General features: G+C 50.8%; 2 protein-coding genes and 1 long non-coding RNA gene across 11 annotated transcripts; 1 reads left to right on the top strand and 2 right to left on the bottom strand.

Moving 5' to 3' along the window:
- Positions 1-35,242: 35,242 nt before the first annotated feature.
- Positions 35,243-73,713, bottom strand: MDFI (MyoD family inhibitor). Its single transcript, XM_006275825.4, has 5 exons — positions 73,307-73,713; positions 72,846-72,950; positions 49,502-49,720; positions 38,367-38,636; positions 35,243-37,132 (listed from the first exon to the last, which is right to left on the bottom strand). Exons 2-5 carry the CDS (start codon positions 72,937-72,939, stop codon positions 36,876-36,878), a joined length of 840 nt encoding a protein of 279 aa, XP_006275887.1. The 5' UTR covers positions 72,940-72,950; positions 73,307-73,713; the 3' UTR covers positions 35,243-36,875.
- LOC109282053 (uncharacterized) lies at positions 55,758-63,928 on the top strand. Of its 2 annotated transcripts, none has more exons than XR_002088932.2 (4): positions 55,758-55,991; positions 61,973-62,072; positions 62,394-62,599; positions 63,800-63,928. It is a non-coding gene; the product is annotated as an uncharacterized LOC109282053 (long non-coding RNA). The 2 variants fall into 2 exon arrangements; XR_009456717.1 differs by lacking the exon at positions 55,758-55,991 and adding an exon at positions 61,296-61,602.
- Positions 73,714-89,778: 16,065 nt separating the features above from the next.
- Positions 89,779-226,100, bottom strand: FOXP4 (forkhead box P4). 8 transcript variants are annotated; one of them, XM_059717243.1, is made up of 17 exons: positions 226,029-226,100; positions 175,865-176,081; positions 155,625-155,714; positions 140,027-140,149; positions 137,326-137,412; positions 128,215-128,365; positions 126,794-126,998; positions 126,306-126,410; positions 122,124-122,211; positions 118,473-118,556; positions 116,834-117,035; positions 116,641-116,717; positions 115,392-115,493; positions 102,478-102,599; positions 101,431-101,497; positions 100,643-100,833; positions 89,779-100,012 (listed from the first exon to the last, which is right to left on the bottom strand). In XM_059717243.1, exons 2-17 carry the CDS (start codon positions 176,063-176,065, stop codon positions 99,868-99,870), a joined length of 2,040 nt encoding a protein of 679 aa, XP_059573226.1. In that variant the 5' UTR covers positions 176,066-176,081; positions 226,029-226,100; the 3' UTR covers positions 89,779-99,867. The 8 variants fall into 8 exon arrangements, with proteins under 8 accessions (XP_059573226.1, XP_019338321.1, XP_019338320.1 ...); XM_019482776.2 differs by lacking the exon at positions 226,029-226,100 and adding an exon at positions 214,200-214,583; XM_019482775.2 differs by lacking the exon at positions 226,029-226,100 and adding an exon at positions 214,204-214,583.
- Positions 226,101-227,865: the final 1,765 nt, after the last annotated feature.

Below are 227,865 nucleotides of genomic sequence, written 5' to 3'. Positions count from 1 at the left end.
CCCCCAGCAGAGGGAGGCTCCAGCTGCACCACCACCAGACCCAGGCGCACTGGAACAGGAGATTTCGCGCCTGCCGTTCGCCTTATGCAGCCCCCGCGCCTCCCTAAGGCGCATGCGCCGCCTCGGCCCCGCCCCCGGGCTCCCCGCACGCGCAGTGCTGCCCGCAGGGGGCGTGGCTGCATGCTGGCATTGGCCAGCGGCGGAGCCAATGGGGAGGAGGCAGCTGCCATTGGCCGGCGGTGAATCCGGGGGTTGTAATTGGCCGGCGGTGAGCCAATGCGAAGTCGGGGGCCGGGGATAAAAGCGGGAGGGAGGACATAGCTCTGTAGTTGGCGAGAGGTGGAGAGTGGTGGCCGGTGCGGGGCTGCTCTCGCCCGACCCTGGTCCTAATAAAGCTCCGCCGTGTCCGTGTCACTTGTTGCAATGCCCGTCTCCTGCACCGGGGGGTCGTTGTGGGGGCGATGATGTGCCAGCCCCGGCGCTTCCCCTCCGTCTTCCCGCCTCGTCCATCCGCTCTGTCCCGGGCCCCTTCTCCTCCCCGCTGCGCTCACGTCCCGCCTTTCTTCTTCTCCCTCTCGGGTCCCCTTTCCTCGCGGGCCTTGCGGGCTCTCCCGCGCCCTCCGGGGCTCTTCCCCCCTTCTTGCACTTTTCCTCTCTATTCAGTCCCTGCCCCTCTGTTTGGGGGGGTCCTTGCTCCTCCTGCAGGTCCCGGGTGTTGCCCTCCCTCCTCTGGGCTTGCTTTCCTCCCTTAGTCTTGGCTCTTTATGGCTGCTCCCAGCCCCATTCTTCAGGCTCCCTTTTCCCGGGTTTCTTCCCCCTTTGCTCTTCTGGCTTTTCCTCCTTGTTCTTCACTCTCTTCCCCACTTCCTTCCTGGGTTGCACCCTTCGTCCCCCCACACACCCTTCATTTTGGGGACTTTTTCTCTGTTGCTTCTTAGGGCCGTTCCCCACCCTTCATTCTTGGGGCTTCGGCCTGATCTTCCTCCCTTCATTTTTAGGTGTTTCCCCCATTATTCCTGTCTTGTCCCCACCCCCCACAACTTTCTCCTTCGGGCTTTTCCCACCTTCTTGCTGCTTCTTCCCCACCCCACTTTGGTGTTTTCCTCCTTGTTCATGGGTCTCCTCCCCCACACTATGTCATTGTGTCTTCTGCCTCCTCCTTGGGTCTCTGACCCCCCAACTTGGGCTCAGGTCCCTTTTGGCCCACCACAGGCCCCTGTGTTTCCCCCACCACCCATATCCCTTTGCCCCCTTCTCCCGAGACAGCAATGTTGGGTCACGACAGGTCAAATCACCTCCTATATCGGTGAAAGGGTTAGCCCTTATTTTTTGGGCACACCAGGGGTCACAGGGAGTTCAACTTGGGGTCACTACAGGTCAAATCCCCCCAGTAATTAGGTGAAAGGTCACCAACTTATTTTGGGGGGAAGGCAGGGGTCACAGAGAGTTCAACTTGGGGTCACTACAGGTCAAATCCCCCCAGTAATTAGGTGAAAGGTCACCAACTTATTTTGGGGGGAAGGCAGGGGTCACAGAGAGTTCAACTTGGGGTCACTACAGGTCAAATCCCCCCAGGAATTAGGTGAAAGGTCACCAAGTTATTTTTGGGGGAAACCAGAGGTCACAGGGAGTTCAACTTGGGGTCACTACAGGTCAAATCCCCCCAGGAATTAAGTGAAAGGTCACCAACTGATTTTTTGGGGAAGACAGGGGGTCACAGAGAGTTCAACTTGGGGTCACTACAGGTCAAATTCCCCCAGGAATTAGGTGAAAGGTCACCAATTGATTTTTTGGGGAAGACAGGGGTCACACAGAGTTCAACTTGGGGTCACTACAGGTGAAATCCCCCTAGTAATTAGGTGAAAGGTCTCCAAGATATTTTTGAGGAAAACCAGGGGTCACAGAGAGTTCAATTGGGGTCACTACAGGTCAAATCCCCCCAGTAATTAGGTGAAAGGTCACCAACAGATTTTGGGGGGAAGCCAGGGGTCACAGAGTTCAAGTTGGGGTCACCACAGGTGAAATCCCCCGAGTAATTAGGTGAAAGGTCAACAAATGATTTTGGGGGGAAGCCAGGGGTCACAGAGAGTGCAAGTTAGGGTCACTACAGGTCAAATCCCCCGAGTAATTAGGTGAAAGGTCACCAAGTTAGTTTTTGGAGAAGCCAGGGGTCACAGAGAGTTCAATGTGGGGTCACTACAGGTCAAATCCCCCCAGGAATTAGGTGAAAGGTCACCAACTGATTTTGGGGGGAAGCCAGAGGTCACAGAGAGTTCAGCTTGGGGTCACTACAGGTCAAATCCCCCCAGTAATTAGGTGAAAGGTCACCAACTGATTTTGGGGGGAAGCCAGGGGTCACAGAGAGTTCAAGGTGGGGTCACTACAGGTGAAATCCCCCCAGTAATTAGGTGAAAGGTCACCAAGTTATTTTTGGGGGAAGCCAGGGGTCACAGAGAGTTCAAGCTGGGGTCACTACAGGTCAAATCCCCCCAGTAATTAGGTGAAAGGTCACCAACTGATTTTGGGGGGAAGCCAGGGGTCACAGAGAGTTCAACTTGGGGTCACTACAGGTCAAATCGCCCCAGTAATTAGGTGAAAGGTCACCAACTGATTTTGGGGGAAGCCAGGGGTCACAGAGAGTTCAGCTTGGGGTCACTACAGGTCAAATCCCCCCAGTAATTAGGTGAAAGGTCACCAAGTTATTTTTTGGGGAAGCCAGGGGTCACAGAGAGTTCAATGTGGGGTCACTACAGGTGAAATCCCCCCAGGAATTAGCTGAAAGGTCACCAAGTTATTTTTGGGGGAAGTCAGGGGTCAAAGAGAGTTCAACGTGGGGTCACTACAGGTCAAATCCCCCCAGTAATTAGGTGAAAGGTCACCAAGTTATTTTTTGGGGAAACCAGGGGTCACAGAGAGTTCAAGTTGGGGTCACTACAGGTCAAATCCCCCAAGAAATTAGGTGAAAGGTCACCAAGTTAGTTTTTGGGGAAGCCAGGGGTCACAGAGAGTTCAAGTTGGGGTCACTACAGGTCAAATCCCCCCAGTAATTAGGTGAAAGGTCACCAACTGATTTTGGGGGGAAGCCAGGGGTCACAGAGAGTTCAACTTGGGGTCACTACAGGTCAAATCCCCCCAGTAATTAGGTGAAAGGTCACCAAGTTATTTTTGGGGGAAGCCAGGGGTCACAGAGAGTTCAACTTGGGGTCACTACAGGTCAAATCCCCCCGGTAATTAGGTGAAAGATCACCAACTGATTTTGGGGGGAAGCCAGGGGACACAGAGAGTTCAACTTGGGGTCACTACAGGTCAAATCTCCCCAGTAATTAGGTGAAAGGTCACCAACTGATTGTGGGGGGAAGCCAGGGGTCACAGAGAGTTCAAGTTGGGGTCACTACAGGTCAAATCCCCCCAGTAATTAGGTGAAAGGTCACCAAGTTATTTTTGGGGGAAGCCAGGGGTCACAGAGAGTTCAACTTGGGGTCACTACAGGTCAAATCGCCCCAGTAATTAGGTGAAAGGTCACCAACTGATTGTGGGGGGAAGCCAGGGGTCACAGAGAGTTCAAGTTGGGGTCACTACAGGTCAAATCCCCCCAGTAATTAGGTGAAAGGTCACCAACTGATTTTGGGGGAAAGCCAGGGGTCACACAGAGTTCAACTTGGGGTCACTACAGGTCAAATCCCCCCAGTATTTAGGTGAAAGGTCACCAACTGATTTTGGGGGATGCCAGGGGTCAGAGAGAGTTCAACTTGGGGTCACTACAGGTCAATTCGCCCAGTAATTAGGTGAAAGGTCACCAAGTTATTTTTTCGGGAAGTCAGGGGTCAAAGAGAGTTCAACTTAGGGTCACTACAGGTCAAATCCCCCGAGTAATTAGGTGAAGGGTCACCAAGTTATTTTTTGGGGAAGCCAGGGGTCACAGAGAGTTCAACATGGGGTCACTATAGGTCAACCCCCCCAGTAATTAGGTGAAAGGTCACCAACTGATTTTGGGGGGAAGCCAGGGGTCACAGAGAGTTCAGCTTGGGGTCACTACAGGTCAAATCCCCCCAGTAATTAGGTGAAAGGTCACCAAGTTATTTTTTGGGGAAGCCAGGGGTCACAGAGAGTTCAGCTTGGGGTCACTACAGGTCAAATCCCCCCAGTAATTAGGTGAAAGGTCACCAAGTTATTTTTGGGGGAAGCCAGGGGTCACAGAGAGTTCAACTTGGGGTCACTACAGGTCAAATCCCCCCAGTAATTAGGTGAAAGGTCACCAAGTTATTTTTGGGGGAAGCCAGGGGTCACAGAGAGTTCAACTTGGGGTCACTACAGGTCAAATCCCCCCAGTAATTAGGTGAAAGGTCACCAACTTATTTTTGGGGGAAGCCAGGGGTCACAGAGAGTTCAACTTGGGGTCACTACAGGTCAAATCCCCCCGGTAATTAGGTGAAAGATCACCAACTGATTTTGGGGGGAAGCCAGGGGACACAGAGAGTTCAACTTGGGGTCACTACAAGTCAAATCGCCCCAGTAATTAGGTGAAAGGTCACCAACTGATTGTGGGGGGAAGCCAGGGGTCACAGAGAGTTCAAGTTGGGGTCACTACAGGTCAAATCCCCCCAGTAATTAGGTGAAAGGTCACCAAGTTATTTTTGGGGGAAGCCAGGGGTCACAGAGAGTTCAACTTGGGGTCACTACAGGTCAAATCGCCCCAGTAATTAGGTGAAAGGTCACCAACTGATTGTGGGGGGAAGCCAGGGGTCACAGAGAGTTCAAGTTGGGGTCACTACAGGTCAAATCCCCCCAGTAATTAGGTGAAAGGTCACCAACTGATTTTGGGGGAAAGCCAGGGGTCACACAGAGTTCAACTTGGGGTCACTACAGGTCAAATCCCCCCAGTATTTAGGTGAAAGGTCACCAACTGATTTTGGGGGATGCCAGGGGTCAGAGAGAGTTCAACTTGGGGTCACTACAGGTCAATTCGCCCAGTAATTAGGTGAAAGGTCACCAAGTTATTTTTTCGGGAAGTCAGGGGTCAAAGAGAGTTCAACTTGGGGTCACTACAGGTCAAATCCCCCGAGTAATTAGGTGAAGGGTCACCAAGTTATTTTTTGGGGAAGCCAGGGGTCACAGAGAGTTCAACATGGGGTCACTATAGGTCAACCCCCCCAGTAATTAGGTGAAAGGTCACCAACTGATTTTGGGGGGAAGCCAGGGGTCACAGAGAGTTCAGCTTGGGGTCACTACAGGTCAAATCCCCCCAGTAATTAGGTGAAAGGTCACCAAGTTATTTTTTGGGGAAGCCAGGGGTCACAGAGAGTTCAGCTTGGGGTCACTACAGGTCAAATCCCCCCAGTAATTAGGTGAAAGGTCACCAAGTTATTTTTGGGGGAAGCCAGGGGTCACAGAGAGTTCAACTTGGGGTCACTACAGGTCAAATCCCCCCAGTAATTAGGTGAAAGGTCACCAAGTTATTTTTGGGGGAAGCCAGGGGTCACAGAGAGTTCAACTTGGGGTCACTACAGGTCAAATTCCCCCAGTAATTAGGTGAAAGGTCACCAACTGATTTTGGGGGGAAGCCAGGGGTCACAGAGAGTTCAAGTTGGGGTCACTACAGGTCAAATCCCCCCAGTAATTAGGTGAAAGGTCACCAACTGATTTTTTGGGGAAGACAGGGGTCACACAGAGTTCAACTTGGGGTCACTACAGGTCAAATCCCCCCAGGAATTAGGTGAAAGGTCACAAATTTATTTTTGGGGAAGACAGGGGTCACAGAGAGTTCAATGTGGGGTCACTACAGGTCAAATCCCCCCAGTAATTAGGTGAAAGGTCACCAACTGATTTTGGGGGAAAGCCAGGGGTCACAGAGAGTTCAACTTGGGGTCACTACAGGTCAAATCCCCCCAGTAATTAGGTGAAAGGTCACAAATGTATTTTTGGGGAAAACCAGGGGTCACAGAGAGTTCAAGTTGGGGTCACTACAGGTCAAATCCCCCCAGTAATTAGGTGAAAGGTCACCAAGTTATTTTTGGGGGAAGCCAGGGGTCACAGAGAGTTCAACTTGGGGTCACTACAGGTCAAATCCCCCCAGTAATTAGGTGAAAGGACACCAACTGATTTTTGGGGGAAGCCAGGGGTCACAGAGAGTTCAAGGTGGGGTCACTACAGGTCAAATGCCCCCAGTGATAAGGTGGAAGGTCACCAACTGATTTTGGGGGAAAGCCAGGGGTCACAGAGAGTTCAACTTGGGGTCACTACAGGTGAAATCCCCCTAGTAATTAGGTGAAAGGTCACCAAGATATTTTTGAGGAAAACCAGGGGTCACAGAGAGTTCAGCTTGGGGTCACTACAGGTCAAATCCCCCCAGTATTTAGGTGAAAGGTCACCAACTGATCTTGGGGGAAGACAGGGGTCACAGAGAGTTCAAGTTGGGGTCACTACAGGTCAATTCGCCCAGTAATTAGGTGAAAGGTCACCAAGTTATTTTTGGGGGAAGTCAGGGGTCAAAGAGAGTTCAACTTGGGGTCACTACAGGTCAAATCCCCCCAGTAATTAGGTGAAAGGTCACCAAGTTATTTTTGGGGGAAGCCAGGGGTCACAGAGAGTTGAACTTGGGGTCACTACAGTTCAAATCCCCCCAGGAATTAGGTGAAAGTTCACCAACTGATTTTGGGGGGAAGCCAGGGGTCACAGAGTTCAAGTTGGGGTCACCACAGGTGAAATCCCCCGAGTAATTAGGTGAAAGGTCACCAACTGATTTTGGGGGGAAGCCAGGGGTCACAGAGAGTGCAAGTTAGGGTCACTACAGGTCAAATCCCCCGAGTAATTAGGTGAAAGGTCACCAAGTTAGTTTTTGGGGAAGCCAGGGGTCACAGAGAGTTCAATGTGGGGTCACTACAGGTCAAATCCCCCCAGGAATTAGGTGAAAGGTCACCAACTGATTTTGGGGGGAAGCCAGAGGTCACAGAGAGTTCAGCTTGGGGTCACTACAGGTCAAATCCCCCCAGTAATTAGGTGAAAGGTCACCAACTGATTTTTGAGGGAAGCCAGGGGTCACAGAGAGTTCAAGGTGGGGTCACTACAGGTCAAATAGCCCCAGTAATTAGGTGAAAGTCACCAAGATATTTTTTGGGGAAGCCAGGGGTCACAGAGAGTTCAATGTGGGGTCACTACAGGTCAAATCCCCCCAGGAATTAGGAGAAAGGTCACCAACTGATTTTGGGGGGAAGCCAGGGGTCACAGAGAGTTCAACTTGGGGTCATAACAGGGCAAATCCCCCCAGTAATTAGGGGAAAGGTCACCAACTGATTTTGGGGGGAAGCCAGAGGTCACAGAGAGTTCAGCTTGGGGTCACTACAGGTCAAATCCCCCCAGTAATTAGGTGAAAGGTCACCAACTGATTTTTGTGGGAAGCCAGGGGTCACAGAGAGTTCAAGGTGGGGTCACTATAGGTCAAATCCCCCCAGGAATTAGGTGAAAGGTCACCAAGTTATTTTTGGGGGAAGCCAGGGGTCACAGAGAGTTCAAGCTGGGGTCACTACAGGTCAAATCCCCCCAGTAATTAGGTGAAAGGTCACCAACTGATTTTGGGGGGAAGCCAGGGGTCACAGAGAGTTCAATGTGGGGTCACTACAGGTGAAATCCCCCCAGGAATTAGGTGAAAGGTCACCAAGTTATTTTTGGGGGAAGTCAGGGGTCAAAGAGAGTTCAACGTGGGGTCACTACAGGTCAAATCCCCCCAGTAATTAGGTGAAAGGTCACCAAGTTAGTTTTCCGGGAAGCCAGAGGTCACAGAGAGTTCAATGTGGGGTCACTACAGGTCAAAACCCCCCAGTAATTAGGGGAAAGGTCACCAACTGATTTTGGGGGGAAGCCAGGGGTCACAGAGAGTTCAGCTTGGGGTCACTACAGGTCAAATCCCCCCAGTAATTAGGTGAAAGGTCACCAACTGATTTTTGAGGGAAGCCAGGGGTCACAGAGAGTTCAAGGTGGGGTCACTACAGGTCAAATCGCCCCAGTAATTAGGTGAAAGGTCACCAAGTTATTTTTTGGGGAAGCCAGGGGTCACAGAGAGTTCAATGTGGGGTCACTACAGGTGAAATCCCCCCAGGAATTAGGTGAAAGGTCACCAACTGATTTTGGGGGGAAGCCAGGGGTCACAGAGAGTTCAATGTGGGGTCACTACAGGTGAAATAGCCCCAGTAATTAGGTGAAAGTCACCAAGATATTTTTTGGGGAAGCCAGGGGTCACAGAGAGTTCAATGTGGGGTCACTACAGGTCAAATCCCCCCAGGAATTAGGAGAAAGGTCACCAACTGATTTTGGGGGGAAGCCAGGGGTCACAGAGAGTTCAACTTGGGGTCATAACAGGGCAAATCCCCCCAGTAATTAGGGGAAAGGTCACCAACTGATTTTGGGGGGAAGCCAGAGGTCACAGAGAGTTCAGCTTGGGGTCACTACAGGTCAAATCCCCCCAGTAATTAGGTGAAAGGTCACCAACTGATTTTTGTGGGAAGCCAGGGGTCACAGAGAGTTCAAGGTGGGGTCACTATAGGTCAAATCCCCCCAGGAATTAGGTGAAAGGTCACCAAGTTATTTTTGGGGGAAGCCAGGGGTCACAGAGAGTTCAAGCTGGGGTCACTACAGGTCAAATCCCCCCAGTAATTAGGTGAAAGGTCACCAACTGATTTTGGGGGGAAGCCAGGGGTCACAGAGAGTTCAATGTGGGGTCACTACAGGTGAAATCCCCCCAGGAATTAGGTGAAAGGTCACCAAGTTATTTTTGGGGGAAGTCAGGGGTCAAAGAGAGTTCAACGTGGGGTCACTACAGGTCAAATCCCCCCAGTAATTAGGTGAAAGGTCACCAAGTTAGTTTTCCGGGAAGCCAGAGGTCACAGAGAGTTCAATGTGGGGTCACTACAGGTCAAAACCCCCCAGTAATTAGGGGAAAGGTCACCAACTGATTTTGGGGGGAAGCCAGGGGTCACAGAGAGTTCAGCTTGGGGTCACTACAGGTCAAATCCCCCCAGTAATTAGGTGAAAGGTCACCAACTGATTTTTGAGGGAAGCCAGGGGTCACAGAGAGTTCAAGGTGGGGTCACTACAGGTCAAATCGCCCCAGTAATTAGGTGAAAGGTCACCAAGTTATTTTTTGGGGAAGCCAGGGGTCACAGAGAGTTCAATGTGGGGTCACTACAGGTGAAATCCCCCCAGGAATTAGGTGAAAGGTCACCAAGTTATTTTTGGGGGAAGTCAGGGGTCAAAGAGAGTTCAATGTGGGGTCACTACAGGTCAAATCCCCCCAGTAATTAGGTGAAAGGTCACCAAGTTAGTTTTGGGGGAAACCAGGGGTCACAGAGAGTTCAAGTTGGGGTCACTACAGGTCAAATCCCCCAAGAAATTAGGTGAAAGGTCACCAAGTTAGTTTTTGGGGAAGCCAGGGGTCACAGAGAGTTCAACTTGGGGTCACTACAGGTCAAATCCCCCCGGTAATTAGGTGAAAGGTGACCAAGTTATTTTTGGGGGAAGCCAGGGGTCACAGAGAGTTCAACTTGGGGTCACTACAGGTCAAATCCCCCCGGTAATTAGGTGAAAGGTCACCAACTGATTTTGGGGGGAAGCCAGGGGACAAAGAGAGTTCAACTTGGGGTCACTACAGGTCAAATCCCCCCAGTAATTAGGTGAAAGGTCACCAACTGATTTTGGGGGAAGCCAGGAGTCACAGAGAGTTCATCTTGGGGTCACTACAGGTCAAATCGCCCCAGTAATTAGGTGAAAGTTCACCAACTGATTGTGGGGGGAAGCCAGGGGTCACAGAGAGTTCAACTTGGGGTCACTACAGGTCAAATCCCCCCAGTAATTAGGTGAAAGGTCACCAAGTTATTTTTGGGGGAAGCCAGGGGTCACAGAGAGTTCAACATGGGGTCACTACAGGTCAAATCCCCCCAGTAATTAGGTGAAAGGTCACCAACTGATTTTGGGGGAAAGCCAGGGGTCACACAGAGTTCAACTTGGGGTCACTACAGGTCAAATACCCCCAGTATATAGGTGAAAGGTCACCAACTGATTTTGGGGGATGCCAGGGGTCAGAGAGAGTTCAACTTGGGGTCACTACAGGTCAATTCGCCCAGTAATTAGGTGAAAGGTCACCAAGTTATTTTTTCGGGAAGTCAGGGGTCAAAGAGAGTTCAACTTGGGGTCACTACAGGTCAAATCCCCCGAGTAATTAGGTGAAAGGTCACCAAGTTATTTTTTGGGGAAGCCAAGGGTCACAGAGAGTTCAACATGGGGTCAGTATAGGTCAACCCCCCCCCATTAATTAGGTGAAAGGTCACCAACTGATTTTGGGGGGAAGCCAGGGGTCACAGAGAGTTCAGCTTGGGGTCACTACAGGTCAAATCCCCCCAGTAATTAGGTGAAAGGTCACCAAGTTATTTTTGGGGGAAGCCAGGGGTCACAGAGAGTTCAACTTGGGGTCACTACAGGTCAAATCCCCCCAGTAATTAGGTGAAAGGTCACCAAGTTATTTTTGGGGGAAGCCAGGGGTCACAGAGAGTTCAACTTGGGGTCAGTACAGGTCAAATTCCCCCCAGTAATTAGGTGAAAGGTCACCAACTGATTTTGGGGGGAAGCCAGGGGTCACAGAGAGTTCAGCTTGGGGTCACTACAGGTCAAATCCCCCCAGTAATTAGGTGAAAGGTCACCAAGTTATTTTTGGGGGAAGCCAGGGGTCACGGAGAGTTCAACTTGGGGTCACTACAGGTCAAATTCCCCCCAGTAATTAGGTGAAAGGTCACCAACTGATTTTGGGGGGAAGCCAGGGGTCAAAGAGAGTTCAGCTTGGGGTCACTACAGGTCAAATCCCCCCAGTAATTAGGTGAAAGGTCACCAGGTTATTTTTGGGGGAAGCCAGGGGTCACAGAGAGTTCAAGTTGGGGTCACTACAGGTCAAATCCCCCCAGTAATTAGGTGAAAGGTCACCAAGTTATTTTTTGGGGAAGCCAGGGGTCACAGAGAGTTCATCTTGGGGTCACTACAGGTCAAATCGCCCCAGTAATTAGGTGAAAGGTCACCAACTGATTGTGGGGGGAAGCCAGGGGTCACAGAGAGTTCAAGTTGGGGTCACTACAGGTCAAATCCCCCCAGTAATTAGGTGAAAGGTCACCAAGTTATTTTTGGGGGAAGCCAGGGGTCACAGAGAGTTCAAGTTGGGGTCACTACAGGTCAAATCCCCCCAGTAATTAGGTGAAAGGTCACCAAGTTATTTTTGGGTGAAGTCAGGGGTCACAGAGAGTTCAACTTGGGGTCATTACAGGTCAAATCCCCCCAGTAATTAGGTGAAAGGTCACCAACTGATTTTGGGGGAAAGCCAGGGGTCACACAGAGTTCAACTTGGGGTCACTACAGGTCAAATACCCCCAGTATTTAGGTGAAAGGTCACCAACTGATTTTGGGGGATGCCAGGGGTCAGAGAGAGTTCAACTTGGGGGTCACTACAGGTCAATTCGCCCAGTAATTAGGTGAAAGGTCACCAAGTTATTTTTTGGGGAAGTCAGGGGTCAAAGAGAGTTCAACTTGGGGTCACTACAGGTCAAATCCCCCCAGTAATTAGGTGAAAGGTCACCAAGTTATTTTTTGGGGAAGCCAGGGGTCACAGAGAGTTCAACTTGGGGTCACTACAGGTCAAATCCCCCCAGTAATTAGGTGAAAGGTCACCAAGTTATTTTTGGGGGAAGCCAGGGGTCACAGAGAGTTCCACTTGGGGTCACTACAGGTCAAATCCCCCCAGTAATTAGGTGAAAGGTCACCAAGTTATTTTTGGGTGAAGTCAGGGGTCACAGAGAGTTCAACTTGGGGTCATTACAGGTCAAATCCCCCCAGTAATTAGGTGAAAGGTCACCAACTGATTTTGGGGGAAAGCCAGGGGTCACACAGAGTTCAACTTGGGGTCACTACAGGTCAAATACCCCCAGTATTTAGGTGAAAGGTCACCAACTGATTTTGGGGGATGCCAGGGGTCAGAGAGAGTTCAACTTGGGGGTCACTACAGGTCAATTCGCCCAGTAATTAGGTGAAAGGTCACCAAGTTATTTTTTGGGGAAGTCAGGGGTCAAAGAGAGTTCAACTTGGGGTCACTACAGGTCAAATCCCCCCAGTAATTAGGTGAAAGGTCACCAAGTTATTTTTTGGGGAAGCCAGGGGTCACAGAGAGTTCAACTTGGGGTCACTATAGGTCAAACCCCCCCCCAGTAATTAGGTGAAAGGTCACCAACTGATTTTGGGGGGAAGCCAGGGGTCACAGAGAGTTCAGCTTGGGGTCACTACAGGTCAAATCCCCCCAGTAATTAGGTGAAAGGTCACCAAGTTATTTTTGGGGGAAGCCAGGGGTCACAGAGAGTTCAACTTGGGGTCACTATAGGTCAAATCCCCCCAGTAATTAGGTGAAAGGTCACCAAGTTATTTTTGGGGGAAGCCAGGGGTCACAGAGAGTTCAACTTGGGGTCAGTACAGGTCAAATTCCCCCCAGTAATTAGGTGAAAGGTCACCAACTGATTTTGGGGGGAAGCCAGGGGTCACAGAGAGTTCAGCTTGGGGTTACTACAGGTCAAATCCCCCCAGTATTTAGGTGAAAGGTCACCAAGTTATTTTTGGGGGAAGCCAGGGGTCACAGAGAGTTCAACTTGGGGTCACTACAGGTCAAATCCCCCCAGTAATTAGGTGAAAGGTCACCAAGTTATTTTTGGGGGAAGACGGTGTCACAGAGAGTTCCACTTGGGGTCACTACAGGTCAAATCCCCCAAGTAATTAGGTGAAAGGTCACCAAGTTATTTTTTGGGGAAGCCAGGGGTCACAGAGAGTTCCACTTGGGGTTCCTATAGGCCAAGCCCTCCAATGTGAGCAGGTCGGTGCAGTGCTCCTAGGGCGTCCGTTGCTTCCTGGCTGGTCGAAGGGCCGTGGTGGGGCTGTGGGCTGGGAGCGAGGGGCATGGCGGGGGGCAATGGCGGGGAGTGGGTTGGCGGGGTAGTGATGTCAGAGAGGGAATCCTGACAGTGGGTAGTGTCTGATGTCACTATGGCTCTGCCAGAAGGGGTCTAAAGCCAATGGGGAGCACGGAGGTGTGTAGGAGTCAAGGCCCAGCAGCCTGACACATCATGCCACATCATGTGGTACAGGAGGGGAACCTGGCCCACTTCAGGCCTTAAATTTTAGCACTAATGGGTGACATCATGAGTGGGGGTATCCCAGTGGGCAGCAAGGATGACATAATGGGCTGGGGAAGATGTAGAGCCACGTCCTGATGACATCATTAGCATGGCGGGTGGGGAAAGGTCAGGTCCCAGTGACATCCAAAGCATGGCAGGTAAGGCTAGGGCCAGGCCCCAATGATGTCACTGCCCAGGTAGGCCTAGGCCCAGAAGACATCGCTGGCAGCTGAGTGTGACTAGGTCCAAACTTGCTGATGTCACCCGTAGGGTGTGCGGGGCCAGGTCCAGCCTCCAATGACATCATGGCAGGGTGGATGAGGCTAGTTCCAGGCCTCGATGACGTCGCCAGGCTACAGCCACAGCCGCTCGGGGGTGTCGGAGGGCGGCAGGAAGATGAAGCGCAGAGGTGCCACGTCCAGCCTGGCTGCTGCGCGGTACTGCCCCATCAGCCAAGGCAGGGGCGCCGTGTGTGGGGGGAGGCTCCCCCACCCCACAGAGCCCAGGCTCTCGGCCCCCCTGCTCCCACCTGAGGACCCCCCTCTCACCTTGGGGACGCTGAGTGTGAGCTGGGAGCCCAGGTCGCGACCCCACACTGCCAGGCTGAGCTTGTCGGGACAGGGTGGGGGGACTCACGGGACAGCAGTGAGTTCAGGCCCTACAGCTGCTGCTCCACCACCCCATAGGGCCGCGGGCACAGTCAAGGGCAGGGTGGGGTGCCCCCACACTGCACTATCCCTCCTGCCAGCCCTCATTCCCCCCCAGCACCCTGCACAATGTTTTGAGGCGCATGAGGGTATCAGCCGAAAGTGCTGATCGGACCCAGCCTGCTCAGACTTACTCTGTTAGCCTGAGTGTGTCTAACTGCATTTATTATTGTTGTGCTGGAATAAGGGATGAGCTGAGTTCAAGGCACGTGAGGTGTCAGCCTGTCAATGCTGAATAACCCGGCCTGGCTCGGATGTGCTCTGGTAACCCTTGTGCTTATGTCTGATTGCATTTTATTGTTGCCCTGATGAACTGAGCTCAAGGCATAGGAGGGTGTTAGCCTGTCAATGCTGAATAACCCGGCCAGTTCAGGTGTGCCCTGTTAGTCAAACATATCCACACATCCACACACAGACGGATTCGGTGGCTGGAGGAACCCGGCTCCATTGACCTCGAGTCCTGCAAGATAGCTCCACTGGGGGTGAGGACTTGCAGAAGGGAGAGAGACAGAAACACAAGTGACACAAGCAGCACATTGACAGAATGACAGAGACCCCACAAATGTGAAAAATGAGCGCACCCCAAAGTGACAGGAAATCTGGTAACACTAGGCTTTGTTGGAGCTGAGTCTTAAACACCTCCAAGGACGGAGGCTCCACCACCCCTCTGGGTAACCTGTTTAAGTGGTTTACTACCCTCCCAGTGAGAGGGATTTTCCCAATATCCAACCTCAACTTTCCTTGCTGCAACTTGAGCCCATTGCTCCCTGTTCTGTCGTCTGCCGCCACTGAGATCAGTCCAGCTCCATCCTCTGCAGCTGCCCTGCAGGGAGTTGGAGGCTGCTATTCAATTCCCCCTTACAATTCTCCTGTCCAGACTCAATAAACCCACTTCCCTCAGCCTCTCCTCACAAGTCACGTCCTCCAGCCCCCAAACCTCTGGCGACGCATAGGGGGTGCACGTGCACCCCTACAAAATGTGGTCGCTGCTGCGATCACCACTGGCCTCCATCGATGCTGCTGTGGCGTCTGCGGGTGTTACCGACCCCTGCTTGGCACTCCACCCCCCACGCCAGCAGCGTCTGTGAGAGCTTCCTGCTTACAGCTGCCGCACTCCTGCTGCCACCGTGCCCCCCAGCTGCCGGGGGCAGGCGTCATTCATGCCCCAAACCATTTTTTTTGCCCTCCGCTGGACTATCTCCAATTTGTCCACATCCTTTCTGTAGTGGGAGGCCCACAGTTGGATACCTTACTCCAGATGTGGCCTCAGCAGTGCAGAATAGAGAGGAATAATCACTTTCCTGGACATACTGGCACCACTCCTACCAATGCAGCCCAGGATGCCATTAGACTTCTTGGCAACAAGGGCGCACTGCTGGCTCCTATTCAGCTTCTTGTCCACTGTCACCCCCAGGTCCTTTTCTGCATCCTGGTGAGGTGCATCCTCACATACAATAACAACCCATGTTTTCTGCAGTTAACAAGAAACTAGCAGCTTTCACTAACACAGCTTTCACTAACACAGCTTGGGAGGCCCCAGGCTGAATTATTCAGTGCCAGAGTGAAGCAAGAACAAACAGCCCTTCATTGGAATGAGTTAAAAACAGTCCACAGGGCTGTGAAATAGGAGCTAGGGAACAGCAAAGCAAAGCGTAGCTATATAGGTGGCACCTCAAGGCCATTAAAAAGAGGGTTGACTCATTAACGTCTGTGGAGTGAAGAGCTCAGACAGGATCAGCCAAGAAGTCAAGGGACTCTCAGAACTGTCTGGTGGATGAGCTGCAGGTGTCTGCACTTGGCACAGATGAGCAGAAAGGGGCATCTAGACAGAGAGGAGCTGGCACAGGAGTGGAGGCATCTAGACTATAAATACAGGGGTTGAGACTTGCCCTTTCATAGCAGCCCGGGGGGGTTGGGGGGGTGCCCATCCTGTGTTGCTGACCACTGCCCGGGCAGCATCACGGAGCTGAGCTGGGGTCTGCACAGCCCCTTCAAGACCATAAACCTCTTGGAGCTTTCAGCACCCAACACATGCGCCAGTGGCTCTCTCTGCATCACACGCAGGCTCCGGGGGCTGCTGCAGGCATCGGCCTCTGAGAGCACCTGAACCTAGGCAGCCTGAATCCTACAAGCAACAGCACTCAGGGAGCTGGCTGGGCACCCTCCCTCGCCACCCCCCGGCCTCAGTGCAACATCAGGGACCCTGACTTCGGATTCGGTAAATGGCTGACTGCCCTCTGGTAGGACTGCAGCCTGGAGCAGGGGACTCCAAGTTGGGCCATCCCCTCCAAATACATGCCCACACAAGCTAAGGCAGGATGAACGCGCCAAATATATATGGTTGCCAACTCTGACTGGAGCTATTCCAGGAGATTTTTTTCCCCAACATGACATAATGTCATTAATTGTACTGTTCAACCCATTCACAATATCAACCTTTCAGTAGTCACTGGGAGATCAATGCCGATTCCAGAAGACTCCTGGCCAATCCAGGAGGGTTGGCAACTCTACAAACGTAAGATCCTAAGCCCTGCCATGGACTGGATCAGACCCCAGCTCCGTCTGGCCCAGGCTGCAGTGTCCACCTGGTGACAAAGAGCAGGGGCTGGAAGGAAGTGTGACCGGCTCTGACCTCTCCCATGTGCATTGGGGGTCCAGGCTGTTGTGATTCAGAGGCCATGCCCTACAGCTCCAGATGCCCCTCTCCTCCAACGATGTGCCCACTCCCTTGGTGAATCTGGCTGAACTCTCCGCTTCCCTGGGGCAACAAGTCCCACCCTTTAATCCCTGGCATTAGTTAAAAACCGACAGCCTCCTAGTTCTGTCGTGGGACCCCTCATCCTTGTCTAGTCAGGGACAGTAGATAACAAAACCCCATGGAGTCTCTCTTCCCCATCATGTTGTAAACCCATGTCCCGTGCCCCCTCCAGCATCTCTTTTCTAAACAGGCCTGGCCTCATTAGTCTCTCCTCATCAGGAACCTCTTTAGGGTGCACACGAGTTAAACATGAGTGAAAGATGGGGAAGGCTGAGGTGGGAGAAAGTATAATCAAAGGACCTGCCCTGGAGCTCTTCAAAAGGGGAGTGGACGCACACCCCAGGAAGGGACAGGCCCCCCAGCAACCCCCAAGAGGCAGTGAATGACCTCCAGGGACCCCCCAAAAGACAGGGTAAGGGAGACCTCTCCCCCAAGAGACAGAAGGACCCCCCAAGGACCCCCAAGACCCAGGAGGAGACCCTCCTAAGCAGGCAGGCATGGTCGGGGGCTGGGGGCAGGACCTCCCTGGGGGTCAGGGAGGAGCTCACCAGCCCTGCAGCACGGGCAAATCCTCCTTAGGCCTGCCCAGCACTAATTGGAGCCCTGGTGCAGCCTGCACCTTGCTGCAGCTCTGGGAGGAGCTCGCTGTCCTTCAGTCAAGACTGCTCAAGTGGGGCCTCATTATTTTAGGCACTAATTGGAGCCCTGGGGTCAAACTCTGGAAGCAGCTCAGCTCAATGGGGCTTGCTCCTGCCCCTGCCTGCTCAGGCACTAAGTGCCTCCACACCAACCTGTTGCAGACCTGGTTGTGGCTCTGGGAAGCCCTGCTGCAGCCTTGGTTGAAGGCTCAAGTTTGTGCAATGGCCTCATCTGAGCCCTAGTTGATGGTCACATCTCCTTGTGGCCACGGGCCCAGCTCGGTTGTTGTGGCCTGAGCCTGGCCCAGCCTGGGCTCCCTGTCCCAGCGCAGCACCAAGCACTGCTGCTGACAGAGCCGGGCAGGGGGTCAGGGTGAGCCCCAAGCACTTGGGCCTGCCCTGGCTGCACTGAGGCTGTGCTGGGGTGCCCATAGGGTCAGCCCGGCTTGGGACGCTGGAAAGCAGAGGCTCAGCGCCGTGCAGTAGCAGGCAGTGCCCAGCCACCCCGGGAGCACCTTGGGCCCCGCACGCCCCGCACTCTGCGAGCTGACGGGGCACACGGTCCCACCACTCCGTGCACGCAGCCCCACGGCCAGCATGGGGTATGCAGCTGGCTCAGCGTGGTGCAGATGCAGCTTGGGCTCAGCTCTGGGCCCCGCGCCCTCACCTGGGTGGTGCAGCAGCCCTGGGAGTGCCCACCATGTGCCTGCCTTGGGGATGCTCCAGCTCCAGCCTGGACCCACGGGAGGGAGGTCATGCTGGGGCTGCCCTGTGCGGCCCATGAGAAGCAGCAGCGTGGGGTGCAGAGCTGCACCCAGGCTGGGGGGACGCAGCCTTGGGGGAGGGCAGGGAACCCTGGGCGGTGGCAGCACAGCCCTAAAGCCTGGGCAGGGAAGGCAGCGCGCGGCCCCGGGGCGTGCTGGGCATGTCCGGGGCAGATGCTAGGCCCGTTGGAAAATCAGACTTCTTGTGTCTTGCTTTCAAGCTACGAACCAGAGAAGAAGAGAGTGATTGCCTTGATGGTTGGGCAATCAACCCAGTGTGCAATGATCCTATAATCATCCATCCCAGAAAGGCCCGTGCACATTTTCCAGTGTCATCCAGCCCAGCTGTTGATTGAACATACCCCAAGCAATGAGGCTATGAGGGAAGGAAGGAAATTCAACCCATGAATAGATCTGGTATCAACATACCCTGCATTGTAACAGGCTATAATCACATTTAGACCAGCTGTGTTTGTGGCTATGGTCTGAAACGCCAAGCAGAGTTGCATCAGTGCTGCATACAGAGGGGCACAGCACCTCCCTGCTCCGTGATGGGACAGCTTCAGGGTGACAGGCTGAATGCATTATTGGCAACTGAAGGTCACTTTCTAAGCGCCAGAGGTCAACAGTTCACATTATAAAGCTGGGAAAGATGGAGTTAATCAGCACCAACAAAACTGGCCCATCTTTTAACCACTGGAAGGGCAGCATCCTCCAGCCAAAGATGACTGGGGACAGCCGCTGACCCAGGCGGGTTTTCATGAAAGAATAACATACAGACAGCAGGAGGGAGCTGATGACTTGATAACATCTGGAAGCCATTTCTGAACGGTATCCACAGTCACACTGACGTACAGAATTAGCAAAGCAGCCGGACTGGTTTTGTCAGAGAGGTCTTTGCATTTGTTTAGGCAGAACATAACATCAAGGGAGCTTTACAATAGCTGGGACTGTCTTTAGTATTCATAGATATGAGATTATAAAAGACAACGTACAGGGGACATGGGCTTCTCTTCAATATTAATTGCACCATAACACCAGTGGCCTCCATCAGGATTAGTGCCCCTTTGCCTTGCCTTCTGCCAGACAGCTTCCTGTCCCAAGAGCTTATGATCCAAATAACCAAGACAGACCACAGTAAGGTGACAGCTCGCTTTTTGCAAAGGGATCCTAGGCACAAAGAGACTAAGACCCAGATCCTGAATGTATTTCAGTGGGAATGATCACAGCATTGATCTCAATGGCTTGGTGATCTCGGTGGCTCAGTGAAGTCCGCTCAGAACATCAGTTCCTTAACCTCCAGATCATCCTTCCTCCTCGTTTCACCTTCATTTCTCCTGCTCTAATTTACTAACTGCATCTGCGCCCTTTGAGAAATCAATTGTTTTGCTTTTTTAAGTGGCTACTCTTTTTTCATGCCTTTGATTTGGGGTCCTTGACTTGAGGTGACTTGGGTATGATTTTCAGAGGTGCTGGGCACCCGCGACTCCCAATATGAGAGCAGAAAATGAGGCAGAGTTCTTAACACGTACTCAGTTCATGGTAAAATCCAGATGGCTGGATCCTGCTTTGGAGGAAACTGAGGCACAGACATGAAATTAGCGGTGGGTCACAAAATAATCGAGGCACAGAGAACCCCAAGGACCTGACTCAGTTCTTTGTAACAATTTGGCTTCAGTTTAACCAATCAAGTGAAAAACTGTAGAAGCGCTTAAGTGGCTTGAGAACATTAGCTCCAGTTCGAAGCGACTTAAACCCAGAAACTTTAAACCAGGGGTATCAAACTTGACTGCGCCCCCCACCACCTCTTTGCCCAGGCTGGATCTGTATCACAAGGCTCCATCGAGGCTGGATCCAGACCTGGCAGCAGGCTGAATAGTGGCAATGCAGGGGTTAAGGCAGCTGTCTCCCCTACCCAGTGCCCCAGTGGGGCTCTACACTTGGGAATTTGGGAAGTGATGCTGGATCTGGCCTGTGGGCTGTACCATTGACATCCTTATTTAGGCACCTTGGTACCTTTGAGGACCTGGGCCTTAGAAGTATAAATCACACTGAGCTATAATGAGGCTTTTGCTCTCAAGGCTTCAATTTTTAAAGTGGTTTTGGTGCTTAGCACCTACTGAAGTGGCTGGGGAAGTAAGTACCTAAATGCCTGTGAAGGTTCAGGGCCAAGTTTCTTTGGAGAACGGGAACTTGGCACTTTTGAACATATTGTGGGTCTCTCTCATCATGGCAGGCACCACCGTCAAGTAACTACCAGCAAATGCAAGGCAAACGGATGAGTCCCAACCTGTTGTAGATTTGTTGTACTGCTGAAATCTCTCCCAAGATCTTCCTCTTTGTGGGAAATCTAACCCCCAGGACAAAGGAGGAACAAAGGGAATGTTTTTCAGCCCTACTCAGAGAAGAGAACAAACAAACAGCAACATCTCAAAGACAGGAAGGAATCCAAATGCTTTAGCAAATTAAATCCAGATTCATTCAGAGTCCAACAGCAGCAGCATCAAGGCAGTGTTAAGCACCAGCTGGGGAAAAAAAAAGAGGTAAATGATGCAAAATGCATTTGACAAGCACAGAGGGAAGAAAAGATGTTGAAGAAGATCTGTGACTAGTCACAGCCACGTGGAACTGAATGGAGGGAAAGACAGCACTCCGGTCGTCCCACTGCAAAAGCAAACCCCCAGTTTCTGCCACCCCAGCTAATGGAGAATTGCCACAAGGAGAACGGGACTTGCGGTGGAGCAGTTCTGACTCCATCCAGCAGAGAGCAATGGTGCCTGGGTGGACCTGCGCGTGTACACAAGTGCGAGTGTGTGAACGACAGCTACACATATACACACACAAAAGCCAGTTCACTGCAGCATCAAAGAGCAGACTCATGAGTCAAATGAAACCATTTCAAAAAGAGCCATCCCACCAACCTAGGACCGGGTATAAATATCACTCACGAGGCCAAATTCTGGCCTCGCTTATAACCATGCTGGCCCATTTAAGTCGGTGTGGTTACACCATGTAATTGAGGACAGGATTTGGCTGCCTGCCCTGAACAAACAAGTACAGTGCTAGCTAATTACCGAACCCATCCAAACCTCAAAGGCAGCTGAACACACGCTCTCTGTCCCCTTCCGCTCCCAACAACACGCACTGCCTCCAGTCCCAGCCTTGCCTCGGGTGGACCTTTCTGCGCCAGGATGGAGTTTCAGTGCATTTCAAAGTCTCCCTTGCTCAAATGATCCCAGCATTTCAGAGGCACTGAAATCAGTCTCTAGCAATGCAAAATGATCAGCTGCCTAAATACAAAGGGAGGCGGGAGGGGGGAGGAAAAGCTGTCTCTGTAACACCCAAAGGCTCAGAAAAGGTTACCAGCAGTTTTGAAACCTACCCCCTAGCTGTTAACCTGGGGAGGGAGGGGGAGCACAGGGTGCCCCAACTATCTGTCAGGACACTGCTTGTGAAAAGGCCAGCACAAGGCATTTCCGCACAGCTCTCCACCCGTGTCATGAAAGGGGTGGGTGCAGAAGCCGTCCATACGCTAGCTCAGACAGTGGATCAGTGGGAGAGGTCGTTGGTTTTCCGGGGTGCAGGTCGAAAGAGTCCTGCCCAGCCAAGCTGCTGCTGATGTTAACTTCTGTGATGCTTTGTGTTTCGCTGTCTGCTCTGACTGCACTTTTTTGGGTGAACATACCCCACTGGCTTAGCCTTTCCAGCTTCCTTCTGGTTCAGCTCAATCTCTTGTAATAAAATCCTTTTTTTTTTTTCCTAAGTCCCCTCCAGACTCAAGGGGTATGGACCAGACTCTCTAGGCACTATCTGACCAGCTGGTACAGAGAAGTGCTCCGATGCCTGCCTCTTCCCTCAGACCTCCCCCTTTCCGAGTCGTGTCGAGGGATGATGCTGGGGTAGGGTCTGTGGCCTTTGCACTGCCAAGCATGAGCTCCTGTGAGTTGGGCTGTTTGTGGCAGTGCTTAGAGCAAGTCCCCGGCTGCTCTAAACTCCACCAGGCCAGAGAATAAGTGTGAAGCAGTTGTCTTTCTGACAGCCCTCACTTCCTGAAAAGTTGAGAGTCTATTATTTCAGAAACAGCTTAAGCTGTCCTGCTGTGTACAGAGGCCACACTGTCTGGAAAAGAAGGGGGGTTAGAGAGGGAGGAAGCATGGATTCTCTCCTGTTGATGCTCTCTGTTACATCGGGCCAGCTACCAGGGTCATCTGAGCACTAGGGGTGCCTCTACACATGCAGCAAGGCTGCTCCAATGCACTGTAATTAGCTATTGGATTTAGCTTTAAGAGGAAGCAGAGGGACTTGCCATACTGGGCTTCAATTCACTCAACATAGACTGCCTGGGTGACCTGCAAAATGAGGTTACAATTTACTAGCACTGTCCTGCCTCACAAGGGTGTCAGGGGTAAACACCTGAAGACCGGGGAGCCCTCCAATACAGCGGTGATGGAGGCCATGGAAGTACCACGGAGAGTGACTCACTCTCAAAGGGCTGCGATAGGAAATGAGCAGGCACAAATGTGACAAGGCATGTGATGTGACACACGAGTTGCAGACGATGCCAAGGAAATTGGCCTGTGTGTGTGGGTGAATGCTTCTACCTGTGTATGACTGTGCACAGCGCCTGAGAGCACACCCCCCGAGTGTTGGACGGGGTGTGCATGTGTCTGGGTGCAGCTGTGTGTGAAAAGAAGACAGTGTAGCCATGAGTGTGGAGGAAGCATGGTGCGATGGAAAGAGCGCTGGAGTGGGACTCTGGGAGCCTGAGCTCTATCGAATGCCCTTGTGCATCTTACTTGCTCATGGTCCGATCTACAGTTTTGACAAGCGGGGTGCAGCTGGTGACGTGCATCATCCAACATACACCAACATTTAGTTTTACATAAACTTGAAGCTTACACTCAGGGCCTCGGGCTGTAGGATTCAGGTTAGCAAACGGAGCTTCGTTGGAATACATTAAAAACAAACTACAGGGCTGTGAACTAGGAGCTGGATTCCCAGGAGTAATGAACAGACAGCAGAATTGCAGAACAAATAGCTGGATGGGTGGAACATCAAGACCATTAAAAAGAAGAGAGGGCTGGAAGGAAGAGTTTAGGAGGGGTCAGGTAGATAATAATGAGCCAGGACATCAACTGACCTTCCCAGCACGGCCTGACTAGAAATGCTGCTATCACTGCCAGGCAGCTGGTTGTAAAATTTGGGTGCAGCAGGAATCAAAGGGAGGTGTAAGTGCATGAGTGCACCCCCTCTCCCCCCGGATCCACCCTTGTACTTTTTGCAGACTTCTGTTCTCTACTTCGTCTATTGAGACTGCAAGGGTTCAAGGGCACAGACCATCTCCTACGTCGTGTGTACAGCACCTGGCACAAGGAAGACCCACTGCCCACAATAGTGCGACAGTCCCTTCCATGTGCAGCTGTGTGTGTGTGTGTGTGTGTGTGTGTGTGTGTATAGAGTGTGTGAGACTTTCCCTAGAGGTGAGTGTGTGTGTTTGCACTATTACACACATGCATGAAACAACTGCCAACTTTCCCAATTTCAGACAGACAGCGCATTTTGTTTGAACACAGCGATTCTCCAATTCTCAACGGCTTCAGTCTAGTCGGTGCAGCTCAATGTAGGCTAAAGGTATATATCACTCATTTTCCTCCAAAAATATTGTTGGTAATGGCTTTCAAATGTTGCGGGGTGTGTGTGGCAGCTGCTGGCACAGTCTCAATTACACAGCAAGCTCCCCGGTACTGAGATATTTAAACTAACACCGTCTCCTCTCCAATTTCAGCTGCGTTTGTAAAGAAAACAACTCCCACCGACTGCAGCAGGAAATCACTATTTGGGTTTATGAGGCACCTCTTCCTGCCAATCCTCTCTGAAAAGCCTCTGCTAGGTTTTGCAAAGCAGGTATCTGACAGCCGACACAGCTGCGCTGTTCTTTGAGTGATTCAGACCTGGACTGTCTGCAGAGAAACAGTCAGGAATGGTTTGCCAGTCTGACTATACCAGCAAACCCTCCTAGAGCAGATGCAGCTTTGAGCACCAAAGCCATCCTTGCCATACTGGCAATGTTGGTGCAGCTTACGGGAGATCTGCAAATGAAATGAGCTTTGCACGTGGATTTATGCTGGAGATTTTGCTGCTTAAAAAAAAATTCTGTTAAAAAGAATCACACCAATAACCAGCCATTTGTAGTGTAGGCCGAGCTTTAGTGTCTCTGCTTAATCTGTGTTTCTACACAGCGCTACAGAGCCTTGGGCCATGCCTGGAGCTCTTAAGAATGAGTGCAGTGTAAATAGATAAAACAAAACCATCCTAGTACATCACTTCCGACAGCCATTCATATGATGGGAGCTTTGAGTTCCCTGCTGGTCCAGGCCAGGCCTGGGATAGGTTGCATGCTCTGATCTTCCTCCACAACAGTCTACCCATATCATTTCCTGCTGCTAGAAAGTAATGGGACAAAACTAGGCAGGCAAGACTTAGACCAACACGACTACAACCAAAAACCCTGGGACAAGATGAGAGCATCTGTCCACTCCAAATACACTTAGGCCTAATGTCAGCTCCTTCTGAAGCAGTGGTTTCTCCCAGGTATTTTTGTGATTTCTACAATGGCAGAAAGTCCAGCTGAACTCCTGTTCCAAACACAACCGGAAGGGAAGATCTCACTCCTACCCTTCATTAAGAAAGAACATACAAGATACTATTGCAGGACCCAGATAGCATGGCACCCCAGTGTTATTTGAGTCTATTTATACTGGTGTGATGGGGATCAGAATATGGCACTTGTTCTTTTGTAATGGGAGGAGAAGCATTAACGCCAGAGAAGAAGCTTGGGGGAAACACCATTGGGCCACGGGCTGGTACGTTATCCCAGCAGGCCTGGAATTGGAAATGGTTGCCTCAGCATAAATTAAGGGCCCTGTATGTTTGCCCAGATGCCTGCAGCTGGGTTTTAAATGAGCTGGTAGGAAAAGCAATGGCATTTAATGAAGTTGAGGCCAGGGATATGATTACAGCTCTCTTCGAGGCATGAATAGATCTCGCCTAATTTTTCAGGAGTGGCTCGAGGAGCCACAGCAATTCGTGTTGCCACTGCTCCCCTGCTGCCAAATTTCTGGCCCTTTGGGGAGACTCATGGGGAGATGTCATGGCTCCACAGGTGAGATCTGTTCTGCAGGATGTATCTTGGTCAATCCTGGTCTTAAAACTGCATGAGCTACCCTCTAACCACCAGGCACAATTTCTGGAAACATCAAGAACACCATAGAGAAACACCCACAGAGAAAACAGTTGGACAAGAGCATTGTCAGTGTCCTGCCACTTCTAGACCCAGAAGTTTGCCAGGAGATCCAGGGAGAGGACCATGCCCCTGCTCCAGAAGGACAGCCCCCCACCCCCTTGCCCTGCAATCTGTGCCATCTCTCAGCTACTGTAAGGCATGGTCTTTGCTCTGCTTGGCACTTCTCCTTTGCAGGTAAAAGACTGATCAAATCCACAACTGGAGCTGGTGACCTCAGATAGCTGGCAGAGGTGAAGCTGCCGAGACTACTGCCGTCAAACCTTCTTTTCTGGGGTGCGGGGAGGGGTGGAGACCATCTTGCAAGGCTGATGGACCTGAAATGTTAATTTCTTCCAGCTGTTGTCAGTCTGGCAGGCTCTCAAAGGAAGTTTAATAGACTACAGTCTTCTCTGCTTGCACCCATCCCTCCGTGGCTTTTCAGAGCAGGGGCAGCCATGCAGAACCTGATGATTATACAGACAGATCCATCTTCCAGAGACTCATTTTCTCTTTGGCTCGCCAGATTTGGGGGGGGAGCAGGGATGCATTTTATTCGTGTCTCTCTCCCTGCCCCTTTAAAAGGCCATTAATTCAACTGGAAGAGACCCATCCTGCAGGGTGAGGACGGAGAAGAAGCGGAAGCAAGTGCGACCCAATTTCGGATGGTGCCTGAAAGCAAGCGAGAAGCCAGATGATGAGTTTGTGAGGTCTCTCTCTGGAGCACACACAAGGCTGGTGTGTGGCCAAGCAGGAAACAGGATGGAGAAGGTCTTTGTAGTGAAAAAAAAAATCCTTTCACTTTCTTTATATTGATTTTGATTGCAGACAGAAATAGCACAGGCTGTTGAAAGCTATCATTGCCAAAGTGACAGAAGACCTTCCAGCTCAATCAGAGCAGGGCCATGTCTTGCATTGTAACCTGTCTCCAGCAGTTGTCAGCAGCATGTCTGCCAAAGTTGTGAAACATCAGCTTAACCTATAAGCGTAACTTCTTTCTAATCCCTGTTAGACGCTGGCTCGTACCCTGACAGAGGGTTTGTGGTCTATCTCTTTCCAAAATTCCTGGCTATTTTTGAATCCTGGCTATTCAGACAAGGTGTGAAAAAGCCCCTAAGCAACATGGAGGCTTAAGACCAAAAGCAAATCAGATTTCCAAGCCCCTGAAGTCATTCTAGGTATTATTCCATTGAAAGTCAAAGGGATTTAGGCTCTTAAGTTGCTTATTTTAATGGGGCCCAGCTCCTAAATCACTCAGACACTTTGCTTGGCATCCATATGAATGTCTAAGGCACAACATTCACATGCCTTACAGCTAACCATGCATTTGAAGCCAAGGGCAATTTCACGTGGTTTTGAACTCAGTGGCATCAAGACAGCAAGATGAATGCAAAGTTAGCACTGCGCTTTAATACTTGCCTGGACCAAGGAGTCTAAGCTCCATATGAAACAGCTCTGCCATGGCTGGACACGGGTGAACAGGATTGCTTGCCTGTCCTGTTTCAGTTCTTTGCATGTCTGTCCATACCCAAGCTGTGAATTAGGGCAGCTTTGAACAAGAGGCTGCTCTAACCCCAACTCTCAACCTCAGGCTTCAAACAGCAAGGGACCACCAAAGGGCAGTGCACTCCAGTCACATTTCTGGCCTGCCTCATGCTGGAGTACACATGGAGGGTGGCTGGAAAATCTGCATCTCCCCCCACCACACAGTACAGAAACCACCCGACGAAGCTGAACTCTGGAAACTCCAGCAGATCTGGAGTAAGACTTCACAGTTGGCCGTTTTATCTCTATATGGGAAAGTTCAGGTGCAAATCAATACTTGGGGTTCAACCCTAGCCAACACATGTACTTTGTATTGCAAGGGGCTGGGAAGAAGCGATGGGGAAGGAGACAGAAGGCTGTCCCATATGGCAGGAACTGCAGAGGAGAAGGCTCTCTCTCAGTGGTGGCATTGAATAATCCACCCATGTATTATCCATTTGAGGCACTTGGCTTCAGCCTCCTTTTGGCTTGACAACCTCTTGACTTGGGTCTTAGCATTAATAAAAAGCAGCCTGTTTCTGAAAAGCAATTTCCACGCAAAGGTGGAAGGTCAAATGAACCGTGCCTCAATACTTTCCTCAGCAGCAAAAAGGCAGAGCCCAGGGAACGCAGTTCCCTCACAGTCAATTAGCAATTAGACAATAAACTTTCATTATTAATATGCCCTGTATCTCGGCCGTAATAAATTACTTGTGGTGAACCTGATGCAAATTAAAGTCCTAAATATCATCAGGCAGAGGGGGCCTCTCTGGGAGACTGGCTAGGGAAGGGCTTTGCATGATGCATTTTCCCTTGTGCTTTCCCTACGTGTAATAGGTCTGACTGGGTTGCAGAAGGTAAATTCATACCCCGCCCAGCCCACTGCACATACCCACAATGCATACAAACCACCCCAGCATCCAGCCGAAGCCAGGGACCCCCTGGTTGTAGACAAGCCAGGAGTTGGCTTCCCCTATGACCTTGAGGTAGCTCACGCTATTTGCACAGAGCTTCAGAAAGGCAACGTCCCTCCACCCTCTACATCTGCGGCCTAATCCAACCTCGGATGACACCCACAAAAGTTTTTCCATTGGTTGCACTGGGTGTAGGGCTGGGTCTTAAGTATGGGGATTGTCTCCATGCTTATTTTCATTGTGAGCCAAAAGCTTTAAAAAAGTCTAACTACTAACTATTATATTTTGATCACCATCGAAGTGCAGATGTTAACAGATTCATCCTTGTGATAGCTCTGGGGGAAGGGAAGAATTAACCACCTCTATTGAACATCTTAGGCACTCAGATAACAAGACGATGAGGGATGGACAGGCCCATCAATGTGGGATGCAGACGTATTCATAAGGGATCTGATCAACACTAAGAGCGCCCTTCCACTTTCCTTTGACCATGGGCTTGCCAGTCTCTCTTCCAATAGCTGCTACAACATACCTGGAAGGACCTGGCTTCCATCACAGAATAACCAAGACTAAGCTCAATGCTTTGCACTGCCTGGGGATAACATCCAAATTCCTGCCTAGGATCTTCTACACTGAGTCTAGCATAGGCTGGGTCAGAACTCCGAGAACATGGTGCTTTGTGCTACACGATGCTCTCGGTTGCTAGAAGTGGGGGTCAGATCCTGGGATGTCTAGGTCTCAGAGCATAAATGAAGAGAACCCCTTCCATTAGGTAAGGCTGCCTCAAAAGACTATTTTGCAGGACAGTTGCCACTAGAGGGGAACAAAGCCCTGCATCACCTGGGTATAAATCAAGCACATCAGAACCGACATATCAGTACCCACAATGTGCAGATGTGGTCATTACTACTTGCAGGAGTGCCAGGTGCATCTAAAGTACTTGCCACCAAAAAACCCTGACAAATTCAGGTTGACTGAACGTTTCCACCAACAAAAAAAACCCTCCAAGAAATCATGGGTCAAAATATTTTGTTTTTTTCTTTCATTTGAAACAAGATTTGGCTGCAGAATGTACTTTAATGCTACTAAAAAGTTTAAGCCAAACCCCGAAACATTCATTCAACCCAAAACACATCTTTGAAGCTGAAAATTTTGCCAAAAATTGCAAAAAAATTTCCCAGAGGTCGACCCACAACAACTTTTTCTTTTCTTTAGGTTTTTTTTTTTTTTTTTTGGAATTACAGGCAAAATGAGCCAAAACAATCAGCTCTTTGCTCAGCCCTAGCTTGGAGTCATGCTCTGGACTCTCAGATTTGAAGGAAGTGGCTGCCAGGGACATAACAAAGCTGTCCCATCTCACTGGGTGGTGTCTCATTGCTTATATTCTGCATCAAGGTAGCACATAAGAGCCTGGCTCAAGGACATTGCACCTTGGTGCAAGGTGCTGTACAGACAAGCAACAAAAGCTGTCTCTGTCCTGTAGGATGGGGTAAACACAGCCATGCCTCTTCTGAAACCAATGCCAACAAACACTCTTTTTAACTCCGTTGCAAAGCAAAAAGATTCTCATTATTAAGGGTATTTAGCTTCCATGCGTGCACATCCCCAGCTGGAGGTAATTTTCAGCCGATGACCCCTAAGTCCTTGAGAAGCCATCCAAGAAGCGGCACATATCAGCACTGCCGGTGTCACAGGATGCGCGTGTACCTTGGCCGGCTATAGCCATGGTGAACAGGAGAATTAGGAGCCCCTGGACTCTGCACCCCTGCCATCACATGGCCCACAGTACCTTAGGCATGGCGTTTGCCTTGGCACCCGGTCAGCTACTTGACTTGGAGTCGCTTCCGAGAGAACTGTAAAAACCAAGCATGGCAGGAGATTAATTAATTGAAACTGAACACAGCTGTTGTTAATTAATTCCCAGGCAGGAGGCTTAACTCTTTCCTTTTGCAGCTCGGCAGCTAGCCTCAAAGCTTTCAGCCTTGCGGTGCTTTACAAGGGCGGAGAAGAGATCTAGGCCAGTTTGGCTCCTTGCTACCTTGTATTACGGGAAAGCAAAGCAAGGGGAAAGGGAGGAACTGGGCAGAGACGAGGAAGCTGATTGAGGAGCTGTGGGATGCTCTTCCCCTCTCAGAGCCAGGTCTGGAGGTGGAGACAGTTGGCTATGGAAAGGCTGTAACTGCGGGTGGAGACCAGAGCGGAGCCCGCTCGACACACGGCGAGTGGTCCAGGACACCAGGCGAGGCCACGGTGGAGCCTCAACCCGGTGCAACCTCAAGAGGGGTCTGGTCCAAGCAGCAAGCCTTCAGGCTGAAGCTAAGCTGCATAAGGCATGTAGTCACGTTGTGGGGACTTCTACTGTGTCATCTCATCCCCAATTCACTCACCGCCATGTATTACCTTTCCGCTGGTCTGCAGAGCGCCCCTGGCACAGCCCGGCTCCCACTTCCTTCCTCTTCCAACCCTGCTCGTTTGCTGGAAGAGAGCTCCCAGTGCTGGCAGCCTGCTGTTTCCTTGCAGCTGCTCCAACTACCTGGCTACAATTTGCTTCCAAAAAATCCTTGATCTCCTTTTTCCTTCCCAGCCCCAGAATACTCTACAAGAAAGGACATCTCACACATGCTCTCTCCCACAAGCATTTTTGTGGTGCCCTCTGCAAACAGCTCCACTCACCTTCCTGGGGGCCCCCGGCCTGGTCCCTGTGAGTGCTTCACTCCCATATGGACATCTAAATAAGTGGTCAGGTTTCCAGAAAAGCCCAGTGACGTTGGTGGGGAGCAGTTCACCCCCCGCCCCCCATTCAACCTTAGGTGCCAAATGCTGTAGCTTCTCGTCCTTGGTTACAACAAACTGGTAGCAGAGGGTGGCCATGCAGCAGAGATATGATTTTTGGTGCTGAGTTGGGCACCCCAATGCTCTTCTTCCCTCACTGGCAAGCCACCTCCATAAGGACTCTCCGTGTCCGTCCACACTGTGTTCCCAGCATGTCTCAACAGAGACAGTTTTGAGCACTCCCTCCCCACTCACTCACACAGACCAAATGTGGAAAGAGCAGTGATGCTCCCTTTACTCCTCCTTTCTTAGTGCTTTTGTCTTCTGGCAAATCTCAGGAGGCTTTAGGAAAGTGTTAGATGTGGGGAAACCAAGGTAGGGAGCACAGTGATGCCCACACAGTGAGGCAGCAGGAGACTTGGCAATAGGACTAGAGGTCCCAAGGTCCAGGTCCCTCTCTTCTCACCACATCCCTCATTTCCCATCTTTTCAAGGCCCAGTTTTACTTGCAGCTTTGCTCCTTCTGCTGTTCCAGCAGTTGCAGCTGCTCTCAAGATCTCTGCCCCTGGTGAGCTTGAGAGCAGCCAGGGGGGATGCCTCTGGCTCACTTCTGGGTTTGGCATATGCAAGCAGGAGTGGGTGAATGTGTGGCATGGTCTAAAGCACCTCTGCCAGGCCCCATAGCCGTGGGGGTAAGACAACATGGTGTACACGATGCCCTCTGATGCACTCTCCCTTTGAGGAGAGCTTGTTCCCTCTCTGCTTACTTCCAGCCCCAGGTTGATAACATGCCACAACACGGCTGCTTAAGGAGAGCCCCTGAAACCATACATTTGCAAAGGAGAAACAGTGAAGAAACAGTGGTCTCTGTTCAGAGCCAGCACTAGGCAGCTGACACGTCACCACTGCTAGGCAGGAATGGTCTCTCTGATATTTCTGCCATTGCAGCCGGTCCTATATATAAGAAGAACCTGGCAAACCAAGTATACCCCTGCCCCAGGTTTCTGGGACAGCCCACCAGGCTGAGGGGGTGAGGGAGAAGGAGAATCGCTCCCAAACCCAGCCGGTGACCCGCTGCCAGCATCAAGCATGCAGCCTCTGTAGCTCTCTGTTTAATATTCATTCCACTGCAAGTCCAGCCTCAGCCCATCCCAAGCAGGAATCCACTGTCAGCAGCTGCTCTAAAGGAAATGAGCAAGGACAGGTTTGCTGAAAGAGCAGGGAGGATGTCGAGCTGGATTAGCAGGAGGGGTAAAGCTGCAAGTGAGACGGGGCCTTGAAAAGATGGGAATTGAGGGATGTGGTGGGAAGAGAGGAAACTGGGCTGTGGGGCTCTAGTCCTATTTCCAGGTCTCCCACTGCCTTAGTTGCAGCAAGTCCTGACCTCTGTGCCTTGGTTTCCCCACATCTAATAGTCTGCTTTCCTGAAGCCACCCGCGATTTGGAAGAAGAGAAATGCAAGTAAGAGTGGTGGAGCCAAGGAAGCAGATGAAAGGGAAAAGGCAGATAGGGAAGAGAGCTGCTAAAGAAGACACCTGGGATGAGAGTGGGAAACTACACTGAGTCTGAAGTGGTGCATGCCGGCACGTGGGATTCACGCCCCTTCGGTTCTCAGACTCAGAGCTGGGAATTTACCCTGCAAACAGTGGTACCAGTGCTGAAGAGTCCTCCTAAGCCTACAAGCTCTGGGCATGGTGTCATCCTTCACCCAGGTCCAAGTGGGTATAAAACACCCACCAGAGAGGCAGTGGGCACCCCCTCCTACTTTGTGCAGGTGGCCACGACGAGCTGGGTTGCCCAATAACGGCGACACACCCTCCCCTCCATTGCATATTCAGTCAGATGCCTGCCCAGCTCGGCTCCCCGCTCCATGGAGCCCTGCAGAGCCAACCCAGCTGTGAGCAAACAAGCTGGCGCCTCACACTCTGGCAGCAGGCGTCCTACGCCAAGTCCTGATGGCTGGAAAGAAACCACCACGCGCCTCTCCAGCTCCAGCACGAGCTTGCAGGTAGAGAATAAACACCAGTTTCCCGGCAAACCGAGTCATTCCGAGCTGCAGGCACAGAGACACAATAAATGTGGAGGCTTCCAACGCTGTTTTTACAGCGTCCTTTTCCAGAGCTGAACCGCACTTTAGATTAGGCCCCGCGCCAGTGGAGAGCGATGTTTTATTTGCATTTTCTAATGCCGCCGTCACTGTATGCGATTTTAACGCCTCCATATGCAACATTCAGGAATACATCACTCCTCGCCGAGGAAAGGAGCCAGGCGCTTTCCCCGTCCTCACCCGTGGATTTTAAACCACTCATTTAAGGTGTGGATAAACCATGATGCGTGTGCATGTGTGTAAATGAAGAGCTATGGGGTTTTTTTTTCAAGGGCTCCGTGCCTGCAGAGGGGCTGGGTTTCCCAAACAGCTCGGCACCCAAGATCTCCAGCTCTTCAGAAAAATCTGGCCTCTAAGACGTACGGGAGGAGTTCAGAGCAAGCGGCTACTTGGGAACCGACAGCGCCAGCCAGGCCTGGGCGGGCTAGGCTAGCGTGTGAGTGCCTCCCTCCGCACACAGCAGCAGCAGATGTGCAGACACAGGGAGCAACATGGGCCGGGGGGAGGGGGGAGTGCGTGTGCGTGGGGGGGGCAGCGGAGGGGGGAAGGACTGCGGTATGTGCTTGTTCCCACTCCTCTCTCCTCCGTCGGACAAAAGCGTGCACTGTGTTTTTGGACGGCGGGGCTGCATTTCAGCTGGAAGAATCTGTTCCCCATTAGCGTCTCCGGCAGAGTTCATTACCACAGCTGGCAAGCTGGCCAAGGAAGGGGGGAGGGCGTGGGGCAGGAGCTGCCAGCTGCAGCAGTCGCTAATTAGCACCACAAGTGAGGCCTGGGGTTGGGGGCTGGGGAGGCCTTTGACTCGGTCCCCCTTGCCAAGGATGCAGAATTTCTGGGCTGAGGATCTGACCCAGAGCCAACTGGGCAGGTTCCCACTTACTGCCGTGGGCTTCGACGCAGCCCTCCCCATCCGGAGCGAGAGCTTCGTGACGGCTCCATTCCCACCCTCTCTTTTTTGGGGTTCCTCTCTGACCCGGTCGGTCACTTGGGTACAGGGGCTCCCCAGCCCAGGCGCACGCTTCACCCAGCTCCTCTACGCTGCATCGCAGATAGGATCGCATTCCCGGCAAGCTGCTCAAGGCAGGAGGCCTGGATTTCTCTCCTTCTTGGATGCAGAGGCTGGGACCTGGTCGTCAGCCCACTTCAATCATGGGGAACCTTCCCCGGACCTCAGGCTCTCACGTGCACACGGAGCCGTGGCCTTGGAGAGACCTGGGCTCCAAGCTGCTTTAGAACAACACTAAAAATAAGTGTATTACTGAAGCCTCCTCCTCTGGGGCGCCAGGCCAAGATCACAAAGGCAGCATCTGGCCTTTTGACCAACTGACCCATTTGGCCTGGAAGATTTTTTTCCCCTCAATGAGCTGGAAATGAGGCTTTCACTTTGCCGGGTCTGCCTTTGCCTCCTGACAGAGCGGGAGGGCTGCTGTAGGGAGTGACGTGGGTAACTCTGGAGGGAGCACCCTGACCCCCACAGCCATGCAAATTGCCTCATCCTGCTACGGGGTGCTGTGCCACTGCGGGTGTTTTGGGGGAATCAGTAAGGGGTGCTTTCCTCCTCGAGTCAAAGCCAATATAACAGCCGGGTGGTAGAAGCATTGACTTGGACCATGTGCAAGTTTTATCCCAGCAATCTGAGCGGTCACCCCAGCATCTGGGCCTAATCTCACCCCAGGCATCTCCATGTTGCCAACTCCTGCCATTGCATTGTGAACCCTGCAGTATTTGCTGGTTTCTTAAAGCTCCAGCTCCTGGAGTCATGGGACTTTCTTTTTAAATAAGCATCTCCACATGCACCTTTTCTTTTTCAAGTCATTTTCCAGGCCTCGTGCCTCAGAGAAAAGCTGGAAACCAGGAGCCTTAATGAGTCAAAAGCCAGAAAGCACAGAAATAAAACCTCACATGCATTCGTAAAGTCTCACTGATTTTAAGAAAGACGATCCCGTGACTGAGATGGGGGAGACTCGCTGCTGCCTTTTGAGTGCTGAGGGGTGGTGGTCCCCGAGTCTCATGGTTCTTGGAGGTCCCCTTGCCACTGTAAAGACAAACAAAAAACCCCTCTCCCCTACTGATGTGCAGCTCCACCGCACACAGCAGCTGCTGCGCTCCTCCCCTGAGGCGGAGGACACGATCCCGCTCCGGGGGCAGAGCTGGTGAAGCCCCAAGCAGTGAGAGGCGCTGTAGAATGGCCAGTTATTTCACAGCATCATTAAAACCACTGACCACCCTCCCTTCCTATGTGGCTGCTTCCTCTTTCTAACCCCAGCACAGATAAAGCCCAGTGGAACAAGCCTACAGAAGTATCCAGCTGTAGCCAAGGGGATGCACCCCAGGAGGTATCTAACCATCTACACCCGCCTCGCTAGCCTTGGGGCCGAGGAGTCCTCTCTCAACACTCCAAGCAAGGGGATAAATCCTAGGGAACGTCTCTCCCCAGACTCCCTCCATGCTCCTAAGGAGGAAGTGAGGAGGATGCACTCTTGAATTTCTCCTCTGGGGACAACTGCCCACATGCAGGCCTCCCTGCGGAGGGCCAGGGTCTTCCAGGACCGCCCATGGCCAAACACGTGACACAGCAGCCACAAGGGTCAGAAATGAAGAAAAAGACATTTATTTACAGTAACAAGTAAAACAGATGAAACGCACATCCACTTTCCACGCCCTGGCCCTGTGAGGGGCTCCTTCTCCCCGTCCCCTCGGTCCTGCCCTCCAGCTAATGGCCAGGCAGGGCGATGGGGGGAAGCCCATGGTGGGTGCTGTCCCAGGGGCAGAGGAAACCAGGTGTCCATTCCTGTACAGCTGTCACTCCAGAGGCTGTGTCAACAAAGCCTTCACCCGGTGTCCCGATGGCTGCTGCTCCATGGCTTGTGCCTTTGATTCAGGACAAAGTTTTTCTGTAACTGGGGGGCAAGGAGAAATGGCACCTTGCAGTAGGAAGATCCTGGGCATGGATGTGCAGGCCTGGCTATGGGAAAGCCCTGTAGGGCACCCTTTGTCAGCCACCATGAGGGCAGCTAAGGAAAGGCTTGGCATGAGGAGATGTGGTTGTATCTGTGCAGGCATTGGAGCTGCAAGGAGATGGCGATATTTATTGCACTTGGCTGCCGATCTCAGCACTGAGAGAGGGGCAAAGGGTAGAAAGCTGTTTGCAACAGCAAAGGGGAGAGGAAAAGTTTGGTCCCTAATGCTCCCTCCTCCAGCTGGTCCTCCGCAACTCGGAGATCCCCAACGTCTGGAACTGGTCTCTGATGCCACAGCTCCCTTCCCGGAGGAGACAGGAGCAGAGCGGGGAAGGGGCCTGTGCTCATGTTTCACATGGCAGTGCACGGTGCCTTGTAGACTCTTGTGTCCCACCATGAGAAGGGAAGCTTGCCAGAGCCCTGTGCAAGCACCTCTTCTGGGTGCCCTGGACATGGGCTGCTGGATACCTAACTGCCAGGCAGGTGATATCCGTGCACGCTGTACCACTGGAAGCCAGCGAGAGCACTTCACAAACCCATGAATGGGCACTGAGACCTTGCCCAAGCTGTCAACTAGCCACATGAGGGCCCCTGGCACCAGCACACCTGGGCATTATCCTTTGCTGGCTGCAGCAGCAGGCATCAGCTCACAGAGCCCTGGAGCAGCCAGTCAGGCTGCCGGTGGCATTCACAGATGTCCTCAGACAGCAGCTTGGGTGAGCTTGGGGCTCACCAGGCAGCTCAGGTTCCCAGGGGACAGCTGCATGGCGTGGGAAGATGGTTCTCCTGCACTTGGCTCAGGCGGCAGGGAGCACCTGGGCTGCTGGTGCAACCCCTCAGCCGATGGCTTGGCGGCCCCCGGCCCCGTTGGTCAGACAGCACCAGGGGAGGTAGAGAACGAGCATCACCCAGTGTCCTGCAGGCATCCAACAAGTCTCTTGATGCCCTGAGGCTTGAAGTGCGGGACAGAGAGATTCACCCATCCCTGGGTAGTGTCCAGGCTCAGCTTACTGGCTCCAGAGCAGCCTCTGGTCTCTTGGGCTCTGGATTCCTTCCATTTCCACGTGGGTTTCTCCAGCATTGGATCAGGAAACCTGCAGGATCCTCCCAGCCCATGACAAGTGGCATCTTCAAGAGGAATGAGACACAGAGACAGGAAAAGGGAGATCCCCATTCTCAGCCCCCTTGTACCTTCCCTCTTTCCTCCATCCAGTCCCTGTGGTGGTCGTGCTGGGGATGGGGCTTTGGCTCTGGTTTCCTGCCACGCCTCAGGAGGAGAAGCACAAGCCACAGCACTCCATGCAGATCTCCAGGCAGTCCGCGGACTCGCAGCAGGCGTCGATGATGCCGCAGTCCATGTCGCAGGGCAGGTCGCAGTCGGCGCACTCCCCGGAGTTGCAGCAGCAGCAGCAGATGCAGGAGTCCTCGGAGGTGCAGGAGCCGCAGGTGGCACAGTCCAGCACGATGTTGCAGAGGGTCAGGAACTCGCAGAAGAGGCAGGAGAGGATGCAGTGGACGCAGCAATCTAAGGGGGGACAGAGGGAAGGAGGGCAGAGAGATCAGGGACACACCAGACATGGTGATGAATGGGAAGGAGAGGATGGGGTGGGGGGGAAAGACAGGAGTGAAGGACACTGTTAGGCATGGACACCAGGCCCATGAACCCTCTGAAGGACTCCACGGCTTTGGCAGTACCACTCCTAAGAGGTACAAGGCTTAAGTCTCCAGCTCCCAGCTCCACAGAGAACAGCACAAACAGCAGGGGAGGTCTTCCCAGTCTGAGGACAGACATTTCAGACCTCTTAGTTCTGTACCAGCCCAGGCCAGTACCTAGGGCTGTGGGGATATGGGGCCTCTGAATGGCATTAGTGCCAACCTATGCTGCCCTTGAGACTCCACGTAGGATCTAGCTTTTTACTATTGATTTTGGCTGGAAGGTGCACAGATCCTACCATGGTGGATGGCAGCACAAACTCTGATAGAGAGAAAAAAACCCCCCAGAGGGCAAGTGAAGAGAAGCCTTCAGACCTTCAGTAGCTATTAAGCACGGGAGTTAGGAATACAGCCTCTGAATCCAAATTTCCTAGACCTTCAGTGCTGGAGGTTGCAAGTGAGAGAGGAAAACCCTTGGTCACACCCCGTTCCCTCTCCCATGCAGCATCCACTCTCTCCTCTAAGCGACACAGGAGATGGGGCAAGATGGACCTATGGCCTGACCCAGTAAACAGCAGTTCTTACGTTCCTGTGCACCTCAGCACTGGGGAAACGAGGACTTTGGCACAGTGGGCTGCTTCCACTTTGCAGGGGTACGCCTGAATGAGGGAAGCAGGGCTGAGAAGAAGACGGCTCCTGGGACTCTCTGGAGCATCTCTGGAGGTAAGAATGGGCCAGGTGAAGGGGGTGCCTAGGTTATCACTGCACCAGGAGGGAGGCTGTGGACTAAAAGGAAAGGCACCTAAAGGTGTGTGACAACCGTGGCATGAGGCAGAAGGACTTAGGTTTCTTCAGACAAGCAGAAAGCTCAGGGGAGCAGAGGACCTGAGGGGTGAGATCAGCTTAGAGGAAAAAGGAAGGAGAGGGAAGAACGGTATTAGCCTCTTGTGAGCCACATGGCTGGCTGGCTGGCTTGGGCAGCCCTTTGTGCTTTCAGAGGCCACAGTCCCTTTCTCCCCGTCCCCTGATCCGTGGTGCTTTCATTCCCATTAGCGTTAGCAGTGTCTGAGGGACAAGGGAGGGAGGGACACAAGGACAGCAAGTACCTTCCTGGGCCTCAATGGGGATCTGAGAAGAGGCTGATTTGGAGCTGCCTTTGCTCTTCTTGCTGCTCTGGCTGTTGATGGAGTGGTGCGACTGCAGCTTCCGGTGAGGCTTCTGGGAGCTGGGTAGCGAGCGAAGGACGCCGTTCCCCGCCTCTCCATTAGCACCGCCTGGGTCCGGGACATGCCCAGCACCGTTCTGCAGCAGCGGGGTGCAGTCCTTGGGGGTGGATGGCTGGAGACCCTGCTGAGCTGTTCGGACCTGGGGCTGGCCTGGTGTCGAGAGAGAGTGGTAGGTTAGCGTTAGACAGCATGACCTCCACAATACCATCTGTCATGGCAGAGAGGACTAGTCCTGACTGTCCTGGATGTAAAGGCACTTCTTTTACTGAGCTTGCGGGATCTGGACAGGCCTGTGGTTCTCCTCATCTCTTAAGCTCTCAGCCTGTCCTACCTCAAGCCACCCCAACAAGTCTCCCCAAGGCCTGACAAGGACCACACAGCTTTGGAGGGGATTAGGGATGACAGGAAAGTGAGATCTTGCCAATGCTCTAGAAGAGGTACGCCTGCTCCTGCCTGGTCAGCCCATCTCCTGGGCTCTCCCAAGGCAGCAGTGCCATTACATCCAGTCACTGAGCAAGCACAGACAGAGATTTAGCAAGGCAGCAGTTCATTAAGCACTTAGATCATTAGCTCTTTTGGGCAAGGGACCATCTTTTCATTATCCATTTTCACATCTTCTATCACAACGGGTCCCTGATCCTTGCTTGGGGCCTCTGCATATAATAAATCATAATTAATAATACACCACACACAGAATGAGGCGAGTCTAACTGATCTCTGAGAGCCATCCTTTTTAATTCCCAGAGAGAAATGCCTCCACCATTCCTTCATGCTGGGGTGCTTGAGAGTAAGGGAGCTGATTAAAGTACCCAAATAAGCAGCTGATTTTCAAAGGGGCTGGGAACCCACAATACCTGCTGAGGTCAAACCAAGCCAAGGGTTTTCCTGGGTTGCAGCAGTTTAGGAACCCAAATAAAAACGTTTTAGCCTCAATGCATTGGGTTCATAGGCTCACCATCTAAAGCATCTTCTACTTGTCACTGCTGGAGACAGGACATGGGGCTATAGATGAATCATTGGCCTGGCTCAGTGTGGCACTGCTTATATGCCAATGTCCTACAGCCAACACGATTTAAACCCAGGGGCCTCAGCAACACACCACAGACCTTCACTGCTTGAACTAAAGGAGTAGCTCCTTGGACTGGCAGCAGTAGTTGGCTGCTATCCTCCAGTGGACCAAGAGAGGAGACGAATGAAGAAGAAAGTCCTCATGGGTCATACATGGAGTAAACCCATCTACAAGCATGTGACTGTGCATGTGTATGAAGCCAAAGGAAAATGCCATTTAAAAGAGGGCTGCAGCAGGCCTTTGTATGGATCTGCTCCAGAACCAGGCTTATTTGTGTTTCATTTAAATCAGATTTAAACCACCCTGAAATAAGTTGCTCAGGCTGAAACAGGAGCCACTTGTCACAGGGGTTCACAACAGATTTAATACAACGGCTTGAAGACGATGCCTTTATTTAAAATGATACAACTGGGCGTGTGGGTTGCAGGGTCAGAGGACGGTGTCTGGGCAGGAAGGAGGCAGCAGAAGCTTTTTGCTCTGCATCCCGAGCAAGGCTTGCACACATCCTGGTGCTCGCAGGCAGCAGACGCCATCCTTTGGGGGACCTCAGGACAAAGCCCTGATGTTGCTGGAGCTGGTGGAAACATTTCAAAACAAAGCATAGGCAAGTGTGGGCATGGGAAGAGGCAAGGGGTGGTTTGGGGATATTCACCTTCCTCCGGTTGCCCGTGTGAAGCTGAGACACGTTTCTAGCAAAGATGTGTTTGAGCAGCAGTCACGTTTGCTCTCTCAGGCTTCCTTGAGACTGAACATCTCTGATGGGGAGAAAATTAAACTGCCTGGCCCGATAGGACCATTTGGGAGCAGTCTGCACGAGCCATATGGACTCTGGAGCTTCCTGAAGGCATGTCATTGCTCCTGAGATGTACTAAAGGTCCTTCCTCTTGTGGACCCTCCCTAGCAAAGACCTTCTGCATTTCTAGCTCATGGGGCTTTAGGCCCTCTGGTTATGCTCTGCTGAGAAACTGGTCTGTTCTGACCAACCCTCCTCCCGCAGCTTCACACACATGAGCTAGGGAGGAATAAGGAGGCCAAGGAAACTAGGATTCTCAGCTGGTGGTTCAGGACATAAGGAGTGATGCTGATTTCCACCAGCTGAAGATCTGGCCTGATGCATGGGCACAAGGAAAGGGAGGCACAACACCACTGAAGAAGGCGGAAATGCCCAGGAAGAGGAGAGACACATGGAGCAAAAGCTACAGGGTGCAGGAGGGGAGGAAGGCAAAAGAGAACAGTGAAAGGAGATGGAAAAGAAAGAAGAGATCTAGGGAAGGAGAGCTCAATGATTAGGACATCCATCTACAATTAGGAGAACTGGGGTCAATTCCTTGCCCATCACAGATCTCCTGCGTGACTGCAGACAAACCTCCAAGCTGCGGTGCTGAAAGAAACACTGCCCTTTCCTTCAGGACTTTTGGGCATCTGTCCCAAAAATCCTGGTTACGTGCTTGGTTATTATGGCAAAGTGGGTCATACAAGATATTCATCCCAAAAGAGAGAGCAGGAAGTCAGCATGCCAAACACTTCAGGAAACTTGGTTCATTGAGGAGATGAGGGCTGACCACTGCCACCAACTTTAACTGAGTTAGGGACATTTTTCAAAGCTGTCCCACTGCTGCTGCCCCAGGTTGCTCTCTAGTGGTGGCAGGGAGGTGGACAGACTGCTACCGCTGTGCTGGGCCAGCCTGGGAGACACTTTAGGTAAGAAACATCTATGCTCCAAGCTACAACATCACTACTGCCTGCACCGGGTGAGATCCCGAGCACCAGTTGCACAGATCCAGGCCACCCCGGTCAGGTGTCTGAAAGCCCGTGCTCGATTCCCACTTGAAGCTGAAAGCCCATGCTTGATTCTAGCCTGTGGTCCAACCGGGCACGGACGGTGAGAAAGACACTTGACAACTCCACACCGTGCAGTTCATCGCTTGAAACACATCCCGGCAGCAAAAGCAAACCAGGCCTTTAATTAAAGGGATTCACAACCTCTGGCTGAACTTTTCTTTGGATGTTAATGGGAGGAATATTAATATCGGCTTTATCTGCGACTCCCCCTCGTCCTCCCGTTCGGCTGAACTGAGACCGGCCAGCTTCCCAGCGCCCAGCCAATCTTCGCGGTACGAGCCAAAGTCTTGCTTGGCTCTACGGCTCACCTTGATGATGCAAGACACCTGGTGGAAGGGGGCTGGAGTGGATTTTAAACCTCTTTTCTCCACGCATTGTAAAATTTGCCTCCTGATTGACCGGAGATGGGGCTTGGGCTGCAGATCAGAAGGGGCTAAGCACTGCGCTCCCCAGCCGCAGCGATAAATAAATAAGCCGCCTGGTGTCATCTCTGCCAAACTCCGATTCTCCCTCTCCCCCTCTCCTCGGCAAACACGCGATGATTCAGCAGAAAGGCTTGAGGGCAAAGGGCCGGGAGCCAAGCAGGGGAACAGTAGCCGTATTCTGCTCAGGGCGTCAGTGGGACAGGGAGCCTGAACTCCGGGGCCGAGAAGGGGCAGGACTGAGTCACGCTGCAAACATCAAGCGAGACCTCCAAATACAAGGTGCTTCTGTCTTGCGCCAGGAGCAAGCAGGCCGCTCGTGGGCAAAAGCTGAAAGCCGCAGAGGTAGAAAAGCAGCGTCTTGTTTTTCTAGCCTGGGTAAGCTGGGGAGGGCTGGGAGCCTCGCACAGCACCGGCCTTATGATGTGCAGCAGCACCGCGAGGCGGGGAATGCAGGGCAGGAAGCCGAGAGAGGGAGTTGTCGTTTCCTGCAGTGGGGGGGATGGCGGGGAGAGGGAGTCCAGGGGCTCCTCGCTTCCTTGGTCCTGCTAAGGGACATGGCAAAAGAGTTGGCTTGGAAGCCATGTGGCCAGTAAAGGATACTTACCTGGCAGGGGAAACACCATGCATCTGGGTCCAAGAAGGCAATTCTCCTTAAGTGCTCCCGGGGATACCTGTTCTTCTGGCGTGGTTTAGTACCTGCCGAGGTGTTGGGGCTTAATGCCCATTTTATGGAAACGGGAGGTTCCTCCCTAGCTTGCTCCTGCGTCATATGGCTGAGGGCAGGCGAAACTTGGGGGCATCCGAATCCCAAGCCTCCGGGCTTTCGCCTGCCCATAGGATGCCCGCCAAAAGACTTTGGAAATATCTGAAGCCCCTGGTGGGGGTGGAGGATGTTTGCCGGTTGTAGGGCCACTTATGGTTTTGGACTGACTCGTGGATTCAGACTTGATTTGGCTGGCAACATGAAAAATTTCTTTTAAAAGGGCCAGCAAAGGATACTTGACCCCTCTCATATACACCTACACAAGCCAGGGGTGTCCCAAGCTGCCACAGGGGCTGAAGGCTGGTTTTAGTGCGTTCCTCCTCTGTGGGGCAGTGAAGACAGCTGAAGTAACTGGATCACGAAGGGGGCTGTGTTGGGTGCAAAGCCCCGTCTCAGGGCATGATCGAAGGCAGGTGGAAACAGCCAGGAGCAAGGCAGTGGGAGGGGAGGAGGAAGGAAAGAGTGACGAGAGAAATGGAAGAAAGAGCAAGCAAAATTTGGGTAAAAGCAGACTCCCCTCTTCCATGCTTTTGGCCACTGGAGCCATGTGACCATTGGTATCACGTGGTGCCCTTACAAGTTCATCGACTGTCACCATGAAGGTCCCATCCTGCTCCTAATAAAGTCTATGGAAAAGATGTCCTCACGGATGTCAGTGGAAGTGGGGGTGGGCCTAAAACGTCATGCAGTGGAATAACTTGGAAACGAGTGTTGGCAGAGAAGCAAAGGAGCCACAGCTCAAGATGGCCAGGGTCTGGTTTCCAGCAGGGCCGGCTTTATGCAGTTCCCACTGAAATCAGCGGGAGCTAAAGGGACTTGGCGCCTCTGGAAATCAGCCTCCCAACAAGTTTTCTATCATTATTTATCATAAGCCATTTATAGAAGTTATGTTTTTCTAGGTTTAATCTGGACTACAGCTGTAACTATATACAGGCAAACATCTGTAGTCTGAATCCAAATTGGTTCCAGTCTGAATGAACTAATCCTCATTGAATAAGCATTAAAACTAACGCACGCTAGGGCAGTCTGAATTAGGCAATTTCAGCTGTATTAATTAACATGTACAGGCAGTGTTGCTTTTAGGAAAAACAGTCCTTAGGAACTCAGATCAGCACTGCAAATATCGGTCCCAGCAAGGGAAACTCAATTGGGTTTTTGCAAAACAGTGGAAGGTATCAGGTGCAAAGTAACACCTTTACAAAAGCAAATGTGCCAACAACACTTCACCCTGCTCGGTATCAGGTCAAGTACAGCTTCTGGAACAGCACTTTAGATAACTGCACCAATGTAGCAGTGTTTACACAGGCTTATTATCACCTCCTAATTACTTCCAACCTCAGCTAAGGGGCTGTCAAGTGTATAGACTGTGTATAGCCAGTGCCCCCCTGCCATGATAGTCAATGATCATCTATTAACCCTTAATTTGAATTGAAATTTGATTCAAACTGCATGATGCAAATCAGTTAACACCATTTAGAAAATGCTGAGCACATCTACAAATGGCCACATTGTCCTAGGCATGGCCGCAATCACGGGACAGGACCCCTTGTGCCAGGCACTGTACCATCAAAGAACCAAAAGATGGGTTAGGGCATTTACAGGCATTTAGGGCATTTATAGATATGCTTCAGGAGGTGGGGGTGCTTTAATTAGCACAGTTCTGAGAGCTGGCATTTAAATCCACTCCTGAAAATACGGGGTTGCTCTGACATGGCCTGAACTGCAGTAGCATGAGCGAACCGTGATCATCATCATTACTTTGGGGGGTGAAATTACATAGTGGCAAGTCTCCTAATCAGAAAATTACAGGTGGGGACTCTGCTGATGATAAGAATTTTGCTTCCAGCTGCTCATTACCATGTCTCTTCCTTGCTGCGGCTGGGCTGGGCTCATCGCCCTTCTCCCAGACACACCGGCCACAGCTGGGATTGGTTAGCGCGGCATCTCTTCCAGATGTGAGAGGTATGACACACGTGCCTGAGCTGGGGGAGGGACAGGGCTGGAGTGAGCTTAGTATTTCCACCATTCAAGATGAAAGAAGGCCAAATGTTGAAAGCCTGTTGGGCACGCACTCATCTCTGTTCACAACCCTTCCTCAAAGCCCCACCTGCAGTACAACCCTACTGGAGGAGATGAACCGATGCCCATTGCAGTCCATGGAAGTCTTTCAAGGCCAGAGTCCAGGGACCCACTTAGCCCCACGGCTGTCCCCTGATACGGTTACAACACTGACTGCTTTCTGCAAAGCAGCTGCCAGACACCCTGAGCAGGCTGTTCTGCTCCTTGAGAGCTGACAGCAACGGACAACACAGAGGAGGGAAAGAGCGGCACAGAAATGAGAAGTGATCTTCCCTAAACCACAGCAGGCTTGGGGCAGATCCAGTAATTGAATTTGGGTCTTCCAAGTGCAAATGCTGTGCCTTACCCACCAGCCCGCCCACCTACCCACCCACCCACAATGCAGCCATCTTCGTTCACCCGCTTCTGTGGAAATGACCCCATTGCCTTTCTGTAAGCGGATGCGGTGAGCTCCAGCACAGTGGTGGGGCAGGTAAACCTAAGTACTCCATAGGCCAGTAGGATACCGGTAAGCCAGGCTTTTAAAACCCCACTCACTTAAGTCTGATAAAAGAAAGGCTCGTCGAGCATAGGAGCCTGCCCTGCACTGCAGAGAGGGAGCAGGAATTTCAGGCATGCTCCCCCAGGTGCTCAGCACAAATATTCTGCCACTTTGGCTCTTAGATGTTTTCTTAAATGACAGGAGCCACAAGAGCACCTGGGGCACGGGGCTTGGCTGTCTGTTTCTTTGCATTCCTTGGGTGAAACTGCTTGTAAATCAAAATCATTCTCCACGGCAGAGGAGAAGCAAGGAAACCAGGCCAGAGCCTCCTATCTGAGTCAGGAAAAACATCTTATGTTTTTAGGGGCAACTTTCAATTCAGAGGCTCCCAACACACTCAAAAGGAGATACAAGAATGGGTTCCTTCGCCCTCTGACAGAAGGCAGCAGCTATTTAACAGCCTGGAGCACCACACAACAGTTTAGTTCAGGAAGGAATGAAGGACCATGTATCCAATTGGAAATATAAGGGTGTCAGAATGCAGTCAACCAGTTTGAAGTGGCTTAAAAGACCACCGGGAGAAATTGCCCGGATTTTTAGGCTAGGGACAGACATTACACATAAACCGGTTTAAGTGATCAGAAACTGGTTTAAACCTGTAACAGAACCAATGTTTAGTGCACATAAATCAGTTTGAAAATGGCTGAGACTGATTTGAGATAAACTCGGTTGAATGTGGTATCGGACTTAACTGATTTGGGTCAAACTGGTTTACGCAACATCTTTCTCAGACTCCTTGCTGGTTTAAGTTAAGCCAGACTCCTCCAGCATCCCAGCATGCTCTCTGGGCTGGATGGGGCTCTCCGCTCCACAGCAGGGCTGGCCTCTCCCCTCTGCTCCCTGGCTGCAGCTCAGCAGAGACTGCAGGCATCGGCATGGCTTTTCCTTGGTCCCCCCACTCCCCTCCTTATCCCCTCTGCCTTACACAGGTGTGCCTCAGCATTAGCTAGTAGACCACATGCTGGCTACGGTCCGTGCTATGGCAGATGGGACAGAGGGAGAATCACCAGGTAGCTGGTAATGTCCCTCTGTTGTTTTCTTAATGGGGTGATAAACACTGTGTTAACAGTTTCCCTACTGGGATTGTCAGGAAGCGAAGGAACCCCTCCCTAATCAGAGTGCCTTCCTCAGCTCAGCACCGAAGAAGGGAAGGGAGGGCTGCTTTAGCGCCTCCCAGCTTCTAGTCCAAGCCACTGCAGGCATGTGCCTGCATTTCTGGGATGTCTTGATGGTTACAAACTGATTTAGCCTAGCCAAGTTAGACTAACCTGCAGAGACTGAATCATCTCAGGCTTTTTGAACGTCTGTCCCTGGCCTTAATGACTGGAAGAGGCCAGCCCCTTGATCTTTACCTGCATGCAGGAGAGAGGGTGGAGCAAGACCCCAGCACCAATATGAAAGCATTTGTCCAGTCCTGATTCAGTTCTCCCAATGTCACCAGAAACTCAGAGTGGATGGAAGATCTGACCACGGCAGTATTTCACCCTGCTAAGACCGGATTTCAGGAACAATCAGTAGCTTTGCTAAAGGTCACGCTAGTGACTCAGTAAATAGTGCTTGGGTGAAATGGAGGCCATGGAAGGATGACACAACATCAAGGCCTCCTCACCAGCTTCCCTGCTTTCTGCCTTCCCTGCAAGGGCTGACACTGCAAACATACAGCTGCCACCCCCTACCTAGATACCAGAACAGGCCGTATCACCTCCCTTTGATGCAATTCACAGCGCACCAAACACATGAACATACACAAGGAAACTGCATACCACAGGGGTCACATCTGCAAGAACTCCCAGCAGCTCTCCTGCTGACATGTCCTGCTAGTTTGCTAGGAAGTGCAGCACCTTGTCTGCTGGGCATTTTTTTAAAGCAAGTTGTGTAACTTGGGGAGTTTGACTGTGAGCCCTGCTGAAAATTCAGCCCCACATCTGGAAGATCTGAAGATCCTTGCAGCTCAGCCTCATGTGACTCTTAAGAAAAGACTGGCCTCTTCAAGGTGAGAGCGTTTTGACGACGGCTTGGCCGGCTATTACCACGCATTGTCCATGCTCACCAACCTTTGCCATCCCAATGGAGATATTGCAGGTATTATTCTAATTGCAGAAACAGCTATATACCTTCGATAGCAGAGTGGGGTGGTGGTGACACTGTAATTGCAGCATCTAGTAAAACAGGCCTTGCTGTAGTTAACCTCCATGCGATAAATGCAAATGTCTGCTCACAGGTCCACCCTGATGGGTTCTGAGACACCCCGACAGAACAGCAAAATAAGGGACACAGGTGGAGGAGGGTAAATTAGGTCAGAGAGGAAGGTCAGCTCAGCGGTGAGGCAGTCGATAAGAGACCTGGGTTACGCATGCTATCCTTTGCTTTGCTACAGATTCCCGGTGTGTCCTTGGACAAGTCACTTGAGGTGAGATTCTCCACATATGCAGGCTGAGGACAAGAGCATCTCCCTCCCTATCTCCTAGGGAGCAGGACAGATGGATCCATTAAAGACCAAGGGCTCAGATATCGCAGTTATGGGGGCTGCGGGATTATCTAAGATCATTGCTCCATCCAACCAGTGGTGCCTGGAGCGTGATGTTAAGAGGAAGGCCACGTTTCCTCCCAACACACTTAACACGCGTTGCATCATTTGGGGATTATTTCCCTTCCTCCCGCCTGCTGCGATCAGATGATGCCCTGAAGCCTGAGACCAGATTAGCCCTATCCCTAGCTGGAGATCTGCACTTGTTTTACCGTCACCCCAGATGACTGCGCTCCCTTGGGAACTCGCTCTCCAGGTAAGCCACGTGGTGGGGAGCGGAGCTGGGGCTGACGCACATGCGGCATCACAGGCCAATGGCTCCATGGAGAGGAGGGCAACGTAGCCATGAGCAGCATGGCTGCTACGAGTCTGCTCTCCACGCAGGGTGCAGCATGACTGTGGAATGACTCATAGGTGCAGAATGTCTGTGGGCAAGCTGCCCAGCTCACAGATGCCTGCAAGGCCTGCGAGCTACAGCACAGGAAATCAATGCTCTCCTACCTCCACGTACTCCCGTCCGGGCCCATCCATCAGGATCAGTCACATTTCACTCCTCTTTCCCTGGCTGCTCTTCCTTTTATTGGATCTTTTCTACCACATGAGCTTCAGGGAGCTCACTTAGAGCATCCCCCTTCTTTCCAATCCCCTTCATGCCCCCTGGAAGGAGTGAGCCTAGTGAAGTAGTCAATAAAAGGGGCTGGTTCAGAGCAAGCTCCTGGGGTTGGAGGGCCAGAGATGGGGTCCAAGAGCAGGGAAAGGATGGATTTCCTGATCAGCTACAAGCCCCTTGCTGGTGCTCTCAAGATGAGAGCTGGTGGTCTGCCCTGTCATAGTGCAATGATGGGGTTGCTTCAGCAGAAGCATGAGCATCCACAGGCAGGGAATCCTCTGACACTTTCCTTGCTGAGCCTTTTCAGACCAGGGGTCATTATGCTAACATGCCTCTGAAGACCTATCTGCAACCCTGGCTTCTTTCATTGCTACTTCCAGCTGAGCTGTACCATTGATGCGTTAAAATCCCAATTTATGCTATGCAAACAGGACCACTCAAAGGACAGGCCCCATTTCTCAGTGGACATCACTTCGAAATTGCAGATCCTCAGTCCCTCTGCATTTTTGCTGCCTTTGGGGCTGTCAGCCAAGAAGCACTTGAGTCCTATGCCCACCATTCCTGCAGGCTGCTCATTCTCCTTGGTCTCCAGGCCCGAACCCCTAGTCGAGTAACTCATCTACAGGTTGCTTTAGGACGGAGATTTTTTAACGTGAGCAAAAACCTCTTCCCTTTCTCTCTGCCATAAAGCTCTCAATGCCCCATGCATTTCAGCTAAAGGTGTGTATCTAGGTTCTCTCTCCAGACAGCCCTGTGTATGACTTCAGCACATCACGTTAACACGACAGACAACTTCAGCAGTAACTACCCCATCACTGGATGCAACACCTACTTCTGCCAGCAGGATTACTGCCAGTGGTGGAGTAATGGATAGAAATACATTTGTTTTTGCATGGGAGTGGGACTCTAATGTAAAGAGGAGGAGAGGGGAGGGCTTGCCTACTCTTGCTAGAATTATTATTTTTATTCATCTTATGTATTACTATAGCAACTGCAAGCCCCAGCCAGGGACCGGAGCCCCACTGCACTAGGCTCTTCAAGACAACGGCAACCTCTGCCCTAAATACTTCAGGGTTTCCTTCTAGCCACGGTGGAGGGGAGAAGTTCTGTAGGAGCCCGACCACCCTCACCGCTCCCACCCCAGCCAGCAGGGACTTACGTGTCACAGCTTTGGGAGTGACCTTGAATTCAGATTTGGCCTCAGGCTTGGCGGGTGCTGTTCCATTCGCCAGGCGTTTCGGGGGCTCATCGTCGTCTGATGGTTTCTGCTTCTCATCCGTGGCGAGGCTCTGAGGGTGAAGGGCTGGGGTGGGGCAGGCCGGAGGAGCTGCTACCGCTGGATTCTGCGTGGAGGAAGGGTGCGAGGGCTCATCTTGGTCTGCAAGAGATGGCAGGGAGGCAGCATCAGCTTCCGCTCCTCGGTGCCGCACTTGCCCTTCACCCCGTCCGTCTCAATCACCCTTCCACAGTACAGAGGGCAGTGGGATCAGCTGGCTCCAAGGCTGTGCTTAATACTGACAACAAACCATTTCCTTAGCCAAGAAGATCTCTCCCCTAACCCTCCACTGGTATGAATGGGCCCTGCTCCAGCAAAGCCAAGGGAGCTATGCCAATTTACCCCAACCGCAGACATGTTTCTTCAAGAGTCATTTTCAAAGCACTCAGCAAGGGTCTAACTTTGTGCCTTTTCCAGTCAACAGTAAAACTCCCTTTGGCTTTGCTGGGAGCAGATTTAAGCCCTTTTGAGCTTCCTGAAGCCATCATTTAGCTCTGTTTTTGTATAGCACCTAGCACCATGGCGGTCCTGATCCAGATGGTAGCTCAGAGGTGCTGCCACATACAAACAATTAGTGAGAATCAGGGATCCTGGTTTTCTCTGATAAAAAAATATTTCAAAATCCTCTGATAAAAAAAAACACAACCCCAAATCCACATTCTTCTGTGATTAAAACAAAATGCCACTGTGTATTATTTGGATTGATATGGCATTTTGTTTTGATCACAGAAGAATGTGGATTTGGGGGTTGTTTTTTTTTTTAATCACAGAAAAAAGAGGATGGGGGGGGTTAATTAAAAAAAAAAAATCCAAAATTCTCTGATCAGACAAAACCAGGATCCCTGGTGATAATAATTTTGAACATGCCCCCTCCCCGGCTTTCAGTTTTTGTATTTAAATAAAGGAGCCAGTTGCACTCAAGCACAGACAAAAATTCAGTTTTTGGGTTTGTTTGTTTTTTTTGCTGAAAATGGCCCATTTCTCTAAAAAACTAAAAACTTTGCAATTTTCTAATGCTAGAAAGTGAAAACCTGGGAGGGTCGGTGTGTTTCTGAAGACTTACAAATTCAAAACAGGCATAAGCTTTGAGGTCTGGTTGGCTACTTTGTGAAAAGCAACAAGCTGTTCCCGAGCTACATAGTGGCCTGGGATAAAATTGGCCATATTGTTTGCTTCCCACTAAAGTACATGGAGAGAAATACATGGCATTTTTGCACACATGGCTCTAGAGTCCCAGCTGCGCATGGACAGGGCACTGCTGTGCAGGTAGGATCACGTCCAGCCTGGATCTCAGGGCACTGTAAGGAAGAAGCTCATGTCCTTACAGGTCACTGCTGACACAGACAGGGGGTCCAGCCAGCCAGGACAGGGCACTGCAGTGTGGAAGCTTGCAGCACTGTATTAGGATTGCATCACAGTCCCTTCATGGCTGGTTTCAGCCATGGCAGGGACTGGGGGGACTTGCATAAAAGATGTGCCCAGAAATGTTAGCTGGCATTAGCAGGGCACCGCACTGAGGCAGCTCCCACTGCTGGTCTCCGGGATGGAGCTCACTGGGCACTGAGTGACAGGCAGCCCACACCGCCACGGTCCCGGCTGGCTCTGACAAGACACTCCTGGGACAGGCGTGGCATTGCTGTTACCGCAGCCTCAAGCAGCAGCACAGAGGAGCATGGAGACTGAAGTGCTCCAATCTAGTTGGTCTAATAAAAGATATCACCTCCAACACAAGTTCTGGTTCAGAAAAGGAGAAGGGGCACTTGTGCTAGGGGTGCCAGGAAGGGAGAGGGCCCCAGCCTGGCAGAGGCTATGGACAATGGTGAGGCTCTCCAGGCTCCTCTCTCGATACGGAGGAACAGCAGCAGGAAGGGGAGCTCGGGCACCCAGATGCCGTAAGGCACCAAGAAGCATGCAGTCTCTCCAAGTCTCCCCTCACTTCCTTCCTCAGGCCTCCCAGTCCACCTCTCCACCTCCTGGCCTCCCCCCACACCTCCTGCCCTCCCCTTGCCAGCCCCATTTTGGCACTCAGAATAGCACCAGTTTGCACAACAGGGGCTGGAGGTGCAGGAGCGACGGGGGTGGGACTGCACTTTATATAAAACTAAATTATACCCTAGAGAAGGGAGCGAGGCCAAACACCCATAATTACACGGACTATAACAAGAGATCCTACATGCAGGCAGGCAAGGGCAGAGGGGAGGAAGAGAGAGGCCTTGGACTCATCATTATACTCAATATAACAAGGAGTCCGACATGCAAGCAGGCAGAGAAGGAGGCAGACGGGGAGGAAGGGAGACAGACCTCACACATATAATTAGAGTGGCTATAACAAGAGGCCCCACACAAGGGCTGAGGGCCTGATCCACAGTCCTGCTGGAGTCAGCCCCAGCTCGTGTGTCAACCTCAGGGGGCAATGGAGCGGTCCCTAATGGAGAGCCGGGGAGAGGAAGAAAAGCAGGACCTCGGGTACATGAATATAGGGAACAAGCAAGCCAACAGAGAGTGAGAGTGTTGTCCATTAGCTAGTACGCTCCCCTAACATGCAAGAGATATGGGCTCAATTCCCAGCTCTGCTACAGACTCCTGTTGTCACCTTGGGCCTGTCACCTAAACTCCCCTGCTGCTTTCCCCCTCGCTCCTGCAGAAGGGAAACAGCCCTTCCCTGCCTCACCAGGGAGTTGTGAGGATCCGCCCTATTCATGACTACGGTGCTGGGGGTTATTTAAATACTGAGCAGTCAGCACGCTATTGTTACGAAAGGCAAAAATACATGAGACCCTACCCTGGCTGCAAAATGCAGCTCAGACTCCTCATGCCTTTTGGGCTAACTAAATCCTACTTTCAAACAGAGGTGGATGCAAGCTCCAGACTGTAAATACTCCTGTGTTTGGCAGAGGATGAGGGGGGTGCTAGGGAATTTGCTTCACAGCCATTTTCCTGGTACCAGCAAACTTAGACTGGTTTGTGGTTTCTACGCTGACATCAGGAAAGTCAGTAAAACAACCCTACAAAGTTTAATGGAGAACAATGATCTTTCTACAGGGCTTTTGCACCACGCAATATAATTTAGCAAAGAACTTTCTCCCTCCTGCAGACTTCTCTATTATACATTGGTTAAAAAAAACAAGTCACCCTTATGCTCTTTGAAATCATTTAGCCTGCTGGAACAATTTCTACTGGCCTCAGCTTCATTCTCTGGGGCTTTTATTGCAATCTCATCTGGTTTTGATGCAAAGCTAGAAGATGCTTGTGAGCTCCTACTGAACTTTGTACTAAGATACCGGATCCAAAACCAAAATACGGTTGGGCCAATGAGTGCGGGGGGTTGAACCCCAGTAGGAAGGGGAAAATATATTCTAATGCCCTCTTAAAAGCCCACATTCTGGTTTAAGAGAGGAAACGAGGGAAAGAAAGTCAGTGGGTGGGTGGAAATAAACAGTGGCTGTATAGCGATAAATCCTGTAGTCGTTTCCCTGGGCCCAGCTGTGCTGCCTCTGGGAGTTTGCTCTGAGTAGGACCTTCAGGATTTAGTCCATAGGTCTGAGCCAAAGCACCTTAGCAACAATGGCAAAACCCCCTTGATGTCAACCGCGGATCATAAGGTTCTCAGTTGCAGTGCCGTGATCTGGGAGTAAATGGTGATTTGATGCCACTGGATATCAGGGAGCCAGAGCTAGCCCTGGGGGGACTGTTCACAAACTTTTCTGTAAGCCCTAAACTACGCAAGGCAGCTCCAAGAAAAGACGGGTACATAAGAACTGATGCCTGCTCAAAAAAGCCTACCGCATAAAATTCATTGGGGGGCTTGTTTTCTCCTCTCATCCCGTGGTTTCAGACCGCTGCGACTGCACTGATTTTTAGTGGACTCCTTCCTGATTTTCTCCGGTGCAAGTGGCTAGAGCACAAGGCCTGACAGATGAAAAATGAAGTCTTCCAGCTGAGACGCGGGTTACCACAAGATGAGAGAAAGGATGGCTTTATGGTTAGGGCTGTGAACAAGGACTCAGAAGATTTGGATACAGTTCACAGCAGCATCCAGTCACCCATGGTCATGTCACTCAACTTTTCTGTGCCTCGGGTGCACTATTACAAAATGGGGACAAGGTGCCCTTTTGGTCTGCTTAGGCTGTACATGAGGCAGGGGCTGTTGCTTGCAATGTGTCTGGGCAGTGCTTGGCACAATGAAACCCCCTAGGCTCCAATACAGCACAAATAACACGGAGCGAGGGCTTGCCAGCTGGTATACTATTAATACACAGTTAATTATTCGTTTGTCCAGAGAGACACCTCACTTATATAATTATACGGTATGCAACAAGAAGTCTTGTAGACAAACACAGCAACGGCAGGAGGAAACTGGCAATTAGATCAACTCCCACTGGTACAAGCCGGCCAAACAACAGACAAAAATAACAGGAGAAAATTTGGAGAAGTTGGTTTGTCCCTGGGTTATGCACGCAGCCTTGCTCCTTGCTGTCCCCTTGAGCTGCCTGCCCTTGCGAGAGCCAGCTCACCCGTGTTTCTAACAGCGCGCGAGCCAGTGAAGGGGCCCAACCCCACTTCCACAGCCTCCCATAGCACCGAAAGCAAGAGAAGCAGGAGTTGCTGTCATGGTGCAGGGTCAGCGCATCTCTCAGTACGAGCAGCCTCAGGTGGGTGCTGGACACCTTCACTTTCTGGAGCTCAGGAAGATTTCCCTGCATCGCAGTCCTGTGCGTCAGAGCTTGGCACTAGGGCAGGGGGAACAACTAGACATGTTCATGCCGTGGGTTTTGCTTTGATGCTAGGCCTGCACTGTCTTCCTTGCTGGGACTGCGAGCTTTTCAAATCCAATCGGTCCCACAGGAAAACAGTATCAATGTATTAACTAATAACTGAAAGCTTATATAGTGACTTTCACAAAATGATCTCTGAGTATTTCGCAGCCAAGGCAGGGAGATCTTCTTGCCCCTACTTGACAAGAGAGCCCAGTAAATAAAGAGACCTCCTTTAATTTTTCCAGAAGTCATCAGCAGTTGGCTCCAGTCATGCCTTTGGTGAGGGGCCCTAGGAGTTCTCCATCTTCTAGGAAGAAGCAGCACATGTTTCAGCCACCTCAAGCACAGCCCTCAGACCCCTGCTGCAAGGAATGTAACTGCACCACTAAAACCCTTCAGCATGGCAGAACGAGGCAGCCATTTGAATCCCATCTGCAAAGGGTCCCCAGCAAGTCTTTCTGGAGCAGGTGTTCATTAGTATCTAGCCATGTGGGTACAGCAAGGCATAGGCCTTGCAAGCAAGCAATGCTGTCATTGCCCTAGGGACTGGTATGTACTGCATAACCCTTTGCACAACGTTCAGCAGAGAATGACGCATCATGTATTGAGCAACCCTCGACTCCCAGTGGATTCAGTTTAGACTGACCCTTGGGCTGTTCTTTGCATTGTGGCAGCACCTTCAACCCCTTTAGAGAGACTGTTCCTTCCCCAAAGACACTTCATTGTCAACAGACAAGGCGTACAAAAGCACAGAGAGAACCGCACAGCAAGTGTCAGGGCTTAGAATAGGACAGAGGCCTCCTGACTTCCAGAGTACTGCCTACCGACTGGGCACATCTACACATACATTTACTGCACAGTAAGAGGTTTTTAGGCTGTCATCTACCCATGCAGCTATTAAAGCTCAGTAATTCTGTATGTGGACTGTGGGCACGTCTACTGTGCAGTAATTTAGTCCCAAATCAGTCCACACACACAGTGTTACTGTGCAGTAAGGCGTCTACATGGGCATTACTGCACAGTAACTAATCAGGCATAAATTTCATGCCTGTAAGATGCAGGTAGCAAAATTTAGGCCCAAGTTGGCATAAGTCACCATAGTTACTGCTCAGTATGGGCAAGCATGTGTAGACGTGCCTGTACTGCACAATAATTTTCAGTTACTGTGCAATATCTTAAATTATTGCATAGTAGACGTGCCCATTGAGTGACTCTCCCTACCCCGCCTCACATGGAGAGAGTTCAGAGCACGGCAGGTGGAGACAAGATTGTTCCTGACCTGAAGTGTCCTGGGTTTGAGAGGAAGCTCATTGTCAAGCTGGCATTGGACTCCAGAGCTATCACTGACCCAAGATTAACAGGTGTTAGAAGACACTGGGCAGATCACAGGTACCATGGTTGGCTATACCATGTTAACAAAACATCAGGCATTATGGACTGGCTTCTGCCTAAACCTAACCTTTTTTTATTTCCTAGTTATACACTCAGACATATATGCCACACAGCTGAAGCATCCAGGCTCACTGTATCCCAGGAAGTATCTCTATGACTCCAGGACACTGAGTCAGAGAGGAGAATCAGGACTCCTCATGCCCACTTTTTGTTCAAATCACCAGGTAATTCTGCTGATGAAAATGCCATTTTAGAAACTTGCCTTTCTCCCTCTTCCCCTTTCTATCTAACTCTCTTTTTTTTTTTTTTTTTTTAAACTCTCCAATACTTTCTCTGCCTCATGATCAGGACCAAAATGAGAGAAATTCCACTGTCCAGCTCTGGACATTGATTTCATACAATATATTCAATAGATTTCTGCTCCACGTTACACAGCGCCCCTGAGTCCATGCACTGGATAACGGCATGGAGCTGTGTCATGTCATTAACAATACAAACTCAGCACAGTTTCCTGACTGAGAATTGTTCAATATGTTGAATGCAAATATTAATACTGACCCTGCATGAAAAAATGGACTCCACATTTTGTTATATGCACAGAGGGAATAGGATGCAAGAAACATTCAAGCCTCAATAAATTATAAGATAGACTTAAGGGTCACGAAACTATAAGAGAAGAGATAAAAACATCAGGTTCTTTTCACTTGCCTCGCAGTTTCTGAGCCTTTGAGATGTCCCGGGATCAGATTTTTTGGCTTTTCTCTGCAGCAACAAATAAGACCTGGAACATGCTTTTTTGAAAATAATAAAATAAAATAAAATGACAGCTAAGATTCTCAAGAAATCACCAGACTCCAGCTCCTAGGGCTTTAAGGAAGAAAAAGACCAAACACTGCAAAACGTGTGAAAATGTAAGAAAAATTGAGTTCTGGCAACACCGAAGATGCACATAGCCCATGAACCTTCATTTCTTTCACTGGGTACCTTGTACTGTTTCTTCAGTGCAAGCCATGAAAAAAAACCGTCTACAAGTAGAAGACGGTGTTTAGTTAATTGAGGAAATTTGTTTCGGTGAGAGTCACGTTTTGGGTTCTAAACTTCCATTGGATCTATATAATTTGCGGCCTTGTGCTTAGGCCTCGTCTTGAGTAGATTAAAATGGCGTATGATTGTAGGGCTAGTATTTTGCTCGCACGAACAAACCAACACATCCAAAAGCTCTAGAGCAAGCAACTGGGAATTGCACCACGTCAGCAAGTGGTCAGCAGTCGGCTTAGCTGAACCTGCCCAGCGCACAGTTCAGCTTGGAGTGCAAGCACGGGGCAAGCTGTACTCAGCACCAGTTCGGTGAAGTGGGTTTAACTCTTGCTTTGACTTCAGGGGGAAGTGAGAATGACCATGGACGTCAGACAAATCAAGCAGCCACGGGGGTGGCTGGCCCACTTTCCTAGCTTCCTGGTTTATCGTGGGTTTGTTTGTTCTTACGAAACAGTGAAGGGAGGACGCTCCTGAAAAAGACTCTTTGGTCCACATCCAGTGTGGAAGAGTTGGGAGAGGCTTCACTATTGTTCTTAGTGTCACCAAATAACAATCTGATAATGCATCAGGCAAGATTAGATTGGTGCCCATTTTGTCCCACCTCTACAAGTGTGTCTACACCAGAGATTTACCGCATCAGGGGCTCCTGGAATGGAAATACTGCAGCTGGGTCATCGCAGTGCAGCAGGTGGGCTAATTTGCATATGGCTGGGCTAATTGGTACTGCCACTCAGCTGGGCTAATTAGCTCACCCATAATGCCACATAGTCACAGCTGTGCTGTTTCTGGTTCAGAAGCTAGCAAAGAGCAAGCCTAGCAGTGCTGTCTTGCACGGTACCTTTGCAGTGCAGACTTGGCCTAAGAGCGGTTCCATGTGCTGTGGTATAAATCTTGCAGTGGAGAATTAAAAATAGCTTCCTAATGTGACAGATGTTAGTCACATGGCTTCACAAATGACTGGAAGTTGCGCAGACACACGGTTAAGAAAGCATGACAGCCAATGCTAGAGAATAAAATAGAGTAGAGTAGGGTAGGGTAGACTAGAACAGAGAGCGTGTACAAGCGCCCAAATAGAATAGAATAAGTTTCTCCTTGAACCTCCTAGGCACAGATTGCCTCACACCCGGAAACTGGAGCTGTGTTTGGACTATGAAACCCAGAAGCAAAGATGATCTTTTTTGAGCGACGTGGGCTGCTTGGATCTGGACCTTGCCCAAGGGAGAGGGGAAGAGGGAAGTCAATGTATTTGGACCCACGGCTAAACTGAAGCACGCCTGAGTCTAGTATTTTGGTTTGAATCCCTTTCTGATAGAAACAAGGGCAACAGGATCTTTCTTGGAATTTAATCTTCATCTCTCTGTCTCCTTTACTCTCCCAGGGATGGCCAGTCAAAGAAGAGAGAGTTGGAAAGACAGATAAACAAAGGCATACTCTAGCAAGTCACTTGCTATTAACAACATGTTACCTGGCAGCAATATTTCACTTGGGAGCTTTTTAGCCTGCTCCATACAGATAAAATGAGTGAGCAGTCTCTTGGTGTTCCTGCACACGCTGCCTGGGCCAATCAGGTGCTTTACTGGTCTCCCAGATGGATATTTTAGGACTTGATTAAGTGGTTTGGAGCATGGAAGAGACAGTGTTGGAGAAAATCCCTCCAATCCCAAGTGCAGGCTAAAGAGGAGAGGAGCAAAGAAGAGCTCTGGTTTGAAAGTTTGCTCAACTGGGAGAAATCCAAATGGCGTATTTACATTCAGTCTCAAATTAATGCACTAAAGCATTTCAGATTCAAAGATATTCAGAGACGGGGAAGGGAAGAGAAATGCCCAGAAAGTCACAGCGGAGCATAAGCTAATCAGAGAGCTCCAGACACGTCAAGCAGCTTTGCTTTCAAAGCCCTCCAAACCTCACCAGTTATGTTCACAACTTTGCTATAGCGTCTCTCTGACTATCTGGGAGATGGGTTAGAAAAAGTTCACCTGTGGGACAGTGAGCAATTGGGTCACAAGTGCTAGTTTCTATGAAAAGTTACTTCCCTAGGGGGAAAACAAAGCCAACCCAAATACGGTAGCTCACCAGCTCCACATCCGGGTTATTATTATTTGTCGTATATAGTGATCTGGTGGGAAGGAAAACAGGAAGACGGAGACTGGATCAGACCAGGAGTCCACCAGGCATCTACAATATAGTCTCCAGTGGGGGCCAGCAAGGTGTAGAAGGTGAAGGGGAAAATATTGTTCGAAGGAACAAGGAGGGGACATCAGAGTGTGGCCTTATTATTATATATATCAGCTGCCTCAGAGGAGAACACAATTCCTGGTCACAGCCAATGTGGCAAGCAGATATCAGCCTGTAAGGGGAGCAGTGATATTTCCTGTCCCTCTTTAATCAGCCTTGCCAGTCTGGGCTGGGATTTTCAAAGGAGCCAAAGGACCTTCCCTCTTATCAAACAGAAAATGGAGTCTGGGAGTCTAATTCCCTTAGGCTGCTTTGACGATCCCAGCATTTGAGTCTAAGCTCTTTAAGACACACTGGGCACGTCTACATGTGCAAATGCAGCTGGATGGGTTTACGCTGCAGTAATTTACTGCAGCGTAAACCCACCCTGGGCAGGCATCAACACATGCACGCATTTGGGGGCAGATTTGCTCCTACCCTAGTCTGCCCCCCTGCAGCAACCAGGGGGAACTCCAGGCTACCCCTGGGTGCTAGTCCAGGGGCTGGCAGGGAGCAAGGGGCCAGGAGCACAGGGCACAGGGTGGTGGAGCCCAGGTAGGGACAATGTCCCCCTGCCCTAACAGCAGGGAGCTCCTGAGGTCTCCCCGTTCCCACTCCACGATCAGAGCCAAGGCTGGGAGCTCCCAGCTGCCGGGGCAGGGGAACATTGTTCCCACCTGGGCTCCGCCACCAGAGCCCATCCTGGCAGCAGGCAGCTCCCGGAGGCAGGGAGCAATCTCCTGCCCCCAGCTGTCCCGCCGACCAGGAGCAAATCTGTTCCCAGTTGGCCGTCTACACATGCCTTACTACGCAGTAACTGCTTAGCAATTAATTTGCTACCTGCTCACAGGTAGCAAATTAACTGCGAAGCAGAGCAAATTACCATGCACTAAAGGTCTAAATGTGTAGACAGTGATACTTACTGTGCAGTCATTTGCCTTACTGTGCAGTAGAGCATCTTGTGTAAAGATGCCCGCTAGGTAATAAAGCTGTCTGTTGAGGGGTGGGGCTCTGGGCCACTAAAAGCAGCTGGTATGGATGGTGAAGAAGCAGCACGGCAGTCAGCTGAATCTCTTGCATCTATTGTTTGTTGTAGAAACTGGTTCAAAGGAACAAGGAGGGGAGATCAGCGTGTGCCCTTATGTAGATGTATTAGAGAGGTGCTTAGAGGCCTCCACTGACTAGGTACAGAGCATATGCAAGGTAGGAAACAGGCCCTGGCTCACAGAACCCATAATCTAGATAGAGCTGAGACATGATGTGGTTTGTCCTGGGCCAGGAGCAGGACAGTGGCAGAGTCAGAACAGAACCCGGCTTCCTGGAGCCTTTGCCATATGGCCTAACCACCAGCTCAGGGTGCCTCTGAGAGACAGATATAGTGCCACCAAATGCAGAAAGAGCTCAATCCAGCAAAGCACCTGTGCACACATCCAGCTGGTGAACAACTCCTAAGCCTTTCATTAGATTTGGGCATTCATCAGAGGGTGCTAGGTCCTGATAACACCAAGCAGCCCAAGGTCCAGAAAGGTCCTGAGCTTCTGCATCCACCACTGAGTATAAAGAGTGCTTTAGGCTCCTCACCTCTCAGGATCAAGCTAACTGATCCTGCAAACCTCAGACAAAAGCCCTCACCAATCTCACAGGAAGCTTTGCCTGAGTTAAGGCATCCGGATGGGGCCCTGGGGCATGCAATGAAGCCTCAAAAAAAGCAAATGTCCTTGAACCTTGGAGAGCTGACACCGTGATACCTCTCCGATCTGGGTTGATTCTGGAAATTATAGACCGAATGAACCACGCTGCAGCATTGGGATCAATTATGGAGAGTCTAATTAAGGACAAGACAGTACAGTAATTGTGCAACCTTACAGGGTCAAACCAGCAGAGGTGCTGCCAGGGAAAATTTGTGTCTTTCTAACCTGTTAAGAGTCCTTAGAAAAAGTTAATTGAAGAGCAGATAAATGTGAGCTGGTGGACATCATTATTAACAAGAATAATAATTTGTACTACTACAGCAACTTTCATCCTCAGAGCAAGCTCGCAAGCCAGATTAGGGTTTTGTGCAAAAACAATATATGTTGCATGAGCAGAGCCTTATCCCTAACCCCTGGTAATTGTTACTGTTCCCACTGTACAGATAGGGAAACTAAGGTACACAAAGAAGAGTTTCCCAAGGTAAGACAGCACAGCGGCAGAGCTGAAAATGCAGTTCTGTAGCCCTGCCTCCCAGCCATCCCCTTGCTCTGCAAACCCTCCCCTCTCTCAGAGATGGAAGCTAATCCACATGGTCTGGATTTATATTAACCTCAGATCCAGGCCTGGATCCTTCCACTTACTAAATTGGGTCAGGATGACATGAAAGCAAGCTCATTTTCAAGGGTCAGCCTAAAGCTTCATGGGTAACAGCACAGAGAGTTGACCTAATGACTACAGCATGGCCTAATGATGAAACCATTTGGGTGGAGCAAAGAATTTCTCATGGCTTTAGTAACTCATCCTCCTTGCCTTTCAACACAAACTCCCAGCCGCTCCTGAGAACGTATTGCACAAAGATGTTCATCTCAGAATGGAAAGTTGCCAAACTAGGTGAGTGCATTCCTGTTTCGTGCATCCAGCTTGCAAGACAGGCTGGATTGAAAGCCCTAGAGCTGGAGGTCATCTGTACAGGCACAGAACAGATGCACTACGGTGTGCACTGAAGTGCCCGAGTACTGACCTGGAGGGACCGTGCATAGAGATGAACAAGAAGTCCAGTCTCCAGCAAGGCTGATGCTCAATGTCATTTGAGATGGCCAGTTTATAAGGTCAGTGGTCCACTAGAGACCAATACCCACTGTACCCAGGGACACCACAGCTATTTGGTATCATCTTTCAGTCACTACCATGCATTTCTAAGCTCAGCCTTAGAAATCAGGGCTCCTGAAATCAACCCAGGCTCTCTGTGTTCCTCTTTTAGTTGTATTATGTATCCCACGACTGATCTTGCTGCGAAGCAGAATGCAACATGCTGATCCAGGAGTTCCCATCAGCAAGAACAACAGTAAATGGTGGTCAAGGTACAAAATTTTCTTATGACACTCGGTACAAAATCCTCATCATCCAAAGTCCACAACAGGGCTATTGCCTAATGCAGGATCTGTATCTACCGTGTCCACCCATCCAGCCTTGTCTTTAGTCTTGTGCCTCCCATGGGAGCAGGCAGTACAGCCAACCTAGAATTTACAAGGCAGGGTGTGTGTGTGCACAGATCTCCTCTGCAACAGGCAGTAAAAATTCCCAAGTGGTATTAGCATAAGGGCAGGACCTGTCGTGGGTGGAGAGACTGGGGAATGGAAAGAAGATCAGACAGAAACTCCTTTTCTCTTCCTTTCTTGTAGGGATGGGAGAATGCAATCCCTGCCAGACACTTCTGTTGCTGGCTGGAAACACCCCACAAAGAGCTTGTCTCCTGCCTTCCCAGGCATGCATGCGTTTCTGCCACAGGACATAGGCTCGCACCAAAACTGGGTCTGCATTTCAAGGCAGTTGTGATCTGTACCTGCCTCTAGTTCCATACAGTTGTCCAGTGTCATCTAGATCTCCGGTGGGTGTAAATGAGCACAGCTCTATTGAAGTCTGCCAAACTTCAGGGTCTTGCCCCAGGTCTAATACTCTCAGAGGTGTAGCCAACAACAGATCCGCTACCCCAGCGTGACTTCCCGCTCCCCACTCTCCTGTGGGTTCAAAGCCAGTGTTCAGTGATTTTGCTTTAGGCTTTTCTCAAGACCTAGCTAAAAACTAGAAGAAAGAATTAAAATAACACTGATGTCTGCAGCATGTGAGCACCTCAAAACATCACCAGTGGTTCAGTTTGGATGGCTGAAAGAGTTTCTAGTTTGAGCTGAATGCCACCAAGGCCAACCAAGAACAAGGCCCCATTGCATTAGGTGTTGTCCTCATGCACAGAAAAGGGCACTGTCTGCTCCATAAACCTCACACTTGAGCTGAGCCTTCAAAAGGCCGAAAAGTGATGTTGTCTACACAGACAACAAAGACAAGGAGTGAGGGAAAGGAAGCATTACCACCCCTATTTTAGATAGGAAGCTGAGGTCCCGATGCATGAAATTAGGCCAAGATTTTAAAATAAACTAGTGGGTTTTTTTGGTGTCGGACTAGAAGACCCTTCAAAAAAGCTTGATCATACAGCTGGCAGATGCTCAGCACGTCCTGGAAATCCAGTCTCCAAATAAAGGCCTTGAGAAACAGTACCACTCAAATCCACTAACCACATTTGAACAGGCTGCGACTTGCCCAGAGCCATGCAGATGCCAGCGGGCAGCACCAGGGGCTGTCCCAAGAGCTTCAGAAACTCACAGCTGTATAGCCTATCTTTTGCAACTCATTCATTGCCAGTCTTGAGTCAGGCTGCGAGTGGAGGATAGGGCAAGGCAAATTTCTTTCTGCAAGGCAAAAGAAATGAATGCCAGGGACCCAAGCTGGACGCAGGTCCTGCCTGGGAGCCTCCAAGGGATATTGTCTAGCTGGGCATGCAGACAGAGGGATGGTATGTGCATGGGGTGCCAGTTCTGGGAGACTATAACCCCCCCATTTCTGCAACTAATAAAATCTAGGCAGGCAGCTTCAAAGGAAATTCAATTAGAAGCAAAGAATGTGATGCTCTAGTGGCGAGCAGCAGATCCTGGACTGGGGATTGTTTTGCTTTGTTTCAAAATTGGAACCTTTGATGAAAAAAGCCCGAGGAGCTGCCTCTTATTTTCTCTCTCTGCTTGTTTTCTTTTTTAAGATATAAACACACACAGCAATTTCCCGGATGGCAACAAAATGGGGAAAGAAGAAAACGATCAGTGGAGAGCTATTTTGTAGCGGCTGGTACAGGGCAAAATGAAAATAAAAATGGCTATTTTTTGCTGTGCATTTTTTTCCATAGAGGCTGTTTATCTGCCAATGCATACCCGGGGCAGTTAGGCGGGTGCAAACCCTCAGCCTGGCGTGCGAGTGGTTGAGTTTTGTTTCATTGGAAGCTCTTCCTGCGCGAGATTTCGTTTGCAAGATTTCACTTGCAATCAGTGATCGTAGAGGAGCGGGGCTGGAAGGGACCTCCAGAGGTCATCTAGTCCAACCCCCTGCCTGGGGCAGGATCGTTCCTATTCAAACCAGTCTACACAAATCCATAATCGAACCTCTTAGTAAAACTACCATCACCCCTGACACAACACAAGACATAATAGCCAAACCTCCCACAGGTAAAGCAGAGGGACCTTGGCAGCCCACGTCTTGCTTCTGCAAAAGGTTGTTAAATACACACTCAAGAGATCCCAGGTAGAGCCACACTCCCCCCGCTACAAAAAGCTCCATAAAATATCTGACCATGGGGTAAATTTCCTTCCTGACCCTGAATATGGGACAGGAAACCTGCGTTGTAGGACAGAGCTCTTTGAACCTGCTGAGACACTAGTGCTATATGCAAAAAGACGTGGCCACCAGGAAACTGCAGATATCCCGTAAAAGGAGGTCTCTCTCCAAAGCTGACCCTCCTTCTCCTGTTCGGAGGGACATAACAGTGGAAGGGGGCTCCAGGGGTCGAATCCAGTCCCGTGCTGTTCACAGGCCCTTCTTAACCAAAGGGATCCTACACATCACCACTTTGAATCCTCACCCACTATGCTGCAGAATCCCCTTAAACTACCTCAAACTGCAAACACCCTTACAAATGGTAGGATCCCCTCAACTGCTGGGCTTAAAACTGCTCCTTGAGTAAAACTGGTGGGACTGTCCAGACAGACCAAGTCTTCCATACAAATTTCGTGCAGCTGAACGGATGTTGGGTCTTTCAGCCCATTTGAGCTGCAGATGTGGAGCCCACCAAAACTTGGACCCAGAGGTGAAGGAGGGGCTCTGAATCTACCCATAAGCTAGTTCCAGAGGACAGAAAACCAGTCGGACTGACAGTGCAGACACCATAGGCCTCAGCACTGGCGACAGCAATGCAAGCTTCTCCCACGTGATAGCCTGGACCTTGCTCTTCAGCACCAACTCATTGGGGGCCACTTATTCATATCAAGAGACCCTCAGCGTCATGATGCTAGGAACATTTCCAATCCAGGGGTGCTTATACATGTGCTCTGGGAGGGGAGGGGAGGAGCACTTTAATTAGAGAGGCTTCGAGAGTCACGCCAATTAAAGCATCTTGTGTATCAGCATCCCCGCTTCAAAATGGCAGCAGGGGCGCTTTAACTAAAGCTTGGTGGTTAATTTAAGTGCCCCTCCCCTCCCGTCCCGGAGCACATGTATAAATGCCCATGGATTGAAACGTTCCTACACGAGATGCTGGAGTGCGGTAATTACCACGCTCCAGCAAACTCGATTAATTAAGCCTTGCTGCACATGTATAGGCGCCCCATGATGCCGAATAACACTGAAAACGAGGCTGGCTTGCTAAAACCAGATGGATGCATCATGGGAGAGCAGGAAAGGAATCATGGGAGTTGTTAGCTTGTGTCCAAGATCCCAGGCCCCGGGTCTGGATATGTTATAACGGGCACCGCAAGAAAAATCCCAGGACGCACAGATTGCAACAGCAGAAAGTTGCACCTTGGGATATCTGCCCCCAATGGCTGGTCGTTTCAAACCAGGGCAAAGCTGTATAAAGACAATGATATAGTGGAAGTGAAGTAATTTAAGCTGCTAGAAGCAGAGAAGCGTGGTGGCATGCTCCCAGTATGAATATGCCATTACATCTATAGTAGATACAGTGAAAGAAATGGTCCCTCAGTTGCTCCAGCTCAAGTGCCTCCACGGTTGAACTTGACTTTGGCAAGGGGGCAAGAGGAGGCTTCGGGGCAGAATATTGCTCTGCTAAGTCCTGACTGGGGAGGACAAGCCTGGGACCTGGTGCCCAACAAGTCTTGGGTCAGCAGAGCTCTCTGCCCGAGACGCCGAGGCCCGAGCGAGGCATCTGTTGGGTCTTCTATGAAAGATGCATTGTTTGGGCCTGTCGCAGGGGCCGGGCCGGCTGTACAGCGCGGCGGGGCTGCAGCCGGGGTACAGAACTGCTTTCAGCCTCGTGTTACACCTCAGGGCAAACTCCCTGTGAATGGTCAAAAAACCCCACTGTGTCTAGTCAAGCGAGCTCCCTCTTCCCCCGCCCCGAATCCACCGCTCACACTGATGAAGCCGCAGATTTGCTGGCTGCCGTAGCCAAGTGGGGAAGTGGAAGACAGAGGGGAGCCAAGAAACTACGTGCTGTGGGCCAAGCTGTGTTGGGTAGGCATTGAGAGCTGGGCAGCCCTCAACAACCCACGGGGGTTGGGATATGTGGGTACCAGTGAGCAGCTAAGGGAGAGGGGGAGCATTACTGGAGGAAGAGGGGGAAGGACAAGTCTTGTGCATGCAAAAAAATAGGGGGGAGAAAGGAGAGAGAGAATTATTACTGGAAACTTTCCATCCAAAATGTTTTTTGACAGAAAATGATCCTTCCCCCCCCAAATACCCTAAAAAGCTTTGTTTCTATTCCATGTTTATACCATCTCCCCCCACCCAAGCCTTTTTCAGCCCCCCTTTTTCTCTCTTAGAAGCCGGGGAAGGAATAACAAAACCGCAAACTGAAAATCTTCTTGGTGAAAATTGTCTTTTCCCCCGTCAGAAAACTGCAACCCGTAAAAAACAAAACAAAACAGATTTCTGCCCTAAATTGCATACAAGGAAACCACTGGCCTTTTTCAACCAGGTCTGGGAGAAGTATGCAAGCTCATAAAATAAGGGCCCGTATGGTCCCACATGCTGCTATGTTATGTGGTGGCTGCTAAGTATGGGCCCACTGCTGGTCACGGAGCCAGTGCATGCTCAGCCCGTTCCAATTTCTCCTTCAAGAGGTTGCTTGATGGCACCCTACATCCAGGTCTCCTTGCTGTGGGAGGAAGGCAGTAATAACACATGACCTATCCATAGAGCAGGGATTAAGAGAGGGGAAAATAGGGCGCAGATCCCCGAGGAAATACCCTGTGGGTTTCATTTTGTCACAAGGCAGCTACAACATGGCTCTGGGGAGAGGGAACGGGATTCAGTGGGGAGATCTGGCTTCAAACCCCAACGATCACCTGAGCCAGGACGTTTCACCTCCCTTTGCCTCAGTCTCCCTATCTTATTTTATCAACTGAGGACACCCAAGTCATTTTGGCTTCTTTGTCATATTTGGATTCACATTCCCATGATCAAATCCTACACGTAGCTACCAAGAAGACAGTATCCCCCTTTCCAGAACCTCTGGAAACCGCTCGAGAGATCATTCTTCAGTACTGAAACGTCACAAGGTAAAACAAGCCACGAATCAATGGACCACGTCCATTCGTTGTTCACAAAATGCCACCTGAATGAGAACTAAAGGCCTGTTCTTTATGGCTAGGGATAGACATTACATATAAACTGATTTAAGTCATCAGAAACTGGTTTAAACCTGTAACAGAACAGAAAGTTCAGTGCACATAAACCAGTTTCAAAATGACTGAACCTGGTTTCAGATAAACCTGGTTGAATGTAGTATCAGACTTAACTGATTTGGGTTAAACCGGTTTATGCAATGTCTGTCCCAGACCCCTAGCTTCAGGGCTATAAGGAATAGCTGCCCCTATCCTGCTGGATACAAAGCAGCAAACATCCAGGCACTGAATTTTTGGACTTCGGTTCTTAGCATAGACCGACCGAGTGCTAAGGACAAACTTCCACTCAAGACTCCCCTGACAGCAGCTGGGGAGAGGAAGCTGGGCACCGTGTTAGGCGGGGACTTGAGAGGCTTGGGTTTGAATTCCTGTTCCCCTGCAGACCTCTCTAAATCCCTGGGCAAGTCATGGAGTCACTCTGTGCCTCAGTTCCCCTTCTGTAAGACGGGGATAACAAAACTTCCTTCCTCACAGGGAGATACAGGGATCAATACACTGGGGATTGGGATGTGCCCATGAACGATGGCAACGGGAGTCAGACGCCAAAGACAGACTTAGAACATGTCAGTCTCTGCTCAACTCTGCATCATGGGGTGCATCCACACATGTGAAGCAATAAACTCTGCAGCAGTTTGAGCCGGAGTAAACTACTCCCAGGAGCACTGTTTACATGAGTACCCAGGACAGCAGCAATTGGAGTGAGGGCGGAGCAGGCCCAGGCTGGCAGGGGGCATGGAGAAGTCAGCCCCGGGCTCTGGGTGGTGGTGTTGGGTGGCAGAGGGGATGGCTTGGGCATGAGAGTGCTGCAAGTGCAGAGCTGTGCGGCTAGGCAGCAGGCAGGAGTCTGGCCCCCAGCTGGGCGGGCTGACTGCTGCAATTTACACCCACAGTCAGCATTTACACATGTTTAATTGCAGTAAATTACCCCAGCGTGCGATAGTGTTGTCCCCGACAGTACTGTCTTACTGTGGCATTCATTAGTTTACTATGACCTAATACTGTTGCATGTGTAGATGGTGACGCTTTACTCTGCAGCTAATTAGCCTACTCCACAGTAAAGCACATGTGCAGATGTGGTCAGCGAGACCCAAACTAGGTCTCAAATCACAGACAGCACAGACCATTTAGCTTGTGCCTTCTGGCTCCCCAGGCTGTAACTCATGGAAGTGCTTGTTATGTCTTCTAAATGTGAGGCATGTGTTGAATACTGGCAAGGGTGGTGCCTCGCCCCACCCGCCCCCTTCCCACTGTCGTGTGCCTGCACTCACTGTGTCTCCACGTCTCTCCAGTCTGACGGTTGATGCTCTGGAGAGCAGCACTGAGCAAGCAGAGCTCACCCCTCTGGGGCCGGCCCCAAGGTGGGTTTTCAAGTCCCACCCTGCATTCCAGAGAACAACAGCTCAGCGCCTGCACACACAACCAGGAATCCTGCACGCAAGCTCCACCCCGCCCGCTGCAGCCAGGATTCATCCCTGCATTCATTTCAGGCAACTACAGAGCTGTGCCACTTATAGTCTCTCCTCCACGAGGAAGGGCTTTTACAACAAGTTCCCCTCCAAATTCCTTTGAAGACACTTTGCTGGAGTTTGTTTAGAGCCAGCCCTAGCAGGTTAATAATAGCACCTGTCTTTATGGCATGGGCCCAATATCAGCCCCAACCCTGCCGATGGGGAAAACAGAGGCAAAAAAGTTTTAAAGTGGCCTCTGATCCCTATGTGCTGCCCATGTTCTGCTTCATTTAAGAAACCTGGGCCTGGTGTTCAGAAAGGTGGAAAGATACTATCAGGTTTGTTGGATAATGAAGACCACAATCCTGCCAGGTACCACTCCTGAGCCCCTTGAAATCAGGGGAAGCTTGTGTGGACTCAGGGGGACTGCACAGGGCAACGTGCAGAAGCAGGAGTGTCAGGGATCCACCTTTAGACATCCTGGCTCTATTCTGAATTTAGCGACTTGCTTGGGGTGAGATTAGCAGCCAGATGTGAGCAATGGCATTGTTTAGTGGGTAAGGCATTTGACAGACACTCAGGACACGTGCTCCGGGAGGCGGCGGAGGGAGAAGCGGGGGACGGGACACTTTAATTGCAGCAGCTCCGAGTGCCTGGAGTGTCATGTGTATCAACGTCCCTGTGCTGAAAAATGACGGTGGAGGAGCTTTAGTCAGAGCTCATTGGATGAGCTTTAGTTAAAGCACCCTTGCTGCTATTTTTCAGTGCAGGGACACTGATACACATGATGCTAGAGTCTGCTGGAGCAATTACCATGCTCAATTAATTGAGTCTGCTCCGATGTGCTGCTCCAACGTGCTGTAATCACAGTGTGTCAGAGCAGCCTCGATGCAGGTATATAGGTACCCTTGGGTTCTACTCCTGACTCTGCCACTGACTTGCTGTATGGCCTCGAGCAAGTCACTTCATCTTTCTGTTTTGTCTATTTGCATCGTAGACAATTATCTATTTGCATCACAGCAAGCCTTGTCTCTTCCTATGGACATGTACAATGATTAGCAGGAAAAAGCCCTGTATCCAGAAAAGGTCCTAACCCTACCATAATGCAAGGTGATATTACTAAGAATTCCTCTTTATTTACTGTACTGCATCTCTTCTTTAAGAATTGCTACATAGCAGCACGAAAAAAAAATGCTTTGACTGTTTAGATTTTTTAAAATTACTTTTTCAATCATTATTGTAACACCACAAATATTTGATCTAAGATTGTTTCATGCTCAGACTTCTTCTGACGCCAGGCAGGTAGCATTTTGGTTCTGACAAATTTTCAGGAGGAAATCAACTTCACAGTAAGGGACGTGCTAATATTTAAAAATGAAAACAAATGAAAAGCAAAACCAAGGAACTTCAGAACACCGGAGCAGTAGAGGGAATAAAATGTAGCTGATACTGTTACAGAGTCACTTAGTGGTCAGCCCTTTGGGGGAAGGACTTTGCTTTTATTCTGTTTGTACAGCCACTAGTACAACCGGGTCCAGGATTGTGGCTCACAAGTGCTACCCACAAGACAAGTAAATGAATAATGATCGTACCTAATAGCAAAAGCAGGATGGCCTTAGTGAAAGGTGAGATTACTAGCAATCACATCATGGCCCACAACATGTAGTAGTTTTGCAAAGGTCCCGAAACACTTTATACATTCCCTGCACAGAAATCACTGCTGCCACCGCTGAAATGGAGCCGCCTCTGGAAGGCGGCAAAGTCAGAGACTGCCGGCCCGCCACTGCAATCAATCCACATCTGGGGTGGAAAAGAGTGGCTGCTTCGGTCCAGAATTCTGCGGCCACCTCTGCGGTGGGACATGGCACCGGTTTACCAGCAAACAGCCCACAAGAGTTTAGGTCAAGGAGTGAAGAATACAATCTCCAGCTGGAAATGCAAGGGGGATATAACAAAAGTACGTGTGCTCTGAAATCTGGGCCCAGCTACACTCCAGTCCATTAGCTCACAAAGTAAGTTTTAGTTTGCATTAAGTTAATTTTCCTTGCATTGAAACGACCTGCATTCACTCAAAGCATGAGAGTAGGTATTAACCAGCGAGATCATGCATATTCTATACTCCTGTGCAAAAGCATGCGGAGCGCATTGCACCAGGGATAAACTTGGCCCCTTTTGTGTCTTGCTTTGACAGCATATGCAATAGGGTGTGCTTCACCTTTAGCTGTCAGCTTCCTGCCCCAAATCCTCTCTCTCGATCAGCTCTCTAATGTCGCTTCCACAGCTGACTATCCATGGAAGTCTATTACCAAGGAACGACAGCCAAGTTCCTCCAGATGTACGCAGCGGCCACGGAAAAGTCCCCGAGACTCCAGCCCAGTCAATCCCTCTTGACGGCGCTGCCCTTGAATCTTTGACGGGACAGCTTTCCCAGACGCACGCACAGCAGAGAGGCAATTAGACAGCAGGTAATACGGGAGGAAAGGAATGTTTCTTACTCATCCAGTAACTTGCTCATTGTCAATTAGTGGAGCGTCATCCCTTACTAGGCTGTAATGCCCCTCCTCACGTGCACAATAGCTCCTCGCCAGGAGAAGGTTTTAGCACAGCCAGCGTGTTGCAATGGACACACCGTGATGCAGCAGAACAGTCCCAGGCTCTCACGCGGCGTGGCATTTCACCAGCTCTAGCCCCGATCCACATGGGAGGAGGAGGTGGAGGTGAATGCCCAGTCCTTACAGAGCGGCACTTACTCACTTGAGTAATCTCATTGAAATCTAGAGCACCGAGTGCTGCTTGCTATAAAGGGGGAAGAATCAGGCGCTTACCAGCCACAACACCCTCACCCCCAAATTATTTGCTACAAAAGCGCCCATCTCCTGTGACGTGAACCACAATCTGTAGCTAATGCAGGGGTACTGGCGAGATCCCTCCCCAGCCAGCAGCCCAGAGCCCCTCTGTGGACTGTGGCCTAAAACCACTGAAGGGTTTCCAAGCACAAGCTTTCTGGTGTACAGCTGGGGTGGGAGGATGTGAATACATTTCATCAGATCAGGATCCAGGGTGAGAGGGGAGGCTGCATCCTGCGTGGAGCTGGCGGGGGCCCAACACCACGCGGTGTCTGAGAGGAGACAAAAGTCCTTATGAAGAGCAGGAGCTCCAGGGCAGCTGTAGCAGGGCTCCCCCAGCGCCACAGAGAGGTGGGGGGAGAGAAACCTGAGCCCCCTCTTTCCCCCTCCAAAGCGTTTATGTCCTGCACAGCCAGCCAGCGAGCAGGGAGCGTGCACAATAGTGCCTTTGGAGAGAGTGAAAACGGGAAAGGAAATGGTGGGCTTAAGGCTGGAGGTGAGCCCCTCGCCAAGCAGTCTCTGCAATGTACAGTCTGCTTGCTCTTTAACCCTTTCAGGCCTTGCCGAGTAAATGTTGCCTCCACACTCACTCCCCCCTCTATGCGTGGAAAACATCCAAGCCTGGTCCTCAAATCCCCCAGTGCCTTTGCTCCAGCTGTTCCAGGCACTTTGCAAAGTTTGGTGAGAAATGAGAAAGTTGCAGGCGCTCGGGTTGGAGATCTATCCTACAGCTGCATACGGAAGCTCCTGTCCTCCCTGTACATTTGCACCCAGGGCCGGATCCTCCATCGGCATAAGCAAGCATAACCCCACTGGCTTTGCTGGACCCACGGGGAGCAGACTCACTGGTGCACGCTCGCCTGATCCAAACTGGTGTCTCTACACACACCTCTGACACCGAGCCGATTTACTCCACCTGAGGATGCGGCCCACGGCGTGCTCCAAGAGCGCCAGCTCTCACGCTGATCGAGAAAGGGGGACAAACATGATGTACATGAACCAGAAAAGGGACCGGGATGCTCGGGGCTCCTGTGGATGGTATCAGAAAGACAAATCCCTCCAAATCTAAGCAGAGCCAGACAAAAGCCCCGCGTGCTTACCTGTGCGAGGGGGCAGGAAGGGCGTCTGATCCGCCGCGGGGTCTCCATTGAGCGAATCAGAACGGCTTGAGAGATCGCTGCTCACCTGGGACATCTGCCTGGGACCTGAGAGAGATGGGGAGGGAGCCAGGGAGGGAGAGAGGGGGACACTCATTGAAGGTGGCTAAAGAGCCCCAGCCATGAAGAACGCGGAGAGGGAATGAATCAGCGCGAAGCCTTTAGGTGGAGAGAGACGAAGGAAACCACGCAGCACCAAGAAGGCACGGGGCAGGTCGCCGCTGCCCCGAACGTGGCGTCTGCAGGCGCAAAAGTTTGTTCGATTGTTCACCGCAAGAAACTCCAGCTCCACACACAGCTTCCCTACACACCCCTCTCAGCCTGAGCTGCAGGGAGGAATCCAGTGATCAACCATTCCCACCCCCCTTCCCAAAAGACATGCACAAATCTTAGGGGGCACTCACGGTTTTGGTCTCTAATGGAGCTCCCACAAGCTGAGTGTCATCGTACTGTCCTCTCCATGTGAAGGTCTCCCCAGGTCTCGCTAGCTGCCTCTTTCTCCAAACACTCCCCCTCTTCCAGCCTTCTTCTTCAGCTCTCCTTTCTGCCTTTCCTTCCCTTTTTTTCCTCCCGTACTCCAGCAAGTGTCCTGCCCAGCACCTCTTCCCTTCTCAGGAATGTCTTGTGGTTTTCAAATAAAGAGGACGCTTGACTTCTTTATCTTGGTAGCTCTTTCTTTATTGCAGTATTTGGTTACAACTGGACAAGTTTCTGCAGTCTATCTCCAGACTCTAAGCTCTGCCTCCCGTCTCTCACACAGGAAATTGCATTCAGGGCTGATTACCCAGTTTCCTTCAAGCTAGAGATATTTGGAGCCCTTGCAACCTATAATAAGCTGGTTAGCACGAAGGTTTAAAAAAAGCAGCGAGAACAAACAAACACCAAAATCCACAAATTCATTCTGAAAAGGAAAGGGGGGGGGCTTTGCTTCTTTTTGGGGGGGAGTAGAGTTCAGGGGTAAATAGGAGGTGGGGGCAAGGAAACACAAGACAGTCCCAGACTGAATATACCCTGCCGCCCAAATCTGCCCTCTACACACCTTTAAATCAAAATTAATCCAAATTTGTTTCCTTTTCTTGAAACCCAAGGATTGTTTTTTCCAAAAGCAGCAAAGGAGAGCAAAAAGAGCCAGGACACCTGACTTCACAGGTCTGGAAAAGAATTCAAACCTCTGCCTTTTGTTGTAGGATCAGAAACCCTGGAGTGTATCCTCAGGGACTGACAATCAGCCTGATTCCAAATACTGGGTTACATCAAAGGAGGGCACAGGGCTGGAAATCCAGAGAAATTATTTCTAATCTTGATTCTGTTACTAACTTGCTGTACGTACCCCTTGGAAAGTCATTTCCCTCTTCCCTGCCTTACTTTCCCCAGCATTGAGCTGGCTTTTGAGGTTGAACTCATCACTGTTTTTGCAGCACTTTGAGATGTCCAGATGACCAGAAAAATACTGCTATAGTGATCTAGTGCAATTATAGGAACAGTTTGCATTTGGATTCACTAGTTCACACTCGCTCTCAGTATTACAGCACATTTTACTGCAGAGGCATTGTCCCCGTAATATTTTTTATATGGACACACATGGACACACGCTCTTCAAAGCACTTTTCATCTTTTTAAGTTGGCAGATCTGCACTAGATTCTGAATATTGAATATTGCAAAGCATATGGAATCAACCAGATTCTGCTCCCTTTAAGTCAGGACAAATCTGGAGTCACTTCGTTGAGTTGTTCTGGATTTAAACCCAGCCAAACAGATCAGAATTGATCTGCTGTCAAATAGGGGAATGAGCAGAGGAGTCATTTGTATGCAATGGCTGGAAGAGACTTATTCTTTACAGAGAGACGTGAGCATGGCACAGAGGAGAGAGTGCTGGCCTGGAATCAGGACACCTGGGTTTTATTTCCAGCTCTGCCACTAACTGGATGTTTGCCCCTAAGCAAGTTACTTGGTCTTTCTGTGTCCCTCCTTCCATTCCCACCCCCTGCTCTTGTGCATTTTAGACAGCAAGTGCTGAGGCAAGGACTGCCTCTTATTCCATGCCTGTATGGCATCGAATGCAGTGGTTACCCACAGCGCAAATAGTTCACAGGCAAGAAGACCCATGTTACTATCCTATCCTGAAGAGTTTAAGTTCCCAGATGAGCTGAAGCTGCTGAACTGAAAACTGAACAACAGGCTACAGCCAGCCCCTTGGCTGGGATCATTTGGCTTTGGGGTCTGTGGTCTGGCCCCCACTCTGCACAAGATCCAATTCAAACACACACAACATACAGGAGAGGGATCTTAGTAGAAAGAAGCTCTGAGGCATCATGAAGGAGACAAGTATATAAAGGAGAAGACGGTGGAAATGGGCATAACTTTATAGAGATCAGGGTGGGCTTGAGCGAGTTGTCTGCTCTCTCTGCGAGTTGAAAATCCCAAAGAAAACCCACCTGTGATAGATCTGAAAGGGTTTCAAAATCCAGGAGGAGTTAATGACACCCGTTCTGCAGGGATGACCTACTGCAGAGAGTAGGATCCTTTTGTGCCGTTCCATAAGGAAGTTAATCAAATCTGCAAAACTGACTACTCCCTAGTGATCAGTCCAAGTTTGAAAGCAACACGCTATTAGTAATGGTTGGTATTGCAGTGGCACTTAAAACGCTGGCCAGATTGGCACTCCCCACCCTGTGCTAGGCACTGTACAAACATAACATAAGAGTCCCTGGCTTGGAGAGTTTACAGTCTAAACCAACAGGATGGATGAGGGGAAGATTACTGGCCCCATTTTACAGACGGAGAGGAGCCGTAGAAAGACAAAGGGATGTGCCTAAGGTTATGCAGGGAGTCTGTGGCAGGGGTCAGAATTCAACCCAGTTCTCCCAAGTCCTCCAATGTGAATTCCCTGGTCCATATTCTGCTATTGAAGATCCAACACTCCCTTCCAAGTGCCCTTAATGACAAGATTGTTCTGGTTCTAAAAAATCCATGGCAGACTCATCACACTAGATCCTGGCACAGCTGATGTACATGACAGTACAAAGTCTTCTGTGCTCTCAGTGAATGGCTAATGGAGCAGAGCCCAAGCAAGTGAATGCAAATCTCATTCGGGAACACAAGAGGGGCTTTAGGCAGACACTAGGGACAGCATTCCCAGCACTGCCATCACAGGCAAGACAGAGGGGAAAGGTGACAACACCGTTACAACAGATACAGCCTCATTGATCCTACAGATGGGTTGTTACCTTGCTGGCCTTGATGGCACACCTCTGCCTACACAGCATGTCACGATCATTACCTAGGATTATCATCACCGTGGTGGGAAGCAGGCCTAGTGCTTGCTCAATGAGGATGGACTCCAGCCGTGGGGTTGGCCTAATCCTTGCAGCCTGCTGGGGAGAATAAACCATTGTCATCTTGAAGCTGCTCCATTGCAATCTATCTAGGAGGTTTATTTCAATAGCAGCTTTGTCTGCCTTCTCTGTAGCGGTGCAGCTACCCTGGTAACTGGCCACCAGTGGCAGGAATCAAGGTGAACCCTTAGGCGAAGCACAGAAAGTCAAAAAGCCTGAAGCTGAATCGATTCTGTCTTCGCAGGTTAGTCTGAACTGCACAGATTAAATTGAAACAGAAGTGAACAGACATTTACCTTTGATTCAGGAAATGCAGCCACATGCATGCAGTGGCTCAGGCCAGAGGTACTAGAGCATGGCTCTCTGGCTATGTGTTCACTTCCTCTTCCTGTTGCCCCAGAGGTCTCTGGGATTTGCAGCCCAGAATCACATCAGCAGGACTTTGCAGGGTTGCTCATAACTGCCTCTTCCTGCTTCCAGGTGCCTCTGGGATTTGCAGTTCACAGTTGCAGCCAGCAATAAGTATGAATAGGGGAAAGGGTGTTTAACTCCTCTCCCTGGCCCCAGCCGGGGTTTGCCTGGGTGGGACAGCCCCCCCTTTGCAGACATTCAACCAGGTTTCTCTTAAATCAGTTTCAGCCACTTTGAAACTGGTTTATGTGCACTGAGTTTCTGTTCTGTTTCAAGTTTAAACCCATTTCTGATCACTTAAACCAGTTTACGTGTAACTTTTGACCCTAGCCTTAGTGCAGACAAATCTTAAGGCACAGAGAGAGGAAATGGTTTGTCCACTGGGAATAGATCCCTCCCGCCAACCCCACAGCTCTAGCCACTAGACCGCAATGCCTGGCTAATGGGCTAGCCCTTCTGCTGGCATGAATGGGAACATCCCAAGAGAGGTCAGTGGAACGATGTCTGTGCCAGCTGGGGACCTGCCCTGCAGCAGCGCGTGCCGTGGAGAAGGAAGCAAATTGTCCAGCACGGCATCGTGTTTGTGCCTGCATTTCCTGCCTTCAGAGGTGCAACTGCAGCTGGGTGTTTAGACAAAGGTAAAGGGAACCTTCCAGATTATTATTTCCCATTCATTACTATTAATCAGGCATCTTATTGACTCCAACCAGGGGCTGTGTTTCTCTGCCACCCCCTACCCCCCACAGAACAGCAATGGGGTGGCAGGGACCCAGTGAAGACATCCCTGATGCCCCCACCTGACACTGCCCCCCTGGCTGCCATTGCCAGGGGCCCAGCCAGTTTTTGCACAAGGGTGTGTGAAAACAGCAATGGCAGAGAAGCCGCCCATGCTTGTGACACCCGGAGAGCCGGGGAGTGAGAGTCTCACTGGGTGTGCCCTGGCTTGGCTGGTGTTGAGGCAGCGTGGCTCTGATTCACTCTGGAAATGCGTCAGCCTGAGCTCTGGCAGCTCCACGCTCCTGTTCATTTACCTGTCCACTTAGCTTAGCATCCCCCAGCTTTCTACTGGCAACCTGAGAGGGGGACAGGAGTGTACCCGCTCTCCTGGCACCTGCCATGGCTAGCTGGGACACAGGCCCTCACGCCAACCCCCCCACCACCTGGGAGCTCCAGAAGGGAGGTGGCCTTGGCCACATGAATGAAGGAAGAGGCTTTGACGATGACGTGTGAGCTCTGCCCTGTCACCAGTCACTTCCCATTGGTGCCGGCAGGCTGGCAACTGCAGTCAAATATTCTTGTCCCAAAAAGGACTCTGGCTGTGCTCAGCTTCTCCCTCACATGCAGTGACACAGCACCTGCCATTTGGGCCCCATGGCCCCCCTGAAGGGAGACAAGGCTTATCAGTCCCATTTTACAGATGAGTAAACTGAAGTGCGGAGTGGCTAAAGGATGTGGCTAAGGTCATGTAGCAGATCAGGGGCAAAGCTAGGAACACAACCCAGCTATCCGGGCTCCTAGGACATGCCCTCCCACAAATGGGAATAGGACCCAAGAGTCCTGGTCTTCCTTTTCCTCTTTTAACTCGTTAATCTCCAACCTGAGGGAGCTCAGGAAGCCTGGTCTCTGCTCAAACTAGAAGGCACCGCTGCCCTCCAAACCACCACCCCATGCTGGGGACAGACTATGCAGGTATATCTCCATGAACCAGGCACCACGCATTCGTTCCCACCCCACACATGCCAAAATGAGGCCACGTGGCCCCCTTAGGGAGGCACTGTCCCCATATCTGCTCCCCAGCCTTGTGTGTCAGGTGTGCTCATTGGCATCTGCTCTGAAGTGGAGCAGGTGGGCAGGACCCGCTTCGTGGTGACAGCACTGATGAGCCCGAAGTGCCCAGATGCCAAGTCCTCCATTCCCATCATGGCTTGTTCTTTCCTTTCCAGCTCGAAGCTCAGGCTGATGATGCAGCCTTCCTAAAAATGCCCCCCAAGTCACAGTTTCTTGCCTGTCGTAGCACTTACCCAGTGGCCTTTTGGAAGCGCCTTTCTCTGTAATCCATTCACATGGGCACTCCGCTTCCCCTCCTCACCACAGGATCTCGATGGCGGCATGAAGAAGAAGTGATCGGCAAGTAGACTCGAGCTGGCCACACACCCAGGATCCTTTGGGATGGATGGCAATGCATGAAATGCGAGACAACCTGATACAGGACAGGGGCTACGAGAGAAAACCTTTCTTCAAACACTGAACAAGGAACTTTGTGGGAACACACAAAACACTGTTATCTGAAAGCTACTCTGTAAACCCTCCTCAGGTGCCCCATGCCCACAGCTGGCTCCCTGCTTTAGAGTTAAATGAGCAGAAAACATCCACACATGAGCTGCCCTTCCCTGGGGTCAACCCCCCTTTCCTTCTTTGTAAATGGTACAGCAGTTAGAAAAAAGAATGGGAGCTAGTTTTCTTTGGGTGTCACAGGCCGGTCTTACCCCAAGGCCCTCCACTGGTTTCCCAATGCATTTTGCCCACCAATCTCTCAACGATTGTCCCCTCATTTCTTTAGCAGATCCCAAATGATGTCTCCACCAATCCCAAATGATGCTTTCCTGATCTTCCCCCACTGCCAGCAACTCACTCCCAATGATCTTCCTTTCACTCCAGATGACTGTGCCTCTTCCTTCTCCCAGTTATCCCAGGTCAGTTCAACAGCACTGCAAACGTGTAAACTGAAGCAGGATTCATCCCAATGAAAACTGTTTCAGCCAGCCCTCCCCCTCACCACCTCTTCCATCTAATCTAATCTAATCTAATCTAATCTAATCTAATCTAATCTAATCTAGACACCTGTCACCTGTACATCCAATCTATGTGCTGCTCTCAACCTTGGCAAGAAGCCTAGCATTATCCCTCTGGCCCTGCAGGCATATACAGATCATATTGGGTTTCTCTGTCATTGAAGAATGGAGAGTTTTTAAAAGTCCTGACAGCAGGACTGGGTGCCCAACAGAGCGCTTGGCTGAGCTGCTCACCTCCCACAGGCAGAGACTGGGGCATGGGCCCATGCAGGAAGCTGCAGGATGCACCAGCTTTCCAACTCAGGTGACGAAAGCCCAGCAAGTCAGAAAAAGGGGGTCTGGAACATGAATCTGTATTCCAGTGCACCTCCCCTGAACGGCAATTTGGTAAGCAGCCACACACCTCAGCCCAGCCATTTCCAGTGGGTTTCTCATAGTAAAAGTCATCCTTGCAGAGTGGCCGTAAATCACTTTTCCACATCAGAGCAGAGGCACTAACTGGGAGGAAGCTGATAAATCAGTCACCAAGGGGGAAACAGCTGCATGTGGATGGGAGAGAACTAGGGTGAGAGAAGGGGTGGAGGCTTTGCAGCCCCAGGTGCCCCAGGGTTACAAGGCAATGGTCTAGGAATCAGATCTGGTTCCTGCCACTGGCCTGAGTGAGCCAGGAAAATCACTTTACTCCTTTCCCCTCCCAAAATTTATTTCGCCATATCTAGGGTGTGAACTCTTTAGGGCAGGAGCCGTCACACTGTGCACGTACAGCACCTGGCACAGCCCAATCTAGGCTGGGACAGATAAATAATAACAGTACAGCACATCAGGGACATGGCAAGCCTTGTAAGGAATAGGACAGATTATATTTGGCCTGGCTCCCTTGGGTGATCCACCCACTCTGAAGACAAGCTGCTTCTCTGGGCCCACAGCCGATGCTAGGTGCCAGGGAGTAGAGGACAAAAGGAAAGTGAGCAGAAGGACTGGAAGATGCAGGTGCAAGGGATGATGGGAATGCCACTGGAGGACTCTGTACTTTAAACCAGTGGTCCTCAAAATTTTTTTTGTACCAGACCCATTTGTAAGCACTAATGGCCAGTCCCAACCCAGCGCCCTTCACTCCCAACCCCCAGCCCCCAAGATGTGGGGCACAGGATGCGTGTGGGGCATAGGGGGCCCCAAGCAGCCCCTTGCAAGCTGGAGCTCTGCCAGCCTGCAGGGGAAAAGCCACGGTTTTCCATGTTTTCCTCCTTTAAAGGAGAATCTATTTTTAAAGTTTGTTAGCAGCCCTTTCATATATTGCGACCCATTTTTGAGTTGCGACTCGCAGGATGAGAAATGCTGCTTTCAGCCCTGTCACTTGTGGCTATATAGCAACCATGCCGCAAAGCAGGGAAACAAATGGGAAAGGGCAAGTAGCATCTTGATCTGGTTGCGTATCTGGCAACCTCAGGCTGTTTTCACCCCAACGCATGAGGATAAGGGTTGGAAATATGGCTGGCAGGTGGGTGTGGGCATGACTGAGTTCAGGGCATGTGGATCGCTCACAGGCAAACCTACCCAAGCGGGCAAAAGGAGCTAGCATGAGGCAGCAGGGTGGGACCAAGTGATCCATGTATGGCTAATGCAGGGAGCGAAGGCCAAAGCCACGTTTGCTTCCATCGGGATCCATCTACACCAGAGCTCACTTGGCATCTGCTGCACAGAGACCTTCTAGTCCTGCCCAAATTTCCCCAGGCATCTGCCCACTGGCTGGTGGGGTGCCACGCTCTTTCCCTCAGCCTCTTCTTTGGGCTTCAAGCAACACTCGGCTAACCCAGTCGTATCAGAGCACACGACCCTGCACATTGAATGCAAGCTCCTCATTAACACACTAAAGTCATGGTATTAAAAAAAAAAAAATGATAGCCACCGCTTCTTATTGAAAACATCCCACCCAGCCCGTCGAGAACGCCAGGGCTCTCAGAGGAAAGGCCTTGCAAAAATGAAAAACATTATTACCATTGCCTGGGAGTGACTCACACCCACAACACTGCTGACTCCAGCATGTGTCAGACCCTGCTTGGCCTGGATTTCATCATTTAACCTGGTGCTTGGAGGGTTAATTATCTGCCTCTCTCACATCCCAGTTCACTGGAGTACCAGCTGTTTGGTCTGCTCCCCTAAGGGAAAAGGTTCGGGAAAGAGGCCATCCACATCGTCGCTATGCGTGCTCTAGCTTGCACCTGCGTTTCACTCCATAGCCTGGACGTAGCTAGATGAGCAATTTACTTTAGCTCCCTTCCTTGTTAGATTTTCACTTTTCCTTTCTAGGCTGAACCACTAGCAGGTGGATTTTTGGTTCGGCTTTTTTTCACATAGACCTGAGCTTGATTGAAAACCAGACATTTTCAGGATTTTTTGTTTTCAAATGACCATTTCTGCTTATTTCCCAGAGTTTTCGTCTGGGGGCTTTGCAGATCATTTCCTTTCCCCATTCCCAGCTGCACTGTGGCGGTTCAGTCAACAAGGGAATGGGGGCAAAACTTAAAATTTTGTGCCAACTCTGCAGCCGCAGAAACTGGCACGAGCGGCAAGAAGGAGTTCCTACTTTTATACAGAAAATCATAGGGGTTAGAGAGCTACAAGCCAACGGGCCAAAGGAAGGGAACAAGTAAAGAAACATCAACACTGTGGTAACACACTCAGCACCTTAATTTCCCCCCCATACCTCTGGAGGGGTCCCCAAACAAGCTCTCGGGAGTAAAGGGCAGTCCTTTTTCCCTTACTCCCCAGCGCTTGGGGGTTTCTGGGAGTTCAGTACAAATTAACCCAGCACAGCTCTGCAGACTGGAACGGGCTCCCAAGGGAGGTGTGCTCTCCCCTACCCTGGGGGTCTTCAAGAGGAGCCTGGACAAGCACCTACCTGGGGTCGTCTGACCCCAGCGCTCTTTCCTGCCTAGGCAGGGGGTCGGACTCGATGACCTACCGAGGTCCCTTCCGACCCTAACATCTATGAATCTATGAACTTTTCCAAAGCTAGATTTAAAATAAACCACCTCATTAGAAAATGAAATCAATCCTGTTAGAAAACCAGCAGGACTTAACATCGTCTTCCAGGGTGCTTTGGGGTTTTTTTTCCAACAGCATTTATTTTATTTTTGGTTTTGACAAGATCTAATAAATAATTTTTATGAGTTTTCTGAAGGACACCAACTACCTACTTCGGGCTTGTTTCCTTCTCAGCATCTGTGACCAAAGGACAGATGACACAGACGTTCTGGAAAGAAACTATGTTTAGCTTCCTGGCTTTTGTGGCTTGATATGGGCCAGGATTACTCACCCTGACAAAAGTCAGAATCTTGTGAACTCAGTTGCATTTTCCTTTATTTAAAAGGGAAAGAAAAATCAAGTTTAAAAGCACCCAGGGGTATATGCCACAACTCAGTACAGCCTGTGGAACATCACACACAGGCCTAGGGGATGCACGTCATAGCAGATTAATTGAAATGGTCTCTCACTCAAGAAATAATGAGGATAATTTGCCTGTACCAACTTCATCTCAGGGCCACTTATTAGCACAGGTCCTTCTGCAATGGCCTATTCAGAGGCTGAGCTGGTTCTGCATGGGACCCACTTTGCAGGTTGCATTTGCACCATCAGCAAATTGGGTGCATTGGCGCCAATGCCAGTGATGTTGTGCACGCCAAGAGAGGATGTAAAAAGGTCCCCAAAAGAAGCTGTTTGCACAGCAGAGCAAAAAACAAACACTCCTGAGCCTACAGAAGTAAAAAGTGTCACGTGTGCCTGAGGACCATGTACTGGCCCGTTCCCCTAGGTACCACCTAGCCGGGACTACTCAGACACAGAGCACTGCTGTAACACAAACTCCTGCACACTAATATTGGGAAGAACTTGAATTGCATAAATTTGAGGTGGGCACCAATGGAAGGCACTGGTGCCCTGTTTCTGTTTAATACACAGGACATCCGAGCTCACCATATCTCCAGTCTCTCACATAAATATCTCAAAGCACTGGCCACCTATTGATGAAATGACTCTGACAACTCCATTGTTATTATGCCATCCCTACGCTACAGATGGGGACATGGAAGGACAAGGACTGGACACGTCACCATTGCAAACTTGGTGAGAAATGGTGGCATATAGAAACAAATTTTTAGGGCATGTCTGCTCTTCACGGCTTACTCAGGTCACTGGCACCTCAGCTAACCAGCCCGGGGATGAGAAACCAAGGGCTTGCTAAAAATCTTTTAACCAAACGCTTTTTCATCAGCAAATGCCAGTGCATGGAAAGCAACACACTACCTGGACAATGTGGAGTTCAACAACCTTTCATTTGAACCTTTCCTTGAAATGGTCCATTTGCACACGTGGGGAACAGAACATTTTGATTATTGATCTTGAAGCCATTTTTCAATATTTTCAATATAAAAAGGTAGCAAATCAAAACAAAACCTTTCCAAGACACTCAGTGGAACATCCCCAGCTCTGAATTTCATTTTTGTGGGAAATTACAATATTTTGGGTGTTAGAATCGTAGAATCAATGGACCGGAAGGGACCTGGAAGATCATCGAGTCCGGTCCCCTGCCATGGGCAAGAGGTTAACGAGCTCAACCAGGCGCTTATCCATCCTCCTCTTGAACACCTCCAAGGCTGGGACCGTACCACCTCTGCCAGGAATGTGCTCCAGGTTCGGGTTGTTCTTACGGAGAAGAAGTTCTTCCTTATGTCCAGTCTAAATCTTCCCTTCAAACTCATGTTGTTCCAGTCAAACTCATGAGTTCCCCCTGCAATGGAAAATATGGTCCCCAATCAGCTCCAGTGCAAAGCTTTCCCTGAATTTCAGTGTCCTTAGGGGTGCCGTGCTCCCAGGCATACCAATTAGGACTTCTAGGAGTATATCCCATGGCTCCAGTGAGATGTGGGAAAACTTGTGAGTCCTGGACAGACAGGAAAGATGGTGGGAAGGTGCTGGCGGTCTATCAGTGGGTTAGCCAGCATCCTCACTGCAAAATTACCAGCTCGAGTGATAACTTTCCCCAGCCATCAGTCTATAGCTCTTATGGGGCCTGGCTTAAGAACCTGGGTGAAACCAAGATTCAACTTGGGGGAGATGGTTGTGTGTGTGTGGAGAGAGGATGAGTTAGGGCAGGGGTGGGCAAGATGCGACCCACAGGCCAGATGCAGCCCGCCAGGCCATTCTATCCAGCCCGCGGGGCTCATAAAAAATTTAGAAAATTAATATTTCTCTGCCCTGGCTGCCTGTTGTGGGGCCCTTGATGTCTTGCCAAAACTTAGTAAGCGGCCCTCCACCCAAAATAATTGCCTGCCCCTGAGTTAGGGACAACACCTGAGGAACAGTAGGAGTTAAAGCTGTAGTGAAGATGCCCCTCTATTCGGGCCAAACACCAGCAGCCTCCTGCTGAAGCCAACAGAAGCTGCTGGAGCTCAGCACCGTGCTTGAAAACTAAGCCACTTAGTAGGCATCCAACTTTCCTGACCCACACTAGCAAATTTTGACATAAGTGATTTGTTTAAGTTCACACAGGAAGTTTGTGGCCAAACTAAATCAAGCTCTGTTATCCCAACTCCTGCCTGTGTTTTAGTCACAAGACCATCCTCCCCTTCAGGGGCACATTTTTGCAATCTCTCATCCCTGGAACATCGGTCTTTTCTGGCTCACATGGAGGCGAGATTTATGCCAGCTGAATCTGACCCCTTCAAGCTTGAACAAAGATTGGACCAGGCTGGGTTTGTCACTGTAAAGGCTGTTTTGCCACAGTCCTGACCATCGGCAGATTCTTTGCAGCTTGAAACGAAAAAGCAAAATAAATCAATCAAAATAAATCCTTGCAATCTGCAAAACCGTGCTGCAGCAAAGCGGTTACCCTCACATGAATGGGGCCGTACATTTGAGCCCACGTCTCAGAACAGAGCCGAGCTGTAACAGACTGAGCCGTGTTTGACTAGGGCCAATGCCATAACCTCCTGATCTGTCTAGCATAATTACCGTCCTTTGCACACGCAGAAAAATCGCTAAACAAAATATTCTCAAATCATTCTGCTCGAGGAGGGGGTGAGGGGATGTGGTTTGCGAGACTTTTTGAGTGAATGACCCCAGTGTTTTATATTTTCTGCGAAAAGATTTTCATGAGTCACGAGCTATTTCTGTAAATATTTGAAAAAAAAAAAAGAAGAAAAAAGGAAACGGACATTTAAAAAAATAAAACAAACCAAAAACGTTCATCTTCTGCAAATGGAAAAATTCAAGCCTTTCCCCTGCGCTCGTGCTCATTATCCCTAGTGGCTCTGCGCATAATCTTCATTATCAGAGAGGAAAGACAAAGCCGTACGGAAAGACGGTTGATCACTGCACTTGAATCAGTAGCAATAGCTCTCAGCTACTCCCAGTAGGAGTCATCGTGGGAAAAAAACCCCCAGATGACTAGCTATGGGAGGCACTTTCAGCTATTCCATTCTCCGTAGCAATCAGGATACGGGCTTAGAGTCGTGCCTGATGGATCCACAGCGCCGGGCGCTGTACAGACACTTGGGAGAGCCCCTGCCCCAGAGAACTTACACTGGAAATATACAGGACAGAGAATGGGCACAGAAAAGATAAAATCATGTTTTTCTTTTCATAGTGTCATACAGAAATTAATGGATTTGAACCCCATCAATTAGGAAGCCCATGAGAGAGCTGGGACAGAAACCCAGGTGTCCTGAGTATCCATCAGATCCATTAATCACAAGACCAACCTTCAAGTGTTAGCGATGCACAAATATTCTGGTCCCAGTTTCCTGCAAGGAGTCATGCTGGAAACTCCAGCGCTTGCCTGTGTACAAGCGGGAGGTGCTGTGCTGTACGAACTGTAGGGGAATGGTCAGCTTCTGTACTGCCAGTGGAAATCACTGGAAAGGAGAAGTTGGTGCAAAACCACAGGCAAATTTTCAGCTGTCTGCAACCCCAAATTGGCCCATTTCTGTGCAAACCAGTGGTGCAGCTTCCAAATTTAGGCATTTCTCTTCTTTTCAAAGTAAAATCACTTAAAAATGGGCCTGTTTGTCCTGAAAAGAAGACACAAGCTATGTGAAAGGACCAATTTTGAAGTTGTGATGACACATTAAAGTGACTAATTTTTACAGAACCTGGAGATTTTCAGAGCAACTTTTTTTTTTCTTTTTACTCACTGCTCCCAGGAGCAGGAGGAGACAAACACACACAGCTAGTTTTAAATTGCAGCTTAATAAATTTAGGAAGGGATTATGAGATGCGGTTGCCTGTGATAGCAGACAAGAAGCCCTTTGTTCTCCCCATTCCAGGCTCCACGCATAGCAAGGAAACTGCAAGGGTTTAGTTATTTTTCTAGGTTTCTCACAGGGGGTTTATATCTAGGTTTTGGGGCATGATAAAATAAGGTATTTATGCACATTCATTTGACCGTGTCATCCATGTCATACATATTTTACCATGTTTTTAATGGATAATAACATCTAAAGAGGTGATTCTTCTTCCCATCATCTTTTCTTACAAAGGGTCTAAACTCTGCAGACCCTAGATGTGACTCACTGTTGCTGGTTTCATGGATCAAATTTTGCTCCTAGCTGTACCCCCTGTGAATTCACACCACAGGGTCTGTATTTTACTAGTTGGATCACTCCAGATTACAATGGTGCAGCTGAAAGCAAAAACTGGTCTGCTGGAAGTTTCTGAGAGATCTTCATTTCTCTCTGTTGCTCCCTTTGCTTTGCCCCCAGCGCCTACATCCACATGAACCCCATCATTATATACAACTAGCAAGACACAATATGCACATACCCCCATTTATGATACACACACACATATGCACACGCACACACATATATACATACACACACATACACATATGCACATACATATATACACATACACATATATGCACATGCACACATGTATGCACATGCACACATATATACACATATGTATACATGCGCACACACACATACACATACACAGATGCGTATACACATATACACACACCTATACACACACGCGCGCGCACACACACATATATATAGACACATACACACCTTGTACAATAATGCTCAAATCCAATTGCAATATCTCCAGTCTTCTACCAAACTCCAGAAATAATGGAAATAGCTTCATCACGCCGTGGAAGCATAAACGGCCTAGATCCATAGCTGGCACAGTTGGCATGACTTTTGTTAGCCTTTTTTGGGTACTAGCAAAGTTTGGAGGCTTGCAGGGCAGCTTCTGAATGGCAAAAATAAAAATTATTGACAGAGAGTCTGGATATATTTTTACTGAAAATTGCTCATTTAAACTGGATCTCTAGTCCTTGAACAGAGGTGGTCACAAACCATAAAAAAGGCAATCCCCTCTTTTTGAAATCTCAGCCCAGATACCAGTGCTCATATCCTAGCTGGTTACTCCGAGAACTGAGTGGTGTTAAAGAGAAATAGAGATAGGAAACACTCATGCTGTTTGCAACAGCTCCCTGCAAAACCCTATCATAAAACAACAATGGAAAGGTCTTCAAAAACCCCTTGCAAGTCTCCCGCCAAAGGAACGGGCAAGCTGATATGTAGCAGCGCCATCTGGTGACTCGCTTCAGAAAAGCCTCACCAATGGCTGCAAACGTAGGACAATTTGCACCGGCTAAAGCTCAGGGCCTGCGTGCGTATATCCTTTATTTCGTACCCTCGACTGGTGAGCGGGGGAGGAAAAAAAAATCTCAGCATATAACCCCTAGTGTAACAGCCTGAAGTTCACTGGGTTCCTCCCAATATGTCTAAAATGAGAGATATTTATCTTTAGAAACATCCTTGCTTCGACATGATCCACTCAGGGCCCGAAGGCACTTCCCAGAAAAGTCTCCCTACTTGAAATACGGGAACAAGGTTCTGCTCTTGCTTACAGATCCGCTCACTGCGACATGAAGCCTGCTCCTCTTTGCTCAGCGTCTCTAGAAACAGCACTGGTTAAGACCAACAACTGCACCACAGAAACAACCTTGTCCCAGTGTCCGAAAGGCAGAAAGCCGGTAAGACCTCGTGTCCATCAGCAGAGAGCTGGAAGAAATGACCCTGCGACTGGAAAGGAAGTGAGATGTGATGCTTCCTAAATAAGCAGGGAGTGAGCCTGAAGTCGGAAGAGTCCTAGGTTGCAACTGGCACTTGTTACTACAGGCTTAGTCTTATTAATTGGGTGATCACAGTAAAATACATTAGGAGTATGTGTCTGAGGGGCTGCGATGAAGTTACTGGTTCGGATGAAGCAAGAACCACCCCAGCACTGTGCTCAAACCTGAGTCTAACTTTTCTTCTGCACGTACAAACACAAACCAAAATGACGTTTTTGCAATGCCACGCTACCTTTCCTCACGGAGGTTCCCCAAAGGCTTCTGCCACCAACATGCAGCCACCTCTGGGGTGAACGCGGGCCAACAGGTAACAGCCTCTAGATGGTTGTATGAAGAGGGGAATTTTGGCCAAAGACACAAATTGGGGTTGAAGAAAGTAAAGGGCTCAGCATCGGCCCTGCTCGGCTCCCACTGGAGTCAAGGGTTAGGACTTCCATTGGCATTGCCTCGGCCCACACAAACAAGACCTCGGCATTGAAGGGCTCCTCACAGCCATCATAGGTAGATACCCTGCTCCAGAGACAGGAGTCCAGGCCTTTCTGCTGCCATTGTCAACCCTTGATGCCATTGCAGGCACCGGCGGTGAAGGAGCTGGGTGGAGGCTGCACACCGACCATCTTCCTGATCTGGATGGTGGTTCAGACAAAAAAGGGCTTGCATGCCTCCGCAAACAGCGTATAGTCGAATAGTTAAAAGCACTAGCTCCAAGTGCTAAATCAACCCAAGCATACGTTTCCCATAACAGCTTCAGGTGAGCTAAGGATCGTGACCTTAGCGACAGGCCAAGGAGGAAGCACTTTAAGGAGGTGGTGGGAACCAAGACAGCAGCGTCCTGCAGGGAACAATCTTGATTTAAGCTCAAGGAGATGCACCTTCCCCTATCTCTAGCTTGCGTGGCTCTGAGATGGACGCAGAACATCAAGCAGTACTGGAGAGGCAGACCTCAGCTCTCCGGTTGGCAGTGTTAGAGGTACATATTGTCCTGCACCTGTACCAAATGCCTGTGTTTTTAAGGCCTTACTATGACATCCAACCACAAATAACTTTAAGACCAGGCAAACACTGAAAAGGCCAGGAGGAGTCATTTTCTTCCTCCTCGATGACCAAGCTGGCATTTATACCCCATCCCTGCCCACCATCCCCATGAACAGAAAGAAAGAGGTAAAACAAATAACAGGCAGCACAACAGCAGGATAGGTAATTTATTTTATTGCATTTTATAATGCCATTGTCCATACAGATTACATGCAGCTAGTTCTACTGTACAAGGGTTTACCGTCTGCCAAAGCAGACACACGGAAGTTCAGAGTACAAATACACAGCAATGCTATTTCCTTTATACAGCATGGGGCTATGGCAGTGATGGGGACGGTGGGAGAGAAAAGGTCAAGGTTTATACACATCCTCCCCCCACCTTCCCTTCCTCCCCCTTCACACACGCTTCCCACCTTCCACCTCCTGAAGGATCTGATCGTTAGGCGGACAAATGCCAGACAAAAAAATAAAAATAAAGAAGAATTATAAAGTTCCTGGAGGTCTAAACCTTCCCACCGTGCCTCCCTCCGAACCACGAGGGAAGAGAAACAGTCTCAAGGGTCAGAATCGTTGAGGGGGGAAGTTGCCGAGCAAGGAGCTCGGACGGGAGTTTGGTTCAAACTTGGAAAGCGGGAACCGTTTCTTCAGACACAGGACTCCACCTTGTCCCAAGCCTGGGGACCGCGAGCAGGGACAGCAAAGTCCCTTTGCAACCAAGCGTGCTCAGAGCTGGGAGCCCTGCCGATGGCAGTGAGTACTGCAAACGTGAGGTCAGGCCGGCCTGGGATGCACTTAACACTCCCTCTCCTCCTTCCATATACCCACGCTAGGAAGCCACGTCAGGCATGGTGGAAGAGCCTATGGATTAGAAGTCACTAGTCGTGCATTTTGGGGTGTTCCCGCCACCTGAGATTCAGTGAGAGATTTGGAAGACTCTATTGCCTAGGTTGTGTAGTGGCCAGAGAGGCAGCGCTCTGACCGGTGCCGAAGGTGAATGGAGACGTGCACGGGGGCAGTGGATAATTTCACGGAGAGCTTCCTAGAGGCAGGGCTGATCAGCAAATCCCTGGGACCACCAGTGCGGCCCCTCTCCCCCACTTCCTACTCTTCCCAGGTAACCCCATTTCTGCCACCCCCCCAAGCCAGCTCCATCCTCCCTTTGAGCGTTCAACACCTGAATGCCCGCTGGCGAGCCACCCTTTGCTGATGGCACCTACGGTCGCAGCAAGCCAAACCTGGGGACTTGGTGGGCAGCTCGTAATCCAGCCACCCTATCCTTTGCCCCGGCTCTAAACTTCCACAAAGCTTCCAAGGAAAAAAACCCAACAACAATAACATTAATAATAATTAAAATGATGACATTGGATATTCATGTAAACAAAACAGAACCTTTGGTTTAATTCAACTTCCGCTGTTTTTGTCGTAACTCCCCGCCTTCCACCTCTTGGTCCTTCCAAAGCAGCACAGATTGGAAAGGATTAGATTGGGATGCCAGTTCCCTTTTTGTTCTGGTTTGTCTCTGCCTCCCCCCTCCTGCATCTCTACCAATACTAGCTACACACAAAAGGAAAAAAGAAAAAAGCACAAAACCCAAGGCATAGTGACAGAGCGAAGAAACTCCATGGAAAGTCAATGAGATGCATCAGAACAACTCCCCAACTCCGAGAAAGGAGCCAGAAGCCTCCTGGGATGTTTTCCTGCCCAGAATACTGCAATGAGAGCTAAAGGACCCAACAATGGAAAAGAAAAAGCACTCGTGTTAGTAGGTTTAAAACCAGTATATATATATCTCAATATATACAGACATACACCTTTCTGCCACACACCGCTTTTGGTCCTTTATCCATCCCCCTCCCTTCCACATTAGACGCATTATTGAGGTAAAGTACACAACCATTAAAAAAAATGCAATGGGTGAAAATAAGAAAACCCCACTTAAGTACTGTACGTTGTTTGGCTGAAAGCAGAGGAAGGCATGAGATGGTCTCTACAGGACTGTACCGTAAGTATATATAAACAGGAAAAGCCACGCCAGGCACCAAAGAGAATGAGCTACATTTACCCCTGAGTGACGAACTGGATTCATTTAACGTGGCACAGACGCTTCATGTTTCTTGGCTGGCCGGAGATGGACAAGGGGTAAGCTCAGAGCTGTCTGACCTTGCAAACGTGGGCACAATTAAAAACAAATCACATCTATTTAAATATCCGTTCCTACAGCGCTCTTCTGAGCCAGGGATAAGGAATTGCAAAAAAGCATCAAAGACATCACATTTCAGGAGCAGAGGAAAAAGGAGCACAAATAAACCGTCTTTTCTTTCTGTAACATCATTTGCATTCACATCCTCTAGACAGCTGTGTGCGTGCGCGCACGCGCACATGTGTGTTTGTATAGACATGTGCATTGGCATATAGGTGTATATTTTAAGAAACAGTGTGATCAATCTACTGAGGACAGTAGGGAACTATTTGGCTTACCCAGTATGGTAAGAAGTGCTGGTGTCAAGGCTTGGGCTTTGAAGTTTCAGGATCGGGCCAATGCTTTTGCTGAAACACAAGGATAACACCAGGATGGACAGGCATCAGCAGAGGAAGTGATAGCTTTATACCCAGTTGCGTTGCAGAGAAGAGGGACATGGTGCGTTCCCTATGCTTTATGCGCATCTCTGGATGGATCTCATTTACTCTAAAGAATATGGGAGCACTTCTCACGCCATTACTACGGCTGAGCGTTGGTTAGTTGAGGGGCAGTAGTTCCCACTGGTTTATGCTGGCAATGACATCTTTGGAGAGCTAACATGAAGTGGGACCCTTAGGACTCAAGACCCCTCTCTCAAGCTGATGGAGCCACATCGACCTCACTGGTGTCCCCAATGTCAGTCTGGTCTGTGCAGACAGACGTGCATCCTGACCCTCTGATCACAAGTGAGCCATGCCAAATGACACCAGCTGGCACTTCAAGACAACCATCTTGGCCTATAACAGGAGCTAAGCCATCCTAACTAGTACGTATTCTTTCACAATGCAGTCAACCCTGAAAGCAGTGGCATCACTTTGAATGTTTCATATGTTGGTTGCCGGCTGATTTTCGTTCGGTTGTGGGTCAGATTTTCAGAAGCAGGGCAGCTCCCACTGGTTCTGGGTGGGATCACTGGGGTGGGTTATTCCTCCGAGAAACCCAACATCCAAGCTATGAAGTGAACCTCGCTGTGAACCTAAGTGCTTGTCTGTGCGCATGTGGTTTTGCAAGTGGAGCATGCAAGATATTTTCTTAACACCAAACAGGCCGGTTTCACTCTCAAAAGGAAAAGTGCAAAAGAAAACAAAGAAACAATATTAACAGTGAGCAAAAGGCATTAAGAGTTGGAAACCCGTTTTACAAGTTTAGTCATTTAAAGAAGGGGGATGCAGGAAGAGACTCGTAAGCCACGCTGTTTCCTAAACACCAATTTTTTTTTGCTAAGCTGTATCCCTTCAAGATGCATGCTCACGTACGATCCCCGTGACTCTTTGCCAGGAAGTCTGTATCCCGTGAAACAGAGGTGGCTTGCTAACATCCAGTTGCAATGTGAGATTCCAGAGCAAGCTGCATTTATTGGGTGGCAGGGCAGGAAATCTCAGCCTGCAGCATAACACACGGGGCTGCTCAGAGGCTAGACCTTGCCACTAAGTCTCTGCAAGCAAACCCTTGAGGTCACATGGAAGCTGGGTTTTTTCATGGCGACCTAGGCACTGCTTGTGTGCACTCTCTTACAAAATCTTCTCCTTAGAAGTAACCAAAAACCCAAATACCAAAGAATTTACCTGGCCCTGGGGCATATCCAGTCTGTTGGGACAGCCACGCATCGGTGGCATGGTGGAATACTACAAGGAGTGACGCGAGACATGGAGACCGTGCCATGAGAAGAAGTACGATAGTCACTCATGGGGGAGATGTGGTTATTTAAAATAAAAGCAAACGAAGCGGGAAGAAAGAGAAGGTTCTGCTGGGCTGGGAAAATGCCTCACGCTCCCAGAGTACATCTGCTTTTGGGCTGGGTTTTTCCCACCCCACACGCACACCAGACTGCTCTGACCCCACGCCGAGCCGTTGTACCACACACAAGTCGGGTTAACAGTAAACTGAAAGCAGGGAGTTGTGACGGGAGAGACCCGGGGCACGAACACCCAGAGACATGCATGCAAACTCCACTTACGACTTTAAATAACTTGGTAATAAAACACTGACTTCCGTCTCTGAGGCAGCGAGCGGAGGGTTTTTTTCCTCCTCTTCATCTAGCGTGTTGTAAAGCTAGTCAGCTATAGTCAGAATGACACATCCCTGGTATTGCAAGCGAGGGGGTCTCTCAATGAACCAAGCTTTTCATCCGATTTCTCCGCAGTCCACCACAAAGGAGTTTTTACTTTCTAGGAACTTCTGCCTGCAAACACGAAGCTCGTTCAGGACAATTCCCACTGATTTCAATTGCAGTAGGATTGGGGTCCAAGAATGGACCTGATGCTCGAGAGCTGCTCTGTGTTGACTTCTGTGATGGGGATAGGTCCTTGGCATGAGTTGAAGCTGACCTGGAGTACCCACTTTATACCTCTGAATGTTAAAAGTGACTGGAGTCTGTTTCCATTTCAGTCCGATGAAGGACATGACCCAAAGCCTGTTTGAATTCACAAGATGTATCCCACTAACTTCAAGGGGCTTTGGATCAGGCCTTACGGCTCCTCACAAAATGCTAACGCAGCCTCATCGCTAAGATAAAACGTCAGCATCTCCGCTCAAGAGGCAGAACGCATCCACGACTGCTCCCACCCTGCTCGTCTGAACCTCTCCTGATGGCTTACAATGTGGGTGATGGCCCTGAAGGTTTCATCAACATGTGCTCCCATCCCCTTGACTCGTGGAGTTAACAAACCCAGACAACGAGGCAGAGGTTTTGGTTTGAACAGAGACAATTATATTTCCAAAGAGAGACGGCTTCCTCAAGTAGGGACAGTGAACAAGTCAAACCCTCATCATCCTGACTGTACAGTACCGAGAAACACCATGGTAATACTGGCGGCCCACGTCCATAGCGGCACCCCAGAACACCTGCGGGTGCCCAACAAACACACGTTGTACCAGGCAGAGTGCTTAAAACCAGGAAGGAGATAGGCAAGCCGAAGCGAACGCGACTGCACTACGACTTGGGCTCATCATGGAAGATACCCACAATTTACAAGCTCCCAGCCCCAGTGCACGCAGCTGACAGAGCACCCCAGTGGTCAGTGCATCTAACGTAGCACTCGGCATCCTATTCCTCTTTGCAAACTCAAGTACTTAGGAGGCTGGCTGTATCCTCAAGAGAATCTGCACATTTGGGTCCCAGAGCAAAGAGGAATCTCTGCTACTGAGCAAAGGCAAAGAGACCAAGTTAAATACTTCTGGGGACAAAGAACGGGGGAAGCCCTTTATGCAATCAAGGAGCAGCTCCATTCCCCTTAAACAGAACAAGGTCCCCAATGCAAGATTTAGATTTGTATAGTGAACGCAATGGAATGGGGGTCTGAGGCTGAAATAAGATGGGAGGGGGGGATAAGAGGCAGAGGGACGTGAGATGCAAAGGAAGTCTGGAGACAGACATCTCCAACCCCTACTCACCTCACCTCTAGTGCGAGCTTTGTTACTGCAGAGCACTAAAGCATTAAGTTTGGTCTACCTTCACCCATGTGTACAAAAAGCGCCTGTAAACTTTGGTTTAAAACAATAACTTAAAAATGAACCGACCTCTGGGGAAAAGTCCTGATGGGCTTCTCTTTTTGGCTGGCAGGGAGAGAACAGAATAAAGCCATCGCGCATATGCACATGCACAAGTTTGAGCAAAATGTTTTGGTTTATGCTTCTGGCCTAAGAAAATTCTTTGGTCAACAGTTAAGCCAAATGCAAAACAGTCTCTAGACGGCACCAGCGTGAACTTGGGTAGAGGCAAGGCGGGATGATGTAAAGGAGCTCTAAGAACAGGGGCGGTATCCCTGTCTGGCTGCTGCCTCTGGGATCCACCTGCGGTCCAGGTACGCTGGGAAGACCAGGAGCAAAGTTCTGGTTTTATTCCCAGCTCCTGCACCTCACACCGGTTTGGGAGGCAGAGGAGGAACCCAGACCCCATTCTTCCTCCCTTTTGCTGACGTGTGTGGCTATCTGGTCCCCCAGTTTCCAAACAGGCATGCAGAGACCAAGTTACATTTGCTATTGCCTTCTGCCACTTGCTGCAGCTGCCTTTGCTTCTCCTCCTCTCCCTTCCCTCATCTCAAAGAAGGGCTCTTTCCTTTTAAACCTCACATTTCACCTCCCAGCAAGACTGAACCTTCCAGCGGCCTCAGACACACACCAGCGAGAAGCGGTGGAAGCGGGGAGAAAGGCATGTTCAGTGGAGACATCTAGCGTGGGCTCTGGGGAACAGAAGCGGTGCGTGCTGGCAGCAGTGCTGACTGCCGACCGACTCCGTGAGACTCAGCTCTTGCAGCTGCAATACAGGGAAGAGGTTGCTCTTCCTTCCCCTCATCCCCAACTTGGTCCAGGCAGAAGAAATCCCTATTGCAAAGTCGTTAGGACTTGGATCTATGGGAGGCAGAACTGAAGGAATGGGGAGCACAAGGAAATCTGGGTGAAGGAAGAGTCATTGTCACAGGTAACACAACCACCTCCGAACTCAAAAGGTCTTTCAAGCCTTTGAAGACCTGGGAGCCTCACCCAGCAGCTGGGTTAACTATGGGGCTGATGCTGAGCAATAAAATACTGTTGAGAAAGCACAGGCTGCCAGGCCAGCAGTGTAGGGGCTGCACTACTTAGCTGTTATACAGACCCTTCCTTTTTGAGGATTGCAACAAAGCAGCAGCAAACAGCTTTTCATAGAAGGGGTCCGACCCCAACCTTGCCTTTTGCCCATGGATGGGCAGGGGATGCAGTGGGTGGAAACTCCTAGCATTGCTCTGCAGTGACACCTCTGCCCCCCTCCACACTAATCGCTCTGGGATCTGGGAAAGAGTCCGTTGCTCTGCCAGGGTCTGGGTGGGTTGGCAATGGACAGGGGGATTTAAATCCCATCTGAGAACCATCTTCCTTCTTTTGATTTGGCTGGTTGGCATGGATCAGCTATGCTAATACAAATGGTGGGATTTAACAGGAAGGACCGGGAGGCCAAATCTGATCGGGAAGCCTCTTTTGGAGCTATTTGCTCTGGGCTCTGCTGACAGCATGGGACGAGTTGCCACTCACTGACGGCAGATACGGGCCTGGGGTCTGTGAGCAGGCTCAGGGGGTAGCCAGAAAGGAAGGGGCACCTGCAAGCTCTAAGGTACCCAGCACGCATGCTGCCCTAGTGCTCCCAATACCGAGCCACCAGCGAGGGACAGACCCTTCTGGGAGCTATCCCAGCTAAGGGCCTGTCAGCAGGCAGAGGGGATGCCACGCTTCTCTCCCTGCCCCCTTAGTGCCATGTCACCCCATGGATCTGAAAGCACCAGGCAACATTATGGAGCTGCTGCCTGAGCAGAAGATGGGCCTGTGTCCCAACCCACTTCCTTCCTGAGACCCTAAATCAATTCCCCTCCCTTGGCCCCAACTCTTTCCCTTGCACAACCTGTGCCACAGACTCCGCTGTTGAACTGAGACTGCATCTGGCATACTTAAAGGGGAAACTGCAAAGAGAAATGAGGCCCGACTTCCAAGGAGCACCCGGGTATTTGCTGCTAGTCCTTAGAGCTGGGCTGGGTGGGTAAGTAGCGGGGACAGCTTCAGCCCCACAGAGATGTACTGGGGATGGGGAGAGGTTTCTGGAGGCGTTGCTGTGGGAATGCTTGGATCCGAGCAGCCTAGGGCCACCATCACCCTAGAGACACCCCTTTATGGCTGATGGCACAATGTCAGCCCACCCACAGCAAGAGGAACCGTAGTACAAGCAGGAGATGCTGAACGTCTGTCGGGTTTTCTCCAGGTTTTCTTTGCCATTTGCCTTTGGGATGGGAAAGGGAGCAAAGGCAAGGGCTGTGTGGAGAGAAGAGGCAAGAGCTGCTTTGTGCGCGCCAGTGATGAGTGCAAGCTCTTGTGCTGTGCTCAACACCGAGGCTTGCAGAAGTCGCAAAGGACTGGGCAAAGGCTAGAGAAGACCCACTGGGATGACCTAGCAAGAGACCAAACCCTTTCAAAACATGCCCATCTTTCAACATGAGAACCCAGCCCCATAACCAGAGCTTCATCTCACCCACCGCTCCTGGGAGCCCCTTGGGAGCAGGACAGGTGCCCCTTTGGGTAAGCCAAGCAAAAGAAACCTTTGGCAGCTTGCTGCAAAGAGGGAAGCCCTTGGGTGTGCTGCGTCCCGGGGCGCGACGCGAGGTAACGAACACAACGACTGACAAAAACAAGAGGGGAGGAAAAAAGGGGGTGGCGTTTGGTTGCATTTTTTTTTTTTTTGGCATTAACATCCCGTCTGTGCACCTGAAGTTCAGACCTTCTACCCCTAGACATCATTTGGTATCTTCCCATCGTGACAAAGAAAAAAAAGAGCTCAAAAGCAGATGACTGCGCCTAGCATACAATACTCTGTACCCGAGCCTCCAACATGGTAAGGGTGGCAGGACTCCAGGCTCTGCGCTGTACAAGCTGGGAGACCGGGTCTTGCTTAACACTTGTGAGCTACTGAAGCAAAGGGTCCTCTCCTCCCAAGCTGCAGCAGTGGCATTATAGTACGTATTGCTTTAGGATCTGCGCTGTCAGCTAAGGCAGCTCAAGCTCTGCTTCAGTTCAGAGATCCTGTCCAGGCCCCACTCTTCCTCCTTTTGATTTGGCTGGTTGGCATGGGTCAGCTATGCTAATACAAACCAGGACTCGCCAGGTAACCCAAGCGAGGACAGCTCACCAGACGCACCTTCCATGCTCTACCCTTTCCTGACGTGCTCTGCAGCAGGGAAGGGAAGAGGAAGGCTCAACAAGGCAGGCAGAGGCCCTGCTCTACAGTTCACCCCATGAGAACATTTCACAGACATGGAGAAGAAAGGGGGATGGAGGGTAGGCAGGGGATGGTCAGGTACAGCATCCTGCAGAGAAGGGCTTGAGTCTTTCCCTGAATTCAAACTCCCATTTGACCCCCCGTTTTGCTCTCTGGGGCCCAGGCACTGGCTTTTAGCTGGGCCCCTGGCAGCCTCCCGACATTTTCACAGGAGGGGATGGGGAAGGGAAAGGCATCCCCCCCTTCTTTGTGTCTGAGAGCAACAAAATCTTGAGCGTCTGCCCTTACTGTGAAGCATGTGTTCAACCGGGTAATGACCACCACCACCTCAATGCCGCCCAGAGCAGGCCGGGATTGGGAACAGACAGGGTGAGGGAGGGGAGACAAACACAGGTTGGCTATTCTGTTCTCCAAGTGGTTTAGTATTTGGCGGTAAGACCCATTGGAGGCTACAGCGCAACGGGGCTGCGTGAGGTTACAGCAGGCTCAAGTTCCCACGGGCCCAACTGTTTCTTTTCATCCCCAGCCAGCAAACAAACCAAGATGGGCACGGGGTGAACTTCCAGGCTGCTGCAGAGGTCTCGTGTCCAGCTGCTGCTTGGATATCTGGAGGTGGCGTGCATGAGGGAGGGGGGGAGTTCAAGGTTTCTCCTAGTGCAATGAGGAGAGGGAAGGCAATTGGCAGGCTTCTGACTTCACAGCTGATTCTTTCCAGCGGGGAGGTGTCGCCGGGAAAGCTGACGGAGGCGCGAGGCTTGGAGGGCAGAACGTGGCTTGGTGACGGAAAAGAGCAACCACACGGTGCAAAGCAGCCCACTGGAACAGCCCAGGCGTGGACCGAGACCCAGCAAAATACTGAGAAAGAACCGATGCGACAGGAGCCGTCTTCCTTTTGCCACGGAGTTGGGGGAGTGGGGAAAGGAGGGAGAAAATTTTCGGATAGAAACAACCTACCATCCTCGTTCACCAGTCTCTAGCCAAGGGAGGGAGTGGGGGGGAAGTTCAACGCTCTCTTGTTTCCTCGTTGCTCTGCGCGGCCCCCGCTCTGGGAGTCTGTCAGAGTCACCGAGATGGGGATGGGGACGGGGAAGGTGAGGGAGGAGGGGCGTGCCGTCAGCAACAGGTCGCACTGAAGAAACCCTCTTGCTTTGTGGAAGTGCCTTTAAGAAACAGGTTAACGCTGAAGGTCACCTCGAGGAGGTGGGAGCCGTTGCCATGTCTCTGACCGGGGAGGGGGGAAGTGCTTGCCCCCAGGACAGGAGGGAGGGCCCTTAAGACAAGTCCTCCACCGGCAGCTCCTCCTCCAGGTCCCTATCGTCGGGGATCGTCACATTCTGGTTGGTGCTGGCCATGAGAGAGACGGGCCTGCTGTCGTCCTCGGCCTCGGCTGGTTCTTCCTTAACGTGGACTTGATGGCTGCAGGGGGACAAGGGCAGTTGCGGTTTAAAGCCTACGCTGAAGAATCGAGATGGGTTAGGGAATGGGCTGCGGAGCCTATCCAGCCAACGTCATCAGGGACTGCAACCAAGAGCCATTTTGCTCTGACGGCTGCAGGTCATAGCGCAACAGGCACCGATGCTCCCCGAGCCCCACAAATGGCTTCCTTGTGGGTATCAGCCACATTATGGCCGGACTGCCCTTATCCATACCGGGTGCCCTTCTGAGTCAGCCCAGGGTGGTGTGGAGGGATGCATGAGCTTTGTGCAGTCCCACGAGCAGGGCCATCCATTCACCGCCATTCACCGTTCAGTCCATTAAAAAGCTTTATCAGGCTATGCCAGCTCATTCACACTAAATAAAAGCTTAAGGGAAAACCCTGGCATTGGGCACCTGCTTGGACCTCTGCCTTCCAGCTCCAAGATCAGTGACCAGAGCACTAACGGTGCACCGATCACTTCTGTGCCACCCAGACAGTGCCGTGCTTTCCACACTTGTGGTATGGGCAGTCTCAGAAGAGTCACCAGGGTCTCCCCCTTCCATCGCAGCTTTGCCTTCTAGCTCTAAACACAGCAGACGCACCCAGGAGATGCCGACGCGCCAGCTCACCTGTACTGCTGCGGGGAAAGCCGCGGGCTGTTGCTGCCATTGCTGTTGACTTGTTCCACGGTGCTGCTCACGTCATCGTGGCCGACGTGGAGCATGCCGCTGGTGGAGCTGGTGTTGATCATGGTGGGGCTGTTCAGGAGGGGGAAGTTGCTCTCTGCCAGGGCAGCCTGCACCAGGGAGACACAAGACAACTAGTGGGGTGATAATGGGAGCAGTACACAAGGCAGCCCTGGCTGATCCCATAAGACCAGGCACTTTTGTAAAGACACAAAAGTTAGGCTCAGCCACAATCTGCCTTTGCTCCCAACTCAAGATGAACCCAGGAAGGGGAAAGTGAGGCACAGAAGGGTCAATGCTTTTGTGATACAAGACATGAAGGGCTCCAATGCTCAGCTTATCAATAGGTAAAGTTGCTGAGAACCTGATCACAGCGATCAGGCAGCTCCAGACCTCCTGTTCCCTGGGGCTGGGGCTCTTCAAGTCACTGATACTGAAGAGAAAGGTAACCAGCTGGATCAATTAGCATTCTTGGGGCAAGGGACTATATGACAACTGGCATTAGTGCTCAGAGGTCCACCCCAAGGGATAGGGCCATAGTAAGAGTAATCATCCCATGGCTGTCAGGTGCATTTGCTGCTGCGCTCAAAGATTTTGTGTCACGGAGGCAGGCTGTGGTGGGCTGAGAAACAAGGTGTGGTGTGGTGTGGGCTAGTGTACTGCAGGGAGAAGGGGGGACAGACAGGAGTGCGAGAGCCTGAGCTGGCTGGCACCATCTGGAGAGGCCTTACCTGGTAACTCGCGTTAAGTGCTCCGTAACCGAGTCCTGAAATCATGTTTTTGACTAAGGTTGGACTCCTGCAGCAGAGAGAAACCAAGAAGAGGCATTGCTTAACACTCCTGGCCTGGGAAAAGCAGGAGATGGGAGTTTACCCACCGAGGGCAAAGCGGCGACAGAGCCTCATACTCCAACATCCCCACAGCCCTGTGCTTCCTGCAGAGATGCTTGGGGAGGCAGAGGAAGCACGAAGCATGGGGATCTAAAGCAGACAGATCCGCATCACCCCTCCCTAGCCTCGTGCTTTTTTCTTAGCTTTTTCTTCCACCCACCTTTTTCAGTCAGCCTCTCCCCAGTCCCTTTCTTTATCTGCATCTCTTCCCCACCCCTTGTCCCTTTGCCCTGTTTCCCTTCCTCTCTGGTTTGTCTCTCCACCTTCTCCAGAAAGAGGGCAAAAGAAATGAACTATTACAATCGGGATTCTGGGCAACAGTTTTCCCTCCGAGGTAACGGCAGTGCCTCTAGGATGCAGATCTCATCATGAAAAGCAAGCATGTGCCCATATGGGCTTGGACTACTGAATACTGCTGCATGTGTATTGGTGAAGGCTCCATTTGCACGCTGGCAAGACTGCCTGCATGAGGGCAGTTGTGGCACCTACAGGCCAGCTGTAGACCGGGCTGGGGGGCTGCATGCCAGCAGGCAATGCACAGTCTAACTGAAAGACCTGGTTGAGGCACAAACTGGGATCTGGATGTCCTTAAGGGAAGGAAGGGGGAGAGTTCCGATCTAGACTTCCTAGTTCAAGTCCACTTGAGGTTTACCAGATGGGGCTAGCTTACAGATTTCTGAAGGGAGCATTGGCTAGATCAGCAGTGTAGCTGAGATGTCCAGAGAGCTGCTGTAGGGCTGGGGCTGTCTTTCATTCCCTCTAACTCCAGCGAGTGACTGCTTTAGAGGTGAGCTGGTCCCCAAACTTTGCCTTCCCAGAGGAGCTCCTGACGAGGTGGTTTTCTTGGCCAGGTCAGCTCCGGGGCAAGCAGAAAATACCAAGACCCACCCTGTCATCTTTGGTGGCCTTCGCTTTTGGTACTCGTTCTCGTCGACCGTCCAGACGGCTCCCTTGACGTTCTCCACTCGCACGAAGCACTTGTGCAGGCTCAGGTTGTGGCGCACGGCATTCTGCAGGCAGAAGAGGGGAGAGCTAAAGCAGGGCACAGGGTCACAGCTGCAGCCCACCTCCCCTCCCACCCTGCTGTTAGCCATTTGGCTCCTCTTTCCCTGCTGCTCACTGCAACCTCACAGCCCCGAAATCCATCCCTCGTGCAGATGAGCAACACGCAGTGGTGGAGAGGATGCTTATGGCCTCCCACCTCCTATCCAGGAAGGCTGGCTTGTGAGCTGGAGCCATATCCTATGGTTGGGGGGCTGGGGCACATGATTTCTGAGGAGAGGTTGAGGGAACTGGGCTTATTTAGTCTAGAGAAGAGAAGACTGATAGGGGATTTAATAGCAGCCTTGAACTCCCTGAAGGGCGGTGACAACGAGGATGGAGCTGGACCATTCTCAGTGGGGGCAGATGACAGAACAAGAAGCAGTAGCCTCAATTTGCAGCAGGGGAAGTTTAAATTAGATATTAGGAAAAACTCTCACTAGGAGGGTAGTCAAGCACAGAAACAGGTTACTCAGAGACATTGAGGACTCTCCAGTCTTGGAGGTTTTTGAGGCCCAGATAGACAAAGCCCTGGCTGGGATGATCTAGTTGGGGGTGGTCCTGCTTTGAGCAGGGGGTTGGTAAGGTCCCTTCCCACCCTAATTTTCTAACTAGCCACGACCAAACAGATCCACATGGTAGCATATCTGAAAACATCCTGCTCACAACGAGTAGGGCATGTGGCAACCTACGGTACTCGCAGAGCTGTCCCACGTCTCTGGAAGAGTCCTCCTTAACTCTGAGAGGTTTGCCCTGCAAGCAGGGATGAGGTGGGGGTATGCAGGTAGGTTTTAAATGACTGTAGTACTGGTAAGCAGCATGGGAGCGAGCCCCAGTGCCGGTGCAGGCTTTCCTAGTGCTGCCTTTCACCTCCCATGAGGAGACTGTGTGTATGTAGGGGCAGGGCGGGGGGAATATGCCCACAGTAAAATGCTGCTTAATGCCAACTTGCATAGACACTGCCCTACCAGGGACCTAGCAGAAAGGCAAAAATGGTATTATTTGAGTTATCGGTGACTTATACTTCATATCCCATTACTGATCCTGAAGTCGCCAGGCCCCAAATGTAACTCAAGACCAGGATGATCTGCACAAGGTTTCGGTCATTGCTTCCCACAGCTCCTCCTGTAGTTGCTGGTCTCTGCCCACTGTACGGAGCATCTTTCTTCATGGCCCTTAGGTCACAGGAAACCCAAGGAAGTAGCAGGCTCCAAGAGACAAGATCCAAGATCTCTTTTCAGGGTGTGCTGACAGCCTCCTGTTTCCTAATATGTTCAGCACAGTCTTGGACCCTCATTTGAGCCACTTTTACAGGTGCTTGTATCTGAACACTTCGGACCCGGTAACATGCTTTTCCCTACAGATCTTTTGGGAGCTATGGCAGAGCTGGTATCCCAATGGGGTCTGGAAGAAAGTCGTGGAGGAAGGAATTGAACTTCTTCCCCTGGAGTCCCAAACAAATGCTCTTTAACCACTGCACCCTCCTCCTTCCCTTCACCATCGCCTCTACCCCCTCAAAGATACCTGACCGCACATTATCCCTGCCACAAGGAGAGCAAGGAGAGAAGGGAACAGGTGTGTGAAGACATCTCCACTCCTCTCCGTCAATCAGCTTGTGCCTACGTGGGTCCCTGACCACGAGGAGAATCCCTCATCTATTCCCCAAGACACTACCGACTTCCCCAGAAAGCACTGGATGGCATCACCCCCCGGTAGGGTCAAGGGGAACCCAAGGGCATCAGCTGATGGTAGGATAGGAACCGTCCACCACTACAACAGGCTTTGCTCGGCTCAGTCTCAAGGGGGTGGCTGGAAGTGCGAGGAAGGGCGAGGCAGGGTCAGGGAAGGGGCTGAGATCCACGAGGCAGCCTCTTCCATTGCAAGCGCGGAGCTGCTCAGCAAAGTGAGCCATTATTTATTTATTTTTGGTCCTTTCCCTCCCTTTATTCTTGACGTCGCCCCATCTTTACATTTCTAAATGTAAAATAAAGAGACGCACACGTAGGCCGATGGCGCAGCCCCGAGAGAGACCAGCTCCCTTTTCCCCTTCCAACTCCCTGCCATTTGCTACTGCCCCTATTTCATTACCAATTTTAATTTGCCTCTAATTAAATCCTGTGTATTTTTCCGACTCACTTGCTAATCCATGAGGGAGGCAGGAGGCTGGAGTGGAATCTCTCCGAGCTATAATTACAAAGGGCCTAATCACGCCGGGGCTCTGCCTTTGAATAAATTTCCTTGCATTAAGGTTCTCAGATTCTCTGCCTTGCAAATGAGAATGACCCCAATTTCAGGAAGTTGGCCTCGGAGGGGTTTTTTTTTTTTTATTTCGAGTCCTGATTCGTGATGAGAGACTAATTCGTTACGCTAAAACATTAACAGCAATTTAAAAGGTCGAACGGGGGCCGTATAAACAAAGAAGCTGGCCAAGACAACAAGGCAAAAGGAGAGACAGGGACGAAAGCCCCGTGCTGGAAAGTGTTACGGTTCCCGGAAACGCATCAAATTGGACTTTTTCTTCCTTTTTCTTCCCCCTTTGCCCCCTCATTTAAAGCCAAACACAAACAAAAGTGTGATTTCTTCCCCAGCTCAGAACAGGTTTATCTGCTTGTGCTAAAGTGATGCCATCAGCAGTGCTGGCACGCCCAGTCCCCCCAGTAAGGCTGCTTCTCAGGTGTACTGGGTCAGCGGCTGTTCTGCGGTATTTTCACCAAGACAGAGGAGGTCAGAGGCCCCTGCTGAGATGGGTGTTCCCATGTGCTAGGAGCTGTACATACACCCAACAAGAGACAGCCCCGTCCCAAGAAAGCCTGTATTCACAGGATATAGGAAGGGTTATTCTTTCTGGTTTACAGATGGGGAAAAGGCGGCAGGGACACACCAAGGGTAAAATTTTCCAAGGGTTCAAAGCAATATAGGAAATCCCCCACCCCCTTCAAAGTGAGATTAAGGCCAAGTCAAGAGGGTTTAAGCCCTGCAGTTCTGAAACACGGCCCAGACCGTGTCTACCCTACAGACATTTGCCAGCACAGCGAGGGAGATCAGGAGCGTGAAGAGGCGGTATCCCTGACCGACCACTCCAGCATAGTAGTCATACACCACTAATGTCTTCCAAGTGTGCACACAGCCTCCTCCATCACTCAGAAGCTCATGAATGCCTCACCCAAGTGACTTACTCAAGGTCACAGGAGAGACCGTGAGGAGGCAGGGAACCGAATCCATCTCCCCTAAGCTGCACGCCGATGCCTTCGCTACCAGGCCGACCTGCTGGCACGGAGGCCTGGCATTTGGTTTCTTGCACGTAAATCAGTCCCTGCTCCTGCCCCAGGCAGGCAAATGCATGTGAAAAATGGTCTCCATCGGTGCCATTGAGACTACAGCGCTGCTCTCGGATGCAGTGGCTTCTGGCAACAAGGGGGCTGCCACTGGCATTAGAAAGGACCCCGCATCGCTGATCTCTCGGCAGCAAACCTCGAGGAACTGATTTGAACGGGCAACAGCGGGACAAGAAATCACCCACAGACCGGACTGTGCTAAGTGTGGCTTAAGCAGGGACTACGAACTCTTAGCCCATCACCTGGAGTAGCTTTGGTGAGTCCCTTGCTCGTCTGGGTTTATCACCTGCCCATTTGCCTCTCCCAACACCACCCCCCTCTCTTCTGCTTCTGCATTCACATTTCTCTCTCTCTCACACACACAGCTTTGTGCCCAGCCTTTTACAGCATCTAATGAAGGATGTTTCAGCCCACGAAAGCTTATTATATAGATATCTATAGATATATAGATATATCTAGTTTGGTTAGTCTAGAAGATGCAAATCCACCCTGCCTTTTACTGTCCTGCCCTTCTCATACTGAAGGCCTCTGTCACTCCTATGAAGCCATGTGTAGCTCCACTGTGGAGTCCACTGGCATCACCCTCCTGCCCCGAGGGCTGTGGGATGGCCAGGTGCTCCTTTTGTACGCAGGCTCCTCTCCTACCTGGGCAACCGCTCATCAGAGTTGGGTACACCACGCATGCCAGTGACAGGCACTCAGTCCAAGTGGCTTTGAGGAGCGGGGTTTGGGTTTCCATGTAGAAAAGTCTGAATGCTTGGGGGCGGGTTGCTTCCCCTGAGGACAGTCATTTCTTAAAATGAGGGTTAAGCCAAGAGGCGCATATCCATGGCAGATTCATGAGGCTTGAGTCATTCCTCAGATTTCAGAGGTGTCCCAACCAGAAAGCTTGCTGATTTGGGCCCAAACTCTGGTCATTTTTACCCTGAGACACCAGCTGCCATCAAGGTCTAGAAGTTGTACAGACATCCAGCAAGAAACAAATTGTGCCCTAAGGAGCTTAACATCTAAAGCAGTGGTTCTCAGCCTTTTTAGATGCAAGGCACCCCTCAGAAAATGCCAGCTCTTGGTTTTCACTTGTTTTTTGACTACAGAAAAATCAGAGAGCAATTCTTCTGCTGCAAGGAACCCAGAAAGACCACAGCAGGGCCGAATGTTTTACACCCCGTGAGTTCCTGTTTGAAATCTCTGGGTTTAATCTTGTGAATCATGCTTGCACACCTACCAGTGCTAACACTGCATCGCACTCTTAAAAGGATCTTAAGGCACCCTAGGCTGCCGCGGCACCCCGCGTGAGAAGCAGTGATCTAAACAGACAATGGGCAGGAGGGGAAAACAGAGACTGATGGACGTGCCCAGGGTCACAGAACAAATCGGTATCGGAGCCTGGAATAAAACCCAGGTGTCCTGGCTCTTCATCCTGTGCCCTACCCACAACACCAGGCTATGTCTAATTTTTCCAAGCCTTAATTTGCACTTCCTTTCATTTTGCTCTATGCTCTGCCCGACTTCTGCCTATCCTTGTGATGCCTTGCTGGAGAGATGCCACTCCAGCAGCTGCAGCTCCCTCCCAAACAGGACCCAAAGGATGCAGGTCTTGCTCTACCCTAGGCCCTACTGCTGCTCTTGAACCCATGCCCTCCATCTGGCAAAGAAATGACTCCCTCTCCTCCCCCCTCCACAGGCAGCTTATGGATAAACCTGCTGGACAGACCCTGCTGGCGTGCTCCCACCTCCTCCCTTCCTGCGAGTATACGGGATTCCTCTTTCAAACAAAGACCTGATTAAAGGCGAAAGGCACAATGAGGACATAACCCTTATTAAAAAATAATACCATGGCACTGTACAGCAATAACTCAGTAACCCTGCTGTAAGCATCATCCTGCCCTCATGGTACAACACCCGACCGCGTGTGCGTGCGCACATTATTTTTACAGAGGCAAAAGCTGGGATAAAATAAATCAAAACCATTTGGCGCGGCTGGCTTGAGGGAAGGTCCTACAGAATTTAACAAAGGCCGCTGTAGGAGGTTTATTATTTTTTTAAAGCATCCCACAGAATTTAATAGAGAATGCTCTTCCAGAGGTGGGCAGAGGGTTCAAAACAGCTTCACGAAAGAGCCGTGTTCCCTGTTGGTTTTATAGGTTTCTAACGCTCTCCTGTACTTTCATTCCTGTTCAATTCCCCGGGATGTCCCGTGATGGAAAGTTGTCTCTCTGGCCGGGATGTACAGACCCAAAGTTAATGGAGCTGTCTCGGGAGGCGCTGACGGGGAGTCAATGCAGACTCGTTAGCGTTACCGTGATTTGCACTGTGGCGGCAGTGGAGATGTGAGCCCCGGTGTCCCAGGCCCATGCAAACACAGCGTGCAGGAGAGGCCTTGCCCCAAGGAGCTTCCAATCTCCACAGAAATAACTGGGAAAGGAGGGGAGGGGAATAGGACACCGAAAGGAGACGCGATTCCACAACGGGGGCGTTTCTCCCGCCTGGTCTCCCATCCCAGGCTTGCAGGCGGCCTTGCCTGCCTCATTTTAATGTGGCTTTTGTATTTTGAGGATGTATTTGTTTAGCGCCAGGCTTGGCTGTTCTGTTTGCTCCTCATCTTTGTCTTTTCTAATGATGTTTGCTTTATGGCCCTGGCCCTGCCTTTCCCCCCCACCCCTGCCCCCTCGAGCTCCGGATTTCTCTGGGGTCCTTGCTGCGTGCTCTGCCGCGCTAACATGCACACCGCCGCTCCTTCCTCTTCTCGCCCCCCTTCGCTTTCTTTGTGCTGTGCACACGAGACCCGCGCCAGCCTCTAGGAAAGCATCTCAAGATGGGACCCGAGAGCTGCATGCTTGGAGGGAAATCTGAAATACGTCCTTGATCCCCTCACCGCAGGGGCGTGTTGTGGATGGCGCGGAGGGGGGGGTTTAAAACCCCGTAAACCCCCTCTCTTCCTCCTCCCTCCTCTTTCAAAACAGATAACGAGGAGGAGAAGGGGGGGGGGGGTGAAAGAAAGGGAAAAAAAAAACAGTGAAAGGGAATGAAGGTGGTTCCCTCCGAATGAGAAAAATCTTCAGTTGAAAAATGGAAGCCAGAGGGGGGAAAAAGGAAAAGTTTCCTATGAACGTTTCCCAGAAGGCAAGAAAAGGGCATCGTGTCACCGTCAGATGTTTTCAGGGGGAAAATCTGGGACTGGCTCGGCTCAAATCCTCACTTTTAGTTTAACAGATGGGGAAACTGAGGCCCAGGAGATGTTGCTCCTGCAGAAGAACAATGACCGAAACCAGGAGCTTCGACTTCGCACCGCCTCTGGATCTCATTCCCAGACACCCAGCCTCCCGCCCCTGCTCTGGTCACCGGGGCCTCTCCTCTCCCGCAGCTAGGAATAACTCGGGACTCCCGGCCCCCAAAGCTGTGTCCTGGCTGTTATTTCGCTCGGGGTGAGGCAGGGACCTGCCGAGTGCATCTGCCAGCCGCACGGGAGCGACGGTCCCAGCGAGACCCCAAGTGTGAGGCATGCAGGGCTGAGTTTTCACACCGTGCCGGTGCGGCGTGCAGAGCCGCTCCATTGCAATACTGCACAGGAGCCATCAGGGGGACTTGATGACTGGTGCAGGAGCTCCCGGAGCCCTTGGAAATGACCACGGTCTTTCCTGGCCTTGTTTAGCTGATCTCTTCCCCCACCAGAGCTGCTTAATATCACAGTTCACTCTCAGCAATCAGAGGCGAGCGAAAGGGTCAGCTGGACAGCGGGCACAGTCTGGTGCACCACTGCCTGCCCTCCCCAGCTGAAACCACCCTCCCTCTTCCACCGCCAGCTCTGCTTGGAGGACACTTGCACACGAGCTGATGCTCCACGCACAGGAGTCTAATTGAGTTGAGACAATTAACTGTATGACACCCTGTCCCCCGTGGCAGGTGGGTATTCAATTCATGCTGTCACCACCCGGCTGTCCCCTCTTAGGTTGTCGGATGCTGAGGTTGATGAGCAGGTGGGATGGGGGTGATGAAGCTGGGTGCAAAGAGTAGAGAACTCGCATGCTAAGGAAGTAGCAAAAGGGAAGAGGGAGATGCAGCTACGGAGGGAGAGATGAACCAGGGGGAACTGGAACTTGAATCCCCGGTCTAGTTAGCAGGGCAACACCAGGCACTTAGCTCCTTCTGCCCCCAGGAATGATGCATGCATACAAGGCAGGGGGGCTAACTACTGGGCCCCTTGCACCCCCCCATAACAACATGATACAGTGAACGGAGGCTCAGAAGATTGCAAGGTCAGCCTCGGCTCCAGTCCCACAACCCCTGCACGCTGGTCTCGCCGGCCTGCAACAGCACAATCCCAAATGCTTAAGTGAGGAGAGGCAAGGAGCCAGTCCCACAGGACTCTCGCGCAGGGGGCAACCCAGCTACACATTCCCTTCCCCGACACCATTATTCACGGTCAGTCATCCGGGCACAGCCGCCGCATTCCAGCGGCATTTCTATCGACTTGGGGAAGGGGATGCCTGTCAGCTAGGTTTGGGCCCAGCCTCTGGATTTAACAAAGAGCCAGTGAGCATGTGCCCAAGGATCTGAGTGTAACTGCGTGGGTGTTGCACCTCCAAACTTCATGCCACATATGCCCACACCTGTCTGCATCGGGGAACTGTAAGACCTGTGCTATATCGGGGGTCAGGCTAGATAATCACGAGAGCTCCTTCTGGCCATGAAACCTATAGGCCAAGTTCTCAGCCGATGTAAATCAGTTTGGCTCTGCTAAAGCCAATACTGCTACTCTGACAGACACCGGCTGGGGAGCTGGCTCTTTTATGTGTAAGTTTGGAGTTATCAAGAGGGCCCCAGGGAAGCATACCTGCTATTATCTGAAATCCTCATTACTAGAAACCAGGTGAAACGGGCCTGAGATCTCACTATGACCCAGAAACATCCCTGGTATGGCTCATGAGTCATCTCATCCTGGTGAAAGACCAAGAGACCAGATGTCCCTGCCATTTGGCCAGCTGCTTTCAATTCTGTTTGGTGACACAGTATTCACTCATCTGCAAACCTCTCTGCTCTGAGAGCCTGGGATAAGCTTGAAGCAGGACTCCCGTTTACCAGCTGAAATGGCATCTGATCTACTTGTATCACTTTATGGGGGTTTTCTTCTTAATATGCCGTGCGCATTCGCAGAGAAGATCCCTTGACGGTACATTATGAATAAACACTAAATCACTGCAAAAGTGAAATGAACCCACCAATTCCTCACCCTCCCAACCTTGTGCAAGAAAAGGAAAAGGAAAATAAAAAAGCCTGAGGGATTTTTTAAACATACTTTCAGCCTAAATAATCTCAAAGGAGGAGGGCTCTTTTTTCTCCCAGGTACATTCATAGTTTCTGAAGTGTTAAAAAGCAAGTAACATGTTTGAAGCCTGAAAGACCTGGGTAATCTGTACAGAGATGGTTAAAGGCACTTCAGTAGATGGTGTTATGAGCAAGGCTGGTCAAAAAAATTTCTACTGACAATGTTTTTTTGGATTGAATTTATGATTTCGAATAACCATTTTTTCCTGACAAGTACCCAGTCCCTGGGTAGAGATCTTCAATTTTTCCTCAAAAAGTTGAATGCCAGGGAACAGAAATATTTTTACTTGGAAATAGCAACAAGGGGGTGCATGAGAGGTAGGGGCTGGATGACTCGAGCTCCATTCCTCTCCTTGGGCCATGCTCCAAAGGGGCACTTACTGGCCATAATTCAACAGCTCTGCGGTACTCCCAGGATGGGCCACTAGATCTCATCAAATGGAGAGCGTGGCATATCATGAGGAAGGCACCCCAACCAGGTGGTGCTGCCAAAGAGAAAAATCGGGACACACGGGTGTCAGAGACTACGGCTCCTACGAAGCTCTGTGGTGGCATTTTGCACTTGAAATACTGATTCTGTCGTCAAGAAGTCCAAAGGGCCTGCAGAGAAACCAGACCATTTTCCAACCGGCTTCTCAGTCTTAAGCTCCCTTTAAAAAGCAAAGTATTGAGGTGCCAGAATCCATAACAATTAATCATTTATTAACCCTATGAAAGCGAACGTGTAGAGGCACCACTCTCATCACAGCTGAAGACCTTGAAAAGAACATTACAGTCCTCCTTTGATCCATGCTGCTTTGGGTTAAAGGATGCTACATTTTATGGCGTTTGTCAGTAAAGACTTACTAGGCAAAAATACATAGTGCCCTGACAGGTGAACAGACCCTGTGTTGCTCAATAGGCATTTTTTGGCCCTTGTCATCTAAGATTTCATAAAGTCCTAAACAAAGAAGGAGGAAAATCTTTCCTGAACTTGCATTGCTCTTTGCAGACGCACCTCTGAGCACTGAGCTTCAGGTGGCGAAGAGCAAATCCTCCATGCCAAAGCTTTCCTGGGCACACTGCATCAATGAGGTATTGTGCTGGGAGCTGGCACTGGTGGCAAGTGGTCAGCCTTCACTCTCAGCTGCCCACTGGGATTTCTAAAGACCAGTAACAGACAACCTCTAAACCCGAGCTGGCTCCTTGCAGCCCTTGGCTATTGGCAGCACGAGCAGGTTTATACCGTTATTGCCCTCCCTGAAGATACACCGTGAGAAGCAGTCCCAGACCCGAAGATCTCATCATCAAAGAAGACAAGGCAGATAAAGAATGGGAGAAAGGCAGGTATTATGGCAGGGCAACTGAGGCCCAAAGTCATTCACTGACCGGACCAAGGTCACATCGGGACTCTGTGGCAGAAGACGGACCAAAATCCAACTCTCCCAAGATCCCTGTCTCCAGTTCACATACAAAACCATAGCTACCTAATGCTACAACCAACAGCAACCCACTGCTCAGGAGAGGTGTATGTCAACTGGAGGGTCTCCAAGCATTTCTGTAAGACACTCAAATAACCAGAGCACCTGCCGCTCGCAGGGGAGTCGCAGAGTCCAGGCTCCGCCTGAGCCGGTTCCCCCTGGTTCATCTACTCTCCCCTTCCCTTGCGGAGAGCCTGCTTGTCTCGGGACTCCAGTTAACAGGCAGCAGGCTCGGCTGAGCTCTTATCAGGGTTTGACGGCTACACAATGACTCTGGCTTCCCGTCTGAGGGAGTGATCGTATCAGGGTCCGCCCGTGACACTGGCAGAATTATGTCATGTCTGCAGGATGGGATCTTATCGGGGCAGGGGGAGGGAAGGCTGCTGGAGAGGCACCAGGCTCTGCAGCTGGAACACGGCTCCGGTCTTCCCAGTGGAGACAGAGATCCGGGGCGTGCTCCTGCCTCGCAGCCTCTCTGCTAGTCTCCCCCCACCCGGGTCTAATCTTGAAAGGTGTGGAAAAGGTGTTAGGAACCACCGGAGCCTATGAACCCAAAAGGAGGAACAAAGTGACCCTCAGACCCAAGAGGCCAAGGTCAGACTCGGCCTAAGTGGGTGGAAGTCTACTGAAGTCGATGGGGTCGGAAATGCCTGCAGCAGGGAAATGCCTGGAAACCCAGGCCCTTGTTGACAAAAGGGTCCCACATGGGCTTGACTTAAGGGCACCCAGCATCTCTCCGTCAAGAGCAGATCAACCCCCCATTCTGGCTGTCAGGAAGGTGCCCCTCTTGTCCTGGCACCATGAACCACAGCAAATGGGAAGCAGACAGCTTGTTCTTCTGTGAGTTTTGATAGCTTTGGAGGCCTCAACTGACCTCACGGCTCCATGGTGTCAGGTGCTGTACGTGCCCACAGCAAGAGTCCCTGCCCCAGACAGCCAGCCATCTAGGCAAGGCGGAGGGGTGGAAGAAGTGAGGATCACCCTCCCTCTGCACACCGGAGCTGAGGTGACTTGCTCCAGATGCCAGAGTGAGTCCGCGGTGGAGACACAAACTGAACCCATCTCTCACGCCCAACCCCGGTGCTTGAACCAAAACACCAGGCCCTCTCCCCCATCAGGCCTGCTCTTGTGCTCTCCTTTACCACAGTGGGACACCGGCTCATACAGTATCCCCCCCCACTTTTGGATGAACATCTGCACCGGAGCTGCTCAGGAGACCCAGCCAGAACACTTTACTGCTTGACAGAAGCCCTTCCTATTTGCTGCACACAGTGAGACACCAGCCCCCAGGTTATCATTAACCTTATTTTCTATTTCTAGTCTCACTCTTTTTTTTTTTACCTGTCTCCTGTAGCCCAGGAGCGTGGGCACAGCTGCAGACCTAGTTCCAATGCCTTGGAGGGAGCTGTGTGGTCCTGCCCTGGAGCTCCTGGGGGGCCGAGCTGCTGCTGCCTCCGTGCGGGGCAGGCAGGGAGAGGGCAGAATGTAGGTTTTGTGCTCATGGGAACTCCCTGGAGTTGGACAGCCCATTTGAGGAGGGTATTAATCACTTACAAGCATCTGACTTTGCACCAGAGTTGAGTGCTTGCAGCTCCTGTTGGCTCCAGTTAGAGCTATGAGTGCAATCCCCTCTGGGGGTCAACCCAAAGTGATGGGCCCTGTGGAGATTCCTACGGCAGGGAGACCAGGGGAAGCAGAGTGCACGTGCACACTGGCTGGTCCAGAATCCCCAATGCCCCTGCACAAGCTGGACCATTTATTGCACTGTGATCCAGCCAGCTCTCTCCGTGGGGTGAGACCCTTTTGCACCCAATGCGGGGCTCCCACGGAGACCGCAGAGCAGCAGGGCCTGCGGCTGCAAAGCAAACCCTGCCGGTCGCTGCAAAGAGCACGGAGCCCAGGAAATGAAAAGCGGCACTCTCTCTGGCGCACGCCATGGGGGCGACACGTCTGAGCCAGCAGGAGAAGTGGCAGCAGGGGGCTGTCTGCCCTTTAATAAGCAGGGAGCGGCGACATCCTACTACACCGGGAAATGGGAGCATGTCTTTTGTTAATAAAGCCGCATCAGGGGCATTTGCTCCTGTGCACCGTATGTCCTGGGCGATGAAGTGGTTCGCTGGCCTTGTCCTGGCTGCCTGAGTAGGTGCAAATTGTACTCTGCCTCTGAAATGCAGCATCCTTCTGCTCTCCCCCACTTCTGGGACAAAGTTGCTCAGGTCCCAGTGTGCTGCAGCACCCTCACCTCACTGCAGAGCAATGTGACCGTGTCAGGGGAAGCACCAGGCTTTGACACGAGTGAGCGCATCGTGAAGAAAGATCATGTCACAAGGTGACGTGACAAAGCGACTAGAGAGCAAGTGGCTGCACGCGGTGTCAGCTGGGGACTTCCTGGACGCAAGGCCAATCTAGTAACTGCAGCAGACCTAATAACCGACCTAATCCCACCCTTTTCTATCCACAGCCCCCTAAAGCACCTCCTCCACAGGCAGGAGTCTGAAGGAATGGCATTTAGCAAGCATCCCTGCGCAGCTGCCTTCTCGAGCATCTGGAGCCCCCTCAGTGAAATACACCCTGCAGCTGAGCCCAGCATTAGGTGCCTGAGCTCTGCAGCCAAGGACCAGAAGGGCAGGCCGGGCCTTACCTTCCAGGTGGCAGTGTTCCTCCGGAAGTAGGCAAACATCCGCGTGAACCAATTGTAGATTTCATTCAACGTTAGCTGCCTGTCTGGGGTCTCAAGGATGGCCTGGAGCAGAGGGGAAAAGAGAATTACTCAGAGCAGTGGTCCTGGAGGATGCTCATGAATGATGGGCGAGCTGTACCCAATCCAGATGTTCTATCAGGACCACGAAGGGGCTCTGCTGCCCACCTTGGAGCACTGTACAGATAAAGAGGAGCACTGCAAACCTTGCCATGCAGATGGAGAAACTGTTGCAGGCAGAAAAATGTTTATCTTGCCTAAAGGTCTGGGCCAGAGCAAGGTCCCCTGACTGCCAACCTGAGGGCCGTGCCCTGGCTACACTGCCAGAGGTGATGGCTGGTCAAGCCTGGAGAAACCTCAGCCAGTCCAGCTGCTCAAAGGGGACTTAAATGGAGTCCAAGTAGCAGAGACGCCCCAGAGCCCTAAGTCCATCTTATCTAGGTCAGTCTTTCTTTGGTTCTGGGAGGAGTCTGCACAAGCCTGCCTAAGAGGACTGATATGATTTAATGTGCTTCAAAGGCATATTTGTATATGCAAATAAGCTCACATTCAATCCACTGAAGGGTTCACAGAGATAGGAGCAGCTCATACAATACACCCCAACCCACCCCAAGCCTAGCCTTTCCTGTGGGAGTTGCTCGCTGGCCTGGATTGCCTGTGCCCTGGGGTATGAAGAATTAGCCAGTGCCACCGTTAAAGGTGAATGGTGCTTGCCTGATGGCTCTGGCGGCTGAGGTTCTCAGACAATCCACAGAGCAGGGAGATTAACGGGGCAAGACAAGCAGCTGCCCTCCCCAAAACCCAGGCTCATGTCCTAACCCTGACAGATCACCACGCCTGGGATGAAACGGTGGTCTTGACTGGAGCCATCACCAAGGGAAGCAATCAGTGCCTGCCCCAAAGGAGATATCAGTCACAGGGACCCCCACCCATTACGACCCCATGCAGACGCCACCTTCTTTTCAGAGTCAGATTTCAGACTCCGCTGCCCCTGCTCCCTCCACCCCAGGATCTGCCCCACAGGAATCAACCCTCTGCATACCGCTCTGCGGTCCTGATCTTATAACTGAGGATGCCAAGACACTGAGGTGCCAAAGCAAATTGGTGGCAGCACTGGGGATGTAACCCAGGAGTCCTGCAGTCTCAGGCCCAGCCAAACTGCAATTAGCACAGAGATGCGGGGATTTCTCACCTGCCGGATGAGCGAGGCGTACGTGAAGGGCGGGCGGACATCTGCATTTTTGTAAAACTCGTGGTTCTGTGCAAGCTCTGGAGAGAGGGAGAGAGAGCAGGAGCGTGAGGGAGAGGATGTGGGGACTCTGTGACCATGCCACACCCCGCAGGTTGGGGCTCCCCAGAAGGCACTGGCTTGCTGCCGACCTCACCTGACGATATCGGGGTGCAGAATTTTTCCGAGTTCCTCCGGCGGATGGGCCCCATGTTGTGCAGAGTGGACGAGCTGATGACGGACGGGCCTTGCCGCAAGGGCGTGATGGGGGCGGTGGCGGAGGTGGGGGGATGAGGTAAGCCGTCTGGGAAGGTATCTGAAGTGCTCTTGGAGAGCGTGGCACTCGAAACCAGGTTCAGCTGAGCAGGCAGGGAGGAAGAAACAGAGGATGGTTGGGAATGGGCACAGAAGTGGGTGCAGGCGAGGGAGAGCTTTTCCAGAGGGTGCCCCAGGCCCTCTCACCCAAGAAGGGGAGTGAACGCCAATGGACCTCTCCAGATCCAACCAGCTTTGGGGAAACCCTACAGGTCTGTATGGGCCCAGCGCAGCTCCTGCTGAAGTCACTGGGAAGGGTCCCATTGGATCCTGAGTGACACACACCCATCCCCAAGCTTTCATCCTGAAGCACTTCATACCAACACCCAGAGTAGAAAAGGCCTCTCTGCTTTGCCCCCCATCAGAATGCAGCCAGCTCTGGGGTGAAACACTGCAGCTCTTGAACAGGACAGGATGCAAAGAGCTCGGGGCAGGCAGTGGAGAATCCTGTGCCCAACTGAAGCAACGGGCAAGATCTGGGAAAGCAGCGATCCCCCAAACCTCAATGGGACAGCTGCTATTTCAAACCATGTGCGTGGCATACCACGAGCACTGGCTGGATGCTGACATGAGAAGAAGAGTGACATCTGATGAGTTAGCAGTTCCCTGCTGCACACAAGAGATCTTAAGTCATCAGCATTGCCAGTGCCCTTTACCTTGCAAGGGCTGTGAGGGGGCTGGGTACAGTGATAATTACCTGGGACGGTGAGGGGGGCAGGCACCGTGTATAGTCTGTGGGGACAGTAAGGCAGCATATTCCCAAACTCTGGCCTGGAGTTTTGTTCAATGACCCCTTAAGGGGCATGGGGCAGGACTAGTTTGGGGTCCTGATGAGGCTACAACTGCTGTCACCCCCCACCCAGGCTCACAGCTGTGCAGGAGCAGAAGCAGCTGCTCGGACCCAGTGAGAGCAGAAAGGCCTGCCTTACCACAAGTAAAACCCTTGTTTTAACCTCGCACGGTTTGACTCAGCCTGCTTTAGGATCTTGACTGGGAAAACCAAGTGCCACACATACATGGAGCTGGCACCTGGGCTGCACATGAGGTTGTCTTGCTGAAACCTCACAAGGATACTTAGGGAAGCAGCATGTCCAGGAACCTCTGGGTGAGACCTCCCAATCATAGAAAAATACGGCTGGAAAGGACCTCAGGAGGTCCAGACCAACTGCCTGCTCATGGTAGGATCATCCCAGGCAACACCACTGTATCTGCAGCATACATCCTTGCACATGTTTTCTATGGTAAAAGTACCTAGAAACACTGGGATCATCACCGCAAGGCCTCTCTAGCAGGCCTATGGTGACCACAAACATTGGCTGCTTTGAATGGCCTGGGCCAAGCCTCCAGTCGAAACGAGAGAGGACAAATGCCCTTTGAGACAGGAACGGAGTCTGGACAGAGATGGGATGAAGGGGCTGGTTATCCAGAGAGAGGAGCTTGTGGAGTTGGGGGGCAGAGGATGGACGTGGGCAGGTGCTTACAGGCTGACTGAAAGGCTTCGGCTCTGAAGGTCGCATGTGGAGATGGGCCATCATGGCTTGGAGACGCTCGCTTTCTTTTGCCAGCTATGGGAAGATGGAAGGGGAGGTGATTACTAGTTGCAATGAGATATTGCCAGAGACCCCTAAGCCGCAAACATTCACTGAATCAGATCTGCACCAACACAGCCTCCTTCAGCACCCCTCCGCTCCACCGCACGCAGGGCTGTGCCCATCATCTCACTCCGGGCGCTATTCTGCCTAATGTTCCCCCATATGTCGCCATGCGATAGAGCAGGGCCGTTTCCTTCAGTCCTGCGGAGTTCGCTCCCCAGAGCACTCTCGCAGATGGAGAGGTTGCCCGTGTCCTCATCAGCCCCCTCCCCTCCTTTAGGCATCTCCCCGATAACACTGAACACTTCTGAAAGCCGTGAACGTGGTGGTGGTATCACATTTCTGGCCCTCTCAGGAGCTGCCTTTCCCTATCAGGGAGTGAGAACGGATGTGTGCTGATTGCTGCCGGCCGATTCCCGCTCCCCCGGCCACGCGGGAACGCTGTGGCCCTGGCCCTCCCGCAGGTAAGGAGCTGTCGTGTGCAGCGGGATAAAAAATCTATTGTGAAATGAAGTAATTCCATGCATCTTTAGATCTAGATCCTTCACCACCTCCCCGTCACCTGGCCATCCATCATCCCTGCCCGCCTGAGCCCTTGCTGATCCGTCCTTCTCCTCCTCCGCTCCCTAGGTCCACATCTCTGTGACTCCCCTCAGCCTGCCCCTTGGCTCTGCCTCCTTTCTCCCTCTAAGGACTTTGTCTCCTTCGCTCCATCCATCTTCTTGCCCTCTTCTTCCCTCAGCTGGTATCTCCTGCAAACCCCATCCCTCACTGCCCATCCTTCTGCCCTACCAGTGTGCCCGTACTTCCCTTCACCAACTGTCCAGGCACCAGAGCCTAGTCCTGGCTTCCCACCTCATCTGTCACTCCCTCCCAGCACCCCCACCCCAACCTCCACACCCACCCACCCACCCATCCATCCATCCATCCATCCAGATGTGCAACATTGCTTTAATTGTGTATTTCTGTGTGTGTTTATTTCTCAGAGTGCGGAGAAGGGTGAAATATTCGCTGTGGCACAAGGAGAGATTTTGAGCTCTGGAGAGGCAATGGGATCTGACACCGTCTCTCTTCGTGTCACCTTCCCTTTCTGCTTCGGCCCCTCAAGCTTTGGCTCGGCCGCTTCCCAACCCGATGGGCCCCTCGCTTACACCTGCAGAGGCTGCCTGTCGCCCTGCCCCCCAACCCGGGCGATGAGGACCCTCAGTCGGGAGCAGAGTAGTGGCAGCAGGTGAGGAAGGAGTTAAAAGCAGCAGCCGGAGCGAAGTTTGCTGGAAGTTTGAGCGGCTCCGACGCGCTCGCGCTGTCGTGGCTCTCATTAGAGCTGACAGATCTACCCTCGTGATGCAGACACTCTCTCCACCGACACAGCGGGAGCTCCACGCTGAAAACTTTATAATTGGTAGCTCTGGTGGCAGCTCCTCTCCGCACACAGAGCTTTCTGCTATCCCTTCAGGTTTTTTCCCCCCCCCCACCCTTCCTCCTCCTCCTCTTTCTCTTTAAGCTCCAGTAATTGCTTTCAACCTCTTGCTTTAGTGAGTGTTTGGGAACAGGCTGGAATCGCACGGTTTGACTCAGCCTGCTTTAGGATCCTGACTTCGTTTTCCAACCAGTGATCCCGGGTTTTGGGGTCTTTTCTTCCCCAGAGTCCAGCCCTCTTTCCCTATCCTCACCCCTGACCTTCCCAGACTTCGCCCTCTGTTGCTCCAGCTCCTGTTGGAGGCTGCCAGGAGCCTGGATCAAGTCCTGCTGGCTCCCCACAGATCAGACTGATACCCCTGCTGCCAAAAGCCACATGAGGCCATGGGATAAAGGCAGCACTTTTACTCCCGCCTCTGCAACACCTATATAATCTAGCAGCCACACAGCCTCCCATGCCCTCCACAGCGAGCTACAGGAGTACCAGTGCTGGGATCTGCCAGGTAAGTGTGTGCAGACAGAGGAACAGCAGCAATGAACATGTACATCCCCCTGGGCAATCAATGCCCATTGCAGCTCCCTGGGAACTATTGCACATATCATGCAATATATACAGCCCTGGCACCAGGGAGTTGAGGACGTGAATCTCCTATGCCCCGCATATGTGCCCTTTCAATATTGTACTTGGCATAAAAAGGCCCCACAGATTTCATCCCTTTCTCTCTGGCACTAATGTCCCCCCCCTACAGCCTTACCTGCACTAGGAAAAGAGCCCTTTTCTCTCACCGGTCTCTCTGTATCTCTCTTGCCTTGACTTCCCATCCCTTCTCAGACCTCACCTGAAAACTTCTACTTCCTCTGAATTTGTCTCTTCTGTTAACCAATTATGTAAAGCACTTTGGGGAGAGAGAAGATTGTATGAACTGCACTATATGCAGGTCTGGACTGCCAAAAATAGGAGTCTAAAATTAGGTTAGAAAAATCACCTAAATAAGTGACCTGATTTTCCAAAGAGCTGAACAGCTGGCAGGTAGCATTACTTCGGCAGGACTAAGATCTAGCTCTAGAATTGTCTATGAACCATTGCATATCCCATGGGTTGTGACCACTCCACTACCACATCCACGTACACAAACACAATCTCTCTCTCTCTCATTTATATGCATGGTCACTACATGCTAGCATCTGTTCCTCCCCCTCCGCCAGGCTATAGATGCATATGCACGATGCACGGGGTGTTCTGGCTGGGACTTGTGAAGGCCCTTGGAGGAATTAGGTATCCACCTTGCACAGCATTTCAACTTGAAACTCTGACCCTCTCATCCTAATGTTGGTTACTTTGCTACCTTCTTTCTTTTGGTCTAGGCCAACATATATAAATCTAGATATATAGATGGGGAGGATTGTTTGGGGTGGGGGAAATGTTCAAGCATTCAAACTTTGGTAGCCCTTATACACAGCCAGTGTTTGAGAAGTTGATCCCCTCCCTCTCTACACAAATACACACCTGTTGCACTCCCTTGAATAGGCCCCTCTTTCTCTGCCTTATGGAGCAGCGGCATATCAGATGTTAAATTTGGAAGAGGCATATTAAACAATCATGCAGCAAAATGTGTGCCTAATTTGCAGGCATAACCGGTGTCTTTCCATATGAAGTGATCCTTACCCAGGCACATCACCATGGTTAATAGACAAGGGGCCTTTTATTTCTCAGATTCGCTTAGCCCTGGTAAAACGTGCTAGGCTAATATGCTATGGCCTGAGGGGTTTTGTTCATGCAACAGCTCATATTAGCAGGAGCGGCAGTGAGCCACCATCTGGAGTGTATCTCATCCTCTCAGCCTTGGTCAACCTGAGACTACCAAAAACGATGGCCAGCTGCAATAGTGCAATTTAATGTGGAGACCCACCCACTGCAAGGACATCGGTGACTTTCAGCCAGTAGGGTAAAGTCAAGATGGTGGTGGTCTGGTGGTTATCCCATCACTAATCCCCTGCCCTACCTAGTTCCTCACTACGGACATTAGCTCAGCCATTGGCAAATGGCAGCTCGAGTCATCCAAGGTTGAAAACAAGCTGGATTTAATACCATCCTTTTGAGTGTCTGTGGTTTGCACCTACCTGTATTTCCAGCTGCTGTACCACTTGCATCTGAACTCGACACTGAGCCGTGCTGCGGTCATCAAGTGCATGTTCCGTATTGAGGTGTCTAGAAAAGAAACACCAGGTTTTTATAGCTGAGCCACGTGCAGAGCTTTCCGAGACACAAAGCACGTCCTATTAGTCCATCCTATTATAGCCAACAGGAACCTATTCTATGCATTTCAGGTGCCCTGATCTGCTGCCTGCTTTACAGATGTGTTAGACCCTAGGTCTTCCAATCCCCAGGCCAGTGCCCTACCTGCTGGACCACACTTCTCAACCACCTGCCCAGCGGTACCTTGGATGTCTCGGCTGCAGCGTGCAACGGCATCCATCCAAACAGAAGACAATCTGGTACCTGTAGGGGGGGTGTGTTCTCCATCTGTGCTTGGCATGCCGAGCCCAGCAGGATGTGCGAGTGCTTAGCGTGTAGGCACACAACTGGCACGTTAAGCCCAATGGAGAAACCCTGCGTCTAGGATGCACCTTGCCAGACTGACTCTACCAGAGAAACAGGTTTCCAGGGCAGACAAAGGAGCATTATGGAGAGCCGCTTGCATCCTGGAAGCAACTCGCCGAAGGCAGTGGATGAATCTCATCCTCCTTGGTGTCTCACAGACATGAATGCCTTCAGCCCCATGCCTGTCTTCTCTGGGACGCAGGAAGCTCCATTTTACAGACAGAGAATCAGCTGCCCAGAGAGGGGAAGTGACAAGCCCCAGGTCACATAGCAGGTCAGCAGAAGAGCTGAGCACAGGCCCCGGGCCTCCTGACTTGAGGTCCCATGCTTCTACCACAAGACCAGCCTTCCTCTCTTCAGTCACAACAATCACCCTGTGACACCCTCCCCTGCAAAGGACCTTTATTAGCCTTCCTCTCTTTTCAATCACAACATTAAACCTGTGACACCCTCCCCCGCAAAGACCTTCTTATGATGAAGCCAGTATTCCTGGCAGGGCTCATGGATGAGTTGAAACTGGCCCTTACTTGTTTGTGTAAATAAATGTGAGTCAGGGGCAAGCCGGCATGTGATACGGCAAGATGTTCCAGGGCTGGCGAACATTACTCAACAGGAGGGAAGCAGCAGGTACTAGCCACGAAGGCAGATCAGCATGGCAAGATGGGCAGGGTTTGCTGCTGGCACAGATCTCGGGAGAAGGGAGCTCCCTCCGGGACAGCTGCTGGCTCTCGGCTTTCCCTGGAATAGGATTCCTTGCTTCTTCCTCAATCTCAGACTAGGTTCACCCACCACCCAGGAATAAATCCTGCCCCCACCATGCCCTTGTGCATTATCCCTCCCTGGCTCTCATCTCACTAAAGCACAGACCTCAAGGCAAATGCAGACGTGGCTTTCTGAGCCCTGCAGCACAGCACAGAGCCTGCCTCCCCTGGCAGCTGAGTTCAGCTAGGGTGCAGGTGAACTCTGCCCAAGCACCAGTTCCTTCACAGCCGGGTTCACCTCAGTGCAAGGAAACATCAGGGCTGCCTTGAGTTTTGCTGCTTTAAATGCACGTGGCAAACACCAGCGCCGCTCCAAGAGGCCCTTGGCCTTGCAAATCTGGGGTCTCTGGTTCAGGCTCTTTAGCAGGTGCTGAAAGGGGTTTGGTGAAGACACAGACCAGGTAGATCTCCAATATCATCGGTGAGCAAGTGAGCACAGGGAACTCTCCGGTTCCTTCCCCCCCTGGACAGCGAGTGCTCTGCCCCACCTGCAACCTACTTCTGCCTTTTCTCCACGCCCACCTTTTTCTCCTAAGCTCCAAGGCCCGCACTTTGTTCCCCTTACTCTCAAGCCACGCTGGCTCTCCATCAGTCCCCCCACCCCTGCACAGCTCTGCGGCTCTCAGCAGATCAAACCTCTTGCCCTATGTCAAGCAGAGCTACAGAACAAAGGCAGAGTGGGTTTATGCCTGCCTGAGCGCTGAGGGTAAGAGCAAATTGTGCTCCCTGAGATGTCCCATCACAGGCTGTTGCCACCAGCAGCACTATCAAAGCTGGAAGCTACGTGCCCTGCCTTCCCCTGTTTGCACCTTTGCCCCTTCTTTTCTCTTCTGCCAGCTCTACCTGCTATGCTCTGATCTCACTCCCTTCTCATTGCTTACAAACACGGGGCCCTGGCCTACTCAATGCTTTGCTGCCTCCAGCGTGCCCTGTAGCTCCCCAGATGGGTTCTCTAGAGATACAGCAATGTTCCCAGCCCTGCCACTGCCTTGCCATGTGACCCTGGGCTAGTCACTCAACCTCTCGGCACTTCAGTAAATCAGAGCGCTTGATACTGGCAGGACTTGTCAGCTGTTTAGAAGCTCTTCACATGACTGTGCTATGTAAAGGCTCTATATAAAAGGGTTTCAAAGGCCTTTACGAACGTGAATGACTTAAGCTTCACCACCCCCACCCATGCACCATTTTGCATGTAGAGGAACATGCACCAAAACCTTGCAGGTGGGGCCTGTTGCCATTTGCCGCCTCCTCACGAGGCAGGTTAAGCACTAGACGGGTTTTACAGCTTGGAAGATGGCAGAATCCTCTGCCAAGGTCATGCAGCGAGACAGGGGCAGGGAAGGGAATAATGCCTGGGAGTCCTGACTCGCCCACCTCCTGCTTTAACCTCTAGGTAGCAGGCCTTGTGGCTTTTCCCCCACTTTGTCACATACTGCAAGGCATGCCCTGCATGCCCCCTACCCTTCCAGCATGGCACCACTGGCTGCAGGTGGCATTCAGGGGAGGGAAAGGCTGGTTTCCTCTGAAGAAAGCTGCTTTTCCCTCCCTATTATCCCTCCTCCCTAGATACACAACCGTCACATCTTCTCTGCCACCTCCTAGAGCCTGCCTTGGTATCCACTGCAGCTGGCACCTGTTCTGCTATCTGCTACCCGCCTCTCCCTCCCGCCCAGCCCCCTGGCCCCTGCCTGAACGAGGGGGGTGGGGTGGGCAGGCTGCTTTGCCGGAGCAATCAGCTGATGCGCTGTTTGCAAAGCAAAATCTCTCCGACACAAATAGACACATGCACGTACCGCGCATCTCAGCCCCGACTCCCACAGCATCCCCTTCAGTGCAGGGGGCGTGGAGGGGAGATAGAAGCAACCCCCTCTACAGAAAGAAATAAAAATAAAAAATAAAAAGAAGGGAAAAGAAAAGAAAACCCGTCAGTTTCTTCTGATGTCTTTGCTAAAAATCCCAGCTACAAAGAGATCTAATTGCAAATGAACTAATTAAGTAAACCTCTGACGAAGCGTGAAAACAATTTGTTTGACCCTGACGCTAGCAGAGGGCTCTTAGACAGCGGAGTTAATCAGTCAGTGACAGAGCCCACAAACGGTGTCAGCAGGCTGCCGCGCTGCCATCTGCTTCTTTCTCTTCTCTCGTGTGCTCCTGCTCTCTCTCTCTTTTTTTTTTTTTCCAGATGAGGGTGAGCTGCAAACTTCCCTTATTTGTCTTCTCTCTCCCTGCCCCCAGCTCCTGCTCAACTACCATAATTTTTCTTGGCCCCTTTCACAGTCTTCTACATGAGAACAGAGCGTCTCCGTCACCCACCTCGCTCCCACACGTCCCGGGGAGACTCCGATTTTTTGGGTGGGGGGACCCTGATGTGGCTATCATGCACCAAAGCCTATGGTGAAGCTGGCTGGCTGGCTGAACTGTGAAAATACTAACTTCAAGACAAGGTGGGAGGGAAGGGAACATGATCATACCCATTTTCACCGGGGGAACTTGGGTAGAGAGACAGGCTAAGGTCTTCCAGAAGTGGCTGGTGATTCTGGGTGCCTGACTCTTCAGAGACAAGGGAACACTTGTCTGTCTGGAAATCAGCCTCCTTTTCAGGTGTCACACTGGATACCCCCAAATCACTAGACACTGCTGGAAAATGTTAGCCAGAGAATTAACGACACCCGTAGTCTCTGAAGAGACCATGACCTCAGCCTGAGCCAAGAATTGAGCAGGGAGGAAGATAATGGATTTTCTGACCTATCTCAGTTGGTTTTACAACAGCTGCCAACGTCTTTTCTGTCTAACACAGGACTGAAATCCAGTGTGTTAGCAACAGGTAAGGGCTCCTGAGGACAAGGGGACTTGCAAACCACTGGAGGAGCTGCTTAGACCTAGCTGAGATGCACAAATGAAGCGACAACACGGGAGACGCACAAGAGGAGGGCGACCTACTTGACAAACTGTCCCAAGTCCTCACAGAGGGTTTCGCAACCAGGCCACTTGCATTCTCCATGTCCGTAGAGAGGGTGAGAGCCGGGGATCTCTTCGTGAGAAGAGCTGCAATGAGAGAGGGTTACACTGCAGTTTCTGAACACGGCAGACCAGCTTCTAGAAATCCCAGGGGAGTATCTGGGACCAGAGCCCACCCCATGGTATTAAGTCATCTCCTAGCTCCTTTCTTGAGGCCCTCCAAGTCCACCATTCAAGGTTTTGAGGTTGGCAGGCACCACCATAGCTCATTTTTCTTGGTGGGTAAGCCACAAGCCACAGAGATCAAGCAATTTGCCCAAGACTAGCAGGACTGGAAAGGCAAGCCAGGTGCCCAGAATCCCCCCTCTGTGCTGCTCCCCATGACATAAATCATCCATCTCCTAGCTAACTAGTCCTTCTTCTCACACACCCACATGGCAAAACAGAAGAGCAGGCCTGCCGGGTCATACCTGTCCCTCCTTGGTGTGTGCATGGTGCTCTGTCCATTGGGAAGAGAGTGATGGGAAATGGGAGGTGAGACCTTGGCGGCCGAAAACGAGGTAGAATTGGAAGTGTTGGTGGTGAGGTCAAGGCCCTCTTGTTTGATGCTGTCTTCTACAGGCTGGGTAGCGGTGACCTCTTTCCACAGCTGCTGGAGGTCTGAGGGACACACAGCTACATGGGGGAGCAGGTTGGAAGGGGAGAAAGGAAAACAACAGTTGTAGGCACAGAAAAGGGGGCAGATATTCATTGGGAGAATCCAAGCCACCGGCATCGAGATCTCTCAGACCTTGTGAATGAAATGTGTTCTCAGCTGAATCAAAGTCTGGCGAAGAGGGCTGGCTAGAAAGCCAACCCAGGGCTGGAAAGGGCCCTCTGAGCCTTTGAATCCAGCCCCTGTGATCACAGGCAATTGTTATCAGAAGGAAACCTCAACTACAAGGAGTACCCAGAACACCTCATCGGTAAAAGCAGGGGAGAAAAGGGCATTGCCAATAGCCTGCCACTGCTCACTAATAGGGAGCTAGTTAGTTGAGTGCAATCTCCCCCCAGAAGAGGTAACAGAAGTGCCGGTTTCCCCAGCCCACTGCTTTGTCTTATGTCCGTGTGGGTCTGGTTTGCAAAGGATGTGAAGGAACCCTCTTTCCAGGCTCTGCTCTATGAGGCTCACCCATTCACCCCAAAAGTACTGGGGTCTGATGGGCCCAAACCCCAATGATGCTCTGTGGGCGCTGCCCAGCGTCGCCCAAGCTTCCCCTCCCAACCGTGGGGTCTGCACGTTTCCAGAAACGAGCTGGCCCAGGCCTGGCTCAAAAGGATCCCGACTCTCACAGCAATCTATGAGGCATTTCCCAGCATACGTCCAAAACCCAGGGGTCCCGGGTGAACGTGGATTTTGTGAAGGAAGCGGTGCCTCGCTCTGGCCTCTGCCCCTACCTTGAAAGGACCATCCCCCCCTTGGTACGGAGCTCGTTCAACCGCAGCCGTTGCACACGCATCCCGCACACCGGCCGGCTCCCAAGCCCCACTGGAGCTTCTGTCAGTCAGAGCAGTACCCGCAAACTCAGGACCCACCTGCAACCTCAACAGCAGCAGGAGCTAATTCCCAGAGGCCTCCTCAACAGCAGCAGATGCAAAGCCCTGAACTTATGCAGCTAAACTCAGCCGTTCCTTGGAGATTTCAGTGCTGTCTGTTTTACGAATCTTTGCCGCCCATTCCAGAGAGCCCGCACCCACAGTTGTGAGCAACACCGAGAGCACCCAGCCACGGCCAAAATTCCTAGGAGCCGACCCGCTGAGTCCCTCCACCCCCCAGCGCCGGCTGCCTCCCAGCTCAGCCATCAGCCTTGCAAACCTAGGAGGAGGGAAGAAGGTTTCCCGCGTGCGTTACCTTGCGGAAGGGTCTGCAGGGGGACGGTGCCTTGCCCTGGCTGAAGGCCGACCAGCCCTTGTCGCTGAAGGTTTAACAGGTGCTGCTGCTGCAGCTGCTGCATTTGCAGGAGCTGCTGTTGGAACGCCAGCTGTTTATTCCCTAATGGCTGCTGGGAGACAAAAGGAAAAAATCAAACCACATCCTTTTCCATCGTGCAGCACAGGCCTGGCAGGGAACAAGGTGGCCTGATGCTTGCAGCGCCAGAGCCCAGCCTCAGCCCTGCATGCCGGAGCCAGGGACCCTCACGTCCCGGTCTCTGGTCCTCTGTGCCCACTCAGCACGTGGCCCAGACAGACAGAGGCTTTGATCTATCGGAAGAGGAGGAGAAGAAAGAGGAAAAAGGAGGGAGAGGGAGAGAGCGAGCGAGAGAAAACGCTGGCTTGGAGCACTGAGAAAAGAGCCGGCTCCATCTGCTAGCTGTGTATTTCCAACAGATCCATGCATCCATGGGGGTAGAGCCGGCTGCAGCTGCTGTACACTGCTATTCTGTACCTCTCTGAGCCTTTCCAAATACTCCCCAGACATAAGGCACTGAGCTTCCTGGAAAGGAAGCAAAGCTCTGATTAACCCTGTATGATACATGGGGAAGCCAAACAGGAGCTAAAAAGGGGTGGTTTTGCAAGCTGGAAAGAAGGCTGGGCAACACAGCAGCCCCAATTAGCAGCTAATTATTTACAAGGTATATTCAGTACACCATCACGAGCCCCCTGCCAGGCTGGATAGCAGAGATGGTTGTGGGATAACCGGTTGTGCTGGGCACCATGGGGACACCCTCGGGCACTAGCATAAAACATGCTGGGTCACAATACCTTGCCCTCAAGAGAAATTTCCACTTACCCCCAGGGCACATGGGTGGTTTGTGCCCCAAGGCAAAATAGTCCTTTATCCTCTCCTGGACTTATTTCCTGCCCTCCTTGTACCTGCTGCTGTGAGGCTGGACACCTGCTGCTCACAAGAGTCTAAAGTCTCCTTGAATCCCCCCAACACAGCGGTGTCCTGTGGCAGGCAGTTCCACAGGCCAGTGGTTTGAAATTTGCCACCTTAAGGTCATAGAGTCATAGAGAAATGGGCCTGGGAAGGACCTCTAGAGGTCACAGCTAGTCCAACCCTAGTCATCCCTATCCAAACTGCCCCATACAAATCCACTGTCTAACCCCCTAGCAAAACTACAGAGTCAACCCTGGCCCAAGTCAACATAACACCCTAACCTGCCACAGGTAAAGCAGAGGAACCACGGCAGCCAACATCCTGCTTCTATTGAAGATTGTCAATATACATTCAAGAGATCCCAAGTATTGGCTGTGCCCCCACTACAGAGGAAGGCAACCCCCCACCCCCTCCAGTCCACACCAATCTGACCATTTCTTCCTGAATCCAAATACAGCGTCAGTCTGACCCTGAGTGGAGGGACAAGACCTGCCAGCCAGGAGCCTCCACCTTTGGTCCCAGCAGAAGCCCAGTTGAAACCCCCCGTCTCAGCTGCAGCCAACACCCTATGCCTCTGAGGAAGGTTTGCAAACACTGCTGAGATTAAACCTTCCTATTTTCTTGTGTTACAAGATCAGGAAACCAAAGTTCCTCCTTTTCCAGCTCTATCCCGTTCATTCTGGCTCAGGCAGCAGAGCCCAGAGAATGGCTTACAACCCACTTAAATTGCATCAGGGGTTGCAGAATGAGAGATGAACTGGTCAGCTGTTTGCCGTGGCTTTCACTTTCACGGATGCTGCTTCTCTGATCTGCTGGAGCTCTCCAGCCATCCCGCATAGCTGTTTGCTGCAGCTCTGTGTACACCTGGATACTTTGCAACCCCTCATCTTCTCACAGGGGTGAAGGGCCTTACCCTGAGAAGCACCTGGCGTCGGCTGTATTGTGGTGGTGCCTGTGAGCCCTGTAATGCCATGTCTTTGGAGCTCTTGGTCTCTAACATACCCCAAACCTGGGAATGCCATGGTGAAGCCACACCAGGGACCTCCCTTCTGAGTCTGCTCTGCCTCCAGCACACTTGAGCACAGCTGTGAAGAAAACCTCTGAGGCAGCTTCCTCACCTCATTTCCAGGATTTGGGTGTGAAACTGGAGCAGGTGGGTGGGGTGTGACAGAGTCCATCCCTGAAAAGACTGGCGATGCACTAAAGATGTACCCTATAAGCTCTAAGCATGGACCAGCACCTAGGTGCTGCACATACAGAGGTGCTAATGTCCTCCCGTCTAAGGTGAACCATCCCAAACTTTACCGTGACAGTTCAGGATGCAAAGAGAGCCACGTGCCCATTGCTCTCCATCTGCAGGGGCAAAGACTAAGACAGCAAGAGAAAGCAGCAGCACAAGACCCCACAAATGCCATGTCTCCTTCACACAAGACCCCACAAATGCTATATTTCCTTCATAAGTACTATCTAGGTAAGACGCACCTCCCTCCAGCAGCTGACTACACTCAGTGGTAAAACCAGCCCTAAACTTGTTAGGCAGGATACACCTCTGGGGAGGTGGCGAGCACCAGGTAAGAATTACCTGGAGGGGAGAGGTTTGAAGGAGGAGAGGGAAGGGCGACTGCTGGGTGAAGGGAAGAGAGGGAGCCGTCTGAACCTGCCTGTTCCCATCATGGATGTGGGGTACGGCTTCACACGTTAACCCTTTGAATCCTCCAGCCCATGAGGGCATCTGCTAGGACATTTGAACTCACTGTCACAAACAATCTGGCAGACAGGCCAATATCAGGCATTAAAGGGGCATCTGTACTGAGGGCAGAGGTAGAAATGGGTCAGAGGAGGTGCAACAGCTGCAAGAGGAGCCTTCTCTCATGAAACAGGTGTCGACCTGAGCAAGCCACGAGATTGTGCACTCTTGGAGCAGTAAAAACCCTGCCATCCTTGTCTTGCTGCCTGGATCACTCAAATTCATGTTCAAGTGCTGGACTTCACCTAAGACCCATCCATGCCCAGAACCTCTTCCTGGAGCGAGATGCTGCTTTTCAGCGCAGTTAGCTGGCCTGAGGCAATGGCTCTCTAGGGCCAGCGTGCTGACATAGGTTGTCAGCTCTCTGGGAGCAAGGAACACCTATTTGTCCTGTGTCTGTACAGCGCCTAGCACAGTGGGGCCAGGGTGTATGACTGGGGCTCCGGGCTGCTATCAGAAACAATGTGATTTGCACTGAAAAGGAATCACAATTTGGAGCCATCATGGAACAGGCTCATTTCTCTGCCTCGTGCGGCGGATGACGAGCTGGTTCAGATACAAGCCTCGGCTGTGCTCACCTGCTAGCAGAGCTTCTGGTGGAGACAACAGCCGTCACCACCAAGCTCTTTTGGTGTCTCTGCGTGGTCCCACTCAGCAACTGTGCTACCAGAGCCTGAGGTGCCCCCAGGAAGGCACCCACCACCTGCTGAAAGGACCACAGCAGCCGGCAGATGGCACATCAACATCTGCACGTGCCTTTTGCTGGTGGAAAGGAGGGCTCTAGGCTGAAGACTCAACCTCAGCCCCCTCCCACTGAGCCTCTCTGCAGGGAGATGTCCCAAGGAATCATCTCCAGGGGTTTATCCTGCTTGGCTTCACTCCAGACTTGGGACAGCCAGGACTTAATAACAAAGGCACGGGCAAAGGTCATGGCTTTTTGCCATCTTTTAATACTTTGGAGCCAGGAAGAGAAGGCACATCGTGGGGTCTGCTCACATCATGGCAAGACCAGCAGTACTGAGAATTAAGGAGGGCTCCTCACCCTGGGATCAGAGGACAGTGTTTAAAGGACACAGGTCCTCAATGCAGGTAACAGACTCAAGAAGAGGGAGCCCCTGAAGGCCAGAACAGAGGCCAAGGGTCTCCTGAGAGCAGCTACCCCTGGTTTCCAAGCCCTCTTCATGGAAAGGGCTTTATGAAGGCGTGGGGCATGTGTAAGGGCAGAGGTGGGGAGCCAGACCCTGGCCTTTGTTAAAAACCGCAGCGAGGGCTTGTTTCCTTCCCTGCCCTGCTCCGTTTCCACCCTCCCCACAGGCGAGCGCAGGTTTCTGCCTGTTCCATCAGGCCGGCCGAACACTGCCTCATTCACTCAACTTCCAGGCTGTAAAGCAGAAGGAAATTGGGAGCAGATTAAGTCATTAGGGTCCCCAGGGCAAGTTGCTTTCACCTCGTAACTCAACAGGGCTCTTTATCTTCCCCATCTACCTGCTCCAGTCGGGGGGGGACCTTGACGGTGGCAGCGGCAGCTGCTGCTGCATGTCCCAAGAGATCTACTGTGTAGGCAGGATGGAGAGCGTGAGCAACAGGGCCAAGGCCATGCACTGGCAGGGGAGACCCCCTCAATCTAAAAGCCTGCACCGATGGCACCCATCCTCAGAGGATCTCACAGTAGCGCACACCCTTTGCCCCTCCACGAGCCAGCAAAGGATCATGCCCCTGTACAGGCTGCAGCATGGAGATGCAACAGGCTCAGGGTCACACGGCCCAGCAGTGCAGCTGAGAAAAAACCCAGGAGTCCCTACTCTAACCTCTGTCTCCTGCACCCAACTGTCCCCTGGAGTTGACTGCACAGAAGCCAGGGGTCCTGACCCCCAGCCTGTTAGGGCCACTAGGCACCACCGCCTCCAGGAGCTGGTTATAGACCTGCAGCCCTCTGCTCCACCATTTATACCAGGTGGGTTAAATGATGCAAATCTGCTCCTTGGAAGACCAAGGGCTGAGTCCAATTTCCCTGCCAATCAGTGCAGCTTCACACCTGAATCCTGACCCCAAATCTCCTCCAAATCTGATTCGTACAAGAGCTGCAGTCTGGGGCCAAAAAAATCCACCAGGAACCTGACTGGCTTCAATTCAATTAAAGGGGAATAGCCTTACAGGGCTGTAGGCCAAAGCTGGGCTCAGGCTTCCCTGAAAATGTTTTGTGAGGCTCAGCTGCTCTCCAAGTTTGCAGTGCCCCCTCCAGCTCCCTGGCACCATGAACATAGGAGAACTGCAAGTCTCGTATACATAGACAGCATCCCTCCTGCAAAGACCTCGTGCATCCCCAGCTATCCCCCCATCCACCCTGCGCCCCACCAGCCACATCTCCCCAGCTCGATGTACGGGGGGAGCTGGGGAGTTCGACTCCGGCGTTGCCTTCCAGCTTCTGCCTCCCCCACGCCCTTCCCCTCCTCCCCTGCCGCTGCCACAGTCTGTGGGTTTCTCTGGACACTTTCACTTTCAGAGGTCATCCGCTGCCTGCTTTTGATAGAACCAATGAAGTATGAAGCTTATCTGCCCACAGATAAAAATCTTAAACACAAAGAAAGTAATTACTGATCCTCACTCTGCCAGTCACCAGCACCCATCGGGGCGCTCCCTTCTCTCGTCTGGGGTCAGGGGAGGGAGTGGATGGGGATGAAAGATGGGTCCCAATTAGGGAACCCTCCAGGGACCCGTCCCCCCCACTGCACACACGCGTGCCTTTGATCCGCGCTCTCCTCCCCAGCAAAGGGGTCTGAGTTCCTTAACACATTTTGTCTGCGCTCTGTTTACATTAGACGCAGCTGAGTGGGTGCAGCTACTGGGGTAACAGGCGCCGTCACTTTGATTTATGAGCACATCAAGAGGAGTTTCGGCGTGACACTCTGGACTGACAGGAGCACTTCATTAATCTGACGCCTAGGTTACTCGCCAGCCAATCCTCGCCTGCTGCCCCCCCGCCTGCTCCTGCCAGACTCTGCAATATCAGCCGGTACATGGGGGCCACGGCTGGCGTGGAGACGCCGCTTCCAAAAAAAAAGGAATCCCCTTCTCCCTCTCCGGTTCTTTGGGAGCACAAAAAGGGCGGGCGCGTAACAATGAGGCGTGCTTGATCTACTCTAACCCACGCTCTGCTCCGAGCAGCCTTGCTTAAAAGGCTATGGGGGGAACATTTTGCCTGCCCCGGTATCGCATCTGCTTGGCCCGCCCTGTCGGTGAGGCAGGAGTGCATGCCAAGGACGCCTGGGATGGAGCGTGCCCACCCAGAGGAAATAAAGTTACTCGGTTTGAGGTTTGTGCAGAGGGGCAGTGTTAGCAAAACCCATCTCGGCCGCCTTTCAGTGCGGTCGGTGGAAAATCCAGCATCACCGGACAGAAGGGTCATCCCATTGTTTACTCCAATACGCGCACACACACGCCACGTTTTTTATGCGTGCACTTGCACCTCGTGGCACAAAACAAGGAAGTTGAGACAGAGGCCTCGGCTTTGTTCAGAGAACAAACTCCCAGGGTCCCCCCACCTCTCTCTCCGTGAGCGACCTCTGGAAGAGAGAGATAAATCTGTGGCACTGCACAGCATCCTCTTGGACAGGATACGGGGCTCCGCAGCTTTCCCACACTCTTCCATCCTCCTCTTTTCTCCTGTTCCTGTTCTTCCCGCGGTCCCCGGGGGAGTTTCAGCTGTGCCCTGCTTTCACTGATCCACCTGGAGAGATCTGAAACTCTCCGACATGAGAAGTTGCTACCAGTTCTGAACCTCACCGTACAGCACGATGACACAGGCGGAAAGAAAATCCCACCTGCTGATCCCCCCACCAGCACTCGGAGAGTCTCCGACTGACAATTACATCGTGTCTGCCCTTGAAATCAGCAGAAGGGAGCTACTCCGCTTGGTTTTCAAATGGCGCAGTGGCTGGTAATTACATCCTACCATGACTGCCATTACAGGTGGGGGCTGGCCAATAGCTACCGCGCAGGGGTATTCGGGAGACTGTAGTCATTCCTTATTCCTTTTGAGAAATAATGGTATCACTGTTACCAGCAAGCACTTACTATTGGCAAACACTAACTTATTAATAGCAACCTCTGTCATTCACTCGGTGAAATCCACCCCTATTCACAGGGCCGGCTCGAGGCCTACGCGCTACTTACTTGAGCTCCATGCTAACAGGTGCCTGCAGCTTTCACTTGTAAGCTAGCCTCACGCTGACCTCTGGCTAGGTGGTGTATTCAGAGCAAAACAGGCACCAGACCTCGTTTCCAAGAAGCAATCGTTAGGGCCAAGACCACTTTGCAGCATACCCAACACAAATCTGTTTTCCCCATTAATTCAAATTACCAGCTCATTTGTTTCTACTGGTCATTCAGGGCAGTGGTTCTCACCTTTGCCATAGCTGCAGCACCTCTTCCCATACCAAGAGCACCCTCACTCTTTGCTGGGACCCTCTTCCCATTCAATAAACGCAGGGTGATCCCAACTTGCTGGACATCGCCTGTGACTCCCATGGAGGGAATCCACTCTCCCTACACAAAGCCCTATTGATCAAGTGATGTGCTCCTCCTCAGGTTGGACAGGAGCAGGTTGAAAACTGGCAGGAAGTTCATGAACAGCGTTTTTGATCCTCTTCTTCAGAAAGGTCCGTGTTAAACAAAAAAAAACCTGGAGATTTTTTTGGGGAAAAAAGTTTTTCTTGAATGACTGGCAAGGCTGTGGTACTGCAGAGAAGGACCTGGGGGTTACAGTGGACTGTAAGCTGAATGTGAGCCACTATGTGCTCTTGCTGCAAAAAACACCCCGCCATGTCTGGGAATGAAGACAGATAGCACCTTTCTCCCTACACAAAAAAGCAGCCATTGTTCCCAGTCCATGCTGGGAAGGGAGACAAGCTGCGGAGGTGTTTTGTCTAACCGTGTCCAGCAGGCTGTGCTGGAGATAGGACCCAGGTGCTTTGGCCACTGGACCACACTGCATCCCACCAGATTACATGACAGCATAGTCCATTAGAGGTCACAGAGCAAAGGTTAGGGCAAATTTCTCTCCTCTAGACAAGCTTTAACAAGGTTGGCAGCTAAAACCCTTTTAGGAAACAGTGCACAGCCTGAGAAGAGCAAGAAAGTGAGCTGAAAATGTGTATCCTGATGGAGCTGGCACCACAGGGGGAAGGACAAAATAATGCAGAGGGAAAATCCTGACCCTACTTATACCCCATCATGTACTGTGGCTCTTTCAGACTGGCCTACACCACTTGGTAGCAAAAGAAGAGAGATGGAGGCACCATCACAAGCCCTGGATGACATTTCAGGAGATTCAGAAATGTATTCCCAAAACTCTGGACTCAGCTAATGTTAACTTGCAAAGCTGGGCTGGGGATGTGAGGACAACGGATTTCCCATCCCATTTCCCTTTCTGTCTCCAGTTCAGCCAGAAATACTGCAAGAACCTAACAACACTACTACAGTCTAACTAAGCTTGTGCTTGGGCACCATCATCCCTAAAGGCCATATTCCCAAGCCAGTTTTTCACAGTACCATTCATCCAGTTTTTCCCCTAACCACACTCCTCTTCTCCTTTGAGCATGCTGCTGCAAACATGACCATTCTGCAGGGTGGACACAGGCCAAGAGTCCCCCTCCTATGTGCCCTGGGCCAATTTGATGTGGTATCTCTCCAATGAACAACATTTCAGCCTTTCCCTCCTGCTTTGTTCTTTCAATTCTCTCTCTTGGGCTAACATTAAATAGGAGAAATGGCCTCATGGGGTGCAGAGGTTTGGCTCTTTGGGGCTGGAGGAAGGGGTTTTTCTGTCCTTTTCCAGTGGACAAGGACAAAGGTGGAGACACAGCATTGGCAGTATTTGCACGCCTTCCACTAGTGCGAGTGCACACGTGCAGTCTGGGGTTAGCAGCCAAAGGCGGTGAGGACTCCTCAGGGCATGGAAACCCATTTTGCCAAGAATCCACCTGGCACGAAAGCCTCCCAACAGGGCATTAACTGTGGGATGGAGAACGCCGGGCAGTACCAAGCTCCACACAGGGAGTGATATTGCCACCCTACACAGAGCTCCTGCTCTCACACCCCATCACTTCCTGAGCCTCAGGTCTACTTCACAGCTGTACATGCAGCAACACCACACTGCGAACCGTACAACAGACTGCATCAGATCTCATGACAGGTAACCACCAGAGAAGGACTCATCAGTGGCTTGTGCCCAGCTGTCCCCACCCATCCCCATAGTAGTCCACTTGCCCACCTCACCCCCCCACAACCCCACTCCCTGCCAGTCTGCTGTCCCACATGCTAGGATTTATGCACAAACTCTCTTTTACTTGCACGAGATCCTCTCCGTGCCTATGTGCCCATCCAGAGGAGCTCACCTCTTTGGGTTGCTGCTTTCCGGCTTGCTGCTGCGTCAATAGCTGCAGGTGAAGCTGCTCCTGTTGCTTCTTATAGTACTCCTGCAACTGGAGAGAGGCAGAGCAGAAATCAGCACAGCACAGGGCAGGCTGCTGGAAGATCCTGCCCATTTCCAGCTCCCTTGAGTTTGATGCTGTGCCCAGCACAGGCAGATCTCATGATTTTATTGCAAATCTCATGGTATGTGTTGCCCCAGCTCCCAGAGGCATGTGATCACATGAGGCTCTCAGCTTTCATTTAACGGCAAAATAGGCCTCTGAGCTGTCATGGCTGCAGGTGACTTGGGTGCACTCGACAAGGCTTTGAAACCCCCAAACAAAACAACCCCTTGCTGCCTTTTTTTTTAAACACCCTGAATTTTAAGTGGGAATGAGTGACGGTGCCACCATCACCACAGCAGCACAACAGACAGGATCTTCACCTTTACTCCTTTGCTGCTTCTAGCCGTCTTGCATTGGAGGGGAAAAAAGCCAACAGGTACAGCCCTAGCACTGTGAAGGCCCCTACCAAACTGCAAGGTACAACCAAGACCCCCAAGGTGCTGATTCTTTGATCGCTCCCCCTTCACAAGCATCTCTCCCTGAAGCTTTCAAAGCTTCTTTATGCATACTAATTAAGACTTGTATAATATTAATCATCATTTGTCTTAGGGAGGAGCCTAGAAGCCTCAATCAGGCGAAGGTCGCAGTGCGCTAGGTGCTGTGCACACAGATAGTATGTTATCTTTGTTTTCAAGTTGGGAGTGAGACACGAGGAAGTAAGATCATTCAAGTGCTTGCAGTGAGTTAATGGCACGGGAGGGAAGAAAACCCCCCGTGGCCTGATTCCCAGCTCCATACTCTATGCAGCAGAGAAGGCTCCTCTGCTTTCCAGGGGCTGAGGTCTAGAGTCCAAGAAGAAATACAGTGAGACAGCTGAGAAGTGTTCCCACAACACAGCAACTTCAGCGAAGGGTCCCAGTGGCCGAGTTTCAGCAGAAGGCAACTCAGACACACTAGGGATGCTCGAAAGGGGCCGGGGGCCGACCTCTCCCCATTTCCTCCGGCTGGAATGAGCCTCAGGAACACATTGCTAGCTGACGCAAGTCACAGTTATGCTGTGCACGGCCTTCCTGCCCCAAATTCGACTGGCTGCTATGACAAAGGAACGAAGGGTGGTTGTGGCAGGACACCAAGAGTCAGGACTCCTCTCTTCTACCCCCAGCTCTGCCAATGCTTAGTGAGATAGGGGGCCAGACACTTCCTCCTGGCACCTCAGTTTCCCCATCTGTAAAATGGAGGACAATAATAATTTGTTGCACAGGGAAACTGTAATTAATGCTTGTAACTGAGCTCCTTGAATAAAAAAGGGAATGCTTTGGATTCTGAAGCAAGGGTTAATTCCAAGTTTCAGGCCTACTCCCGCCAGAAACAAATAAACACTTATGGACTGATTTATTCTCCGTAACAGCAGGCCGGAGCCACGAAGAGGTCAACAAAAGCACCCAAAAACCCAGGACAATTCTGGCTTCCATGGAATGCCCCTTTGGAGGCCGGGAAACCTTTATCAGCTCCGGGGCTGACAGCGCTGACAGCAGCAACTTGGCTTTTTTCTGCAGCAGAACAGGTTGGGAAAGGCTGAGTGTTTACCCAAAAGCCAATCAAAGCCAGGGCTCTGTAACTTGGTTGAGCGCGGTGCTGAGAACATTGGGTCAAGAGGTGAGAGGTGTGATGTTTGGTTTTCTTCTGGTGGAGAATGCGAGCTATTCCGGCCTGGCCTGTTTAATTTGCCGTCCAACATGTTTCTTTATCCGGCTCCAAAAAGGCTCTGAGAAAGACCCCGCCCAAGCTGGTGTTTACCCTTTGTTCTTTCCCCGGGGCCAACCTTGACTCCTTATCAGCATGTTTGGAGTAAACAGGTACTATGGCAGGAGGAAGGGTGCGGAGGATGCTTGGGGGATGTTGCATTCCCTCTCTCTCCTTCCCTCCCTCCCTGGAGGAGGAGGAGGAGGAGGAGGTGTTTACCCAAGCAGTTGTGTTTTGTTTGGGAGTTCGGTTTGTTTTCTTCCCTTTTCCTCCACCCTTTTTTCCACTCCTTTTGCAATGACCCAGCCTTCTGGCAAGCAGAGCAAAGCCGAGCCGTGAGAAACCGAGCCGTGCTGCTCAGTCTACACCTGCCTCAAGCTCAGGGAGGAGGTTTGAGCTTGGGGACCGTTAGACAAGGGCTAGCCACAATGCTCAGCCCCGGATCCTAATGTTCCCAGCCGCCAGGGTTTGGCCTGGGCCTCTCTCCACTGAAAACCAAGTCCTGAATTGGACTGTGTGTAGGCAGCGTTTTATGGGCATGGACCCTGACTCACTGCAGCAGAATCCAGCCTCGCTGGGATTATTTATAAACACCATTCTTTCCATTCCACGCTACCGACGTGGTGGGAATCCCCAGCATTGAGGGAACAAGCAATGCTGGGGCTGGAGACAGCCATCACAGAGGAAAAGGCCTAGACTGCTTGCCTGATTGACCCAGAGAGGCCCCAGATCCTACATGGGGACAGAGAACGACATGGAGGGTGGGTCAGATCAGCCTTGGCAATGCCCAGAGGGCAAGGACCGCTCCAGCTGTTCCCAAAGCTGGAACCTAGCTCATGGTGGCACCTCAGGGTGGGTGAGGCTGAGGCCGCCTTACCTGTTGCAGCATTATCGCTTGCTGCTGCTGAAGGAGAGCCTGGAGCTGGGGAGGAGAGAGGATCTGCTGCATCTGCTGTGGAGTGATCATCTGAGGCGACATCATAGCCACAGACACGGGGACCTGCAGGGACAGAGAAAGGGTGTCAACGGGAGTGCCGGAGAGAGGTGGCAGCTGCAGTGGTACTTTGGGGCACTGGTGACTGCTTCCTTGTTCTGGTGGCCAGGGAGGTTCCTCAGTATCAGCTCACCCCAGGAGCGCCCACACATGGTAGGACAAAGCCTGCATCCGAGGCAGGAATGCCCGAAACACCTTGAAGTTGAATCAGACAAGGTGCTCCTGAACGACACCTGGCACACCCAGCTCCAAAGTCCTCCATTCGATCGGTACCCCAGCCCCCCAGCTCGCTGCCCCTTGTCGTCTCCTCAATCCCATCGGCCCGTTTCAAAACCAAAGCAGAGGAGTGAATGCCATCTATGACGCACAAGCGCAGCAACAGCTGCTGCCAGTACCTGGGTCATCCCTGGGAGAGGACCGAGTTACACATGGATGGGATTCATCATCAAGTGAAGATCAATCCTGTCCCAGCTGGAGAGGGAAGGGCTGGTGGGAGGTCTCAGGCACTTGGGCTGGAGCACCTCCCTTCTCTGGGAACTCCAGACTGACACCCCCAGGAGACTCAGCTCTCTAGGGACACATTTTCAAGCTCTTCTCTGCAACCAAGAGGCCCAGAAACAGACTTCTCTCTTAATGAATTCCCCCAGAAGCGCAGGCCACTCCAGGAACTGAAGTGTTAAGGGTGGGGGGGAATCCCACCAAACATCACAAGCCTCAAGATAGCATCGCAAGCGCTGACAACATCGCCCAGGGGTTCGATTTTCAGAGGTGCTGCCTGCCCAGAACTCTAGTGTTTAAAATAAAAAATCAATGGAAATTAATGCTCTGTACCTTTGAGAGATAGTCCTGCAGCTCCTGCCTGCTTTGCAGTCTAGCAAAACTAGCAGAGCTTTCGTAGAACCAAGCATTTGAATCCAAGCTCTGTTTTACCTGCAACCCAGAAGCCAGGGGGAGCGGTGGATGGGAGATGGAGGGACCTGGGGTCAGATGAACAGGGCACAGACACTGGGGTTTTGCCCATTGCTGGAATCCACATGGCTCTTCCCCTTATGAGGATTTACTCTGCCACCTATAACCGCTCTATCCAGGATGGTGCAGCCTGACTCAGCCTGTGAGTGACCGCTCGGCAATAGCCACGACAGTTGCTTGTGCAGCGGTGTATACTTTGGAAAGAGCCTGGCACGAGAGCGGTTCTGGTCCTGAGAGATGTGGAGCGTTTTCTAGGAGGCGTGAGCAAGCACCAAGCTGGAGGAAATCATAGATGCTCAGCTCAGGGCACATTGCCTCTTTCCCAGGTAAACTGAAGCTCCCAGGCCTAATCCCCTGCAGAGCCTTTATGTCATCTACCTATCTGAGCTTGTGGAAAAGGACAGAGAGGCTCAGGACAGTCCAGAGCCATTTCAGGTGACTGCTTGGGTCCCAACGCGTCACAACGCAGCACAGGCGGGGACTCTGGGATCCAGCTCTGTAGCCCTGAACTTCAGGCTGCTTCAGCCTCTGGGGAAGGGGCAGCACCAAAGGGACCCCCCCCCCCCCACTTCCATCTCTCTCAATTGCAGTAGGGCACGTTCAATGCCAGAAGAGAGCCAGCCCGCACTCCCAGAGCTCGGCCTTCCTCCCTCCTTCTTTGTGTAACTAGGACAAATGCACCTACGAGCTCTCAGCCCCAGAAGAAAAGGGAGGGGAGGCATTTGGGCCTGTCAATCCAATGACACCGCTCCCACCTTCAATACTGGCTCCAGTAGCGGCACTAAAACCTACGCTGGAAGCAGGTGGGGACCAAGTGCTCCCATCACTACGGGAGTGGGAGAAAGGAGGGGTGAGCAGTGACCCCAGGCCAGCAGAAGTTATTACAAGTGATAGAGAGAAGAAGTGAAACCACCAGGGCGAGAGGAGAATGAGAAAGGGCAAAGGACTGAGCTTCCAGGCTCTCCACTGGGCAGCTGCCCACGCTAAAGGCCCAAAGAGATGTGAGTTTTGAAAGTCTTGGAGGCCTCCAGAGCTACTGAAATAAAGCAGCTGTGCTTCTCCAAGTGATTAACACAGGGTTCCTGGGAGGAGGTCAGAAGATGCCAGAGATCTTCAATGAATGTACACACATATACAAACCACTGTGATTTGTGGGCAAGTACTGGGTGACTGGCCCTTGATCTTTGCTCTGGAAATGGGTCTTGCCCCGGACAAGATTTGGAGGCAGGAATGTTGGAGCCTGAAAAAACTTCAGGGATCCCCTGACAATGCTGTGATACCCAGGTCAGAAATGCCCCTGCGAGAGTTTCCAGGGGCTTGCCTCTCTAATCCTGACCCAGGGGAGCTGATGAAGTCAGGACCTGGGAATGAACGCACATCTGAATGAACTCCTTTTCTTACGGCCTGTTGCAGTAGGTGAGCTGAGCTGCAAACGCCTCTGCTAGCAGCCCCTAGGTCTGGACTCTGCAGCAGGGCAAAAAGTTATCAGCAGAGGGTCCCCCGCCACAGAGTTTGCCTCCCTTCCACCCTGCCGGGCCAACCCGGCTGCTGTTTGTTGACCTTCGAGGCAGGCTGCAAGGCTTATCTGTTTGCTCAGGCTTTGTGCTTGAAGGGCAGTGTCGCAAGTGGGCCCAGTTTCATTTGTCATTCGCCATCCTCTCCCCCCAGCTCCTACCTGTTGACTTTTTGTCAAGTTATTTATTAAATGGTTGCGTGCTCTGCCTGAGGCACGGTTGAGGAAAACGGGGTGGGGAATCCGGGCCACCGAAGCACTTTGTTCATTCATGCAAGCGCCAGGCGGCTTGTCCTCTCTGTTGCGACAGGAAGAAAGTCCGCTCCTTGCAGCAGGAACCGTCTTGGTATTCTGGGTTTGCTCCCACAACAAGGCGCTCAGAGGAGATGGGCTCATAGATGCTATCACAATAAAATAAGGGCCAAATCAGCCCCTGCCCCTACTCCTTGCATGAAACCGCTTCGCTTTTCCAATGTTAGGACCTTTGCAAATGTTTAGACACAAAACCAGGTGTCCCAAGGCATAGATCTGACTACCCCAGTGGAACGACACCACGGAAAAGCCACTGTTGCGATGCAGAATCCAGATCACCAAGGCAAAGCAGTCAATAAATAGCCTTACAGGTAGTCACAAGCCTTGCTACCTCTGCAGCAATGGAGCTGACCAACAGGAGAGCTATTGTCACCCCTTTTCCTGGCAGATCATCTGGCTGGTGAGACGTTCCCTTCCATCGCGGGGAGCCATTGCAAGGGTGCAGGGAACACCTGGGGCTTTGCAAAGACACAAATCCATATGGCAGCACCAGGAGAGCTAGAGAGAGCTGTCCATGCCCACTTGCTGGGAGCGAAGCATCACACTAATTTCCCTTTGCCATTCATCAGCCAGCAACGTGCTTGGAATGAGAGGCCATAATTAATTGCTCATCTGCATCTTCCATCCAAACTCCCTCCCCCTGCCCCCTTCCCACCGCCGCGCGGCGCGTCCTATTTGATACACGTTTGCTGGCATTTTCAAATCGGAGGCATTCTAATTACCGGAGAGTTATAACACCTTCCATTTCTCGCCCGGCGGACTGACACCCTGTCAAGAGCAAAGAGAATTGCCAGAGGTTTTGACAACACTAATTGCCCCTATAATCTAAAAACACAAAGGAGAGGCGATTAGTCGTGAGGGCCGCAGCTCTCGATCCGACACGAGGTTTTCACAACGTTACAAGAAAACAAAAGCGACGCCTTTTAGAGCTTGATGGCTGCTAACAAAAGCAGAATTATATTTTCATACAACCTTTGTCTGCATTAAATGGCTTTTTCCTTTGCGCTAAGATGCTGAGCTGACACTGGGAACGGTGGTGGCTTCTTGAGGAGTGGGGGCGGAGAGGAGAGAGTCAGCTACCTGGCTTGGGTTGTGTGCCAGACGAGCTTTTGCGGCTGACGATTTTGTTCTTGCTTCGGCTTTGTGCCGGTTCTCAGGCCGAGGGGGGAAAAAAGCTAAAACGGCCACTGTCCCATTAGCTCGCACAATCTATCTATTCATCTAGTCCCTCCAGGGTATTTTCTGTCTGGGTATCAGGACTGGTTGGAAAATGGATTTTTCTTGCCAAGAAAAATTCTGATTTTCATCAAAACCCAGACATTTTCCAACTAAAAGCCAGCTGTTTTGGAGCTTTTTCTTCTTTTTTTTTTTTTTAAATCAAAAAGTTAAAATTTCCAGTGGAAAACAGAAAATTTTCCCAAAGAAGTTGGTTTAATTGAAAAGTGACATCTCCCTTGAAAAGCAGAAAATGTTCAGCCAGCTTTGTTGGGTACCTACAAGGAATCTCCCTCACCTGGAGTGAAGGGACCCCGTGCATGCCTCTATGAGGTTAGCCTTACAGTCCCTCTGAAAGGTGGAGGCTAGCACCCCGCCTTTCAGAGATGAGAAACCAAGGTTCAGAAAGATGAGGTGAGGCATCAAATACAACCACAAATTGTTGTAAGATGTGTCAACAGAACCACCCTGAGAGGTCAAGACTTCCCTGGGACAGACAAGCTTTCATAGTCAAACCTGGATTTGGAGGAGAGGTGATGTGTATCTAAAGGGCTAGGACGCAAGGCTCCCTGGCGAGGGGCACCACGACCAGTCTTTCCCAGACTGAGACAACTGGAAAGGCAATATCGGCGGAAACGTGTTCAGTTGGCTGATGGCGCCCAGGCCAAGTGTCTAGACATGGAGGAGGATGCTGAGGCTATCGGGAGGTGGATATAGTGGACTGGGAGAAGCAAAGAGAAGCACTGGCAGAGGCTATATCAAGCTGTCTTTTGTAACCAAAAGTCCTGATGGAGGGGTCCCAGCTGCTTAAATTAGCAGAAACAAGAGGATAGGCTGCTATCCACATGCAGCGGATAGCTACAGGAGGGCCTTCCTTGCAGCCCCTTTGAGAAGCCAACTAGCATCTAACAGGAGAAAGAGGAAAGTATGAAAAACGTGGACCCACGGGATGCCCAAAACATGGATGCTGAATGGCTTTACTCCCCAAGAGCCCTGCGCTGTCCCCTCTGCAGCTGCAGTGCTTGGGACAGGGTCAAGGGGAGACGAGTTCACATATGCCACCCTGTCCGGGACTGGCTCACTCAGGCAATTACTGCAGTACACCGATCACTCGTGGTTTCTTGGTGCACGCTAAGATTCAGGCCTTGGAGAATGGCTAGACGATGCTTAGGGCACTGGGGCACCTGCCATTGCAGACGCTGCCCTTGGAGAAGCTCGGCACAGCCAAAGATGAACTCTCGTTAAGAACGAAGCATGTTGAACACTAAGCACATAATCCCAGGGGTACGGTCGGGTAATGCTCAGACCTTTCAGCTAGGGAGCTGCAGGTTCAAACCCCAGCTAGCTAAACTGATGATCCCAGTCGCAAAGCCACCGAGCCGTTTAGCATCTCCGGCCAGTCCTGAAACAGCTGTGGATCTACATGGAGCACTCGGGAGCAAAAGCGTTGTCTTCTTTTCTGCTTTGTGCAGCACTTAGCGTGGCACAGAAAAACACCCGCAAATCATGACAGCATGCAGCAAGCCCAAACAGAGGTGAATGGACCGGCAGGGGTGTCTGGAAGGAAGTTTACACAGCGCTCAGTGGGACCGCTAACTCATGCGACGCATAGCATCTCCAGCTCCTCCATGAGGACTGAACTTCTCGCTCTCTCTCGGCACATTAACTCCCCAACTGCTACCACCACAACAAAAGCTTGGCTCTGGCAGCCCAGACTGCTGGATTTCTCCCTCCAAGAATGGCCTGTATTATGTGTCAGAGCTGGCATCTGCCAGATACTGAGCTAAAGAAGGCAATGACTCACTCCTTGGCCCGTTGCCATTCCACAAAACTGCTTACTAACAGCCTTGGCCCTCTAACAAAAGCCTCAATGCCGTATCTCTGATTTGAGAACAGAATCTCAAGGGGATGGTTTTCCAAGCTGTCTCGGTTGTAATCCTACCGTACCAGAGATGGAGCGTGGGGAGCCGTCAGCCAGTGGGCGGAAGCAAGTCTCGGATTAAAAGGGAGGGTCCGTGCTCTTGGTGTCCATACGGAGCAAAGTGACTGAAGCCGGTGCAGTCCAAGAGCATCAGTCGCGGCGTAACGCAGCAGGAGTTAGGAGTGACAAGTATTTACGGGAACAAGCGTTCAGGGCTGCACGATCAGCTGGGGGAGGAGGACGCTCTTGGAAGCCAGACAAAACATTACTTCCTGATCAGAACTGAGGTCCATTAACGAAGCAGAACAGGAGAAGCCACAGACTGAATGACTATGCTGCTGACTGCTCTGCCTTCTTGCTTGGGGGTCTGACTGTTACTGGAACAGGGTGAGGGAGCCCCAGACTTGCTGAACAAGGAGATTAAAGCCCCCTTCAACTTTGGAAATCATTCCCTTTTCCAGGAAGCTTGAATAAGTGGAGAAGCATGAGACACAGTGATCAAGGGACTGAATGCTCTTCGTACCCCCCAGGTTGAATGCTGATAAATACAATCTGTCTTCCCACATCAGGGCTAGGACATTTCCCCACTTGTACGTGGCATATTAAAAAAACAAAGACCTGATTAGCAGCAAAGAGCTGACGGGCAGATCCTCAGCTCGTGCATAAAACAATGTGCATCAGGTGAGGGGATTTCTAAGGGCTGGACACAAGAAAGGATCAGGTGCAATGATGAGCAAGCTAAGATGGAGTATCTAAAGAAGTGCCTTTAATGACTTCCCCTGTTAAGCCAAGCCCTTCACCATATTCCTCAATCCAAGTCGAACCACGCACATGACTTGCCTTGAGCCCCGTGAGCAGACCCGCACAGAAAGGCCCCCACATCCCACGCACTTCTGTGGCACCACGTGAAATCACGCAAGTCCAACCGAGTGTATGAAGCAGCAGAACCAGCACCCACACATACAACCACAGCTTATTTTAGATCATGTACCTGCCCACACAGCCCAGAACGTAGAGCACCTTCATTAACTAAAACCCAAGGTGAATTAGGAGGCAATTAAAAAAAGATGTGATTAAAAAAAAAACCCTTTCTCAGACCCAGAGATGAACAAACTAAGTGGGTTTGCCTTGGGGACAGCGAGTATGGGTGGAGAGGGGAGAGCTAGAAGCAGGGAAATGCATATGTAGCCAATACCAACTATGCATGAGCAAGATGAAGCCAGAAACATGCACCCCCTCCCCCCATACAGGCCCCTTCTCGATTTTATCGCTCCATGCACAAGGATCAAAGCAGTGAGCATTGTACATTCAACTTAGCTGTAGATGAAAACTTCTCCCAAAGTACTTATCCCGCAGCTGAGTGAGCGTCTTTCAGAGCCCCATCCCTGTGCTGCTTATACCACTGACTGCCAAGAAAGCATCACACCACACAGGGGCACATAACTCCAACCTCATGCCGGCATTTCAAGCCATTTGGTCCCAACTTTGTTTCAAGGCATTGAAACGCCCAAGGCTAAAATACTTAACATTGATTTAACTCTATGGACTTCCCTAGAGCCAGCTCCTTGATTCACCCCAAACTGAGCAGGGCAGCCATCAGCCCCCCCACTGACCACACTACCATTTCCCACAGGGCTAAAGCCAACTTCAAGTCAATAGTAAAAGTAGGCAAGATCAAGGTCACAGTTAGAAAGCCAAGCTGCATACACAGCCGTGGAGAACAGGAATGAGGCAGAGGAGACTGGGCACATATTTGAGAGCAGGATTCTCCAGTGCCCTACTACAATTGTGTGGCACATTCCCAGGTTGGCACTATCCAGAAGGATATTTTAGATATTATACAGCCTATATCTTACAAGCCGTCGACAACCATGCATTTACTGCATTGAACACCCCTGTGAGCCTGGCGGTTCTACTGTCCCCACTGCACGGATAGGAACCAGATCTGCTTCCTTCCACCAATGTGGTACCCCAGGGAGAGGGGGCATCATGCCATACCAGGAATGGATGCCACAGAGAAGACCCCCATATGTAGCATCTCTCTTGCCCTCCTGTGACAGGTACCTGAAGGGGACTGCCTCTTTCTTCTGCTCCGTTAATGATGGTGTAACTTGTCATGCCAATAAAGCCGTACGGAGCTGAAGTGATGCTTTGGTCACTCGTTAACCTGAACACTGTTGCTCTGCTTGGAGCAGCTTGGACCCTGGGCTTCTGCCTCCTTCCTGCACCTGGCAGGGCAGGGACTGAGCTGGCAGTGCGGGATCACTTACTGGGGGGCATCTGTATGCGTGGAGGCAGTGGGGAGCAGAGAAAGGGGGAGAGCTCTTGGTGCGGCAAGTTCAACTGGAAAAATCTCAGCACTGCCCCAGCAGAGATGGAAGTGGCTGCTCTATTTTTCCTGGAGAGAGAACGCGGAGGGACTGGTATTGATCTGTCTTCATTACCCATTTCACTCAAGTTTCAAATCAACAAAATACACTTTTCCGCTCCAGCGCCCTCCCCGCCACAGCAGACAAAAGAAAAGCAATTTCCCGCAGTTTGCTCCAAACTCTCCTCTCCTTCCTCGGCGCCCTTTCTCCCCTCTCCCATTAGAGAGGCTTTTTTACCCTACCAGATCTTCTCAGTCACTATAAGCCTCACCATGTACAGGCAAGGAATGACTTGAGGACTTCTAGCTGGCCACCACCTGCCTTCTGGGATGCTGGGAAGGGACTGAGGAAAAGGAAGGGGGTGCACACACACTTCTGAGGGCACTTGACACTTTGGCTTGGCACACCTGAGAGCTGAAGGCGCTTTCTGAAGCACAGCTGAGATGTGGAACAGGGCAGTGGCACTTCAAAGCCCCTGGCTGCTTATGCTGCATATAAAGAGGTGACGCAGACCTATCCTCCTATGAAACAGGCTCAGAACCGGCCCAGGGTGACAGTGACACAAGACGGTTAACACCTAATGGCTGCTCAGCAGCTGAAATGCAAAGAGTTGAATAGATCTCAGAGCAGATCCCAGTGGGCGGACATCCACATCAAACTGCCCCATCGTGATTGCTGCCTGTTGGCTGTCTCAGCAAAGAGAGAATGGGAAGAGGTTTTCTTATCCCTGGAGGCCAAGCCAGGGCTAAGGCCCATCACTGGGCAGTCAATGGAGCAAAGGAAATTTTGATCTCCAGATCCATCTGTCGGCCCACTCTACCCAGCACTAAATGCAGTTGCAGACGTCTGCTTCCAATGCATGATGCCACCCCCCTTGGGATACAGCCTGACAACCCCCGACGCATCCCACACAGAGTGGGTGACCAGCCACCAAAGGGTAAATTTTAGTCGCCTGGTGACACAGACTGGTCTGGAACCAGTGGCTGGGCTCTAATAGCCTACGAGCACCCTCTGCACCCCCCTACCACCTGGAGCAGTTAGCAGTAGATCCAGGATGCTCATAATAGAGGAAGACTCCAGGCAGAGAGAGTTTGGACCTGAATATTTCATCCCCAATGACCTGCCCTTGAAGCTAAGAGACTGATCCTGAGAGATGCAGAGCACATGCAGCTCCCAGCTCATGTCAGCTAGGATTACAGGTGTCCCACACCTGCCAGGAGGAATCTCCTAAACAAGCGGAGATTTGGCAGGCTTTCAAATCAGAAAAGGAGCATGGAGATGAGAATGCAATTGGAGACAGACAGCTCCCAACTCTGGCTGGGTCCTCAGGAAACACCAGCCCTGGGGTACCACACATCTGGTGTTATATCACCACCTCATAGGCTAATACCAGCGATGTTTCTCCACGCCACTGAAGCTCAGGCTCTATAGGCAGGTCCATTATTAACCTACAGGGGCAGAAAAGGGGTGTATCAGCTGTTACAAACCCTATCCTGTTTCGGCTGGAAGGGAAGAAAGCATCTGCAATGCAAGTCCTTGCCGTGATAGCATCACCTGCAAACAAACTGCACTGCCTCTCTGGTTATCTTGAGGGAGAGAGGTTTGCAAGTGAAGCTTAACATCTGAAACCAAGATTCCTATCATGCTCGGCAGCTACTTATTTGTTTTTAAATGCACATGATCATCATTATCTTTCCAATCACAGCCACTAATATCCCAGCTGGCTTGATGCCCCACATCCCCTTCTGAGCAAGAAAGCGCAGAAGAGCAATGGAGTCCTTACACACCATTGCCAAAACATGCAGCTGATATGGGCTGCCTTGGGGGCTGTTAGGTGTTCAACTCAAGACCCCCGACTCCCGGTTTTCCAGGAAGTGGCAGACCCCGGGCACTCCCCTTGATTCCAGTAGCTGCTATGCCTGTGAGCATCCAGGCCAAGAGCGACTGCAGCTGGACATTCAAAAAATGAGATCCAAAAAAAAAAAAAAAAAAGAAAGGGTCTGTCTGCAAGCCTAGCTAACACAGTGAGGAGATGGATAGACACAGCCATTTCACACCTACCTCATGGGCTTTGCCAGCTGCTGAATCAAGGCACAGTGGCCAGAGGGAGTCTTTGGTGTCAGACTGAATGGGGGACCCTGCCACCCCCTGCATGTTTCCTCAGGCCACAAACATCTCAAAGCGAGATGCAGCTCACAGGGCAGGGATTTCTATCTGGTTCTGATCCAAAGCCACCGGTCAGGTCAAGTTTGTGCTTCCACCCCAGAACTGGGGGAGCTTGTTTTGGCCCAGTCACAGCAAAGGGGAAGAGACAGAAACTGGACTGAAACCTTCGGGTTTTGGGGGTCCCATGCAAAGAGAACGGGCTGCACTTTCCAGAACCGAGGCCTCCTCTCCAGCTCTACTGGGGTCACCTAATGGGAGCACTGGGGCAATGCCCCTCTCTGTGGCTAACCTGGCCTGCACTCCCACAGTGAGGTGCTAAGCACCATTACCTCCCTTTGATGTCAATGGGAGCTCAGCTACCAACCACCGCAGGACCAGACTGGGAACAAGCCAGTCCTGGCTCCAGCCTGTACCCCGTCTGAAGCCACTAATTCAAACCTCACTGGTGGCCCCGCTGAAACCTATGGGCAGTACAAGGGTTGTAGGACTGGCTTCTTTAGGACCCGATCTTGACGGGGTGCTGCACACCTGCATGCCTTATAATAGTCGGGGGGGCTACAGCTGCTCAAGGCCCACAATAGTGCTGCAACCCTCGTTCTCACACATCACTCGCTGGCCCATTTATGGGCTCGGCTGCAGCACAGATTTCATCCCCTGCTCTACGCGGAGAGCTCCCACCATCATTCAGCGCTCTCCTCGCCCCTCCCCACCCCCTGCCCGGGATCTGGGCTAGAAACACAGCTCTCTACGCCTGCCGCCTTCTCAGCGCACAATATCCCCCCCACCGCCCTCCCCGCTCCAGTCTGGAGAAACCCTCCTGGTCAATCTCATCCACACCATTCCCCTGTTAGATAAACTTCCTTTCAAAGGAGTCTGCTTAATCCTCTATCTCCCCTCGTTCAGATCCTCCTCCAGCTGTTGGCCAGGGGCAAGCGGGGAGGGAGGGAGAGAGGCTGCTGAATTATGAGCTATTCCTGACTCATGTCTACAACTTTCACAAGTTCTTTTGCAACACAAAAGGGGGGAAGAGGCTGCAAGCCAGCCCCATTTAACTGTGAAAAAGCCGGCCAGATGGATAGACAGACACCAGAGAGAGAGAGAGAAGACATGGGAGAAGAGAGCGGGAGAGAGAAAGCAGATCAGAAATGGAGAGAGGGTGAAAGGAAAGTTAAAAAGAGGCAGCAAAAGAATGAGAGAGACGGTGATCAGGAGAAGAAACAGGGAAAAAACAGAATGGGAAAGAAAAAGGGGAAACACAGGCAGATACACACTCGCACACTCACCAGTCACACACACACACACACACTTTACCGGAATCTGACTTCACTCTTACTGTCTTTGTTCTTCCAAGATATTTTCCATCCAATGACTGCATTTCCTTCCTGAAAACACTATTGGAAAAAGCTGCCCGTTTGCGCGAGAGAAGCCCTGACTAATTATTGCTGTTAATACCACAGCTGCGGTTTCCCCTCGTGGGCTGCCTCTTCGCGGCCCAGGCCGTTCGGAAGAGATGGCAGCAGGTCTGTGGTCTGAGAGGCAGGTCAGGGCTCCCAAACAGGTGTGATGGCGTTGCAGGGGCAGGGGGTGAGAATGGTACGAGGCGATGCCGTATTAGGGTGGCTCTGGACCCCGTCCCACCAACTGTGCTGCCCTAAGGGGATGGTGGTTTTATGGGGCACTTGTGAGCCTGCAGAAGTCAAAGAAACATTAGGTCACCCTGCCAAGGCAGGATCTTTTCCCCAGTCCATTGTCCAGTCTAAATTTAACAGCTTGCAAGACATGGGACTTCTGCCACTTGTGTGCAGGGGCTGCGCCAACTCTCCACGCGCTGCAGGCCCGATCCAAAGTGCATGAAAATCAACAGGAACATTTCCGTGGACTCCAATGGACTTTGCATCAAGCCTGACCCGGAGCACGAGAGGGACGCGGTGGAGACGTCCCCTTCCGGTCTCACTGGGCTGAAAAGCGGGTTTGGCAGGAGGCAGCGAAGAAGGGAGCCCTTGCATTCGGAGACAGCGAGCACGGCAGGGGCTGCGCCAGGGGAACGAGACGGGCTCGAGAGAGTCGAAAAGGCTTTTGTGGAGAGCGGGACATCCTTCCACCGCTCAGAACCAAACCAGGGGGAGGCCCGAGAAAACAAATAAGATGCAGAGGAAAGCGATTTAATCCCCTTGTTTCATTCCAGACGCGTTTTGCCAGGCGGGGAGAGAAGAACAAACGGCGACGAGACCGTCCTGTGGATTCTGCTCTCTGGGGTGTCCGGATGAACAGAAGCCAACCTCCCTCCCTCCCCCCCAACCACTCGCCCACCAGGTCCCCTCCACCTCCAGTGGGCTTTGGAGCTGGCTCAGCCTGGTATACGCAGGACCTCCAGCTCTGAGAGCGCTCGTGCTAATTACTTTCCTTTGTTAATTAAACCCACGTGGCTCTAATAAGGTAACCTGCTGTTCTCCGATAAATTTAATTAGCCTGAAGGGAGAGCCCCTCCACACAGCTATTTAAATTGTCACTTTACATTCGCTTGGGCTTTGCTTCTTTCTCCCTCTCCTCCCCTCTTGCTGGATTTATGCCCCTTTCCTGCCCTCCCGCCTGGTGGAAACTTTTGCAGCTGGAAAGCAGGGAGACCGCTGAAGTGAGGGAAGGGCACCTCTTCTTGGAAAGGGGGAAAGGGGGCAGGGGGAAGCCAAGGCCGAGGGCCACTCCATGGAGGGTGAAGGTGGCAGGGGCAGACCATCAAACACTCTACATCTGCCCAGGGGTAATTTTGCTCCCTTTTGAGACTAGCACTGAGGTCAGCAATCCCTCCACAAAACTGAGGGCTTCCCCCTGCCCAGTGCTGCCTCTGTCCCAGTAGAGAACGGGTCTTTGTCCATCTAGTGGCTGCTCTACACAATAGGATAAGAGCCTACTACTACTACCATCATCCCATGAATTATTGCTTTAGCTCTCATTTTCTACTCTGAACGTCTTGGGTTCAAACTCCACCATGAACGTCTCCTGGGCTTTCCCCCTTAGGTGCCAGCTACAACTGCTCCAAACTTCCCTCGGTAGTGCCGTGACCGGGAAAGCCATCTTGTTACCAGCGTTGTTGGTTGGAGCCGTGTTGGTCTAAGGACATACGCATGGCATATGACCAATGACCAACGGCGCATGGCGTATGTCCTTAGACCAACACAGCTACAACCAACAACCCTGTAACATGGAAGATATTGAATTTTGCCGTTTGAAATGGAAACTTCACAACGTGAAGCAAAAAGAAGCTAACCTCAACAGCAACATATCCTTTATCTTCACAGACTTATCGTTTATTTTAGCTTCTTTTCTACTTCGGAGAACTCATAACAGCAGCAGTCTCCCAATGCCTGAAGAAGGGTGTTTGTGCCTGAAAGCTTGCAAAGAACATTTTTTTCCAACTATTTAGTCGGTCTAATAAAAGAGATCACATCTACCCAGAGATCCTTGCCATCTTGTTACCACCCGTCTCAGAGTGCACCAGCTGTCCTAGTAGCTCAACCCGGCACACAGGCCCACTCATCCTAACAAAAGTTTCCAGGGGATGCGGACTATGGGCAAGGGGATATTGCAGACCCCTGGGAGGGAAGCCTTGCACCTCCTGCTCTTCAGTGTTGATAGCACAGAGCAGAGGAGTCTTGTCCAGGCCTTCCCCAGGGTCCAGCTTCCTACAGGAGGCAGCTTTCACCTCTCCCTTTACATCCTCTGTCACCGAGCCCCAGGGCAGTGTCACAACAGCAACAGAGGCAGTTTGTGGGGGCAGGAGAAGGGATCCAGCATCTTCCCCTTTTAATCTGGGGGAACAGGGCTTAGTTCAATGAGGGGCGAGCAGGGCTGATGGAGCCAGGGGCAGTACCAATAACTTGCTCCCCGCCACCCGATGTCCCATCCTCTCTCATCCCTCACCTGCAAAACTCTTCCTCCTCTGCCTTCCTCCTTCCCCCCCCCATTCAGAAGTGGTGCTTGTGACCAGCTGCTTCAGGGCCACGACACACGACAGACTTGGTGATGCTGGCAAGCGGGGTGCTCACAACCAACTCCACCCCTGGCTTCTGCCCAGCTTTATGCCCAGGGGCTGCAGAAACAAAAGTCTTGCTCATAAAGCCCAGTGCTTGGATCTGGCAACACCGCCCCCCTCCTCTCCATCCTTCCCAGGCCTTTGCCCTTCATTCTCGGTCAAGCTGTAAAAGAAACCACTCCTGTCACCCCTACCCTGATGCAAAGTAGTGAAAGGTCTAGAAGGTGACAGCCTGCAATGCGGCCCCATGACGGATCCCTTCCTCTTTCATGCCTTCTCCCCCCCAGACCCAGACCTCACCCACGCGCCAACATCTCCCTTACACAACCCTCTCCCAACACAGAGGTAAGCCCTTTATACACAGCTCATAAATACTTGCCTTCTGAAGAGCAACTACCCACCACAGGCAGCTCTCCAGACCCCACATCACACCCCAGCTGGAAGGACAAGTGCTTCTCCTTCAGGTCAATACACTGGATTTGCAATAGTTGCCTTCATGCTAAGCACTGCCCACCTGGACCCAAGTGGATGGACAGCCCGAAAGAAGGTATATGGCAACAAAGAGAGCTCATTTCCTGGAACTAAATCTGCATCCAAACTATCCAAGGCATCATCCCCCCTTCTTGTCCCGCTGCCTAATACAAGGAAAACAGACCAGGATTCATCAGGGATAAACTCTCTGATATCATGCGGAGTTGTAATGGAGCATGAGGCCATTTCTGGATGTGTTTTTCAGCAGTCCTGAAGAATTCATAGCACAGAGCGTGTGCCTGCATATATGCATGTGTACGCGAGGGCTGAAAAGCATTCACCACCATCAAGTCCCCTTTGGAAGTCAGTTGTGCTCTTGAATGGACAGTTTGAGCAGCCCTGCCATGCTGCTCGCCGGTCACGGCCACCAGTGGCTCCGACCCCCAGCAGATTTCCCCTCCTGCTGGTAAAGCCCTTCCCCAAGAGACTTGGGAGAAGGTGACTATGTGCCTCACCTGGACTGCCGGCTGCTTGTTCTCATTGCTGCTGGGAGAGGTCAGCCCCGTGGCCTGCTGCAGAAGGAACTGCCTTGCCACTTGGAGAGCCTGGAAGAAAACACAGAACAAGGTGAAGAGGAGGAACGCTAATCTCTACCGTCTCCCTTTCTTTCACGGCAGCACCTTCTCTCTGCATTATTATGAACCACAACTCTGCCACTACCCGTACACCATCTGACTGACAAAATCTCCACTCAGCTGGTAGAGGCAAGCTGTACTAGATGGTCTTGTTATACCCTTTGGGGCATGGACATAAGAAACATTTAAACTGGTGTAATCCATGTTACACAAACTCCTAAACTAGAGTCACTTCATCCAGTGTGGCTGGCAAACACCACCTGGAAGAACCCAATGTGTTACTGGTGGAGGTTACAACACGATAGCTGCCATCTGTTTGCATCCATCCGAACGGGTACGACCATGCAAAGAGGTTCCTTCACAGTTAACTACCCCAACGGCTGTGTTCCTGATCCTGGTGTAATTCACGCTAGCATACAAGACCCAAGTCAATTATCCCGGATTAGATGTCCATCTGTCCCTGCCCTTAGCTCATTTGGGGGAAACAGAAGAATAAGGCGAAGAAGAACATTCACAAAGGCTCAAGGTCAACTTGGTGATTGCGATCACTTAATGGTAGGGAACATTTTTTTTGTTCTCTCTTTTCCCAGTATCTTGTACAGCAGGATCTTGGTCCACACCTAGATCTTCCGGGCCCTGCCCCAATTACAAATGCTTATCAATAAATGTTGCAACACTTCTGCTCTGCTTCAAAACAGACAGGACAGGGACTCCAATTCTATTTCTATTCTCTGGCAGACCTGAGGCATCGCTTAGGGACAGATTTTTAAAGGTATTTAGGTGCCTAAATCCAGCTGAAAGGAACGGGGGCAAGGCACCCAATGCTTAAAATTCTGGCCTTTAGATCTTGTCTTCAGTTCTCCATCATAGGGAAGATAATACTTCCCTACCAAAAAGTCTTACTGACTGCAAGGTACTTGGATAAGGCAGCCTGGGGGGTCCATAAAAGTGGCCTTACTAAATTCAAGAGTTACTTACAAGTTGCAGCATTGCAGCTCCTAGTCAGGCTCCAGGGCCCTAACCGGGCAGGGGACACAACTATTGAGAGTAAGCTCTCGCCCCAAATGAATAACCAGTGCGAGAATCTCATATCACTTTAAACACTTCAAGATAGCCATTTAGCAGGATTTATGGCTGACCTAATGCGGATCCATTTCCTTTTTTTTTTTTTTTTTTAATATGGGTCTGCTTGGAAAGTGTTATTCATTTCCTTCACATTCCCGGCTTTATTTTCAGGACTAGCTAAGCCATCTTGATGCATTTGTTGAAACTCACAGGCTTCTTGAATGGAAAGTGGGGGGAAAAAAAAGCACGCACGTGGTCAAGACACATGCAAGGACACAAGTGTGAGAACAAGCGTGCCGGCACCCCAAAGGGGAAGGCAAGCCCAAGAGCGCCAACTCAGTCACGTGAACACACCTGACAACAGCGAGCAAGTGTGGAAGTGCACAAGAGCACACGCTCCCATGTGCCAGGAGCCCAAACGGTCACCAGGACTGGTGATAACCTGCAAGCGTGCGAGGAAAGGCATGCACAAGCATGAGCGAAGCCATGTGTGCAGGCACCAGGGAGAAAGAGGTTTCATTCAGGAGCTTGGAGAAGGCAGCAAGAGGGAATAAGTTCTAACAAAAACAATCCCGCAGTCCTCAGAGCTGCTGCTCCCAGGCCCATTTCCTCATGCGTTCCTTATTTTTGCTTTTAAAGAAATTCAATTTTTTTTTTTTTTGGGTACATTTCTGAACAACAAAGTCATTGTAGTCCTGCCTGCAAGACAGGTTTTTATTACAGCGCAGAGACAGGAGGGGGGGAGCGAAGGGGGAGAGGTCGGAGGGTCATAGCCCAGCTTGGCAGTGCTGCAAGCAGCATGTGGGTTCCACCGGGCTGTCAACACCACGGCCGTAAATCAAGGCTCTGGCTTCCAAGAGGCGGCTGTGCGCTCCCTGGTCGGCAGAGGCACTGGCAGGGTGTGTCCCAAAGAAAGAGCCGCTTGTTAATTTTCCACATTTCCAGCTATAAAGAACAAAGTTGCTTTCCGTCAGGCCTTCGATACCGTACACTCTCGGTTTCGAGGAGCAGCTGAATTTACACAGGGGTTGGGCACATTAGCGTGCACGTATATACAAGGAGCAGTTACGCATCCGAAGGTACATGCATTGGCATAACACGCGCGCAGTTTGCCCGTGAAATTACACAGGCGCAGAGTAAGGACGAATACGCTGTTTTCAACGTAAGCCGGGCTGCACGCGCTTTGCACACAACGCACACCGATCGGACACCGCTGCAACTGCCTAGCTACAGTATAATTACATATTAGTACACACGCACCAGCTGCACAATCATCTGTTTAATAGGTCTCGGGTTTTAATCAAGACACACGCACACCCCCCTTTAGAAGCCACCCAGTGGACCAACCAAAATAATTAGTTAAACTCAGCGATCGCCAACTCAGGGAAGTTACTCGAAAATAAGGTAGGAGCACAGATTTCAAGAACAAATAGTTATTGCAGAATCCCTCTTTTTGAGCACATTTGTTCTGGAAAAGTGTGAACTGTTCTGCCTGCTTTCAAAAGAATAAGAGCATACACACAAGGAGCTGGCGTGGAGTAACTATGGCACAACCACCTGCTGGGCAAAAACTATTTTATTCAATTCCCCCCACCCCAAAACAAGCCCTAAAATGTAATAGCAAAACTGAGGCTATTTTAACATGGTTACTGAAGGGAGGGTCCTTAGGCATAGGTTGGATTGACTAGAAGGGGCAGAGAAAGAGAGAGTGTTCCCCAATAAATGCACACAGGCAGGAGCACAGTACAGCTCCTTGTAGTGTGCAAGGTTTCAGCTTCTGTGTGAAAAACACACCACATCACGGGATCTAGAAAAAACAGTCATACCCCAAATGCAACTAACAGCCAGTCGGTTTTGCAGCACAGAGAGGAAGCAAAGTGTGTGATCTGCTGCATCTATGAAAAGTCAAAAAAGTCCAAGAACTACGACCAACTGAATAGCGACCGATCCACCTAAGTGCCTCTGCGCACTGCCGCGGCGAGATCAGACATATTCAAGGGCAAAAGAGGGGTTCGCGGGAGGGGGCTGGAGAGAGATGGGAACTAGGACAATGGTAGGCAGTAGTATAAAAGTACCACAATGAACTCAGACTCTGAAGTCTTTTGGTTGCAGGTTTCAGAACCAGAAATAAAAGCTTGCCGAGGTTTGTTGAAAGAGAGGCCTGGCTCTGCTGTTTCCTTCCAGATCAAAATGCTGCCAAGGTCCTGCTGTGTTCGGGACTGCTAAGCTAGGGGTCAGCCGCAAAGGCAAAACTGGCGATGTCAAACCTCGGAGGATGCATCTTCACTAGCAACGAAGCCCTGTTCTTACCTTGTGTCTACCAATATGGACTTTTTTTTTTTGCAAAAAAAAGTTATATATACATTTATATATATATAAATACATATATATATGTATGTGTGTGTGTACACACACACACACACACACATATATATATATATATATATATATATATATATATATATATATATATATAGGTCCATCTCCAGCACTCTGCCAAGCGGCCCCTGTGCTAACACATCAGTTAAAATCCACGGGAAAACAAGGCAGACTAATTTCCACATGCATGGAGTAGGTCGAGGCAACCCACTGAGTCTTCAGGGTGACAGCTCCCACGTGTGAATACTACAGCCTGCCTGGCCTTCACTTGGCCTTTACCTGGTGTAGCTCACACATGGCCAGGACACACCTTTGTTTCTTCTCCTGAAGATAAAAACCTGAACAACCAAGACACTTTTAAAAGGAAATCCAGGGCTGACCGGTGGTTTGCTACCAAACTCCACAGTAAGTGACTGCTTCTATCTGGAAATTCTGGGCAGGTTCATCTCCATTTCGCTTTCGAGCTTTTTAGCTCTTTCAAAGCACAAAAAACAAAAGGGAAAGGGGCTTGAGGGGCTTGCAGTGGGGAGATCAATCCCTGAAGATCCTTGCACATTAGTGAGACTAAGCATCCCGCTAGGGCTAAGAACAACTTGTACAATCCCTGCCAGTCTGTGCCAAAGACAGATGATGAAGCATCATTAATTAAAATCACACTTCTGTACGATTCTTCTTTAAATATACCGCACTTATTCGTATACTCCCCCCCCCCCCCCCCCCAAAAAAAAAAGACCAAAAAAGAGACATGCATTTAGTTTTGGGAAGGCAGAATGAGAAAAAAAGTCCTTTTTAACTTAACTGTTCAGAATCAGTTTTCTTGTATAAGACACCTACCACTCCCAAGTCACTCATTTTGGAGAAAAAGAGAATCATGGTATGTGAGCGTGTATTATTGTTGCTTGATAACACACAAAGCCTGAGCTATCCATGCTTTAACTCTAGTAATTAAAAGGTGTGATGTTTTTCAATGAAATTGTTATACCAATTTAATCCCTTGCGTGGCCACAGTTGGTGTAAACATGCTCAGTGGATTTCTAGTACCGACACAGCAGTATAACTACAAAGCATCCTTGAAAAACCGGTATACCTGCGGCCACACTGGGGGAGGCTATATCACTGTAACCGCAGTCTGTGCACATGTGCACAAGTGCAAGCTCAACACTGGACTCTCTATTCTTTCCATCTGTTGACTTTGCCCATTCGACAGCAGTTTATGTAGGCTCGCTTTCACCGTTTGCCCTGCAGAGTCCGTTTCCTCTGCTGTTTGCAGAGTTTTATGTTGGCTTCTCACACAGCAGAGGACAGAGAAAAATTAGTTTTTATAAAGGAAATGGGAAAATATTATTGTAAAGGCAAAAAAAAATAAAAATAAAAGCAGAACCCACAAGGACCTGGGGACTTGGGCAGGTTTAGAACCTAAAGCTGCCTTTTTAGCTCTTTTTTGGAAACAGCGTAATTCCAAGGTTGCCCCTCCTCTTTTAAGGAGTGGGAATTCAATGTCAGCTCCAGGAAGAGTTTTAAAAAAGGGGCACTGTAAAACAATCAGACCTCAGCAAGCCTGCCCGAGCGTGGCACAGAGCACAGGAGGGAAGGCAGCATCCTGCAATTACTTACACTTGCACAATCAGATTTTCACACTTGTCTGCACTCAGCCTCCCGGCCCCTTTCCAACAGGCACACAGAACAGCCTTGTCACCTCCAAACATTTGGCTTGCTGGGTTACTACAATAATCCATGCGACCCACCCATTTGTTGCTTGTGCCCAAGGACCCGGTTCCCATTTGACTGCACCTGAAGTTTAAAAAGGAGAAAGGCAGACTTTTGGTTTGGGAGTAAGGAGACCTCCTCAAGGGTGACAGCCTTTTATTTCCTACTCTGCTGATCTGCTGCCTGGCCCTCGGGAAATCCACTGACTTCTGCACCTCAGTTTTTCCATCTGTGAAATGGGACCATCACTACTTGCCAAGGAAGCCACAAGGCTAAATTCACCCTGTGTGGCAAAATGAGCGTGGTAATTTATTTCAGATGGGGAAAAGGAGGTATAGCGAGAAGAGGAAACGATTTTTCTTGGAGCTGCAACCAGCTGGTGCAAGAGGGTAGAAAACAATGCAGGAGTCTTGACTTCCTGCTCCCCCATCTGCCAGACAACGTTGCCCTGCCCCCCACCAAATCTTTTCTTTAAATCTCCCGTTAAATTTACTCAGAAGCGCTCTAGAAATTAAAGAGGAGACGGAGAGGAAAAGGCAAGAGACGCAGAGAGAGAAAGAACAAGAGAGGGCAACGCTGCGGCTTGAACGCGGCGCAGATCGGAAGCCCAGCCCGCCAAAGGAAACTGCGTTTCTCTAGCCAGCAACAGAGGTCTCCGCTAGACCCGGCATTAATGGCAGGAGCCACACAACGGGAGCTTTGTCTGCGGGGAGACGTGGGGACAGCCCCTGGTTTTACGAGGCACTGGGAACCCTGTAAAGTCTGCGCGAGTTTATTAAGCTGGCAAATGACCTGAACAAGAAGAATATGGCTCGTGCCAGGGCCAGGCCGCGTGTCAAAAGGGCACTGAGCCAGGCTGGTCCGGGGGAGCCGGGACGAGCCCCCGCCGCTTGGCTACGGGGACGCCGCGCGGCGCGGGCACACGGAGCCGAGGGCGGCAAGGAGGCGCGGCTGGAATGCAGGCGGCCACCCCGCCCGGGCTCTCATGGGGGAATTTAATTCACTCCCTGCTGACTCTCTCACTTTGTTGTGCTCTGAAGCACGAAATTACAAGATTTACAGGAAAAAATGACATGGCCTTACAATCTCACACAGGGGCCTCCCCATGACAGCCACGCAGCTCACCCAGAGGAGCCCCCCCGTCCCCTCCCAGCCCTCCCCCTGGCCCAGCCAGACGCTCAGGAAGGGCAGGGAAGCCAGCAGCCGAGTTGCAGAGAGAGCCGCTGGGCAGTGGCGGGGCAGGGACGCGCGTGCATGGTTGGGGGGGGAGGAGGAGGACACGGCTTTCTGTTCCAGCCACCTGCTGCTCAAGGAGACGGGCACCAGCGTTGTTTCGGCTCAGCTGAGAGGCAAGCATTTTTCAACCCCGGACAGGCAATGGCATGCACGCATGACCGCTTGGCCGGGGTGCTCCAGCCCCACTCAGTGCAGCAGTATGGCACTGGGAGACGGTGGATGAGCCGCACCACTCACAGTCCCTTCCTCTCTTCAGAGTGTGTGGGCATTGAAAGGCTGGATCAGAAATCAGGGTCCCTCCAGGCCAGTGTCCATCTTGGATGGACACGAGCAACATCAGAGGTGTAAAGGCAAAACCCCACAGCCACAAGATAACTCTTTTCTGGGAAATGCTTCCCTCTATCCCCCCAGGCTCCAGTGACTGGGTGCTTTCAGATCCCCCTACCACAGCTAACCAAGGATGAGCCAAGCCTTCATGCTGCCTGCTCGTGTGCAGTTTAAGCCATTGCAATGCTTGCGCTACTCCAAACTCAGCCTGATGGCTGGAAACCAAAGGGGAATTTGCAGGCTCTACTATCAAAATCAAGGTCTCCATGCTGCTCCCTGGGCCAGTGGTCTAGGGAGGATGGGAATCCATTGCTTTGGCCATTGTTTCAGAAGAAACAAATTGCTTCTCTGATCCACAAAATGCAATAGAGCTTGGGGCGCCCCGGCATTCAGGTCAAGGAGTCGACGTCCACTGCCGCAGCAGAGGCTGACCTCAGCCCCTCGCTCGGGACAGACCCCAATCTGGAACAGCTGCAGGTCAGGAACGAAATGGGATTGCCTTATTTGTGCTCACCTGCCGCAGAGGGGAGGGAAGACGAGATCTAGTGATGAGGAACATCCATCTCCTGGAGCAGAACCATGCAGCTGGGACCCCTTTCTAGTAAAGCCAAAGAAGCTGCCCCGCAAGCGAAGAGAAAATGTTCGCGGACACCTGGCGATGGTCTCAGCCCATAGTTTCCACCATAGGGAAAGCAGTGCTGCTGCCCGCACAGGAGCCTTGCTCAATTCATAACAGGTGTTTTCTCCACCAAGCTCAAAGCCCAGCTCCCCAACAAGGACCTGAAGAGCTGATAGACAGAACTGAATTGGGGAGGCGAAGTCATGAAGGCATGAAGTGAACCGGCAGCCTTGTGAGCCGGGATCTTCTGGGGGCCTCCTTGACCTGCACTCGCTGACCCCACTCAATGAGCCAGAAGATAAGCCTCAAACACCAACATTAGTAGCCGGTTGACAACGTTACGTGCCCCTTAGACTCTCAGAGCATGTAAGAGGATGGCTACCCATAATCTTTCACAGCCTCCTTTGGAAAATACGTGAAAGAGAAATCTCCTGACTTTGGCTATGGCTACACAAGGCTGTTACCACTTTAAAGACAGCTGTCGCTGAAAGGTAGATAGACTGTGCAATGTAGACGCAGCTCGGTGGGCAGGAGCATTTCTGCACCCCAAAGCCACACCACTTTCCCCCAGAGAAGCTCCATCAGCAGAAGACTTGTCCTACCTACCAACAGAGCTGCATCCACATCAGGGTTTTCCCAGCAGAGCCATGTCGGCTGCGGGGAAGGAGTACGATCTCTTCATACCCCTCGCTGCCATCTCTGCAGCAAACTTCCAAGGTAAAGAAACAGCTTCCAACAGATTTTTTCCCCCCGCTTCCTGTTAATGATCTATGAACGGGGAAAGTGTTTGTTTTTTAATTGTATCCTGCTCTGCGGGGTTATTCAAGAGTCATTAGCATGATATCCGTAATTAGGAACGAATGGTTTGTGTCAAATTCATCATGCTCCTGAATGACTCCCTTTGATCAGCAAATTATCCCATAAAAAGTTTGTAACATCTAAGACACTTATGTCAACAGCTCAAACGACTTGGCTTCCGGCTTTCGCCAGAGCCGGGCAACTTCTGCTGCGAGCCTGAAGGGAGGAAAGGCAGGGAGGCTTGCTGGTGGATTTGGAACATGATCTTCATAGCAGTTTTGTGCCACATGAAATTATTTTGGCTTTTACCGAGAAAGTCAATTTGTTAAAGCCCTGAGTTGGGATGCATTCATAGCAGCATCCTATTGCAGCTCGCACTGTTCATGCACTTCAAGCATCTTTTTACTGCTGTTAAGTGCATCCACAGCAATGGCGCACGTTACCTCTGAACTACACCAGGTTCAAGATGGTGAGTGTTTAGACCAGGGGTGTCAAACTCACTCCAGACCCCTGGCCAGGTCTACAGGACCAATGGTTGTGGCAGTGGCTGCAATGGTGGTCAGCGGGTGGCAGCAATGTGGCCATGCCCAACAAGGTGCAATGGCTCCAAATTCTACCACAAGCTTTAGACAAGTCCCTTTCTCTGCAGCAAGAAAGACTTGCCCGATTGCAACATTCCCATCTGGATCCAGGTCCCAAGCTGCCCAGGATCAGGGCGTTTGGATCAAGTCTCACGTATAGTTCTTCCCATGCACGTCACGTTTGATTTTTAGCTGTTCCTATGAAGGCAGGTTGCTGAATGCCAACGCAACAAGAACTGCTAAGGGAAAAGAAAAAGAAGCGGCGGATTAATCCCACGTGTGGCAAACACAACGTCCAGGCAACAGAAATGCCATGCCAGCATCCGCTCCCAAGAGAAAGAATTCTGCTATGAAAAAACCCCAGCCAGGATGCTTTGTAGAAGTTGTACACGAGGGCTGTCGGGTAACGCACGCAGCATGGTTGCTTTCCATCTGATTAATAAAGTATATTCCCCCCATACTTTAGAAGCTCATCCCAAGTCAGGATGTGGGGATCCAGAAGGAAACAGTCTATTATCTGGGTTTTCACTCAACATATATGGCGATTAATTCCACGTTAGGTCCCCCAAGAGGCTGACCCTCCTCGAGGCCAGACTTCATATCCCCTGGTCCAACTGAGTAAGCAAGTCAAGGGGCAGGTTGGCCTAGCAATGAAGCCATGCCCCTGCATGAGACCAATTTGGTGCGTTTCAGCTCGACCTGCCAGAGGAGGGGGATTATCCATTAAGATAAAAAGTCACCCTTAGCAATATCTGCTTGGTCTCCTTGATGACAGCCCCAGCGGAGACTCAAGATTGAGGGCCACCATGAAGACAGAGTTTCCTTACAATCCAGGCAGGAAGGAAGCTTAAGTCAATTCTGCCCATGTTGCTCTTACTCTGCAGAGAGAGAACTGCATTCACCAAGGGACACCACTCAGGTACTTTTTCTTTTTCAGTCTTGATCTGGCAAATCCACTCGCTTACCTGAAGGAGAGCTGGGTACCCAAAAGGCCCACGGATCGAGTAACCCAGGAGCCAGCCAGCTTGGAGACATGGAAAAGTAGCTGGCCCAAGCTGGGGTAAGGCAACTGACTGGATGCAAGGACCAGGAGCTCTCCCACTTAAGGGCCTCTCTTCTTTATAGTGCTCCCCAACCTCAAAAACCCTTAGAGCTCAACATGATGCATACAGATGGTTAGGCAAATTTAAGAAAGAGGGATAAAACAGAACCGTATCGAACAGCCAAGGCAGCTGCTGGGCATACAGTAATGTTAAAATGCTCAGACACTATAATGAAGCACAGTGGTATATACACAACCTAAATGGAGCATCCCTTAGACAACCTGTGAGGCCCACAGTGACTGATGACTGTGGCAGCCCAACCTGAAAGACCTTAGATTTTCCAGGGCAGGTGCTCAGCCCTTGAGGGAAAAAGGAAAAAAAAAGCAGGCCCCTTTATGGTGCCTTAAGTCAGGCCTCCAAAATCATGAGATGCTTTGGAAAAATCTTGGCCTTCATTCTTTCAAGCATTTATTCTACAAGGTACTTTTTATTTTAATGGCACATTTTTGGACTCCTAATAGACGCCCAGACGCTACAGCAGCGGAAATCAAGAGACCGACTGCTGTCTGCCATGCCAGGAGGAAAACGGATTCCCAAAGAGCACGGGGATGGTGAGACGCAGGCCGAAAATAACTACGGGGAATTTCCACCTGGAGGGGATCAAAGCTTTGAATGGGGCTTTAACCTCTAATGATTAAATAATAATAAAAAAAAGAAACAGCCATAAAAATTATATTAAACAGAGAAGGTGGTGGGGCAGGGGGAGGAAAGGGGAAGAAAAAGGGCTATAAAAACTGCTTCCACACCTATTTTTCTCTCCTCTTTTTACCCTTCCCCCCAAAAAAAGAGCTTGGGTGGGGGGAGGGAAGGACATTATAAATTATTTTTACACCAACCTCATAAAAATGATAGTGTCACATTCCAGAATCAAAACTATTAAAATAAAGTGCACGCGCGCGCACACACACATTTTTAGAGGGACGTTAACTATAAATGATGCCACATTGAAGAGCGTTCCCTTCGATCTCATCCCAACTTAATCAAAACCAAATGGCTCCAGGAGATCAGAATTAATAAAATGACACCGTTCTTTACTAAAAGGGATGGGGGGGTGGTCCTTTTAAACTCACACTAGTCCCAGCTGTTCCTTTCAATGCACCCACTCTACTGCTTCTGGACTTTATTCCTCCGCTCGCAACACTGCAGTCCTCTTAAGCGAGGGGTTAAACTGATTTCCACTAAGGAAGAATACGAGGACAAAGCTGGACCTTAGCTCCTGACAACCCCCCCCACATTATAGATATATATTTATATGCATATAAATATATATATGCATATATCAGCATTTATGTTCATTCAAAGATGAAATATAAATCAGGAAACCTAATAGAGAGATGAGTTTCACTTAAGTACTCTGGTCTCGTTTTTATCTTAAATACCCTAATAATAGCATATTACACAATATATTTGAAATGCGATCACATACTTTTATAGCAAGGTATCATTCATACCGGAAAGCTCCCCCCTCCCTTTCTCCTTTGAAATATGAAAAACGGCTGATTCGGTTTTATTTTCAAGCCTTATTTTTGTTTAATAACGTAACATTTATTTTACATATGTCTGCAATAAATTGTATTAAAAAAAAAAACAACAAAAAACCCAGAACAAATATTAGAGTGTGTGGACGGGATGGTTTTTCCAGATGGAGTTTGGAAGCGGAGCTACTGGAAAGCCTTTGCTGGACGGGTTCAGACACAGGAGGAAGAGTGGGAAGTTCATGATCACAGGATGGCGAGCAGCGTGGAGCGGTCTGAGGCAGGGATTTTCAAGAGCAAGCTTAGATGCTCCCATTCCCTTCTGGGGTAAACTGGGGCTGGAGACCCTGATCTCCCCTACAAACTCCCCCAAGTCAATGTAAGATGGGGAAACTCACCCCCCCACCCCAGGGTGAGCCGCCAGGAGCTGGCTGGGTTTGGGGCCTGGGTGGAAGGGAGGGGGTTGGTCTTTACAAGTGTTTTTTGAAAAATTCACAAGGATCAAATCTCATTTTAGTCTGGAAGCACAGGTCTCCAAATGGCTTGTCCAGGACAAAATCCTTCCCCTCGCCCCCCCACGCTCCTTTCTCCCCAACCTCTCCTCTCATGCCTCCTCCCTCCAACCCCCACTCCTCCTCATCCACCCCAGTCCCCGTCATCTTCCTTTCTTGCCCCCCCTCCCTTGTGTCCAGTCCCTTTGCCTCCCCTTCTTGCTTGCAAGCCTCCTCCTTCAGACTCCCCATCCCCTCCTCCTCCCCCAGCTGCCCGAAGCTGGAAAGTTCCCTTGTCTGTTGTGAGTCCCTCACACAAAAGGAGCGCCTGCCCGTGACGAGTGACCCGTGGGATGGCAGAGACGCCCCCTCCCTTCTCCCCCTGCTTCTCGCTCCCGCCCTGTAACAAAGAGACTTCAAGCAGCTCCAGTCTTCCCTAACTCTTCTAGGTCAACGTCTGAGTGCCGGCACAGCTTGGAGACGAGTGTCCTAAGTTCCCATCTTCCCACCCGGATGGGAAGCTGCCCCTCCTGAGCCCTGCGATTGGCGGGAGACCCCCCCTCCCCTCCCCTCTTTGATGGGCCCTACTTTTGGCTCAGACTGTCACAGGGGCTGGACTCATCTGGCCAAGGTCAGCTGGCTGAAGCTAGTTAGCCTCTCCTTTGCTCCAAGGCTAGAGATCGTGGTCGCCATTGAACTCCACCAGGACAAGAACTAGGTTTCCAAATGGCTTGGACTTAAAAAAGGGCCAAATTCCCCTCTGCCACAAGTGGGAGCATCTCTTTTGACTACAATTGCATGGTGACTAGTGGCCATTTGGGTTATCTTCCCCTCCTGCCCCAGTTCTGTCCTGTTCCAGGCCCATGTCCCAGGCTTGGGTGTGACTGGTAGAGGAGAACACCAAAGCACCCCGCCCTTTGCGTCAAGACAGCCATCGATGCTAGCACAAAAAGGCTGTACCTGTGTATGGGGCTGGGCAAGAGCAGGAAGGGCTGCGTATAAAAGAGGAAGGATGGCCAAGAGAAAATAGACCGGCTCCTTTTGGTCTGTGGTTGCCTGGAGGCTTAAAACCTCCTGTGAAGACAATGGTGACAGATCCTTGGGCGCTAGAAGGAAACAGGCAAGACAGCGCACCAAGCCGCACCATGCAGACACTGAAAGCAGACACCTTCCCCGTGGGCTGGGCCACGACATCCATGTACGGAAGTCACTCGCTGACCTCCAGCCATTTGCTGGGGCGGGGGCAAAGAGCACGGCGTTAGGAGCATGGAGCTGAACTCATGAAGGGACAGCATGGGCCCGAACCCAGGTTTCTTGCACTCCACTGGCTTGCAAAAAAAAAAAAGCTTTGTATCTACATTGTACCTTAGATGCTCATGCACAGAAGTCACTCACCACAGGAACGCAGCAGCCTGTGCATCCCCTAAAAGAGCTCATGACAACTTGCAACACCAGCAGCGGGGAAACGGAGGGAGGCCAAATGCAATGACTCAATTGTGGCCAAAGCAGCGGGCCTCGCATCTTATTGCTTTTCCAGACCTAAGATTTGCAAAAGAGCGCAATGACTTCGGGTGCTCAATGGGAGAGAACTTGCTGGGTGGGAACTGAGTGTCTCAAGCTGGGCACTTTGGAAAACCTAGGCTGGGGGGCACGTGAGATTTGGAGAAAGCTAAACGCATCACGTCACAGGTCTTGTGCTCGTGCTCAGTACTGCACAGGCGGGAGAGCTGCTTGCTTACAGCCCAGGAGGGCGGGGGATGCCAGGCAGCCCCGCCTTGACACGGATTTGAAGAGCGAGTTGTGCGGGCTCCAGCGAGGTGCGTTCGGCCACGCTGCGGCATGCCACTTGACACCAGCATTTCCCAACCAAAGGCTGGCGGGAAGCGGGGGGCACACGGTTCTCCTCCACCCAGCCCCCCCGGCCACCAGTTTCCACCAGGACCTTCCTCCCGCCGGGATTATGGACGGGGAGGCCGTGCACCAGTCCTTCCAAGCCATCTTGCAGGGGTAGGGAGGGCAGGGACTAGCCCCCAAGTTAAAAACTCATTAATGTGTAAAGACCGGGGCCCTTTTGAATCTCGTTACAGGATGTTAGCACGCTGGAGGTCTCTTGACGTTCCCACAGCAACCACTGTGGGAGATCCCAGACGCTAGGCAACCCTCCCATGACCCCGGCTGACCTTTCCCCTCCGGCGACCCCCGCGACAATGTAAGTGCGCGCTATTGAATCCCAGGACGCTTTTCAACTGGGCCCCACCATTGAAATCCAGGGATTTAACCCTAACGCTATCACGTTGGCCGGGGGGTGGGGAAGAGATCCCTCCACCTCCTCGAGACACGGCCTGCAGAAACCATTCAGGAAGCTCTCTCTGCCGACTCAGACCCCAGGCTAAATCTGGAGCGAGCCTTTGCTTTGCTCGACAGAGATCAGCTCTGCAGGTCTCAGGCTCAGGGGGTGCTTGCATCCCCGTGCCCAACGAGGACACGATTCTGGTCTTGGTTAGCCGTGCTGGTCAACACAGATCTTATGCCACTTGCAGCACCCATACGATGCAACAGGTGCCGAGGGCTGATCTGAAGAGAAAAGCACGATCCACCAAAGAAAAGCAGCATCTTTGGGCCAAAATCACTCTCGCCTCCTTCATTTTGTTACCATGGCAGGGCACGCGTGCCTACCCACCGGACAGGCCAAGGGCACATGGTCAAACACCCTCTTCTCCTGCGCGATCAGCCATTCTGCTCAGAGGAGCACGCGTCCGACTCTCCTCTGGGGAGGATTCAGCTCAGCTTGCCATATTCTGCTATTGAGGAATGTACGTGGCTCGAGCAGACCATCTAAAAGCCTACAGAGGTGCATTGGGTACCCAGGTTGTAGCTGTATCGGTCTAGAGGAAAAGGCAAGCGGGACTTGTAGTAGAGATGATTTCTTTTATTAGACCAACAAGATTTTTGCAAAAAAAATTCTTCCATTGCAAGCTTTTGGGCACAAACGCCCTTCGTCAGGCATCGGAGAAAAGACTATAAACTTTTACAACAGGAGAACTTTTACAATCTTTTCTCCGATGCCTGATGAAGGGCGTTTGTGCCCAAAAGCTTTCAATGAAAGAATTTTTTTTGCAAAAATCCTGTTGGTCTGATAAAAGAGATCATCTCTACTACGAGTCCCGATGGCCTTTTACACAGGTGCATTAATGCTCGTGCTTCCCAGCCCTGGCCAACCACTATGTGATTCAGGTCAGGAAAAGAGACTTTGCGGTGCTGAAACCTTAGCATCCCCAGGTCTTTCTTACCTGAGGCAAGCGGAAGAACCTGACTATCCCATTGTCCTTCGAGAGAAGTCCAACAGTTTCTCCCCAAAACAGGAGGAGAGGTGTAGCTGCTCTATTTCCTGCCCCCCCCCCAACCAAGTTTCTCCAAGCAGTGGGTGCATTGCATTGCAAAGGGAAGGAAAGAAGCAGACACAGATAAAGCTCCACAAAAGAAATCAGAGCCAGCATGTGCTGAGGAGGGGAGAAACTCAGCCTCCTGCCCTCCCCTGGAAAGGGAGGGGTGAGCGATCGGACCTGCCAGGCTTCAGAAGACGCCCGAGCACATTGGGGTGGACACATGTGCTGCACTGCAATACTTCCAGCATCACTTTGTCTCGCCCGGTGCCAGGGCAAGGACCCTCACAGGTCTCTAGAGGATCCCGGGAACACAGGATTGCTCCCACCAAGCCAAGGCACATCGCAAAAGGAACTGGACCTAATTTGGGGCCGTAAGAAGACAAAGGGAGGAAAGGCCTCCCCTTTTCATGAGTGCCCCGTTCAGTTGCTTTGCACTTTAACGGGAGGCACACCAGCAACAATGGGTGGGAGGCTGGGAACCAGCAATCCCAGCCAACAGGGATCTGCTGGGTCCCAGAATAGCAGGCATCTCCAGCTCAGAGCGGGAAGGAGGGCCGAGCTTCCCGGCCCACCGCCCAGGAGTGCTGCCGGCTCTCCCCTGGCCCAGCCCAATCCCCCTTCCAGCGCTCAAGTTCAGCCACCCCCTGCCTCTTCTCTCCCCCCTTCCCCCACGGGACCCAGTGCCGGCTGCAGGTCGCACAGCCGCCTCGGTCCTTTCATCTCTATTTAAACAAGCTCTTCAGCTCTGCCCGTTGCGTGGAAACAGACACTCCGTCTTGTTCAAAAATGACGTGCATGCTCTCTCCAGCGCTGTTTGTTTCAGTCTAAACTCCTGTCAGATGCCTGACTTCTGACTCTCTCTGTTTATCTCTCTCTCCTTCTGTCACCTCATTACTCCACAGCCCGGCTCACGTTTCCAGGCCTTGTTTACCCTGCGCTCAGGAGATGGGCACTGGCACTGCCCGGGAAGAACGCATTATACCGGCAGTAACCAGAAGGAAAGAGCAAGCGGAGGCCAGGCTCGAACCCACGGCCGGGGCCTTCGAGATCCAGCGCTGCAAGCACGTTCCAGCCCCACCATCAACGTCCCTTCTCCAAGCGACCATGCCAGCAACCTCCTCCTGACCCCACCTTCACTTCCAAGCCCCCGTGTCCTCTACACGGAGGTAGGCATGGCTTCCCGACGCGAGCACAGGGCCAGAAGCCAGGAATCCCCTGGTTCTAGTCCCAGCTCTGACCTTTTTCCATCTCAACCCCCATTTTGGCCTTAGGAAAGCCACTTAATTCCTACCCAAAGCAAACTCGCAGTACCCTCCCTGGGAGTTATCATCGGAAGAAGACTTGTAAAGCTCTAACAACGCAAGTGCCTGGCTCTAGCCTGGGGAGAGCGGGCTGGAAACCTCCCAAATATTTTGCAATCCCGGATGATGTTGCATGTTGCGAGCCCTCTTTGGAAGCCGCGTGGGGAACAAAGGATTGAAGACCTGGGACAAGAGATCGCTGGGAGTGGCTGGCGGGTTTCAGCCCGTGCACGGTTTCCTTAAACCCTCTGGGGAATTCATACAGTTAAAAAAAAAAGGGGGGGGGGGAGGGAGAGCAACAGACGGCATTTGAAGAACTGCAGCTCAAATCGGGATACAGGAACTGTCAGACAGGAACAGCCCAATGGTCCAGTAACCTGCTTTCAACAGGGGTAAAATGGTAGATGCTTCTGAGGAAGGTGGAAAACCTTCATAAAGCACCTAATTGTGCAAAACTCTATATATGAGGACATTTATTCCTGACCCCAGCTGGCGTTCAGCTTGTTCCCTGAAGCATGAAGATTGATGGGCCTTAGGAATTTTTATCCAAGCTACTGTCATTGCAGATGTCATTTGGATTTGGAAGTTTACCAAATCCTTTGCCTTAGCAGCGGCCTGTCCAGCGAGTACCTCGGTGCAATGATGCAGGGGCTCAAGTCAGTCATCCTATGCTCTCTCATTCCGGGATGATATGATTCAGGTGTAGCGGTGGGGAATCATTAATCCCCCGTTCGACGCATCTGCCTTGGGTACCAACCAAGATCAGAGATGCAGGAAGTTTCTCTGCCTGTTTCTCCCCCGTCTTTGCAATCCTCACCCTGGGATGTGGCTTTTTTTAACGTGTGCAGAGACAGCTACCCTGCTCAGGGCAGACAATTCCTTCTCTCACCTCCAGAGGGAGGAATATGAGCTGCAGCTTGGCGTACCTTTTCCAGCACGGTATGGACCCTCCACGCCGGGCTTCCCGGTAGTCTAATCACTCCTTATTAGCAACCCAGATCAGCTAGGAGTCCCACCAGCCTGGGGCAATGAGGATACAGACACAGCTGGAACTTCAGCATGGGGAAATTGTGCAGAGGCTAAGGAACCGGGGAATCTGGAAGAGGATCGAGGCTGGGTATTTTCTCTGCCTCAGCCCACAACCCAGTCCCCACGGAGCACTTTGTAATGCGCTCAGTGGTACAGCAATCAGACAACCACAACTGCTGGGCAAGATCCCAAACCATGTTGATTTGTATCCCAAAGCCTACCCCCTTCTTCTACAAGGCCTGCTCCTCTTCCTGTCCTGTCCAAAGTGCATCTGAACTGCCCTCCATCCAACCAAGCTTCGCTATGACAGTGTCTGGATCATGCAGCGTCAGCCTAGTAGTTCTGACCATCCCGCCCTTCCCATACGGCTAAACAGGAGGGGTAGGGGGTGTCCCTAGCACAAAACAAAGATCCAGAACCACCGACCTTAGCACCACGCCATGACTGGAGAGAGGTCACAGATTCAGGGATCCCCGATTCTGCTCCCACGACAAAGCATGCAACCTGGGCCCCTCCTTGAATTATCAGCAGTGCAGCCAAGTAGCAGCTGCCAATTCCACAGCTGCTATTACCTGGTGCAGGGTAGGGCGTGGAGAGGACCCTGAAAAGGTGGCCTAATGGTTACAGCAGCTAGAACAAGGAACTCGGAGCTAGGATGGCTGCCACCCGCTCACTGCACCATTTTGGGCCAGTCTCTTCCCGTCTGTCTCTGACCTGGAACCAGGCGACTTCCCTTCCTTCAAGGGAAGGAGTTACACGGCTTGGCACAGCCGCCTTCCTCCTGTGCTTGGGAAACCTCCAAGGGAAAAGGAGGCGGGCCCCTGAGAACAAGCAGCCCCTGCGTGCAGCGTGTAGGGACGTGCCGCGGAAGGGAGCACCCTGGGGCGCACGCAAGGGGCGGGCGAGCGTGCACAGAGCCAGCGCATGTGTCCCAAGCAGGCACACAGCCACGCAGCCGGCACCACCCAGGAACAAACAGCGTCTACCTGCTCCCCGGCGGCGGGTGCCTGGCGGGCTTTGCTTCTGCTTTCCAAGCACGCAGCCCGGCCTCCAATTTGCCTTGTTTCGGCCGTGAATGAACAAGTGTCTCCTATTTACCGTAGGTGGGCGAGCCTGGCGCGCACGCTGCCACTAAGTGAATTTCAGCGCCGTCCCCCACCCTTTCCCCCCCCAGGCGGCATTGTCGCAGCCACACACACGCACCTCTCGGGGAGCGGAGGGAGCGGGCCGAGTCTCGTTCGGCAGGGGTGACTCGCAGAAGCATTACACGCATGATTACCCTTCAGATCAGGGGAACAGTGGCTTAACTGCGTGAGAAACGGCTGTTATTCAGGTAATGGATTTACAGCGCTCGCTACTAAAGTATCAGACACAGCAATTTTTTACAGCTTTCACGCTGGAATTTATGGCTGCAGGAGGCGATCTCCACGCGAGGCTGGGATCATTGCCTTATTTAGTATCCGAGGAGGAAAATTTATGTTTTCGCAGGGGTTTGTTTTGAAAGGTAACCTCCAGGCACGCGCCCCCCCCACCCAAACCCCTCTCCCCCAGCCGCACACACAGGGACGCACGCTACACGTGTGTGCAGGCACACTCAGAGAGGCTGAGCAACACATGTGCAAGTGCTGGGTATACCCCCCTCACTTGTGTGGGCACAAGGCCAGAGAGGACTGCAGAGAGAGAAAATAAAACAGGAGACAGCCTAAAAGGACTCAGAAGTGGAAATGCATGTGGACATACAAAGTGACGGACACCTGGCGTGAGACATGGGCATGCAGAGAACTGGCCCAAGTACACCTGTATGCAAACAGGTGCGGTCAGACATGATTGTGCATCCAGGCCAATGTGAGCACCGAGAAGCGCCGCCCTCACTGCCACACGGTGAGCCCCAAAGAAAGGAAAAACTGAGCAAGCTGCGGGCAGCAGGGCAAGCAGTGGTGGAAAGAGAGAAGCATCGACTTCTTTTATATGCAGCAGGTCTGTAAAATCACTTTGTGCCCCAGATATCACAAAAAAAACACATTCGGGTTTTCCGAGAGCTCTGCAGAGCTGGCCCCACAGAGACATCGCTTTCACTGCACTGAACACAGCCGCCTCTGGGACAGAGCAGGCCAACCTCCCAGCAGTGCACTGCGATGGCAGAGAATGGCTGGAAGCATCCAACAAGGGCAAACGCTAGTAGAGAGAAGGGCAAACATCACTTGAGCCTGGACGGCACCAAGGCAGAAGTGCAAAGCCCCCACGACTCAGGTAAAGAGCGCGCGTGTGCAACTTCACACTTCTGCGAAGAGCCACATGGTTGAGACCTCGTGATCTGAACTCCTGTGCACGGTGACCCTGGGGACCTGGTACCTGTGGCTGGAAGGCCGTGAAAGGATCTGGGAAGACGAGCATGTGCGTGGGGACGGAGGGTGAGGTTTTCCATGTGGCACACAGCTGAGGCTATTGGAGCGCTACAGCTCTGTCCTCCCCACCTCCCCAGCGGGTATGGGGGTAGCACGCCTTCCCCTATCCCCAGACTTTAATACCCTTGTTTCCAAGTCTCTGGGAGTCCCGGAAGAGCCTTGGAGGATCTGAGCAGGCAGAAGAGAAAGGAAAAGGAGAAGAGCAAACGCTGCCCTACCTGCTGCTGCTGGAAGTGCAGGAGCTCCACGGGGCTCATCTCTCCATTCGTTTCCCCGCTGGCTCCTCCTTCCCGTCCACCGCTGCCGCCACCTCCGCCACCACCTCCGCCGCCCCCGTCTGTCTGGTTGGCGAGGCTGCTGACCCCGTTCTGGCTGGAGGGAGTGGATCGTATTGTCTCCGAGGCAGATTCAACCATCATGACTCGCTAGCAGGACCTGGGCGAGCAAGGAGAAGCAGCAGCATGTAAAGCAGAGCGTTATGGATGTTTCGGTTATATCCGCCATCCTGGGCTCGCCGCGGCCTGGTGCCTACGCAGCCGCCCTGGCCTCCCCAGGGCAAGGATCCTGTCTTCCCTTGATCCATCCCTATCTGCAGCTGCCCTGATAACACCAGGGAGCATCTCCAGTACTATCTCCATTGAACTGCTGAGCTCATGCCTACTGGAGCCGTGCATCCTTCCCTACACACACACTCCAGTGTCCTCCCACTCTGCACTGGCCCCAGATGCACTATCCACACCTTTGGCTGTGATGTGTGCCACTGTGAGATCGCGTGCCCACCTCATGTCTCTCCACCACGCTGTCCATCCAATCCCCTTCCCCACTGGGCACTGCAATCTCTGCCATGCCCTTCCTCTCCTCCTCCACCTGCCCCTGCCAAAGCCCACACCCCTTCCACAAATGCTTCCTACGGCAGTCGCCATCCCAGCCTGCCCTGCACCTGATCCACTGCCCTGCCTCTTTTCTCCATTTCATTAGGCTGCACTCTCCAGGACAGCACCTTAATCTGCGAGTCCAAAGACACGCTGGTCATTTAAAAACTCATTGCGCTGAGCCATTGAAAGATGGGTGGATGTGTCACTTTTACTCTAAGAGCGACCAACTCTAGCTTAGTTCAGGATGATTAGGAATCAGTCTATGTTAAACTAAAATGACCCACTCAAACTAAAACACTACCATCCATGCATTGGCCAGTTGAGAGTGCTCACACTAACTGCCACATAAGTAACCGCCAGTCATTTGTGAAGTGCCTCCTGTCTGTCCAGTGCTACACGTGGGCTTTATGGGCATTTATTCTAACCAGCGGAGGTAGCTGAAAAAGCAAAACCTCCATCCCATGGGAAATTCCTGGATGCTGAAACTTTTATTTCAGCCTGCATCAAGATCTACAGGAGAAATCTCAGGATCCATCACAAAGGGAAAAAAAAAACAACCAACCCAACAAAAAACCTCCATCGCGTTTCATTTCAGTCGCTCTGAAATGCTTTGATTGTATTTTGTGCAGACGTCGAACCTAAACGTTTCCATAAAGACTGAAAAACAGAATGTTTTGACCTTATCAAAGCAAAATGTTTTGATAATTTGCCACTGAACATTTTCGATGAACTTGAGACGTTCCCCTGAAACGTTGCCATTTCATCCAACTGGCATTCTCCATTTCACTGAATCAGCATTTTTCCTGGGAAAAACATTGTGTTTGAATGCGATTGACATCCTGCAGCGTTACAAGGCCTGCAATATTTTCTCTCTCTCTCAGAGCTCCAGCTCTGGGAGTCAGGTGATTGTGGGGAAACACCAGCTTTATTTTTCCTAGCCATCGTGGTTGTAGAAAAAGGCTTGGAAAAACCTGACCAAAGTCTGTCCTAAAGGCTCCAAATTTCTAGGAAAAAAACCTCTATTTCTGTACAAGCTGTACACGCAGTGTACAACTGTACAAGCAGTGACCAGACACATGCAAACATTTGCAAAGCTGTTAACAGTCCCCCATCCTGCACCTTCATCCATTCCACACCCAGGCAAGAAATCTGCCCCTCTTCCCACCCTCAAATTCTGCAAAGGGAAAATAGAGATACCACCAGCACAGATAGCGAGCATCCTGCCCCCGCTGGGCTCTGTTACCATCAGTGATCCCCATCTCTCTCCCTTCCCTTCTGAAAAGCTGAGGGTGGAGTAAATGCAGCCAGAGGCTGGCAGGACTTGGCACTTGGCTTCACTCTGTACAAGCCTCAAGGGTCCTGCAGGGAGAGCTGGGGCGAGGAGTGTTTGGAAGCTCTCCGGCAGGACGCAACGGGGAGAGATCTTCCCGGTCTGATCCCTGTAGAGTCCTGCAATCTCAATAGCACGGGCTGGGTCTAGCTCTTTTACGACCTGATGCATCTGTGCACCTGCCCTGCCCCCAGATCACCCTGGGAGGAATGATGGGAGAGATCTCATGGATCCTTGGGAGAGAGAAAAGGAGTTACAAGACATGGACCTCTGTGCTGGGTACCTAGGAGGTCCCAAAAGACGAAGAGCAACAATACACAATGACCCCTGGTTTGAAGCAGTGCCAGGACGAGTCTTGGAAGGCACTGCTGCTAGCACAGCTGAGTTGAGTAGGGCATGCAGACAGGCAGCCTTGACAAGGTAAGTAGCACAGACGAGCCCGTAGAGAAAAGAGAGTGGGGATTCAGGTGTAGAGATGGACCCAAACACCCCACCACACCCTGAATGCACCATTTGGAACAGAAATCAACTTGCAGCCCTTCCAAACTCCTCGTGCCTGGGGAAATTCAGACCCAGAGCTAAACCGCACAGCCCGGACTCATCTCTGCTCCGCGTCGTCCAGCAGCCGTGCTGAGACCGACACAGTTTGTGGAGAAGGCATCTCACCTGTGCTCCGCACCACAGCATCGTTGCTGAGGGCATGCGGGCAGACAGCCATGGTTCGGCAAATCACCAACTTCTCGTTCTCCCTTCCACGCCATGGCAGCGAGTGAGCTGTTGTGACGGAGCCTTCCCTCCCCAAAAGCTTTATTTCATCTCGTTATGGGCTTGCCTATGGCCGCTGTCATTGCAGCATCCCAATACCTTGCAAGCATTAATGGCTTTCACAATACAGCTGGGAAACGGCAGGTTTGCTGCCTCGCACACGTGGGCAACTGTTGCATTAGGGGCCGAAGTACCGAGTTCTGTTCAGGCGCTGAAACAGCTCGCCTGATTCTCCATCCTGCACACCAGGGTAAGGAGCCCTACTGAAAGTCTGGCCACAGGGCGACAAGGGGAGCAGCCAAGTGCCATGCGCTTCAGGATTGATTCCTTACCCGGTTGCTTAAAAGCCCAGCTCTACATAATCTGGTCCCACATCAGTTCTCTGAGGTCCTAACAGGTCTGTAGTAGAGGCAGGAACTTAACTCCAGATCTGCAATTCAGTGGGCACCTTTTCCTCTACCATTAGCATTGCATTTTAAATTAGCACAGCCTGGGGTGCGGGTCTGAGAAGACCCAGGCACCCAGTTAAAACAGACTGGGCTAATCTGTAAATCAGTCGGGCTTTACCAATGAGCAAGTCATTAGCAGTAAGAGATGCCCTTCTTCAAACCACAGGGCACCTATGACAGGGCATTCACATAGCGCTGCTCCCCTTCACCGACGAGTCTGTGTATCCCAACAGGTCGCGTGAACAGTGATCATAGGCAGCTCCTTGTACACGACAATACGGACCGCTGTTAAAGTGCAAACTTTCTGTTCCATAAGGCAGGGGTATAACCTTATTTTAACAGTAGGGAGGAAGGCGAGGGTAGCCAGGACTCCTGGGGTCTCTCCCTGCTCCCAAATTTAAGTAAGATGCTTCCCTTTTTAATGAGGTGGCTTCCCTAATTATGAAAACAGGATGCTTGTTATTTATCACTCTGTATAATGCGCTTTGAGAGCTAAGGGTGAGAGGCACCGACATGCAGGGCGCTAAGCTTTTCACTATCTGAGGGCAGGCTTAAAGAGCAGCTGGATACAGAGCTCCTGGTGTGGAAAAGGAGGAGAGCCCCTTGCTCTCCAGCACTGCTGAGAGCTGAAAGGACAGGGCAGGTGTGCTATCAATACACGGGACTGATCCATTTGGGGCTGGGGGATCCTCGAAAGGCTAGTGGCAACACATCACTTTAAAACACTTGCAAGTTGTGATCTCTAATCAGTGAGTTGAAGGCACCAGTTACCTGGCTGGATGCAGCGACTGCTGGGCAAAACTCTCTGGCCTGCATTATGTGACAGGTCAGAGACGATGGCCAGCGTCTTCTGGCCTTGAGATCTGTGAATGCAACCAACTGAAATAGCCAAAGAGGGACTCGTCCTGGGGCTCCGGTACTGACAAAGGCTGGACCTGGGATCTCTGCAGCAGGAGATGGGAAGCAACTGGAGCGCCGAGGGGAACGGTCCCTACCTGTATCCACCTGTGGTGCTAATGTCACTGCTGGAAGGAAGGAGACAGAGAGCAGCAGTTTTACTTTGTTCAGCCCTGCTCCTTCCCAGACCGAGCAGAGAACTGAAGTGCTTCCTTGGCTGCTGATCCGAGAACTGGTCAGCAAGTTTGAAACAGGAGAAGAAAAAAAGGGGATGAAATGGGGGAGGAGCGGGGGGAGGAAAAAAGCCTGTGTCTCCCCCCCCCACACACACACCCATTACCCTCTTTCTTTTCTGTCCTTTTTTTTTCTTCCAAGATAGAAAGACAAACCGCGAACAACATAATTGCTGAAATGTGGCGTGTAATAATAGCTATTCAGGAGCTGATCATTCATTTTAAACAGGGTGAAGCAAGCTTCTCATTTGCATGTTGGAGATTATATGCATTTCAAAAGTCATTTCCGCAGGGTGTATGAATGACATTAATTCCCATGTGGAGTTGTCGGCTCCCTCCTGTAGTCCTCACACTATCAAAAACACACGCGCTCGCACACGCACACACACACGCACCAAGTGACATGGTTGTAGCTACAGGAGAATTCAAGGTTAAAGGGATTACTCAATTTTTATTTTTCCTTAAGAGGCAGGAGTCATGAGCAGGGAGGTGAGGGCAGCGGGCGAGATCGGGAACACGGCTGTATGGCCAGGGGAGCTCTCGGGGAAGAGATCGCAGAGATCATCAGCAAAGGAGACCGACGATGCTACGTTAGCAACCAAAAGAGGAAGACTGGGGAAAGAGGCATCGCTCCGATTCTGGATCCATGTGTTGACTACAGCTGAGCTCTGATATGCTGCACAGGGTGGTCTCCAAACCAGTACACCGTGTAGTTACCCCCTGCGGGGGTTGAAGCACGGGTAATGCAGCCGTACGGGAGATGGAAGAACTAGGGTACAAGAAGATGATACTACTGGTCCCTATTAAAAAGACCCAGTCAGGAGCAGAGAAAAGGGAAAGAAGCCAGGAGTCCTGAATCCTAGTCCTCTCTTCTACCAATATAGCTTGTGCTTTGCCTTAGGGACTCCCGTACACACCAGAGCATTACATTATAACCTGCTCCAACTATTACATTCCTGTACATCCTGCTCATGCTGCTCCCAGTTGATCAGTTGGGTCACAATTTCTCCCCCTTACATTGCATTCATTCGACTTCATTTCCACTCTTTTGCTTTATATCGGTTCTTATACAGCTGTCAACCCCGCTGCATCTGAGCAGGGGCCAGGGTGCTGTTTATGCTTCTCTTATAGTAGGTGAGCACTTCTTACACAGTCATTCTCACAATTGAGCTCTGAGGCAGGGCATGGCTGCTCTCCCCATTTTAGAGAGGTTTAAAGAGGCTATGGGACAGGAACAAGATCACACAGGAAGTCTGTGGCGGTGCATTTTCCAAGTGCCAGCCTTCTGACTTAACACTCGAGCCCTTCTCCATCCTTCCCACACCTTTTCTTCAACCCTTTCTCAACCACGGTCTCACCTCTTCTAAGAAGCAACCCTTCTACTTGGTGCTTGATAGGTTTTGGGTCCCTAGATCCAAAACAAGAATCTAGAGAAAAACCCTTGACCCCACTTCCTTCCGCTCTCTCTCATCTGGCAGTTCTTCCCAGGTGTAGTCTCATCCCCATCCCAGAGCACTTCATCCTAGTCCTATCTGGCTTCAAGGGCTCAAACCCACAAGGCTGGACCGCTTTGCTTTAGAATGATTCGCTGGCTTAAAGCTAGCCAAAGTTGGTCAACTTTTTCCGTTCAAAATAAAGCAGACACCCAAAAGTTCCCTTCCCATTTCAAAAAGGAAAGAAAAGCAGCTTTCCTTTTTTGATTGCGCACAAGATCTTTCCAGTTTTCAAAAGGGAAAAGAAAAAGGGGGTGGGGGTGGGAAGAAGGGAGATACAACGACATTTCTTTCCAGTTTCTCCTTAAAAAATTATCCAAACAGCCTTAACCTTAAACAAGCAGGCAGTTCTGCTGGGGGAAGCAGAAAGGAGCACAGGGCCTATCTGCGCCCAGAAGTCACAAGGTATCTGTGGGGCTAATAACTCTGAAGGATTCGAAATGGGATTAGACTTTTCTATAGAGAATAAGCTTATCCAGAGTTACGACAGGAAGTACTAAAAAAGGAAAGTTTTGGGAAGGATATCAACTTTCCTGGCTTCGGGGTATAAATTGTAGCCCAACTATGGGGAATTAGGAGGAAATTGTTTCTCACGGGCAGGCTAGAACTGGGGTTTTGTCCACCTTTCTCCGACATATCTGCTACCGGGCACCGCCAAGGACTGAACAAACCAAGCATTTTGGTCCACCCCATAATTCCTAAAATCGATGGCAAAAGACGGGTCACTTCCAGTTTCCAGCTCTAGTACACAGGACTATCCTGTTCTCAAGCCCTAGTGAGATGCTGTGGCCTTTATGTTCCCAACACAGCAGCAAAGGGCTTAATAAATAATTATCGCCATGAAAATCTTTCCTTCTAGATCCAGGTTTTGCCAAGCCTTGAAAAAGTAAAGCTGAGGGTTTGTGTCCCAACTCGGAGAGATAGCACGGACTGAAATTATGAACAAGTAACTCTTTTTTTTTTTGCATGTTGGCTGATTTGGGATTTGAGGATTCCCAGCTAAGGCTAGAAGGTTATGAGAAATCTGTATAAGTCTATCTATTGATATAGACATTGTTAGGCTCCCTCTGCAAACGCTGAAGGCACATGTAAAACTTAAGCAAACATATAACTCACGAGTGAAGCACGAGCAGAATCAAAGCCTTCACCTTTCTTCTATTTTAGCCCTCTCCGCGCAAACACACATTTAAATAGCTCCAGTTCAGTCGCTTCTCCACGCCCAGTCAGGATCAGGCCCACATCTTGCAGAGAAAATGTACAGACACAAAAACTGGGTACAGACATTCAAAAAGCCGGACTCAATCTAAATGGCACGGTCTTCTGCAAGCGGCGTAGTTTAGATCAGCAGTGAAGACAACACACATTCGCCCTTTGGTGGTCGGGGGACAAATCTCAGGCTGGGTTCCACCAATTTTAAACCAGTCTGTGCGCACTGAACTTCTGTTCTGCTGTGGGTATAGACCCATTTCCAATCACTTATACTGGTAAAAGTGTAATATCTGTACGTGGCCAAAGAGACCCCCTGCCCCAAGAGGCTATCTTAGAAGCTGAGCCTCAGAGAAAGAGTGAAAAAAAAAAAAATCAGAAAAACCCAACTCACAAGAAGCAACCAAAGCTGTGCAAGTGGATTGCTAATCGCCATCTTCATTCAGTGAAGTGATGGAGATGCTGGTTGCAGAATCAGCCTTCCCTCTAATGCACACCTTTCACACGGCAAAGAAAAGCAAACCAAAGCAGGGAATTAGTCCAGGAGTGAAGAGAGAGAGCCCTTGTGTCTTTCACTGCACCATATGGCACAAAGAGTATATTAATTACCGTTGCTTTTTAATTAACAATTGCTTAATCTAAGCAGTAACATTTGCCTTGACATCTTTTGACTTGCTGCTAACCTGTAAAGCGCACAAGCCATGCCAAGTCATCAATTAATTTTTATTGACGTTTTCTTCCCCCAAACAGGCACAATACCAGGGTTTTCCAATTAACACCTCCGCACTCTCTAATTAGTGCAATTAACAGACTGATGGATGCCCAGAGTTTCCCTAGGAGAGAAGGCGCAGATCAGCTGTTTTTGCTGTATGGACGGATCTCCTGCTGAGCGCACACATGCACTCACGCTCCTTTCCCCCAGGATTTAAAGAGAGAACACACTTGCAGGTGCCCCTACCGGTAACCACAGGATCTTTTATCTGCCTGCATTTCCCCACCAAGTTTACCATCATCATCAAGCGCTTACGAACGTAAGAACTATGGGTCAGACCCTAAGTCCAGCTTGCCCAGTCTCTTGTGTCGCACAGCGCCGGACGGCGGCTGCTGAAGGGGAGAGCGAACAGGGTTATGACGACCAGGGTTTTTTCCGTTCTTCCCCTCCCACTTGCTTTTAGGATGTAGGAAGTGTTTAGGGTCTAGGAAGTTCTCATTCAGCGGCCGTGCCCCTAACTCCTGTCCTCAACAGCGAGCACTGTTCCCTTCCACCAAGAATTTGTCCAGTCCCTTTTTGAATTTGGTTAAGCTGTCAGCTTCCAGCCCGTACGGTGGCAACAAGTCCCACACTTGAATTACTCACTGTGTGAAAAAACTTCCTTTTTCTAGTTTTGAACTCACTACCTACTAGTTTCATTTTGTAACCCCCTAGTTCTTGTATTGCGGGAGAGAGTAAATAAAAAATCCCTATCCACTTTCTCTTCGTTTCACATTTGGTAAACCCTTATTGTATGCCCCCCTTATTGTGTCCCTCCTCAAACATCTCTTTTCTAAATTGAATGGGCCTAACCTATTTATGAGAAGGGAAGGATGGTGCAGCACTCTCCATCTGCACGCTGAACAAGCAAAAACAACATTTGCTTTGCAGGACATTTTGAGAATCAAGACCACGAGGGTCCTTTATAATGTAGCATGTCCTTGTCTTAGCTCTTCTTCTTGTCCACCTCCCGTTTTAAACAGCTTTACCACAAGGAGCTCGAGAAACCCTGTAACTTCACACAGCCCTTTAGGTGGAGTAGCATTTCCCTCCTCTCAGATCAGGGTGCGCACATCTTGCAAGAACCAGCACCCTGCCCTGAGGAGCCTACAGCCTGAATGGGACCAAATGCAGAATCGCAGCGAAATCCCCGATACGTTTACAGACGGATACAGGGCAATGTCGCTTATTAGCTACAGAGCGGTAGCAGAAGTTATGGCGAAGAGTTTTTGGCAGAAAGCCCTGATGGCAGAGGATGCGCAGAACACGCGTGGGCCCTGGAAATGGGGAGATCCAAGACTGGTGACTTCTCTGGGACTATTCAGCCTAGATATCACTCACCATGCATTAGGCTGCCCCTGCGACGGGAGGTTGTTCCCTGCCTCACACAGGTGTCCTCTGCTTTCTGTCCCCATGTGCTCAAGGGGAGCCAAGGCTCGGAGCTCACTGCTCTGCTCCATACTAAGGGCGCTGGCCGTTGACCAAATGGCAAACCCCACGGCCAGCTCCATGCTGCTGTCTGGTTGCAGTGGGCCGCCACCGCCAGCGCCTATCAGGCCTCTCCGCTCCATAGCCACCACTTCCAAATTCCTCAGACACGGACCTCTGACAACGGCCGCCTGTCCCCAGAGGCACGCACATGCATTGCCCACCATGCACAGATGACACGCATCTCTGCTAGAGCCCCCCATGTGCAGCTATTCACCCCCTACCTCAGCAACAGGCGGGCAAATGAACTCTGTCCCTACTAGATGAGATGCACACAAGCACTTTCCCACCCCTCAAGACCAGGAGAAGGGCTTTAAGTACCCTAAAACCCTCCGCCAGTCCCCCGCCACTCGCCCTAATGGGCACTTCCCATGCCAAACCGGTCTACCCCATCTAGTCACCTCCAATACCGTTCTGTTCCTCACACGAATCAGAGCAAACAGAAAACTGCCCCGTGCACAGCACAACAGTGCAACACTCAAAGCCACGCTCCCCTGCCTCAGTTTCCCCACCACGAACATGGGCGCTGGCCTCCTCTTTGTGAAAAGCACTTTGAGATTCACGGACAGAAGCACCGAGTCTGATCAGCAGGTCAAACGCTGGCCCTCCCACAGCCCTTCCCACAATATCACTGCGATCTCCTTCCCATCAGCATCGGGGAGAGGCTGAGCTTGCCTCAAGTGCAAAAGGGAAGGAAGCTGGTAGAAAGAGGACAGGGCCGATTAGCAAGGAGCACGGACAAACCTCCCGCTCGAAGCTAAGGCCAGCACGGGGAATTTCAGCTGCTCTCCTGGAACAATCCAGGTTTTGTAGGTCTGTAAAAACCCAACCTTTAAAAAAAAGGGAGTGCTGCCAAGTATTGAAGACTTGCCCGTGGCTCTCCAGAGAGAGGGGTGGCTGGTCAGGCCAGAAGCAGCAATATCCTCTCCCGAGATATTTCCCTAAGAGAGAGGAACGCTGCCCAGAGCTCAAAGCTCCAGCGCCCTCCGCAAAACCTCCCAGTCGCATCGGCGCTGCCGCCACGGCCCATCCCTAGGCGTTAGCCAAACCAGTTTGCCTAACGCATTCTTTCAGGCTCCAGACGCAGCGAGACCCGAAGGCAAGGCAGACAGGAAGAGAGCGAGGCCGGGCATCGTGCCTGCGTCACCGCCTCTTAGCACGGCGAGGTCTTTCCCTGAAGCAATGGTTTCCAAGGAGCAAGTACATCTCCGGGACCTGTTTGGCGGGTCCTGGCAGCAGAGGCAGACGGCGGTAGCTGAACAAAACATAATCAGAGAGCTCCTAGGCAAATGCACAGGTTGGGGAGGGAAGGAGATTGCATCTCACGAGGCTGCAAGGGCTCAAGCGGTCCCGGGCACGAGTATAACTAGCTGCGCTGGAAGCCTGCATCCCCAGTGCCGTGAGGGGATGCTTTCTGGCTCGAGCACACCGCGAGGGGAAAGTGCTCGACAAGAAGAGGAGTCTGCCGGAGTCTCTCCTCTCTCTCTAACCGGCTCTCCTCCGAGGCACAGAAAGGTGAGCTACCTGCCTCCCCGGGCCCGGGCATGACGAACTCCCGAGGAAGCAACTTGCTAATCTTGAAAGGCTTTCGCGCGAGGTGGAGAAGCTGCAGCCGGGCTCGCTCAGAGAGTGGCTTTTTACCCTTTAATTAGCACACAAACACATGGAAATGTGGAAGGGGGATTAAAATAAAAAGTCTAGGGGAGCTCAAACGAACTGAAAGCATTACAGTAAATTAGAAGAGATTTAAGGAGCCAGGGATTGGCTAAGTCCAGGCACCCTCTTTAATGGGATCACACGTACGGGCACTTTCATCTTCTACTTTCATCTCTCTCCCAGCAACTCATTTTGGACAAAGTCAACCTCCGAGCCCTGCCAGCGACTGCCCCTCCCCGCCTCAGGTGCTGGGCGCTTTCAGGAGCCCTGAGCCATTTTCGGAGGAGGAACCTGACTGCAGGACAAGGTCTGATGGACACACCTGGCTCTGCTCAAGTGACCCAAGACACTGGCAGTCCCTGCCCGCCTGGCCCCTCTCCGAGCACACAGCAAACCCCTGCCCGCCCAAGACCCCTTACTTGGCATCCTTCACTCTTGAGGCAGCTCTCAAGGAAGCGTACGGCGCCGTTCCTCCTGGGAGCAGGACCCGGGAAGAAGCGGCAGGACACGCATGTGCCGCACGCAACCGCTGAGCTTTCCTTGCTGTAAAGGAACGGGGTGGGAACGGCTGCAGGAAGCTCTCCCTTGTACGGCTGGGTGCAGCTGCAAGGGGCACACCTGCAAAGCCGGCCTTGGCACCACACACAACCCCTGAAAGCAGTAGAGCTTGGCCTACGGGCATCTGCTGGCCAGTCGGGCGCTGGTCCAGCTGGAGGCCCTACTGGAAAGGTCCACAGCTGGGGAAGGATAGGGAACCCGACCCATGCCCTACTCGGAGGGGTGGTGGGAACGGCGACCCCTCTCTGAAACGGCCCCCTCTGCTCTTCAATACTCGCCTCCGATTCAGCTGCTCCAGCAGGAAACTCTCGCCAGGCTCAACCCTGTACTTCCCGAGACTCTTCTGAAGCAACCTGGAAAACGTCCCGGCGCCGGTGACTTGCTCAGCAACACCTGCTCTATTCCATGGGCCTGCAAGGGGCCCGGCTTCAGCAGATGCCCCCCGTTGCACGATGCCCTTGACACCTAGGGCCCATTCGATAACCTATGGCACTTTTCCCCAAGGGGGAAGTCCGGGCCAAATCACATCACAAGCCAGCTCCAACGATCGAACCTCAAACATCGACACGGGTCCTTCAGCGACATTTTGCTTCCTTCTTCACTTCCTGTCCCAAACGCCTGGGAACTGCTTTGAGAAGCTGCCACCTTCCCTTCCCAAAATCCAGACACGCTCCCACATCGAGGCAACCCTGAGCCTGTATGTCGGTTTGGCGAGAAGGCGCATTAAGAAATGCTGATTGGCTGGACTATTAATTAACTCCTTCCTTCCTTTACGTCGCACTCTCCTCCCATCACGCACCCGACTTCAAAAACCCTCCTAGCGCCTGGGCTGCCCTGCATACGGCACGGTGCCGCCAGCCCGGGCTGCAAGGCTCTTTCAGCCATGCCAGGTTGTAGGGTAAGAGGATAAGCCCCCCTCCCCATGGGCACCCAGCCAGAGATGGCGCAGGGCACGTGCCAGGCACTGAGACCGTGGCATCACCCACCACTTCTCTCTGCTGAGCTCTTGAAAAGATTAAAAAAAGAGCTCCACTCCATCTCATTAAGAAAGTAAACACAAGAGCCATCTAAGTGTCTAATTAAGCTTCTAATTAGTCCCTGCTTGTTACTAATGCAAATTAGATTACGCCGCTTAACTACAGCATGTCCACAACACCCTTGTTAATTGCGGCCTTTTGAAATTAAATTACTCCCTAATTAGCATATCAAAGCCATTGATTCGGAGCCAGGAAAGATGAGGGCAGGAGGAAGCCGAACGCCAAGTTTTGTTAATCAGGGACGTCTAATTAAATAGTGACGTTGCGCACGGGGGCTCCTGTCTTGCTGTTTGGGAGGCGGACGCCTGGGCGACTGGAGGGATGCCTGTAGTTGAACAGGGCACCGTGGCTACCCCGTCCTGCTGTAGAGCAAGGCTCCTGCTGGCATCCAACCCTTCCCATCCTCTTTGGAAAGGGCTGGACCCTGACTCCCAAGGGTTCCTTGGTTTCATCCCTCCATCCACGCCAAGGTGCTTTATACCATGAGCACCAACGTGCGGTTGAAATCACCTGCCTTTGCCTGGCTTCACTGCTCTACAGCTACAGTCGGCTTCTGCCCAAGGCCATGAGTGCACCCGGGAGCAGATGCACCCATGTGAAGACAGGAGAAGGACTCACCTGAACAGAGAGGTGCAGGGTAACTGGAGACCGGGACCAGAGAAAGGCCTCGATTTGGCTCTGGGTTGACTCCAAGCTCTGGGGTGATCAGAATTAGCCCAGCCCCAGCCCTAGACCACCCGTTCTCAAAGGCCGAGGGAAATATAGGGTTCCAGTCCAGGCCATCTCTGTAATACAAGCCTGCTGCTCGTGTAAAGCCCCACCTGAGAGTTTCCACCTGCCAACTTGTGCAGATGTTTGTTGGACCTGCAGGCACAGGGGAGGGTCGATGCCACAAGCCAAGGTACCAGCAACCTTGGGGCTCAGAGTCCGAGACAAACCGGTACGAAAAATCACTGTACTGCATCACAGTCGGGCCCAATGAGGCTCATTCTAGACAAACAAGTGGGGAGAGCTAGTGCAAGCCTCAGCGTACAAATAAAGGGCAGGGGAGCAGTGGGAATGGAGTGAGGTGAAATGACCTGCCTGGGCCCCAAAGCGGGTCAGTGGCAGACTTGGGAACAGAAAGACCTCCTGACACCCCATCCAACATCTGGACTAGACAGCATGCATGGAACTATATATAAAGCCTGCAAGATGCAAATGATCCAGCACCCAGGAGACTTCTGAAACAACGGACGATCCAGACTGACCAGATACCGAGGGCATTAATATGAATATTATGGTAGGGAGGCCCTAGGGTAAGAGCCCAACTGTGCTAGAAGCTGTACAAACAGACAACAAAAAGATGGCTCCAGGCCCAAAATTGCTTAGCGACTCCCTCCCGAGACCTCTCCTGAAGCAGAGACCCAAGCACGCTACTCCAGCTAAGCAATACAACTCTGACCTGGTTTGGAAGAACCGGCCCATCGTTCTGCACTACGCACCAACACCCAGCAGCCTCCCACCGTTCCTCTGGCATGAGAGGCTGCTTTCACTTGCGCTGGGGGAGAGATGTCTTGAAGTCAGAAAGACAGGGAAACTCAAACCCACCCATCAATCCACAGACCGATACACCTCCATCTACACAGAGACGCCTAGAGCAGAGTCACCACCTGCACAGCTTCACCCCATCTAGCACATACAGGATAACGGGGCTGCAGAGTCCAGGGCTAGGGACTGCAGGGCAGACGTCACGGCCCTAAATTGTATTCTTGGCTTTCCTTGAACTTGGCTAAGTCCTTCAACAGTGCCTTGGCAGACCTCCGGTCTACAGATTGGAAAAAATGCTACTTTTGCCATTTTTTGCAATGCTCCTCTGTAGGCATCTACCAGCTGACAGTCACCTCAGACAATGGTAGAGGAAACCAAAGTCAAGAAAACCCAGCCCCTCGCCTCCTGAGCTGCAGATAGACCGGGATGATGAATGACACTGTTTGCTCCCCACCTACTCCCCTCCCGCGCAGCGGCTCACTTCTCTCTTATCACCGATGGTCGCAGGTTATAGGACTCAGCTTCATGCCTTTCCAACCCCAACATGGTCCTGACCCAAAGGTCAAGGTGCTGGATCCAAAGTTGGATCCAGAGCAGGAGGGGCAGGAAATGGTAGGCGTTAGTCTTGATAGCCGTTGGCTCAACACAGAAGTCTCTCCGTTGACTTCAATTTATTGATATGTCTGGAGGTGAGCCCGGACCATCATCCTCAGAAGACAAAGAGGAGCTCAGAGTAGACTTCAGCTAGTCGTTCCACTTGTCTCCATCCAGGGATTTTCCTCCAGTTGTCAGAAATAGAAATCAAATGCCAGGTCATGAAAGCTGCAGGATCTCTCCCAGTTGCCCCTGCATTTCTCATGAGACAGGGTCTCCATTCGCCCCCTCCCCTAACCCTCTGGGCACCAAAACCTGACAACAGGAAGGGAAACAAAAATAGGAGGCTAGACATCCCACTGCGGGTTAGTAAGAAAATGGGGCCTTTCACCCCTAGGATCTGGGGATAAGGCACTGCACCGAGTCAGGAATAGCTCAACTATGGACTTGCTGCGTGATACTAGACAAGCTGCTTCCCCTCTCTGTGCCTCTGTTTCCTGCCCTTTCCCAGTCTTGTCCACTTAAATCAGTGCCCCTCAACCTTTTTTTTTTTAGACTCAAAACACCCCTCGACAGACTCGAGGCACCCTTTGGAGAATGCCAGCTCCTAGTTTTCCCTCATTTTTTGACTACAGAAGCACAGTCGAGCAGTTGTGCTGCAAAAAAAGAACAACTCAGAGGGACCAGACCATAACAGGTGCGAATGCTTTTAACACTACCGATTTCTGTTTGAAGCCTCTGGCTTGCTCTTGTGAATCATGCTTGCAAGTACAACCGTGCTAACACTGCACGGCATGCTTGAAAGCCTTGCAAAGCACCCCAGTTGAGAATCGCTGACTTGGATTAGAAACTCAAGACAGAGCCGGTCTCTGGCAACGTGCACATACAACTCCGCTGGAGGCTTCTAGGTGCTCTGGTCCCAAATCCACCGCTCTCACAGGCTCTGTCCAGCAAAAACACCCAACAGGCAAGGGGGACGAGTTACCCGTCAGGCTCTAGGCACGCCGGGCAGGCAGCACGAGGAAAGCTGTGCTTATTTGGAAGAAAAACAAGACACTGCCAGAAGTCAGGGCTCTCCGTTTCCCATCGCTAGAGCTAAATCCTAAGCATAAATATCCCCCGAACGCCATACTCCCCAAGCCAACCGTACAACACGCTCAGTCGTGTAAAGGATTTTCAAAACATGCCACGAGGGGGGAAGCTCGTTCAGGATGCAGCCGAACTCCTTTAAAACCACTGCCGTCAGCTAGATGAGAGGAAGAGGGTCTGACCGGCAGAAAGGTAACGGCACTGAGCGAGCGTGGTGAGCAGTCGTTCCTACCGACGGTAAAACCACTTTGGTCGTCTTTGTTGGGAGCGGGGTACCTGCCAGGGAAGCGCGGGAGCAGTCACTTGGCATCTACGCTGCTCGAATCGCCCACCTCGACCGTCATGAGAGGTGTCGACACCAAGGAGGAATCCAGGTCTAAAATAACCTGGTGGATTCATAGTCACCATATGGATGGGGGGAGTAAAATAAAGTGAATTCCTCTATTTTATAATTATTATTTAAATAACTTGTGAATAACCCAGTTCTTTTAATTTTCTAACTTTTTCCCTTTTTTTTTTTTTTTGTTTAAGGAGGTGGGAGGAAAAAAAAGGGGGGGGGGTTGAAGATTGGAAAAGTTTAATACAGAGGGAGAGAGTCTATTAGAAAAAAAAATGCAGACAGCCTGTCTCATGGGAAGAGTTGAAATATTAAAGAAAGGAAAATCACTTCTCAGGCAGCAGAGACAGAGGAGAATGGAGCGGGTTTTAAGAGAAGGAGCCGCGCACTTTTAATTGAAAAGAGGGAGATTCAAATGAAATATCCAATATCCCTGGTTAAAGAAAGGAAGAAAGACAGACCTCGGCCGCTTTGCTACGCTGAGAAATTGCTAAAGCACTAACTTTATTTTTCCCTTCTCTTCTTAAGTTATAGGAAAGAGGGATGGGGGAAAAGAAAAAAAAAAAGAAAGGTTTTCTTCCTTTCATACGAGAAGAACTCAAGAGTGTGGGAGTGGAGGGTGGGGGAAAAGACCAAGTTTTATTCATTTATTTTATTTTATGAGTAAAATAGTAATAAAAAAAAGACAGAGAGTTTTATAATGTCACAGTGTTTGGAAGAAGCAGCAGAAGGGGAAAAAAAAGAGAGAGAGAAAGGGAAAAAACCAGCTAAGAACAGAAGGGCCGGTTTTAACCACCCGCCGTACAAGCCTCTTTCCCAACGAGATTCAATTAATTGATAACAAGAGGCATCAAATTAATTTTTCAAGGATGTTAGATTTTGATGAAGGAAAAAATCTCTCTGATTTTAATCGGGGCGGCGTTTAAAAGGCATAAATGAATATCCCTTTCTAATCATCTGAGGCACTGAAGAAACGCCAAGCGGTTAACGTGAAAATTCAAATCGTTTAATTAGGGGGGGGTTGAGGGGAGGTGGCCGTGTCTGGGGGGTAGGGGGGAGGGGGAGCTGGGTCTCTCTTTTAAGGAGTATTATGGAGAAAAAAAATGTGTGTGCGCGCACGCGTGTGTGTGTGTGAGTGTATACATGTATAAAAAAATTCCTCCAACCATCTCACCCCCCTCTCCCCAGCGCACAGTTGTAAAAACATTTCTCAACGGTTCCTCGCTTGAATAGAGACCGCTTCCCATCACGACCTAATTAACAAAAATGATAATGGAGGGTAGGGGGGGAGGAAATCACAGAAAACCAACCAAAAAACCCCCACAACTGAACTCCAGGACTGGGGAAAAAACCCATGACACGCACACAAGCCACTGGCATTGAGGTACCCCAGAAACCCAGGCACGGTGGTCTCCTCTTTCCACCCGCACATTGCAAAGGGATTGTTAAGATGCAGGAAGTTAGCAGGACATGCACACTTGCTGCCCAAAATTAAATTAAATTTAATTGAAAAGACAGTTTTTTGGGTTTTTTTAAACAACTCAGTAGTACTGCTTATGTTTTAAGGGCCGTATTCACAGCTGAGGTTGGACTAATCCCAGAGGAAGATTAATAGCCATTTCATGGCCAAATGCAACAGAGTTAAGAATACCAACCTATATAAGCATGTAAAGAATTGGGTATTTTTTGTGCGCATCTCTCGTGAGACATTCAAGGTACACAGCTGTTAGCTCTACAGAAAAAGCACACATAGTTGAGAGTCCAGATTCACAAAGTCAAGCTCCTGCTTCGTTGCAATATCAGACCCACATTCTGCTCTTTGCTTTTGTGTATTTTGTCCACGCTTTCCTCTTCCCTTTAGTATACTTCATCCTAGGACCACACAAGATCTGGCAGGGAGATTTGCTTGGCATATGCCTTAAAACATATCCTTCTATGAGATACTAGTCAGAAGTCAAATTGAAATGAGCAGCCTTTTTAAAAAAAATAAATAAAAAAATAAATTTCCATACCTGGATCATTTAAAGAAAAAAAAAGTTTCCTAATGTTCTGGTGGCCATGTTACAGCTTAAAATCCACCCATCCCTGTGCCCGTCTGGCCAGAGCGGTGCACACATACAGGCAGCAGCAGAACAACTCTCAAAGGTGCTTTTCACAGCTCGCTATAAATCCAGACCCGGGTTTAAATATCGTGGGACGTACGCACAATACGTGACTTTCCCATCGCTGACACGCGCATGCACTAAGGGACGAGGGACTCAGGGGACTCAAGCCGGAGCCTGCAAAGTCATCGCGTCAACTTCCAAGAGTTTTGGATCAGGCCCCGACTCGGCAAAGCTCTTCAGTGCCCGCTTCACTTCAAATACAGGCCACGGCTGACGTCCACTGACTCCAGGCCTGTGGTAAGTGGAAGTGGCAAAGAGGTTGTGGGTGGAAATGTCACTGTCTGGTCACTGAAACGACTGACTTGAGCTCTAGAGGGGCCAGGCCTGAGCAATCTCGGCTTTTACTACCGGCTCTGTCCAGCTTTGCAAATGGTTTAGTGGAAGAGCCCACCCTTCCCTCACATTCAGGGCAGCAGCTCTTGGGCTGGCAGGTGGGGAGATCCTGAATGAACCTGATGCTGCTCAGGTGATGTCAAGAGAAATTGTCTGGACTGTCAGTGGAGAACGATGCCAAAAGTGGGTGCCCCCTGCTTTGCCCTCCCCGTGCCCTCTTTCCCTTTGCCCCTCGCTCAGACCTCCCACAGAACAGCTTCTCCATGAAACAAGGTGACCCAACTCCCGAAGATCTACCCATGTCAGCCAGACCACAGGTGGCACTTACCTGGCAGCCTCTCCAGGTCACTTGGCACTGGACAAATAATGATATGTCGTGTCACTGGACGGGGCATGCATGGTGGGCATCCGGCCCAAATTCTCTTTCGACTCCACAGAAAGCTTAGGGAAAGGAGGTAGCCGCGCCTCTCCCGAGATGGCTCAGAAGGGAAACATCCCCTTCTTCCCACCAAGCAAAAACCAGTGGAGAAAGGAGAGCCCTGTTCTTACCAAGCTACTTAATGACTGGCTCCTTTGTGACCCACAAGGCCACATGAAGACATGTTGAAGGCATCTCAACAGGGGAGCTGACCAAAGCTATGCATCACCATAACTGGTAGTTAAGTGCCGCGTGAAGCATCCCAGCTTGCCTGGGTCAACCCGTCAGGAATCCTCCTACCCTGCATTGTGGGAGTGTTGCTCACACTGCTCCCAGACAGCCTGCCAAGTCTGCTCCCATAAGGCACTGGGTTGGCACCGAGTCATCCACAAAGCTGGGAGATCTCAGGCAGACCCTAATCCGATGGGTATGTTCATGGAAGAAGTGCTTAAATGCAAGATCTATGTCCCCTAACTACAGGCGTGGGGGTGCGGATGGAGTTGAAGAACGGGGAAGAGCAGAACGTGGAAAGCACATTATGGAGGAGCAAATCTAAGTAGAGCGAGAGACAGGCAAAAAGGGAGGGGGGAAAAAGGCTGGAGACATGCAGCAAGAGGTTTAAAAAAGGGGGAAAATGGGAAGTCACTTAGCACCAGCATCTCAGGAGCTCCCAGCACATCGAGCAATGAGCTCTTTGGAGAAATGCAGCTTTCGCATCACAACGGGAGCTGCCGGGCGCGGGGAAAATCCTGCCTTGAGAACTGACACTCCAGCAAAAACAGGAGGCAGACTCCGTCACACGAGGAAGCACTGGGTTGTGAGTGCTGGATGCCCGGGAGGACGGTGCACAGAAAATGCATGGCTTGGGAAAAGGAGTAGCAAGCCTGGCTCCTCTAACAACCAAGGACATTGCCGTACCTGATCCCTGTGTACTATGCACAAGGCTGAGTGCGGTCTCAAATATGTTCAAGCCAAAGTTACTGGCTCAATGCAGGAAGTTGTGGTGTGAAATTATACCACCTGTGTGACATGAGAGGTCAGGTAAGATGGGAGTAAAAGAAAAAAGAAAAAAAAAAAGGCCCTTTCTTAGCTTTGAAGAAACATCGCTGCACCTACCATGTGAGAGCTCTGACTTGGGAAGCTCTCTCACAGCCCAAAGTGTTCTTGCAAGACAGAAGACAAAAAACAACCCCAGTAATGCTGCGCTGGTTTAGATCCCACACCAGGGGTGGGCAATTATTTCGGGTGGAGGGCCGCTTACTGAGTTTTGGCAAGCCATTGGGGCTGCATGACAGGCAGCCAGGGGCAGATAAACATTAATTTTCTAAATTTTTTAAGGGCCCCCTGGGCCGGATAGAATGGCTTGGTGGGCCGCATCCGGCCCACGGGCCGTGTTTTGCCTACCTCTGCCCCACACCCAGGACCCTTGCCAGACAGGAAGGGACCCACCGTTCATTAAAAAAATTAGGCTATTGGAAAAAAAGAAATGCTGGGTGCTTTCAAAACGTGCCATCGTAAAACTCATTATTCAAAAATCAGTTTTGCATCCACATCTTGGACACTGGACTGGTTCGCCCTGACCACCAAGGTGGTGGGACAGCAGAGAAATAACTAGACAACCCCACAGCGCCAGCGCCAGCGCCTCTGCAGACTCACTGCTCTTCTCATTAACAAGCAGCGCTTTCACAGGGGTTGCACTGCTGGCAAAACCTGGGGCAGCGCTCCCTCCCCGACTTCCAGCCTCTATGCACTAGGCCTCAGCACTAAGCAGGATCCTTGCACCCCTCTCTAGCTGAAGGAGCTGGCAATTCCCAAAGAAGCAGAGCCAGCTCCTGTTTTGGGGGGTGGAAATATCGCTGTAGCATTAAGTGCGATTTTTCCCTAGCAGGCTGCCTTAAAACCTCCAAGGTGCATGTAACAGAGGGGAGAGGAAAACCTCTATGAGCTGTGACAATAAATTAGACAAGCCAGCAGGAGAACAGCTGCAGTTGCATATAACCACAAAATAAAGAAAAATGTGAGCATCAGGCCTCTCTACCCAGAGCAGAATCTGTAGGTGCCGGTATCCCATCTCCCCAAAGTCTTCCTGTGGCATTTCAGCTGGATCCTAGTACTCTCTCTGCTCTTACCCTGCCCTGTTGCAACCGTGCACTGCAAGAGCCTACAACAGCTGCCACGTTCCACCCCAGAGGTAGCTGCATCCCAGGAGCTGAATGAAGCCATTCATGGGGAGGTGGTAACTCACGAGGACTGAACATTTCCTACCTACCCCAGTGGTTTGCCAGTGATTATTGGCCTCAGACGCGCTGGGTTGGTTTGTGGATCAGTAGGGACCAGAGTGCTTGGGGCCAACAAAGCTCATAGGATGCATGCCTGGCAATAACAGGATGTGGGGGCTCCGATTCCCTGTAAGAGCTGAACTGCTAAGGTCTCTCACTCACAAACTAAGCTTCTCATCTAAAGCACCATTCCTAAGCTCTTTCCTGCAAGTGTGGCTGGGAAGGAGCAGCCAAGCAGGGGTCAAATCTGCCACACATCAGCCCCAGACTCCATACACACAAGTGACAGCAAGGTACCAGGAGCATTTCACTCCTGACCTTCTTGTGGTCCATGCAAAATGGAGCCAGGGTGAGACAGAAGGTCCAGCTCAGACCAGGCTGATGTGCATGGAGCTGGGGCTGGCAGTACCAAGGCCCAGTGTCTTTACCTTGCCTCTGCCCCTCACTCCCACCTTCTAGCCTGGCTGCTGTAGCAGGCCTCTCCCACCATGCTCCCATTCTCCTGCCTGTTTTCAGTGCTTGTGCATGAGAGAGAAGGGGGCCAAATCAACCACGCTGGGAAGAACAGGCCTCGGTTTATCCACAGAGCGCAGACAGCATGGGCAGCAGGAGGGAAAGCTCGGCCTTGCCCCAGAGGGATGCAAGTGGCGCGCAGTCTCCATGACCCATTCGGTCCTTGGCTCAGAGAGGAGTCTACAAGTGGGGAAAGCTCAGCCGTGCCCAAGGTGGTGGTCTGTGAGATGGACGTCACTCCTCTGCAGCTTGGATTGAGGGTCTCCATCCAGCTTGTCTAATAAGGAACTACGGACAGACACAGGGCAAGAGCTTTTTGCCGGTCTGCTTGTGTCCTCCCTGCCTTCCCCTCGGCGTGAGCACGCAGCAATTACGCCAGGAAGAGTGGGAGTCTGGCCTCTCAGGTTCACCTCTGCCAACGGCGCCATGTGTGACCTACCATTCAGCTTTTGTTTCTCAAGGCCCCACCTCCAAGTCTTTAAAACGGGGACAAAATACCTGGCGCCCAGGAGAGATGCAACCCATAATGGAGTCCTTTCTGCCACGCGCTCAGGAAAGGCGCTGCAGAATTGGAGGGCGTCACCGATCAACCCTCCCCTGAGCAACTGCATTGGGGCACCTCAGCTCCGCGCTCCAGGACGAGTCTCTGGCTGCTCCACTCATTGCTGAGAGCAGGCGGTGGAGCTGGGTGACAGGGCACTCCCTCCTTCAAACACCACAGCGGTGTCCAATGCTTTACAGAAGCCCAAAACATGACAGACCCCATCAGCTGTCCCAGGCTGGCTCTTCACTAGTGTGGTCCATGCACCATCAGAGGCAAGCACCTCACAATTCCCCTGTCAGGTAGGACTGTGCTATTGCACCCATTTTACAGATAGGGCAAGAGGCAGAGAGACCAAATGACTTGTTCAAGGTCACACTGAACATCTGGATCTCCCAAATCCCAGCCTAACACTACAGCCACGAGATCAGAACAAGAGACCCCTGTCACCATTGCCAAAACCACATTGAACCTAATAGCGCACAAGCCTTAAACAAATCGGGGAAGGTTGTCGCTACTAACCTGCCACCCAAGAGGCAGCTGCATTTCAGCAATGAGCGCAGCAGTACCTCCCTTGCACGTAGTTTATCAAATGCCCTGGGACAGAAGGCACTGTATAAATCCAGGCGATTATTACTATTAATGTGGCGTCACTGATAGAACTGCAGCCGTGTGGAGTCACAGATACATCCTCATTGCAAAGCACACTTGGAAGAATCCGGCTTCGAAGAAAAACGGCTCACTCTTTAAAATATGAATTTATGATTCATGGGCGGCAGGCCGAAACATCCTGCCTCACACGCCCAGGCCTGCCCAGTCCTGCCAACCCTGCAAACATGCAGGATGCCATGGGCAGAAAGGGGCTTGGAGTTTTAAAGGCAGAGAGTCGGGCCCGATCCTTCACCTTCTTCAGCAGGGGGAGACTGAGCACGGGTGCTTACGCTGGGAGTCACGATCCAGGATCACAGCTCCATTTTGCTACATGCTGGGCAGGTGAATAAAGATAGCTCCTGTCCCAGAGAGCCTGTACAGCCCGGGTGCTAAGAGAGGATGTGTCATAAGGATGCAATGGGTGAACATGGTTCAAGGACACATAGGAGGGAAGAACTACCAAATGAAACAGGGTTAGGCACAAAACCCCTAAATCTGAGCCTTTGTAAAGCGGTCAGAAGAGGGAAATAGAGCTCCCTTCCTCTGGATCCTCCATAATACCAGTCTCCATCTCCCATTTGCTCACACTCCCCAGTCACGTGTGTACATGTGAGGCCAGTGGGATCAGACTCCCAACATGGCATCCTGCCGAAAGCAGGAACTGGAAGGTCTCCTGCAAATGCAGCCTGCATTCATACAATAGCAGCCATATGGCAAGGGGCCTCTCAAGCTGGTCCAGCCTCCTAACTGCAGACCTCTGGAAGCAGGAGAAAAATCACCACTTTGCCTATGTACGTGAGACCAAAGAGGGCATGGTGGCAGCAAGCAGGGTCAAAAATAACCTGCTTGAAGGTGGAGCCAGATCAGCTTCTGGGAGCGATTCTGTGATCCACTACCTGAAACAGGAGGGTCTTGAAAACCCAAGAGGCCCCAGTGCAGGAAAGCTCCTGTTTTGCTGAACTGGACCCTACAGGATGCTATTCGGAGATTGTTTTGCTACATGATGGGCTTGAACCTGTGCCGCTGGCAACGCCTGGCACCTAAGGATGCGGGATGAAAAAATCCAGGGCAAGATCACTCTTTTCGTTGCTGCCCAAGCAGAGCCTGGCTAGTCTGGGAAGCCCTGACAACAGGTCAGGGAGGTATAGAAGTCAGAGCATCCTGTGAACGAGGGGTGGGAATGGTCCAAACTGGACCCAGTGGGCTGCACACACACAATCCCCTGCTTCCCATGCCCCCACAGCAAAACCTCCCACTGTGGGAAAAGCCCAGACAGATGTGCAAAGAAACCCTGGCTCCCAGACCTATGCCCTGCCACCCCTTTCTCCCTGGCGGTATCCAGCTCTCCAGCCAGCTTGCCTACAACCAGGGTTGCCAGCGCTCCAAAAGGGACATTTTTACTTCTTGCTAAAGGCAGCTCACTCCTTGCCTCCACAACCGCTTTGGGAGGGGAGGGAAGGAATAGCCCAGCAGTGTAAATCTACCACGCTGCCCAAAGGGGTGGAAACCCCAGATCCTGATCAGCTGTCAACCGTAGTGAGGAATTAAGCAGAGATGCGCGTCCTTTCTAAGGATGTTTCCATACAGGTTCTGCAGTTTCTTCTCACGAGCGCGGCGCTGCAAGCTGCGCTGCTGTGGGTTGCTTTTATCTGAGAGGGGCCTGGGCGTACAAGACCGAAAATCCAGCCTCACGGATGCTCCCCACCACCAGCTGCAGCTCCCCAGCATGCTTCCTAGATGGGGGCAATTGCCCAGCTGGCTCTGACCGTCCCAACCTCCCCAAAGCCACCAAACAATTCTCCTCCCCAGTTAACTCCTCATACTGCACTGCTAAATGGACTGACCTTTCATCAGAGAGTCTTTAAAACCATCAGCTCTATAACCCAGGGGGGGGACTGTTCCTACAAAGAAGCTGCTTAGCTTCACCCAGCTCCACATTATGTGACGAAGGTTTTGCTATGTCGGTGATAAAGTGCAAGGAGCTGGAACAATGCAGGGTTTGAGCTGAGGATGGCAACTTCAGGGCTGGAGATCCAAAGTCCAAGACTTGGGTCAAAGTCTCCTTAAAGGAGAGTTTCATTACTGCTCCGAACCCACTGATGTCAAAGGATGGACCTGACTCAGTTTTGCATCAGGCCTCAAAGCAGGATCCACCACATTTAGTTGCAAAGACAAGCCACGTTAAAGAGAAATCAAACAGGTCCTAAGTCAGAACCAGCTTGAGCAAGCAGGAGTAGGAATAACCCTAAGCTTTCTCTTCCAGCCCAGCAGAGTGGGGTAGGAGACAGCTCTTGAACAACCTTAATACTTGGACTTGACAGTGAAGGGGACTGTACAGGAACTTTACACTAGGCGAGAAGAATCAGTCCTGCTGCAGGCAGGCAGGCAGGTCCACCGCTGCAGCAGTTCGGTTGACTTCTCCCCCCATACTTTGGGCAGCAACTAGAGATGGAGATGGGAGGGTGGGTTCAGACCCAAAGCTCCACTTCCAGAAATTGCTGTGGGTTGATTTTGGGCCCGTGGTGAGATACCGAAGCAAACGGATATTTGGATCCACGCTTGAACAGGGGCCAAGGGAAGGATGTCGGGGGGAGGGAGAATTGGGGGTTCTGGCTTGAGCCTCATCCAAGTAACTGGAGCCCACCAAGAGGCTTCTTATCCTGGGATCGTTCTCCACCACAGCCCCTGCTGTGGGACGTGGATGCCTCGCATGGAAGGCAAACGGGAGTCTTGGATTAGGAACTCTTCCAAAGCAGCGTTTCCCTTTCTGGAGTACAACTGTGCTGACAAGCCCTTTCTCCCCAGCTGGCCCCTCCCTGGGTGGACAGGAGACCGCGTTTCCCTTACAGCGGCTGGGTGGGGAGAGAGGCGAGCGCACCACTGCTTTATTTGGTATTAATTAATCACCGGCGATGCTGCAAGGCAGGGCAATGTTTGACCTGGCAGGACGCCCCCCCACTACCGACCCCTTCCCCAAGGGGAGCCCGTGCCCCTCACCCGTCTGACACACGGGGGCTCCAAGAGGGCTTCGGGGTTCGGTTCTGGGAGCTGAAACCCCAAGGCAGCTCCAGTCTCTCCCCATTACTGCAAGGTAATGATCTCACTTTTCAGAGAGCACCCCCCACCCACTTCCCTTCTCCCAAATTTAGCCGGCAAGACAGTCATTTTCTACGGAGCAAGTTCCCCCTCCCAGCTCGCATCTCCCAGCTGAATTACACCCAGCTGGGGCCTCTGTTAAGTGCAATTCATTACCTTCCTCCACACACATCCGACCAGCCCAGAGATCGCTCCTCTGATGCCCCATTCAGCAACTGCAGCTCGGCTCTCCCAGCCTGTGCGACCCGAAACGGCGCTCCCGGGACAAGGAGGCATCGGGGGCATTTCTAGCTCGCGTGCAAAGCTTCTCCCATGTCGCACTGCTACACTGGGGTCCCCCCTCCCCACCCCACGAACACTGTGACCGAGTAAAGTATATTTCGGCATCCCGCAGTGCAATAAGTGTATTAGGGTTTGATGATTAAAACACAGCCCCGGATCTCCAGATTCAACACCAAGTCGGTCCGATGCAAGCTTACCAAAAAAAAAAAAAAAAAAAAAAAATAATCCAGCTCTGACAATATCCAACTGAATCAGGGAAGTTAAGGGAGAGGGGAGAAAAATTCTTCTTCCAAAATCCACTAAAGTCCCCTTTTGATTTTGGGAGCTTTTATGCTGAAGACACTTCTGAGCCAGGACCAGAGGATTTTCCAGCAGAACTCAATACAGTGTCTATATTAGGCAGTGTCTATAACGTGGCCATCACCAGGGGGCTAAACTCTCCTCTGGCTTAAGCTGGAGCTACTCTGTTGACGTTGATGAAATAGTTCCCATCTACACCAACACAGAACTTGGCCCGTGATCTCTATGCACCCTCTCCCACCTGTTTCTATCTTAAGGTTTCTTTCCTACGGTACCTCTCACCGTGGTCCGTTATACGTCCTGTATTGCAGCGAGGCATACCGGCTCCCTCCGTCTCATTGCTTAAACAGGATTCTTGTAAAAACACAACCCGAATCGAGCCACTAAGTCATAGGGAGGCGGGAGGGGAGGGGAGGGGAGGAATCTGTAGGACTTAAACCCATAAGCCATACGAGAATAAAGATCTCCGGACAGGCAGGGTGAAAGGAAAGTCGAAATGCTGTGACAAGTCACGGTGCCGGGAAACACAGGAACGCTCACGCCCCCCCTCCCCGCACAAAAGTTGCACCGAAAAAGTAAATCGACCAATACGGTCTCCCGATCCCTGCACAACACAAGCCTTGAAACCAGATTTACCAGCACAACAGGAGACAACCGTGTCTTTTGTGCTTTAAATGAGAAGTCGTTTATTTGAGGTTTTAATTTATTAATGGCAAACATCTGTGCCCAACCGGGAAGCAAACACTCAGGCTCAGTCGCCGAATTTTTCTTTGATTATACGTGCAACGTGGTCCGCGCATCAGCTCTTTGAGCAGGGAGCGGGAAAGCCAGCCTATGCCCATGAAAATAAAAAACAAAGCGGGGCGATTTTGCTTGCGGAAGTGAAAAAGAAAGAGGTTTATCCACTCTGGTGCGAAAGCAATGTCCCGGCAGAGGATGGAGGGAAAGTCAAGAGGGCCTGGGAGGGAAGAAGAGAAAGTGGGAATGTGCTGGAAATCAAGCCGATGAAAGGCAAAGCCTGAAACTTAATTTTAAAAGTCTGTGGCTTCTCCCCTCCGATCTGAGCCCATCTCAGCAAGATAAGTGTTTATTATGGCAGCATTTGGCACAGTGTGTTTTAAAATCCACATTTCCTGCCTCATTAGCCACAAAAGTTATTGGACTTTTTTTTTTTTACTGGACTATTTGGGTTTTTTTTTTTTCCTCACATGGATTATGACTCGTTTCAGGGAATCTGACCCACTTCCCCCCCCTTTCTCCTTGCCTTTTACAGAAAGGATCAACCAGGAGCCAACTTCTTTGGAGTAAGGAGCGGGGGGTGGAAATCACTGGGTTAAAGCTGCCTGCTGGAAAAACATCTTGGCGTTACAAGGTGCCTTCTCCCGGCTCTCTCGATGAACCGCCAACCCCCACCCCAAGCAAGGGGCAGGGGCTGGGGGTAGGGGGACGAGATCCAGGACCGCTGTACGTCAGTGAGAAACGGCAACCTGTCAGGTCCTGGGGCCAGCCACCGCTGCCAACACTGCTGCCTTTGGAAAAGGGGGAGAGCGCCGACAATAAAATATTTAGTGTTGCTGGAGGTTTGCTTTTTTTTAAAAAACCACCATCTGGCTCCCGCTCGCTTCCAAGTTGCAGTTAGGAATGAAACAAAAAAAGCTGGAGGATATAAGGAGACAAACGTGTGTGCGCGAGTCCCCCCCTTCCTCTCAAACACCCCCCAAAAAGTTATGCCTCCCACCCCCCACGGGTCCCAGTGGCTGCCAGGGTTTTATAGGGCAGGTGGGATGTGGGGGTTACTGGAGGGGAAAGGATCCTTGGCATATGCCTCCTGTATCCCAGCAAGCAGGTGTCACGGCCACCAGCTCTGAAACAGAGCCATCGGGAGGGAAATGGGGACCTGCCTGGAACAAGAGCCCGGAGCAACACCACAGCTGGGCCAGGCCGTGAGATATGTTGTGCATGTTTGCTGGGTGGGGGGGAGATTTATAGGAGCTCCACGCCCCCCCTTGCCCCAAGCATCCCTGGTCTCCCCTCACCTGTCCCCCAAAGCCTGCACTCTTCCAGCCCGTCTCTCTCCCATCAGCTCCCACTGCCAAGAGCCGGGGCTGGAGGAGGCAAAGGCTCCACTGACACTTGACAAGAAACTGCTCTGCTTGGTATTTCTCGCCATAAGTCATCCTGCCAAGGGGCCTGGTGGGCCTCCTTGCGCAGACCAATGCCCATGTTAACTCCTTCAGTGCTCAGGGACACCATCACACAACCAAGAGTATCAAGACAGGGAAGGGAAAGACCACACCAGAGCCCGAAAATGCACAGAAAATGAACGCCCCCGGACCCTTCTGCCAAGAGGTAGCGAGCATCGTATTTTGCCGCGGTCCATTTTGGGCAGCAGCTTCCTAGAAAAGGCAGGAAGGCATGTAAAACTGTCACAAACCTTCCAGCAAGGGATGTCCTTTCCACTTGGCAATGGAAGAGACAGTGACATTGGGACCACGTTCTGCTTCTGCACGGGTATCTCTGCTTGGCCGCCCTGCATTCACTCTCTGACAGAAGCCGGTAGATTTACACCACTGAAGTCCAATTGCTGCCACCACTTTTAGGCCAACAGCAGACAAACCATGATGCCAGTGCTACCCAAAGCCCCCACGCCCATCTCCATAGACAGACAGCTTTACGGACAGACCTTCTGTTGCAAAGCCGGGCACCTCTTTCCGCAAATATCGCAGCAGATGTGTTCACCTAGCAGGAACGTTCATGGGACACAAGAGCGTTCGCCAAGAGCTGACTACCCATTCGTAAAAAATGGGAGCATTCATGCCAACAGCCTGATCTCACGGGCAGCTCAACCAAATCAGCAAGGAGGATTAATAGCATGTGATGCACCATGCCCAATCAAAAGCACCGGTAGAGCTGGAATTCCAAAATATTCACAAACAAGCTACAAGCCAAGGCTTACTTGAGACAATTCACCAGGCAAATTGATTTCGAATAATGGACGCATTGGGGAAATAGCTGCTAGCACTTGTAGACAACGGGTGGGCAGGACAACCAAGAGGATGGGCTCGGACAGCAGAAGGAGGCTGGCGCGAGTACCCAGGTGGCCCGAAGTCGAATACCTCCCCGTGTACAGGTCCTGGCCTATATTTTATGCTAGGCGACCTATTCAGGTCTCTTCTACTCCACCTGATTACACCTTTCCCCCCACTCTGAGGCCAATATAACCATGTATTATGGCAGGACCAATCTGTCCTCACCAAGCCCCGTGGGTCATATACACAGAAAGAAAACGCCCCCCAACCTGGAGAGCCTCCACAGTTTAAAACATACAGCACGAAAAATTCCCCCTCAAACCCAATTTGCAATTAGGAAACAAAGGTATGAAGGAATTTAAATGAAGTGCCAAAGCCTGCAGAGAGAGGCGGTGGCAGAGATGGGACCTCCTGAGTCCCAAGCCAGCGTCTCATGGGCAGTCTCTCACCTTCGACAGTCTCATCAGATGGGGCAGCGGGAAGCCTCAACCACCCAGCAGCCAACTACCCAGAGAGGGGAACCGACACTACGTCCCAATCAGTGGAGGACACTTACGGGAACCAACTCCCAAATTGCTTTGCAATGGTTTTGGAGTCAAATCACATCAGAGATTTGGAAGAAAGGAAGGACATGGAAAGTGGGTTGCCCTGGGTGTGTGCAAGTCTGGAGCGTTATGCATCTAGTAACCCCGGGGCCATAAAATCCCACTAAGATAAATCTCACTCTTCTGCAAGTGACCCGAGATGTGTTGAAATAACTTATTTCAACACTCCCTGCATTCAGCGAGCAGCTCATCTCAGCCTGAACAGGCCGTTCCTCAAAGCTTCCTGCTGTGGACTTGTCTTCTTCATGATTTTTAAGAACCTGGCCTCTCCCTCTGTTTGTTTGAACAGGAACGTTGGTGCCTGAATAAAAATACACCCGGAGCAAGTGGGAATGCAACTTTTTTGCTTGTGTTGGGCTCACTGGGGCATGTATAAACCCCATCACACACAAAGAGATCCAGAACCAGCACTTAAAACCCAGCATGCCCCTACCTTGCCTTCTGAAAAATCCTACACCTCTCTGTCTGATGTGCATTAGCCATGGTCTAGATTTTGTGTTACCCTATATCATACTCCTACATGCACATATTTCACTGGCACAATGCTACCCACCTAGTCATTATTTGGACTCAATCCTGTTCCAAATTACGCCAGTGTAAATACAAAGTAAGTGTCACACATTCACGGACAAGCGTCTCAATGGCCTGTGTAACGTACATATAAAACAGGAACACATCCTATTCAATGCTCTCTCCCTTTCTACGCGCCCCATCCCCTTTGGATCTACGGAGCTGCCTTCCTTCAGAAGGAACCACGCACCCTTCTCCCCACGAGACAGCCTGGCAAAGCAAATTTATGTGAAATCTCATGCCAGAGCCAAAATCAGAGCCCAGGTCTCCTGACACTCTTGTCCAGCAATTTAACCACGAGACCATGCCAACTCTCTACCCACACAAGATCACGTGAAAAGAAAGCCTTGCCAACGAGGTAGAATAAACAGTTTTCAAATTACCTCCAAACCGGGGCCCCCGATGGAATTTTTTTTCCCCCCTCAAAGGGGGGAGAAAAAAAAATCTTTCCCGTGTTTTCACAGCTGCCTCTGTTTTTGGAAGTAAATCGTAAGAAGAAAAAAAAAAAAAGTTTTATTATTCCACCTTTCATTTATGATAAATACACACAGGATCCATACAACGGGAACCAGAATTCCCGGCTTCAGACTGAACCGTAAGGGCAGCAGAAATTTCCTTCCACACTGCAAACCTCCTTCATTATAGAAAAGACTTTTCATCGCCGCTACCCTGGATCCGAGGATTGCAACGACCGAGAAAGGTTTCCCTCCGTGAGCACAGCAAAGGGCTCACGTTCTGCCAACCTGCAAAGGCACGAACCCTGCGGGGCAATTGTAGCCTAGGGCTGAGGAGATGGAGAGCACCGATACCATTTTGATTTAAGTGGGAGGCTAAAGTGAAGCCGATTTCAGGCACATCGTTTTGGAGAGTCAGACTTACTGCGCAAACCGCCCAGTGTTCGTGGGGCTCGTTCCCTTCTGCAGCTAGGTACAAAGACAACGACAGTGGTACCCGAGTCTTCTGCACCTGGATTGTAATCCTTGAAAACAGCTTCCCTTCTGTCCTGTTCCCAGATCTATAATCTCTCTTCAACCAGGGGAGCAAGATCAGTATAAATTAAAATGGGGAAGAGGAGGAGATATCAATTGTGCCCTATGCAGCATCTCATTCCAGATCTCAACAGAAATCGCCTCTTTTTCCTTACAGCTCTTACCTCCTAATTTTGCCCACTCCCTGATGTCACTTAATTCCCCCCCCCAAAAAACATTTTTCAGGGGAAGACGGATGACAAGGTGATGCTCTCCCATACAAAGTTACATCATATTAGTAACACCAGCAGCCCGATCGCCTGAAGTGATGCTGACTGGGACTGAAAAAAAAAAAAAAAAAGATTTTAACTCAGCTAAACTTACTGCGGCCCCCTCACATTTTACATCCCTGCTGATTACTTTTAGGTTTCAAGACGATGTAAAGCATGTTTTGGGACCAAAAAACCTCTTTTCACACTTCCCAGCTCTGCAAGTTGCATTTTAATGGAGGAAGCTGACAGGGGTTAAAAAACAAAAAAACCCAGGGCTTCCTGACACCCCCCCCCAAAAAATTTTGAAACCCTTTTGCATATCACCCCCGCCAAGTTCAATCACCATTTAGCAAAGGGGTCTGCTAACGGGCACCCACCAGTTTGTTCAGGAGGGCGAACGAAGCAGATGAGAGTGTAGACGGAGATGGAGCAGGAAATTGGGATACAAATGAAAATGGGGCAGAAAGTAATTTTGTTAGCTGGAGCTTTCTGGGTTTTTTTTTTTAGGGCGTGAAGTGCAGTGCCAACCCTGCCTTAAGAGTCTGGGGGGCTTCCAGGGGTACGTCTCATCTTTCCAGCAGCATCCGAACAGATTTCCCTGCGGGAGAGAGCGCGCACACTCCCCTGCCTCTCCTGGTACCACTGAACTCTCTGCTTTGCAAACCAGGTCTGGAGGTGTGCGTTTAACCTCCCGGGTGGCCGGTCCTCTGAGGAGGGGGAGAGGGGGGATCCCTTAGCCTTTCGGGCAACAACATTTCCCAAATTTCAAAGGTGCCACCTTGTCCTACTTAACTCCAGGGTGGTGCCAAACGGAGCGAGGTGACAACCCAAGACGATGGCACTGAGATGCAAAAGAGACTACTTTAAGAAGTGGCAGGCGGTGCAGAGGTAGTCATGCAACAGGAGGGCACTTCACAAATTTTGGGGGGGGGCTGGGGGAAGGGGAGAGCCAAACTGAAGTCACCCAGCAGCGAGCAGGTGAGATTCCAGTTTCCCCACCGAAGGCCAAAGCACACAGACAGGCACAGATCGATTCTCCTGAAACAACACGGTGCCAGGGACATCCCTCCATCCATGGCAATAAGTCACTGTTAACACAGGACACGGAAACCCGGTTGGCATGAAGCCGCGCTGCAAGAGGGTGTAGTCATCAGATACCTACCTAGCCCCTCCAACACACCTGCCAGCTAAACCTAGGGACCTCAGGAGGAACAACAGAGATCTTTTAATTGCACTGAAACACAGAGACTGGCGCGGGGGGGGGAGGGAGGGTCGTCTGGGCTGGCAATAAATGAGAAGAGACTTGCGAGCCAGGCTATAAAAGTCTATCCCGTGCCAACGGACAAGGCTGCGTCGAAATAAGCTGCGGAAGAGTTAAAAAAAAAAAAAAAAAAAAGCTGTGGACATCTGCATTACCCCTCCTTTCTTTGGGATGAAGAATAAAAAGTGGCCCTCCCGCCCTCCAGCGCTCACCCCCCACCTTGTTGCTACAAAGGCAAATTCGTTGCTGCACCTCGTTCCCTCTGATATTCCCCCTGCGTGTGTCCCCCCCTCCGCCCCTTCCACCCACCCGGCCAAAGAGAAAAACTCAAAGCCAGCCCCTACCCCCCCTCCAGCCCCACAGCGAGGCACAACATGATCAGATTCAAAGCATCCCCTATCCACCAAGAGAAAAGAAAAGCTCCTAGGGATCTATAGGCAAGAACTTCACAACTGAGTGCACATGGATTTTGGCCGGGTTATTAGAAAAGAAAAAGAAAGCGCCTGGAGTGGAGATTTTAGTGTCACTTGATTTTAGATTTTTTTCCCCCCTTGTTTTAAAGGAACCCTTTTCTCTTTTTTTCCCAAAAGGCTGAAGGCGGAGGAGGAATCGTCCAGATCCTCTCCGAGGCTGGAAGTTTAAAGCGGGGGGGCGGTTCATTTTATTTTATTTTTGGCGGCGGTTCATTTTCTTAAGAAACAACCAGAAGTTTCAGAGGGTTTGGGGTCAAAACGGGCCGTCCCAGGTGAGCCGGCCGAGGGATCGGAGAGGAAACGTATTTAACCCACACATTTTTTTATCCCCTCGCCTAGCATCTCGTTTTCTTCTCACCTCCCAAACAGGCGTGCAAACAACTTTTCTACTTCGACCCGTAGAGGCGCGGCGTCTCGAACATGAGGGGCGTCGTGCACACACTTCTTCCCTGCTTTTTTTTTAATTTTTTTTTTTAGGAAACCATGGGTCTGAGGGCCAGCAGCTGCTGGCTTTGCCTCCGTTACAAGGGCGCGCACAACAGGGATGGGAAAGACCAGTCCACCGTGCGTCTCGCTGCGAACGTAATATTTGCACTTTGCACCAGGGGCCGGTGCCTACACAGCCTTGTGGGGAAGGGGCAGGCATCTCCTCTCTGTTGCTCTCGAGACACCGAACGGATCAGGGCAGGTTGCACGGGGCACGGGTGGGATTTTCTATACTCCACAGCGATCGATTCTTCTTTTCTCAGCCCAAACTAGTGCAACTTTCTAATCTGAAGCCAGGTGGGTTTTTGGGGGGTTTTTCCAGAGAAGCAAATTGCTTTTGCAATCCTCGCTGGTGTAAATTGTAAGGCAAATGATCTGCATCAGATTCTCACCAAGGTGCTTCCACTTCTGCACTTTAGAAGCGGGTGTTAAACACAGGAGCAGGGAGCGAAACGCACGCAGAATAAAATCAATAAAGAGTAGCTCCAAAACAATACCCCAACATTTTGAAATATAGGAAATGCCGGGGCTTGCAAAGTCTCACCCCCCTCGACCCTCGCTCCACAAGGAATTAGAAGCATTTGACTGCCTTACAGAACTGACACCCAAAAAAGCCCCCGGGACTCAGCCAGACCAGGAAAGGTTTGTGCCTTGATTTCACTGCATCTCTCCCCTCTTCACCAGCCATCTAAAACCTTAATGCAGAAGCTGTCTAAATTTTAGAAATCCCAGTTTTTGGATCTGCCCCCCCCCAGGCATGTCTGATTAATATTTTTTTTCCAATACAGAAAAACTTTCCTTAAAAAAAAAACCCCAACAACAAATCATTAAGGGCTGAGTTAGATGCCTATAAAAGTTTAAAAAAAAAGTCTGAGATTTAGTCCTCTTTAATTGACACTGTGGTATGGCATGAAAGTGAACATGTTCGCACAAATACACAACTACCGGGGTCACGTTGCCTGTATAAGACACATGTTGTGTTGATTTAACATCAAATGGCCTACTCTCCAGCCTAACACATTTCTTGTGTAAATTTTTAACACACAAGAAGAAATTTGTAAAAGTAAATCCTACTTCTGGTTTGGGTTAAAAACAACCCAACCTTTTAATACAGAAACTAATAACATTTTTATTGTATACCCCACAGCCTTTCATTGTAAAGTGAGGTCTTAATCTGATGCTAAGTTGGTTCTGACTGTGGTAAATGACAATCTCTCTCTCTCTATATATATTTTAGTTTCCAAAGCAAACCTGATGTGAATCGATTAGTTGCCTCAAGCCGGCAACAGCCCCTGCGCTGAAATTCCTTGAGACTATATTGGGACTAGCAAAAAAAGAAAAAGAAAAAAAAAAAAGGAAAGGGGGGGGGTGGAAATCACAGCTGCTGTTTGCAAAATATGCATTTTTTATTTTTTTTTTACACGCTGACTTCAGTAACAATTCAAACTAAGTTTTTATGTACTTGTTAATTATTCTTGCCCTTCTCCATTTAGGTTTTTATTTGAACTAAAAAGGGAGGCAAGGAGGGACAATACAAATGATCATTTTTTTCCTCGTTTGAAAAATAAAAAGCCAATCCCAAATGGAAATGCAAAAACAATTACACTCCACTTGTTCTTCCTCTGCATGTACACCTTCAAAATGTGCTTGCCAACTCAAAACAGCTTTCTTACCACCAAAAGAAACAGAGCAATCTGCTACTAACGCGGCACTTTTTTAAGTGCTTTTTTTTTCCTTGGAAGGGGGAAAAATAGAAGAGCATTTGCTTATGGCACAGACGAAAAGGATAAATTCTGGAAGCAGGTAGAAATCCGCATTTTGCCAAGGTCTGAACTGGGAACTCCCGAACAAAGCTAGTTCGCCCCGCTGGGGATGTGATGAAAGAAGCTGATCAGAATTAGCCAACTAGCCATCAGTTTTCAAACACGTCCTGCCTGGGATTGGGAACTCCCTGAAGAATACAACTTCATAATAAACTCTTTCCAAATTATTATTGTTATTATTATTAGCTACTGTTTACAGGACTTGAGCTGGACAGCCAGACTGATTAGACCTCACACAGGCAACGAGCATCACAGAAAAGTTATAAGGACTCCAAAAAAAAAAATTAAAACAGCCTCACCACACTTTTTAAACAAAGCAATATAAAAGACCCTCAAACTTGGCAACTTGGGGACATATCCGCACAAGCAAATCAGAACTTGGGATTTCAATGGCTGAGCAAGAATCCCCTCATTTTCACACCCAATACCTTTCCATCCTCAATATAATTCAGATTTATTTTTCGGTCTGTATTACATTCTTAGTCTCTCTTACTCTATCTTCTTCAATCCCTGCTCGAGGCACCGTTAAATTAAGAAGACAATTTTTCTCCAGGTTGATTCAACCAGGCTCGTTGGTTAGTTTGGTTGCTTCTTTTAAGTATTTTTTTCCCCCCAGATTTTAAAACCGGAGTTTTGTTTTTACCTGGGGGGTGGGGAGGTAGTTAATCTGTGGGGATGCTCCCTGGCACAGATCCGCAAGGCTTACGTTGCAATTATTTAACAACAATCCAGCAAATATTCAACTAAATCTATCAATAAAGAAACAGAGGTACCAACAAAGAAAGACTGAATGTAACTTGTCACGGCGAAGCGCATCGAAGTGCTGAGCTAGAGAAGGCGTTTCAAAGCTCCCCCCCCCCCTCCTCCCGGCAAAAAAACGGCCTGTTGAAACACCTATTTCCCAAGATTTAAATTTTTTTTAAAAAGCAAAAAAAAAAAAAGCAGATTTTGTAGGAAAGAGAAAACAATTTTCTGCTCTCCAAAGACTCCTGCTGCCCCGGCCAATGCAGCACAGCAGGTTCTGGACTTAAGAGGGGTAAGAAATAGCCAGCAAAAGTTTCCTTGGAGTGTAGGATCCGTCAAGAAAGACACTGGCAGGGAGCAGGTTTTCTTCTTGGAAGTTTCCCGTCCATCTCCAAGTGTGCCAGGGAAGGCTGCTTTGGTGAGGTTGAAATACAGCTCTCCCCACCTACCCCCCAGCCCAACACCCCCTAGGAAAGCTTCCTAGTGCAAGCCCCAGAAATGTGAAGAAGTCTGTCTCTGCCCAGGCTGTCAATCAGAGCTCCCCCAACCCCCCCACCCCATCCCAAATCCACCCCACACACCCAGGGCTGATTGATCTCCACAACCCCCAGGGCAAGTCTCCAAGAATCCCTGACCACTCCACTCCCCCCCCCAAGAAACACAAAATAAAGCAGATCCAAACCTCAAGGCCACCCACCCCATCTCAGACACACATTCCCCCAATTCCTCCAAGCCTGGGAAAGCTAGATCCCAGATCCCTGGGAACCCCCCCCCCTCCTTCCCCTATAGAAACAGATCTCCATACACCCCCACCCCCCCATCCCCAAAGCCCTGGCGGCCCACCCGCCCCTCCATGCAAAGTCCCAGCTGCAAAGTTGCTTCCCCCCAGCTCTCTTTGTCTCAGCTTTCCCTGTTGCAACAACTTAAAGCGATTCCCTTTGCAATTGCATAGGGTTACAAGGGGGGGGGGAGGGAAATCAAGCTTTAACCCCCCCCCCACCAGCTTCAACCCACCTCCCCAAAAGGAGGAAAAAATTAGCAGCCCTAATAGCAAGGAGCCCCCTGCACCTCCCCCCCCCCCCACCATGCAACCCAGCAGGTTGCAAGCTTGCAAACAAGGAGCACATTTGTACCGGGGGGGGGGGGGGGGGGGGGGGGTGATTTGGGCAACCCTCCTCCCTCTTTTTGCTACAGGGCGCCCACCCCTTGTGCCCCACACCTGCTCCATCCATGGACAGGCACTCCAACCAGCTGTTGGGCTAGTTGAACAACTTTCTGGGGTGGAAATAGGGGGAAGGGGAGTTGGGGGGGGGGTAAATGAAATCAGAGTCCTTGTGTGCATTCAGGAGAGCCCATCCTCCAGCCGGGAGATGGGCAGCAGCAGGCATTTAAAGTCCCATCCGTGGAGAGGAGAAGAAAAAAAAAAAAGAGGGGGGATAAAAGAGAGAGATCTCACCCACCGACCTGTCCGGATCTACAGCTGCTGGAAGCAACTTGAACCCCCGGCCTGGGGCATGTGGCTGCAGATCCTGCTGGCTCCAGCCCTGTCCAGGTCCCAGGCCCCCCCAGCAGAGACCCTAAAACAGTTCAAGCATGATCACCCCCCTTGCTTCTGCTCTTCAAGCCTGGATTTATTTTATTTTTTTGTCTCCCTGATTTCTTTTTTTTTTTTTTTCCTCTCCTCCCCCCCTTGCCCTGTGCTGCTCTGGCTCCTCTGCTCCAGGAGAGCCCCAGGGGTGGGGGGGAGAGGCCAGGCTAGTCCTCCTCCCTGTGTCCCATGCAAAGGGGAGAGCAGACTAATCAGTGGGGCTGAGCCTGCACTGGGGATGTGACTTGAGAGCTGGGAGGGGAGGGGAGGCAGGGAGACTTACTTCCAGCTCTACCATAATTCATCTAAAGCAGGTGCAGCCGCTTTCCAACCCCAGAGGTCCTGCCTGCAAGAGGAAGTGGCTGTAGTCTAAGGGAATGAGAAGTGAAAGGGGGGGGGGTGTTAAAAAAAAAAAGAGGCCAAACTCCAAGGAAGCCTTTGTGCTGGTGTGTGAGCTGGGAGGTGTGTGTTTTGGAGCCTGCCAGAGAGGGAAAGGAACCTCAAGTGGAGGAGCCGGGCAGCCGCTTTGTTTCTCTTCGCAGCTGTTCCAGGATTTTGCTTTTTTTCTTCTTTTTCAATGACTTCTATGACAGGCTGGAGAGCAGGGCTTCGCGGTGCCAGGCGCGGCACCAACACGCGTGATAACGCAGAGCCCCTGCCCCAAGCAAGGAGAAGGAGAGAGAGAGAGAAAAAAAATGCAAACGGCCAGGGGAAGGACTAAGGTTTCTTTTACAGACAAGTAAACTGAGGCACAGAGACCAGTCCAACGTCCCATAGCGGGTTCTTGAGCATGGTAAGAATGGATGGTGGGCCTCCCAGACAAAGAGTCAGCAGCCCTGAGGAGTGCACGGTCTCAACTGACAAGGAAGGTCTATTGTCCCATTTTACAGATGGGAAAAGTGAGGCAGGCTGCTGCCAAGTAAGAACTGAGTGTCCTACCAAACTGTTGTACCTTGTATGTACATTCAACACCTCCAGGAGCCAGTCTGTTTTCCTAACTCCTGCACTCATCTGCATTGGACCATATTGCTTTTCTCCTCACACTGGGAAGAGGATACACAGGCAGTCAGCAGGGGGAAAGGAGCAGCCAGCCCGTCAAGCCATAGTCTGACCCTTACCACAGAAATCCTGGCAGGCTTCCTCACAGGCCCTGGTCGCTGTAGCGGAGCTCAGGGGAAGTAGTCAGTCGAACTGAGTGAAAATGGATTTTCCACAAAAATGTGCCATTTACACCTACATTGAAGTGTTTACCAAAAACGTGTCAAGGCACAAAACCTTGTTTACAAAAAAAAAAAAAATTTAAATTAAATGTTTTGCCAAATGTCAAAGTGTCCTGGTTGCACATCGTCAGCGGGCAACAATTCTGCCTTTTAATTTAAAACTGATTTTTTGAAGCTAAATCCATTTTTTTTTTAATGTAAAACCAGTTTTAAGAGGTGCTGTTGGAATAAAACACTAGGGTTTTATTGGGGGAAAATAATCTTTCCAATCAACTTGAGGGGAAAATAATTTTTCCAATCAACTTGAAACTCTTTTTTTCCCCCTCAGGAAATTTTTTTGCATTTTTTTTCTTTATGCATGTGTGTATGTATGTGTGTGTGTACATGTATACACACACATATATATACACACATATAGACAGCTATATATAGATACATATACACACATATAGACAGCTATATACAGATACATATACACACATATAGACAGCTATATACAGATATATACACACACATATAGACAGCTATATGCACACATATAGACAGCTATATATAGACAGCTATATACACACATATAGACAGCTATATACACACATATACACAGCTATATATAGATACATATACACACATATAGACAGCTATATACAGATATATACACACACATATAGACAGCTATATGCACACATATACACAGCTATATATAGATACATATACACACATATAGACAGCTATATACAGATATATACACACACATATAGACAGCTATATGCACACATATAGACAGCTATATATAGACAGCTATATACACACATATACACATACATATACACACATATAGACAGCTATATATAGATATATATACACACATATAGACAGCTATATACACACATATACACATACATATACACACATATAGACAGCTATATATAGATATATATACACACATATACACATACATAGATAGCTATATATAGATATATACACACATATAGACAAATAGATATAGATATAGATTTCACAATGGAAAAACAAATTTCAGAGTTTTATAATTCCCCCCACAACAGGAAACCCAGCTCCCACGTGCTGTAGATGCCATCTCTGGACCCCCTAGCAGGAACGTGTCCAGGGAGCCTGTTTTGTTCGCCCCCAGCCTCTTCCACAAAAGACACAGCACAAAGTCCCCTCCCCAGAGGAATAGCCGGCGCAGCGCTGGGAGTCAGGCCCGTCTCAATTATAACCCCAGTTCTTCCACGGGCCCTTTCTGAGGTCTCAAACAAGTGACTGGGGGTCAGATCCTCAGGAGGACTCAGGTCACCTTGATATGCCCTCAGGCTCCTTTCAAGAGTTAGGGCTTGTCTACATGTGCATTAACATGCTTCAGTTAATGTGCATTAAACCTAGTACCTCCCTTGTGAGGTGCTAGGAAGATGTGCATTAACTAAAGAGCACGGTTTTTAAGTGACGTTTAATGCACATTAAAATAGGCCAAAACGCACATTAAAGTGCATGTGGAGTGTCTAATATGAGCGTGCTGCTAAAAATCCAGCCCCACCACATGACTCAAGCCCTGTTGGAAATGGAAGTCGAGGGCATGGTTTTCAGAGCAGAGCACCCCCGAGAAGAGGTGTGGGGTATCACTTTTTTCCCCCTTTTAAAAAAAAAAAAAAAAGGTCTTTTTTCAAAACAAACTTTCAAGGGGGAAAAAGGGAATGCTATCCAAGTTTCCTGTTTTTTCACAAAATAGGACCGTGGGACTGGCCAGGACCACGGTCCAGCAAGCCCACTATCCTCTGTCCCAAAGGGGGCAGCAGCAGATGCTACAGATGAAGGGGCAGGAACTTCGGTATCAGTAAACCGAGGATAATTTTTCCCCCACCCACTCACCAGTAGGTCTTGTCCTACGCTTAGTTGTTTCTCTTTTACTAAGTAGCTGTAGCTCCCTGCAAACTTGTTTTCTTGTTGGAAACTGGACTTTTGGTAAACCAAACATTTCAAAGATGATTTCAACCTCGTGGAACCAAAATGACTTGGCAATTGCACAACCATGCATAGAAACCTTTTTCCCAGCAGAGGCTGTGGGTGCTCAGAAAAAAAAGAAAAAAAGAAAAAGAAAATCATAATCAGGTGCTTAACTCCTTAGTGTCTGCTCCCCAGTTGAGCTGCATGGGTCTTTCCCCTGCATGTGGGTATCAGTGGATGTAAAGCCCATGGAAAGTTTTTAATGCTGAGCCCTAATCTGAAAGGAGCCGGCTGCTTCCAGACACACAACACCAACAGCTAATGCAGGGGGGCTGCACCCTGGATCTGTCTGGGCGAACCTGTCTCACCCATTTTGTGCCCCAAGGGCAGTTTTGTGTATGTAAGAACTAAGAACCTTTAAAATGGGCCATTTTTGAAGCATCAGACAAAACAAACAAACAAATAAATAAATAAATGAAAGCAAGGCACACCAAAGATGTGTAGGGAATCATGGAAAAACCTGAGTCCAATCCTGCCTGGCACATCATGAGAGACTTCAGCACCTTGCAAGAGGTGCTCAGCTGTGCCATTTGCCTCTTAACAATAGGGAGCAGCTGGGGAGAGAGTAGTAAGGAAAGGGAACACCACAGCTGTGAGCCTGGTGGACGGCTTGGGTCCCCTCAAGTGGGGACTCCTTATCTATCGGTCCACACTAAGCATCCGCTTATGGTGGCATGGCTGGGGAGACGGAAAAGGTCATCGGGGCAACAGATGCATTGTTTCAAGGCCATACAGAAACCTTCTTCACGCCCTCTCCTAAAATGCCCGTGTTAACCAGCCGCTGCATCCTGCTGCAAAAGTGGCTGCATTTCAGTGGGAGACACAACAACTGCAATAGATAAGATGTTTCTCTGGGATCAAAGCAACATGTTTCTACCACTCTCTTTGGGATACAGCCAGTGCTGAACAGGAGCAGAAGTTCCCTGCCCTAGTACAAGGTGTTTCCTGAAACATCTGCGTTCACACCCTGCCGCCCTGCCCCGTCCCCAGAGAACAGGAGGGAGGAGCACGTCTCCATAGGTTCAGAGGGAGCTCTCTGATCCCACCCACCCACATCCCGCTGACCTTCCCTTCTCCTCCCCTGCAAGGAAGTCCAAAGTCCTCCTCATCACTTCCTAGGCCCAGCACTCCTGCTTCCCCTGCTCTAACTCCCTGTGCTCCTGCCCGCTCCATCTTCATAACCTTCTTCATTTCTTTTTTCTCTACTCACTTCTTTGTGCCTTAGCTATGCTGTCTCTTCCACTTGGGAGGATATGAATTAAGAGCTTTTTCCATCTGATCCCTCCTAGTCCTTTCATTATAGCTGGGGCCACGGTATCATGTTAGCACTGCTTTTTCTAAGAGAAATATGGAAGTGGCCAGAGCACTGGACTGAGATCCAGGAGACTTGGATTTTATTCCTGCTCCTACCACTAAGCTGCTGGACAACCTTGGGTAAATCACTTCACTTTTGTGTGTTTGACAGCAATGGTGACCTTCTTTGTTAAGTGCTATACAGGAGCTATTATCTTTTGCTTCTGGGGATGATCCAAAGCACTGGTGAGGATCTACAAAGGCCTCAATCCACTGGAAAACCCTGTTACCAAGTGCCTCACCTATGACAGGCGTGTTGATTTCTTAGGATGTGCTTCCTGGCAACCCACGTACATCTGCGCTACCCTGAGTCTGGAGAGCTGCTAGTCTGCAGTTTTATTTAAACAGCCCAATTCCATAAGATGGGAAACTTTCTCTACTCCAGGCAAACCAGAAACAGCAAGGATGCATTTAGCACAACATTGGATGGAGCACTAACCTAGCAGGAGCAGGGGACTGTATCATCCAGTTATTTAATAGTAATCGTCCAGATCCTCGAGGCCACAGAGATGCCCCTCATGCAACTCTAGCAGTGGAAGTGAGACTTAAAGTTGCCTTTGATTCTCCGCCAACGTGAGACTCCTGAGCTGCCAGCCCTTGCTGTCCCTGGTCCCTCTGTGAAGACAGCAATTCTAGGGCAAACCTAGAATCAGATGCGCTCCAGCGGTCCTGGCTAGCAGAGCGGTCCCTGGAGGGCCATTATGTGCTGATACAAGTTAAAACAGCCCTCGAGCTCAATGAGATCCTTCACAACTCCGGAGCGCTTGAGCTGGAGAAGTTGATGAAAAACAGATACTCCTTTTCAATATTTGTCATGTTTTTGTTGAACAAGCAAGAAGTTGGATTTTAGGTGGATTTTGTTCTTCAAAAGAAATGGAGGTGGGGGGGAGAGTTTAATTTTGCATGAGCTTCCCTTTTCTATGGAAAATGACTTTCCAACTAGCATCTGGGCCAACCCCACTATCACCACACCTGGTAGCACGTATGGGCTGGATCACACCCCAGAACTAAATGTTTTCAAATGCATTTTCAGAGTCACCAGTGAATTTCAGGCCACTAAGAAGGTATCCTCAATGACAGACCAGGGGACAGTAGGTTTCTAGCTAACCACAGAGCAGACACAGGCTTGGAAACAACACTACTAGCTTCTTCTGTCCCAACCTTGACCCAAGTTAGGGGCAGATTGACTTCTCAGGGTCATGGAGCCACATTCAAATTCATTTAGTCCCTGGATTTAGTAAGGACACCTCAATTAATACCCTGCATTTTGGTTGTTAGCATGAACCCCTAACTTCTAGAAGGTAGATTGCATCTCAGCTCATCATAGTAAGCCAACAACCACAAAATGGTCATCTTCAGTCCCTACAAAGAGGTTGGATCCAGGACCAACCCCCCTGAAAGAGAATAAGATAAGCATCCAGCTGCCCCCTGGAAGAGAATAAGTTCATATTGTCCTCAGCAGAGCTTCATATAAAGTATACACACAGCTCAGTTTATCAACACACTATAGCAGGGGTGGGCAAAACGCGGCCCGTGGGCCAAATGCAGCCTGCCAAGCCATTCTGTCTGGCCCACGGGGCCCGTAAAAAATTTAGAAAATTAATATTTTCTGCCCCTGGCTGCCTGTCACGTGGTCCTCAATGGCTTGCCAAAACTCAGTAAGCGGCCCCCCGCTCAAAATAATTGTCTGCCCCCGCACTATAGCATTGTGGCCTGCTGGGACTGAGAGGATGTGTTTCCTTGACAGTCCCCGCAAGGGAGAGGTGGGTGTTGGTCACAGATAGCAATCAGGGTTGACATGTGTGAGTTATCTGTCACCATAAATGAGTTACCCCAGAAATCCCACAACCTGAGCTCAACTTGTAAAGACTGACATCGTGTGCAGAGGCACCCTAGTCCATTGGTCCCTTCCCCGTCTGTCCCAGCTCAGTAGCTCGAGACACCCAGTTGCATAAGAGCAAGAATCCTCTTCACTTCAGGCATTCCTCATTGACCTCTCCTTGTCTAACAACATGGAAACTGCATGTAGTTGACATTCCTCAGGAGTCTGATTGACTCCCAGACACCAGAGGAGCAAGAAGCAAATCCCTTGCAGATGGGGAATTAAAATCTTCTTGGAATCAACCCCCTTGGCACAACCAAGTATGGCAGGCGGATGCACTCCACGTCTCACATGCAGGCACTATTGAGTTAGATCGTGCCCCAAAAGTTGGGCGTAACCCAGTCAGACTTGCTCACCAATCCTGGCATCACATTGAGCTCCCAGCAGTAGCCCTAATGCAGGCCCTGTGGTCAGCAAGGTCTGATCTCTCCACAATATGAACAAACCAACAGCCCCATCTCAACTACCAAAACCTTTATACACCCTTTGCAGCTCTCTCCGTCAGCTGAGCTGCTGGTTGATGTTTTTTATCACTTGGTCCCCAGCCTCAGGCTCCTTAGCTATAAGGAAGTCATCAGAGGCTGGGGACGAGACCAACCCCACTTCAAGAGCCTTCCTACCTTGTGCCACTCAGGCACATCCCTGATGTTGCTAGTGTGCTCCTACTCAAGTCCTATTTTCCTCCTGTCCCGAGCTGTGTCCTGCTCAGCACTGAGTGCATTTCTTGTCAGAGAGGTGCCAAGTATTTCTCTGAACATGCAAAACATTGCACAATCCAAGATATTTCCCAGTTTTACGTCCTTAGAAAGGATATGTTTCTGAATAAAATACTAGGTGGTTATAAATGTATTTGTTTAAATGTGGGCCTACTGTCCTGTGAAAACAGGCTGAATTTTTTAACCCAAATGGGCCCTCTTTCTAAGTGAAAATAGCCTTGCTCCAAGTGAAGATTCTTATCAAAACCAGGCATGTTGGCCCCCATCTCTCAGTATGAACACAGTCACTTCAATGTTGGACTGGAGATGAAGAGTAGGGGTGGGAATTAAAACAAAACAAAACAAAACCACACAAGTGAAGATGGGGAGAACGTGTGTAAAGTTGCCACAGCCTAGAGAACATACTACCTTCATCTGTGTCAACTTTTAAAATTTCTTTAATAGTTTTTAAAAAACTATTAGGTAAAAAGCTCTGTGGGCAAGTCAGAACATTGCTTATCTGCCTCGCCTGCAAGGTTTTGGGGGACAGAGATCATTAGTTTGTGCTTGTACCACACCTAGCACAGCAGGATTTTGGCCTATGAGTGGGGTTCCCAGGGGCTACCATGTACCCCACCACCACCAGAGCTGCAACACATCCATTAATAGCTGGATCTGAAAGCTGATCAAAGGTAGATCTAGAGCAGCATTTCTCAGCCCGCAGGCTGTGGCCCAAAAGTGGGTCGCAAGATATACGGAACTTTAAAAATGGACTTTTCTTTAAAAGAGAAAAATGTGGGAAGCCGCAGCATTTCCCTTGCAGGCTGTAAGAGGTCCAGCCTGCAAGGGGCTGCTTGGGGCCTCCCATGCCCCACACATTGGGGGCTGGCCATCGATGTTTACAAATGGGTCCTGGTACAAAAAATGTTGAGAACCGCTGATCTACAAGATTTCAGCTGCTGTACTAAGAGGGGACTATAGGTGCTCACATATCACATTGTGGAAGCACAGAAGGAAGGAATAAAGAAGCATTCATTGTGCAAGTGTATTGCTATACTTTCGCTCTTCTGAAGAAGATGACAAAGAAAATGTTCAGACATGAATAACATTTACAGCTGGCAATTTGGAAACAACAGTTTGATTTATCCCAAACAGAAGATGAGTGGACTAGGTACTTGACGGGGTGGGCGGTGGCCTAATGACATCAAAGGTCTTCCCACTGACCTCAGCAGACGTCAGATGAAGCATCTCCAGAAGGTTTTCTGTAAGGCCTTGGGGCAATTCACTCCACCCCTCTCTGTCTCACTTGACTCATTTATAAAAGAGAAAGGTAATTGCCTAACGTGCCACCCAGAAATGTTGTGAGACTTCATTCACTAAGAGCTGTGCAGGGCTTTGCAGTCCTCAGCTGGAGCAGCAAAACAAGAGCATCGTTTTAACTGAAGAACTTGCCTGGTCCCAAAGGCAGACAACCTTGTCCTTTCCTAGAAGAGTTGCTCTTTCCAGCTCTTTCAAGAAGGACAAGCTTCTTCAGTCGCATGAGTCATAGTCAACACCAGGAGTGTGGCCAAAAGTTTTCCCTGACAGCTTTTTTCAATGGAAAACCGAGCTTATGAATAAATGACATTTTTCACGGGACATCATTTTTCCTAAAAACCAGCAGGAAACTGAGCATTCCAAGCCAGTGAAATATTTTTGAGTTTCTGTCCTTTTCTGGCTCCAAATATTGTCTTTCAAGTGCTAAAACCTGAAAAAAGAAAGATATTTAAAATGGGGGAGAAAAGAAAAGTAGAAATTTTCCCCCTTTTTCAGTCCACCCTAACTGGCTTTTGGGGCAAAGCAGCTAGAGACAAGACGGCACCTTCTTCCTTCAGGCCAGTTCTTAACTGGAGCCTGATTCAAAGTGTTGTAGTCAATGGACGACGGCTGTAACGGTCAGATCAGACCCCTAGTGACTGGCTCCTGGAAAGGTCTATGTAGTCTCGGAGAAAATTTCAGACTGTTGGTCCCGAAGGATCAACGTATAACACAATCGCCAAATGTGTGTTTGTATTTCACAGTGCCTCGGCCATAAGGAGAGCTGCCAGCTATTGCTTGTGTCTAATGGACTCAGTTCGCAAGGTGAAGTCTTTGGAAGTAGAGAACTTTGTTCCTTTCCCACTGAGAACAATGGACTTGTAAAGCATGCCGGGATAGAAGATAGCGGCTTCAAAGAACAAATTGCAATCATGGCTGATCCTCGAAATCTCGATCCCCTGAAGAATTCCACCAAAGCTAATGGAATGACTTTGGATTTGCACCAGGTATCAGGACTTGGCCCTCTCAGCTTTGGTCTACCAGCTATTAGCTCTTGTTCCCTATTTAGCTGCACCTTAAGGTACCAGGGGGTTGCCTGTGTGGCTGTGAGACTGGGGTTTCAACTGGCTTGCTAGTTAAGGCTTGCAAACTGCACAGTGTAAAAGATTCCTTGGTCATTACAGCAAGGAGTCAGGTCTCCATGCACAGGAGATCTCAAAGCACTTCATAATGGGAGGGGGTGTCAGTGTCACCGTTCCCATTTTACAGATGGGGGAACTGAGGCACAGAGCCATGAAAAGACTTGTTGAAGTGGCAGAGCTGGGAATAGGATCCAGGTCTCCCGAGTCTCAAGTGCAGCACTTCAGCAACTAGGCGGCACTAGGTTAGGAACATCTAGGCGGGAGACTTTCCTGGGTGGCGAGTCTCATATGCCATGGAGAGTAAATGAGTGAGAACTAGTGCACATCTTTTTCAAAAACAAAAAACTTAGGGGGAAAATCTGCATTAAAAAGATGTTGATTGTTTGCTTTAAAAAACAAAACAAACCAGCACTCTAATGCATCCCTCCAAATATTTCAACTCCTTGGGTTTTCCCCACTGCTCTCTCCCTCTCCCTCGCCCCTTGGCGGTTTGAAGGGCTGAAATGGAACAACTGTCAAAAAAAAAAGTTTTAAAAAAAGTAATAAGGGGAAAAAAAGGAGAGTAAAGTGTTAAAAATGTAACTGAAAACCACCAAACTTTTCATTTTTTGTTCCATTCAAATAGGACAACTTTTTTCCCCTATTGTTTTAGAGGCACTCAACAGAAAAAAAAAAAATCACAATATTTCTCTTTTTTCTAAAAGAAAATTCTATTGAACAATGCGACTTTCTTTTCCTGGGAGACTCACCTGACCATTTTTTTGAGCCCCTCCATTTCCTTCTTCAGCATTCACCCCCTATTTCCTTGCCCTCATCTCTGCTTTACTGCATCCTCAGAGTATGAGTGTGTCCCACCCGGGGCAGCGGGTCGGACCTGATGATCTGTTTAGGTCCCTTCTGACCCTAAGCACTACGATACTACAATACCAAGGAGATGTGGCCCCTCTGAGCTTTGTAAATGGAGCTCCGGTAGTCACCCATGAAAACCAGCAAGGTTGGTTCCTAGGAAAATTAAAGTAATCTCCAGGATCCCAGAGAAGATGAAACACAGAACCGCTGGGCCCAAGAAGAACTGGGTGTATTTTAGACACACTGGATCCCGGAGAACCCACTGGAGAAACGAGGGGTGGTTTCAAGTCGCTGGGGCCCTGGGTGATGTGGGGGCATCTCACATTTCCTGGGGCTGCAGGAAAGCAAAGGGGGCCCGTGTCTTTGCCAGGCATCCCTGCAAGCCTGGAGCATGCACACAATCCTAGTGGGTGGCTGCTCCTTCTTGCCCCAGTGAAGTGATGTGAAATCCCTGCCTTTGCCTGGGATCTGCCGGTTGGGTTTGTGGCCAGTGCTCTGCCGCTTGGACACTGAGCTCGTGTTGCGCAAGGCAGTGAAATGAGGCGATCTTTTTCCTGTAAGTGATGAAAACCTTCCCGGCTCCACGTTTAAAGGGACCAACTCCTATTTGCCCTGGGTTGAAAGCTTATCTCCCCACCCTCCACGTCTGCCTTCCACTAACATTAGTCAACAAAAACCTCCATCTGATTTTCCCAAACGAGCATTCTCAAGGGATGCAGTTCCCTAGGTTCAGAGCCAGAGAGGAGACGTGGGGACAGGGAGAATCCAGCGAGCTGCACTTGAACTGACCCCCGGTAATATGGGATAAAGTGAGAGGCATGTGTAGCATCCTGCATATGGACCAGGGAGTCAGCGTGTGCAGCTCTGACACAGGCACCCTCTATGACCTTAGCAAGTCCCTTTGCCACGTGCCTCAGTGCCCCCATCTGTAAAATGGCAGCATTGAATGGCCACAGCAAAGGGAAGGTTTAAGGAGTTAATGACTATAAAGGGTTTTGGAGTTGGGACGAGCTGCATATCGTAGGGGAAACGGGTGGAGGTTTCACAGTAACCAGGTTTATGCTGTGTCGAGCGGTGAGGAATATCCCTCAAGCATTTCTCCCTCTAATAATAAATGCCCCTGGTGTCTAGGCTTCTCCCCTGCAGGTCCAGCAACACCCCCCTTTCCCTCACCCTCCCAAAGGGTGCCAGTCCTGGGCTGTGGCACAGAAGGAAATGCCAGGGAACGTGCCCCTCCTTACTTCACCAGGAGGGTCCTCTGCAACTCAGGGTCTTCTGCCAGCCGGCAAAGATGCTTCTCATGGCTAAACCCTGAGCCTGAAAGGGGGAAAAACAAAGAAATAAAGAAGCTGGAGGGCTTCAGGGGGCTGTGTCTGAACATGAGAGAACAATGTAATTCCAGAACTATGTACAGCTGACCTGTGCTTAATGCTCACATCGTGCCAGGTGGAGAGAGACCAAGACCCACAGTACCACCCGCCTGGAGCCCTGAATGCTTTACCACTCACTCATTTAGATGCAGAGCGCCTGGGCTTTTTTATCCCTCCCCCTTCCTCCCCCCTTTTCATTTATCTGCTTTTCAAATAATGTTACTCATCCATATTGGGATGTCTGTACACACCACTCATGGTGTTTGTCTGCATGGTTTCCTTAGAGCCTTACGTGCCTTGAGGAAGTGCCTTGCTCCCTATAAAGAGCAGGGGGATTACTCACGGGGTAGAGGACTAATAGGAGTGAGTAAGGGGGCCTGAGGGGGATAAACCTGGCCCTTTGTCTGAGTTTTGTTTTGTTTTTTTTTACTTTCTTTCCCTTCCTTTGATTTTTTGTTTCTCCCTCGGTCCATCTCCCTCCTGCTCTTTGGGTCTGATCCTCCTGTCATTTCCACTGATGCAACTGCACTGGGCCAAATCCCAGAGGGTGGAAAGTGATGTCACTTCACTGATCTCACGTGCCCCAGCTGAGGACCCGGCTTGTGGCCTCGGAGCAGAACGTCCACTGAACCTGAACAGCACTAGGCTGACGTCCATCGGACGGGGGCCAGGCTCACCGATGCCCAGGAGTGATCATGTTGCACCAGGGGCTGAATCCTCAGCTGGTGTAAACTGACCTCCCTGTGCTGCTGGCAGCCTACACCCGTTGAGCTCCTGGCCCCTGCATCCTCACTTTACGCCATCGAAATGGGGACCTCTACAAAACAGACCAGCTCACTGCCATCTTCTGCTGTCTCTCTCCCCACTGAAGACGAGCTGATGTTTGCTGTTCTCAGAAGACCAGGTTCTGGCATATTAAACCTCAGTGATCATCAGGCATAGCAGGGCAACACAGGAAAAATAAAAACCTGGATCTTTTCTTCACCCAGGGGTTTTGGCTGGACTCCCTGAAGGTCATCTGACAAGGTCTGATGTGTGAATTACCATGTTTGTAATGCCAGGGCACAATTCTCTGTTTTAAGTGCGTGCTTGGGAAGACTCAATGGAAAAGCATCTGGGACACAGTCCTTTCCTTTCTCCATGCAGAGCTGCAGCAGATCAATGAATATTTTAACAAAGAAATATTTCATTAAAAGAGTTGATTGCTTAATGAACTGTCCCTGTGAGCCATCAAAATGCAATGGGTTTTTTTTTTCCTCTCCCTTTAACGAAGGCAAAGATTCATATCACGAAGGACTGGCTTATCAAATTACCATAATAGCCTGTGTAGAACATGCACTTCACAGCGGTGGTGTATGTACGTGGAGGGGGCACTGGAGATGGCCCAGACAACATTAGTTCTGGCTATTATTTACTTCTTTGCTACATAGCACAGACAGCTTCTCCTGTTTTGGATTGGCCATGTCTGCAGCTGAGACCGTCTCATATGAGATGGTATGTGTGCATGTATGAGAACAGATATATATATATATATATAGGAGAACGAGACAGAATATATGTATGCATATGTGTATACACACACTTATGTATGTATGAATATTTGTGTGCACGTGCACACGCATAGACAAAGTATAAAGGGCATGATTGGGGTTCTTGGGCTCTACCAAAAGATAGTTAATACAATTAATACATCATAATGATTGGTATA

The sequence above is a fragment of the Alligator mississippiensis genome, chromosome 14 (assembly GCF_030867095.1).
Source record: "Alligator mississippiensis isolate rAllMis1 chromosome 14, rAllMis1, whole genome shotgun sequence".
In the NCBI taxonomy this organism is placed as follows: domain Eukaryota; kingdom Metazoa; phylum Chordata; order Crocodylia; family Alligatoridae; genus Alligator; species Alligator mississippiensis.
The sequence above is the reverse complement of the archived record's forward strand: the minus strand, read 5'-3'. Positions and strand labels throughout refer to the sequence as shown.

Bases quoted from the DNA above. Each gene is read 5' to 3' on its own strand.
- FOXP4 (XM_059717243.1), bottom strand. From the start codon at position 176,065: ATGATGGTTGAATCTGCCTCGGAGACAATACGATCCACTCCCTCCAGC. The intron at 155,715-175,864 runs GTAGGGCAGCGT...GTTTTCTTCCAG, and splicing joins TGCACTTCCAGCAGCAGCAG to GCTCTCCAAGTGGCAAGGCA. The intron at 116,718-116,833 runs GTGAGGTCGGCA...CCCTCTCTCCAG, and splicing joins CTGCACCCCGATATCGTCAG to AGCTTGCACAGAACCACGAG.
- MDFI (XM_006275825.4), bottom strand. From the start codon at position 72,939: ATGTCCCAGGTGAGCAGCGATCTCTCAAGCCGTTCTGATTCGCTCAAT. The intron at 49,721-72,845 runs GTAAGCACGCGG...CATCTCTTGCAG, and splicing joins CTTCCTGCCCCCTCGCACAG to ACCAAGATGAGCCCTCGCAC. The intron at 37,133-38,366 runs GTACTTGCTGTC...GTCCCCCCTTAG, and splicing joins CCCCATTGAGGCCCAGGAAG to ATTGCTGCGTCCACTGCATC.